General features: G+C 39.3%; 21 protein-coding genes, 1 long non-coding RNA gene and 1 pseudogene across 32 annotated transcripts; 5 read left to right on the top strand and 18 right to left on the bottom strand.

Annotated features, from left to right (window-relative positions):
* Positions 1-5,978: 5,978 nt before the first annotated feature.
* On the bottom strand, positions 5,979-12,898 carry cpdp (CPD photolyase). 2 transcript variants are annotated; one of them, XM_053329613.1, is made up of 10 exons: positions 12,772-12,898; positions 11,692-12,026; positions 11,436-11,584; positions 10,241-10,423; positions 9,850-10,008; positions 8,556-8,754; positions 7,264-7,416; positions 6,971-7,092; positions 6,660-6,819; positions 5,979-6,549 (listed from the first exon to the last, which is right to left on the bottom strand). In XM_053329613.1, exons 2-10 carry the CDS (start codon positions 11,948-11,950, stop codon positions 6,401-6,403), a joined length of 1,533 nt encoding a protein of 510 aa, XP_053185588.1. In that variant the 5' UTR covers positions 11,951-12,026; positions 12,772-12,898; the 3' UTR covers positions 5,979-6,400. The 2 variants fall into 2 exon arrangements, with proteins under 2 accessions (XP_053185588.1, XP_053185587.1); XM_053329612.1 differs by lacking the exon at positions 12,772-12,898 and adding an exon at positions 12,165-12,331.
* LOC128368778 (UAP56-interacting factor-like) lies at positions 12,464-17,226 on the top strand. 2 transcript variants are annotated; one of them, XM_053329659.1, is made up of 9 exons: positions 12,464-12,629; positions 12,775-12,915; positions 13,002-13,162; positions 15,255-15,403; positions 15,727-15,799; positions 15,920-15,975; positions 16,183-16,257; positions 16,371-16,497; positions 16,636-17,226. In XM_053329659.1, exons 1-9 carry the CDS (start codon positions 12,557-12,559, stop codon positions 16,735-16,737), a joined length of 957 nt encoding a protein of 318 aa, XP_053185634.1. In that variant the 5' UTR covers positions 12,464-12,556; the 3' UTR covers positions 16,738-17,226. The 2 variants fall into 2 exon arrangements, with proteins under 2 accessions (XP_053185634.1, XP_053185633.1); XM_053329658.1 differs by having other exon boundaries at positions 12,999-13,162.
* A 537-nt stretch (positions 17,227-17,763) lies between these two features.
* LOC128368737 (TSC22 domain family protein 2-like) lies at positions 17,764-38,628 on the bottom strand. The gene is made up of 3 exons (XM_053329601.1): positions 36,226-38,628; positions 20,001-20,052; positions 17,764-19,609 (listed from the first exon to the last, which is right to left on the bottom strand). Exons 1-3 carry the CDS (start codon positions 38,028-38,030, stop codon positions 19,244-19,246), a joined length of 2,223 nt encoding a protein of 740 aa, XP_053185576.1. The 5' UTR covers positions 38,031-38,628; the 3' UTR covers positions 17,764-19,243.
* A 5,770-nt stretch (positions 38,629-44,398) lies between these two features.
* On the top strand, positions 44,399-48,806 carry LOC128368804 (profilin-2-like). 2 transcript variants are annotated; one of them, XM_053329686.1, is made up of 3 exons: positions 44,399-44,680; positions 46,011-46,203; positions 48,101-48,806. In XM_053329686.1, exons 1-3 carry the CDS (start codon positions 44,552-44,554, stop codon positions 48,196-48,198), a joined length of 420 nt encoding a protein of 139 aa, XP_053185661.1. In that variant the 5' UTR covers positions 44,399-44,551; the 3' UTR covers positions 48,199-48,806. The 2 variants fall into 2 exon arrangements, with proteins under 2 accessions (XP_053185661.1, XP_053185662.1); XM_053329687.1 differs by lacking the exon at positions 48,101-48,806 and adding an exon at positions 47,780-48,073.
* An 8,484-nt stretch (positions 48,807-57,290) lies between these two features.
* On the bottom strand, positions 57,291-59,815 carry LOC128368772 (alpha-2-HS-glycoprotein-like). The gene is made up of 7 exons (XM_053329652.1): positions 59,561-59,815; positions 58,991-59,098; positions 58,753-58,834; positions 58,471-58,625; positions 58,280-58,375; positions 58,062-58,133; positions 57,291-57,962 (listed from the first exon to the last, which is right to left on the bottom strand). The coding sequence occupies exons 1-7, from the start codon at positions 59,756-59,758 to the stop codon at positions 57,549-57,551; spliced, it is 1,125 nt and encodes a 374-aa protein (XP_053185627.1). The 5' UTR covers positions 59,759-59,815; the 3' UTR covers positions 57,291-57,548.
* Positions 59,816-61,423: 1,608 nt separating this feature from the next.
* Positions 61,424-66,973, top strand: LOC128368755 (sentrin-specific protease 5-like). 2 transcript variants are annotated; one of them, XM_053329621.1, is made up of 10 exons: positions 61,424-61,577; positions 62,659-63,821; positions 63,909-64,014; positions 64,190-64,337; positions 64,452-64,499; positions 65,382-65,459; positions 65,631-65,768; positions 65,880-65,963; positions 66,101-66,151; positions 66,249-66,973. In XM_053329621.1, the coding sequence occupies exons 2-10, from the start codon at positions 63,029-63,031 to the stop codon at positions 66,354-66,356; spliced, it is 1,554 nt and encodes a 517-aa protein (XP_053185596.1). In that variant the 5' UTR covers positions 61,424-61,577; positions 62,659-63,028; the 3' UTR covers positions 66,357-66,973. The 2 variants fall into 2 exon arrangements, with proteins under 2 accessions (XP_053185596.1, XP_053185598.1); XM_053329623.1 differs by having other exon boundaries at positions 62,656-63,821.
* An 862-nt stretch (positions 66,974-67,835) lies between these two features.
* Positions 67,836-74,803, bottom strand: LOC128368728 (protein crumbs homolog 1-like). The gene is made up of 8 exons (XM_053329591.1): positions 74,755-74,803; positions 73,322-74,293; positions 71,977-72,527; positions 71,726-71,891; positions 69,453-70,356; positions 69,299-69,340; positions 69,064-69,183; positions 67,836-68,088 (listed from the first exon to the last, which is right to left on the bottom strand). Exons 1-8 carry the CDS (start codon positions 74,801-74,803, stop codon positions 67,836-67,838), a joined length of 3,057 nt encoding a protein of 1,018 aa, XP_053185566.1.
* Positions 74,804-76,489: 1,686 nt separating this feature from the next.
* zbtb41 (zinc finger and BTB domain containing 41) lies at positions 76,490-82,923 on the top strand. The gene is made up of 11 exons (XM_053329594.1): positions 76,490-76,604; positions 77,091-78,362; positions 79,300-79,507; positions 80,138-80,207; positions 80,352-80,499; positions 80,706-80,835; positions 80,961-81,056; positions 81,149-81,255; positions 81,440-81,545; positions 81,679-81,767; positions 81,918-82,923. The coding sequence occupies exons 2-11, from the start codon at positions 77,123-77,125 to the stop codon at positions 82,544-82,546; spliced, it is 2,823 nt and encodes a 940-aa protein (XP_053185569.1). The 5' UTR covers positions 76,490-76,604; positions 77,091-77,122; the 3' UTR covers positions 82,547-82,923.
* Positions 82,924-83,972: 1,049 nt separating this feature from the next.
* On the bottom strand, positions 83,973-88,345 carry LOC128368769 (complement factor H-like). 2 transcript variants are annotated; one of them, XM_053329647.1, is made up of 11 exons: positions 88,180-88,344; positions 87,893-88,084; positions 86,993-87,172; positions 86,663-86,854; positions 86,345-86,446; positions 86,189-86,236; positions 85,879-85,935; positions 85,620-85,781; positions 85,349-85,522; positions 84,495-84,523; positions 83,973-84,267 (listed from the first exon to the last, which is right to left on the bottom strand). In XM_053329647.1, exons 1-11 carry the CDS (start codon positions 88,235-88,237, stop codon positions 84,259-84,261), a joined length of 1,203 nt encoding a protein of 400 aa, XP_053185622.1. In that variant the 5' UTR covers positions 88,238-88,344; the 3' UTR covers positions 83,973-84,258. The 2 variants fall into 2 exon arrangements, with proteins under 2 accessions (XP_053185622.1, XP_053185624.1); XM_053329649.1 differs by lacking the exon at positions 86,189-86,236 and having other exon boundaries at positions 86,399-86,446; positions 88,180-88,345.
* A 5,118-nt stretch (positions 88,346-93,463) lies between these two features.
* Positions 93,464-100,440, bottom strand: LOC128368771 (complement factor H-like). The gene is made up of 10 exons (XM_053329651.1): positions 100,253-100,440; positions 99,973-100,164; positions 97,689-97,868; positions 97,362-97,553; positions 96,121-96,195; positions 95,630-95,686; positions 95,335-95,496; positions 95,064-95,237; positions 93,906-93,934; positions 93,464-93,712 (listed from the first exon to the last, which is right to left on the bottom strand). The coding sequence occupies exons 1-10, from the start codon at positions 100,308-100,310 to the stop codon at positions 93,704-93,706; spliced, it is 1,128 nt and encodes a 375-aa protein (XP_053185626.1). The 5' UTR covers positions 100,311-100,440; the 3' UTR covers positions 93,464-93,703.
* A 994-nt stretch (positions 100,441-101,434) lies between these two features.
* On the bottom strand, positions 101,435-103,949 carry LOC128368812 (uncharacterized). Its single transcript, XR_008321988.1, has 5 exons — positions 103,854-103,949; positions 103,423-103,584; positions 103,169-103,330; positions 101,870-101,895; positions 101,435-101,730 (listed from the first exon to the last, which is right to left on the bottom strand). It is a non-coding gene; the product is annotated as an uncharacterized LOC128368812 (long non-coding RNA).
* A 4,487-nt stretch (positions 103,950-108,436) lies between these two features.
* Positions 108,437-126,354, bottom strand: LOC128368721 (myosin heavy chain, skeletal muscle, adult-like). The gene is made up of 64 exons (XM_053329583.1): positions 126,336-126,354; positions 126,039-126,122; positions 125,852-125,914; positions 125,693-125,755; positions 125,534-125,602; positions 125,312-125,395; positions 125,017-125,103; positions 124,307-124,390; positions 124,130-124,198; positions 123,927-124,016; positions 123,708-123,797; positions 123,522-123,611; positions 123,372-123,434; positions 123,220-123,282; positions 122,391-122,459; positions 122,117-122,200; positions 121,889-121,975; positions 121,676-121,759; positions 121,481-121,549; positions 121,284-121,373; positions 121,105-121,194; positions 120,927-121,016; positions 120,721-120,810; positions 120,546-120,626; positions 120,368-120,430; positions 120,058-120,120; positions 119,534-119,602; positions 119,312-119,395; positions 119,017-119,103; positions 118,307-118,390; positions 118,130-118,198; positions 117,927-118,016; positions 117,708-117,797; positions 117,522-117,611; positions 116,377-116,439; positions 116,225-116,287; positions 115,408-115,476; positions 115,134-115,217; positions 114,903-114,989; positions 114,690-114,773; positions 114,495-114,563; positions 114,298-114,387; positions 114,119-114,208; positions 113,941-114,030; positions 113,735-113,824; positions 113,560-113,640; positions 113,382-113,444; positions 113,072-113,134; positions 112,549-112,617; positions 112,230-112,292; positions 112,078-112,140; positions 111,316-111,384; positions 111,042-111,125; positions 110,814-110,900; positions 110,601-110,684; positions 110,406-110,474; positions 110,209-110,298; positions 110,030-110,119; positions 109,852-109,941; positions 109,646-109,735; positions 109,471-109,551; positions 109,293-109,355; positions 108,983-109,045; positions 108,437-108,528 (listed from the first exon to the last, which is right to left on the bottom strand). Exons 1-64 carry the CDS (start codon positions 126,337-126,339, stop codon positions 108,452-108,454), a joined length of 4,944 nt encoding a protein of 1,647 aa, XP_053185558.1. The 5' UTR covers positions 126,340-126,354; the 3' UTR covers positions 108,437-108,451.
* Positions 126,355-126,674: 320 nt separating this feature from the next.
* Positions 126,675-129,324, bottom strand: LOC128369600 (centrosome-associated protein CEP250-like). The gene is made up of 12 exons (XM_053330676.1): positions 129,245-129,324; positions 129,050-129,114; positions 128,765-128,789; positions 128,419-128,478; positions 128,258-128,347; positions 128,087-128,155; positions 127,899-127,997; positions 127,644-127,730; positions 127,397-127,495; positions 126,931-126,996; positions 126,751-126,840; positions 126,675-126,688 (listed from the first exon to the last, which is right to left on the bottom strand). Exons 1-12 carry the CDS (start codon positions 129,315-129,317, stop codon positions 126,675-126,677), a joined length of 837 nt encoding a protein of 278 aa, XP_053186651.1. The 5' UTR covers positions 129,318-129,324.
* A 6,950-nt stretch (positions 129,325-136,274) lies between these two features.
* Positions 136,275-139,275, bottom strand: LOC128369599 (uncharacterized protein K02A2.6-like; annotated as a pseudogene).
* Positions 139,276-146,909: 7,634 nt separating this feature from the next.
* LOC128368758 (complement factor H-like) lies at positions 146,910-173,876 on the bottom strand. Of its 5 annotated transcripts, none has more exons than XM_053329630.1 (12): positions 173,718-173,876; positions 173,430-173,618; positions 172,586-172,762; positions 172,266-172,457; positions 171,894-171,968; positions 171,315-171,368; positions 171,106-171,180; positions 170,718-170,774; positions 170,287-170,448; positions 170,033-170,194; positions 150,999-151,024; positions 150,564-150,859 (listed from the first exon to the last, which is right to left on the bottom strand). In XM_053329630.1, the coding sequence occupies exons 1-12, from the start codon at positions 173,773-173,775 to the stop codon at positions 150,824-150,826; spliced, it is 1,263 nt and encodes a 420-aa protein (XP_053185605.1). In that variant the 5' UTR covers positions 173,776-173,876; the 3' UTR covers positions 150,564-150,823. The 5 variants fall into 5 exon arrangements, with proteins under 5 accessions (XP_053185609.1, XP_053185605.1, XP_053185607.1 ...); XM_053329631.1 differs by lacking the exons at positions 150,564-150,859; positions 150,999-151,024 and adding exons at positions 158,544-158,839; positions 158,979-159,004; XM_053329632.1 differs by lacking the exon at positions 171,315-171,368.
* On the bottom strand, positions 164,214-167,302 carry LOC128368797 (coagulation factor XIII B chain-like). 2 transcript variants are annotated; one of them, XM_053329679.1, is made up of 5 exons: positions 167,173-167,292; positions 166,893-167,084; positions 165,318-165,510; positions 164,969-165,043; positions 164,227-164,480 (listed from the first exon to the last, which is right to left on the bottom strand). In XM_053329679.1, the coding sequence occupies exons 1-5, from the start codon at positions 167,228-167,230 to the stop codon at positions 164,453-164,455; spliced, it is 546 nt and encodes a 181-aa protein (XP_053185654.1). In that variant the 5' UTR covers positions 167,231-167,292; the 3' UTR covers positions 164,227-164,452. The 2 variants fall into 2 exon arrangements, with proteins under 2 accessions (XP_053185655.1, XP_053185654.1); XM_053329680.1 differs by lacking the exon at positions 165,318-165,510 and having other exon boundaries at positions 164,214-164,480; positions 167,173-167,302.
* Positions 173,877-178,905: 5,029 nt separating the features above from the next.
* cdc73 (cell division cycle 73, Paf1/RNA polymerase II complex component, homolog (S. cerevisiae)) lies at positions 178,906-200,125 on the bottom strand. The gene is made up of 17 exons (XM_053329617.1): positions 199,995-200,125; positions 199,196-199,301; positions 198,934-199,003; positions 198,677-198,739; positions 198,413-198,465; positions 197,965-198,053; positions 197,541-197,754; positions 194,447-194,545; positions 193,308-193,386; positions 192,561-192,625; positions 184,645-184,702; positions 182,444-182,479; positions 182,235-182,322; positions 180,910-181,071; positions 180,308-180,408; positions 180,040-180,181; positions 178,906-179,906 (listed from the first exon to the last, which is right to left on the bottom strand). Exons 1-17 carry the CDS (start codon positions 200,123-200,125, stop codon positions 179,870-179,872), a joined length of 1,593 nt encoding a protein of 530 aa, XP_053185592.1. The 3' UTR covers positions 178,906-179,869.
* LOC128368570 (beta-1,3-galactosyltransferase 2) lies at positions 187,726-190,331 on the top strand. The gene is made up of 2 exons (XM_053329419.1): positions 187,726-188,188; positions 188,920-190,331. The coding sequence occupies exon 2, from the start codon at positions 189,057-189,059 to the stop codon at positions 190,329-190,331; it is 1,275 nt and encodes a 424-aa protein (XP_053185394.1). The 5' UTR covers positions 187,726-188,188; positions 188,920-189,056.
* Positions 200,126-201,789: 1,664 nt separating the features above from the next.
* On the bottom strand, positions 201,790-207,308 carry ro60 (Ro60, Y RNA binding protein). Its single transcript, XM_053330674.1, has 9 exons — positions 207,171-207,308; positions 205,657-206,257; positions 204,707-204,927; positions 204,363-204,509; positions 204,126-204,263; positions 203,901-204,017; positions 203,420-203,536; positions 203,094-203,240; positions 201,790-202,368 (listed from the first exon to the last, which is right to left on the bottom strand). Exons 1-9 carry the CDS (start codon positions 207,306-207,308, stop codon positions 202,216-202,218), a joined length of 1,779 nt encoding a protein of 592 aa, XP_053186649.1. The 3' UTR covers positions 201,790-202,215.
* Positions 207,309-208,714: 1,406 nt separating this feature from the next.
* On the bottom strand, positions 208,715-209,905 carry LOC128369597 (regulator of G-protein signaling 21-like). Its single transcript, XM_053330673.1, has 5 exons — positions 209,853-209,905; positions 209,686-209,754; positions 209,522-209,583; positions 209,263-209,429; positions 208,715-208,975 (listed from the first exon to the last, which is right to left on the bottom strand). Exons 1-5 carry the CDS (start codon positions 209,903-209,905, stop codon positions 208,715-208,717), a joined length of 612 nt encoding a protein of 203 aa, XP_053186648.1.
* Positions 209,906-215,184: 5,279 nt separating this feature from the next.
* Positions 215,185-217,003, bottom strand: LOC128368795 (regulator of G-protein signaling 13-like). Its single transcript, XM_053329676.1, has 5 exons — positions 216,847-217,003; positions 216,668-216,727; positions 216,494-216,555; positions 216,231-216,397; positions 215,185-216,115 (listed from the first exon to the last, which is right to left on the bottom strand). The coding sequence occupies exons 1-5, from the start codon at positions 216,924-216,926 to the stop codon at positions 215,930-215,932; spliced, it is 555 nt and encodes a 184-aa protein (XP_053185651.1). The 5' UTR covers positions 216,927-217,003; the 3' UTR covers positions 215,185-215,929.
* A 4,386-nt stretch (positions 217,004-221,389) lies between these two features.
* Positions 221,390-222,426, bottom strand: LOC128368805 (regulator of G-protein signaling 21-like). The gene is made up of 4 exons (XM_053329688.1): positions 222,394-222,426; positions 222,076-222,160; positions 221,790-221,956; positions 221,390-221,566 (listed from the first exon to the last, which is right to left on the bottom strand). Exons 1-4 carry the CDS (start codon positions 222,424-222,426, stop codon positions 221,390-221,392), a joined length of 462 nt encoding a protein of 153 aa, XP_053185663.1.
* A 4,135-nt stretch (positions 222,427-226,561) lies between these two features.
* On the bottom strand, positions 226,562-231,525 carry rgs18 (regulator of G protein signaling 18). Its single transcript, XM_053329671.1, has 5 exons — positions 231,343-231,525; positions 230,716-230,820; positions 230,458-230,519; positions 229,714-229,880; positions 226,562-228,271 (listed from the first exon to the last, which is right to left on the bottom strand). Exons 1-5 carry the CDS (start codon positions 231,462-231,464, stop codon positions 228,017-228,019), a joined length of 711 nt encoding a protein of 236 aa, XP_053185646.1. The 5' UTR covers positions 231,465-231,525; the 3' UTR covers positions 226,562-228,016.
* Between the last annotated feature and the right edge of the window lie 31,462 nt (positions 231,526-262,987).

The following is a 262,987-nucleotide window of genomic DNA, read 5'->3' as shown; positions in this document are numbered from 1 at the left end:
ACACTACAGAAATACACAGCAACAGCAATCTCTCTAAGCTTAATGTTCGGATGAAAAATCCAATTATCATACAAATGATACAGCCACATTTTGATGCACAGGAAATGTGACCCATCAACTGTCTCAAAAGTAAATCATTTCTGCTTGTGTATTAGGTGAATGATTTTATTGTATGTTGTATAATGTATGAGAGACACATTTCCAGCCTTTCCTACTTACTGCTGTACAGCTCCCAGTACCAACATTAATGTGCTTTCACAGCAAAGAATGAATGCGTCTTAGCTCTGGTGTAAAAGCAAAACTGTGGGGTTTTTTTGTCTGAACACTGGGAATGAATCTAAGATGAAAATGAAAGTCAATTAGGTGTAAGAGAGGAATAAACCTAGATGGCTTGTTTGTGGTATATAACCTATAGTATAGTGACAAAGCTGAACAGTCATGTGCCTTACAAGTATTCAAATTCTGCTTTGAAAATGGTTGAGGTAAAATGATTTTATAAGCCAACTGCCACGTACCATGGTATATCTGATGAATCTATCATGTAATTATTCATATAATGTACAAATATACAGTTTGAAACTTAATGATGAAAATATCCAAAGCTTTTAAGGGATCTTATTAATGTGTTGTTTTAATAGAACACTGGTTATGCTAATGTTATTCTTCTTTAATGTATTGAATTAATTGCTTTTTGGCTTGAAGGCAGTACCTGTATGTAGGACATGTGAATATTTATCAACCCTTGTATTAATGCACAGGATCTAAGACAGCACTTTTGACTATTTAATGAAAGCATGTATGTTTTTATCAATGTGTACCCTTGAAATATATATATATATGATTCCATGACCTGTTTTTGAACATCCATGCTGTTGGTAAGATATGCCAACAGAACTATTGTTCTTATTACTGGTTTAACTCTGACAGAAATGCTGTAAATAATCTTTTATAAATAAGTTTTTTTTCATGAGCAGAGTTGAACAGAGCAACCACCTCCAGGACAGAAACGTCTCCTGTGTAAACATCAAGTACTGCCCTGAACAATACGAGTAATTTAGGAATAACAAAATCTTTCCACAGGGCTATCTCATCTAAACTTTGGGTGACCCACAGTGCTGTAAAAAAACACTCATTTGTACAAATAGATATTATGATTATGAGAGGAGAGAAGAGAAGAGGAAAGCTGAAGTCACCGGGTCAATAATTTGGAAAGAAAAAATGTAATAATGAATGGGTAGATGAAACAGGAGGAAGACAGAAGTCAAAGATGAGCTAATTGATGGAAAGTGACAAATCAGTTTGTAATGATACAATGTTATCAGTGTGCCACACCAACACTAATGAACAGCACTCTGCCCACAACTTCCATCATCATAACAGAGTGCACTGTTTACCCACAGGCTCCACAAATAGATTCATTTAAAGGCTCCATCACAGTATCACTCGATAGCCTGGTTATTACTACCACCCATGGCACTGTGATATGAGGATATGAGGCAGACAGTATTATTTAACTTTAAGGAATTATGCGAGCAGAATGTGGTCACTGTGAAATGAAAGTACAAATCAAGACAAATGAGAAATATCATGTGTTTAATTTGACTTACACCCACAGAAATGAACAGAGATTTGGAAATGTCTACATGTGGAAAAACCATACAATCCCAGAATTGGAAACATTAAAAAGTCAATGTGATGCTCGGTAGGAGTTGTAGGAGGGATGAATCGCAAGGTTTTTGGCCTCATATCAGTGCTTTTGTTGTTCAAACCCAACTAGCATAGACATTTGTGTTAGTAATTTACATGCATCATCCCAACATGTTTTGACTCACAACATAATGACAAGTAGAGGGTTTAAATTTTTCATTTATAAACTAAATTGCCACAGTAAATGCAACAGAAAACCCATATGTAACCTCTATTAAAGCAGCGGAGGATAACAGGATGTTAACCTAAGAGCTATGGCACTCCTCCTTAGTCTTTTGACAGCAAGACAATGATTTGAGATGAAATGAGTGTTAGGAGAAGAAGAAATGTGGAAGGGACAAAGAAATATGGAGGAGTAGATATGACTCACTGCAGAGGATGATGTGAAGTATCCTCATGGCTTAAGAGCAGAGAAAAGACAGAGCCTGAGCTGTGACCTATAGCTGTACAGGCGTTGCTCAGCAGCTTTGTATGTCAACACCATGGTTTTTAATCCAGTACAAACAGCCTCAGGCATCACTGCATAAACTGAACTTAAAGTTGCACTAATCAATATTTGTATGTTAACAACAGATCAGTTGTTGTAATGTGTAAGGTGAAAGCTGTTGCTAGTATTAACGAACCCACTGATCATCCTTTACCTCACGGTTTTGGTTTCACAGCACACCAATTATCTGTCAACCACTTTCATCAACCTTTTTTTCATCAGTGTTCTACTATAAGTTACTGTACGTATTAGCTTTAATATACTCCCAACTGTCTTTACACTGCATAGTGTGTATATGATTTATAGGATTTGTCTACTGGCTACATAGCAGCAGTGCAACAGCAGAAGCGTCAGTCCAAAATCACTAAATCAACTTAACACAAACCTCTGTTTTAAATGGAGTAGTCCTAATTCCAGCATTTGTAAAACTATAATAAGAAAATAAAATCTATTTACAGTACTGTGCAATGGTTTTAGGCACTAAAAGTAAAACGAGGATGCTTTCAAAAATAATGAAATAATTTGTTTTTATTCATCAAATTAGTTCAAAGTTCAATAAACAGAACTTTGGAACAAGAATCTATATTTGACATGTGGATAAATATTACCCATTACAGGAGTGTTTTCTTCTTGTAAAGAGAAATAAAGTGACATTTTGTTATGACTCTGGCTGTATGTTTGGGGTTGTTGTCATGCTGCAGAAATATATTTTAGACTGGAGGCCCCCATGATAGTATTGCATGTTAGACAAGAATCTAAACATTTAAAATGTTTGCACAATACTGTATCATTTATCACACAATGCATCACTGTCAGCACTGCTGCCTCACTGAATATAAACCTAGTGACTTGGGTTATTTGAGGGTTTCCCGTCACAGTCCAAATACATACAGGTAAGATTGATTTAGAAAACTTTAACACAAGGTGTATCACTGGCCTCTCAGCTAGTGTCACTACCTCCTCCTCCACCTCCTCCTCCTCCTCCTCCTCTTCCTCTGGTGACTCTGAACACAGGAAACAAGTGTATAGAATGAATGACTAGAGAATAATTGCGGAAAAAAGCCAGAATACCAATATGTGGCCTCTGGTTTCAGAGCAAATGTAAAGCAATGAGGAATGAATTTCCCTTTAAAGAAACCTGGCCAGTGAATGATAATGTAAGAAATCCTATTTGAAGGAGGCTCCTTTCCCTCCCCTCCTGTAAATTGTTTGTACCGAGCAGTATTGGGGTGTCAAGGCTGTTCCACATCATTATTCAGCTAGCTAGGTAGATGGTGCAAATCTCACATAAACTTGCAGAAAAATGTACCCAACATAACAGCAAAGTGTGAGCAAAAAGTAATTGAGGAACTATAAATATTGGTTGATAAAATGGAAGAGGGATATCAACAGCAGATTGATTAAACTCTGGCACCGCTTCCCTGTTTTCATTTCATCCTTGTTACACTAGTCTTAGTGGGTGAGATTAGCTCTGCTCTCAATTTTACACATGCTATTTCACAAAAGACAAATAAATCCCAGGACTTAGGAGTTCTGCTATGATTGCATTTTACCTTCATCTATGATGCTCTTGTGCTGAGATGACTCATACACCTGCAAAGTCAAGTGGGACAAAGTCTCCAGGAGAGCAGGAGAAGTCATGATTCATGTACTTCATCTTCTTGTTATCAGCCACATTAGAAGCTCTAGGGCTGTTGGTCCACCACTTTAGCCCAGATGAAAATATCTCAACACCCTTATGATGAATTCCCATTAAATTTTGTACATATATTTATTAGACTCAGGTGCATCCTACTGATGTTGGTGACCCCCTGACTTTTTCTTTGGGGCCACTGGGTCGACAGCTTTGCTTTTTAGTGAAATGTCTGGATAACGATGAAATGGACTGCCATGAAATTACTACAGATATCCATGTCCCCCCTCAAGATAAATTAGAACTACTTTGGTGCAAAACTAATGATATTCCCCTCAGCTGTACTTAGTGTTTTGAGCTAATTACCTACTGGTGGCATGCAGACATGCTCTGTATAATTTGAAATATTTAAGAATAAGAGTTGATTGGAAATAAAACAAGGGCCTGGCAAAGAAAGTTTTATCAGGTAAACTTCACCATGTTAGCATTGCAATTGTGAGCATTTACCTTAAAATACTCTTGTGCCTAAGCGCAGACTCACAGGGCCACTAATATGACTCTTGACAGTCACCTAGCAACAAGACTACTGCGTAAATTTGAGCATTTAAAAAGTACAAAGAGAGAGTTTACAGTCAGATCATATAGGAGAAGCAGTTCCAGCACAAGAGACGTGATTGGAAGAATTACACAAACGGTCTCATTTCAGATGTGTAATCTTCATTAATCCTTAAACCTTTTGTGAAACCCGAAAAGACTTTGCCACATTTTTTTTTTTTTTTATCAGAAACCAAATATCAGCCACAATAATTATGCCAGCAGCTTCAAACCTCATTGTGGCTTGAAGCTGCTGGAATAATTATTATCTTGGCATATAATTAGTTGCCTCCTGTGTGCGACTGTTCTTCACACAGGAGGCGACTTCAAGTAGTTTGTCACTCGACCATGAACTTTTTAATAAAGCAGAAGAGGCAGTATATAGTCCACCCAACAAAAATAGCTTGAAGATTATTAGTGATATTATCCTTGTATCTATATTCATGAAATGTTCCACGTTCAAGTAAAATATGGATATTCCAGTGGGCCAATTGTTTCAGCACTAGATAAAGAATACAGTACATAAAACAAAGTACATCTGTTTACAGTTGTACTAGAGGAACGTCTATATATGGGAATCTCTGGCAGCTCATATATCCAGTCTGGACACTATTACAACAGTAAATCTATTGTTGGACTGGTTAGAGGAGCACATGGAATAACAAATATATACGCCAAAAGCACTGATAGCTTGTTTTTATTCTACATATTGCTTCATGAGTTTAAGCCACAAATATCTAATTTCCTCCAGGAAAGTACAGCAATATATATTTGAAAACCCAACCTTTAATATAACTCAGACTCCTGCTGCTTTTCCTATAGCTGTTGTATCATTTATGTAGTTCAGATTTAATTCTCATCTACAACAATATGTGAAGGTACATTGGCCATTATGAAACTCATAGCTAAGTCCTGAGGAGTTGAAAGCCATAAATTATAGTATATCACACTTTAATATTCTCATTCCCTATAACCATACCATGACTGGTTTCAGCTAATTAGCACAAAAAAGCACAATCTTGGGAGACATGGATCTCTTCCTCTGAAATGAGCTAACATTGCAAAAGGGCCCATAGCATTAAGAGGGCTTGATACTGCAAATTGCGAAATGGTGTTGAAGTGTGTCATTTCCTAAAGGAACTGTTTTCATCTACTTCTGAGGGTGTGGTTAATTGGGTTGGGTAAAGGTGGGTTTTTCTACACTTAATTACATTGGGAGACCACATTTGCACCGCTGATGCAACTCAGTAGAAATGTATGTTTATATTAGTAGTCTCTGTATATAATACTATACATATGTCATATTTTTGTTTGTTTGGATTAGAGAGTAAGTAGAAGATGCTGAAGTTGCTTTTATACAGATTATTTTTCTGTCATCTGTTCTTGACTAATTTACACGAAATAAATCTGTCACATCAGTGTGCCGATGCAATAATATTATAATAGACACTCATCTATCACAGTAGCTTGTAGTGTGAAAAGTGTGGCTATACTTAACTCTGAATTCAACATAAAAGAACACTCAAAACAAGTGTGTTAATGTAACATTCAATGTATTGCACATCTTACAAATGACTGCAAACGAATCAACTTATAACACAGTAAACAGAAAGGGTCAAATCTACAAAAGATAAGCATGTATTGTTGACTACTGTAACAACAAGCAAGGCATCATCTGTTGAAAGTAAAATATAAAAAATAAAAAGTAAAAAAGCAGTAATGTAAAAAGTAATATTCATCATCTAAATGACAGCTTACAGGCTTCATGGATAAATATGTCTTAATATTTAGTAAAAGTAACACCCCGTTAGTAAAATGTGTAAATATTACACTGAATGTTTTTGGACAGTAAAAACAAAAAGGAGAAAAAAAAGAACATTTACAGCTAAAGAGGTTGTAGAAATGCTCCCTGAGGTAAAAGGTGCAGGAGATGTAGGCTGTCGGGCATTTTTCTCTCATCCTCGAACACATTTCACGCTTTACAGTTTTTTGGGACAGTACTTTTTCTCAAACTGGGCTACGTTAAACTTCCTGAGGCAGCCTTGGTAGTTCATGTAGCGGATCTTTCCGAAAACTGGTCTCTCTTTCCATCCTTGGTCATGGATGCCACAAATAGACCACATACAACCTAAAAAAGGTAGGATGAACACAGTGAAAAGGGCACTGATTATTGACGACGAGGAATTAGTTTCGTAAACATGCGCTATCCTCATATGTGTGATGTCATCTGTGCCTTACCGACAAAACCATTGGGGTCCTGGCCATCCAGCTCATAGCGATCGTTGAGGTACAGGGCGATTGAGAGCGCCTCCTCTGGTGAAGAGGTCCACTCAAGAATCTTTTTGGCCCAGTACATCCTCAGGAAACCGTGCATCTTCCCCTCTGTGACCATCTGATACTAATGAAGTGATGCAATAAACAGCGGTAAGAAAAATAAAAAGCAGCATAGACTAGCAGGCATGTGTTTTAACCACAGAGACAATTGAAACGCTTTGGATAAAAAGAGCACTGTGACATCTGTTGGCTGTCTTTTATAGTAAATGTTGTACCTGAGCTCCGTTCCACAGCTTGTCATGCGTCTTTGCATTCTCCAGCTGTTCTCGTGTATAGAGATATGGCCTCTTGTCTTTGGCATGATCTTTCAAGGTCTTCTGTGCCCACTCATAAGCACCTAGATACAATACAACATAAAAAAAAAAGAAAAGAAGCTGAAACAGTCTGCAAGCCATTCATTTGGATAAAATTTAGTTTGTGAGCAGATGACTCATCTGAATAATGTCACAAAGGGGACACTCATCACAACGAAGCGAACCACATGCAATTTAATGAGATCTCAACTGACCCTCTATGCTGTCGTATTTCTTGTTGTAGAAGCAGAAGTTGTCTGTCAGCTCTCTGCGCACCACCAGCTCTTCGATGAAGGAAGCGACAGGCTGACCTGTGCTCTTCCCGCCTTGCTGAACTTGTAGTGTCACACGATGGGCTGACAGGTGTCCTGATGGGATGGAGAAGAGATGGTTGAAAAAGGATGAGAAAGGGAAGCAGGTGATGAAAGGATGAGAAACGATGACGACAGACAGAATAAGGAGACAAAGATAAACAGTCTAAAATGACAAAGACTAAAAAAGTTTGACCTAATCAGGAAGTCTCTTTAAAATCAAGATGTCTTTTTACAAGAGAGACCTCTAATTAAAATACATACAGTACCAGTCAAAAGATTGGACATAACTTATGAAAACAACATTAAATTCACCTTAAAAATATCAGCAAGTTAAAGTTTTAAGTCCCTCAGAGGAATGTGCATCTAAAGATGTTTAATATCTATGCAAGAAAGTAAGACCTTAAATGAAAAGTCATGTGGATGCCTTCAGGATGTCAGTCACGACTACCCACCTTTTTCATAAAACTACCAGTGGGAGAGTGATACATGTCTCGAGTAATTAAATGAATGGTACTGTTGTAAATGGCCATAGTGGTTTAAGGGTAGATTAGATATTAAATTAGATTATATTCAATTAAGATTATTATTATCCTAGAGGTACACTGGTTTGCCTTATGTGCATAAAAGGAAAACTGCCACTGACAACTGGTTCGTAATAATCAAAATTCTGCCAACGCACAGGCTTTCATTAGTGGCTCAATCACCATTGTGTTACCTTATTTGGTGACAGATGGTGATTTATGCATGTGAGAATCTTCAGTGATGTTCAAGATTGCTACTTAAAAAGGTCAATCTGTCATCCCACATATTGTAATGGAAATCTAATAGATACAAAGCAGCATCATGTCAGGTTAGGAGTAGGAACATCAAAACTATTGTGAAATGTGTACATAATGCCTTTTTTTCCAACAGTCTAAGGGTGTTAAATGTATAATACAAATGTCCTCAAAAGCAGACAGTAACCAGTAACCTGGTCTGGTTTCAGTAGACCTGATCGTATGTAAAACAGAATGATGAGTTGTAAAAAGAAAAAGAGTAAATACAAGGGGGCCTAATGTTGATCACTGAGGGACACCTATATCAACCCGTTTTTTAAACCAACAGGTAATAAAAGAATATGTTTCTAGGAGTTACTGCAGACATTTTTTCATCAATGATTTATGTAAAATTCTACTTTGTGTTGTACTACTGACCAAAGCGGATCCAGGGTGAGAGCTGGCTGAGGGCGGGAGCGTTTGGATCGTTGCGTTTGGTGTCGAACATTTTGAGCCGTACATCAATGAAGGACTCCAACATGGCCATCCCCGCCTTGGTTCCTGGCTTAGCCCACTCCGGCTCTCCTACTGTTCTATCAACCTGCAGGGAGGCCAGGGTTTCAGCCCAGTCTACTGGCTGTGAAGATGGGGAGGGAGAAGAGAAAACCTCAGCAGGGGTCACAACTCACAGTGATGATCTCAAATATACATTCTGGAGTTGAAGGAAGAAAGAAAAAGTTGTGAAGAGTCTTTCAACTAGCTCACATAATCTGGAGGCTAAAACCAGTGAATGGCAAATCAATCACACCTCTGCAATGAAAGCACACATCCTGCAGCTTTAATAACTGGAGCTGGGGTGATATTTAGACAGCCTACTGTTCATACTCACTTGTCAATAGATATGGTTATGACAAAATGTGAACATGTCATGTCATGATCATCCTGGTCAAAATAACTGATAAACAATATTATCCCGATAATCATCAAACTATCCTTAAAACTGAAAAAATGGCATTAAAACACTTTAGCTTAGAAACAAAAACAAATTACATCATAGGACACATATCTTTTTTTGGGTGAACATCCTTTTTAGTGAAAAACAAGGATAGATTCAGACTCTTGCCAATACCCAGGTAATAACAAAGAGAGAAAAAAAATCTATTAATAAAAATAATCTAGCTATCAACATGATAAGCAAGCATAAACATTGGAGCATTCAGCCATGGTGACGAATGACTGGAAAGATGCAGGCTCCCCCTTGTGGCAAATGGCAATTCAAAATTAATCAGGATATCACTTATGTTTATATAAATTAGAGAGCTAGACAGCTTTTTCAAAGCACTCGAGAGGATATTTATGATCATCCTGATAATGGGAAATTCACCATGATTAAAATATCTTGTGTTTTTGTCCCAAAATAAGATAAAAGCTTATATCCTCCCATCCCTAGGTGTCAATAAATTATTTGGGAAGAGAGGAGGTAGCTGACGGCTGAAATGAAGTGCTTTATTGCAGCAGTCTGACTTTCAAATCCTCCCCATCAATGATCCCACTGACAGCTCCCTTTTCTATGTATTGATCTTAGAAAACACCTATTTCACATGCTTTCCTGGACAAAAATATTAAGGAGACAAACCATTATTGTGTTGCCTTGGATGATTATTTGTCCTATAAAGCATATTTATAATCAAAGCAGTCTGAATATGACCATCACTGTTACTGCAGCACTTACTTTGGCTGTTCTTGTAGCTGTGTAGGGATGTTTCTCTACTGGGGGAAATTCAGTGAGGAACTCTGGCAAAAGTTTGGTAATTTTCCCCCTGATCGTTCTTGCAGAATACTCAAGTTTAGGAGATGCTACCCAGCAGGGAACAATATTGTGGGCATCAACCTATGAAAGAAAATGAGGTGTTAAAACTCATATGACAAATACCCAAAAGTGAGTGCACATCTGGACACACATAAAAGGCAACAGGCTTTAAATAAGAACTACCGGTACATCCTTTCTCATCTGGACACACATAAAAGGCTACAGGCTTTAAATAAGAACTACATAATTTTCATTGTGAAAATGATTAGGACAACAAATGACCAGGAAAAGACAGGAGGATCAGAGTTTTTACCTGTATGAGAGGGATGTCCTTTGGAAGCTTCTTTGTCAAGTCCTCCAACCACTGTAGTGGCTCTCTGAGAGGGGAGAAGTCTGTCACCACCGCCCCCAGGCTGTGGTCAGACACAAAGCCAGGCAGTACCTCCCCTGCCGAACCGTGCAGCAGATGGAACTGGATGTCTAAGCGTTTACATTTCTGTTTGGCAGGGGCAGAATGACAACGCTTAGTCTCAAAAACTTGACTATGGGTTCAACTGTATGCATCACAAACCCCTGAGGAAAGTGCTCAGGTTACTGGTTGTCATGTATGCAGTCAGTTTGAATGGTATTTGAATCCACATACATACATACATACATACATACATACATACACTTATGTAATGGTTTTCTTATTTTGACTATTCCAATGATTGATTTCTGTTATTTTACGACTTGTTCAACTAGAGCTGCAATTATTTTAATATCTGTTTTTAATTATTCAATTAATTATTTAGACTATAAAACTTTGAAACCCATGAAAAAGCTGACCCCAATTCTCCTGAGCCCAAGGCAGCATCTTCAGATTGCTTGGTTTGACTGACAATTAGTGTTCATCCTCACATTTGAGAGGCTGGAACTAGAGTTTTTAGCATTTTTGCTTAACAACAGACTTCAATGAATAGTAGACAGCACAAATCTTACCAGAGTAACATGACATTGATTACGTTTGGAATATTTTAATTTAATGATTGAAGTGTAGTGTTATTATTTGCTCGTTTTCTATAGTGCAATATTAGAGATGCACCATTCTGACTTTTTTAGTCCCAGCAGTCCTGATACTTTGGCCTTGGGTAACAGCTGATACCAACTACTGAACTGATACCAGTGTTTAATTAATTAGCTGTATGCCTCAGTGTATAGAAGAGATGGGATCTTTTTTTTTTCTTTTCTTTTTTTTACATGTAAAACAACATCAGACTTGACTGAAACATAGCTTTCCTAACTTTGTAAAACAAACTAACACATAGATATATATTTCACGAGTTATCATTAAATAAAATAATGATGTATAATATCGGTACATCTCCAGCTTATGTAATTGCACATATATTACAATAATAATCACAGCCTTTTCAGTGATGAAATGAACATGGACTAATTAATAAATCTTTTCTGCACTACTCGAATGTATGGCTGTAATCAGTGCATTCAAAAAGTCTGTAGCCTACCTTTGCAACTTCTTCCAGACCTTTCATCATGAAGCTGTAGTGCCTGAGGGTGGACACCTCTGACTCTGGAACAACCAGACAGACACAGACATGCAGAGGAAGGTTCTCCTTTATGGCAAGCCGCTGGGCATGGATCAATGCCCAATTATCTGTAACAGAGAGGTAAGACACACACACAAAGCATATTAAACATTGAGATCATGCAGGGTGAAGTGGCTTCTGTATGCCATGTTTACTGCTTGTTTTACGGGTTTACCTTGTACTCTGTGGTCTCTTAACATCCAGTACAAAACACCCTCTGAACCTTGTTTTATCTTCTGGGTGTCAGATAGAAAACGCAGGCGCTTTTTGTTTAATTTCATGTCCTTCTTCTCGCTCCTCTTCTGATTCAGAAGTTCCTCCAGCCAACCCGTAGCTCTCTGCTTTTTCTCCTCCTTCATGGAAACCAACTTCTGCTGCTTGGCACTGGGTCCAACAGCAGCAGCAGATGTTGCCTTGCGTTTTTTGTCAGACATGCTGGTTTCACTGGTGAATGAGTTGGTCAAGCAGGAGGAAACTGAGCCGGGTCTTTTTCTACTGTGGATAACGAGCCTTGGGGCAGATAAAAAAAAAGTGTGGAAATAAAAATGCATCAAAGAAACACAGTTTTCATGTTAAAAAACTGGCTAACAACAAGACGACGACGACGACAGAGAATCCCCTCATTCATACAAACGTCGAATCACTTACCTCTTACAAATGCAGAGCAGCATACACCGTGCAAACACTAAAGGTTAAGTTAAGTAAAGCTGTCGGAACTCGACTATCAACGTGAATTTGAAGCAAACTCAATTGAGAGAAACGGCAAACGACGCAAACACTGTCGTCTTCCCTCTTTACACAACCAGTTACATATGAGCACGCTGGTGAATGTTTTGTAACAGTTTTTTTCGGATTGAACTACATTTCCCACAATGCAATTTGTGACGTCCTCACAGGGCACGCACGGCGCAGTTTACGTTAGGGGGAGGTTTGCTCGCTCTGTTGTAGCTTCAGAGGAGACGAGGAGTTAGCAGGCTACCGACCACTGTTGTATTTCTTTTTTGCTCTCGGTGTTGCCTGTTGGGTTTTTTTTAAACATTATGAACACAAGTGAATTTACAGCAGGTCGGGGGAGAAAACCAGCGGCGCCCGACAAAGTGGACATGTCACTAGGTAAGGTTCTCGACATACACGTTTGAAATAGAGTAGCTATTAAGGTTAGCACTCGTAAATGCTGGGTAACTTATTCACCGTTACTCAGCTGGATCAGGGTTCAGGCGCCCTTGCTTGTAATTAATCGTGTGATAACTCTCACCAGATGACATCATTCGGTTGAACAAAAAAGAACAACAGTTAAAAAGAAAACAGGCCACCATGAATCGCCGACCTGTCAAGAAGAAAGGCCTGTTAACCCAGGGGAAGGGAGTCTCACCCAGGACCGGTGGACCTGTCCAAAGAGGTGTGCACCAACCCTTGTGTTGTTTTATTTTTTTCTGTCGACACAACTCTGCGTGTATGTAATGCTAATATTATCTTTAACAGGAGGTGGTGTGTCCCGAGGTGGACCCTCTAAATTAAGAAACAGAAGGGTCCCTCCTCTTCCGGGTCGACGGCGGGGTCAGGGGGTTATCACTGGGCTGGCAGCCAGGAGGCCAGCTGCCCTGCTCAAACGGGTCGGCTCACTCAACAGAGCAGCATTCAACCAGGTACTAGAGGACATACTGTAGTGCACAGCAAGCCAGGCTCTATATTATCCTCTGGCATTGGCTTAGCCTTAGACCACTAGCAGCACAGATATTAATTGCCCAGAATATAGGAGTCATGTCTGTATGCCCTTTGAAACATCAGACTGTGCCCTCTGCAAGATTTTAGATTGAGACACTTGTTTCCTAACGAAATGTTTATATTTTATAACTAGGTAGGCTAGCACAGGCTCATAAACACACAATTCACACTTACTCCACTGCCAAATATAATAAATAACACTATGGTAAATTTAGAAGTTGGTGATTATTTTGTTTTTACAGTTTAGTTACGTCCCTTAGTGAAAAAACAACAACACAGGAGAGGGGTTCTCCAGTTCATCGTCGTGTTGCGCCAACCAGTTTGTTCAAAACACATTGGTTACTATGCAGCTGTGATTTGGGGCTTTGCTGTAAACATGCCAGGCTTGAGCTTGAGTACCCCACCCCCGGTGCCACCTTATGTGGTTTAAAAAAAACAGTTTGGCACCCTAGGCAACCACCTATGTGGCCTGTGCTGCTGGCCACCCCTGACTGTGTGTCTGTGATGGTTTAAGATGTATGAACAAGCAAGTACAATATTGAAATCCAACAAGCAAAATATATTGAAATCCAACATGGAGTATACTTTAAATGGTTAGGGTATCTCTTATGTCCAGCTGACGAATGCAGACACTGATACAGCTTTATGTACATCTTTCTAAAGGAGCGTTGGAGTACTGTGCAGCCCTAACAATGTTCTGACTTCAGCAAGTAGAGTATGTCCTTTTCTCCACGTGAAATGAACAGTCAATCAATCAATCATTCTTTATTTATATTGTGCCAAATCACAACAAAAGTCATCTCAAGGCACTTAACACATAGAGTAGGTCTAGACCGTACTCTTTAATTTAATTTAAAGAGACCCAACATTCCCACATGAACACTTGGCGAAAGTGGCAAGAAAAAACTCCTTTTTAACGGGAACAAACCTCAGGCAGAACCAGGCTCAAAGTGGGTGGCCATCTGCCTTGGCCAGTTGGGGTAGAGAGTATAAAACAGTATACTCTTACATAGTATAAACTCACCAGTTTTAAAGAAACAAAGTGAATCTTTGCAGTACTGACATTGCATTGAAGCTTGATCCACTTCTGAAAGATCTTCTTTCTGAACTAGGTGACAAAGAAAGATTCAAAGAACCCACAGAGTTCAAATACTTCATCATACTGCATCATTATTTGTTACAAAAGCCAGTCTTGCTGGCTTTGTCTACAATCAAGCACACTGTTCTCCTCTTGCTTTGATGACCTGGTTCTGCCTGACCTTTATCACACTCGGAGGCAGAATTTTCTCCATATCTCGTTGCTTGGCAACAAACATCAGCAGCCATCTTCTGGTATACAGAAATGTGTTATCTGCTCCTCCTGATATCTTGTCCAAACTGCCCTTGAAAGTTTTCCATCGTGAACATGAAGTGATCATTGGCTGTTTTATCGACTAAATATGATGTTATGTCATTTAGTTTTATAGTTGTTATCAAAGTTATCTTTTAGATTTTTATTATTTCCCAAGTGGATACAAAAATTCCAGTTCAATCCCTCACATAATGTTGATTTGGTCAATCAGTCTGATTATACCATAGTAGGTTTGTATGTGTCTCTCAGTGAGTGAACCTGCCCTTTTTAGGAGTCCAAAGTTGATTACCTCAGTGAAGTTTTTTAGTTTCACTATATTCTCAGTTTTTCTTTCACAGGTGGATATTTGTTCATTCATAATAAACATTTTCAAACTTTCTAAAAGTGGAAAGGTTTTCTCAATACAAGTTTTAATACTGATCCTTCATGAAAAACCTAAACAAAACAAATACATCTAATTTAAGTTTAAACATTGAAGTTTTTAAAGAACGTGGATTTCTGTTTTTAACTGAACAACTGAACATTACCTCTTATCTAACTCGACAATGAACAACCAGTGACTCTTGCTGTGCATCAGTAGAAGCAGACAGGACGTAGTCACATTCAGTTTTTCCTTCGCCTGTATCCATATTAAAGATCGTCCACTGCACCTCCCTTTTCAGAAAACGAGACAGAAAACAATGCCGTTCATTCAGCGCACTGAGACCCAGTACAGAAAGCCAGAGGTCCAGAGGCGGCCGTACAGACAGCCCGACTTACAGAGAGCCCAGAATGCAACAGCGGTCAGGAGACCATTTCAGCTTCGGCGACGGTGAGAATACCTCAGAACAACTTTTGTATTGTCTCACAGTGCACCTGTGACAATGTGTTTTTCCTCTCTGAAAGAATGCAGAACAGTTGAAGTGGTGAAATAACCATTGTTGGAGTATGAAAAGTTATAGTTTGTGTTTAATTCTTGCAGCAATTCAATTATTCCTCTTGTTGTTGGATATTTCTTTACATTTAATTAAGACTTAATCAGTCAAAGCAATACCTTTTGTGTTCAATAAGCTATTACACGCAATGCTCTGTGATTTAGTTACATTGATTACACAACTGTTCTTCAATGGAGTTTTTTGTGTTGTGCTCATGCAGACCACTGCCGCCTGTCCAGCAGACTCAGAGGGAAGCGCGCCAGGCCACATTTCTTTTCCGCAGAGGACTCAAAGTACGAGATGTTCATACATTGACCTTGAAAGTCGATGCATGTTATCTACAGATTAAAATGGAAGGTGTTGAGGATTTCCTGCATTAATTCTCGTGTCTTGTCCTTGGCTCCACATTGCAGGTACAAGCCCAGGTGCAGAAACCAATTCCTCGTGCACCTCCCGTCAGGACTCGCCAGTGAGTTTTCGTTGATCTCACAGTCTGTATTGGATTTAGATGTTTAAACTGTTGGACTCCTTGTGTCACTCACCGCTATATGTGATAGAAGAGGAAACAGCACAGCAGATATGAATCATTTGGAGGGGCAAGAAGAGAATTGTTTTCCATTTTAGGGTATCTGTTGCGTTTGTGTGCTGTTTTAAACCTTTTCTGTTTATCCACTAGGTGGCGTACATCAACAACCAACAATGGTATCTTGACTGTTTCAATTGACAACCCCACAGCTAGGACCCAGCCTGAGTAAGTATAGCTTAGCACAAACCCTGCAGAATCCTTACATACCGGTTTAAGATATAACTTATTCATATTGATATTGATATAAAACTATGCCTGTTTCTGTGACTTCTCCATAGGCCTCCCACGGCTTGGACCCTGCATCCCCCTACTGCCAGCTCTGCTTCCGTCAAGGTGGACACTGTGGAGAAGAAGATACCAAAAGGGGTGTCCCTCCAATTTGACATCAACAGTGTTGGGAAACCGGTAAGAGCATGCCACGTAGATTTCTGTATGGCTTAATGCTCAACGATAAAAGGTCATTGTCATAAACAAGGTTCAGCAACAGTTTCAGAGCTCAAAATTTTGATCTTTGTGTTTTTGTTTTTTTCTCTCTCTCTACAGCAGACATCAATGACTTTGAATGAGCGATTCCGTATCCTAAAAGATCGGCGCACCGCCACAGCACAAACCAGCAAAGGCAGCCGATTCGTTACCGTGGGTTAGACGGCAAGAAAAAGAGTGACAAATAATAACTCTGATGCCCTTTTTTTGTCCTGCTCAGACCTGCACAGTGAACCCCACCTTTGTATGGATGGATGGTACGTGCTGACCCACTAATTGACTTTTCTAACGAGAGAGAGAGAGCAACAGTGGAAACAAACGAGTACAAAGTGCACAACTGCTCAACTGTGACAACTCAAGTGTGCAAGTGTCACCGGAAGAGTTTGTTTTACATCAGTTTTACTCACTGTTCATATCATTGTACTCAACTGTCTGTGTTGTGGAGGTCCAGCTCTGGGAAAGAGTCATTTTCTTCCCTTTGGACACAGAACTGTCAACACTATTCTGAAGACTGCTTGGAATTATTTCTTTTCAGAGAGGATTGCTATGTATTTGCTAGGGAGGCATGTATGTTCTCAGTACCTTTTTCTGACATTTTTGAGAATTGTTTTGTAATGTTTCTTCAAATAAATGAGTTACTCTTTTCAAAAATGCGTGTAGCTATTGCCATCTTCTCTTGTAATCAAACAGTGCCATCTAGCTGTGAGACATAGCCCAGACACCTCCATGTTAAACAGCAATCCAGTATCCAGAGTTAATTTACATTATCTGAATCTGCAAATTGTGTCCTGGTGTGGCTTTCGGCTTTATGAATGGGAACAGGAAATTATGCTTTATCAGGAGCACTTTGAACTTCCATAAGTTGGTTTCTTTTCCAGGTGGTCTCAGTTAAAGGTTTCAAACATGCTTTGAACTGTTACAACTTAAGTTCTGTGTTAATAAACCGGCTCCTGGCACTTTATCACAAAAGAAGCAGACACACTTTGGAATCTGAATATTGCTTTTATTTAAATACATTAAAATTTGCAATGTAACAAAACTATTGGCATATGAAATTCAAACACCATTTAAATGAACAAAACATGGCTCACTTCATTTTCTGTGACTAGTGTCAGTAACACTAGGTTATTTTTCTCTCTGCCGCCACCAACACTCTGCTCATCGCTGTCTTCCCCCCTCCCTCCCCACCCCCATTTACACTGTTCACAGACTATCTTACAATAAGAGTGCTGAATAAAAATGAGGTAAGAAAGTGGTTTGAAGATTACAGATCATGCAGAACATGCCAAACAGCAACAAAATATTTTGTGATGGAGGAAGTAACAAGAAAAAAAAACAAAAAAAAAAACATGAGTGTGCATTTAAAAGTAATCAATTTACACAGCTTTGCATCTTTGGTTACAAAGTAGGTTGAATGATTTCACAGCTTTACCCCCCTCCCTGGCCCCCTCAGGAAAAACATTGGAGAAAAAAAAATCATGAAGGAAGGGGGGTATGGCAATACTAAATTCGCTCTTAGATTAACTAGCAACAGACTTCAATCTTCATCAAACGCTTTCTGTTGACCCACGTTAAGATTTGATATCAACAGGTGAAGAGTCACCCATCAAGGCTCTTAATACTTTATACTATACAAAAAAATGTACATTCATATTGGATCTTGATTATGAATTGGCAACTGCAGCGTAAAATTTGAGTTAGTGTTAAACATTTGTCAGAATTTATTTTTGCCTACATTTTTTTTTTTTTTTTTTCACAATTTCATAGAAAGCATTGCCCCCCGGGAGGTGTGGCCTATCGTTTGAAACACTGTAAAAGAAAAGAGGAAACAAGTCAACGGGCTACTGTTAAGCAGGTTTCATGAAATTGTTCATTTATGAAAATAGCAGCCCCGTAATAAATAAAACACTTAACAGTAGAACTCAAAAGACTGATGCAAGGGTTGGACTTCATGTAAAAGTAACGGCAGCGGTGGCGCTCCGGAAAAAAAAACAAAAAAACAGACTCTCTCTCTCTCTCTTATTCTCCCACTTCTTACAACATGAAACAGCAAGGCTTAAAATGCCCCTTTACCCACTCAATTATCTCATTTAAAAAAATAATCGCTCTCTTTTGACAATCACTCCTGTTTGTCCCTTATGTGATGCGAACTCCTCCCTTTCCACACATGTGGTTGAGCAGGTTTCAGGTCAGGTCATTGGGTCAGTCTGGCTCAGGCCTTGTCCCGAGAAGAAGCATCCTGTCCAACAAGCTCGCACCCAGCAGTCAACCAATCCGGGGGAGCTGGCCAAGATCCAAAAAAACCCACCCAGACCTTCCCTGATACCGTCTCTACTCACACTGTCTCTCAGTCCAAGTCTCTCTGTCTGTCTCTCGATGATTGCATTAACACTGGAAAGGCCCACAGTACAGATGCATACACGCTTACATCCCAACACCAATTCACAGTCGCACCTGCTTGCGATCTCACCCTGACATGGACACACACGCTTGTGCACGCGCGCGCACACACACATACACACAAGCACTGTACTTTGTGGTCAAGCTGGTGGCTAAGAAGACAATGTTTTTTTTCTTCTTTTTAATTTCACATACACTATTTGTAATAAGTTGTAGAGAAGATGCTCTTCTTTTTTTTCTGCCCTAAGGGAAGCAGGGCAGATGCACTTCAAGCGGAGGTGACGTTGGGTTGCAGCTGTTGCCCAGGATCAAGTTGAGTCTGGAGCTGCTGGGGTTTGGGGTGGGGTTGGAGCTGGGGGTGCGACTGTGACTGTGGCTGAGCTTGAAGCGGCGGCTGGGCCTGTTGCTGGGACAGTGCCTGAGGCTGGCTGAGTCCTTGCAGGGGGGGCGTGGTGCCGGAGCTGGTGGCCGACTGGGCGGGCAGCTGAGACAGCTGCTCGCTGTTGGCCAGAGATTTCAACACAGCGTTCTCCCTCTCCAGCACAGAGTTCCTCTCAAACAGCTCCTTGATCTGCTCCTTTAAGACCTCCACCTCTTCACGCACCGCATACATCAGATGGCTTTTCACCAGGTCCTGGAGGAGAGGAGAGCATGACATAAAATGTGCCACTGTGTCAACAACATCTGACCGGAGGCAGAGCAGTTATATAATGTTATATAATGTTATAACATGCATCCGACAAGGACATCCGAGAGAAGCTCCAGGTTACAGTTCTTCATATATTCATTCTAGCTGTGTGTTCAGTGAGCAGTGTGTGTAGGCTTTAAGGCAAAGACAAACAGAATATAAAAAGCGTAAAGTTTCTGAACTACTTCCAAGAATATTAAGTAGAAAAAAGACTTGAATTCTGCAAAATGTGCCTGTCTTCCAATTTAACCCATAACCTTCCTTACACATTTTAAACTGAAATGCATGGGTTTTTTTACACTAAGCAGGTATGATCACTAATAAATGATATACTCACCATTGCCTGTTCAATTTTATTATCAATGGCAACAACATTGGTTCCAGAGGCACTGTAAAAAAAAAAAAGAAGAGACAATATAAGATTAGAATTAATCTCATACTGTCCGGGGTTTGTTTAGGGATACAAAACATCACTTCTCTGCTCTACACATATTTCTGCTTTCTTTCTTCTTTTACTTTAGATTTTTTTTTAAACTGGAAAAAAATTATGGTCAAGCCACCTGTCCTCAGCTCTGCCAGAATCTAGGACAGATCATATAAAATGACCCATCACCATGTACATCATCACTCTAATCTGGGTCAGGCCACCGAGTTTAAAAGGGAGAGAGGAGAGAAGCTCAGCTGTAGGCGACATGATGGATCCAAGTTAATGCAAATAAAGCAGCATTGTGGTATATTCAATATGTGGTGAAGTGTTAAATGGCAAAAAAAACAAAAAAAACGACTACAAAATCAACATACAAAGATTAACCGCATGACTTTTTTTGCAGACACAGCGCATGAGGAGCGGAGCGGAGCGGAGCGTCACCGGCAGCCTGCTTGTTACCTGCAGCGAGTCCGGTGTGGAAGCGGTGGGTCGCGGGTCGCTCGCCGGGTCGGGTCTTGGGAGCAGCACGGTTTATAAGAAAACGTACACGGCATGGTTTATCTGCGAGTAACGACTGTTTCATCAGCGGCGACGGCGGCGGAAAAAAAGGGCACGGTAAGGACGGGAGGCGGTTAAAGGGGTGACTGTGACCACATTTAGAAGAAAGAAACATGAACCGACGGCTGGAGAAGAGAGAGGAGCTGACAGGAGGAGTGCTGACATGTCTGAATTCATTTGTGGCTCCGCCCGCTTTATAGTGACAGTGCACTGAGTGTTACTGTGCCGCTCAATAACACACTCATCAACTCATTATCTGCTCAAATCACTGAAAAATCAATTAGTTGATGAATCCCTCCGGAAATGTAGCCTACATATAAATAGGTAATTGAGTGAAGTCAACCATTTTTTAATCCTATTACTAAATGTAGTTTAAAAAATGATTTGTAAAGTTCTGTTAAATCTTTATGTTTATTAATATTCATAATATCTTTACAAAGTGAATGATTTTACTATCTGTCAATCAACCAGTGCTTTTCAATTTTTCACTGTGGGGCCAAACTGTTTTCAGACAGCTGTCACAGAGGTTGTCTTGGCTACATAATTCATTATTGCAAGCAGTGATTGATGGAACTAGTTTGATATTAAAACTGGTATGCAGCCAGACTTCTTCCAAAAATGTATCTTAACCTGGAAAGCACCACTTACAAAATGAACATTACTCTACAGCCATGATAGAAATTCTGCAAGGCTAAGCACCTGTGTTCCTTATGTCAGCATGCTAATATGCTGATGATCAGCAGGTATGATGTTTACTATGCTCATCCCCTTTCGTTTAACGTGTATTATAATTGGCACTCAACACAATACACAGATGAGGTGGATGGGAAATTTCAGCTATTTGGTGGTAAACCAAGTATTGAACAAAACGATTTTGAACAAATGATGGAGGAAAAATCAGGGATCACCAAGGTTATTTCAATTCATTCTGAGGAGACTATGACCCATCCAATAAATGGATATGAAGATACTGCACTCACAACCAAAAAGTGTCTCCCTGATGGTGGTGCAAGAGAAAAGTCATCCTCTGGGGACCATGAATGACAATACATCCAATAATTGTTGAGATGAAAAACGATATAAATAAATCATAAATATATAACAAAAAATATTCATATCAGCACATCTGTGGTAGTTGATGAATAGAAATACCAGGTATTTTTGAAATGATCTAGTTATTACAAAGTTTGTCCACCAGAGAGTGTTTTTCAGCTATTAAATAACCACAAAGCACAAAACTCTTAAATAACATAAAAAAAAGAAACAATCAGCCTTCTGTATAACAATGATTTTTTTAACTATTGGTGTCAAAAACCCAGTATTGGTTGAACTTGGACTGGATCAGTTGGCTATATAGACCTGACGAACACCACCGTTTGGGAGAAAGACACAGGTTTGACTATGGACTCCCCTTCAGGACAAGATGTTCTGTTCCTCCATCCAATTTATGTGTGTGAGCCCAGCGGAAGCACTCAGTAGATTGTTATCAGCGGGCTGCACCGGGAGAAGGAATGTTCCCCATACCTCTGCTGCTACGCAACACTGTCACTCACATCCCTCATCTTATAGCACTGCCTTTGATCTGTGGCAGATATGACAGTGTCTTACATGAACTACATGCAAGTACATCGCACAATGAACAAAGCCGGCATCTGTTGAATATGGTACACACGCTGTCAATCATACACTGACACACACACATCGCCTCAAGAGATAAATTGCAAACGAGTGCATACTTAAGCAGCCACTACTCCCTCATTAATATCTCTTTCGCTCCCTTTAGACCACATTATATGACCCCCCACAAGTGGTTACATAACCAAATGTTGCATCAACCCCAGCTTCACCCCGATCCAAATGTGTGTTTAATTTAGATAGGCGTCTCACACACACACACACACACACACACACACACACAGGCCCTCGTATAGTTTTCCTCCCTAACAGGAGTTTTCAATAGGCGTGTGCCCAGAGGAATCTCTCACTCTATAAAATACAGATCCTGGATGGAGTCTCTGGGCTACACCCTTGTTGCTTCACCAGCGGTGTCAGACAGTACAGAGGACAAAAGCTTCCATCAACAAAAATCCAAACTAGAAGTAAAACATGTTGTGCAATACATGTCACACACATAGGGCCTGATTTACTAAGATCCCAAATAGTGGGTACTAAATTGCGTGCACGGTGCAATAGATTGGGCGTTTGGTTTGCGTGCGTTTTGCGGGTGATCTACTAAGAATAACTGCGTAAATGAAGACAGGTGCAGCAGGGTGGAGACAGCAGTACTTAAATGAGGGTTTTGTGTCTGAATGGAGAGTTTGGACGAGCTGAAGCTGCAAGCGCAAAATGAAATGTGATCAGGTTCTAGTGGAAGAGGTTAACTAATATATTGAATTATAACAACAACTAATATAACCAGAAAACCCACATATGGGAGAGTATTTGTGACAAGTCAGTGCTGGTTGAAACGCCCCATATTACATATTCATTATAGCAAACATGCTAAATGGACAGCATGTATTATCTTACACAGTTGAAAGACACAAACCTCAGTGCGCTGTGTTAGTAAATCAGTTTGCACATTTTTTGCTGGTGATGTCAAGTTTGCACACGTTTTTAGACACGCAGACCTTTAGTAAATCAGACCCATAGTGTAATGTGTAAAAATGGACACAATTCAACTTTTTCCTTTTTTCCCCAGGAACCTAAACTGCATCAACTAATTTTACAGCCAAACAAGCGCCAGAAATAAAAGCTACAAATTGCTGCGTCATTTACATACACATGTACATAGCTTACTTTTTTGGACTTTGGATGAAAAAGAAATTTGAAGAGAATGCACAATTATGGCTGATTATAAAGTAATATGAATTGCTGTCATGGTGTAAGAGGGCATAGTCGAGTACGTCAAGAAGTACACCGTCACATATTGTTATATGTCAACTTAATATTTGAATAAGTAGTTGATTGTCAACAGAGGACTGTCTTGCTCATGATCCACATTTAGATGTCAGGGGTTTACAGTGGTTCCATTTTTTCACTAAAGATAACTTAAAAAAAACCTTAACACATAAATATCATTCTCATTATGCTTTCTTGATTAGCTAATGAATTGTTTGGCCTGTATGATGTTGGAAAATAGTCATATATGCTCATTACAATTTCCCAAAACGCAATTTGCCTTATTCAGAACACAATGTTCAGTTTACTGTAATAGAAAATTAAGAAATAAAGCAAATATTCACATTTAAAAAGCTTGATCCAGGACATTTGTAGTCATTTTTACTTGAAAATCAACTATCAAAGTAGTTGGGGGTGTAACTGTTTCAGCTGTATTGTCGTCTAAGCTTGAAAGTGATACTCTGTCGTGGTTCCTTATGTCCAAATGACTGTAAATGTCATTAGTGCCATGAAATCAGAGAGTATGAAGCCGTTTCAGCCAGCTGGCTTCAGTGGAGATGAAGTGAGGCAACGGTGATCCAAACGGGGAATAACATGCATGCGGGTCGTCAGCTGGACATGTGACGAGCTAGTGATGCGTTTGTAACTATGGAGCTTGGAAAACATCAATATCAATAATACTTTTGGTGTCTTGAGATAGATTTTCACGGTGCTCTGAGCCAAGGCTTGGATCTTAAACTGTAATTGTGCTTCCTGGAGTCAAAGTGGGTAAGATGAGTAGAGGCTGATTTGGTCATGTCAAGTCATGATGGTTTGGACGGCTCCTCTTTACTTCACTTGCAAACGTACTGGTTACACCGAAGCCAGCAGGTATAACAATCAAGTCAAAACCATATTAGGACACCATCTGGGGCTCCAAGTTGAACTTCCAAGAACAACTGGCACGGGGGGGAAGAGTTTGGAGACCACAGCATGAGTGAGTAGGGTTTTAAGAGTCATGGTAATTTTGTCTTTTTTTTTTCTTTTTTTTTAAGTCTTATTCTTGTGTCAAATGTTAGCTTTTTTATTAAATTTAGTCAGCCTCATCCTGTTTTTGTAAGTCAAGTTTTGGTTGTCAAAGAGTCTGGCATTTTAGTCTTATCTCACTCAAAGAAAACAAACTAGTTTAGTTCAGTTTGAATCAATGAAGCTGTTGACATTTTAGTCGTTTTTAGCTATCAGATAATATTAAGCATTCAGTCATTCTAGTCGAGCCAAAACTGTTTATTTTTGTCATTTTAGTCAAACTTATTTCATGTAATATATTATCTGATCATTATCTGATGAAAATCCCAGTCTGAATGATTAAGTGTCTGGTCTCATGGTCTCAATTTAACACCAACACTTGGAAATGTTCTGATTTGCATATTTATTTTGAACCAACATGATTCAACAACTGGGGCGTACCACTGTCTTTAAACTATTATAAAATATAATAATGACAGCTGTGCACGCTTTGAAACTAATGTTTTTGGTTACTACAGTCCACACACCAACTGCAATCTGCTTGCATTAACAAAATAAAAATAGATCTGAGGTCATAATTTGCCCCGTTAAAACTTCCTGTTGGCATCATCGTGCATATAACTGACACCTGTGATACTGGTACTTGGATATTTGAATTATTATTTAGAAAAAAAATAAAGTCGATCATATTTTTTGATCAATTAAAATAAAAAGCTTTCTGTAAATGTTGTATTTTTTCATCCACAAAACAGTATGTTGATATAGTCACAGTTAGTCTTTAATGACGTCAGTATCGTCTTGTCGTGGTCATGGGGGGGGGGGGGGGGGATTGTTTACGAACATTGGTCATAGTTTCGTTAACAAATTTAACATTATCCTGTAGCTCAACAGAGCGGGTGTGCTCACTAGAACCTGACACATGATCTTGCTTAAGCCTCTAGAGCTCCTGTCAAAGCCAAGGACTTGTTTGAGCGCCTGACTTTAAAACAAAATATGTTGAATGCATCCTCTGTTTTAGCAGCTTCAAAAAGTAAACAGTCTATAACTACTGATGTAAGTAAGGTCAAAGCCCAGAGGCCTAAGGGTGGAGATAAAACAGAAGGCTAATGAGGTCCTGAACTTATCCTGTCACCCATTATGCAACCGACGTCTCTGTAAACGTCACCTTCTACATGAACAAGACTTCAGGTGGGGTTTGGTGCGACCCTGTACAGTGTTTGCTGTAAAATAGGAACGTCAATAAAAAAGTCCATTAGAGGCAGGGAAGTTTACACTCACAAGGACTGCGAGTAAGTGGGGCGGCGAGGGTGAATAACTCATCTGAACATCAAATAGTTTTCATTCCTTGCCTCTGGCAGAACTGCTGGCACATGTAAGAGCAATAGGTCTCCTTCAGCAACACAGAAAAAACAAAGCGACGTCTATTTAACTAAGCCTGAGACATGATAAAACAAGTTTAGAGCTTAGAAAGAGAGGTATGCCCAAGGACAACAGGTGCACATGTCAATCATTTTGAGTAAAGCATGAATATTTTTCCCACTCATATTAAATGTGAATATATTAACTATTATCATTTTACCACAATCCTGACAAGTTCCACGATGAATACTACATTACATTACATTAAGGCAAAGAAGAAATGAGGAAGTGCTAAATCAACAATCAAGAAAACATCAAAGTTGTCTGAAAATAGCATGATGACTCAAGTTTTAACTGTGGAGTGAGTGGTTAATATTTATTACCAATGAATTATGTGTTAATTGCAGTCACGCAAGCAAGACACGAGCTACAGTGAAGCAATTGATGAGAACCAAGTATGATAGAAAAACACAGTAATATAGGATCCAAAACAAAATTATAGCTGATATGTGCATCAGGTTTGGTAACATTTGTATATGTAATTGGAGCCGACTTAAAAAAAAACACAAAACAGCGGTGAACTTCTTTGAAACTGTCTGCAAAGATTGGTTGTGGCTGCTTGTTTGCTTGCACGGAGTAAGATGCATCAGAATAGTAATAGTGACAATTCAAGCAACTGCAATGAGGTTCTGTCCCTGCAGTATGCTGACCCCTATATATCAGCACCTAGAAGTTAAATATACTGTACTATTTCTTTTTGAGGTAAAAAAGCCATTTAATGCTAGGATTGATGAGGAGGGCAAAGAAAAAAAAGACGTGCTAAATGATCAACAAGGACACCCAAATGAGGAACTTTTTTTGACAGTGCAATACATCTATTTTAGTTCTACTGAGGGGCAGTTGGTTAGGTTTAAAGGTCCAGTGTGTAGGATTTAGTGGCATAAAGCGGTGAGGTTGCAGATTACAACCATCAGAACCCCCCCCCTCTATTTTCAACCATGCAGAGGTATTTACAGTGCCCACAAAACTCACAAAACCCCCCCACAAAAGTCCCTCTCTAGAGTCAGTGTTTGGTTTGTCCATTTTGGGCTACTGTAGAGACATGGTGGTGCAACATGGCGGCCTCTGTAGATATATATAAGTAGATCTAAAGGGCTCCTTCTAAGGTAATGAAAACACTGTGATTATTATTTTTAGGTGATTATACAATAATTAAAACATATTATGAATATTTTACTCCATTTCTGCCTAGTCTGTTCTGCTAGATGCAACTTAATTCTACACACTGCACCTTTAAAATATCAACTTCAATAGTGTTACAATCGAGTCAAATGACTCAGGAATGAGACAAAAGCATTCCTGTGTAAACAAACATACATTAGAACATTAAATGTATGTTTTCTATGTTACATATGTACATTTTATATACATTTCACCAGAGGTATCCAGTAGCTGACCATGAAGTCTGACTCTCATGGCATGAGATTTCCATAAAGGGATTTATAAAGAACCATATTATGGAAAAATGTAGAGGAGAAAAAGTTTGTTCCTCTGCCAAAATGTCAAATATTTTAGTGAATTTCACTTTCACAACCTCTTCTATGACTACATTTGGCTGTGGGACCTGAATAAAGGGGTCAACACCAAAGGCCATCGTCAAGATCTACCAAACACAGGCACTAAAAACAAAGCTCTGATTATCTTTGCTTCCATGGAAACAAAAGCAGCCCTAGTTGGCAGAACAGTGTATCCACAACAGCACTGCTGAAAAAAAAAAGAAAAAGAAAAAAGGAGTGAAGCACATGGCTCATAGCAGCACTATTTGTGTCATCGTATCATTTTCCTGCATTCTTTTGAGAATGAAAATCACATTAAAATGTGCAAATGAAGGCAGCGAAACATTCAGAATGAATAATAGTAAAAAGATAGAGGGACTTGAAGCAATAACACTACATCTCAGGAGAGATAATACCATCACAATGTTGATTTACCTGTTTGTATCTCTACACCAAGGCAGAAAATGGACTTAACATATTGTCTGTGTGTATGTGTGTGTGTGTGTGTGTGTGTGTGTGTGTGTGTGTGTGTGTGGCTGGTGATGGTGTGTCAGCTGTATATTTCTCTAAAAACAGTTTCATTTCCTGTCACTCAGATACGGTTTCACATGCTTCCCTTTTCATATTTGTAAAAAGGCACCATAAAAAAAAAAAGTTCAGCTCTTTTGAAGGTTGATAATGTGACAGGATTAACAGTTTGTGTGTCACTGGGTGTCTGCAGGTCCAAACGTTTAGTTATGCACTTATCAATGTAGGAATTCAATGACAGATTTAAAATGCAGCTGTGAATTAAAGTCATTTGACAGAAGCGGTGACTCAGTGGTGAGAGAGCGAGCGAGCGAGCGAGCACGAGAGAGAGAGAGCACGAGAGAGAGCGAGCACGAGCGAGAGAGAGAGAGAGAGAGAGAGAGAGCGCTTCAGGTTGTTATTTAAGACAACTTGTCGGCAAAGTTTTAGCCATTCATATAAACCATTGAAAACCTTTTTTTACTTTACACATAAACTGCTGAGATTTTGGAATCTAATACTGCACGCAACATGAGCTGTCAGATGATCCTGCAGGTCGTCACTTTTACCAGATTACTTACTGGGAAGTGAAAATAAACATGTCGGAAGTGAACTCTCCTACCAAGTGTCTGTTGTACATTATTAGACTGCAGAGTGACTTCCTGATTAAATTTGGATCATCTCTTCATTAAAATGCCAACTTATTACAAAATGTGGTCTGAGCACTCATGTTGCCCTATTTCACTTATTCTCTCTGTGTTACAAGATCCCAGAAACGGATGAGGTAAGTAATGGCAGGCGGCGGCCAAACCGATGAAAAATAACACCCAGGCAGTACGGCAGTTAACGCTAAACTGAATTTTTATGTGACACATACAGAGAGAGAACAGTGTCGAAGAAAGAGCCAGAGAAAGACGTTAAAAGAGAAAATTACAGAGAAAAGGCAGAGATGTTGTGGAGAAGTCCATTGGCCAATACTGTGCTTGCTGCCAGGCTCAGTTTTTCCCCAAAACTCAATCCATGCACGTGGAGGAAGCAAAGCTCACTACTACTGAACACTGCACACACACTGTTACACTCTTGCAGGCCTGTCCAGTCCAATCCAGTATAGTACTGTACCTATCACTGTGGGCCTTTGAGTCCCTTAATCTGCTGCCAGACTGGAAGGCCTGGTAGAAAGCCTTGGAGGGGTTCCTGCGTCAACCAGATTCGGGGAGGAGAGAGAGGAGAGAGACAGAAATATGAAGAGGTGAAACAGTGAAACCAGACCACAGTTTGCCATCTCAAATGTGATTCCTAGAAATGCTCCCTTACGCAACTTCACTGCCCCCCCCCTGAAAACTCCCCATTTGCTCGTAAAGTGAGGTTGACTTGGCTGGAGAAAAGGCTCTTTGCCTTTAATAAAACATATGTGACATTTGCGCAGTGAAAAGCAAAGGCGTGCGGGGGGTGGATTTGGGCGGGTGGGGTGGGGTGGGGTCTTGATCTAAACACAGGAATGTATGTTTAAAAAGGTGGAAACAGCTTCATTAAAGTGAAATGGCTGCTCACATACTGTATACTGGCTATCACTCACGCTTAGTTTGTTTTCCTCAAAAGCAAATACACCAAAAAAAAGAGAGAAAAACCTCTACTGTATGGAAATAAATTAGAATCCCTCTTATTGGTGTTAACAAATGAGCTTCATTCAACACAGCTGAAGTTAGTTCTTTTAAAAAAAAATTCAAAACACGAACCACGGATTAACATTGCCTCCTATATTCCTGGCGATTAGCTATAAGTACACTGTGTTCTACTCCAAGAGATGTATGTCGGGAAGGGGAAAGGAAATCCCCACTCTGACCCCTACATACATACACACACACACACTCATACACACACACACACACACACACATCTACTCCCAGCTTGTCCCTTTCAAAACTAACTGCTTCTCTCCTAACTTCACACAAATGTAAATGCACACTGACATAAGCATATGTGCACACGTACAGCAGCATGCCAACACACCCAGAGTTCCACACACACACACACACACACACACACACACACACACACACACACACACACACACACACACACACACACACACACACACACACACACACACACACACACACACACACACACACACACACACACACACACACACACACACACACACACGGCGCAGGGGAATAAGGAGTTGATTTACAGCATGTGTGTGAATATTATAGCGCAGCCAAGGCTCCTTTCCTAGAAATCTCTGGCACAAACTCCCTTTGTCACATTACCTCATGACTAAACACTCTCACAAACCTCCTCCTATGCCTCTGCTTAATTTTACTTTGCGGGCAACTGCGCAAAAAAACACTCTGAATACACGTGTGTGAGCACACACCTCCGCAGAAAACTTCTCTCTTTCAGGGTGAAAACTTGAGAGCTCTGTGCTGGCCGGCAGTCGGCTGAATCAGTCGCAGTCAGTAGATTTGGAGTCCGGCGGAAGAAGTAGAAGAGTCATCATTCCCTGTTTTTAAGTTTTTCCGCCTTTCAATGGTTCCCTTTGTCAATCTAAAATGTAACATGTCAATATCCATCTATGAAAGCCCCTCTTTGTAGAGTTCAGACTTGTCAATGTGCCGTCTCCCTCATAAACCCCCATTATGGAGCAGGAGGACAGGAGGAGGACAGAGAGACGAGGGAGTAATCTATCACACATATACGAGCTGCTAAAACCTAATTTTTCTTTCTAAACCTCTCTCTCTCTCTCTCTCTCTTTCTCTCTCTCTTTCTCTCTCTCTCAAAGCACATAAGCTGAACTGACACCAAAAACCCTGGTTTCTTAATGCTCAAGCTTTGCCCCGATACTGCCCCAAAGCAAACGTATGACCTGGCAGCAGACAAAAATAACCTTCTGGTGCATTCTTACTGGCTGATGTCATACATCTCTCTGGAGCATGACACATGGTTTTTCCTTCAGTGTGCCTTGTCCTGCGAGAAACCAGTGGTCGCCTTAAAAAGGTTCAGTTTCAGGGGTGTTGAACCTTTTTGTAACCCTGCTAACAACATGGAGCACGTGAAAACCTGCAGTAGCCTTAGCTGGGGAATGGTGTTGGTGGAGGAGGAGGAGGGGGGGGGGGGTTCTTCTGTGGAGGGAAGTGCAAGTAAAAGTGGAATAGAGAGAGCAAAGAGGAAAGTACAAAAGTACACAGAGAGAAAAAAGGTGTCAAGATTATAACTTCTGCGTTAGTGTGCTACAGAGGCGTCATGCATGGGCTCCACTAAAGCTGACATTCTGAAACTGATGGGTTGGGGCAGTGCAAGCTCCTGTGATTGGTCGACTTGTGCGGCTGTTTCCAGTTTCCAGAGGAGATTGTTGATATGAAGATTTTCCAACCCTCCTCTTCTACTCTAACAAAGCGAGCAACTCGGCAAGGCTTCAGCATGTTGGAGCACAGCGAGGGATAACTAACCAAGTGGGAGGGGCTGCAGATGGACAGGTAGAGTAATTGGGTGGCGGGGGGTGCAGGAGAAGGGGGAAGGGGAGGGGAGGTTAACATAGGCTGTTGAAAGCTCTGGCTGTTGGTATTCAAGGTTCTCAGTGCACAGCCACAGAGCAGAAGTAGGTCAAAACTATTTAGATTTCAGCTGCCCGGTGGGAGTTTCTTTCAACAGGTTTTGGGGTTGGAAATTAGGGGAGATGAAGTACAAGGAAGGACCTGGTACCGTTGTGTGCTTACAACATGACCACAGGAAGAGATTGGGAGCTCGAGGGCTTGCATCTCACTAATTAAACCAGTACGAAGGGAAACCTGGAAACCTTCTGAGGAAGTCAGGAACTGAAAACTGCAGAGACTCAGTTCAACTTTTTCATCTTGCTCTATAGTTCCCCCAAAAGTCCCTTCTTCTAAATGTACTTCCCAGAACTGGCGGGGCAGTGTTGAACTTCACTGATTGGTCAAACACAAGCTGAGCCCACTGACATGCGAAATAAAGTGTTAATGGGCAAACTTTTGTCATCTGTTATTGTAAATGACCTCATTCATCCAGGAGATAAAATGTGTTAAACAAGCTTCTAGTCTCTGTTTCATTCTGATATAAAACCATTGACCAAAAACATACAACTTTAATTAGATGACAGAATATTAAGACAACATTTTTGTTGAGATAATTCGTGATTGACGAGCAACTTCAAGTAGTGTACACAGAAACAGAGTTAGAGAAGATTATTTATGATAAATCCCCTTCATAAGGCGTTGTTGCTGAAATTGCTGTAGAGAGGTGCTTATTCAGCTTTGTAGAGGTTGTAGTTTCAGTATTGGAAACACCTTTCAGTACAATACAAAACTGAACGTTATAATCATGAAGATAGGATTTATAGCAGGGCTGCTGGGTCAGTTTCAGCTACCTACTTTTACAGGTCATTTTATTGCTCCCTCGCAGATCCAGTCATGGCGCTGTATCGCTCCAAAAATGTAAAAAGACATTAAAACATTATGCTGGCAGCTCGGTGGCTTTTTATTGTGTTACTGAGGCAACCGATGTGAGACAAAGAATGTGTACCTTCAGCTCTGTGAGGCTCTCTGGATAAAAATGTGCCCACCAAATGTCATACGATATGACCGGAGAGCCCCGGCGGCGGAAGCGGGGAGCAAGCTGAGGAATATGAAATGAATAGAAGGTGGAGAAGCGGTGTGAGGGACTCTTTGACTGAAAACAGGATACAGCAGTAAAAGCAAAGGTCGCAGCAGAGAGGGAAAGAGTCTCTCTCTCACACACACACACACTTCCACCACAACATTAAAGAAATAAGCTGTGAATGTCTATAGAGAAATTAATGCCACACCCCCCCCCCCCCCCCCACACACACACACACACACACACGGATACTTCTGCACTAGTGAGCCAACCCATCCCCTTCTGAAGACACACCCCTTTTCCACACACACACACACACACACACACAGAGTCTCTCAATTCACAGTGGCAACTGCTTCACTACACTGAAGACCTGCCTCCTCTCCTCTCCTCTCCTCTCCTCTCCTCTCCTCTCCTACCTCCTAAAGAGTCATTTTACATAATCTGCCATTATGCGAGGACAATAAAACAAACCTCCTCGACGTGAGCTCGATTACACGCGGGCTACAGATGCGATACATTTATGCAAATGATCCTGTGAAATAGAAGCAACTCTGCTGTGAGCACAACAAAGACATAATGACAATCCAACAATGTTATTTTTACGCCCCTCGGTCGTTGAAGCCATCTGGGAGACATTAAGCTTGAGCGAATCATATTCTAAGTGTGAGAACAACATCTTCAGTCTGTAGTCTGTATCTTCACTGTTCTGCTTTAATAACTTGCAGAGACGACTACGGGGTAGAGTAAGATAGGGACAAACAATCAGGCTCCACCAAATGGGCAAGATAATGGTTCCAGGTTGTGCTGTGTAAAGTTTAAATAACTCCCGTAAATGGGTGCATGTGCCCAGCTAAGGTAGTACAGATTATAGATATTAGCTACTAGTGTAGTCCATTAAATGGGAAGAGTGGCGGTCTCCAGAGGGAGATATTTTGTTGTTGTGTGGGGTTTGTTTTTTAATATATATATATATATATATATATATATATATATATATATATATATATATATATATATATATATATATATATATATATATATATACACATATATATGGCACAGACAGAATAAACAGTGAAGAGGAAATGTAGAAATTAAGCAAGAGACATGCAAAAAGAGGAGGTGGGGGAAGGGGGTGGGTATATCAAGCATACATAGCTGAGATGCCTGCTGAAGTGAGGCACGACAAGTTTCACTCTGCAGCTTCCTCCGCGTCTTTTGAGCATACCACAGATGCTGCTGCACAGGAATGTCATTCAGCACTTCAGTAGTAGGTACAAAGCACTGACCGCACTGATGCTACACCAGTGGCGAGGCAAACTACAACCAATTCCCCCCAGTTGGCTACGGCCCTTGATCATAATGATTATGTCTCTTACAGGGTGTGTGTGTGTGTGTGTGTGTTAAATGACTAGAAAAGGCCATACATGATGCAACAACGTGACAACGAGCACAGTTGGTTGACACACCCCGCTGACAGGGCTCTTATCGGCAGAATAGGGGCACAGTGGAAAGACTACTGCTCAATGTCTGATAGGGCTTTTCTGAGGTAAGAGACCCCTGCTCTTATCAGCCTGGGAGCTAGGTCTTCTCTCAAGCAATACATAGGTACTCCAAGAAAAAACAACAACAACACAGTCTTCAATCAGGAAATAAGAAGAATACATCATCTGAGCGGGGAGGTTGCAAACAAATGAAATAATAGCTCATCTGAGGAGCATGAGGCCTCAAAAAGTGTTTAAACTGCTTTCAAGAAGTACTTGAACAGCTAATCTTTGTAAACACTGCCTGAAGAACAACACTGGAAGCTTTTAGGAGATAAAAATGTGTGTCAGTGTCACCGCTGGACACCAAGTATGTGCGCATGTGTCACTTAGCAGTTGAAGTTGGGTAAGTCGGTGCTCCTAACTCGTATAAAAAGGAAAATGATGAGGTTGTGATCAGAGACCGATGAGTGTCAGCTTCCTTAAAAGTGCGCACGAGACACCGAAACCCTTCAAAAAAAAAAAAATCCTGTTTGAGACGTTGTCCACCCACACGTGAAGGAAAGCGGTGCCAGCGCTCTGCAGTCTGAATCCTCTGTCTGCTCTACATTCTACTCTATGTGTAAAGACTGTAAATGGAAACCGCACAGAGAGACTTCAGGCACTGTACCGTTTCCGCTCATGCCTGCTGCCATCTACTACAAGTGAAACAAAGTGCTAAAAAAACTCAGGAATTGAAAGAGCTTGCTTTTTGGAAAGGAAGCGAATGCTATGACACCTCAGTGCTCAAAGAAGAGTTACAACAGTATTTCTTAACAGTCACATGTGCACTTGGAGAGTCATATTTTGCTGCTTACAGACAAAATGACTAAGAGCAGGCCTCCCATTTTCATTCTTAAACATTAACTATCATGATGTCTGCTGAGCAATAATCATCATTAAGGCGACAATCTACAGTATGAAGCTAATCAACAGTTATTTCAAATCCTCTGTAAACATTTTATAGTGTGGAGCCTCAAGAATCTGAGAGTGGGAAACCGCTGCTATCATAAATGTGGCAACACAAAATCAAACATTCTTAACTCTGTTTGTATTAGAAAGTCTTTTCCGGGGCAGGAACTCACTTATTAAAAAAGGTCAGACATGCAGTATGTTTACCAAGTGGCCAGGATTAGCCTGAGACTAACAAAAAGCTGAGCTAGCTCTACACACAGTAGTAGCTAACAACACATCTTTGATGTCTGCACCCTGCCTGGTCCATCACCTCACACACTGTCCTGGCTCATGTTAGAGGGAAGAAACCTAAAACAAAAGCCAATCTGAAACAACGCAAACACACACACCTCTTTCCCACAAGCAATAGCAGTATTACAGGACTCATGTGTATGTTTAACAAGTTGTTGCCTGTGCGTTGTGGAAGCCATGGGTGTTTTCCTCAAGTGTGCTCCACTCCACTTACTTACAAAAAAACCAAAAAAAAAACTAATGAGAAACAACAACATTATATTTCCTTCCTGTGTGCCACTTCTCTCTTCCCTCTACACATTCCCCCTTCCACCATACCTCCCTGAAACTAAGGGGAAAACCCCAGTTCATCTGACAAACAGCATGACCCACACTAAAAACACAGACCATCTCCACTGCTGATAACTTACAGGGGTGGAGGAACAAAATGGACTAACAAACTAAACTTCCCAAAGTTGTTGTAGTCTGTGCAAGCTCTGTAAAGTAACTGTTTGCATGTGGCTGACTGGGTTATAGATATTAGCAAGTCCATTAAAAAGGGGGATGAGTGGTGCATCTCCAAAGAGAGATGTTTTGTGTGTTACATAGGGGCAGACAAAATAAACAGCGCAGAGGAAACATAGAAATTAAGTATGACACATATAAAAGTGTGGGTGAGTATCTAAAACACTTTGATACACCTTCTGATGACAATTAAGAGACACACAGACCTTCTATTTCAAGCTACGCCCCTGCTGCACACTAAAAACAGGCCCAGTTACACCTCACACTGCCTGTATGTGATGTGGACAGACATAGTGGTGATGATGCGGTAAAGCTCACCAGGGACTAGAATATCAAAATGATCTGTGAATACACATGTTCAGGGTTATGGTAACATTCATGCATGGAGGCTGTTACCTGTCCTCATCCCCGTCGACAGGTATGATTCCAAACAGGCTGTTGACATTCGGAGTGGCGAGCTGCAGGCCCTCGGGCATGAAGGGCTTCACCGCTTCCTTCCCAGGGACAACAGGAGAATGTGCATTGAAGAGACCCTCTGACTTCCTTCCGCTGCCGCCCTCCACCACTCCAAACCCAGTTGCTGGGAGGCCCTGTGCCCCTAAAGCCCCTGGGATCTTGCCGTGGAGTATATGAGCTGGCAAACTGGAAGTCGTCAAATTTGGCATTGCTGCACTGGAGGCACTGGGCATAGCAGCGGGCGCAGTGGTGGGCACATTGGAGCTCGCTGCAATGGCAGGCACATTTTGTACACCGGAGGATGCGGCGGGGTGGAGGCCATGCGGTTGAGGCTGTACAGCAGCGGCATACTGACCAACAGTCTGCTGTTGCAAAGCGGCTCCTCCAACCAGTATGGAGCCTAGAACGCCTCCCATTCCTCCAATCTGCTGCTGCAAGAGGCTTGCTGTATGTATGGAGCCTCCTCCTCCTCCAGCAACATCTCCCACCTGACTTGGCACTGAAGCCCCTACAGAGGCTGGAGGCATGACCGAAGAGGGTCCTTGTCCCACATTCTGTAGTCCTGCAGACAGACTAGATACTGAAAGTGACTGGCCAGTGGGAAGCCCTGGCTGCATGGAAGCTGGCTGCTGCTGCTGATAGTACTCCGTCTGGTTCTGTATCAATCCAGGTGTCTGGCTGGTCAGGTGGTGCCCCATGGGGAGCTGCTGTTGCTGCTGCTGCTGGGGAGGGTAAGCGCCAGGGTGGGCTGAAGGGGGCATGATGGGGGACTTCTGTAATTGGAGAGCAGACTGAGGCAGGCCATTTTGTCCAACAGGCAGCACACTCTGGGGCACAGAGGGCTGGAGATTTCCCACGTTTGGCTGAGCCTGCTGCTGTGGGACAGCTGACCCACTACCACCCTGCTGCCGGGTGATGTAGTTTTGCTGATGGATCTGTTGCTGCTGTGGTAGTGTCTCCACTGAATGCATGCGGGGTGAAGAGAGTGAAGCATCCGCCATGGAGCCCAAGCCCTGACCTGAGTGTGTTGCCAAGGCAACCACAGAGCCTCCTGTATGCCCGAGCCCACTGTCTCTGTCCACAGCAGCAGGGTCCAGTGTTGCACTGGCATGTCTAATGCTGTCTACAGTCCTACTAACTACAGAACTCTCAGAGTCTTTCTCATAAAACTCTGTGCACGTCCACCTGCCTCTCCGAAAGGGTTCTCCAGTACCATGATCGAGTTTAATGACCCTGAAGCGTGAAGTGCAGCTCACCGTGGAGGTGGCAGGGGGAGGAGGAGCTGAACTGGTCAGTGTGGCTGGTTGGGATGTGTTTACTGTCACACTAGCTGGTGGTGCAGGCTGTTGCTGCATTGCCCCAGGCTGAGTAACGCCAACACCCGGAGGCTGCTGCTGACCACCGTGAGTTGAGCCCAGCACTCCCACTTTCCTAAACTCCCCCACGGGGTTGCTTGAAAGCGCAGGTAACTGCCCGGCTTGAGGTATGTGTGATGGGGCCATAACGCCGGTGGCCTCAGACTCTCCAACATTATTTAGGGCTTCTTCAGATGAACTTCTGTCACAGACTGGCTCGTACTCAGCTCGTGACATGTCGTATATTTCCGAGGACACATCTTCAGTCCGTGACTCGTCTGGATCGTCCAGGCTCTCCGTGTCGTCGGCGGTACCTATAGCCGCCACCTGGGCCTGTGTCACACTGGTGATCTGAAAGCAGCTCTTCTTCTTGGCCGGCATTTTCGACATATTGGCAGCCTTGCTTCCAAGTCTCGTATGGCTATGTTTATCCTCCGTCAAAAAGGGGGGAAGAGCTGGCTGCAGCTTCCAAAACGTTAAATCATATCAAAACAGCACACTTGCATCTGTTTTACTTCGCCTGGCTAACTGTAGTCGAGATGAATCTGCGCCATCCCTCTTCTTCTGTCGGTCTCCTGTTGCGTTTCATGAGCTCATAACGTAACGACACGAAGCAATGCGGCTCCAGTCACTGACCCCAGCAGTCTGTACGGTGACTGACGCAGAGTTTTCCGTCAGTCCGGACCGGCCTGCTAGTCTCCCGGCTGTGCAGTTGTCAAACGGCCGCTGTCGCAGAGTGTATTGCCCAGCTGCAGCAGCTACTTTAGGCTGAGGAGGGCCCACAGCCCTCCACTCACCGAGCTAGCTGCACACTCCCCCTACGTCGGAACAAGTCTGTGAGACATCTTCTCCAAAGCAGTCCGTCGCAGCCGCTCACTTCACCAGCTTACAGTCATTCGGTGGCGACACTTACGTTCAAGCTGAGGCTGGCGGAGGGAAGAAAACGCTCATAAATTTCACTGTTTTAAAACGAGCGACAATCCCAACAGCGCCCACAGTTACCTCCCTCACTCAGACACTCTTGACAAGATGGCTATGTTGTATGCAACCGCGCTGCATCGTGGGTAGGTACAGTGCGCAAGGATGTTGACGTACGAGGCGTTCGAGAATGCCCCTTTCCCGGTGCCTTCAGGAATCGTCGGAAAAGTTAGAACCGCTGCAACCTTTGTAATGACAACCGTCTGGGGGGCGAGTGTTATATATAGTTTGAACGTAAGGATGTAAGCGTAGTGATTTATAGAGAAAGGTACATGCCAAAGTATCATTTAAACCGCGCATCTATGTTTGAATTTATTTTGTTATTACAATAAGATAAGTCAAAAGTTATTTTATAATTAGTTGTCTTTTTGAAAAATGTACTTCCATTGTTTAAAGATATCTTCCGGATTACTAAAATGAATATAAAATACTCTACTGTGAATACTGTGTCTGATATGGTTTACCACAAAAAACCCCCAACAAAAACAAACAAATAACAAAACTATTATCTTATTAAAATCCTATTATCTTATTAAAATCCTTAAAATTACATCTATTCATTCTCCCTTAATAAAAACTCCATAAATATGAATATGCAAATATATTTAATTCCAAAAGTTTAACTGCTGCAAACAATCTGTCTGAGCTTGTGACATCACAAATCATTTGGAAGCTAATCCTGGTCCAATATATAACATACACATGCCTCCAGTTCAAAAACATTGAAAACAGTAAAGTAAGAGACATCTGGTATGAAGTACTTAAACTGAAATAAGTGAAATTTTTAATGAAAGGGAAGGAATAGATGACATTTTAAGGATTTTAATATGGTATTTCTACTTCTTTGTGGGGAAAAAATAAGTAAGTATTTCTATTTGTCTTAACACATGTCTGGAGCAGATCAGGTACAAGTATTCATCATACAGGCGGATCTTGTCAATGTTTCATCATTATATATTATAATATAGGAAACAAACAGTGCTTAACTGCTGCCCACTTCAAGCTGGAACTGATTTTTAACCATTTAAAATTCTGTTGGGAAGTATAATCTATAACAATACTTCATATTTCATAAATTAATAATAGCATTTGACTGTAAAATACTAATCTGAAAAGTAATCTAAATGTAGTGGAGTAAAAAGTACAAGGAATCCCTCTGAAATAGCACTAAATGAAAATGCTCAAGTATGGTATAAGTGCTTCAGAATTGTGCAATACTTGTAGTAAATTACATCTATGCTTAAATTCTCATTTTTGGAGCACATTTATGGGCCTCTTGTTCATCCTAGGATGATTCACACATCTACAATTTTCATAACCACTGTGTTAACACCATCTGCAGAAGAAGATCATGAGATACAATCAAACGTTTCCACAACAGCAACTAAATTAACCCTGAGTGTCTGTTAACATTGTCCTCAATTTGTTATATTCTCAGACAAAATTAATAATTAATAATTCTATCAAACTAGCACAAACCAGGTAAGTCACAGTAAACTTAAGGTGTAATGGAAGAAAGTGTGGAGACAGTTATGGAATTTATTATTATTAAGTATGCAGCTTGTAAGAATAATTGGTATTGCTGAGAATTTCCCCTTTCAGTTTGATGTTAAGTTTACATGCATTTTAAACACCAGTGAAATGACTATTACAGTTCAAAAAAATCCTATGTTGTTTCAATTCTACAACACAGCAGCCACCAGAAACATGAATTTCACTTGAATCCTTACTTTTTAAAATCATAATTCCTATTAACCACAGTAGTCTGACTTTTTTAGAGGGCACTTGAAGGCATCCACACTTTCTCTGCCCCTCCCTCTATATGCTGCAGTGTTACCACTATGTGTTAGGTGTTATTATCAGAGTACATTTTACAGAGTTGTACAGTACCCTCATAAAATTATCACAAGATTGTATAGTTCTTGTTGTGTGAGGGTACTTTGTTAAAAAAAAAATCTTTGTGGGCATTCTTCCCCAGTACTTTTATAGACTCTTGCAACGGATCATGTAACTTCTGAAGGAGTAGCTCAGCAACAACCCCTTCACTCTTCTTCTACTTACAGGATTTTTGTGCCTGCAAATAATTATCTTTACTCTGAGGTACACATCTGAAGCCATGTGTTCAATATGCTTTATGTCTAAGAGTGTAAAGGAGGTTCAGTTATACGATACATGCACAATACTAATCATGGGAAGTTATTTGCAGGTAGTTACACATAACAGTGGTGTGTAGAATGGAATAAGGACTGGGATATATGACTCACAGATGCTGACTGATAAAACACCAAAATATATATCGTGCAAGCAAACTTTTAGACAAATTTAACTCTGTTGAAATATCCTGTGCTAATGTGGACCATGTGGGTGACAGCAGTCTATTTTGAGGCTCCGAACATGACAGGATATGCTGTTTTATCACGAGATAATAATAAAACAATCCTCCTTGATGTTTTCTGAGCCTTCATATCACCATCACTGAGTGTACCAGCACTGCAGTCCATCACCGCAGGTTGTCTCTGGGCTTCAATAGTTTCTGTTTTATTTGACAAAATCCAGATTGATGATACAAAGCTGTTTTTCTCAATACAGTTTATTCCTCAAACATAACAGGCTGACCTTCATCATAACCTTTTTTTCTATGATAAATGAATTTCAGGTGCACGGTTGCTCTTGTATGCTGGTCCTGACTTGGTTTTGGGGAATGATAACATCTAGCATATGAAAGACAACACAGCAACTCCTGTCACCACATGACTTTGTATTCTTTACCAATGGATCAGGCCAAATAAAAGCATTTTCAGCTATCATAGAAAGCAGCGTTATCTAAGGGAAATGACACGAGGCTGATTCATCGAGCTGTGGTTGAAAGAGTAGTATTTCATCATGCATGACTACAGTATAAGTCATAGCTCTGCATTACATCTGCAGCATTCGGTGAGGTGAAACGTGAGCACCACATGGGCTTTTTGTAACCTAATGAAAGTCAGAAGAAGAAAAAATACTTATAGGCCTTTATAATGTGACAAATGTAAGCAGGCATTCAAGGTTTGTCAAAGTCTGCACAGAAATGTTAAATATTGTAGACAAATTATATCATTTTAATTGCCCATTTTAATTTTGTATTTTAAATTTAAAGATGACCTTTGACAAATATCCTATGAATCATAACAGGAATAAACACATAAAACAGGTTTTAAGGCATGCTCAGCTCTGCACCAGAGAAAATGCTGTAGAGGAGTCATAAGTATTTACAAACCATAGGGAACACTGCCCCTGGTGGTTATGCAGGGTATCATGCTTCTTTTTTTTTTCCTTTTTTGGTTATATTGGATGACCCTTGAACTCTCCACCATCCACATTGGCTTATATCTCTGAATGTTCCAGTTCAATTCTTATTGACAGCATATCAATCTTAAATACAAAGATGTTGGCCCAATAGTGTATTATTTAAAAAGTCTATCATTGATTATCAGATAGATATGAACCCAACAACATGGTTCCATAATGTACTGTTGTAATGTTCTTTTTAGAAATAACATGTATCACCTCACATCATGTTATTCCATCACATACCACAAGCTAAATCTGACTGTTACTGTTATTATTTTATTATATATCTAGCTGCACAAATGTGCTATATGATAATAGTTTAAAATAAATCTTTGTAATATTGTGGGAAATGATTAAAGGTAAATAATGTTAACTTAAAGCAAATGAATGAACCAATTTCACTCATCAGCTCTACCAAAAATAATCTTGAGCCTGTATGTGGTTGGATGGTTGCATACTTTGATCTGCCTACAGGGGTCATAAATGAGCATGTAATGAATCTTATTATTTATTCAGTAGAGTCATAAATAGTCACTCATAATGAATAGAATAACAGTGTAACTCTGTGTTCATTCAGTCCAGTTTGTCAACTTCTTCACAGAGTCTAAGCACAATAACAGATTAACTCTAATGGTAAAATCTCAATCTCAATCTCTGCTCAGGGATTATAATAAAATGACCATTTGTTTTTATCACTAAATCTGACCAGAATAAAAGAGATGCAAATATGGCATTAAAGACACAGGGACTGGTCAGGGAGCCTGGTTTGATCCCTGGTTTTAATGAAGATGAAGAATTACTCTCGCAAAGGGAACTTTAAAGCAATTCTCCTCTCCATGTATGTTTAGGGGAATATGAAGAAAGACAGACTTTTTTGCTTTTGCCAAAGACCCCGATACTCTGTCTTGTAATAATCATTATTATTGCAAAATCAGCTATTTCTTTCAGATATTTTTTGCCTTCTGTCCATATTGATGTATAAAATGTTAAAGTGGTTACTTTTCCTTTTGCTACAAACTAGATTTGCATGTTATATGAAGGTGATAAAATACAGCACTTTTAATAAACCATTAAGTAATAATTATTTTCATGTTGTATATGTATATGAATATAACATTTGTATGTACATGCCTTTGATTGCCAAACAGTGACGTTACTTGATATGAAAAGAGCCCAAAAGAGCCAATTAATAATTTTCTACAGCAGACTTGTAAAACATGGCATCTGTTCAAATCATGTTTATAAGCATTTATCATAAAATATGGTTAAATTACAGAGTATTCATTTGACAAATTATGTTATGATGATAATGGTGATAACCTCCATGCATGCTTTATTCTACTATGAATAATATATTGTTTCTACTACGGTTTTTCCATAAAAAGGTCTTGTTAAAAACTCAAAAAACTTGTGTTAAGATTACACCTCTGTCCGTCCACCACATTGAAAATGAAAACAAAAATCTATGAATATGCAAATATATTTCCTCTGAAACTACTGGAGACATGATGTTTCCTACTTCACTGAAAAGTCCTCTCTCAGTGTATGAGCACTGGAGCTTTGAAATTGTGCACGATGTGGTGTAATATGATGCATACTGGTGATGATGCATGCTTGAAAGTGCATATCTTAAACTCAGATTTTGTGAGAAATGAGCATAGAGAAACCAAGACTCTGCACCTATATCATTCTGCATACAGGTTTGACCTCTTACACACACACACACACACACACACACACACTCATTTTGATCGTAAAATTTAAAAATGTACCTTTTAAATGAGACTGTAGGTTACTCAAAAGGGTTGAAGAACAGTAACCTTATTTTGGGTGCATCATTTTCATGGCATTTACATAAAAATGGGGTGCCTGGTAATGAGTAAACAAACCAGACCGTAAATAGGCCTATGTTGAGCTGGACTCTCCAAGGCCCCCAAAAAGAACATTAGGGTTACTGCCGACACAATGTTGGGGGACATTTTAGTGTAGGCCTATCTCAAATTCTATTCAGTCATTTTTAGTGGAAGAAATTGGCCAACTGGCAGCCATCCATGATCAACTTTGAACCAGGCTCTTGCCATTTCAAAGGTGGATTCATTTTGGAATCCATCAGCCACATGGGCCACAGACCTTGTCCCTGTGAAGCCTTGATGGCTACACAAACTGAACCCTCTGGTGTGACTATCTGTCATGTTATTCCTGCAGCATGAAAACACGTCCAATGAATGAAAGACTGATAGGCTAAATGGTTCAATCAGTAAATCCCCATTAGCCTTCATGTGTACCCCGGCCTTCCCTCAGACAGTTGACTCTTGGCTGAGCTGATAAGTCCCTCTTTATTCCGCCGCCTGCTGCCATAAAAGCGCCGGGAGCTCATTGTGCGGAGGGATCTGATACGGACTACACCCAGCCGCTGCCTCACTGCCCTGGCTTTCTTTGCTGCCCCTGCCTTGACGTTGCACAACGTCGAAGTGTGGGTTAGATTGGAGACTCTAAATTCGTCTGTAGGGCTCCCCCCTCCCCACTAGTTTGGCTGCCTCTCGTTTGGTTAACATTGCTTCCAAAGCGGTAGGGCTTTTTTATACAGCATCAATTTTTTGAACATGTCTTGGCAAAGCTACGTGGAAAACCTGATGGCCGATGGCAGCTGTCAGGATAGCGCCATTGTTGGGTATACGGACGCCAAATATGTTTGGGCAGCACATGCCGGTGGTACTTTCAACAATATCACGGTAAGAAGGCAAAAAAGAGGAAGTAATTCCTGTGAAGGGGTATGGTTCTGTTTGACAGTGTTGTTATGAATCACCCACGCAGACCCTCGCCAGACTGAATAGCGCTAAAACCGTTACCTCGCAGGATCTACATGATGAGCGAGCTAACGGTGCCGTGTTAGCGGAGGGGGCTCCAGCTAGCTTATCGGTGGCCTGCCGCGGCTATTTCCTGCTAAGGAAACATTGCAGGATTAGACCTCGTGTGGATCAGATAAGACCTCCCATTGTGGCTTGCATGTACACAAGGCCATACGGCATTTAGTTACCCTTTCTAATAAACGCTACTCAAATAATAGATTGATAAATGAACCTAATGCTAATTTAAAACCCAGAGAGTAGACGGTGTCTGACTTGAAGGAAGCGTGCATGCTTTTGTGTGCACGGCCGCTTTGATTAGCTAACGTTAAGCCGCTGCTTTACCGGCTACCTGTGGTTAAAACGGCTAACTGCCTGGCGTTTGGTGAGCCTGCCATAGACACTCCCTATTGTTAAAGCTGGGGGTGTAGCAGTACATTCACACATGAATATTTTGAGTGAGGATGTCATTATGTAGTTTTTTTTTTTTTTAATTCATTGATACGGACGGCATGAGTGCTAGCCCGGTGCACAGACACACACGTCATATCACTTCCGTTACTCACTGCGGGCAGAGGTTGCAAGCTAATATTACTGCTCGTCTTGTGTAAAGTTGCACATAATTATGGTACTAGTATCGATAGAGGTGCACGTTTACAAGCCCTGTTTACAACCCTCACTTTTTTCCGTATAAGGCATGAATAATCCCAGTTTTGCCAACAAAGGCTGCAACCTGCAATTAATTTCATAACAATTACTCTGCAGAAAATGGTGAAATATGTCCACTGATTTCTTGCACCCCAAAGTTGCATATTAAAATTGCTTGTTTTTTAGCTGACAGAGAGTCCAAAACCCACACATAGTCAGTTTAGTGTTTTTTTTTATATATATATGTATGACAAAGGAAATCAGCATTTCATCACTCTTGAGAAGCTGGAATCAGCAATTAGTTTACATGGTTGTTCATTAAATGACTGAAATTGTAAATTACTATGAAAATAGTCAGAGTAATTTCCTGTCAATCAATTAAACGTCTAATCATTTCAGATGTGTCGGGATGTTTGACACAAGTGTTTGTTCATACACTTTTTTGAATATTGTAGCATTTTATATCATGAATCTTATTGGTCATCTAACTGGCAGCATATTTGTTGCATCTAGTGGAGGATCTGCCTGCAACAGTTTTCAATTCTGTGGCTTTGTGTATGTGTTTCAGTCTCAAGAAATTGATATCCTTATCGGAAAGGACAGGGAGACTTTTTACACCAGCGGTCTCACTCTGGGCTCAAAGAAGTGTTCAGTCCTCAGAGACAGCCTCCATGATGACGGAGACTGGACAATGGACATCAGGACAAAGAGCCAAGGAGGAGAGCCAACATACAATATCTCTGTGGGGAGAGCTGGAAAAGGTAAAAGTCTAGTTTCAAAACAGTTGATTTATGGCAGTTATTAAACGCTGCTTTCATGGGTGAGGACACCATATTGTTTTTTTTTACTGTCATGAAAACATCACATGGTATGAGAGCTACAGTACCAGTCAAAGGTTTGGACACACTTTTTCATTCAAATGAATGAGAAGGTATATCTAAACTTTTGACTGGTACTGTGCTTTACATCTTTGATGTAAGAAAGTGAAACCAAATCTGCAACAGGAGATAATTTTCGCTTGTTTTTTTGACACACTGTAATCAAAACCAATAACATACATATGAATCATCTCATCATGAAGTCTCATCACAGTTCCCTAGAGGCCAGGTTGACATTTTCAAGTCCAATCAATAGTCCAAAGATATTCAGTTGAATTTAATGTAAGACTGGGAAAAGCAGCAAGTTCTCACAACTGAGAAGCTGGAATATTTATGGATTTTCTGTTTGACTAATTGTTTCACTTCTAATGGCAAAATTTCCCAATCTGCATGTAGCAGGGCTCAAAACAGGCCCCAGAATCAACATCATCCTATGATGCTCTTAGGCAAAGAAATAGACATAGAGCAGACTTGTCAAGTTGAAATATTCTACACATAGTTGCATTATTTGCATCATAAATCTCCTGAAAGCCAAGGTTTGCCTGCTCCATCTGTTTGCCCTTGTGGTCCTCAGCCTCTGATATGCTTCAGTGTTTCTCACAATTTGAGAATTTGCAAGTCTGACATCTACAACTCGGACAATTGGCTACAAAAATGGCATTTCTATTTTATGTAATTGTCCTTAATCAACAAATCTCAGGCATACTTGTGAGAAATGCTGATTGCAATCAAAAGCAAACTGTTTTCTTTTCATTTTCCAGAACAGCTCTCCCTTTTTTCTATTCAGCGATTTCCACCTATCACACTCCTGCTCTGCATGCTGAAGGGTTTTCACAAGAGCACAAATGAAGCATTGCATTTGCCTAAAGCATACCAACATGTGCATTGATACCCTTTAGTCTTAACACATAACTGTATAGGGTGCTCCTCATTTATTAGCCACTGGCATGTATCTTTTTATAGTCGTTCAACAGAATGATCCAGCCCTGGCTTGAGTGCTGTACCCACTGACAATAAATGTTTTCTTGGCAATATTCATTGACTCATTAGTGTTAAGTTTCATCTGGTTTGCTGTTAAAAGCAAGAGGTCAGCAGAAGCTGTCTCAACCGGTCAGGTGTGCTTCTCTTTTCTGCAGCTTATAATTGCTACATTACAGGTGATATTCAACTATGTGCTATGCAGGACCAGGGCTGTATGGGAAATTGCTCACTATTGAATATTTAAGAACACTAGAGGGTAATAAAATGCAGTTAATGAAACTATATTGTGTCGATTGGTAACATTTATCTAGTATTGTTACAAAGAAAACCTATAGACAGTAGCCCTGCATATAGCACACAGTTAAATCCCCCTGCACTGCACACTTATGGTGAACATACTTTGCTTGGAATGCCTTTCCTTTTTTACCTTTTCACCTTTTTCTTAACTGTCCCTTTTTTTCTATCTCTTCTCTTTCAGTTTTGGTTCTTGTAATGGGCAAAGAAGGGGTCCATGGAGGCGGATTGAATAAGAAGGCTTACTCAATGGCAAAATACTTGAGGGATTCAGGGTTTTAATGTTTTCAAGCTCACTTAGATAAAAATTGAGGGACAAAAAGAAGAGAAAAGAAATATTGCTGTTAAGATTTCTCCTGCAAGCAGTCAAAATGTCTCGGAAACGTTTTAATAGCAATGAAGAGTGGTAAGATACTGTGTCACCTTTGTCCCTCCCCCTTCATCATGTGGAGGGGGGAGACTCTTCAATTTTGTTCATTTCTCTTTTTTTCCTTGTATGCTCCAGTATTGGTTGTAGTCATGGGAAAGGAGGCGATCCATGGTGGAACTCTTAACAAGAAAGCACATGCAATGGCTGAGTACCTGAGGAAGTCTGGATATTAAGCAACCTCTCCACTCCACCCATCCATCAACTTAGCAGCTCACTCCCACTCACCGCATTGTGTTGACACTACTTCCAGGATTAGACGACAAACAATGTTACTTCCTCCCCAGTGTACTTTTTATACACAACCTTTTGTTTGTTCCCTCATCCTCCTTTTGTTCCCCACTTTAACATTGTACTTCTCATGTTTTTTTGGCACTACAGTAATGGCATGTTCATTTGAAATGGTTTAAATGTTTATTAACCAAAGGAATGTGCAAAAAAATGATAGCAAAGTGTAATAAAAGTGTACAACAAATTTGGACTCGCCTTGTATAACATTCACTTAGCAAGTGGCTAATATTCCAAGGGGAAGTACAAATGTAATGGTGGTGGCAGTTTGCATAGTTTTGCTTTTTGAGCATTACTCAGAGATGCAGGGTTCTTTTTTTTTCTCTCTCTCTCTCTCATCAGCATGTCTGCATTTAAAAGTTGCATGCATACTCTTCAGTATACAGATCCCAGTTGTATCTCCTCTCTGTTGAAGCGTTATATTCCAGCCAAAGCCATCTTCTCATCTGCCTCCATCTTCAATTTTTCAAGCCTCCATTAAAGAAATGACAAACTTCCTCTTACAAAGTCCTGGATGTATGTACCAATTTGTCACCCTTCACAAACAACTTGTTTTTACCCTCCATCACATGCTTTTGCTGTTGTACCTGAATGTGGTCTTAAAAGTTAATGATGTGGTGTTGGGCTGTTGTTTGAGTGTAGTGTAAGGTCAGCATTGCTGAAGTCTCAAGATATGATACTTCACCACATCCTGGAGTCTCAGTGGACATTCCGCCTCTGTGACAGCTCAGACATTTGTCAGTCAGCTCCTGCTATTTGTAAATTCTTGCTGTAAATCACCACACTAATGTTATGTAAAGGGTTTTTTCCCCTTCCCCTTCGGACCAATTGTCATAAAAGGATTATCAGAATGAGCTGAAGCAATTCTGATAGTTGATTGTTGGCATCACCTGTTGACTGTAAATCATTAAGACAACTTCAGATAAACATTTAACTGCTTCTTTAGACTTAAACACTACTTAAACTTTTCATCACTAATTGATTTGTTGCTAACTTCATGTTCATTAACTAATGAAACAGCAATGTCATTTTACTACAGTATGAATGCATTTTGACTGTAAACCCAGGCTGTTGGTCTCCAACACCTTGGAATTATTTGCCTTGTGCTTTAGTCATCAAAGGTGTATTCACAAATTGTCATAGTACGGTACTTAGAAGTATATTTAAAAGAAAAAATGATGCTGTGTACACTAAACATATTGAAAATGGTGTTGGTTGGAATAAGAACATTTGTAAGTTGTCTTGTGAAAATTTTCTGAGAATAACTGTATTCTGTGCCATAAAATCGATCTGATCTGTTGCTACTACGAGTTGGATTTTTAACTGCTGCCCCAGCAAGAAGTAACTTTTAATGGCACTTTCCTAAGGGATATTTTGGCATCAGTAAACTCCAGACTTTGTGGAATATGTACAGAATTAAACTACAGAAAAAAAACACGTTTGCAATATTTTGTCTTTTTTTTTTCTTTTTTTCTTTTTTTTTTTTGAGTTGGAAATTCCTTCTGCTACAAAATCTGCTATTTCAAATGCCATAAATTGATGAGACATCTTGTTTACAGACAGATCAAATAAAAGTTATTCCAACCAGAGGAAAATCCAGTATGTCCCGTCTGTTGCTGTCAGTACAATCTTGTATGCAGACTGATTCAGTCTATAGTTTAACTCAAGTATTAATTTTATAATTGTTTTATTATGACACACTACATGAAATTGTTAAATCTCTTGTGCTTATGAGTGTGACTAAGTAGAGATACGTAGCCCAAATTGTGATGAAGGTTTTCATGGGTGATGGGTTGTCATTTATGGGGAAATGAATTGCTTAAAAGGGATTGCACTTACTCCAGTTGTGTTAGACGATTTAAGAATTTGCTGGGAGCATCAGCATTTTTCCAAAGTCTGAAAGCAGAAAAAAAAGAACAATCTCTTGAAGGAGTGAGAAGAAACAAACCTTTTACTATCTAAATTAAAGTAAAATGTAGATACTAACTTCACTTGTGGCTTTAAATTGAATTTTTGGTCAGACCAAAGGTAAGGGGGATGTGTGTTGTACATTACTCTATAGTAATTAACTGCCTTCACGAACAGTGTTTACTCAATTAAACCCTGAAGAAAGTGAAACCCGTACATGATACAAAGATCCCCACAGTATGGCACCAGGACCAAATTCAGCAATGAAGAAATACACCAAAAATAAAGACAAATTGCTTTGTGTATGTATTCAGTTAAATGTGCATATGTTTCAAAGGCTTCTCCACTCTGCCAAAAATACCATTCTGCTAGAAATGATGTAACTTTAATAAACATGTTGTTCAGCTAAACATAGTTAAATATAAATAGCCTATTCCGAAAAAGCTGTAAGGCAATATTTTAATGTTACCTGGTGTTACCTTTCCTAAAAATTGTAACTCCCCCAGGTTGCTGAAACAAAACCTACAAGCCATGACCTTAAAGTTAGCTACATCCCTGCATAGCACAGGTGTATCGGCAGCCATAAGCACCATTAATATAATCAGTGTTTAAATGGTTTGACAAGTAATTGCTAGGGGAAAACCAATGAATGAAAAACTGGGCAGATCAGGTACATGAGCCTAAGCAAAGTCAAATAATTAAAGGCGTGGAAATGAACCAGACTGTAAAATACTACTTGAGTGTCCTTTTTAACAGTTCTGGTATAAAACATCTATACTTTTGTCACATTTCCCCAACGTTATTTGAGTGTCAGTAAGCTACATTTTAGCTAGTAATTGACGACCCGTCCTTAATTGCACGATAGGCAACACCTGTTATGGTCAGGAAGTTTGATTTGTGACTAATTAGGACTCGAGCTCAGCCTTTAGAAACCAGCTGCGGACAGCGCAGTTCAGCGTTTGCGGCTCACTGCTGAGGCGATCTGTCTGTGTGAAGTGTATCTTCTTTGTTCCAATGGCGTGTACAGAGAGTGGGGGCTCTAAGGTTTTAATATGTTTTGGACTTCTTTTGGTTGCTAGTTCATTTAGCCATTGCTCAAAACTCACAAGGCTTAAGACATCAATTAAATGGAAGGGAAACTCGACACTGAGTGAAAGTCAAGGCAGTGAATTGCGGTATGGAAGACTCTTAATTGGGCAAGATCCTCTGCGAAATGCCAAACTTAAAGGGACCAAAGCCTTGACGAACAACATGGATGTTGATTCAGGTTACCAAGCAGACGTGGGTATGTATTATTTATAAACTTGACCACAGTGCGGTTGATATGTTAAGCCCCATGCATACTGTGCATATGTTAGACTTTACACACCTTAATCTGTGCATTACTTAAAATGGGGTTCTCTGAATTTATATTATGTCAACTCTGCTTATAAAAGCATGGAAGGTGTCCAGGCAATCTCAAGGATATGGTGATAGCTTCTCTAAGGTGGATAACACTGCAGTGGAACACCTCCTGAAGATGGAACCAAAGGTTGAATGTACAGGAGACTCCATGAAACTTCAAGTCCAAGAAGCTGTTTCCACTCCTGGATCTCTGTTTTTTGTTGACAGGGGTATGTTTTTCATTATATGGAGTCATGCCTCACAACTCCACTATACATACTACTTGAAATATGCACAGATTACTTTAATGTTAATTCTCAACTATGTTCTGTTTTTTTTAACCTCTCAGGAAGTCACCTGTCTCCCTTGCCTCTGTCCAAGTTGCCATCGAGCTGTGGTTACACTATCAGATCAACACGGCGAGATTTGGTCTTAGTCGCACCCTATGATGGTTGCTTTGTCACACTTGAGGTATGATACTCTGTTCTGATGTTGCTCACATGTATCATGATGATGATGATTTTTATTTTTAATTATTGCTGATTTCAGGAGGACAGTTATGTACTCCCATTGCGTTGGAGCGGGTTACCAGTGAGGATGTCATGCCCTTTGATGAGACAGTCTTTGCCTAACCCTCCAATGGTTACCTGCCATGCAGAGGGCATGGTTGTGAAAACGGAATGGTCCATGTCTGTAGATCAGATTAAAGTAAACTGTAAGTTTTCTATTCTCAATATTCCAGTTTTCTGTTCAGATAAACCACACTTAATAAAAGCATAACATGTCATTTGTACTGCCTTATAGACCTTTCTCACATTGTGATTGTCAAACGCTGGTGTAGCTAAGCACAAATAATGGCCACATCCATTTGGGTGCGTTTGGACCCTAGTCTATGCTGGTACACCAAAGTGAAAATGATTAGTTATTAGTGACTGCTTTTCTTGCTATGTCTGCAATAAGTGGACTCTTTGAAAACACGGTGCACAGCAAAGTATATTGATGACAGTAGGCAGTCCTGGAAAAAGTGTTTTGCTGAGGAACAACTATTGGATTGCATTAGCAAATATTGTACTGTAGCTGTCACAACTCCAACATATATGGCAATGACAACTGTATTTACACCTATTTTTCAGTCTTATTGTTAAACTTTTTTACTTCTGAATCACGATGCCTGTTAAAGCACAGATCTGATTTAGAATTTCTCAATTAAGTTTAAATGTAGTAATTTTCTCAGCCAAAAGGTGTCACTGAATTTTTAGGTGTTTTTTTTTAAACCTACTGTTAAGCTGTTTTTCATATAACAATAGTCATAAGGAGGGTGTCTATTGCGCAAGATGTCAAATGAAGCCTATTGAAATTATACAATGCACCTTTTTTTGGCGTGTGCTTGACGGTAATGTTTTGTCATAGTGAACAGTGGCTGGCAGCCTCTAATGAAGGAATCATCCAGATGTGGCTTCAGTGTAGTTGTCCATCCTGAAGGTGTGGTCATCTCAGTTCGCTTTGCACCCTGTGTGGAGAAAAAGGTAAAGGCACACATTTCTTCATTTCTTTTGTAAATGTTAGTTAATCATTAACATTTTATGACCTAGGATGGAATGTATACCATTGAACTGGCTGGCGATGGAGAAACCAAGATTTCCTGTCCATCACTGTCATCAGCTCAACGTGAACCAACAAAGGATCCCAAACAGCAAGAGAAAAATGAAGGACTGCAATCCCAACAAACCGTCCCTCCTGTACCTCTACCATTTTGGACCCCCCAACCTGATCATGTTAAAAATGAACCTCCTGTGCTGCCTCCAGCCACCCAACTACCTAATAGCCAAGTGAAACAAACTTTTTTCCCTTATCCATTCTATGTTAGGCCAGACTCCGATGGTGCTATGACACACAGGCATGAACTGAAACCTACAACTACTAAATCTCCAGTTACCAGAACTACTCAAGGACAAAGAAGGCAACCTTTTTACAGTTATCCTTATTTTAAACCCATTAATACTGGTACTACCCCTACACAGCCACCAGTGACTAAACATCTCCCAAATCCATCCAATCCTCCATCTGTACCACCAGTTTCCAAGGCACCTCAAGGCCAAATATACAATCCAATGCATTCATGGTTGCCTTACCAGACACCTGTGCCACCCACAGAGCAAACCCTTACACCAGCTCCATTGCCACCTGATACACCTAGCAGACTTCCAAGTCAAGAGAGCAAAGAGCCTGTCTACCCATTCCCATACTACATACTACCTGAAGCCCCTCCTGGACAAGTGTACCCGCCATTCTACCACAATCCAACATTCACCCTACCACAACCTGAAGATAAACCAGCTCCAGAGCCCACAAAACCACCAACGCCTGAAGCCCCTCAAGGTCAAATGTACCATCTATTCTACCCCCAACCAAAACCTGAAGATAAACCAGCTCCAGAGCCCACTAAACCACCAACGCCTGAAGCCCCTCAAGGTCAAATGTACCATCTATTCTACCCCCAACCAAAACCTGAAGATAAACCAGCTCTGGAGCCCACAAAACTACCAACGCCTGAAGCCCCTCAAGGTCAAATGTACCATCTATTCTACCCCCAACCAAAACCTGAAGATAAACCAGCTCTGGAGCCCACAAAACTACCAACGCCTGAAGCCCCTCAAGGTCAAATGTACCATCTATTCTACCCCCAACCAAAACCTGAAGATAAACCAGCTCCGGAGCCCACTAGACCACCAACGCCTGAAGCCCCTCAAGGTCAAATGTACCATCTATTCTACCCCCAACCAAAACCTGAAGATAAACCAGCTCTGGAGCCCACAAAACTACCAACGCCTGAAGCCCCTCAAGGTCAAATGTACCATCTATTCTACCCCCAACCAAAACCTGAAGATAAACCAGCTCTGGAGCCCACAAAACTACCAACGCCTGAAGCCCCTCAAGGTCAAATGTACCATCTATTCTACCCCCAACCAAAACCTGAAGATAAACCAGCTCCAGAGCCCACTAAACCACCAACGCCTGAAGCCCCTCAAGGTCAAATGTACCATCTATTCTACCCCCAACCAAAACCTGAAGATAAACCAGCTCCGGAGCCCACTAGACCACCAACGCCTGAAGCCCCTCAAGGTCAAATGTACCATCTATTCTACCCCCAACCAAAACCTGAAGATAAACCAGCTCTGGAGCCCACAAAACTACCAACGCCTGAAGCCCCTCAAGGTCAAATGTACCATCTATTCTACCCCCAACCAAAACCTGAAGATAAACCAGCTCCAGAGCCCACTAAACCACCAACGCCTGAAGCCCCTCAAGGTCAAATGTACCATCTATTCTACCCCCAACCAAAACCTGAAGATAAACCAGCTCCAGAGCCCATTGCTGCTCTGGAGCCCACAAAACTACCAACGCCTGAAGCCCCTCAAGGTCAAATGTACCATCTATTCTACCCCCAACCAAAACCTGAAGATAAACCAGCTCCAGAGCCCATTGCTGCTCTGGAGCCCACAAAACTACCAACGCCTGGAGCCCCTCAAGGTCAAATGTACCATCTATTCTACCCCCAACCAAAACCTGAAGATAAACCAGCTCCAGAGCCCATTGCTGCTCTGGAGCCCACAAAACTACCAACGCCTGGAGCCCCTCAAGGTCAAATGTACCATCTATTCTACCCCCAACCAAAACCTGAAGATAAACCAGCTCCAGAGCCCACTAGACCGCCAACGCCTGAAGCCCCTCAACTGCACATACCATTCCACCTCCATCCTTTCTATGGTATGTCAGGGCCTCAATATCAACTGACCACAAAGCCTACCCCTGTAACGAAGTCCTCAGCAACTGAAATTCCTAAGGGACAAGAGAATCTGCTGATAACATTACCCCCTACTTATTACAACCAGCAACAACTAATCCAACAGTCTACTGTTCAACAACCAAGTAATGTTGGTACAGTCCCACAACTTCCTCAACAGGGCTCTCCAAGTATGCCACCTGTTTATTGCCCCCAGTTTTGCCCACCTGGATTATTTAATTGTTGTCCACAAATTGCTTTTCATCAACATCTCCATCATATTGTCCCTGCTGGACTTGGCAGTAATGATAAACCTCAAATATATCCAGGACTCCCAATCCTCCCTTCAATGGCATATTCTTTGTTTGGTAATGGCTTAATGGCTGTTCCTCCTACTCAACAACCAAATGGAGAAACGCCAACTTCATCTCAGTCCCCTCCATTTGAAGATGGTAAGCAGCCACCAGATGGCAACCCTACTGCTTTACCTGTGAATAATCCTACCAGGCCACCACACCTTAAGCTACCAATTTCCCGTTTTGAACAGCCTCTTGAATGGACCTTTCCACGACTGCCTGAGTGGCAGCCATCTAACAGAAAAGTCAGTGAATCTAAATGGCCGGCGCATCCTAAGGGCCAAAGTGAACTTGATCCTCAACATCAAGATTTCACCCTCCTGCAAGGGAAACTCCAACACCCTAAATGGTTGGACAAAGGAATGACCAATCCTTTACATGGTATGGGCAACTACATGCCAAGGCCTGGTGATGGATCAAGCTTACCGTTTTTCACAGATTCAGATGGAGATCATTTGGTGCCTTTGCCTCTGGACCCCTCTTTCAGTGTGGGACAAAACCAGCCTAAATTCCTTGAGTCTTTGAAAGACTCCTGGAAGCTAATCACACCTGTAGGCTCCAGCCACACAACTTCACCACATGGAAAAACACTTCAACAATGAAGCTCTGCAGCTGACCACCATGCAATTGGAAGGTTTGTATTTTTTTTTTAAAATCCCCACCTATTAAATGTGTTAACCCAATCATTTATACTAATGCTTGTTTCTTACAGGACTTAACCAGCCCATTCAGAGATGTAAATTAAGAAGCAGAATAAAAAGTTGAAACAAACCTGAGCTTATCCTCTTTTTTTTTTTTTTTTCCTTTTTTTAAAAAAAAATGACCGTAGGAGTCAGTGTTTCATAAGTCATGTCTTGTGGCATGGGCAGTCAAGCACATTTTCCCCTGTAACTGGTTTCAATGTTTTTTTTCTCAGTATCTTGTCAGTACTTGATTGCATTATATCTTTGTTTTTAAATCAAAAGCTACATGCCCTTGTTGAACTGTCTTGCTTATTTTGCCTCACCATGAACTAGTGTTTCCTGAACATTGACCCATTCATGGAAATACGCCTACTAGAATTTAAACTTCATCAACTGTGGCATTTAGTGAGTGCTACCCTAATTTCTTAATGAAACATGACATTTCAATAAACTGTTTGGTACAGTTTGTATTGGTACAGAGCTATTAATATATTGAAAGAGTTTTCCTCATTTGAACATATCCTGATGATGGCTTCAGTTTTGTTAATGTAACTTTGAACCTGTGAACTGCCCAAACGGCTAAGAATCTGTAAACATTTAAAGTAATTAAAATAGTGTCTTAAATGTGGATTCATTGAGGTTTGATTGACATGATTTTGGATTTTTTTTTTTTGTTAGTGGGAATGCCAATGGGTTCACAGGAGTGTCATTGGCATGAGTCAATACAATCAGCAAATAGTTTTGCAATCATTCCTAAAGATGTGAATGATTAAATGCATTTTAGTACCAGTGTTTTCATTAAGTGTTAAGAGTATTAGTATCACACATTTAAAAAAAATCCATGGCACTATAAAAGAAACACAAACTTTTAAATGAGATTAAGTAGCATTAAATGCAAACCTTTATTCACTTTAGAGGTTTCAACAGTTGTGTTCTGTAATATATAATCTATGACTTGGCAATTTCAGTTGACAGACTATTCCTAAGCAGGCAGCTATATTGGTGTTATGTCTACCTACCACAAGACCATTCTTTTATGAAATACAGTTACTAGTTACACTAGCGCCAATGTTTCTGAAAGAGGTCAGGATAGTGTCTGTGTGCCGTAGGAAGGACCTGAACTCTTAGAAGTGTCTGATCCTTCCTGGGCACATTTTCACAATACCATTGGAGTCTGTTTGAATGGTGCCAAGTGCAACCACAGGGGAGGGTGTTATAGGTACATCTCTCTTCACCACAACAATGGGGACCTCTGCACTGGTTGAACCATCTGAGGCACTGTCAGAACCTGCAGCAGGGTCTGCACTTGCAGCTGTAGCAGGTACCGCTGTAGCTGCACCAACCACTGCAGGGGCCACAGGTACCACTTCAGCTGACTCTGCTGACTCTGCAGACAGAAGGCCGACCAGTTGAGGGTCATGGAGGGCAGTCAGTTTGTGGTGCTTCAGGCCATGAATGCGAGACAGGCTGCCTTCATGTACGTGGACTGTTGGTGGCAAGGCAGGACCTGCAGTACTGTTGGCATCTATAACAGGCATCTAAAAATGAATGCATCAACAAAGGCTTACAAAAAATCTATACAAATATAGTATAGTAAATCATTGCTGGTCATCAGAAAATAAGTGTTTATATTATACCAGAGTGGAAAACATCTTGCAGTCAACATCATGAGCAGCGCTCAGGCCTCTAGCAATGCAAATACCACGTACCTAGTAGAGAAAATAAAAATGTAAGCTTGCAAGCAAGGTTATAATGTATATAATTAATTATTCAAACAACTACTTTTTCAAAAACTCTTTCAAAAAAGCATTCTTTTAAAAATGTGTTTTTCTTGTGGAAAACTTGGTGTACTTACAGCCATGGTATCATTCAGGGGAACACAGACATCATCAGTGCAATTAGCCTCAATGACAACATATTCTGCCAGATAGATTGGCCCACCAGACACAATCTGAAACAGGGTATTGAGAACAATAATGTACTGACAGGCACAGAAAAAAGTGTGGGTGCATTTATGTTTTTTGAACAGATTATGCTTAAGCCCACCTGTGTTGACATCCGTCCAACCTCAAGAAGAGTGTATGTTTCATTAGCTGTTATGTTGTTGAAGGTTGCCAGAGAGGCTTGGACAAAGTCCAGTGCAGTGGTGTCATTAAGGGGAAGGAGGGCAGCACAGCCAAGGCACAGGTCCTCTGTTGATTCTATATGTCATCGAAGAGGGAAAAAAGTGTAGGTTTTTGAGTGGAGGATTACATTTGTGGGGCATATTCTAGTGTGTGTTTGTGTGCCTGTGTTCACATAGTTAAGAGAATGATCTTTATGTTTTACCCTCTGTTTTGCACTTGAATGCTGTGACAGTCAGAATTCCTCCAACCTTCTTCAGCACCACATCACATTCTCCTTCCACAGCCTGATTTGAGACAAGGAATCAGCCCAAATTGCATAAAAGTACTTTGTAGTATTTTTCAGTCATTTTATTTCATATCCTAATCTTGTTATGATTTTTACATTCGCTTGAATTCTTGTAGTATAAGAGCTTCTGTGCACTAGTGGCATGCAGTCTCACCGTCAATACTTTGGGCCTGACTGAGCAGTTGGCAACAGGTGTGGGGTCCAACACATAACAGTCTGTCTCCAGCAGGTCGATGTCCATGACATATGTGTCTCCATCAGGCTAAGAAGTGAGACAAAACATTATTATCATTAAAAAAAAGAAATTAGACATATATTTGGCAGAAATCCGATGTACACTGCATATACCTATATTATATGACTGGTTTCATATTTGCCTGACTGAACATGCATACTTAGTTTCTAATGACACTGGAAAATAGAGTGTAGTTGAAATGTTAGATGGACTATGTCTTAATTGTTTATATTAATTGACTGCTGCAGTATTTTACTACATTTATTCATACCTTTTTATTCAGTTTTGTGTCTGCATCATCGTAATACACAGTCATACATTCACATCACATTTCTTCTGTCAAATTATGTGACCCTATTATCCAGTGGTAAACACATTTGATACACTACTTTTGCTATATTCCGCGTCTTATGTTCCTACCTCAAAGTTGAAAAACAATAATAAGTGTTTTTGCCTGTCACTACACAATCTCTACACTTGCTGACTTACATTAGGGTAGATCTTGATGTCCTCGATCCGGTTCAATGCATACTTGTAGCCATGAGTGTGCTGAGCATTGAGGTAATCCTGAGCCACCAGAGCAGCCTCCTCTACTTCAGGGGAGTCACAGTGAGGCTGTGGCACACTGAGCTGAGCCAATGCCCCCACTACTAGTCCCAGAACCACAGTGATTCCCAGGGGTTTCATTCTGTAAGAGATATACACACAAGAGGAATAAGAGTAGTAGAGTAGTAGTAGTAGAGTAGCAGATATGGCTAAGATGGAGCAGTAGAACACATGTAGCCCTGTGGGGTATATATCTTGTACTTTAAACAGGAAAACAGCCAAGTTAAACACTGTGATCATCCCTCGTGACTCCTGCGTCACATGTGAGTCGTACCCTGTTTTAGGATTTCTGCCAAAACAAATGAAAGCTGACAAAGTCTGGCATGGGATGAATGGTCCCCAGTTTAAAACAGCAGGGGTTCACTGTGAGATGTAGCAAGACCAATGAAACTAGAAACATCACCTCTACCTGTGATTTGCATTTGATAGCTGTGCCCATGTCTGACATGAATGTTTTTTTGAATTTAGGTATCATACAAAATATGTAAAGAGCTCCATGTTCAAACATTGGGTAACTAGCTATCTTTCCAACAGAGGTCAGACTGGAAGGTCAGCACAGAGCAGGGCACCACTGTCAACAGGAAATCAGTTATTTTCTTAATGACACTTAAGCAAAAAGGATGTTTGCCAACTCTGGAGGATAGTTAAGGACAGAGTGATTCATTGAACCTCCCCCTGTATTTGCTCTGCAGTGGATCTGCAAAATACATTGGTGTCGCTTCAGGTCAGGGCAGAGCACAAAGAGAGATAGTATTGAAAGAATGACATAGAAAAGTCCAGTTGCACCTCCAATTCAGCACCAACCTGATTTCAGCAAAAGAACAGATAAAATACATTTATAGTTTTATTTATTTCCACAGCTATTTGAGCTCACATTTGTTGCCAGTCAGTGTTACATGTGCTGGTGAAGTGTTGTGTAGTTTGGTAACACTTAAATGTGGATGGCCATATGAGACAATGTTAACAAAAAGAAACAAGCGAGAATTTAGAAGAGGGATATGGAAAGGAACACATTTGATACATCTGAAAGTAAGAAATAGAATTTAATAATTTGGTTATATTTGTGTTGGTCTTTGGATTAAATGTATGTAGATGCTGTCCATAATGGCAGTGAAAATATGATTTTTGAGACAGCACCACAATTAACGATATTGTTTAATTCTCAGTTACAGGGTGTCAACAGCTGCTTCATTAGTACACCTGTGCAACCTAATGCAATCCAATATAACAGCTCTTTGATTTATTAGGTGTTAAAAAAAGAAAAGGAAGAAAACATTCATTTTGTCCATTTTATTTTATTTATTTATTTTCTCAACTTCCTTGACAACTGTCAAAGTCAAAGAACAGAAACATTTAAACAAGTTTAAGGTAAAAAAAAAAAAAGGGAAACAAAGTGCAGGATGTTCAGTTACGACATAAAAAAAATCAGTAAAGAGAATGTGTTTTATGTTTAAAGTAGTAGGAATGAATGAATGAATAAATAAATAAATAAAGGGGCACAGATTAATAATTAAGTAACTAACTAACATTTTCCCAATTTTCTATCTATTTTATTTCATATATATGGAATTGGCCAAAAATGATAAAAGTTGGATTAAAAAGCCAACATTTCTCTCCATTGAGAATTAAAATATCCATAATAAAAAATGACCATTGGACCTTTTTTGTGTCCTTTTTGGGACTATAGTGTAATTGGTCGACGAGCGAGTGACGCCATCCACACGCGACTCCCAACGTGCATGTTTGGCTTGTATACATGATGCTAGACGCGCTGCAGGTATAGAGGGTCACACAGCTGAACACACCTAGAAAAAAAGCTGTATTGGTTCATTATCTGACCATTATCAAATAAGAGCTCGTACCGTGCCGAGGTTTCAGTGAGTCAGTCGAGGCAGTCACGGTAAGACAAAGTGGTTAACCTTTTGGCTAGCAGCTCACCATTTGTTACCCACAGTTGTTTAGCAGCCTCGCTAGCTGCTTTAGCAAGGCTCTCTGCTTGGAAACACGTGTCGAGAAGAACACAACTGAACAAGACTGTTACCCATCAGTGGTCTTACAGCATGGAGGGAATAAAATATTTTAATTATATCTCCCTTTTAGTCCAGTAGCTTGTTAACATAACCTTCTTTGACATGTGTGGAAGCCCAGACTCAACTGCTCTGCAAACCCTTGGCAGCTTTAGAAAATTCTTATCTGTTTAATTTTACTAAAGCATTACTTATACATCTGTGTCACACAGTTTTGTATGTAGCTACAGCTGTACACCCAAGTTGCTGTGATGTAACTCAGTGGAAGAAGTATTTGGACCATCAAAAGCAACAATTAAACATTGCTAAAGTAAAGCATTCAAATCCTCTGCAAAATATACTTGAACTATCAAAAGCTATTATGCAGCAGAATTCCCCTTGTCAATGTTATGTAATTGTACATCATATTATATCATCATTACTGATGTGTTAGCATGTTTTCATCCTTTCCACATTAAGTGGAGAAGAAGAGGCAATGTGAATACTACAAAGAGATTTTGTATCAATTTTCTTAATGTTACTTCTTTAACGTGATGTTGAATCTGATGTAATGTTTTTTTGAGTTTTATGATATGTTTATAGTATTGTTTTTTGAGGTATGGTGTTAGTATTCCTGCTCTTTTTTAATGCACTCTATTGAATTGTTAATTGCTTTGAGATGTTAATCATCCTGGGCGGGTTGAATGGTTAACCACACCTGTCATCAAAGAGCTTGTCAGCCTGTTGGTGTGAAGGGATGTATAGATAGTGTGTTTTTCGGTTTTTATAATGGGTGATCCGAGTAGAATAGAAGCGTTTTCCTGATTTAAAATTTGAGCGCTTGGAGTAACCATGCAAGTGTTACTTTGTTCATTGATGTTGCTTTCTAATAGCCTTGCACCTACGTGATGTGAGTATAATTACTCTCCTTCAGCCTTATGTATGATGTTGCATTTGTTCTTTTTTTTGCAGCAGATGTTCAGACGGTGCATGACTCTGTCAGGACAAACATCAGTAGCAGAAAAACACACAAACACAACTAGTTGGGGTATGAAAATCCAACACTAGTATTCACCTTTTCCACTCAAGGTCTGCACTGGAGCAGTGTGTAGCTGCGGACCGGTCAACAGAAAGTTCAACTGTGGACTGTGGACCATGGCCTTGAAATTGAGAGTCCCTCTTTTACAAAGGAGACACAAACAACTCCAGATTCAGTACAGTAATATGCAAGCTGTCTGACTCAGACTTGCTGTTCCAGCAGCTGAAAGGATACTCAAAAAGAATACTCATGCTCTCATGTGATCCTCCATCGTTCACTCAAATCAATGGTTAATTTTCTCCAAAAATGCACCGAACACAGAGCCACCGGAGCAAAGAAAAATGCCTAAAAAGAAGGAAGGCATTCAAGTCTTCAGTTAAGGGAGTTTCTCACCTCTCCAGGCGAGCTAAGAGACGCTTGTATTGCAAATTACAACTTTGGATGTGGAGAAAGTGGAGGGAGAAATGCAGATTTAGGATAGTAAGAGGAAAAAAACAAGCGAGCGGCATGAGCTCCAAGTCCTGCCTCAATATAAAGACACAATCACGGAAAAGTAAAAGGAAACTTCCAACGTACCATACACCAAACCTACAACATTCACAAGTCAGAACATCTGCTCTTGTATCACCTCTGGGATGCGATACTGAAGATTCAGCGCTTAAAAGACAGAATTGCTCCCCTAAACCATGTGAATCTGTCTCTCTCTCAGAATCGTGTATCGCCACCAACCCGCTGCAGAACCCCGTTACAGACACAGATGTTGCAGCAGGTGGCATCAGTCAAACCACGCTAACAGCAGTGGTGCCGTCACAAAGAACAGAAACCTGTGTACAGTTTAGTGACACAGCAGAGCTTTCTAACACTGTCCAACCCCTGCTGTGCACAGACAGTAATGCACGCAGGGTAATTACTCATTTTAAGAAGCCGATGACAGTGATAGCAGCCGAAAGGCTTGAGGTTAATGGCCCAGCAGGACAACACTCTGCCATGTCTCAGGACCAGGCTACAAACAGAGATCCTGATGAGAAAATCACCAGCAAAAAGACAGTGTCCCCTCTGACTGATGCCAGCCTTAAAGCACTGACAAAGGATATCCATGGTATGTCTTTTTTCCCTCTGATCTCTTGGTTTACATTTCAGTTTTTTTTACAATTATTTGAGAATACAGTGTTTTCAATCCCTCTAGAATTTCTCGATGACTTCTACAGAATATATGGAAGTTTCATCCCTCTCCAGCAGAGTGACGTGTTGACACACCTGAAGAGGAAGTTTAACACTGATTTCAATGACAGGTAAATGTTTAGCCCTCATGTCCAAGTTAAAGCATCAGTAACAGGTCAAAAATCTTAAACCCTCTTTAATGAATATATAATTGCATGATAGAAGTTTTGTGTTTATGGTTGGCAGAGTGTCGTCTGTTATGATTTTATTCTTGGACCGATCATCTTATATTCTCCACCCGTGCAGGAAAAATCTCGCCCTGTCCGAGGTGACTAAATACCAAACTGCCATGGTTCAGAAACCTATCCCCTCCTTCCAAGTGGTCTACAACAAACACACTCTGACACTGGACGATTTGTCGACACTGGCGGATCAGAACTGGCTCAACGACCAGGTAACCATCTAACAGTCTAATAGTTTGTCATGCAGATTTATGACTGGAAAGATGATTGTGATGAATGTTTATGCACAGTATAATTAGTATGTACATTTCTTGTTTCTATTGAAGGTCATCAACATGTATGGAGAATTGATTATGCAATCTGCCCATCATAAGGTAATCTCAAATGCTATGTCAGTGACAAACTGCTGCACTATAGTTGCACTTTAGGGTCCTTTTTTTTTTTTTTTAGTTTTTTTAAATATATATTTTTTTTATACATAGTGTGTGTGTTGTAATTGCATTTTAGGGTTGTTTTATTTAGTTTTCAATTTTATTGTTGTATACATTCAGGGTTTTTTTTTTTTTTTTTTTTCTATCACTATTTTTTGAGCTGCTGTAGCAATGAATTTTCCCCACTGTGGGATCAATAAATTTATCTTTATCTTTATGTTTATCTTTATACCTGGAACACCAGATGGGTTGAGTTTATACTACCAGGGTTTTTTAAATATTGGCACTAATAAAAGCAAAGTTTGACAGATTTTCACTGTATTGTTTAGTTGAGAAGATTGATACCACTCTTATGCCTATATGGTAAATATGAAGCTACCAGAAATTAATAATTAGCTTAGCAAGACTGAAAATAGGGGGAAAACAGCTACCAGCACAAAGCTCACTAATAAACAGATTATTAAGTGTAAACGTGAGAGGTTGTGGTTTGATGCAGGTTTATGTGTGGGATTATTTCTCTTTTGGGTGCAGGAACCTCCAGAAGACTTGTCATCATGCACATGACAAGCAGTTTCCCCATAAAATATTGAACTATTACTTGTCTTCCTTTTCTGTGATCTAAATTGTCTCACAATCAAAGCATGATCCTGTTAGCTCAATTATCTCCCCTTGAGTTTTTTTTCTAGACAGTACTAAGATAGTGCTGTCCCTGGTCTACGTGTTTCAAAACTCACCTAACATGTTTGACTTTCATAATGACGACGGCCTGTTGTTTCATAATTGGAGTTTGATTTTTTTATCCCCCTTTTTTTTTATCACTTCCAGGTCCATTTTCTCAACAGTTTCTTCCACCGGCAGCTCATGACCAAAGGATACGATGGCGTTAAGAGATGGACAAAGCAGGTTAGGTCCAAGATGGTTTGCAACATGTGTAGCAGTGGAAGAAAAGAGAAAGAAAAGATAACTTTAACATTCCACATGACCAGTTTTCTCAAAGATGAGATTGATTTTAGAAGTTGAAAGAGAATTCTTTGAGTCTAAGTGGATTTAACTCGATCTCTTCTTCTTCTGCAGATTGATTTGTTTTCTAAGAGTCTGCTTTTAGTGCCCATCCACCTGGAGGTCCACTGGTGTCTGGTGACTGCTGACATGGTCAAAAAGAAGATCTGCCTGTACGACTCTCAAGGGGTTTCACTCCAGAAAGTTGCAAGGGTAATAAAGAAATTCAGTGTATTTTCAGTCACTCAACCAATATCCACGATAAGCATTGAATCAGCTTCTCCTGAAGTGGTTTTAAATGGCGTTATGGTTTTCTCACAATAGAACATCTTGAAATACTTGATGACAGAAGCAAAAGAGAAGCGGCAAACAGCATTTGAAAATGGTTGGGCGGTGTCGTTCGATGAGGTATGTTTCATGGATGTTATAGCAAAAGAGAGGACATATCAGAGGACATATCAGGGCTAAAAGCGTCACCTGCTGCTCAGTTTCACCAGACAAACTCACTGATATGATCCCTTGTCTCCCCCTGTTGTTCTTTGCAGAAAATCCCACTACAGACTAATGAAAATGACTGTGGAGTTTTTGTCTTAGAGGTACCGGAATAATTTTTCCATCTCCCAATTGTTACTGTGTCTGATTTGTTTCATCCCTTCAGATATTACATCATCTCTCTGTTCTGCTCTCTCTCAGTATTCCAGATGTCTTGCCCTGGCACAGCCTCTCCAGTTCTCACAGAAAGACATACCAAAGATTCGTAAAAGGATCTACAAAGAGCTCTGTGATTGTAAGCTCCACTAGCAGGGTTGAACAGGGTTGCAGTTACATGTACAGTATTGCTGATAATATGTGCTGCTGCTGATTAGGGTGTGAAATCATCCTTCTCCACTTGTCTGTTTAAGGCTCTATTACTGTTCTGTAGCAGTCGTTCAGCACTGAGTGCATATGGACGGTCCCAGTCAGTGTTTTAGCAGGTGCACTATTCATGCTAAATCCTAATATTTATAGGATCACTGTATTTATATTATCTGTGCTTAAACAGGCATGTTACTCAAGAGAAAAATCTTACAGTTCATGTTACAGTGTAAACCTCTCCTGAAGGAAACGGTGCACCAACAGAGCCTTATTGAATGGACTGCTCTTTTAGATAATAACCCTGCCTGATGAAATTGAGCTAATCTTTCGTGATTTATTTTTGTGTTAAGGTGTAACTTATTTTCTGTAACGATATTTGTACACCCTATTTGCACATTTTTAAAGTCTGAAGTGCATTGTCGCCCTGTGTTCTCGTTTTAGTTTTAGCACCAGATGAAATAAGAGAAGCTGTCTGTATTTTGTTTGTGAAGTAAGTTAAGTTATTGAACTGGAATCAGAGCTTCATAGAAGTATGTATAAAAAGGTTTAAATAAAAGCAGACAGTTTGCAACAACTTTTATTACATGTTTTCATCTTACAAGTCATGTATGCACTGCATCCAGAACTGCCATCATCAAGTTATCATTGGGTACATAAATGATTTTCTAGCTATCAATGGGTATTTTTATTAATCTCCAGTAGATTATAACTGTACATGAATGTGTCTCTGAACAGTTATAGACATGCACTGATTAGAAAGCAGTGCCCCAAATAAAGCTAGAGATTTAAGGCACAAGAGGAACTCTCTAACGTGTGGTTTTCAGTATGAGAACCAGATGAGTGTTATACTGACCGAAATATGGTGCAATATGTAATATTCATTAGCATAAATCTGTTCACAACAGACACATTTCTACTGACCCTGTCAGTACACTAGTTATTATGAGATACAGTTTCACAAATAACTTACATTTATTACACAAAATGCTCCTTTTTCCTGTCGTCTTCTCTTTTCTTATAATGCAAAAGAATTATTAAACAATTTAAATGATTATTGTTAACTGTTCTTTATAGAGCTGAGAGTAGAACCACTTGCTGCTCAGTGTAAGACTATCAAGAAAATAGTAATGTGGTCAGAACAATCTGACTCATAATAGTGTGCTACTGGATGTGTACACATTTGGAACTAGTTGTACATAAATGATAACCTGTACAGCAGTAAATAAGTGATCGGGCCCTAAAGATCTGGATTCACCAGCAGTTGTTCTTGTCCTTTTTGGTATTTCTTGGTATAACAGGCCCACTGATGTTCTGTGTACAATTTACAACAAATAATTTCTGTGTATTGACAGTCACATTTTTAAAAATGTAATCCAGTGTAACACTTTTATCCAGGTACGTAGTAATAGTATCCAAACAGGGGTCCTAATCATTGATGTATAATCCCCACTCAACTTCTGGCTCATCATCGAGGCGTATAATAAGGTAGGACATCAGCTGGAACAGGTTCTGCCACAGGCCCAAAAACATGTACAAGTAGAAGTCACTGACATCAATTTGGCAGTGTATCCCTGAGTAGTTCATATCACACACACACTCAAAACTGTTTACATAGTTGATACAGAAGCCTCCATTCATACATGGGTCCGAAGCACATTCATCAACATCCTTCTCACACCTGGAAGGAAGAGTAAGAAAAAAAGAAGAGTTAAGAACATAAAACACCATGTAAAACATCTGTAGAAAATCAGAACTTGCCAGTGTACATGTAGGACTTTGAAGTTGAATCTGCAGGTGTGCTATGGTTAAGCTACAGTGTTGGGCGAACCATTCAAACAGCTGTGAATATCATGCGTGCTGTCATGGTGCTGTATCATGCGTATATTAAGAGAAGTTAATAGTTCTTGTTATACATCCATCTGCTAAGAATGTGTTGAAATTGCACAAAAAACTGGAAATTTAAACCTGCAGTAATTCATTTTTTGGCCACTTGGGAGCAGTGGAAACAAGCTGTAAGCGCAACACTGACCTTATCACCTTTTAAGTAGATGTATAGAAAATATGTCAGAATTGCGTTTTTACACATCGAACAGATACAAAGCAACATTAGCATTTATTTGAGGGTTATGTTTCTGACCACCAGATGATTGTCTGTCTAATATTTACTCTGTTTCACTCTGACTACAATATTCAGCAAGTCACTAACTTTGACTGTATGCCACTGCAGTTCTGCCTTTCTTTTAAAAAACAGGTTTTTTGTGCTTTTTTGCTGAAAAACTGCCACAACACTCAGAGTGGTGAGAATTGCTGGCTAGAACTGCAGATAATTTTCTTTGGGTTCTTCAACAACCACCTTTAAAATATCAGCTAGTCAACAGAGCCATTGTTAATATGGATGTATTGAATATAACAACTTTAAACACAGGCTTTAGTGCAGAGTTTTCTCTGGATTGTTTAAATTTAAATTCAATTTAATCTTTTAAAGTTCATCACAGACATCAATGTACCAGTGGTAAATCTAAACTGAGTATCCCTGTTTACATGTTTAGCAACCTGTTGGGGTTTTATTTGGTCCTGATGTAGAGTTTGAGGAACCTTGGGGTCAGGACCTTCGGGCAGTTAAGAGGATTAAGAAATATTATGCAGGATTTACCACTGTCCCGTGAAACCAGGCAGGCAGTAGCAGGTGTCTGCCTCGGAGCAGTTCCCTCCATTAAAGCAGCTGTAGTTCCACCTGGTGCCCATGCAGGTAGATACAGGCAACCGAGGAAGTCTTTATATCAACAAACACAAATAATGTCAATGCCATCGTCTACGATTTAGTAGTACATTGGTAAAGTGAAACAATGGAAATGGAAAATTTTTATATTTAATGTAGAAGCACTTACGGGTTTGTCTCAATGTACCACGGGATCTCAGGAATCTTCTCACTGTTAGAGACAAGTTAGTGCCGTATATAAGTACAAGTAAAACTCCAGTTTTAGGTTGTGTTACTGTAACTATACTTAGGTTGTGATACTGACAAACTGTGGAAGAACTCACTTGCAGTACTGGCCTGTCAGATTCTGGGGGCAGAGGCATGAGTAGCTCTGGAAGCTTTTGAGGCACGTGGCACCACTGCTGCAATTGCTATTTTCACACAAATCAACTTCTTTCTCACACTGTTCACCAGTGTACCCCTGCTCACATACACACATGTAGCCCTCAGACAGGTTGACACAGCCGCCATAGATGCAGGGGCTGGAGACGCAGCTGTCTGACGGGTCTTGGCACAGCGGCCCTGTCCACTCGGAGGGACACATGCAATGATAGAGGTCGAACAGGTCGTCACATGAACCCTCATTCTGGCAGGGGTTGGGTTCACACACACTGGCTCCCCAGCAGCCGTATCGCAGGGCAGCGTTGATGTTTATTCTTGCAAACTGCTCCTCCTGAGGTCTGGGGAGGTTCAGCTCTGTGTCCAAGTGGAAAGGAAGAAGAAGGCCTCCAATCTCTACTGGGCCCAAACATCCGGACAGGCTCACTCCAGCATCCAGACTCATCCCCCCAAGGAAGATGTCTACTCCATCCCTAAGAAAATCCAGGTCTCCAGCAGTTATTTTGGACAGCTCCTCTTTACTTTCATCTACAGCCATGATCCACCTGGAGGTCTGGTTGTCCATGCTGAGCTCCACAGTGTGCCACTCACCATCGCTGACTGAATCCTGGCTTTGTACAGTCAACTTGAGGGGATCCTTGTCAACACTAGCCTGAAGCTCCAGGATCAAATGAGAGTCCTGGAGGGAGATGGTGAGGTAGGCTGAGCCCTCTTGTGCATGCAGTATAGTGGCAGCAAACTGTCTCGTGCGGAAGCTGAGGGAGACACTGGTCAGGTTACGCTTAATCTTCCCTTTGCTCTGATAGAGCAAAATGTCACTTTCAGCCCGAAATGTCACATTAGACAAACCTGTCGGAGAGAAAAGGAAGAAACTTAATGAAACTGAAATTACATGTGATGTCATGGTGTCTTGGAGTACACTTGTGCATCACCGCAGGAAGGCGAAACATAAACCAGCAAAGCCATTATTTTCATGAGGTGATACTCTTATAGTATTTCTTAATTATTAAATAGAAAATCAGATTGATCAGATTTGATTGACAGTTGAGCTGTATAATTAGTCATTAAAAAAATCTGGTTCTCAAATGTGAATATTTCTCTATGACAGTAAACTGAATATCTTTGGGTTGTGGACTGTTGGTCATGATAAAAGAAATTACATTACATGTGGGGTTTGGGAAATGGTCATTATAATTTTTCACTATTTTCTAGTGTTTTATGGAGCAAGAACCAATCGATTAATAGATAACGTTAGCTGCATTCCTAATTGACAGTTGGTGACATAAGCCGACAACCCAACAACTGTCCTCACATTTTGATTCAAACATTGCTCAGTCCTCATTGTGCATGGAAGTGTGTCATGTTTCTAAAACAGAGCCCTGCTCACTTTAAACCAGTGAAAAATACAGAAATCTGTAATGTAATAAACAAATAAATAAATAGTGTGTTCATGCTGATCAGGACCACTCATTGTACAAAGCGAAATAAGAAAAAAAAACATTTTAAACAGTTAATATTTGTTTTGTGTGGATTTTACGGACCTATATACAATGTGGGTACTTGGTGGTGAAACATGTCACATGCACACACATGCAGGAATCCACAACCTATGGAAAAATGCTTGCCAAATAAATTCAGCAGTAACACTATTTTTGTTGTGCACAGATTTAAGTATACAGAAAAAAGGCTTAGATTGGAAGCTCCACTGGATCAACAGCTCCACTGCTTTCCTCTGGTTGAACATGTGACATTTCCAGGAAGAGTATCATCACAAACTTCCACAGGCATGTGGCAGCAGACTTAATCTGCCAAGGGATTACCACGTCTTAAAGGAATCCTGCGTAGGATCCCTGCCTCACCTCTGTTCCCTACTGTAATCAGCCACACTGTAATTAATCAGTGCCTGCACCAGTGTGTGGTCTGAAGGGACGGCACACTGCAGGCAGTCCCCTCAGTGGATACAACCCAAGATCAAATATGGGCTGGTATAATAATAGGCATACACATTTATTAAAGATCCTGTCCCTGAATGATGTTTTTACATGTCATATGTAGGAATAGTGACAGTGCCTGCACAGATTCTGGTATTCATAGCATGGATCCCATTCCCCGACCATTCTTAGACAGTCTCCAGACTTTTTTTATCCTATGGTAGTGTATTTTTAAGGCTGTGAGACAGGAATAGTCCAACAACATGTCCTTATCTCAGCACACTCACATTCAAAGCCCTGTGGGCTGTGCTGGCAAACAGCAGTGGCAGGGCAGGGAGACAGCTCACACCATTTCACCTCCTCACAACGCTGGCCTGCAGTGTTGGGGGGGCAGTTACAGATGAAGTCATCCCACATGGAGTAACATACTCCAGCGTTGAGACAGGGGTTGACCTAAGGGAGAGAAACAAGCCCAAAATCAAAGATAACCCAATAAACATGACTGCATTGCTATATGAATGCTTAATCAGCTACTCACAGCACAGGCATTGTCACTGCTGCAGCCTTCTGCAACGTTGATGAGTTTCTCCAGGTTGTAAGATTCCACTGAAGTTGTTATGGGATAAAACTGCAGTCGTTTGCTGTTAATTCTCAGATCCTGGATGCAACCTTTAAAGTAGCCACCAAATGAAGCAGAGGCCCTTAGGTCTGGTAGCCCTCCAACAAAGACAAAATCACCAGAATGGGCTTGGATCTGCCTAATGGACATAGAGCCCTGGCTCTGGGCTGACTGGAACAACATAGCTGATATGCCTTCCAGCTTCACAGTCACCAGGTGGAAATGGCCATCAGTGACCACACCTTGGCCAATCAGGGTCTCAAAGTTGTTGACCTGAACTTTGACCCTGCCCTTCTCGAGCCAGAGGCGGAGGTACTGGCTTGTGCTGTTGGCCAAGATGAGGAGCAGGCCACTGGACTGTCTGGTACGAATGAACATGGATATAGTCACAGTATCACCTAGGTCATCGTCTAATGAGAAGACAGCATAACTCTCCAAGTCTTTGCTTCCAAACCTTGCAGTGATATACTCTGTGTGGGTGAAGAGAGAGAAAACAAGTTTCTTCTAGATGAGTACATCAGCAATGAAATAATAAAACATTATCTTTGGTCCAACTAACTAATGGATAGAATACAACCAGCCAAAAGCTTGTAATGAAAGAGATTAGGGATTGTTTTCAGCCTTGTTTTGACAAGGACAAGTGTTCCTCTTATGTCCTCTTATTCCGTTCATTGAAAATTAGAGTACAAGCTGCTCTAGATGCCAACCAACCATAATGCCCCTGCGTGGTGTGAGACCATAAGACTCCCTGATTTGCCAAAGTGAAGGTGTTCCAGAGTAGCTTCTAAAACCCACGTTTTTTAAATCCTTGGCTCAGGTGTTGCTGAATGCCTTCTAATTGCATGACTGTGTGGCTGAACTCTGTGGCTATTTCTATTGGCTGTTTAAGCTCCTTTAAAGTCTACTAACTAAATTTATCATCCTGTAGGGTGGATTTCCTTATAGCTACCCATTGACACTTCTGCAGTGACGCTACTGAGGTTGAACTTGACTCAACCTATACTTGTTTTTACAGCATAGGTCTTACAATAATTCTGTCTAAAGAAATTTCCTTTCTCAAGATAATATATACTAATATTACATCACTGAAACCTGAATTCATGATATGCAAGTCCAAATCATCATAAATCAGTGTCTTTAAGGAAATAAGGCAAAAGAGAAGAAATGGTGCTGAGAACTGAATTGCCGAGTTGGTTGGATTGATTTAGTGACACTGAAATTGCATATAGTGGTGTTAGTGTAGATGTTTGTGTCCATGTCTTACCTTCTCCACAGTTAGTGCCCTCATATGGTCTGAGGCACTCACACATGTAGCTCCTCCAGCCTTGGTTCACACAGCGTCCTCGGTTCTGACACGGGCTGTCATCGCACTTGTCTTTGTCACTGCATCCCATTGTGATGTTTGCTTGGGTATCTGAATCTTTTGGCTCTATAACAGGCACCACCAGATGTGAGTGCACAAACACATCTCTAAAGCAGCCCAAAAAAGCAGGTGGAACTGCTTCATCCACTGCTCCACCAAAACCCCAGTTAACCCCAACTGTTCCTATGAAGAGACTTTGGCGAAGTGTTTCTGGCTGGGGGAGAGCAACAGAGGCTTGCTCCAGCAGATGGACATCAGTGTCTGTGTCCCTGGTGCAGCTTTCTTCAGTACAGAGTAGCCTGATTAGGCTGACCACCCCACCCAGAGACGCTTCCACCGTGTGCCATTTGTTGTTAGACATGTACTCTGGGAGCTCCTGAACCAGTGTACTGGACCCATGGCCTCTCAAGCTGCGGAGGCAGAGTTGTCCATCCATCAGCTCAATGCTGAGGAGCAGATCATCCACTCTGCGGTGCAGGAGGGTGCCAACAGGTCTTTCTGTCCTGAAACTGAATGTCACATTAAGTGGGGCCTCTGGGTCTAAAAGCTCAGTCTCTATGTACATGTAGCCTCTCGACTCAAATGAAAAAACAGTGGTGGTCTCACATTTAGGGCCTGTAAAGCCAGCAAGGCAGACGCATGTATAAGTGTGTTCATCATTTACAAGTAAGGGGGAGCATATTCCTCCATTCTCACATTGGATGTCATCACAGCCAGAAAGTGCAATAGTGCAGGTCTCCCCTCCATATAGGCGCCCGTTTTGGCTCTGCTGGGAGCAAAGGCATCTGAAACCTCCATTGTGACTCTCACAGATGCCACTGTTTTGGCATGGCTGCTGCTCACATCCATTGATATCCTCATCAGAGAAAGCGCCTGGAGAGACAATTACAGTATGCTACATGATTTAAAACAATAAAAAATTAAACTGCATTCAGCTTTGAAACTCATGTATCAGTAAGTGTCAACAGACAGTTGCAAACGTTTGTGGAGCAGTAAATATTAAACCACAGAATTAACATGAAAAACTAAAAGAGAAAGAAAACTAGGTCTCTAACTTTAAATTTGTAGAAATTCAAAAAATGTAATTTTGTTTAGACATACAAAATAAACCTAGAACAGAAAGTAGTGGTTGTTCATTAATATCATATACTGATTGAACACAGCCAAACAGAATGACAATAAAAGAAACATATAACCATTATTGTTCTGCATATATACCAGTTATTACCCTATTAATACAACACATCTAGCAGTTACATTGGCAGAAGACATGAAAATACTTGCAAATAATATTCATCTCTTATTACTACCTATAGTCTGTATCTAAAGATTACCTGCACAAAGAAACCATAACACCCAAACATGTACGCTGAATCTCAACATTGTCCTCAACAAATCCTCCACATTAAAAGATGTTTAGTAATATCTTCATTTTAGGTTAAAGACAGGCGGAGAATACTCATGTGTGCAGCTCCATCTTCAGCTCGAGTCCTCCATGCCTGTGTGTGTTCACTGTCAGACAGAAGGGATTAGACTAATGCACTTACAATGTCTTACACATTAAATGAGTTGGCAAAGGGAGGGGTTCAGCCTGGATGCTAATTAGAGAAACTCCAAACATCTTTCCTAGATAGAATTCTGATCTATACTTATGTAAGTGACAGCCAAACTATATTTGACTAAAACTATGGGATAGGCACTGGTCAAGTGCATTCATAAAGAGCAGATTGCCATAATCCAATAAAGGCAGAAAGTTGCCAAAATCAAGTGTTTCTTTACCTAACAAATAAACTTCATTTAAGATTTAGCTTGGAAACAGATAAGCTGGTATTGTGGAGTCTATCTGCTAAGGCGGAATGGTCGTCTGCGTCCAAAGCCTTGGTCAAATAATATTTTTTGCAGTCCAGTGCATAAATAATGTCATTCACCACTTTAATAGCAGTAATTAGTGTGCTTGGTTATTTTTCTAAAGCCTTCTGATACTGACACAGAATAGCATTTATGTCTAAAAATTCTCAAAAATAAAAAGTCTTATTGTTGGAAAGGGTAAAATTAAAAATATGAATCAGAGGTTCTTCTGTATAGCCTTACTGCTGCTTGAGAAAGTAAAGATCTACATTTGCCAAGACTTGCGGATTTGTTAGGATCCAGTTGTTTTAAAGCTCTATGGACTTCTATTATATCAAAAGTAAAATTGTATTTTTGAACCAAAGAAATAATTGGGGGTGAGAATTTTGGTGCATATATTGCATTTTAACACTAATTTTGTCTTTATAACTTTCATCTTCTGTATTTAACTCCACATTCATGAAAAATACATAGGCCTATACAAATTCACGTGTGCACATACATGCCTACATGCACAAATAGTGCCCTCAGTTAAGTACTATTTGGCCACAGCAGTTAGCTGGACCGAGGCCCAGTCTCTGACAAAAGGCAACTGAAGCCAGTGGTTCTAATCTGGGTAGCATCTTTGTCATTGAAACGGCACTGATGTCATCACGTCATTTCTCTGAACAGCCCTAAGAGCATTTAATTGGTGTATGATTAATACTAATGGTCTTACTGCTGTTTTTGGTGTTAATTAATTTACAGTTGTTCTTGGTCATACAGTCATATATTAAATAGGACGTCCTCCGACTGGTTCTCATGGTGAAAAATCAATGTCAAACAAACAGTATAGAATAACACTAATAACACTAACAATAATTTGGTAGTGTGACTCATTTTACTTGTTGTATCATTACTTACATTACATCAGACTACATTACCCAAGATGCCCTTGTGTCATGAACGTTCTGCGCGACGACAGGACGTTCTCCTCTTCGTGCAATAAAGCGAAAAAAAGGAAAAACGTCCGCCTCCCTTTTAGTGTTAATTCGTGTTTAATTTATTATGCGTTACATATAAAATGAGGTAGATAAAGTGGTGTCAATACTTGTATTTCTGTCGCTGTTTGTTACATTTTTCACTTCTGTTTACGCCTCTAAAAAAGAGCTTTCGAGGACAAAAGCTGAAGCAGCCAATGGGCGAGTTGTTTGTTACGATGTTCAACATTTCTGGTAGGATGGGGAGGTGTGGCGTTACAGATATTCAGGAAATTATTATTCCGCCGTTTATTCTCAGCATAACTGACGTCAACCGGGGCGTACCATGCTTTATAAAGGCAGCTTGCATCTTTAAGGTAAGACTTTGTTAAAAACATCCCGATATTAGCGTTCATTTCCAGGGTAGCAGTGAGGGTCGTTTGTCGACACTCTCCTCGGAGGGGGCCCGCCCGTCAGGCAGATGACATATGTTAGGGGTCCTTGAGGTGGGGAGCGAAGGTGCAAATGCAACTGACTTGTTTAAGGATTCAGGATAGCAACATGGTTATAAACTTTCACATTTAATGTACGTCTCTATTGCCTGACGACTGCAGCATTGTAATTTTAAATTGGAGAAATATCCCTCGAACGTTAGCAATGAATCGATATTGTTCATTTGTTCGTGCACAGCTATGAACTTTCCACCACAGTGTCCTCTTCATGTCAGTCATGCTGTTAATATACCATTGTTGTATCCATTTAGTTACATGTTAGCCATTTTGTCTAGCAATTTGTCCAATCACAGCTGAATCAAAGCCTAGTTCTTCATGTTCACACTCTGTTTCTCCTCCTCTGATTTTTAGGATTCATTCATGGTAGCCCATCAGACACAGCAATGAAGAAGAAGTCTTGTAATCCTCTGCGTCCCAAACGCAGCAGGCAGGGCAGCGCCAGTAATGAACGGGCAACAGAGATGATGGGCACTGTGCTGGGCTTCATTGCCCCACCAAACTCTGAAAGTGTCCCAGAATCAGCCTCGCAAAACAGACACCTGACGATGTTGCAGCACAGTCACAACCTCCTTAAGTTCTTGAATGAGGACCGGACACGCCAGAGGTTCTGCGATGTATCTGTGTCGGTAGGTGGGAAGATCTACAGTGCCCACAAGGTAGTGTTGGCCCACGGGAGCAGCTACTTTCATGCTGAGCTGTCCAAGAACCCTACCACCACACATGTGACTCTGGACCATGTGGAGGACTCTGTTTTCCAGCACCTGCTTGGCTTTTTGTACACCTCTGAGTGCCTCGTCACAGAAATGGACCTCCCGGCTCTGACCGAAGCGGCCCGATTCCTGGACATGATGGATATACTAAAGCTTCTGTGTGAAGAAGGGGACAACAACCCAGTAAGTGTGATCCAAGCCCAGGCAGAGTCAAGAGAGTCTCCTGAGGTGGAGATGACATCTGGTCACTCACCAGCAGGTGACACGGACAGCCTAAGCCCACCTGATATTCAGTGCTCCCTGTGCAGTCACCAGTTTAGCACTGAAAACTCTCTGCAGAACCACTTGGCTGAGCATCACACTGATGTACAGCAGCAAACCCTGACTGAGACTGAGAAGACTACGATGCGGAGATCAGCTCGTAGGAGGAGAACACCCACTAAGTATAAGAAAGACGATGTGGAATACGTTATCAACACTCTGGAGGAAACTCAAAGGACTGTGTCACCAAGAGAGCAGCGTGAAGAAAGAGAGGAAGAAACAGGACACATGGTTGTAAAAAAACAAACACCCAAACATTTGGATGTGAATGAGACATCTAAACCAGTTCTGGTGGAAGACGTAGTAGAGGAGGAACAGGAAGACGAAGAAGAGGGAGACATGAATGAGGACTCGGCTGCCCAGAAGAAAGTTTCTGAGGTTTGTGCAGCAGACAGGCGGGCAGATCAGCAGTGTTCAGATGTAGCAAGGACAGAGCAGCAGGCTGTTGGAGAGGTGGAAGTGCAAGTGCCAGCAGCGGGAACCTCGAACCAGAGTCCAGTGTACCCTGAGGGTCTGGCTCCAGTTATCATCCAAACCGCCAGCAAGAAAACTCTCAAGTGTCCCAAATGTGACAAGACCTTTGACCGCGCAGGTGGGAACTATGGAGTGGAGCACAGATTAACATTATGTCTTGCAGTAGCAGTATCAGTAGTGGTTGTTATTGGAGCTGAGTAGTCTTGGTCCCATTAGTATGATCTGGTTGGGGCTAGGGTTGTAACTAACAACTATTTTCATTATTAATTTAAGATGTGTCAGTAAATTGTCTGAAAATAGTGAGAAATGTCCATCACACTAAACAACAGCCAAGTTAACTGAGAATCAACAATGCAAAGTTATTCAATTTACATTTATTTAACATTTGATGAGCCAGAATGAGCAAATGTTTGACTTTTTTACTTGATAAAACACTTGAGACTTGACATTATCAAATTATGTTTGCATTACTAATCAACTAATCGTGTTAATGTTGACCACCAGTCGTCAACAAAGTCTACACTTTACACAATAAATGATATCATGGTAAAGGCAGTTTGTCATAGAGCTACAAAAATGAGTGAATTACTTGATTAGATCAGCAGAAAATGAATCAGCAGCTATCTACATATCATTGTTTTAGTCATTTTTCAAGGAGAAATACTCAACATTTTCTGGTGGCAGCTTCTCAAAATGTGGGTTTTAAGTTCTTTGTGTGTCATACATGGTAGTAAACTGAATATCTTTTGATTTTGGATTGTTGATTAGACTAAAGAAGACATTTGTAGATGTCTCCTTCTCCTCTAAGAAAGTTATAATTATTTCCTGTTATTTTCTATAAAAAAAAAAGATTAAACTATTTTTTAAAGAAAATAATTGTTAGATTAATTGATAAATGAACGTAATTGTTATTTTCGGTCCTAGTTTCTCACATGCCAAAGTTCCCTTGCTTCCTGTCTTTAATATGACATGTTCCAATTCCCCCTGTTAAAAGGGTAAGAGAGTCTCTCCACCTATATTATTATTTATAAACAAGTCTTTCCTGCATTTTTTAGGGAAGTATGAGAGTCACACCAGAGTGCACACAGGAGAGAAACCCTTCCAGTGTGACATCTGTCTTCAGCGCTACTCCACCAAGTCTAACCTGACCGTACACAAGAAGAAACACGCCAGTGATGCTCCCTTCCAGAAGAAAGAGCACAAGTGCCCATTCTGTAACAAACTGCATGCTAGCAAGAAAACCCTTGCTAAGCACGTCAGGAGGTGAGGACACGGCTTCTGCTGCATGCTGACATTATACCAGACAGCCATACTGATCCTCTGAAGCAACAGGAGCTATTTTACCTGTAATCGTAATCCCGTGTGTAAAAAATACGCAGTTTAGTTGAGTTCATAAAGTGGCTTTTTTTTTTTCTTTTTGAGAACAAGCATCTTTTTTAAAATTGTTCTCAATTAGGAGAGAGTGTATGCAGCTGCCTAGTGAAAAGATGATATGCGTGGTGTCTTTTTTCCGTGCCCTCAGCCTTTTTTGTGCTGTTGTGTGTTTCCAGTTGAAAATCTTTTAACTTTTCAGAAAGGTGCTGGTCATACAGTCATATATTAAATAGGACGTCCTCCGACTGGTTCTCATGGTGAAAAAACAACGTCAAACAAACAGTATAGAATAACACTAATACCACGGTTAATGATAATCACAAGGTTAATGATCCACACGTAACATTATAAAAAGAAGACATGACGTGCAAATAAGCGATAGAAAACCGCAAGACAAAATTCACTTTGTTTTCGTCACACCCCTAGTACAAAGCTAATCCTCCACTGGATCATGATGGCATTAGCTGAGCTGCTGTCACAGTCATGTTGTATGATCATGTGTCTTCACTCTCCTGCCAGATTTCATCCAGACCACATCCAAGAGTTCCTCACCAAGAGGAAGAGGAAAAGTGAAGGCTGGAAATGTGCTGTAAGGACAAAGTTTGATCACTTGAATATATTTGGAATATGTGTTCATGAATAGGTATGATGAATAAATGAATATCAAGTGTTTGCTCTGATTTTAACAGTTCGTAACCTCACTCCATCCTTCTGCTTCTTATTTCCAAACCAGATTTGTCTGAAGAGCTTCACCCGTAGGCCTCATCTGCAGGAGCACATGATCCTGCACACCCAGGACCGACCCTTCAAATGCTCCTTCTGTGATGAACACTTCAAGTCCAGGTTTGCCCGGCTGAAGCACCAGGAAAAGTACCATTTAGGTGAGGTGATAAAAAAATTCTAATCTTTACTTTGGCCAATGGAAAAGCTTTTTTTTTAAATTATTAAATAATGCAACAGAAAAATCAGGAGATAAAATGTGTGACCTTTTTGCTTTGTTTTTTTCTATCTTTCTGAAGCTGTAGTCGAAAACCATGCTGTTGCAAACTATGCAAAAGAAATGTGTATAACAGTGTCTCACTTTCAGGTCCTTTTCCCTGTGAGATTTGTGGCCGACAGTTTAATGACACAGGCAACAGGAAGAGGCACATTGAATGTACACATGGAGGCAAAAGAAAGTGGACCTGCTTTATTTGTGGGAAATCAGTAAGAGAAAGGTGCGTCTCTGTCCCGATACTTTCTTCACGTTTTCCCTCAAGACCATCATGCTTAGCTGCAGAAACGTTGAATTCTCTGCATCTCTATTTGCAAATTCTCAGCTGATGTGTTTTTCTCTTGGCAGGACAACTTTGAGGGAGCACTTGCGGATCCACAGTGGGGAGAAACCTCACCTGTGTAGCATCTGTGGGCAGAGTTTTCGTCACGGCAGCTCCTATAGGTGGGTCCAGAAAGCTTTGAAGACGCTTGTCAGTTTTACTAACTGTGTCATTATTAGAGTCCCCTAAAATGAGCAATCTGTTTCGGGGACAGGCTTCACCTGAGAGTCCACCATGATGACAAACGCTATGAGTGTGGCGAATGTGGGAAAACCTTCATACGCCATGATCACCTCACCAAACATCAGAAAATACACTCTGGTAAAGTATAAGACCTACAGCACTGTTTAATTTTGTTTATTGTTACAATACAAAATTTCAGGAGAGCTATTATTAATAGTACCTTTTAAAACTAGAGTACTAAAATGTATACTGTTTATATCATATTTACTTGGATGAATTATCATTTTACAGTCTAGTTGATATCTTTTTATGTTTTTTCCAGGTGAGAAAGCGCATCAGTGTGAAGAATGTGGGAAGTGTTTTAGGCGCCATGATCATCTAACAGTCCACTACAAAAGCGTTCATTTGGGAGAGAAAGTTTGGCAGAAGTATGTAATCACACAAATAGCTTAGCTTCGGTAATGTAAGAGCTGTAGTTTTTTCCTTTGGCTGCTACATTGAAAGATTAAACTGGAAGGTTTTCTGTCACAGTTAATTAATTTCTTTCTTTTTTTCCCCAAGGTATAAAACTGCTGTGCATCAGTGTGAGGTTTGCAAGAAAGAATTTAAAGGAAAGTCCAGTCTAGAAATGCACTTCAGGACCCACTCTGGTAAGGAAACAAAGAATAAAAACTTGATGATGCAAGCCATTGTTTTTTGGATTATTAGTCTTGAAAACAGAGTTTTCAACGGATAAGGTAATCTAAATGATACTTTTTAAATATTTCCACACTGATGTTTATTTGTGTGTTCATGTACAGGTGAGAAACCGCACAGATGTCCTGAGTGCCACCAGACATTTCGCATTAAGAAGACTTTGACAAAGCACATGGTGATTCATTCAGACGCTCGTCCTTTTAACTGCCCCCACTGCAGCGCCACCTTTAAAAGAAAAGACAAGCTCAAGTACCATGTGGACCATGTGCACAGCACCCGCTTCACTGAGCAGCCCCTCACAACGCTCAGCGAGGACAAAATAGTCTCTATTCCTTTTGAGGAAACCTCAAAGGTATATCGTGCTGAGCCTAAGTCGACCCTCCAGAGCAGCCCCCCTCCTACGAATGTCTGCGTGCCTGTCACTTTAGTTCCTGTCCAGATGGCAGGAGGGGCGCAGGGCAATTTGAACACACACGGGGCAACGTCTCTCTCCTCCCAAACTCACACTGTTGTGGGCATGCAGGCTCAAGGGCAGCAGCAGAACTACCAGGCCGCTACAGACCTGGCCTTCTTAGAGAAGTACACCCTCACCCCACAGCCCACCAACATTGTCCACCCTGTGAGACCTGATCAGATGCTGGACCCCCGAGAGCAGTCTTATCTGGGCACTCTGCTTGGACTGGATTCAGCTTCCTCTGTGCAGAACATCTCCAACTCTGACCACACCCACTAATGCTCTATAAGCAAACCCTGGACCAGTCCAACAACTTAAACAATGATTTAGTGAGAGGAACAGAAGCTACATTATGCAACCACTAAAAATATCTACATTTCGAATACCCAATTCTTGACCTCTATGTTAAATGATTACATTAAACCGCACCACTGCACTTGATTCATTTTGGTTCTGCTGCAACATGGGATGATAACTTGCATTGTAGTCAGCCTGATCTCAGACAATTCACCTTATTGTTGAAAAAATAAACGTCATGACATGTTTGAAAGCAGGATGCAAACAGCTCATTTTAGCAGAACTCAAGCAAAAACATGGCTGTCATCACACAGGTGTTGAGTTTTCACTTTTTGTTGCTTTATCTTTCTATTTTCTTCTCATTCTCACTGATTGTTATGTTTTTGTTACCACAGAATAACTTGTATGTAAGTGTTTGCTTTGGTTTTTTCTGTTTGAGCTGGAACAATGAACTTTTTAATGGTTTCAGTGATTGACAGAAAATGAATTGAAGACATTTTTGAGAAATGTAAGTCATTTATCTGGTAAAAAATGATTTGCTGGTTCTAGTTGATCAATTTAGCCTTCAATGGCTTATGACCAACATTTACTGTTTTAATATTTTATTTATAATTAATTGAACTGCCAAATTAATAAATATCCATTGTAAGGGGGGCAGCAACAACTTGTGGACACAAAACTCATATTGTCACCTTTCACATTGATTATCGTAAACTTGTTAGCAAATGTGCTAATTGAAACATCCAGCAGATATGAAGCAAAGTTAGCATTCATTTGTTTTTTTATCTTTCCATCTGGTGTCACTCTCTTTTAGCTTTGTTTTCAGTCTCTATGAACTCCTAAAGAAATATCTTACTCTTTAGCTGCTAAATGCTCCACTATGTTCACCAGCTTGTCCCTAACTGTATCTGTTTGCTGTTGCTGAGACAGGTAGTGTACAGTGGGTCTTAAGAGCTTGTTTTGCTAATACAGCTGCCTGATTCTGCCAAAAATGTTGCTATGGGAGCAGAGGGAGTGAACCAAAAAAGTTCTGTTATGGACTGGACAGTTAAACAATGAGCTAAATCTCACTAAAAGGCTTTAAGAAGCATAAGAACCAACAAAACAGTGGAGTGGAATCACTACTGCACATGGTGTGGTTATAGTTATAGTCGTTTTACAGATGCAATTTTGTGGCAGTTAAAAAAAAAGATCAGAATTCATTGTCGGGGAGTTCCTGTAAAGTTGAAACAGTTGGTATGGTATTTTCAAACTTTGTGTCATGATCAATAAAATCAGATTTGAAAACCTAGATGACTGTGTGTGTAAATGCTGTGACCTAAGAGCCTCCAGCCACTCATAACTATGAACAGGATCGGTGGGTGTGGAAAACTCTGCAGATGCAGTTGTAGAAACATGATTGTAGACATTCCAGTTGAAGGTTTTATTCAGGACAGTCCATCAAATATGCAATATATTTATCTGTCAAGTTATTTTCACAGCTTTGAGCATACAGATAAAACATTTGCTCCTAAATGATCTATGTAGACATTCATACTTGGAAAAAAAGTGAATGATTTGTTGTTTGAAAAGCCCAGCACAGTGCGTCACAGCATGAGCATAATGTAAGTGTCTGTCAAAAGTTTCCAGGCTGGTCTTCAGTCAGTTGTGGACAAATCCAAAGGCAGCAGTGTCTTTCTCTTGGTGGTACAGCCTTAGCAACCCTTAGACAGAGAATTTACAAACAATAAACAACAACAAACAAATATAATAAACACACACACACACACACACACACACACACACACACACACACACACACACACACACACACAAAGAAATATATAAGGAAAGTTAAAGAAGTAGTGATTCATATTAGACACTTCAAAATAGAAGACAACATTAGTGTAAGTACAGTGTTTTTTAAAGTAGACTCAGGAGTAATACTCACCTGCCGTAGACCATCAAGCCAGCTACAACCTGAAAACAATCATATAGCAACACAGCAGTGAATATGTGAAACAGCTTATTTGTTTTTAATTGGAAAAGTTCTTTGGTTCTGCTTCATCGATTCAGATGATCAGTCCACTTCAAGTCAGACAGTTTTATAGGAGTGCAATGCTTTAATTAGTGGAGTAAAAAAAAAAGTTCAACATATTGAGAAATGTGTTTTACCTATCAATGCCCTCATCAATAAGAATACTTTCTTAAATGTCAGACTTCCTTTAAAGGGGCCATATTATTGTTTTTTGATTTTCTCTTGTTTATATACTGTTATATCTATGCTTAACATGGCCAACGTGCCAAAACATATGTAGAAATTCTCCCTGCAAGTCAAAAGTCAGGTGTCAACCAATCTGATATATTTTTGATACTGCCACTACAGTGGGCTGTGGTTGTTAGGGCTTAATGGGACACTACCCAACTTTTATCGGAATGAACTGGACACCATTTTTGAACATGGTATCCAGTTTACTGTAATACATCTACGGCTTCAACCTGTCCTGAACACCTTTATTTAAGCTCAGTGTATTTGAGTCGACATTTTGGGTAAAGAATTAGAAAAACTAGTGATATCCTACAACTACAGTTGCCTCATAGTTTGTTGTCACAGACTCCTAAACATCTAACTGAAGACTGATAATCAGATACTATGTGCAGAACTGATAATTAGCACACACAGACACCATGTATTTTAGCCAGCAATGACTGGGGGAAAAATATTGAAAAATCTGTTATCCTCCTGTATTTGTGTAAATGGAATATAAATATATTAAAATATCAACAGCTTAAAGTGATACTTACATTTACCAAGCCTTATTCTTCCATCAGTGCACTGGACCTCAGAATAATGATCATGAATCCAGTACCATTCTAGTTTATCACACTTCAATATCCCTTTTTGACCATCTCCTATAAATTTAATTCCAGCATTTTCCAACTGACGATAATCAGCAGTATCCACTTCACAGAAGGCGGCTGCACAAAAGAAACAAAAGCAAGTTTAGTAAGGTTGTTCCTCAGTGTCAGCCTTTTACAATTTTACAACCTCTTTACAATTGAAACTTGTCCATACCTTTGCAGGTTGGTACTGGTGACCATGTGCCATCACTGTAGCACATCACTTTTTGTGGACCCACTCTTTTGTAAAAAGAACTGCATTGGTATTTCAGAAACATTGGTCCACGTTCCACAACATCTCCATTAGAAACTCTGGGGTACCTTCCACAATTGTTGACTGAAATAGAAAAAATCAACTCAATCTATCCTCAAATAAGCTTTGTAACTAACTGGCCAGCAACTGAAGAAAAAGACAAATGTAGTTTCTGATTTACTTGTTGTGATTTGATGTCCTCCCTCTCTGTCATTCCCTCCGGAGCTGGAGGATGATCCTGTCACATACATTAGACACACCAGTTAGTATCACACCAAGAGATGATACTGTCCTGCAATTCTTCCAGAATCAGAGTAATGTCTTAACATTTTCCAATTGTGTCCTCTAAAATTTAAATAATAAAATGAATATTCTAAAATATAAACTTCAAACAGTGACATGGAGATCAAAAATATTATATTCTTCATTCATATTTGATACAGGCCGTGTCCCAAATCCAGCAAATGTACTGTGTCTTCCACAAATGCTACCTCCTCCCCCCGCTGCAGATCCACCCCTTCCAGCATCTGGTTTGCTATCTAGGTGGAAATAAAAAATACATTTTATATATAAACATGTTTTATAGAGGGATTAGATAAAAGGATATACTCATTTATATTTAATACAGATCAATATACTGCTTCAACCTGCAGGCCGTGTCCCACAGCCAGCAGATGTACTGTGTCCTCCACAAGTGCTACCTCCTCCCCCCGCTGCAGATCCACCCCTTCCAGCATCTGGTCTGCTGTCTAGGTGGAAAATAAAATACATTGTACAGTACAATGTAAATATTTTTATAAAGGGATTAGATAAAAAGGTATGCTAATTTATATTTGATACTGATCAATAAGCTCCTTCCATCTTCAAGCTTTGTCCTACAGCTAGGTGATGTGGTCACCTACTCAACACTATACACTAAATTTAATATTTTCATTGCTGCACATCTAACAACATTGTCCACTTACGGCACGGTGAGGCTGTACTCCACTTTCCACTGATGCAAATGATGGTTTTGTTGGTGTTTACTCCTTCTACAGTAAATCCTTCTTCACATTCATACTGTAGAACTGAATCAGCAGCAAACACATCCTGGTATCCCTCATGAATGATTACTGCATGAGGGATTTCAGGAGGCTCACCACATGCTAGGAATTGTTCTGTAAAAATAAATAAACAGGAGAAGGAAAAGGTGTCCAGATGTATGTTATGAGTTTCAGACTTGGATAGAGATATTATTCTGGTTACTGTAAATATGTTTTCACAAATAACTTGAGAAACACATCTCACAGACTTACTCTCACAGACCGGCAAAGAGGACCATGTTCCATTCGTACATTCAGCCGTGGCGCTAAAGTTTTTGTGTTCATAACCAATGGCACATATTATTCTTATTTTGTGTCCATTCTCATACCAACCATTTGAGTTTTCAGTGTATTTTGCATTGAGGATAGTTGGTGGAATGCAAGCGTTTTCATCTGTTATAAAAAACAACAAAACAAAAAACATTTTCAGACTCAGATGAATTCATGGTACTTATTATATTGTCATTACTAACACTACCATTATGAATTTAACTTTAATGTCATATTAATCATAATAGATATAATGCAATCATATTATAAGGTCCTGAATTAGAGAGCATTAGAAAAGATGTTTGATGAGTAGTTTCACTGGTGTAAAGAAATGAAACTATATAGCTTGACAAAAAACCCCAAACAAATCTGTGTAACTAGTGACACCTTAGATTCATCTCGTGATTCCTCGTGGGGTTTGGAACCCTAGTTCAAAACTAGTGTAGTAATAATAAATGTCATTAGGATTACAGCCATAAATGACTTGCTTTTTGAAGGTTATGAAGCATTGGTTGGAAGGTATTATATATTTTAACATGAGAGTATTTATTTGTGTGTTTAATTTGCATTTTTCTCAGAATTTAGAGAGAATACACACAGTATATCAGAAAGACATGATTTAGAAAAAAAACATTTGGACGCTGGCCTCTTGTGTGTCATCCAGAAATGCCATTTAATCCTATACATATTGATTTAATTTCTGAAATGATCTGAAATGATTTCTTTGAATCTCCTGACCTGTTTTCACTTCATTTTGTGTATGATGATAATGAATGGCATTCCGTAGCAGCCTAATGATTTTCAAAATTTCATGTGAAGAGAAACAGAATAGTAAACACTTACCTATACATTGTGGTTCATGAGACCATTTCCCATCTTGACATGTACTTCTTGCCCACCAACCCTCCACTACTGGCTTATGCCCCTTATCACAGGCATAAGTGAGATTGGTTTCATGTGTATAAGACTCTTCATCAGGGACAAGGTAACCATGATCCAGTTTGGGAGCACGACAATTTTGTTGCCCACTTAGTGCTGAAATAAAATGATAAACAATTGTACGTGCTAGACACATATACAGGTTATTTTGAATTAAAATGTTTCTAATTGACAGAATTTAATGTTCTCACCATGTAATGCTCCAGGAAACCAAATGAGAAGAAGAAATCCAAGATATCTCACACACATTTTGCCAAGTATTAAACCACCACCACAAAGCAGACAAACCAAAGCAGCCTAGTTGAGATGAGGGCCAGTTAATAATTGCTGGGTTCATAGTTATCAAGTTAAGAAATAGTAAACATTACGCTGAGTAAATGCCATCACACTGTTGCTCAGAAGTGAACACACAAATGTCCACAGAGGTTACATGTTCACTGATCAGATCAGTGTCTTGTTGACATGAGGTTCCTTACAAATGATAACATGCTCCTAAAGTACACAGACCTGTTTGTCCCACTTTGATACAGTCTGAACTACACCATGAACATATCTAAGAGGAGGATTAATCATTTTCTAGAAAACACTGTTCATATTATTGGATATTTAATTTGTTTGGGAAATTCCACTGCGATTTATTTGTCCCTGGAAAAAAATCTATGAGACTGTTCACAGTCCAGATTTCAAAATGACTTTCCGGGAGTACTGTGACCAGAGGTCAGCATTAAGAAATACCAAAACAACAGTAATATCAGAGGGCAGACTCTACAAACAGAGGTGTCATTTTATAAAGATACATTCAATTTTAAAACACAAGTAGAAAGAGAATCATATTTACCTTGAGGTCACATGGTCAATCATGCAGCAAATTTCCATCTTAGACCTTGACTGCCATCTGCTGGATCCTCATGTGCCCTGCATTGTGTCATGTAGCAATGCAGTGTCACATCAAAATGTATCATAGCTATGTTGGTCCACAGTGTAAAACGGGGTAAGAAAGGAAGATGAAAGACATTTTGAAGTGGGGCCAGATGAGCATCATGCATGCATCAAAAGCAAAAGTCTCACAACTTAGAAAAACAGAAATGAATGTAGCAAAAGCTGAGCTAAACCTGAGTTGCACCAACACTCTCATTGCACTGAGGCTTGCACTGAACCCAACTAAAATTCGAGCACTAATAATACAGAGGGATTAAAGTTTAATCAACTTTTAAACTAAGAATTAAAGATCACAACAGAGCCATATTTCTTGCTGGCAGCTAAAAGCGTATTCCACAGCATGACAGTGCAATAGGGAAAGAGGACCACAGACCTTAACAGTGGTTAATAGGCCTACCAGACTAAGAGGACATTTTGACATATCACAGTAGGAAAATGACAGGCGTGAATAAAAAGATTAATAAAGGCTGAAATCAGTTTAGAAGCATCAGAGCCGTTGTTTTATATTATGAGTACAACTCGCCTGATTTTTTACTTTGGAGCCACCATGAGGTTTGAATTTGGGGTTTTTAAGAGAAATGTTTCTATAACTATTAGATGGATTGCTATGGACTCTACAGGAAAGGACAGAGCAGGCTGTTCTTTCTGAGGAGGCTCAGGCCCTTTAATATGTGCACCAGGCTGCTATGTATATTCTACCATCTTCTTGGCCGCAGTGTGCTGGGGAGATGACATCAGGAGCTGTGGTGCAAATAAACTGAATAAGCCAGCTCTGTAGTGGGGATAGAACTGGACAGTGTGGAGGCAGTGACAGAGAGGAAGATGAAAGGAAAGCTGGAAGCTATCATGGACAATCCCTCTCATCCTCTCTATGCCAAACTGAGGCAGAGAGAGTTGAGATCAGGAGTACTTTCAGCCACAGACTCAAAGCCTCAAAGCGATTGGGGGGCTCTTTCATACCATCAGCCATCAGACTGAAAAACACCACAGCTTCCAGTACCTCCTACTCCCACTAATGTTTTGTGTATTTATTGTTTATTGTGTATAATATTTGATATTGTTCTATTATTGTTATTATTATTATTATTAATAATATTTATTTTTTATATCATTATTATTATTATTATTTTAAAATTATTTGTATTATTGTTTTTTATGTTTTATGTTTTATTATTTATATAAAAAAAATATTAACCCTAACCCTAGCCCCCTCACAGTGAATTTTAATAACTTTGGTGCTTCCTTTACTTTTCATCTAGTGTCATGGCCAGGTTAAAAATGACCAGTTTAATTAATGACCAGCTGCAAAACGAACAATCCTCCCATCAACATGTACTTTGTGTTTCTCGCTAAATAGGCAATGTTAATGGTTGCCATAGTAACTGTTAGGCTATACCTGCCTAAACCAGCACATTACCATTGTCACTGTGAGCATGCAAAGAAAATAACAAATAATCTCTGGAAGATGACGAAGATGCGAGTTGTGCATGTTTAATGAATGAACAATAGCTCATCAAAAGTTCAACATATTAATCACTGGTCACTGTACAACAAAATAATATCAAAAGAAAAGGAAGATAATTCAACAATAGTAGTTTCTGAAAATAGGAAGACACCAAGGCAATCATCTTGGAAAAAATATAAAATAGCTTTATTTTAAGGGCAGGACATGCTAAAAACTGTACTCCTACGTGTTCCTACTAAGGAGCCTTCATCAGGAAGTGAGATGAGTTTCTCTTTGGTATATGAACAGAAGAAGAATATCAGTCTGCTGTTTTTGTATAATTGCAGCTAAAAGTATGTGCATAATGATCAAAATGAAATTAAATATTAATTGAAGTCAGTATTAAATTCTAATGTGAGTTTATATAAAATATTTCTATTTAGACTTCTACTTTCAGTGAGGCAAAGGCTGTTGAATGATGGGCACACAGCTTGAATTATATTTACAAAGTAGCATTGTGGTAGTCAAAAAAGAAAGCATCATCACCTGTTGCTAAAATAATAAGAATTTGAGCCAGCTCTGAGATGACAAAATCACAAAACAAGACAAATAAATAAAAAATAAATAAATAAAATAAATAAATACAAAAATATATATATATATATAAAATTTATTAGGTACTTATTTATCTTTTATCTTGATAATAAGGGCTACAGCAGCCAAAAAGGCTACGTATGCCAGACTTACAATGGTGTTGCAGTCTATTCAGCTGAACGTATGTATTTCACTTGCACACATCATCACAGAAACTAAAGCAAGAGTACTAAAATGTTTATATGGTATACACTCAGATACTAATCCAGACAGATTATTTTAAATGTATAGCCCATGTTTATTTTTATTTATTTTATTTAGCCTTTATTTAACCAGGTTAGTCCCACTGACATCAAGTATCTCTTTTACAAGGGAGACCTGGCCAAGCAGCAACACACTTACAGTAAAAGAATCAGACAACACATAAATTAGTTACATTACAACTCATATTAAACACTTTCACTTGTGCTTTAAATTTGGACAAGGGTACGAAGTTTTGAAGTTGTAGTTCAGACTGTAAAAACTTAAAATTTAATACAGATGAGAAAACACATCAATGTTAATAATGCTGGAAGTGCTTGACGTGCCATGATCATCTAACGGTCTGTTATATGGCTGCTACCTCAGCTTTTAAGGTATAAAACAAAATCATCCTTCTTCATATTCTACATATATATTATAAATCCATTATAATTTATTTTATCCTAGTCCATGCTGCTGTATTTCTGTAAATACACATCTGTTACATGTCTGTCTGTCCATGGAGAGGGATCCCTTCTCTGTTCTTCTATGGATGTTGTATTGCTGTACAGACTGGAAAGCGTCCGAAGACAAATATGTGATTTCTGGCTACAAAAAAAAAATCTGTTTGAGGTTTTCAACAAAGAATTTAAAGGAAATAAATGCACTTCAGGAGGAAACAAAGATGTCATTGGTTCAATTTCAAGCACTTGCTCTATATCTTATTCTAGGGGGATGTTGGATCTTTATAAATCAAAGTTAAGAGTATAGTCTAGACTTGCTCTATGTGAAAAGTTCTTTGAGATACTTTTGTTGCAATTAAATGCTTTTTGACAAATGTCCACAAGGGGGCACATCTTTAGAGACTAGCACTTAGATGGAGAGTGAGTATCTGAGGAATGGTGCTTTCAAAGCCAGACCATATCATTCAGTTACCACTTTGTGGATCATTTGGAAAAAGTGAGGGCATTTTCTACCATGAATGTTTATTTGGCAGCTATTTTAGCCTGTCACACCTGATTAAGCAAACTCATGGGCCAACACCCACCAGTCTGTCGTTTTTATTAAAGGTGCTTGGTGGCTGTGGCTAGTGTCTAAACAGATTTCTCCATCATGGGATCTGCCAGCTGTTTTAGACACACTGGAGCTAATAGCTTTCCAGGGGGCTTGTTGTGTCCACTGCCATGCACCTCTACATGGAAAGGACTAAGGATTTAGGAAAGGAGATCTGTTCCTAATATTTTTTTCAACCCCAACATGAGGGACGTAAAATTTTGGCACTTCAACATGATGTACTCCAGTATATCATAACCACCCATGACAACCTCAGTAATACAATTTAAGTAGAATTATTACCTCTCTGGCAATATTAGCAAAAACTGAAAATGATTACGTTTTGTAAAAGTAGAATTTATGGCAGAGCTGTTGTAACAGATTGCATTTGATTGCACAGATGTTTCTAACAAAGCTTGGTGAGTGTATATTGTAATTTGTGTACTGCCTGTACAAACTGTCTCACAAAAGCTTTAGATTTGTAATGGAAGGAATTTATTACTTGAACAATGTATATATGAGCACAATGATTACATGACTACAGGTGGGTGTATTACTCATGTGTGCCTTATCTTAAACAGACGTGTTAAATGTGATTAAAGAAATTAAATAACATTTTTTTAGTTTTTAAGTATTTAAGTGGTGGAAAGGCAGACAAAAACAGTAAATTAGTTTCCTGGGGTGGTTTTGCTAGTGGATCATGATTCTGTGTCAGTTACAGGAATATGTTCAGAATTGACTGTCCGACAGCTACAGTCATGTTGTGTCATGATCACTAAAATCCACAGAAAGGTCTAAATTAATATATTTTTCAATGAGACATTGTGGTCTCAATCATTAACTTCCTCCCACCCTCTCATCCTGGCTCTAAAGTTTGCTGTGTGGGTGTTGTTTCATAGTTCACTCACATTTTGCCCTGTTAGCACAATGTAACTTAAGTAGTTTATTTTTATCAAAGTCTACACAGCATGGTGTTCTCAGTAAGTTAGAGTATCTCTATGTATTTCCACAGAATGAAAAGGCGACATCATGCACTCTTTATTTGAAAGACCCTTGCTCCAGATGAAAAGATGGTGCCGACCATAAGCAGCAACTCTGGGCTTCAAACCGGCACCAGTGGGTGATGTCATACCTCGTTAAGTTCCTCTTTATATATAGTCTATGATTTAGACATGAAAATAGTTGTAGAAAGATCATTATGAAAATTCCAGTCAAAGGTTTTATTCAGGACAGTTCATCCAATATGCAATATATTTATCTGTCAAGTTATTTTCACAGCTTTGAGCATAAAGATAAAACATTTGCTTCTAAATGATCTATGTAGACATTCATACTTGGAAAAAAAAGTGAATGATTTGTTGTTTGAAAAGCCCAGCACAGGCTGGTCTTCAGTCAGTTGTGGACAAATCCAAAGGCAGCAGTGTCTTTCTCTTGGTGGTACAGCCTTAGCAATCCTTAGACAGAGAATTTACAAACAATAAACAACAACAAACAAATATAATAAACACACACACACACACACACACACACACACACACACACACAAAGAAATATATAGGGAAAGTTAAAGAAGTACTGATTCATATTAGACACTTCAAAATAAAAGACAGCATTGTTTTTTAAAGTAGACTCAGGAGTAACACTCACCGGCCGAAAACCATCAACCCAGCTACAACCTGAAAACAATCATATAGAAACACAGCAGTGAATATGTGAAACAGCTTATTTGTTTTTAATTGGAAAAGTTCTTTGGTTCTGCTTCATCGATTCAGATGATCAATCCATTTCAAGTTAGACAGTTTTATAGGAGTGCAATGCTTTAATTAGTGGAGTAAAAAAATATTTTTGAAATGTGTTTATTCATTTTCTTGATGAGTGTCAGATGAGAAGATCGATACTTGAGTAGTATCAATCTTCTCATCAAACTCTCAGCAAGGGGCCATATTATTGTTTTTTGATTTTCTCTTGTTTATATACTGTTATATCTATGCTAAACATGGCCAACTTGCCAAAACATGTCAAAGTCAAAAGCCAGGTGTCAACCAAGCCCCCAAGAACTGCATTGGGCTGTGAAGCCATGGCTGTATAAAGAGAATCTGGTATATTTTTGATACTGCCACTACAGTGGGGTGTGGTTGTTAGGGCTTAATGGGACACTACGCAACTTTTATCAGAATGAACTGGACACCATTTTTGAACATGGTATCCAGTTCACTGTAATACATCTACGGCTTCAACCTGTCCTGAACACCTTTATTGTGATGTCTTTTGCCAACGAGCCGAGGTTGGCTTGTCATGCATGCTCATAAACAGCTGTCTGTTCCATAGCCTTGGTTGCTAACGTTGTTGCTAAGGTTTTTCCAAGCGTTGTTTGAATTGTCCACTGTAATATTTCAGATCTGATTTAAGCTCAATGTATTTGAGTCGACATTTTGAGTAAATTATATAGTAGAATAAATCTTTATTGTCATTGCATGTATACAATGAAACTCTGTTTGAGCAGTCCAATTGCAGCATAAAAATATAACATATAAAATATATACACATATGATGCAGCTGCTGGAAACATCAGAACACAGGGCACATCGGGAGGGCAGCCTTGAACATATTGGAGCTAAAACGGCTTGATTCAAACACAGGCTGAACTGACGGGCTTTAAAAAGGGTCAGTGGTCTTATGTGATAAATATAAAGGGTCCTTTAACTGTAAATCATGCAAAGATATTGAAAAATCTGTGATCCTCCTGTATTTGTGTAAATGGAATATTAATATATTAAAATGTCAACAGCTTAAAGTGATACTTACATTTGCCAAGCCTTATTCTTCCATCAGTGCACTGGACCTCAGAATAATAATCATTAATCCAGTACCATTCTAGTTTCTCACACTTCAGTTTCACTTTTTGACCATCTCCTATAAATTTAACTCCAGCATTTTCCAACTGATCATAATCAGCAGTGTCCACTTCACAGAAGGCGGCTGCACAAAGGAAACAAAAACAAGTTTAGTAACGTTGTTCCTCAGTGTCAGCCTTTTACAATTTTACAACCTCTTTACAATTGAAACTTGTTCATACCTTTGCAAGTTGGTACTGGTGACCATGTGCCATCACTGTAGCACACCACTTTCTGTGGACCCACTCTTTTGTAAAAAGAACTGCATTGGTATTTCAGAAACAGTGGTCCACGTTCCACAACATCTCCATTAGAAACTCTGGGGTACCTTCCACAATTGTCGACTGAAATAGAAAAAAAAAGGCTTCTGGAAACAACACTTTATTTCTAAAATGTCCTCATCCTTTTACCTCAAATAAGCTTTGTAACTAACTGGCCAGCAACTGAAGTAAAATACAAATGTAGTTTCTGATTTACTTGTTGTGATTTGAAGTCCTCCCTCTCTGTCATTCCCTCCGGAGCTGGAGGATGATCCTGTAACATACATTAGACACACCAGTTAGGATCACACCGAGAGATGATATTGTCCTGCAATTCTTCCAGAATCAGAGTAATGTCTTAACATTTTCCCATTGTGTCCTCTAAAATTTAAATAATAAAATGAATATTATGAAATATAAAATTGAATTAAATATTTTTAAATGATATTCTTTTTTCATCACACACACATCTAACAACATTATTCACGGCAATGGTCCACAGCATACCCGCCGGCCAATCAGATAATCAGATGGTGCTTAGATCCTTAGATTCCTTTTAGGCAAACCAAGGCATGGATAGAAATGAACACTCAGATTTTCTAATTGTCTTTGCACAACCGTCTACAGATAGAACTTCATCCTTCAACCACCGACCTTGAAATCCATTGTAAATGTCTTTGCACAATGTTATAAATGTTGATAACCTACCTCGACCTGTAGGTTGTGTAGATGTAGTGTGTCCACCATTTGTTACCCCCACTGTGGATCCACTTCCTGTACTGCCTAGATGAGGGCGGAGAGGGGGGGGGGGCTAGATAATTTGGCCAATGCTAGTTTGTAGTTGCTGTAATGTGATCTTCCCCAAACTAAATAATCACCTATACCAAACCAACATAATCCCAACATCATTCTGCAGCTACAGCCTGATATTACACTCGTTTGGAAAAAGACGCCCTCTGCAGGTACAGATAGAGGTAAGATCTTCAGCCCGAGTCCGAGCCCGACCCGGCCCGACTTTCGGGCCGGGTCGGGCCCAAAATATCAATGATTACGTTCGGGTCGGGTCGGGTCGGGCTTCTCTCTCGCCAACTTTTTTTTAAAATAAATATATATTTATGTATTATGTATATTAAAACGATGTATGGATATTAAACTAAGGAATACTTATAAAATATAATAAAATAAATAATTTGGATAAAACAGAGAAGGCGCTGTATGGTAATTGCCAGATGTTCAAGAGGACAAGACCCGAGACTGAACTCCCGGTCTCCCGCACAATACGCACTTTACACCGAGATGACCGCCCTGGACCACCTACCTCAGCAGGTCTGACTTCTCAAACAGCAGCTGGTCCAGAAACATGTATGAATGGATTCATCCGTGCGCGCAGTCTCCAGCGGAAACTTTAAAGTCTGTTTGTTTCCACCTTTAGTAACGAAGACTATAGTGAACCTGCTGCGCTCTGGAGGCTTTACCCCAGAGACCTGCTGCTGCTGCTGCTGTTCCTCTCCTTGTCAGAGAATATGCATCTTACAGTCTTGTTAAACTGGGAGAATTCGTTACAAGACTTTAAAGGCTTTAATTTGTTATCATTATGCACAGGCATCGTCACAAATGGGATCACACAAATCAACCAGTCCCTTTTCCCGGAGCAGTGCTCTGTCCGGCTCTGACTGACGCAAAATATAACATTTCGGGTTTTTTCGGGCTCGGGCCTGCAAATCAAGTTAATTGATCGGGCTCGGGCCGGGTCGGGCTTTAATACCCTCGGGCCTGGGTCGGGTCGGGCTGGATTTTTTAGGCCCGATCTTACCTCTAGGTACAGAGTATTACTCTACTCATGATAATGGTTTAAAAGCTATAATCAGACAATCTCTGTTCAAGGGCTGGATTAAGCTAGCTCTGTGTATATTTTCATTGCTGCATATCTAACAACATTATTCACTTACGGCACGGTGGGGCTGGAGTCCAGTTTCCACTGATGCAAATGATGGTTTTCTTCGTGTCTACTCCTTCTACAGTAAATCCTTCTTCACATTCATAGTGTAGTACTGAATCAGCAGCAAACAAATCCTGGTATTCCTGATTAATGATCACTGCATGGGGGATTTTAGGAGGCTCACCACATGCTGAGGAACTTCCTGTAAATAAACACATCAGTCATGAATAAGAAAAGGTGCTTTTGATTAGCAGCTGCTTCATTGGGATATTTGGTGAGACTTTTTTTTAGTTTTTCAAACCTAAGAATTAAAGTCTCCGATGTTATGTAGACTTACTCTCACAGACCAGCTGAATGGTCCATGCTCCATTTGAACATGTAGTTGTTGCAATCCTGTCTTTATGCTCATATCCCTTTTGACATGATACCCTAAATACGTATCCCTCCTCATACCAATGCTCTTGATCCTGATTGTGTTCTGCATGGGGTATGTCTGGTGGAAAGCAGGCTTTTTCGTCTGAGGGAAAAAAACATAAATAGGCAGTGTGACAACATTTTTACCATTGCAACTGTCTTTAACCTTCTTTTTTGTTTAGTTAATAACTAATATCTTAAAAAGAATTGCTGTTAAAGGGAATACTTTGCTGCCTTAATTGTGCTTGTAGGATGAAACGAATTGTAACACTCAAAAAACGGGGTTAGGTTTGGGCTGTTTATGTGAACATGACATTTTGACTGTATTTCATAAAGCATGTTAAGCAAAGGGGAGGTGTGTAAATTCAATGCAATAAAATTCACATTTCATGTCCCTTTGTTTTAAAATAGGGTTCAACATTTAAAGAAAGTTCCTTATTTTCCTTCTTTATGAGATATGATAACCCTAACCCTGACCCTGTTTCTCTATATTTCCAGTCTTTAGGCTACACAAGGCTAACCACCTCCTAACTCCAGGTTCACAGTAGCCTAAACAGAAATGAAATGTTATTGATCTCCTCTTTTAACTCTTGGAAAGACAGTTGCTTTAGACTTGCAGTTTCTAAAGTCCGTACCACAACACACCGTGCTGACAGTGCAACAATGGACTCAAAATTGAACAGTGTCACTCAGAGATATACAAACATTTAAATGTATTTTATTATTCTACATATTATTCTATCATTCTACAGTAAATCCTTCTTCACATTCATACTGTAGTACTGAATCAACAGCAAACACATCCTGGTATTCCTGATCAATGATTACTGCATGGGGGATTTTAGGGGGCACACTGCATGCATGGAGACTTTCTGTAAACAAACAAATACATAAATAGTTGAAGCCTATTCTCATCAGGAAACTTGGGGCCAAATCCACAAAGAATGGTTTATGCCTGTTTAATTTGTCCTATTTTAAGGTCTGCATCACAAAATGATTTTTTTTGCACAAATAACATTACAGTGCAAACACGCTCATAACAATTTGAAGCTTTACCCTTGTTTTACATCTGTATTGGACCATGAAAATTGCAGAGAGCACAGGTGCACACACACAAAGCTCCACGGTTCATAATGTGATCAGATCATTTAGTACAAACATATCCAAATTTTATACGTTGGAGTTGTTTGTAATAAAGTAACGTGTAGAAATTAATTTTACTACATTTTATGAATACTACAAACATTAGTAGCAGTGATTTAGTTTGGTCCTTATCAGCAAATTTCCAAAAACACAACATAAATAAATAACAATAAGGAATTAGACCAAAAACAACGTTTTACATTTATATTATATTCAATATTAATTATTACATTTTTAATTGCATTTCACTCTGTAACACTGCCTCAACTGGAATGTCTTCACTCTTAATCACAATTCTATTAAACTCAGTAAGATTTGTCAGCAGCTAGTTGAAGTCACTGTTCAGAAAAAGTGACTTTAACCAGATTAATAAAACAGATTCATGGTTTTTGAGAAAACATTCAGGGATGAAGCCTCAAAAGCCCCCCCTCCCCCTCGATCTGCCCCTGCCCTGAAGATTTCAGATTTGACATCATTTGATATCAATTCAGCATCATTCAAGCTTCACACACTTGAAGATTTAAAGAGAGAGGGAGAGAGAGAGAGAGAGAGAGAGAGAGAGAGAGAGAGAGAGAGAGAGAGACAGAGAGAGAGAGAGAGAGAGAGAGAGAGAGATAGTGAGAGAGAGAGAGAGAGAGAGAGAGAGAGAGAGAGAGAGAGAGAGAGAGAGAGAGAGAGAGAGAGAGAGAGAGAGAGAGAGAGAGAGTAACACCAACTCTCAGATGCTGATAGTTATGATAATGAGAATTATACTGTTTTTGCAAGGAGGCATATTTGCATAGAAAGAGGCAAATTTGGCGCCAAATGTATTAATATTACCTCATTTACATACATGCAAATGACACAGATCCACCAAGACATTATTTGCTTGGCAGCACAGTTTGCAGTGCATTGTTAATTACATATGCACTTTTTGTTTCATTTGCATCAGTTTAGCGGCTGAAATAGACTCTCAATGATTTGAAGCTTAGAGATGACACTAGTGTCCAAGTCTGTTGATATTTTTTTCATTTTTACTTTTTATGAGATATGACTCATGTCACAGCAATGCATCCAATACTTACCTATACATTGTGGTTCATGAGACCATTTGCCATTTTGACATGAGCTTGTTACCCACCACCCCCTCACTACTGGTACACGTCCACTGTTACAGGTGTAGGTCAGCTGTGCTCCATGAAGATAAGTCTCCAACTTTGGAGCAAAGAAACCACCATCCAGGTTGGGAGCAGTACAGGACTGTGGTGCACTTTGTCCTAAAATGAAATAGTGAGCATGATTTTTCTACAGAAACGTTGTTTTCAAACAAACATGGTTGCATGTGAACATATTCAATATCCTCACCGTGTAGTATTCCAGGAAGACAAATCAGAAGAAGAAATCCAAGATATCTGATGCACATTTTGACAGGAGTGAAATCATCCAACAGCAAAGTGGAGCTAAGAGTCTATTTAAATTCAAAATCAGTTAATGATTGCTGTGGACCCTCTCCCCAAAATGTTTGTGGAGTAAACACTCAGACATCATGCTGCTGTGCTGGAGCCAAAACAAAGCAGGGAAAATAGGCTAGTTACGTGTTATATATTATTGGTTTATTAAATGAGTCACATTATACACACATTGAATGTTTTTTCTCCTGAAGCATACAGAAAGGTTTAGTTTAAACCAGCATTTTTGTAAAAATACGAGAAAAAAACAGTACAGCTAAAACACTGGCATACAAATCAGATCATCTGCCAGAAAGCTCTTTACAAAAATCAACATGAGTCCAAATTTCAAAAGGATTTACTGGATGGGTGTGATCAGAGGTCAGTCCTGTTCCTGCCCTGATCAAAACATTTATCCAGCTGGTCCTCACCACCTCCTGGATTAACACAATATCTAAAAACATATTTTTAGGCCATCACCTGAGAACTGGTTAACCTCAAAAGAGGATCCTAATTGACTTGACCTTGGTATTGTTTCCTTCAGACACCTTCAATAATCATCTGAGGAGATTGATGCTCAGATCCTCATGTATAATCTACACAGTTATGTTAGAATGAGACTCAGTTGCAGAACATTAATAATAATAATTCAAGATTTATGGAATTTGATTTCTCCCCAAAACCTTTAAATGTTTACAGTCATGGACCCCAGGAAGAGTAGCTGTTGCCTGGGTAACAGCTAATGGGGATCCAAATAAACTAAACTAAACTAAACTAAACTAAACTAAACTAAACAGTCATCATCTCATGTACAGCATGAGTGAGTTACCTCCATCTGGTCCCAGTGTATAAGACTAAACTATGTGATTCAGTGACAGGTTCCCCTCTTGTGGATAAAAAGAATGAAAATACAAACATTATTTTGAGAGAAGGAGATGATTTTTATCACATTATTCAAATCAATAGTCTAGATAGAAAAGATGCCATTTCATAGAAGAATGTGTTTATAAGCAATCAGATATGAATATACTGCCAAGAAGAGATTATGTCCTATTTCAGTTGTATTAACATCACTTTTAATTCAAAGTACTGCAGGCCATTCACACTTTATTGATTTGTTTATTGATCATGATATTAGTGCATTACAGTTCCTGTCATAAGATTGTGCTGATAGTCACAGAATAATCTGCCATCTAAACAGTGTGTGTATGTACTACAAACAACAACAACAGACAAAACAATTGCATCTTTGAATCAATCAAATCAAATTAAATCAAAACATTTTTTGAGTGTAGTTGTTTTCTGGTGGAAGTTGTTCAATAGTTTCCAACTTGACTTTTGTTTTCACTCAATGGAGAGTTAACCAGAGCGCAGTGATATTTTTGGGCACGCTCCCTGGTTAGAACACAGACAATAAGCAATAATGTTAAAAGTTGAATTAAAATAAAGTGTTATCTAGTACTAAATATACAAAACACTTCATAAACAATGATAAAATAATTCTTTGAAAAGTAGATAAAATAATAACACTTACTCGATCGTGGTCATTACGCCAACAACCTAAAAATAATCAAATAACAGTAAACCAGTTAATATTTCAGTGGGCAGTTTAATTCACAAACTTTTCTTTTTGAGGTCTGATTCACTAAATATCTGCATGACTGCACCTACAGAGGAAAACCAGTTTGTTCTTAAAGGACAAGACTGTTGTTCATCTATATTTTTCCTTAGTGTCAATACATTTCCATGAAAAGTTTTTTTGAGGTATTGAGTGAGTCATAAATCATGCTTGGTGGTCTTATAGGGACAAGCATGGGGACTGTCACAGGAGGGGCAAGTGTGGAAAAATCTTGAGATGTTACAACCAAAAGAATTATTATTACTACAAAATATGCAGCTGGTATATGCTGGTAAAGTATGAGGCTTCTATCTGTGGTTGATGCTCTGTGGAGTTGAACTGTAGGCAAAAGAAACCATGTGCACCACAAGCCAGAGAGGAACCAGCTTCAAACTGGAGAATGTCCTGAGGTTTGGGAGGGGGGTAGGGTATAGATTGGGGAGGGAGGGAATGAAGGATAAATCAGTAGAAAATGGATGGAGTGAGAAGAGGCTGAAAAAGCCAGGGGAAGATGGAAGAAGTTAGGGAAATAGAAAGCATGTTGGAATGAAGGGTCGAAAATAAAGAAGAGAAATGAGACAGATTAGACACAAAGGGAGAAGATACGAGTGAAGGCTGAAGAGGTTCACTTGGTGTCATAACGCCAAGTGTGTTCTGTGTGGAAGCGATGTGATGAACCTGGAAGTGGGGTCTAGCTACGATGTGATTTTATGAAGGTCAGAAGAGGGAAGAGACCTCTACCACACCTCTAGGTGGGCACAGGGAACTATCGGAGTGGTGTATTATCTGTTGTTGAATCTTTATTATAATATTTTCATTGGGTGCAATATGCTTTGGTTTGTAATAGTTTATGACCAAATGGGGAGCTGTGTGGCACAGAGCAATGAGACATATCAGGCGTTGGTGGCAAAGGCAAATACAAGTTATAGAAGCATCAATAAATTGTTGGTTTTCTTTTCTTTTAAGGGGATTACTTGACAATAAGAAAACATAAAGCATTGCTCAGCTTAAATAACCAGTTCTCTCTTGGTGTCCTCTTTGAGTTTTTTCCCCTTTAGTATTGTTGTTGAAAGATCATCATGATATAACATATTTATAGTGAATCAGATCCTGGAGAGTTAATATACTGTACATGTATGATAGCTGACAATTAATAGGCTGAAACTAAAAGCACTGATGTAAATTAAAATGTAAAGATTCAATTTATATACTTACACCGAGTAAAACTAAGTTGTTGATTAGTGCACTCAATGAAGCTGATGAAATCGCGCCAAATACAGCGATACTGCTTCTTCTCTCCTTCCTCCATATATTCAATTCCAGAAAATTCAATATATGATCCAGCAAATTCAGCAGGATTGATGACACAGAATGATCCTGCACAAAATGAACAGAAAATAACTCATAGATAATAGTTTAGGTACCATCTTTGATAGACTTTTTGAAATGAAGAGTAGTCGTGTTCATACCTTTGCAGACAGGTGTTTGTGACCAAGTGCCATCACTGTAACACACCACTGTGTCTGGTCCTACTAATTTGTGATAAGCCGCACATTTGTATTTCAAATACTTGTCAGCTGTTTGCACAACATCACCGTTTGGAATGACTGGATGTGCTCCACAGTTCTCAACTGAAATACAAAAAACAGATTATTTAAGACTGTCAGTATGTTGTGTGTTGTTTAGGTCAGGGGTTTAAAAAAATCTACCTAATCCCTGTTTGTGTACATTTGTATTTCCTGCTTCCCCTGCGTAGTGATACCCACAGGAAATACACTGTATCACTTGGTCAGAAATTGAAGATGCATGTTGTGGATGTATGAATAGTTATACTAAGCAAATATACAAACCAAGTCTGATACATGTGATGTAAAAGGAGCAAAGAATATAAATGATTTACTTGATATGAATGAAGGTTGACTGTTTCTGTCATTCGAGCCAGAAGTGGTAGAAGATCCTGAAAGATACAGAGAGATATACACTTATACAGAAGACAGCATTGCTGTTGGTCTGTCGCAGCTGTCTCTGTAAATCTGTTTAATAAAATATATTGCTCAAAAACTACATTAAATGACAGACTGAATGGACTTGCTGCTTTAAGCTATTAACTTTTCTTCTATTACATACTTAGTGTATGAGCAGAGAGGGGAACTTACCACTATTTTCCTGCTCCAGTTTGTTCTTCTCTCTCGCCTGTTTTTCTAACTTCTTCTGCAGCTGTGCGAGCTCTGCATCCTTCTCTTGCCCCAGCTGTGCGAGCTCTGCATCCTTCTCTTGCCCCAGCTGTGCGAGCTCTGCATCCTTCTCTTGCTGCAGCTTTGCGAGCTCTGCATCCTTCTCTTGCTGCAGCTTTGCGAGCTCTGCATCCTTCTCTTGCTGCAGCTTTGCGAGCTCTACATCCTTCTCTTGCCGCAGCTGTGCGAGCTCTGCATCCTTCTCTTGCTTCTGCTGTGCGAGCTCTGCATCCTTCTCTTGCCCCAGCTGTGCGAGCTCTGCATCCTTCTCTTGCCCCAGCTGTGCGAGCTCTGCATCCTTCTCTTGCCGCAGCTTTGCGAGCTCTGCATCCTTCTCTTGCTGCAGCTTTGCGAGCTCTGCATCCTTCTCTTGCTTCTGCTGTGCGAGCTCTGCATCCTTCTCTTGCTGCAGCTTTGCAAGCTCTACATCCTTCTCTTGCTTCTGCTGTACGAGCTCTGCATCCTTCTCTTGCCGCAGCTTTGCGAGCTCTGCATCCTTCTCTTGCTTCTGCTGTGCGAGCTCTGCATCCTTCTCTTGCTTCTGCTGTGCGAGCTCTGCATCCTTCTCTTGCTTCTGCTGTACGAGCTCTGCATCCTTCTCTTGCCGCAGCTTTGCGAGCTCTGCATCCTTCTGCTGTGCGAGCTCTGCATCCTTCTCTTCCCGAAGCTGTGCGAGCTCGGCATCCTTGTCTTTCAAACGCTGCTGCAGGCGATCCGTATCCTCCTGGCTCTGTTGCAGCTGTTTCTGTAAATCTGTTAGATGAAAAATTCGGTTCAAAAGCCACTTCAAATGATCCACCGAATGTCAAGGAGAGTTCTACTTCATTTGTCGATGCTTTAAAAGGGTCATTTTCAGTATCTTACCTTCACACTGGGTGTTGACATCACTGCAGCACGTTTTTAGTTCTTTGACATCTTCCTTTAACTCTGACAGAGGGAGGAGGTTGAAACAGTGATAGTATCAAACATAAGCCAACATAATAATGAAACATTTAGTAGGATGTGCTTTACACACCATTATTTGTGCTTTCCAGTATCTTCTTCTCTCTTTGTTGTGTTTGTAGTTGTTGCTCCAGTTCTGGGAGAGAAAGCATCACATTCTCACAACTCTCAAAACCTAGATTTCCTTCACCTTAGACTGATTGTGCTGAATGACAGCAGAGACATAATAGGAAAGTAACAGACTGACAAACCTTTGATTTTGTTCCCATCCACTTTTGGTGGCTTTTTCTCAGCCTTTTTCAGTTGTGCTCTCAATTCTGCAATCTCCATCACTAGCAGACACACAAACACAGCTGTTGTTATTTTGACCTTAAAAGAAACCAACAAAATGACACGAAAACATGATCAAATAAGACATTTTCATACACAAGTTATAATTCTTCGCGTCTGCATCATTGAGCTGACGCTCACTGTCTTGCAGTTGCCTCTTTGTCAACTCCAGTCTCTTCTGAATCTCTGTAAGCAAATTAGAGATCAACAAAATACATCATCAGAGACATAAAACTCTTTGTATATATAATGTTTTTTTTTTCTGGCATATAACAATAAAAATGTCCCATTTTGTTCTCTACCTGCAAGCTTCTCTGTGTTTGTGTTTTTTACGTCTGATATTTGGTCTTCCAGTGGTTTGAGTTTCTTGTGGAGTTCCGTAATCTGAGTCGCTAAATGATAATAAGACACAGCAAGATACTTTTAATATCCAGAAGCAAATGAATAATTCAGTTTTTTCCAACTAAACAAAATACCTACACAGATTAGTAACCCTCAAATCACTTGATTCCAGCAGCGCTGTCTTTTCTTTTATCTGATTCCTGACGTCGTCCAGCTCGTTCTCCAGCTCTTCAAGAAAGACAGAATTGTGCTTTATTTCCTCAAAATGCATGAAAAAGCATATAGAATACATTTAAGGAATATATACTGCTCCCCACCTTTAATTTTCTCCAAGTCTGCTTCTATCTGCTTCTTTTCTTGCTTCTTCAGTCTTGCTATTTCATCTTGCTGAGCCAAGATCTGAAATGCTAACAGAAGAAAGACCGGATTACATTCTGGAAATTCACTGGATACAAGACCAACACACACAATGACACAACCTTTTCATTTTACTGTAATTGTGATGATGACTCACTCAGTTTAGTATTCTCGTTGTTTTCATCTTGAATTCCGTTAATCAAATGATTCAGATGATCTTGGAGTGCTGTATACAAGCGACAACATCAAAACATAATTTCATAAAAGCACATGTACTTTTTTGTAATAGAAGAGTGTTTCTGGTCCTGAGTCCTTAGTCTATACAGTCAAGATATATATTTCTGTCACTCACCTTGAATCTTAAAGTAATCGGACTCATTTGCTGCAACATTTGACAGTTTCTCAATCTGTATTTGTAACTCAATAATCTGTAGAACTGAAAGGAGAGTTAACATTAATAATCATAGTCTTGCATGTATCATCTGCCACCTTAATTATACACATCATTCAGTGATTTTGATTGTGTCAGCAGGTTGTCAATCAATGCTAACACAATGCAACTCACGTCTACGTGGTTGAGCACTTGTTGTCCTCAGCTCCTCTTTCTTTTTTTCCAGCTCCTTATTCTTCTCCTCTATAATTGCTTCAAGCTCTGCAGAACACAGACAAAGGCAATTTTTTAACTCTGTTGATATTCTTTGCTCTTCATACCTCATATCACTGTTATGAAGTTTAAGCTGCAAAGTAGGTATTTTACATCTAAATATAAAATGACAACGAAACACACACTTACCTCTTATCTTGCTTTTGGATTCAGTGTTTTCTAGTTGGTTCTTTAGCTCCTCAATTTGCAGGGATAATGTGGAAATTTGAATAGCTGAAACAACAATTGTACTGTTTATGTCAATGTTAGTTAACAGAGAGCAAATCCTTCAGGCTGCACATGAGTAAAACAAAATATAAGCTAGACTTCCACTCTCACGTGGGTGGACAGAGAACAGGTCATAAATTACATTTTATCAGTACTAACACTTTGAGCAAAACGGTAATGCAGGCTCCACTCACCAAGTGAAGTAACACTGTTAGATTTGGACTCCAGCTCCTTCATTTTGTCATCCAGGTCATTCTGCAAATCTGCATATACACATACACATCAGCTGTATACCCCACATACAGAGGAAAATATTAGGACCCATATTTGTGGCTTTGACAGGCAATATGTGCTCAGCAAGGTTTACTGCCCCTGAATGAACTGAATGATCATATATCTATTGATATGTCACTGTTTCAATTCCCAGGGGGGGGGGGGGGGGTTAAAAATGTCCACAATATGAATGAAATAACACTACAACACTACAACTACAAAATACCACAAAGGACTTGAAACAATTCTTAACTCATTCCTTATGAGTTGGCTGTTCAACTTTTATGAGACAGTAAAAAAAAACAAAAAACTATAATGCCTCAGCTTTTCAAACAAATCAATCGTCTGGTGGGGTTGATTCATAAAATGTTGAGCAGTTGAAGCTGGCGCTAGATGTAGGCCCTAAAGCTGGAATCATTTTAAAGAAACCTCGGTACACCACCACTGTCTAGAAGACTTCATGTATTCACAAAGACCATTATATATATACGGCTAAAAGGAAATGTGTTTTATACATCATGTCATCTCTCTGGTGAAAAACACAATCATTTGTTAACTGACAAAGATGTGGAGACTTTTATTTCTCCTTCAAAGTAGACAATAAATCCATTCATTACCCACAACAGAGCTAAAAGAGTGTTCACATTTTAAAGTGAAAAGTAAAAATCTGCAGAGACAACACTCACCTCGTAGTTTCTGCTCATAATTTGAACATTGAGCCTCTGTCTGGTTCAGTTTATTCTGCAGAGCTAGTAGAAAACACAGGTTTATAAAGTAAGGCAATGTTCTGCTTTCATTTCTTGTTGCAGCAACATCAACATGCACAAACTTAACTTACCTTCAATCTCAGCCTGATCACGAGAGTGTTCCTCCTCTTTATCCTTCAGCTGTTCCTTCAGCTCTGGAAAGGTCATTTATACTTCAGTTTAAGAAGTGTGTACAGCTAATACATGAATTCAGTGCTGCCATGATAGAAAAACACACTCACTAGCAATTCTAGAAGAAGTTGTTTGTGCCTCATCAACCTTTACTTTTTCTAGGTTTCTGAGTTTGTTCTGCAGATCAGTGATTGTCAGAACTGACAAACACAGAGCTGCTCTCTACTAAATATGAATATTGTGCTGAAGCCTTAATGACAATATTGTAACTTCACTCACTCAATGCCTCTTTAGAGTCTCCAGCTTTGTTCAGTTCTGCAATCTTCTTGTCAAGTTCAGTCTTTGCCTCTGATAGAAACAGAAACATAATCCAAATCACAACTGAAACTGGAGGGTGAATCATCAGACTGTTTAACTGCAGTCATGTTAACAACATATGCTGATATCTTTCTTCAAGTCCAGAGCATTTTTCAGTCTTTAATCGCAGTGTCTTCTGCAGCTCTGTTGTTGGAGATTCATTCTCACTTGTAATTGTGCCTTTCGTTTATATTGTTTTCTTATGAGGACAAAAACTGTTAAAAAAGGAATCTGGTTCATATATCATGTCATCTCTTTGTATAGTGAAAAATCCAATCATTTGCTAAAACTGACAGACAAAGATGTAGAGACTACAGTTATTTGATTTAAAATAGACAATAAATCCAATAATTTCACACAATAGAGTCAATAGAGTGCTCACAGTTTGTTGGACATTGTTGGCCAGCAGGGACAGTAAGTAAAAATCTGCAGAGACTACACTCACCTTGTAGTTCCTGCTCATAACTTGAACATTGTGCATCCGTCTGGTTCAGTTTATTCTGCAGAGCTAGTAAAAAAACTCAGTTTATAAAGTAAGAGCATTTCTCTGCTTTCATTTCTTGTTGCAGCAACATCAACATGCACAAACTTAACTTAGTTGTTTCTTCAGCTCTGGAAAGGTCATTTATACTTCTTGAACATTGCGCCTCCTTCTGGCTCAATTTATTCTGAGGTTTATAAAGTAAGGCAATGTTCTGCTTTCAAACATAAGCCAACATAATAATAAAACATTTAGTAGGATGTGCAGTACACACCATTATTTGTGCGTTCCAGTATCTTCTTCTCTCTTTGTTGTGTTTGTAGTTGTTGCTCCAGTTCTGGGAGAGAAAGCATCACATTCTCACAACTCTCAAAACCTAGATTTCCTTCACCTTAGACTGATTGTGCTGAATGACAGCAGAGACATAATAGGAAAGTAACAGACTGACAAACCTTTGATTTTGTTCCCATCCACTTTTGGTGGCTTTTTCTCAGCCTTTTTCAGTTGTGCTCTCAATTCTGCAATCTCCATCACTAGCAGACACACAAACACAGCTGTTGTTATTTTGACCTTAAAAGAAACCAACAAAATGACACGAAAACATGATCAAATAAGACATTTTCATACACAAGTTATAATTCTTCGCGTCTGCATCATTGAGCTGACGCTCACTGTCTTGCAGTTGCCTCTTTGTCAACTCCAGTCTCTTCTGAATCTCTGTAAGCAAATTAGAGATCAACAAAATACATCATCAGAGACATAAAACTCTTTGTATATATAATGTTTTTTTTTTCTGGCATATAACAATAAAAATGTCCCATTTTGTTCTCTACCTGCAAGCTTCTCTGTGTTTGTGTTTTTTACGTCTGATATTTGGTCTTCCAGTGGTTTGAGTTTCTTGTGGAGTTCCGTAATCTGAGTCGCTAAATGATAATAAGACACAGCAAGATACTTTTAATATCCAGAAGCAAATGAATAATTCAGTTTTTTCCAACTAAACAAAATACCTACACAGATTAGTAACCCTCAAATCACTTGATTCCAGCAGCGCTGTCTTTTCTTTTATCTGATTCCTGACGTCGTCCAGCTCGTTCTCCAGCTCTTCAAGAAAGACAGAATTGTGCTTTATTTCCTCAAAATGCATGAAAAAGCATATAGAATACATTTAAGGAATATATACTGCTCCCCACCTTTAATTTTCTCCAAGTCTGCTTCTATCTGCTTCTTTTCTTGCTTCTTCAGTCTTGCTATTTCATCTTGCTGAGCCAAGATCTGAAATGCTAACAGAAGAAAGACCGGATTACATTCTGGAAATTCACTGGATACAAGACCAACACACACAATGACACAACTTTTTCATTTTACTGTAATTGTGATGATGACTCACTCAGTTTAGTATTCTCGTTGTTTTCATCTTGAATTCCGTTAATCAAATGATTCAGATGATCTTGGAGTGCTGTATACAAGCGACAACATCAAAACATAATTTCATAAAAGCACATGTACTTTTTTGTAATAGAAGAGTGTTTCTGGTCCTGAGTCCTTAGTCTATACAGTCAAGATATATATTTCTGTCACTCACCTTGAATCTTAAAGTAATCGGACTCATTTGCTGCAACATTTGACAGTTTCTCAATCTGTATTTGTAACTCAATAATCTGTAGAACTGAAAGGAGAGTTAACATTAATAATCATAGTCTTGCATGTATCATCTGCCACCTTAATTATACACATCATTCAGTGATTTTGATTGTGTCAGCAGGTTGTCAATCAATGCTAACACAATGCAACTCACGTCTACGTGGTTGAGCACTTGTTGTCCTCAGCTCCTCTTTCTTTTTTTCCAGCTCCTTATTCTTCTCCTCTATAATTGCTTCAAGCTCTGCAGAACACAGACAAAGGCAATTTTTTAACTCTGTTGATATTCTTTGCTCTTCATACCTCATATCACTGTTATGAAGTTTAAGCTGCAAAGTAGGTATTTTACATCTAAATATAAAATGACAACGAAACACACACTTACCTCTTATCTTGCTTTTGGATTCAGTGTTTTCTAGTTGGTCCTTTAGCTCCTCAATTTGCAGGGATAATGTGGAAATTTGAATAGCTGAAACAACAATTGTACTGTTTATGTCAATGTTAGTTAACAGAGAGCAAATCCTTCAGGCTGCACATGAGTAAAACAAAATATAAGCTAGACTTCCACTCTCACGTGGGTGGACAGAGAACAGGTCATAAATTACATTTTATCAGTACTAACACTTTGAGCAAAACGGTAATGCAGGCCGTCCACTCACCAAGTGAAGTAACACTGTTAGATTTGGACTCCAGCTCCTTCATTTTGTCATCCAGGTCATTCTGCAAATCTGCATATACACATACACATCAGCTGTATACCCCACATACAGAGGAAAATATTAGGACCCATATTTGTGGCTTTGACAGGCAATATGTGCTCAGCAAGGTTTACTGCCCCTGAATGAACTGAATGATCATATATCTATTGATATGTCACTGTTTCAATTCCCAGGGGGGGGGGGGGTTAAAAATGTCCACAATATGAATGAAATAACACTACAACACTACAACTACAAAATACCACAAAGGACTTGAAACAATTCTTAACTCATTCCTTATGAGTTGGCTGTTCAACTTTTATGAGACAGTAAAAAAAAACAAAAAACTATAATGCCTCAGCTTTTCAAACAAATCAATCGTCTGGTGGGGTTGATTCATAAAATGTTGAGCAGTTGAAGCTGGCGCTAGATGTAGGCCCTAAAGCTGGAATCATTTTAAAGAAACCTCGGTACACCACCACTGTCTAGAAGACTTCATGTATTCACAAAGACCATTATATATATACGGCTAAAAGGAAATGTGTTTTATACATCATGTCATCTCTCTGGTGAAAAACACAATCATTTGTTAACTGACAAAGATGTGGAGACTTTTATTTCTCCTTCAAAGTAGACAATAAATCCATTCATTACCCACAACAGAGCTAAAAGAGTGTTCACATTTTAAAGTGAAAAGTAAAAATCTGCAGAGACAACACTCACCTCGTAGTTTCTGCTCATAATTTGAACATTGAGCCTCTGTCTGGTTCAGTTTATTCTGCAGAGCTAGTAGAAAACACAGGTTTATAAAGTAAGGCAATGTTCTGCTTTCATTTCTTGTTGCAGCAACATCAACATGCACAAACTTAACTTACCTTCAATCTCAGCCTGATCACGAGAGTGTTCCTCCTCTTTATCCTTCAGTTGTTCCTTCAGCTCTGGAAAGGTCATTTATACTTCAGTTTAAGAAGTGTGTACAGCTAATACATGAATTCAGTGCTGCCATGATAGAAAAACACACTCACTAGCAATTCTAGAAGAAGTTGTTTGTGCCTCATCAACCTTTACTTTTTCTAGGTTTCTGAGTTTGTTCTGCAGATCAGTGATTGTCAGAACTGACAAACACAGAGCTGCTCTCTACTAAATATGAATATTGTGCTGAAGCCTTAATGACAATATTGTAACTTCACTCACTCAATGCCTCTTTAGAGTCTCCAGCTTTGTTCAGTTCTGCAATCTTCTTGTCAAGTTCAGTCTTTGCCTCTGATAGAAACAGAAACATAATCCAAATCACAACTGAAACTGGAGGGTGAATCATCAGACTGTTTAACTGCAGTCATGTTAACAACATATGCTGATATCTTTCTTCAAGTCCAGAGCATTTTTCAGTCTTTAATCGCAGTGTCTTCTGCAGCTCTGTTGTTGGAGATTCATTCTCACTTGTAATTGTGCCTTTCGTTTATATTGTTTTCTTATGAGGACAAAAACTGTTAAAAAAGGAATCTGGTTCATATATCATGTCATCTCTTTGTATAGTGAAAAATCCAATCATTTGCTAAAACTGACAGACAAAGATGTAGAGACTACAGTTATTTGATTTAAAATAGACAATAAATCCAATAATTTCACACAATAGAGTCAATAGAGTGCTCACAGTTTGTTGGACATTGTTGGCCAGCAGGGACAGTAAGTAAAAATCTGCAGAGACTACACTCACCTTGTAGTTCCTGCTCATAACTTGAACATTGTGCATCCGTCTGGTTCAGTTTATTCTGCAGAGCTAGTAAAAAAACACAGTTTATAAAGTAAGAGCATTTCTCTGCTTTCATTTCTTGTTGCAGCAACATCAACATGCACAAACTTAACTTAGTTGTTTCTTCAGCTCTGGAAAGGTCATTTATACTTCTTGAACATTGCGCCTCCTTCTGGCTCAATTTATTCTGAGGTTTATAAAGTAAGGCAATGTTCTGCTTTCAAACATAAGCCAACATAATAATAAAACATTTAGTAGGATGTGCAGTACACACCATTATTTGTGCGTTCCAGTATCTTCTTCTCTCTTTGTTGTGTTTGTAGTTGTTGCTCCAGTTCTGGGAGAGAAAGCATCACATTCTCACAACTCTCAAAACCTAGATTTCCTTCACCTTAGACTGATTGTGCTGAATGACAGCAGAGACATAATAGGAAAGTAACAGACTGACAAACCTTTGATTTTGTTCCCATCCACTTTTGGTGGCTTTTTCTCAGCCTTTTTCAGTTGTGCTCTCAATTCTGCAATCTCCATCACTAGCAGACACACAAACACAGCTGTTGTTATTTTGACCTTAAAAGAAACCAACAAAATGACACGAAAACATGATCAAATAAGACATTTTCATACACAAGTTATAATTCTTCGCGTCTGCATCATTGAGCTGACGCTCACTGTCTTGCAGTTGCCTCTTTGTCAACTCCAGTCTCTTCTGAATCTCTGTAAGCAAATTAGAGATCAACAAAATACATCATCAGAGACATAAAACTCTTTGTATATATAATGTTTTTTTTTTCTGGCATATAACAATAAAAATGTCCCATTTTGTTCTCTACCTGCAAGCTTCTCTGTGTTTGTGTTTTTTACGTCTGATATTTGGTCTTCCAGTGGTTTGAGTTTCTTGTGGAGTTCCGTAATCTGAGTCGCTAAATGATAATAAGACACAGCAAGATACTTTTAATATCCAGAAGCAAATGAATAATTCAGTTTTTTCCAACTAAACAAAATACCTACACAGATTAGTAACCCTCAAATCACTTGATTCCAGCAGCGCTGTCTTTTCTTTTATCTGATTCCTGACGTCGTCCAGCTCGTTCTCCAGCTCTTCAAGAAAGACAGAATTGTGCTTTATTTCCTCAAAATGCATGAAAAAGCATATAGAATACATTTAAGGAATATATACTGCTCCCCACCTTTAATTTTCTCCAAGTCTGCTTCTATCTGCTTCTTTTCTTGCTTCTTCAGTCTTGCTATTTCATCTTGCTGAGCCAAGATCTGAAATGCTAACAGAAGAAAGACCGGATTACATTCTGGAAATTCACTGGATACAAGACCAACACACACAATGACACAACCTTTTCATTTTACTGTAATTGTGATGATGACTCACTCAGTTTAGTATTCTCGTTGTTTTCATCTTGAATTCCGTTAATCAAATGATTCAGATGATCTTGGAGTGCTGTATACAAGCGGCAACATCAAAACATAATTTCATAAAAGCACATGTACTTTTTTGTAATAGAACAGTGTTTCTGGTCCTGAGTCCTTAGTCTATACAGTCAAGATATATATTTCTGTCACTCACCTTGAATCTTAAAGTAATCGGACTCATTTGCTGCGACATTTGACAGTTTTTCAATCTGCATTTGTAACTCAATAATCTGTAGAACTGAAAGGAGAGTTAACATTAATAATCATAGTCTTGCATGTATCATCTGCCACCTTAATTATACATATCATTCAGTGATTTTGATTGTGTCAGCAGGTTGTCAATCAATGCTAACACAATGCAACTCACGTCTACGTGGTTGAGCACTTGTTGTCCTCAGCTCCTCTTTCTTTTTTTCCAGCTCCTTATTCTTCTCCTCTATAATTGCTTCAAGCTCTGCAGAACACAGACAAAGGCAATTTTTTTTTAACTCTGTTGATATTCTTTGCTCTTCATACCTCATATCACTGTTATGAAGTTTAAGCTGCAAAGTAGGTATTTTACATCTAAATATAAAATGACAACGAAACACACACTTACCTCTTATCTTGCTTTTGGATTCAGTGTTTTCTAGTTGGTTCTTTAGCTCCTCAATTTGCAGGGATAATGTGGAAATTTGAAGAGCTGAAACAACACTTGTACTGTTTATGTCAATGTTAGTTAACAGAGAGCAAATCCTTCAGGCTGCACATGAGTAAAACAAAATATAAGCTAGACTTCCACTCTCACGTGGGTGGACAGAGAACAGGTCATAAATTACATTTTATCAGTACTAACACTTTGAGCAAAACGGTAATGCAGGCCGTCCACTCACCAAGTGAAGTAACACTGTTAGATTTGGACTCCAGCTCCTTCATTTTGTCATCCAGGTCATTCTGCAAATCTGCATATACACATACACATCAGCTGTATACCCCACATACAGAGGAAAATATTAGGACCCATATTTGTGGCTTTGACAGGCAATATGTGCTCAGCAAGGTTTACTGCCCCTGAATGAACTGAATGATCATATATCTATTGATATGTCACTGTTTCAATTCCCAGGGGGGGGGGGGGTTAAAAATGTCCACAATATGAATGAAATAACACTACAACACTACAACTACAAAATACCACAAAGGACTTGAAACAATTCTTAACTCATTCCTTACCAATCTATTTAAGTTAAGCAATTCCTCTAGCTCCCCCTGTTGGCTTGTGGGAAAAACAATCTGTGGCTGTTCAATTTTTATGAGACAGTAAAAAAAAAACAAAACTATAATGCCACAGCTTTTCAAACAAATCAATCGTCTGGTGGGGTTGATTCATAAAATGTTGAGCAGTTGAAGCTGGCGCTAGATGTAGGCCCTAAAGCTGGAATCATTTAAAAAAAAACCTCGGTACACCACCACTGTCTAGAAGACTTCATGTATTCACAAAGACCATTATATACGGCTAAAAGGAAATGTGTTTTATACATCATGTCATCTCTCTGGTGAAAAACACAATCATTTGTTAACTGACAAAGATGTGGAGACTTTTATTTCTCCTTCAAAGTAGACAATAAATCCATTCATTACCCACAACAGAGCTAAAAGAGTGTTCACATTTTAAAGTGAAAAGTAAAAATCTGCAGAGACAACACTCACCTCGTAGTTTCTGCTCATAATTTGAACATTGAGCCTCTGTCTGGTTCAGTTTATTCTGCAGAGCTAGTAGAAAACACAGGTTTATAAAGTAAGGCAATGTTCTGCTTTCATTTCTTGTTGCAGCAACATCAACATGCACAAACTTAACTTACCTTCAATCTCAGCCTGATCACGAGAGTGTTCCTCCTCTTTATCCTTCAGTTGTTCCTTCAGCTCTGGAAAGGTCATTTATACTTCAGTTTAAGAAGTGTGTACAGCTAATACATGAATTCAGTGCTGCCATGATAGAAAAACACACTCACTAGCAATTCTAGAAGAAGTTGTTTGTGCCTCATCAACCTTTACTTTTTCTAGGTTTCTGAGTTTGTTCTGCAGATCAGTGATTGTCAGAACTGACAAACACAGAGCTGCTCTCTACTAAATATGAATATTGTGCTGAAGCCTTAATGACAATATTGTAACTTCACTCACTCAATGCCTCTTTAGAGTCTCCAGCTTTGTTCAGTTCTGCAATCTTCTTGTCAAGTTCAGTCTTTGCCTCTGATAGAAACAGAAACATAATCCAAATCACAACTGAAACTGGAGGGTGAATCATCAGACTGTTTAACTGCAGTCATGTTAACAACATATGCTGATATCTTTCTTCAAGTCCAGAGCATTTTTCAGTCTTTAATTGCAGTGTCTTCTGCAGCTCTGTTGTTGGACATTAATTCTCACTTGTAATTGTGCCTTTCGTTTATATTGTTTTCTTATGAGGACAAAAACTGTTAAAAAAGGAATCTGGTTCATATATCATGTCATCTCTTTGTATAGTGAAAAATCCAATCATTTGCTAAAACTGACAGACAAAGATGTAGAGACTACAGTTATTTGATTTAAAATAGACAATAAATCCAATAATTTCACACAATAGAGTCAATAGAGTGCTCACAGTTTGTTGGACATTGTTGGCCAGCAGGGACAGTAAGTAAAAATCTGCAGAGACTACACTCACCTTGTAGTTCCTGCTCATAACTTGAACATTGTGCATCCGTCTGGTTCAGTTTATTCTGCAGAGCTAGTAAAAAAACACAGTTTATAAAGTAAGAGCATTTCTCTGCTTTCATTTCTTGTACCAGCAACATCAACATGCACAAACTTAACTTACCTTCGATCTCAGCCTGATCACGATCACGTTCCTCCTCTTTATCCTTCAGTTGTTCCTTCAGCTCTGGAAAGGTCATTTATACTTCAGTTTAAGAAGTGTGTACAGCTAATACATGAATTCAGTGCTGCCATGATAGAAAAACACACTCACTAGCAATTCTAGAAGAAGTTGTTTGGGCCTCATCAACCTTTTCTTTTTCTAGGTTTCTGAGTTTGTTCTGCAGATCAGTGATTGTCAGAACTGACAAACACAGAAATTACATGTTAATCATAGAAGAAAAAGACTTCATGTTATTTTTAATGATGCATGTAACTACTGTGTTCACTTTCTACTTACTTAATTCAGCATTTGTCTGATTCTTCTCAGTCAGCTCACTGACATATTTCTGCAGTTCTTTCCTCTTGTCTGTGAGCTCGGTTGTGAGCTCTGAGACAAATTGAAAACACATTTATTAGTTATATGCAACAAATCAGGATGCAAAAACTACATGTTGTATGTTAGTTGTATGGATTGGGATGAATATGGGAATTGTAAAGGATGGATGGAGATACTTACCGGTTACCTGAGCTGCTTGTAACGTATGGCGTTCTGACAGCTGTTTCTGCAAATATTCCACTTGAATCTGCAGCGCCATGATTGTCAGCACTGAAGCACACAACGAGATGTCCAAATATAGTTTATACTGTAATGAGTAATCTTGTATAAGCAGGACAGTGTGTCTGTGAACCTTTATTTGCTCTAATTTATTTGCTACTCACTCAGTTTTGTGTCTTCGTTATCTTTGTCATCAATCTGACTGAGAAGATCATCCAATCTGTTTTGCAACCCTACAAAAAAATGTAGTCCTTGATGAGGATTATATTTTGTCTTTTGTGATTTGATTTGTCAATAATGTCACTCTGAATTTGGTGCATTAGCATTCAAAACAGACTTACCTTTCATATCAGCATCATTGGTCTCATTAGCAGCCTTTTTCTGAAGGTCCCTTATATCATCCTGCAGCTCAATGATTGTTAAAACTGAAACAAACACACATGCAGTGAGTCTGACTGGATTTATTGCTTCAGAAATCTGTTTTAGCAGCCCTCAATATTACAGGCACAATGTGTATTTACTCCTTTTATGACTCCATATTTCCATAATCTACACTAACTGGTGTAAAGTTAACAAGTACTTATGGTGCGTGAAACAGGACTGTTTGCTCAACAACAGCCTGATATTTAATACCCAAAACATCAGTGGATTAAAGAAAGGAGGACAGGGCAACACACTGAAGTGCATTAATACTCAATGCTAACAGCAATGTTAAGTTGAGTTTATACATTTTGGGTAAAAATGGTCATTTTTTGACTTCAGTTTCTGTGATTTAATTCAAATATTTGATGAGATTGTGTTATTTCAGAGATTCTCGTGCACCTTAATGATACCTGCAGTTAAACCTCCTCTATTCCCTGTATACAGCCATGATGTGTGTCAAACTCAGTAAAACAAACAGGAAATTACATTTGAGGATGATAAGGTGTCAACAGAGTTGATATTTGAAGTGCTGACAAATCAGACACCAAGTATTAATTTATATCTTTAACAATGATTTGGACTTAAACAGTGACCACATGATCACAGCGTATCAAATCAATGTGCTTACTTATTCTGGGGTTGGCAAACACTTTCTCTATTTCTGCAGTCTTAAAAATCACTTTGTCTTGCTTCTGCTCCAGTTGCCTCTTCAGCTCTGTGGAGAGACAAAGACAAACAGTGCTAAGAGGGAGAGGCAGAAAAACATCAGTCATTCAGTCTCCTACAGACACTATAAAGTCTAATCTTGGTTAAAATGAGTGAAAACTCTGATAATGTGACACAACTTTCTCAATGCAAAATAAACAGTTAACACAGATACATATGTGCAGAGTCAAAGATGGACTGTTAACACTGTTACTCACCTGTGATACTGTCTAGGTCATCTGTGTTGGAGATCAGAGCCTCTATAGCCTTCAGATCATTCTTCAGGTTTATCAGGTCCAGGACTGACACAGAAGAACAGAGCAAACATCACTACTCAGCTTATAATTCTCAACAGAATTATCAGCTGAAAATAGGAAAGATCTCTACTGAATATAAATATTGTGCTGAAGCCTTAATGACAATATTGTAACTTCACTCACTCAATGCCTCTTTAGAGTCTCCAACTTTGTTCAGTTCTGCAATCTTCTTGTCAAGTTCAGTCTTTGCCTCTGATAGAAACAGAAACATAATCCAAATCACAACTGAAACTGGAGGGTGAATCATCAGACTGTTTAACTGCAGTCATGTTAACAACATATGCTGATATCTTTCTTCAAGTCCAGAGCATTTTTCAGTCTTTAATCTGCAGTGCCTTCTGCAGCTCTGTTGTTGGACATTAATTCTCACTTGTAATTGTGCCTTTCGTTTATATTGTTTTCTTATGAGGACAAAAACAGTTAAAAAAGGAATCTGGTTCATATATCATGTCATCACTTTGTATAGTGAAAAATCCAATCATTTGCTAAAACTGACAGACAAATATGTAGAGACTACAGTTATTTGATTTAAAATAGACAATAAATCCAATAATTTCACACAATAGAGTCAATAGAGTGCTCACAGTTTGTTGGACATTGTTGGCCAGCAGGGACAGTAAGTAAAAATCTGCAGAGACTACACTCACCTTGTAGTTCCTGCTCATAACTTGAACATTGTGCATCCGTCTGGTTCAGTTTATTCTGCAGAGCTAGTAAAAAAACACAGTTTATAAAGTAAGAGCATTTCTCTGCTTTCATTTCTTGTTGCAGCAACATCAACATGCACAAACTTAACTTAGTTGTTTGTTCAGCTCTGGAAATGTCATTTATACTTCTTGAACATTGCGCCTCCTTCTGGCTCAATTTATTCTGAGGTTTATAAAGTAAGGCAATGTTCTGCTTTCAAACATAAGCCAACATAATAATAAAACATTTAGTAGGATGTGCAGTACACACCATTATTTGTGCTTTCCAGTATCTTCTTCTCTCTTTGTTGTGTTTGTAGTTGTTGCTCCAGTTCTGGGAGAGAAAGCATCAAATTCTCACAACTCTCAAAACCTAGATTTCCTTCACCTTAGACTGATTGTGCTGAATGACAGCAGAGACATAATAGGAAAGTAACAGACTGACAAACCTTTGATTTTGTTCCCATCCACTTTTGGTGGCTTTTTCTCAGCCTTTTTCAGTTGTGCTCTCAATTCTGCAATCTCCATCACTAGCAGACACACAAACACAGCTGTTGTTATTTTGACCTTAAAAGAAACCAACAAAATGACACGAAAACATGATCAAATAAGACATTTTCATACACAAGTTATAATTCTTCGTGTCTGCATCATTGAGCTGACGCTCACTGTCTTGCAGTTGCCTCTTTGTCAACTCCAGTCTCTTCTGAATCTCTGTAAGCAAATTAGAGATCAACAAAATACATCATCAGAGACATAAAACTCTTTGTATATGTAATGGGGTTTTTTTCTGGCATATAACAATAAAAATGTCCCATTTTGTTCTCTACCTGCAAGCTTCTCTGTGTTTGTGTTTTTTACGTCTGATATTTGGTCTTCCAGTGGTTTGAGTTTCTTGTGGAGTTCCGTAATCTGAGTCGCTAAATGATAATAAGACACAGCAAGATACTTTTAATATCCAGAAGCAAATGAGTAATTCAGTTTTTTCCAACTAAACAAAATACCTACACAGATTAGTAACCCTCAAATCACTTGATTCCAGCAGCGCTGTCTTTTCTTTTATCTGATTCCTGACGTCGTCCAGCTCGTTCTCCAGCTCTTCAAGAAAGACAGAATTGTGCTTTATTTCCTCAAAATGCATGAAAAAGCATATAGAATACATTTAAGGAATATATACTGCTCCCCACCTTTAATTTTCTCCAAGTCTGCTTCTATCTGCTTCTTTTCTTGCTTCTTCAGTCTTGCTATTTCATCTTGCTGAGCCAAGATCTGAAATGCTAACAGAAGAAAGACCGGATTACATTCTGGAAATTCACTGGTTACAAGACCAACACACACAATGACACAACCTTTTCATTTTATTGTAATTGTGATGATGACTCACTCAGTTTAGTATTCTCGTTGTTTTCATCTTGAATTCCGTTAATCAAATGATTCAGATGATCTTGGAGTGCTGTATACAAGCGGCAACATCAAAACATAATTTCATAAAAGCACATGTACTTTTTTGTAATAGAAGAGTGTTTCTGGTCCTGAGTCCTTAGTCTATACAGTCAAGATATATATTTCTGTCACTCACCTTGAATCTTAAAGTAATCGGACTCATTTGCTGCAACATTTGACAGTTTCTCAATCTGTATTTGTAACTCAATAATCTGTAGAACTGAAAGGAGAGTTAACATTAATAATCATAGTCTTGCATGTATCATCTGCCACCTTAATTATACATATCATTCAGTGATTTTGATTGTGTCAGCAGGTTGTCAATCAATGCTAACACAATGCAACTCACGTCTACGTGGTTGAGCACTTGTTGTCCTCAGCTCCTCTTTCTTTTTTTCCAGCTCCTTATTCTTCTCCTCTATAATTGCTTCAAGCTCTGCAGAACACAGACAAAGGCAATTTTTTAACTCTGTTGATATTCTTTGCTCTTCATACCTCATATCACTGTTATGAAGTTTAAGCTGCAAAGTAGGTATTTTACATCTAAATATAAAATGACAACGAAACACACACTTACCTCTTATCTTGCTTTTGGATTCAGTGTTTTCTAGTTGGTTCTTTAGCTCCTCAATTTGCAGGGATAATGTGGAAATTTGAAGAGCTGAAACAACAATTGTACTGTTTATGTCAATGTTAGTTAACAGAGAGCAAATCCTTCAGGCTGCACATGAGTAAAACAAAATATAAGCTAGACTTCCACTCTCACGTGGGTGGACAGAGAACAGGTCATAAATTACATTTTATCAGTACTAACACTTTGAGCAAAACAGTAATGCAGGCCGTCCACTCACCAAGTGAAGTAACACTGTTAGATTTGGACTCCAGCTCCTTCATTTTTTCATCCAGGTCATTCTGCAAATCTGCATATACACATACACATCAGCTGTATACCCCACATACAGAGGAAAATATTAGGACCCATATTTGTGGCTTTGACAGGCAATATGTGCTCAGCAAGGTTTACTGCCCCTGAATGAACTGAATGATCATATATCTATTGATATGTCACTGTTTCAATTCCCAGGGGGGGGGGGGGGGGGGGGGTTAAAAATGTCCACAATATGAATGAAATAACACTACAACACTACAACTACAAAATACCACAAAGGACTTGAAACAATTCTTAACTCATTCCTTACCAATCTATTTAAGTTAAGCAATTCCTCTAGCTCCCCCTGTTGGCTTGTGGGAAAAACAATCTGTGGCTGTTCAATTTTTATGAGACAGTAAAAAAAAACAAAAAACTATAATGCCTCAGCTTTTCAAACAAATCAATCGTCTGGTGGGGTTGATTCATAAAATGTTGAGCAGTTGAAGCTGGCGCTAGATGTAGGGCCTAAAGCTGGAATCATTTTAAAGAAACCTCGGTACACCACCACTGTCTAGAAGATTTCATGTATTCACAAAGACCATTATATATATACGGCTAAAAGGAAATGTGTTTTATACATCATGTCATCTCTCTGGTGAAAAACACAATCATTTGTTAACTGACAAAGATGTGGAGACTTTTATTTCTCCTTCAAAGTAGACAATAAATCCATTCATTACCCACAACAGAGCTAAAAGAGTGTTCACATTTTAAAGTGAAAAGTAAAAATCTGCAGAGACAACACTCACCTCGTAGTTTCTGCTCATAATTTGAACATTGAGCCTCTGTCTGGTTCAGTTTATTCTGCAGAGCTAGTAGAAAACACAGGTTTATAAAGTAAGGCAATGTTCTGCTTTCATTTCTTGTTGCAGCAACATCAACATGCACAAACTTAACTTACCTTCGATCTCAGCCTGATCACGATCACGTTCCTCCTCTTTATCCTTCAGTTGTTCCTTCAGCTCTGGAAAGGTCATTTATACTTCAGTTTAAGAAGTGTGTACAGCTAATACATGAATTCAGTGCTGCCATGATAGAAAAACACACTCACTAGCAATTCTAGAAGAAGTTGTTTGGGCCTCATCAACCTTTACTTTTTCTAGGTTTCTGAGTTTGTTCTGCAGATCAGTGATTTTCAGAACTGACAAACACAGAAATTACATGTTAATCATAGAAGAAAAAGACTTCATGTTATTTTTAATGATGCATGTAACTACTGTGTTCACTTTCTACTTACTTAATTCAGCATTTGTCTGATTCTTCTCAGTCAGCTCACTGACATATTTCTGCAGTTCTTTCCTCTTGTCTGTGAGCTCGGTTGTGAGCTCTGAGACAAATTGAAAACACATTTATTAGTTATATGCAACAAATCAGGATGCAAAAACTACATGTTGTATGTTAGTTGTATGGATTGGGATGAATATGGGAATTGTAAAGGATGGATGGAGATACTTACCGGTTACCTGAGCTGCTTGTAACCTATGGCGTTCTGACAGCTGTTTCTGCAAATATTCCACTTGAATCTGCAGCGCCATGATTGTCAGCACTGAAGCACACAACGAGATGTCCAAATATAGTTTATACTGTAATGAGTAATCTTGTATAAGCAGGACAGTGTGTCTGTGAACCTTTATTTGCTCTAATTTATTTGCTACTCACTCAGTTTTGTGTTTTCGTTATCTTTGTCATCAATCTGACTGAGAAGATCATCCAATCTGTTTTGCAACCCTACAAAAAAATGTAGTCCTTGATGAGGATTATATTTTGTCTTTTGTGATTTGATTTGTCAATAATGTCACTCTGAATTTGGTGCATTAGCATTCAAAACAGACTTACCTTTCATATCAGCATCATTGGTCTCATTAGCAGCCTTTTTCTGAAGGTCCCTTATATCATCCTGCAGCTCAATGATTGTTAAAACTGAAACAAACACACATGCAGTGAGTCTGACTGGATTTATTGCTTCAGAAATCTGTTTTAGCAGCCCTCAATATTACAGGCACAATGTGTATTTACTCCTTTTATGACTCCATATTTCCATAATCTACACTAACTGGTGTAAAGTTAACAAGTACTTATGGTGCGTGAAACAGGACTGTTTGCTCAACAACAGCCTGATATTTAATACCCAAAACATCAGTGGATTAAAGAAAGGAGGACAGGGCAACACACTGAAGTGCATTAATACTCAATGCTAACAGCAATGTTAAGTTGAGTTTATACATTTTGGGTAAAAATGGTCATTTTTTGACTTCAGTTTCTGTGATTTAATTCAAATATTTGATGAGATTGTGTTATTTCAGAGATTCTCGTGCACCTTAATGATACCTGCAGTTAAACCTCCTCTATTCCCTGTATACAGCCATGATGTGTGTCAAACTCAGTAAAACAAACAGGAAATTACATTTGAGGATGATAAGGTGTCAACAGAGTTGATATTTGAAGTGCTGACAAATCAGACACCAAGTATTAATTTATATCTTTAACAATGATTTGGACTTAAACAGTGACCACATGATCACAGCGTATCAAATCAATGTGCTTACTTATTCTGGGGTTGGCAAACACTTTCTCTATTTCTGCAGTCTTAAAAATCACTTTGTCTTGCTTCTGCTCCAGTTGCCTCTTCAGCTCTGTGGAGAGACAAAGACAAACAGTGCTAAGAGGGAGAGGCAGAAAAACATCAGTCATTCAGTCTCCTACAGACACTATAAAGTCTAATCTTGGTTAAAATGAGTGAAAACTCTGATAATGTGACACAACTTTCTCAATGCAAAATAAACAGTTAACACAGATACATATGTGCAGAGTCAAAGATGGACTGTTAACACTGTTACTCACCTGTGATACTGTCTAGGTCATCTGTGTTGGAGATCAGAGCCTCTATAGCCTTCAGATCATTCTTCAGGTTTATCAGGTCCAGGACTGACACAGAAGAACAGAGCAAACATCACTACTCAGCTTATAATTCTCAACAGAATTATCAGCTGAAAATAGGAGAGATCTCTACTGAATATAAATATTGTGCTGAAGCCTTAATGACAATATTGTAACTTCACTCACTCAATGCCTCTTTAGAGTCGCCAGCTTTGTTCAGTTCTGCAATCTTCTTGTCAAGTTCAGTCTTTGCCTCTGATAGAAACAGAAACATAATCCAAATCACAACTGAAACTGGAGGGTGAATCATCAGACTGTTTAACTGCAGTCATGTTAACAACATACGCTGATATCTTTCTTCAAGTCCAGAGCATTTTTCAGTCTTTAATCGCAGTGTCTTCTGCAGCTCTGTTGTTTGGAAAGAGAAAGACTGGACATTCATTCTCACTTGTAATTGTGCCTTTTGTTACATATTGTTTTCTTATGAGGACAAAACCCACTCACCGTCTATTTCAGCCAGAGCATTGGAGTATTCCCTTTCTTTTGCTTGAAGCAAAGTCTCCAGGGCTGATTTATAACAGTGAAATATTCAAAAATGTAATCTTTCCAAATAATTATGGCAGCTATTTTTGGCAATTATCATATGCTTTTGGCAGGACTGTAATAATGGTAGCAATAAAGGGTGACTCACTGGTTTCTTGACCTGTTGATGTTGTCTGCTGCTCAGGATCACGTAGCTCTCTCACCTCTTTCATTAAGATGATAATCTTCATGACTGCTCCAAGTAAGAAAAAAAAGAAGCCCAAATTAATTTTTAGAGGTTAGAAATTTAAACCGTATACATGTATTTTCATTTTGCTTTTGGTAGTTTTGGTGTCACATTTGGTGATTTCAGAATTATCAGTAAGTGCAGATTTCTTTTCCAAAGTGAAAATATAACAATATCACATTATATTTGTTGTAATGTATAACTGCTGTTCATACTCACTCATTTGTGCCTGGGCAAAGTCTGTCTCCTCCAGCTGTACCTGTAGGTTTCTCAGCCGTTTATTCTTCTCATCCAAAAAAATTCTTAATTCTAGGATGAAAAAACATACATTTTTGCCTTTTTGATTTTGCTGTATTAGTAACTGAAACATTTCAAGAAATATTTGTAGAAGTACACCTTGTAATCCCAGTGTCCTAGAGTGGTCTACTATAATGTATAATAATAATGGTTCAGAATAAACAATGACAGATTTTTACGGAGAAGACTCTAATGAACCCTGAGGAAAAGATTATATATTAATGACAGAACTATCCAAAGTTAAACCTGTCTCTAAAATCTCTAACAGATCACCACTGATAACAAGACAAGGTCTACAACACTATGAGATCTCAAGAAGTACAGAATAATTACTTACCAGCAGCATTCGTTCTGGATTTCTCAATGTGGAGAGTGAGGATCCTCTGAGTCACTGTAATCGTACTGTGCACAGAAATCAGCTCTAGCACTGGAGGACCAACAGAGAATATGTCAGGAAATGTTTGATACAGAAACTTTGACATTGCAAATTATAAATGGTGTGGAGAGATGTACTGACAAGCTGAATTGGGGTCTCCTTTTTCCCTCAGCTCACTGATGAGCCGGTCCAGTTGTCCTTGTAGAGCTGATGGAAATGAGCAGAAAGTGAATCATTACTATAAAAAACAGATGGATTCCTGCAGAATGACATTTATAAATATCAAGGTGGTATAAAGTGATAGGATGTTAAAGCAACACTGTAACTCTTTTTGAGCATCAGCCAATGCAGAAATAAGTGGCCAGAATGAAATAATGATAAATGCTTAGGTATAATATAAATGATTAAGAAAGAAAATGATGTTCATTATAAAGTAATATTTACCATACTGGACAAAGTCAGACTGTAGCAGAAAAAAACCTTGAGTGAACTGAACTGAGCAAAAGTGTGTTTTGTTATGAATTCAATGTTTTATTAGTGAGTTATGTCTCGTCTTAAGGGTTACATAGTCTTACAACTAAACATGCAGGTAGTTACAACAATTTACCCTGCATCCTCTGGTTGGGCTGAAGACTGATTTCTCCTCTTCTTGACTCTTCCTGCTCTAAATCCCAGATCTGATTTTGCAGTGAGACGATCTGAAAAACTGAACATGCACATAAAAACAAATCAACCATTTGTGAATAGCTAATGAGTTGGCAAAAATCATAATAAGATCTGCCCTTGAGATTTGTTGCTGTTTACGGCTGTTATACAAATGTCTAATGAAGGCTTGTTTTTTTAAGTGCACTTACTGAGTGCTGCGTTTGAGAGGGTTTCCTCAATCTGCTCCTTCTTATGCTGGAGTTCATCGATCTTCTCTTGCAGCTGTCTCTGCAGCACTGGAGGCACAAGTTTAGATATGAAACAAAGCTAACAGAATCTACGGGATTAGCATTATAGAATATCAAACAGCTGGGTCAAAGTTCAAATATTTATAGGTAAAAATAATATTGAGGCTGCAAAATTTCGCCAGCAGATATAGAACAAAATAGTGGAACAGCACTCACCTGTAGTGTCAATAGCACTTTGAGTAGAATTAGAAGCAGCCGTTTCAATCTTCCTCCTTAATGCATTCACCTCCCTGGTGAGTGTGATGAAGTTCAGAACTAGAAAGAAGTTTGGCATTATTAGGCGATGAAAAAAATTGGAAGAAATGGCGGTGTGTGACATGTGCTACAAAACACAGAAGACTTACTCTGAAATGTCTCACTATCATATGTCTGCAGCTGCCTTTTCATTTTATTGTACAGCTGGTCTTGATAAGCTGTCAAGGAATTAAACATACATTTTAATGTGTATTTATGTTGTGTGTATCACTTCCGCATGTGGCAGATATGTAGAGAAGGATTGACAATAAAATGCTTACAGTTAGTAATAGCTGAGGCTGTCGCACTGCATGTTGCAAGCTTCAGATTGAGCAGTCTGACCATGCTCCTCAGCTCAAATGCTTCCCCATCTGTTTGAAAGATCAGGGGTTAAATCAGAGATACAAGCTAGCCAACAACTCCTAAAAGGATGTATACTAACCTAGTTGGTTGTAGCGGCGTGTTGCCTGACTGTTAAGGGACGTAAGCTGTTCCTTCACACCTGACAAAGACAAGGCATGAGAGCAATGTAAAATGTCAAGTCTGCATTATAATGTGTTTCCACAGTTGGCTGTTGAAGTTAGTACTCTATGTCAGCCTTGACTTATGGTGCACAACTGCAATGAAAATAGTTACTTTTATCTCATTCAACAGTGTTAACTAACTACTATCAACATACAAAAGCTGCCTCCTCAGTACCGCAACCCTGTCACTGTAACTGGTAAGTACACACATACAATCACACAATATGTATGTATTGTTAGTTATAAGTACAATGAAACACTCACCAGGGCATGTTTCGTCAATATCTGACTGTAAGAGAACAAAACATTAAGAATTAATTAAAATAAATTTAAAAAGTCAACTTTAAAAATCATTTTAATTGATATATTGATATTGAATCACTTGAGAGATGTATAAGCCTGAACAGTATTTGTGACATATCGTTACATTTATACCGCTGTGATCAATGCTGTTTAGTCAACAGGAGAGGACACAGTTATCAAACTGTATCAAATTGTTTATATGAATATGTTTATCTCATCTGACAAGTGACAGTCTGGGGAACTCACTGGGATCTGAAAAATGATATGGTCCAGCTGTGGATTTCTTGTGTGATTGTCTGCAGTTTTCACATCTAGAAGGACAGATGTTTGACAAAAAACAAGAAAAAATCAGCTAGGAATTGAATTGAATGTAGCTGTGAGAATTTAAAACATGTATATCAATTGGGTGCTCACTAATGTGGATGGGTTATTGTTGCTTACCATGCCTGCTGCCAGATGTTTGGAAGCCACAGGAGAGGAGGGCAACCCAAATAAAGACAGAACCGCCAGCCATTGCACCTCTTACTGGAAACTGTCTTCTTCTATCAGTTACTGTAATGCTTTTATAAACAGCTGATTGATCAATGTGTGGGGGCAGGGGCTTGGCTGTTGGATTTGGATTATGATGCCCTTTTCTAAGAGTAAGCTGAATAATCAATATTTTGAAGCAATTTCGTAGAATGAGGAAGCATGTCCAAATTTTTGCTTGCATGGGCCAAATGCAGCAATCTTAACACAGAGTATGGTGAAAGTGCATTTAAGGTATGTCCAAATTCACTTCCTAATTTGCTGATGCTGGCTTTCAGCAGATATTATTTTCATCACATTTATTTCCCCATATGTTGCAATATTCAGCAAATACTGTGATGACCTTGATTATAAGATCAACAAATCATCTATCTATCTATCTATCTATCTATCTATCTATCTATCTATCTATCTATCTATCTATCTATCTATCTATCTATCTATCTATCATCTATCTATCTATCTATCTATCCATCTATCTATCTATCTAATAAGGTAAAATATCTTTTGACAAATTAATATAAAATGTGTGGTGGTGTTAAGCTCAGTCCTCGCTGCAGGCGACCCCAGTTCGAATCCCGCACCGAGCGGTCCTATCCTGCATGTCATTCCCCTCTCTCTGCCTCCAGTTTCCTGTCTCTCTCCACTTGTCTGTCCATTGAAGGCAAAAAAATATACTTAAAAAAAATAAAATAAATTTCAGTTTTTTCCATTGGTTTGGCTCATTTCTTGAAACAGAAATTACATTCTCAAAACTCTAAGATCATTTGGCAGAACAGTCTTACAGTTCAGCACAACAACATAGTTCACTTGCAAAAGCTCATATCTCTCCCAAAACTGTTCACTCATGCTTCAATACTAAATTCCTTTCCCATATAAATAGTCAGTGCCACCAAAAGGCAAAAGATCCTTCTCAATTGCTTTGGTTCATTTCTCGAAACAGACTGGACGTTCTCAACACTCTTGGTGCTTGGTGCCAAAATAACCTGGATGGTTCAGCACAAAACCATGGTTCACCTCCAAAAGCTCATATTGTAGAAGCAAATCCTACATTTGTGTGTATCAGAAAGGAGAACGAGGAAAACACCAGTAGAGGCGAAAGGTTAGTAGATTGCTCAGGCCTTACTCCATCAACTCCTTGTAAGGAGTTGTTTTTCACCATATCTAGTATTCCAGGAAAATCTGGCCACCACCATTTAAGAATAGAATTCCGGGGTTGAACATAGCTCAGCGGGTAGAGCACCCGCCCCATGTGTTGAGGCTATAGTCCTCGTTGCAGGCTACCCCGGTTTGAATCCTGAGGCGAGTGGTCTTATCCTGTGTGTCATTCCCCCTCTCTCTGCCTCCTGTTTCCTCTCTATCTCCACTGTCCTGTACATTAAAGGCGAAAAAGCCCAAAAATATACTTAAAAAAAAAAGAATAGAATTCCAGGAACTGAATATTAGCCTGAACATGCCAGGTCAACTTGACCTGGTGCACAAACACAATGACGCACGACACCATACGCAATCAATGGTATAAAGGGTCTGTAAGGGCGTGCCTCGGGGCTGTTTTGCTGTTTTGCCGTTCGTTGATGTTTGTATCTGTTGCTGAATAAAGATCCCAGTTGGTTGTTCGACGACTTCTGTTCTCCGTCTCGTATTTTAAGATTACTGAGTTTAGGTAATCAATCAAATTGACTATAATATCTCTCCCAAAACAGTTCACTCATGTGTCAAAACTAAATTTCTTTCTCATATAAATAATCAGTGCCCCCAAAATGCATTGTCCCTTTGGCATTGTGTGAGCACTGCAAGTCAAAATGGTTATATGTTTTGTCACTATGGCAGAGGACCATTGAAATATCACTTATGTCCACCTCTCAGTCTTAGCCCAGTCCTTCATTCACAATGGTTACTGTACTAGTTTTTTGTCTAGCCAACAGAATACAATTGTGTATAAAACTGAAAAAAGAAGAAAAAAATAGGACTTTACGGTAAGAGTACCCTCCAAGGTTTGACTTCACACATTGCACTCATACTGCCAAGGAAATTGTAACCATTTTTATTCACACACATGAAGTAACTTCCATACATCAGAGTTAAAAGAAAATGTATACTGCACAATATACTGTAATATAAACACATACACGCAAAAAACAAGGAAAATTATATGTGGCCTACAGTGCTGTAAATAAAGCTGGAGATTCAAAACTAACATTTCTTCACTGGTCGCTGTCCTCACCCTCCCTCTCCTGGCCATCATCCTCACCCTCCTGGCCATCCACATGCTGCTGTCTGTCTGGCCACAGATTCTCGTCCACATCACAGCGTATATTCTCCCTTGCGATGCAATGAGGGAAGAAACGGCGTGCATGTCGCAACCATCCCCTGCACTGTTCTCCTGTAATATCATCACAAGCAGCGTCCATTGCATGGAGCAAGGACCTCTGATTTTGAGTCTGATGCTCATACACTCTCCACCTCCAAGCGGAGAAAAACTCCTCAATAGGATTGAGGAAAGGAGAGTAAGGTGGTAGGAACACCATGACCATCCTTGGATGAGTAGTGAACCAGGCTCTGATGAGCGGGCCACGGTGGAAATTCACATTGTCCCATACAATTACATACTTTGGTAGGTGAGGCCCTACGAAACCTCTCTCATTTTCAGGGATCAAATCAGAGCCACTGGTTGATAATATGGTCTATAAGTGTGGCCTGAATTTCATCTGGAACAGCATGGTGTCTTCTTGCTCCTCGACCTGTTCCCCCTATTCTACCACCACGCACCCTTACTCCTCCTCCTCTTCTTCTTCCTCTTCCTCGAGCAGGCAGTTGCCCTTGTTCATTTACTTGGCCAGGTGCCTCCATGTTCACAAATTGTACTAGTCCTGGTCAAGCTCTATATATACATGTTTGGCAGCATTCACTATCATGGACAGCATCTGTCAGGTAACTAAACATATTCTTTGATTGGTCATCTGAGATGTGTGAAACTCCTCCTTCCTTAGTCAAGTTCTATTTTCACCTGACTGTCAATTACTCTAATCAATTTATCAAATGTTCCAAGAGATTCATATATGATATTCATGGTATTAGGTTCTTGACTTATTTTGACAATTGAACAGACTATTTTGCATGTGATGACTTATAGAATGAAATGATGCTGACATGTTTTGGAGAGAACAACCATTAGACTGAGAATCAATCAATCAGTTTAGATCAACAGGATCTATTCACTTGGAAATTGTGCTAAATGTAGGCTAACTGTGCTAACTGTAGGCTACCTGTACTTTGCAAAGATGTACAAAGACATTTGCAAAGTGATTAAATCAATGAGAAATACAATTCTGTTGTGAACAATTGCCAAGTGGTTTGGAGGTTTGTCCATGTTGTTTTGAGAATGTAATTTCTGTTTCAAGAAATGAGCCAAACCAATGGGAAAAAACTGTAATATAAAATGTGTGGTGGTGTTTTCCTCACTGCAGGTCACCCCAGTTCGAATCCCGCACCGAGCGGTCCTATCCTGCATGTCATTCCCCTCTCTCTGCCTCCAGTTTCCTGTCTCTCTCCACTTGTCTGTCCATTGAAGGCAAAAAAATATACTTAAAAAAAATGTAATTCATTAATATAACATGTAAAGTAAGCTTGCCGTTGATTGAAACAGTCCTAAATAGTCATGAAGATCACAACAATTACCCAACTTGTGACTTGATTCATATTACAAGAGGAATAGAATATCCTTCCGTACTATAACTTATGTAAATGTCAACTTTAACTTTTATTCCACACTGGAATCATGGGGTAACCAGAGTCAATTTTTAAATAAAGAAGACAAAGGTGTATTTTGTCTGGCCCTAACAGAGGGCATGGGGGGTCAGGCAGGTGTTTTTAAAATCTTGAACTAACAAACATTGTTACCCATGACTCATACAATATGTGGTATTTGTTTAGTTTTTCTTGAATTAAGGCTTGAGCTTTTTTCCATCTGTGTGGGCAGATTCCTGTAAAGTACATGTGTTTATAATGATTAATTTAATCTTCATTTTTTATCCAGGTCATGTTTTGTAATTTGTATTATTTGTTTTACATTGCCAGACATAAAACATCTCTTTTGCTAAAGACACTCACTCTAATGTGATGCCAGTTACCCAAGAATAAATACTGCGAATTGGGAATGCTGAGCAAGTATTTATTAGTGTGGAATCATCAGAATATAAAAATGGCATGCATGCTTGCGCAACAATTGCTTGATCTCTCATGGCATGGCTTTAGACGCACATTTACACAAGAACTCCAAGCCACCCACTGCTTGGATTTTGATGTGCTACAGGTGCTTGGAGCAGGGAAAAAGTTTACTTCTAATACTATTATTAATTATTCTAGAAATGATTAGTAATTCATAAAGTTCCACAATAGGTCCAGCAGTAGCCTACTGACTCCAAAAATGGATTTATGGAAGAAATGTTTTTAATCCTACATCAAAATTAGATGAAAAGGCCTTCTGATGTCTGGAATGGACTTTGACACTTAACTACTCAAAAAGTACAGTTGAAAGTATTTGAGCAGTAGGGTTGTAGTCTGAGAAGTAGAGCCCAACAGTAAAAGTTCCCTTCCCCGGAGTTGTCTGTGCTTTCTCGTCTCACAGGTAATCTGGGCCTGTAGACGTCCGGATGACGGATTCCAATCCCGGACCTTCTAGCATCATTGTTGATTTTCATTGTGCTTCTCTCCTCTATCCTTCCTTTCTCTCCTCTCAACCCCAACCGGTCGAGGCAGATGTCCGCCCACTTCTGAGTCCGGTTCTGCCTGAGGTTTCTTCCTGTTAAAAGGGAGTTTTTTCTCGCCACTGTTGCTCATGTGGGAATGTTGGGTCTCTTTAAAGTTAAAACCTGAAGAGGTTTAGAACCTGCTCTATGTGTAAAGTGCCTTGAGATAACTTTGTTGTGATTTAGTGCTATATAAATAAAGATTGATTGATTGATTGATTGATAAAAGTTCTGTTACTGGTCTACAAATCACTGAATGGTTTAGGTCCAGAATACATGAATGACATGTTAGTAGAATATAAACTCTGACTGTGACTCTATCTGACTCAGGTCAGATAGTTGAGCCCAGAGTTCAAACTAAACATGGTGAAGCAGCTTTTACACAACTGGAACAAACTACCAGCAGAACTGAAATCAGCCCCAACTGTGAACATTTTTAAATCCAGGTTAAAAACACTTCTCTTCTCCTGTGCTTATGATTGAGCTCTTTTAAAGCACTTTACATTTTAATCTTTCATTTGTACTCATTTGTCCTTTTAATGATTTTAAAGCTAATTAGATTAGATTAGATTATTTTTATTTCGAATGTGTGATAGAAGAAAAAAAACAACTAAAAAACTAAACAAAAACAACACAAAAAAAAGAAAGCACAATGTTCTCACTGAAAACAGTGAACTTACACCTGACAGAAAATATGATGCAATGCACTGTCAACCACATTCGAAAGGGAGTGGGAAGAAGTCAACACTTATTGAATTCCACCCCTACTTCTTAAATCAGTGCTTGCTAGCTCCTAATTTAATTATTAATTCATAGCATCCTATAATTCTTACTAATATTATATGTAATGTCAATATTTACATCTATATTTACTGTTATCAATATTATAAATCATTGCTACATTTTTCCATTTTTTCCATCAAAAATACATACACATATGTACATACATACATACATACGTACATACACATATACATACATACATACACACATACACATATATACATACATACATACATACGTACATACACATATACATACATACATACACACATATACATACATACATACATACGTACATACATACATACACACATACACATATATACATACATACATGCACATAAACATACACATCCACACATGTACACATTCATGCATAGATAGATATACTTACGTACGTACAACATACAAACAACGTGCACCTGAGTCACTTAAACACCTCCATCCCTGTACCTCATAAAAATAATTTCTTTATACCTCTTTTTAAACTGTATTATATTTGGAAATAATAATAATAATAATAATAAATAATGTTCCATAATCTCACCCCACAGACAGAAATACAAAAACTTCTCCTCGTCGTACGCATCCTAACACAGTTACATTTAAACAATCCCCTGAAGTTATAGCAACCCTCTCTTTCAGTGAACAATCTTTGAATATTTCCTGGTAGTTGATTATTCTTTGCCTGAAACATAATTTGTGCAGTTTGTAATTCTACCTGCTCTGCAAGTTTTAGTATTTTTGACTGTAAGAACAGTGTGTTTGTATGATCCTGAAAACCAGCGTTGTGAATTATTCTAATTGCTCTCTTCTGTAAAATAAATAATGGATGTAATGTACTTATTACCAGTGATATCACTGATATCATGCTTATGACAGCATGGATAATAATAAATAATAATAATGCATTTTATTTAAAGGCGCCTTTCAAAGCACTCAAGGTCACCTTACAAGGCACATATAACAACAGTACATCAAACTATATAAATCAGGTGACATTTAGTGCAATGTTGCATCTTCACAAAAAGAATCAAATGTCCACTCCTTAGACATACGTTCATTTCCTTTAATGAACCCCGTGCAGCGTACAATAATGAACTCCGTAATTGCTACATGACTCCTGCATGTCTTCTTCTACCTAATTAACATAGACCTTGACCTCTATATTAGACTCAACACGCCCTCTGCTGGACTCTCAGGTACTACAGCACAAGATACGTAATATATCAACCAGTCTATTCTTAAGATAACAACTCCTCCTTGTCTGAAAAGGTAAATGCTTACTCTGAATAAGGCATAACAATCATCAACATATGACAATAGAACAATTTTTTTTCTCTAACTAGGAAGGTATGTCCTTCCTGTGAGATCAGAGCATATTGTTGCTCTATTCCTGGAAAGATCTCACTCTATCTAACAAAGTCTTTGAGACCCTCAGGTGAACGTCTCTCTCTTTGGGACTGTCGCAACACTGGTGCAACTGAGGAGTCTGTTTGAGCCTGAGTCTCTGGAGCAGGTTGAAGCTCCTGTGGCTCAGATGATGGAGATTGTGGTGTTGTGTCCATCACTGAAGGCAAGCAGCCCTCGGAGCCTGCTTCTGTTTCCGGCAGTGGCTCCCGCTCGCTGTCCGGTTCGCTGGGAACAGTGTCTGCCAATCTTGCTCTCACCTGATCCACGTGTCGCTTCAGAGTTTGACCATTTCCGATGGTAACGATGTATGACACTGGACCTGATGAGCTTGTGATGACTGCTGGGATCCACTTTGGGCCATAGGGGTAATTCCTGATGAACACATTGTCCCCTGGTGCAAAACTTCTCAGTCTTTTCTTGGTGTCATGATTCTCTTACTGTTTCAGTTGTTTTTGCTGCACTTTTGTTTTCACATCAGGCATGAGCAAGTCTAAAGCTGATCTGAGTCTCTGCGACATCATCAACTCTGCAGGTGACAAGCCTGTTGTTGCATGTGGCGTGATGCGATAACTGAACAGAAATCTTGACAGTCTGGTTTGCAGTGTGTCACCTTTTACTTTCTTCATCCCCTCCTTGAAGGTCTGGACTGCCCTCTCTGCCAGACCATTGGAAGACGGGTGGAAAGGTCCTGACCTCACATGATCAATGCCATTTTGCTTCATGAATGACTCAAAGTCAGCACTTGTGAAACATGTTCCATTGTCTGATACCAACATTTTAGGTAAGCCAAACACACTGAAACTCTATCGCAGTTTCTCAATGGTAGCCTGTGATGTAGGTGATTTCACAGGGTAAATGTCCATCCACTTGGAATGAGCATCCACAATGATCAGAAACATCTCACCAAGGAAAGGCCCCGCGTAGTCCACATGAATCCTGGACCACGGTGACTCTGGCCATTCCCACGGGTGTAATGGTGCAGTAGGTGGTGACTTGTGGTGTTTCTGACACTCCTCACATGACTGCACTTCTCTTTCAATGTTCTCATCCATACCTGGCCACCATACATATGACCTTGCCAAGCCTTTCATCTTTGACATGCCTGTATGGGTCTGGTGCAGGAGTTTCAGTATTATGTCTCTGCCTTTGGTGGGGATAATTACTCTGGCGCCCCAGAGCACACAACCATCCCTCACACTTAATTCCATTTTCCTCTGTTGATATGGCTTAAAGCAAGCCTCTGTCTGAGCAGGCCAGCCTTTCAAGGTGTACTCATGGACTTGGGACAAGATGACATCTTTAGCTGTCCAGCGTTTGATTTGTGTGGTGTCAACTAGTGTGTCATCCAGTACATCCATCATCAAAACTTGCTCAGTCATCTCTTTTTCGGGCGCTGTGTCAGGCACAGGCAACCTGCTGAGTGCATCCCATTTGCATGGTGTTTGCCTGGCTTGTACATGATGTTGTACCCATAAGCGCTCAATGTCACAGCCCATCTTTGCACTCTCGGTGAGCCCATCTGAGGTATAGGCTTTTTGTTATTGAAGAGTGAAATCAGCGGTTTGTGATCTGTGTAAATAGTGAAAACTCGGCCATACAAGTATTTGTGGAATTTCTTGATTCCGAATATGACTATATATGAATATGTGCTAAGCCTTCCTTGTCAAGCTGAGAATACCTCTTCTCAGCAGGGGAGAGTGTGTGTGACATAAACCCGAGGGGTCTTTCGCTGCCATCACCCATCTTGTGTGACAACACGGCGCCCACGCCGTATGGTGATGCATCACATGAGAGAACTAACTCTCGGTCAGCAGAGTAATGGACTAACACATCTGCTGAGTTCAACAGGTCCTTTGATTTTTTGAAAGCTTCCTCTTGTTTCTTTTGCCATGTCCAGCGCACTTCATGTCTCAAAAGTTCATGCAGGGGTGCTAACAGGGTCGACAGGTTGGGAAGGAATTTATTGTAGTAATTTAGCAACCCCAAGTATGCTTTCAGTTCGGTCACATTTGTGGGAGTAGGGGCATCTCTGATCGCTTTGACTTTTTTTTCCACTGGGTGGAGCCCCTGTGCATCCACAATGTGCCCCAAGTACTCCACCTCTTCTTGCATGAAGGCGCACTTGCTTCTTTTGAGCCGCAACCCAGCCTCCTCCAACATGATCAACACTTCCTCCAGGTTCTGTAGCTGGTCTGCCTCATCCACCCCGCTCACCAAGATGTCGTCCAAATAAACCACTACATGAGGTATCCCCTTCAAGAGGCCTTCCATGGTCCTCTGGAAGATGGCTGGTGCAGATGCCACTCCAAAAGGCAGTCTGTTGTATGTGAACAGCCCTCGTGGCGTGTTCACTGTCACATACTTTTTTGATTCATCATCAAGGAGAATTTGCTGGTAAGCGTGGCTCATATCCAGTTTGGAGAATTGCTTCCCTCCTGAAAGCTCTGCAAACAGGTCCTCCATTTTGGGTATTGGATACTGTTCCAGAGAAGCCACTGTATTCACTGTAAGCTTGTAATCTCCACATAGCCTTATAGTCCCTGTCGGCTTCAGGAGTGGCACAACTGGTGCTGCCCATTCAGCGTATTTCACGGGCGAGATGATGCCCTCTTGCAACAGTATGTCTATTTCCTCTTCGACTTTGGCTCGCATGGCAAAGGGAACAGACCGTGGATGGAAGAAGCGTGGGGTGGCATCACCTTCCACATGGATCGCTGCTTTCATGCCTTTCAGGGTGCCCAACTCCTCTTTGAAAACATTCTCCCATTTGCTGTAGTGTTTTTTTCGTTGTCTTTACGACTGTTTTTTTATTTCTCTCCAGTCCAGGTTTATCTCCTCTAGCCAGCCTCGTCCTAGCAAGCTGGGGCCGTCTCCTTCGACCACCACAAGGGGCAGATTTCTTTTCTGCTGCTTGTATCTGACGCTGACAAGCGTTGCTCCAATCACCTTAACATGATCTCCTGTATAAGTTTCCAGCTTGATTTTGATGGGCCGCAGACTAGGGAGTTTGGTGTGTCTCCATGTTGCTTTGAATGTCTCTTCATTCATGACTGTTAGGCAACACCCCATGTCTATTTTGAAGTTTACATTTTTTTCATCAAGTTGCATATCCACAGTGTAGGGGTCTACTTTTCTCAGATGCACCACACTCCGACGCCCCAACCTGTACAGTTTGTTCTTGTGCTCTTTTCTGCACTTAACACAGTTCAATGTGAAAGAGTCCTCTTCAGAGCTATCACTTTTACTTTTATCCTCTTTGTGAGAATGGTAGTGTGAACTCTGTTTTTTGTCATTCTTTGCACTTGCAGATCCATACTTTTTCTGGTTAAGTTTAGCTTTGCTTCTACAAGCTCTTGCAAGATGTCCCACTTTACCGCAAGCATGACATTTTTCTTTTTTTGTTTGTACTTACAGTCTGCTGCTGTGTGCTTGGTCCCTTTGCATCGGTAACACTCTCTGCCTTCTCCTTTAAAAGTGCGAACCTCCTGGGATTTTTTCTTTCACTGGGATTTGGACCGAAGTGATTTTTCATTAGGAGTACCAGCTCTTGGAAGGTTTTGTCTTTGGGCTTAGCCGGGCTTAGAAGGTTTCGCATCAGGCTGTAGGTCGCTGCTCCGACGACACTTATCAGTATAGCTCCTTGTTTTTCTGCCTCGTCGATCCCATTAGCCGCGAAAAACTGCTGGAGTATTTCAGTATACTCATCCCACGTCTGATTCTTTGGGTCAAACGCAGTTAGCGTGCCTATTGTAGCCATTTTTCCACTTCTTAGCCAGATGCTAACTGCATACACTGAAGGCTAGCCAAACCTTTAGCCAGCTCCCGTCACGTTCTTTCTTTCAAAGTCCGTTCGACGTCCTCCTTCCCCCTTAATAATCCTCGTCGCCAAAAAGATGTTGCATCTTCAAAAAAAGAATCAAATGTCCACTCCTTAGACATTCATTTCCTTTAATGAACCCCGTGCAGCGTACAATAATGAACTCGGTAATTTCTACATGACTCCTGCATGTCTTCTTCTACCTAATTAACATAGACCTTGAGCTCTAATATTAGACTCAACACGCCCTCTGCTGGACTCTCAGGTACTACAGCACAAGATACGTAATATATCAACCAGTCTATTCTGTATACAGTTAAAATGAGCCAGGGTCATTAACCAACATGCATATAGCCTGCAAATAAGGAGTGCAAATATATAAACAATGATAAGCTGCGATACCACATGCAAAGATAAAGCATAAATATGAATGTGACTACAAAGTGCATTAGTACAATAAATAAACAAGAATAAGATTGCAGAGTCAGTGGGAGACAGAGTAGGCCACTCTGAATAGATGTGTTTTCAGGCGGGATTTAAAGGTGGAGACAGTCAGAAGTGCGAATGTCAGGTGGGAGAGAGTTCCATAGGCGGGGGGCAGATCGGCTGAAAGCTCTTGACCCCATGGTGGTTAAATTGGCAGATGGGGTGAAGAGCTGGTTGGCAGAGGAGGATCAGAGAGTTCGAGAAGGTGTGTGTAGTATCGGCACGCAAATAACAAGGCCAGAGTGTAGAATACAATACTGTTTACTTAACAGCTTAGTTGGCAGTACAACACAACATCGTGTTCAGAAGTCGCCATCTTGAATCTCTTCTTCTACGCTCTTGCAACGTTACAACCGTAACTACTTTACGACACTGCCACCTAGTGTTATAAAGTAGCATTGATATAATCAGGGAACACAACATCTCGTCTCTCTGTAAAAGAATACATTCTCAATATAAAGTGAATGCTAGTAGGAAAACAAAACGTAATAAGTAAATCCTTCTGCAATATGGCTGTAGCTCTGCCATGAACTAAACACAAATAATCAAATACTGTTGTGTACCATTAGCATGAGTATCATGAATAAGGTAGCTTTAGTGCACATCATTGTCAATAAAAGAATTACTCTTAACTTAACCTTCACTAATGTTTAGTCATAGTCCTTATGCCACTTGGGCTTGTGTTTGACACATGGCTGTTTGTGAGAGGGGGAATGACTAACACCTGTGTAGCAGTCCAGATGTGTCACAGTCTTGTCCAACGAACGGAGGAGTGTGGGCAAGATGTGCAGCATTCCAAGTCTTTCCATCACTCAGTAAGAAGGAGTTTGGACCTATTCTCTTCCTCACAGTTGCAGGGGAAGTGAATCTGGGATGAGCTTTAGGGACATGATGAGGCTTCCTTATCCTCACTCTGTCTACTTCTCGGAAAGAAGGCATGCGTGTGCCACGTTTAGCATCAGTGTAATGCTGCATCTTTTCCTGATGTCTCTGAACTGCATGACGAGCAGAAACATCCAGCGGAGACATGGCAGACGGCAGGGGAAAAACATCCAGTTTGGTGTGCATCTTCCTACTACCATAGAGGAGTTCATATGGTGACGTTGAAGTTGCAGCATGTGGCGTTGCACGATACACCTGGAGCCAGTTCATAACAGTCTCTTTCCATGGTTGTGACTGTTGAATGGCGGTTTGAATGCAGCTTCTCAGAGCACGATGGAATCTCTCAACAGCTCCGTTAGCAGCAGGATAGTAGACTGATGTTCTACTGTGGGAGATACCTTGGGTGTGCAGGAATGAGGCAAAAGCTGCAGAAGTGAACTGTGGCCCATTATCTGTGACTACGCTCTCTGGGTTACCATGACGGCAGAATACAGATGTCAGGAAGTGAAGAACATCTGCAGTAGTGGCAGTACGTGAAAAGGCCAGCTCAGGCCACTTAGAGTAATAGTCTGTCAGTGTGATGGCATACCTGCAAGCAGGAACTGCTGTATCAAAGGGTCCAACAATGTCAATGCCAAGTTTCTTCCATGGCCCATCAGGCAGTGGAACTGGTTGCAAAGGAACAGAGCGAGTAGAGGCTGTTTTGTCATTAGCCTGGCAGAGTATACAGGAAGCGATGCAAGACTGTACTTGTGTGAGTCCATTCTTGGCCACCAGTAGAGGTTGCGCAGGCGTTGTTTTGTGCGGACGATCCCTTGATGACTCTCATGTGCAAGCGTGATCAGTGTGTGTCGTAAGGAGAGTGGTGCAATGAGTCTTGAGCCTCTGATGATGTAGTTATCCTTGACTGAGAGCTCATCTCTGATTGTGTAGTATGGGGCCAGTAGACCACTTACTGATTTAGCGGAGGGAGGCCAACCACTCTCAATTTGTGAGCGCAGGGCGGGCAGTTCAGGACAAGCAGAGCAAGCAGAGACAAAGTCGGCCACTGGAAGGGAGCTCAGGGTAGCAGAAATCTGTGCCACCATCTCGGGTTCTGCATCTGGAATAGAGTCAGAAGGCACAGGCAAGGGAAGACGTGACAGGCAATCAGCCGTGTAGTTCTGGGAGCCTGGTCGATAGACAATATCATAGTCAAAACAGAGCAGTCGTGCAGACCAGCGGGCAACCCGCATTCCAGCTCGACCGATTCCTTTTGTGCTGAGCAGTGTTGTCAATGCCTGGTGGTCTGTGCGGAGAGTAAAACGGCGTCCCCGGCTTCCGGTTATGGCGGCGAGGTAGACGGACGTGCTCTACAAGTCTCTTGACTAATTGACCAACATACACCCTTTTAAAGTCCTTATTAGCCACCAAATCGAGGCACGCAATCCAAAACTGCACCAGGAATGACAAAAAACAAAAATACGCCTAGGCCAAACACTAGCTAAACTACCACCAACTGGATCCTCACCGACTAGCATCGCTGTTCAAACTAGCATGAGTCTTGCTAACAAAAGCGGTGAGATGGAAGCGGCGGCAGCCTCCTATGAAACCACCCAGCAAAGCACACATACCCAAAATCAAGATGCTGTGCTGGTGTCCATCGAATCTCTCAAAGCAGAAAATTCTAAGCGACACCAAGAAGTCATGGATGGTATTGAACTTATCAAGACGGATTTAGTTGATATCAAGGGGCGACTTATCGCAGCTGAAAGCCGAATCAGTGACACTGAGGATACAACAGTGCAGCTCAAGTCCAGGGTCACGGTGCTGGAGACAAAAGTGAGATCGCTCACTGAGAAAAATGAGGATCTTGAGAATCGCTCACGTCGCTCTAACCTTCGTCTCATCGGCCTGCCAGAAAACACGGAGGGGAAGGATACCGAAGCTTTCTTGGAGAGGTGGCTCCCGGACGTCCTCGGAGCAGAGATCTTCCCTTCACCGGTGAGGATCGAGAGGGCTCACCGCATCCCGTCTGGTCCTCTAAAGTCTTCAAATCCAGATGCACTCCCCAGACCTCTGATAATGAAGTTTTTAAACTTCAAACACAAAGTCCGCGTGATGAAAGCCGTGCAGGAAAAGGGCAAGATTTTGCATGGAAACAAGCAAGTGAGGTTTTTTTCTGACTTTTCCGCTGAAGTGCAACGCCAGAGAAAGGCTTATGACGCGGTGAAGCAACAGCTCTGGGAAGAGGGGATCCGGTACGACCTGCAGTTCCCTGCTAAGCTCCGGATCACGCACGGTGGAAAAAACAAAAACATGACTTTTGACACCCCGCAGGATGTGGACACGTTCCTCCGGAATAAAAACAAAGAGGGAAGCCCTGAGTAATATCTTCTAAAGGTGTAAGCAGCCCGGGAATTTGCAGACATGATTGATCCAGGTGTGTTTCTCAGCAAGAGCTGCGCGTGATGTGTTCAAGGTCCCTGGTAAATCTGATTTCAGATTTTTATTTTGGTTGTTTATTTGGTGGATTATTCCCGAAAATTTGAGAGTATAGCCATCTGATGAGAATGGATTTTAGCAAAGAGGTGGACAGTGAAAAGCTGAAAGTCGTTGTCACTGCTGATTGGATAATACTCAAGGCGGGAAGTGACGTCAATAGAAATCTCCAAAATAGCCGGCATTTTTAAAAACCTAAATAGCCGGCTTTTTAAAACAAACAAACTCTAAACCCCTTTAAAAATGGGTTAGGATTAGGGTTAGGCTGGCCTTTTATGGCAACGAAGAGGTACAGCGGGGGTTTGAGTCCTCTTGGAGGAATGAGAACATTTATTTAGCGATATCGGAACATTTAGATTTATTGGGCATCCACCACACAGCCAAACAGTGTTGAGAAAAATTTAAAAAATTAAAACAAGATTATAAGAAACTTAAGGACCACAATAACAGAAGCGGTGCCAACAGAAAGGTCAACAAATGGTACACGCAGCTGGATAATATTCATGATCATCGGCCAGCTTATAGTTGTAACCCGGGGACGAAAGACTCTGCTCCACCGCCGCAGCCGTCGACGTCGAGCCAGTACCAGACCCTAGCTCTGGAGGACATCACGGCTTGTCCCGACGAGCTTTTTTCTTCAGGTAATAATTTCATAACTACACTTACTTTAACAGTTTGGATAACGCAACAAGCTAGTCTGGAGATGAGTAACTTTGTTAGTTAAATGGCATAGAGCTTTTGGGGGTGAACATTTATGATTGAATGATAAATGTTGCTGTAATGTATCTGATCAAAATATTGGCGTTATAGGCTGGTTTTCCTCACCCCGCGTGTTAGTGTTGGTCGTGTTGCTTATGAAGGTAGATTTGTGTCTTTATTATTCAAATAAAAAAAAAAAGTTAATTTTGGGGATTGAATAATAAAGACACAAATGTCCAACCCATAATAAGGCCCAAATGCAAAAAAAGGTTAATTCAATCAAAGAACATATTTTCAATTTTTTTTTAAAATCACTTCAATCGAAAAAAACATTTTCAATCAAAGAAAAAGTGTTCAAATGCAATTTTTTGGGTCTCAAATATTTTTTTGCATTCAAACACTTTTTTTCTTTGATTGAAAATGTTTTTTTCGATTGAAGTGATTTTAAAATTTTAATTGAATAATAAAGACACAAATCTACCTTCATAGTTGCTAGGGACGCTAACTTTAGCAATCAATAGTCTGGCTAGCACTTAGCCTGGTACTTAATTTGTGGGTGCAATACAATACGCCTGTCGCATGTTATGCTGCGTTCGATTGCACTCGGAACTCGGAAAGATCCGGGTTGGAAATTCCGACTTCCGAGGTAAATGCGTTTCATTGCACAACCTCGGAAAACATGGCCGGCCACAGCAAGCTGATGTTTGTTTGGATGTCTTTTGAGTATTTAAAAATCATTCAGGGGAAGTACATCAGCTGCTTAAGGGAGAGAGAGAGAAAGAGAAACGTCGGATGCTGTACGTATGCAAGCCGCGCAGCTGTCATTTCCCCCTTGTGTGTGCGTGCATGCGCGTGTGTGTGTATTCACACACACACATTAGTAATGCAATGCAAGTTTCTTATGTATGCAGTACAGTGCAGTGAGTAAAGTCATTTAAACCTAACGTAATACTGACTTCAGAGTGGACATGCTCAGTTAAGCTTAAATACAAAGTGATGTGTTTTGATGAAGGTGGCACCTGTCTGCATGTCAAGGTAGCTTTATTTACACACGTTATAATCAATATTTCAGAATAATTCTAACTCAGATATCCCACCAAATATCCCAGAATGTTGGGATATCTGAGTTTGAATGATTCTGATCTCTCAGTGATTATTTCCCAGATAAAAATGAGTTACCCCCAGGCTGGCTTCTTAAGAATAAATAAATAAATTTCTTTCTTTGAAAGAAATGGATCCCCAAGATCTGGCTCCCTTCAAAGACCCATAAATCCCATCTATAATTTTATCTATTCGATTTCTCTACAGAAAAGAGGAAGAGGGAGATTGATTTCGATGCATTGAGGGAGCTGGAAGAGGAAAGCAGGAGGGAGGCCAGGGAAGAGCGAGAGCTGCTTTTCAAGAGGCTGAAGGAACATGAAGAACGGGCGGTTGCTGCACGAGAGAGGGAGCAGATGCTGAGAAGACTGGAGGCAGACGAGTCTAGGCAGCAAATGCTTAGATTCCAGTGTGGGCTCTTGGCTTGGGATGCTCCTTAAGCCCCAGTCCCAGTCCCAGCCTGAATTTTTAAGAATTTTTTTTTTTTTAATTTTTAAAGTTTTTGTATATAGTTATTTACATTAAGAGTTTTTGTATATAGTTATTTATATTTTTGCACTGTTATTTATACTATTTAGTATTGAAAATAGGGTAACACTTTACTTGAAGGTATCATCATACTTACGTATAATCGAACTTACATTCAAATTATTCAGCACTTTATATTGTTATTTATATTGGTTTGCACTGTATATAGTTAATGTTTTATTGCACTTTTCGATGTGGTTCTATTTGTAAATAAACCTTTGCACACCAACAGTTGTTATTCAAGTGTTTAATATTCCAACAACAACAAACAAAATCAGTAGAACGTGAACATAACAAAAGGCAAACAAATGAACAGTGAAGTTATGGAATGATTGTGACATTTAATGGAAAGACAGTAAAATATGATTTCATTCAAGAAATTATTTTAAACCAAAACTTTAGAAAGAAAAATAAGCTCAGGCTTCAGTCTACAAAAATAGAGAACAATAAAAGAGATTAATTAATTTGTAAGAGAAACATATAGGGATGAGGAAAGATTTAAATTAATTATTAATTGTTTTGTTTATGTATCTTATCATTTTTTCTCATCTTTGTCATTGTCTATTTTGTTTTGTTTCCATGAAATTATTTATGGAATTTATTGTTAATTTATTTTGTAAATGATCGAAAGAAAAAAACCAAAAACAAACCTTTAACATCAAATATTATTGAGGTGATGCATTAGAGCAGCACGTGCTGCAACACCTGCATCTGCTCCGTCTAGCGGCGGTGCATCAGGCTGGTTGAGGTGAATATAGTCAGCCCATTCCTCTCTAAAGTCCTCCCCATGGCTCTCGCACAGACCTTGACCTTGAAATCCATTGTAAATGTCTTTGTACAATGTTATAAATGTTGATAATCTACCTCGACCTGTAGGTTGTGTAGATGTAGTGTGTCCACCATTTGTTACCCCCACTGTGGATCCACTTCCTGTACTGCCTACATGAGGGTGGAGAGGGGGGGGGGGCTAGATAATTTGGCCAATGCTAGTTTGTAGTTGCTGTAATGTGATCTTCCCCAAACTAAATAATCACCTATACCAAACCAACATCATCCCAACACCATTCTGCAGCTACAGCCTGATATTACACTCGTTTGGAAAAAGACGCCCTCTGCAGGTACAGAGTATTACTCTACTCATGATAATGGTTTAAAAGCTATAATCAGACAATCTCTGTTCAAGGGCTGGATTAAGCTAGCTCTGTGTCTATTTTCATTGCTGCATATCTAACAACATTATTCACTTACGGCACAGTGAGGCTGTAGTCCAGTTTCCACTGATGCAAAAAATGGTTTTCTTGATGTCTACTCCTTCTACAGTAAATCCTTCTTCATATTCATACTGTAGAACTGAATCAGCAGCAAACACATCCTGGTATTCCTGATTAATGATTATTGCATGGGGGATTTTAGGGGGCACACTGCATGCATGGAGACTTTCTGTAAACAAACAAATACATAAACAGTTGAAGCCTATTCTCATCAGGAAACTTGGGGCCAAATCCACAAAGAATAGTTCATGCCTGTTTAATTTGTCCTATTTTAAGGTCCGCATCACAAAATGATTTTGCACAAATGACATTACAGTGCAAACACGGCCATAACAATTTAAAGCTTTACCCTTGTTTTACATCTTTATTGGACCATGAACATTGCAGAGAGCAGAACAGCATCATATTGCTTGTCTTTAATTCGCACAGGTGCACACACACAAAGCTCCACGGTTAATAATGTGACTCATGCAGGTCTGAAACATGTTAGATTAATGTCTGAATTTTACAATTGTTGAGTGATTACAGAATGATTTCTCAGAAACATCAGCTGGCTGGCTGTTGCAGCTGGGAGCAGCATGACACAGCAGCTGACATGACAAGTGCATCTCCAAATTGTGGAAGAGGCTGTGTATATTTACGCACACGGTACAGCAGCTATAACTTCATTAACACCAGATCAGTCAGGATCTGACAGTAACTAATGTTGTCTTCTGCTCCACATCTACACAGATCATTTAGTACAAACATACCACTTTTATACGTTGGAGTTGTTTGTAATAAAGTCACGTGTGTAGAAATGAATTTTACTGCATTGTATGAATACTGCAAACATTAGTAGCAGTGATTTAGTTTGGTCCTTATCAGCAAATTTCCAAAAATACAACATAAATAAATAACAATAAGGAATTACACCAAAAGGAAAACACAACGTTTTACATTTATATTATATTCAATATTAATTATTACATTTTTAATTGCATTTCACTCTGTAACACTGCCTCAACTGAAATGTCTTCACTCTTAATCACAATTATATTAAACTCAGTAAGATTTGTCAGCAGCTAGTTGAAGTCACTGTTCAGAAAAAGTGACTTTAACCAGATTAATAAAACAGATTCATGGTTTTTGAGAAAACATTCAGGGATGAAGCCTCAAAAGCTCCCCCCCCCCCGATCTGCCCCTGCCCTGAAGATTTCAGATTTGACATCATTTGATATCAATTCAGCATCATTCAAGCCTCACACACTTGAAGATTTAGGAGGTTAAGATTAAGGAGGCATATTTGCATAGAAAGAGGCAAATTTGGCGCCAAATGTATTAATATTACCTCATTTACATACATGCAAATGACACAAATGCACCAAGACATTATTTGCTTGGCAGCACAGTTTGCAGTGCATTGTTAATTACATATGCACTTTTTGTTTCATTTGCATCAGTTTAGCGGCTGAAAAAGACTCTCAATGATTTGAGGCTTAGAGGTGACACTAGTGTCCAAGTCTGTTGATATTTTTTTCATTTTTACTTTTTATGAGATATGACTAATGTCACAGCAATGCATCCAATACTTACCTATACATTGTGGTTCATGAGACCATTTGCCATTTTGACATGAGCTTGTTACCCACCACCCCCTCACTACTGGTACACGTCCACTGTTACAGGTGTAGGTCAGCTGTGCTCCATGAAGATAAGTCTCCAACTTTGGAGCAAAGAAACCACCATCCAGGTTGGGAGCAGTACAGGACTGTGGTGCACTTTGTCCTAAAATGAAATAGTCAGCATGATTTTTCTACAGAAACGTCGTTTTCAAACAAACATGGTTGCATGTGAACATATTCAATATTCTCACCGTGTAGTATTCCAGGAAGACAAATCAGAAGAAGAAATCCAAGATATCTGATGCACATTTTGACAGGAGTGAAATCATCCAACAGCAAAGTGCACCGAGCTAAGAGTCTATTTAAATTCAAAATCAGTTAATGATTGCTGTGGACCCTCTCCCCAAAATGTTTGTGGAGTAAACACTCAGACATCATACTGCTGTGCTGGAGCCAAAACAAAGCAGGGAAATAGGCTAGTTACGTGTTATATATTATTGGTTTATTAAATGAGTCACATTATACACACATTGAATGTTTTTTCTCCTGAAGCATACAGAAAGGTTTAGTTTAAACCAGCATTTTTGTAAAAATACGAGAAAAAAAAAAGTACAGCTAAAACACTGGCATACAAATCAGATCATCTGCCAGAAAGCTCTTTACAAAAATCAACAGGAGTCCAAATTTCAAAAGGATTTACTGGATGGGTGTGATCAGAGGTCAGTCCTGTTCCTGCCCTGATCAAAACATTTATCCAGCTGGTCCTCACCACCTCCTGGATTAATACAATATCTAAAAACATATTTTTAGGCCATCACCTGAGAACTGGTTAACCTCAAAAGAGGATCCTAATTGACTTGACGTTGGTATTGTTTCCTTCAGACACCTTCAATAATCATCTGAGGAGATTGATGCTCAGATCCTCATGTATAATCTACACAGTTATGTTAGAATGACACTCAGTTGCAGAACATTAATAATAATAATTCAAGATTTATGGAATTTGATTTCTCCCCAAAACCTTTAAATGTTTACAGTCATGGACCCCAGGAAGAGTAGCTGTTGCCTGGGTAACAGCTAATGGGGATCCAAATAAACTAAACTAAACTAAACTAAACAGTCATCATCTCATGTACAGCATGAGTGAGTTACCTCCATCTGGTCCCAGTGTATAAGACTAAACTATGTGATTCAGTGACAGGTTCCCCTCTTGTGGATAAAAAGAATGAAAATACAAACATTATTTTGAGAGAAGGAGATGATTTTTATCACATCATTCAAATCAATAGTCTAGATAGAAAAGATGCCATTTCATAGAAGAATGTGTTTATAAGCAATCAGATATGAATATACTGCCAAGAAGAGATTATGTCCTATTTCAGTTGTATTAACATCATTTTTAATTCAAAGTACTGCAGGCCATTCACACTTTATTGATTTGTTTATTGATCATGATATTAGTGCATTACAGTTCCTGTCATAAGATTGTGCTGATAGTCACAGAATAATCTGCTATCTAAACAGTGTGTGTATGTACTACAAACAACAACAACAGACAAAACAATTGCATCTTTGAATCAATCAAATCAAATTAAATCAAAACATTTTTTGAGTGTAGTTGTTTTCTGGTGGAAGTTGTTCAATAGTTTCCAACTTGACTTTTGTTTTCACTTGATGGAGAGTTAACCAGAGGCCAGTGGTAATGTTTTGCACTGTCCCTGGTTAGAACACAGACAATAAGCAATAATGTTAAAAGTTGAATTAAAATAAAGTGTTATCTAGTACTAAATATACAAAACACTTCATAAACAATAATAAAGTAATTCTTTGAGAAGTAGATAAAAGAATAACACTTACTCGACGGTGGTCACTATAATGACAACCTAAAAATAATCAAATAACAGTTAATCAGTTAATATTTCAGTGGGCAGTTTAATTCACAAACTTTTCTCTTTGAGGTCTGATTCACTAAATATCTGCATGACTGCACCTACAGAGGAAAACCAGTTTGTTCTTAAAGGACAAGACTGTTGTTCATCTATTTTTTTCCTTAGTGTCAATACATTTCCATGAAAAGTTTTTTTGAGGTATTGAGTGAGTCATAAATCATGCTTGGTGGTCTTATAGGGACAAGCATGGGGACTGTCACAGGAGGGGCAAGTGTGGAAAAAACTTGAGATGTTGCAACCAAAAGAATTACTATGACTTGAAAATATGCAGCTGGTATATGCTGGTAAAGTATGGGTCTTCCATCTGTGGTTGATGCTCTGTGGAGTTGAACTGTAATAATAATAATAATAATGCATTTTATTTAAAGGCGCCTTTCAAAGCACTCAAGGTCACCTTACAAGGCACACATAACACAAAAACAGTACATCAAACAATATAAATCAGGTGACATTTAGTGCAGAGATAAAGAATAAAGAAAGAAAATAAATAAAATAGATAAATAAAAATAAAAATAAATATGAACGTGACTTCAAAGTGCATTAATATAATAATAAACAAGAATGAAGATTGCATAGTTAAAGGGAGATAGAGTAGGCCACTCTGAATAGGTGTGTTTTCAGGCGGGATTTAAAGGTAGAGACAGAGTCTGAAGTGCGAATGTCAGGCGGGAGAGAGTTCCATAGGCGGGGGGCTGATCGGCTGAAAGCTCTTGACCCCATGGTGGTTAAGTTGGCAGATGGAGCGAAGAGCTGGTTAGCAGAGGAGGATCGGAGAGTTCGAGAAGGTGTGTAGATGTGGATAAGTTCAGAGAGATATGATGGTGCCAGGTTGTGAAGGATCTTGAATGTGAGGAGTAGAATCTTAAAGTCAATGCGGGATTTGATAGGGAGCCAGTGAAGTTGCTGCAGAGCAGGAGTGATGTGTTCAATAAAGGGAGTTCTAGTTATGATACGAGCGGCTGCGTTCTGTACAAGTTGGAGTTTGTGGAGAGATTTCCGCGGAAGACCAAAGAGGAGAGAGTTACAGTAGTCCAGACGAGATGTGATCAGGGTGTTTACCAGGATAGCGGTGCAGGTTGGTGAAAGTGAGGGACGGAGACGGTTGATGTTACGTAGATGGAAGTATGCAGACCGAGTAACGCTATTGATGTGGGCTTCAAACGATAGTGTGCTGTCCAGGATGACACCCAGGCTCTTTACTTGAGGGGATGGAGGAACAGTGGTATTGTCGATGGACATGGAGAAAGTGTTGAGTGTTGCTAGGGTTGATCTGGTACCAATGAGGAGGACCTCAGTTTTTTCGCCGTTAAGTTTAAGAAAATTTAGTGAGAGCCATGATTTAATTTCCAGTAAGCAGTCGGATAGAGCTGTGGGTGGCAGAGTGGAAGTAGGCTTAGTGGAAAGATAGAGTTGGGTATCATCAGCGTAACAGTGGAATTGTATGTCAAATTTCCTGAGAATGTGACCAAGAGGCAGAAGATAAATAATGAACAGGAGGGGGCCAAGGACAGAGCCCTGGGGAACACCACTAGAGACTGGAGAGGAGCCAGATCTCAGGTTTTTGATTTGAACAAACTGAGTGCGGTCAGAGAGATATGATGTGAACCAAGCCAGTGGGATGTCAGTGATTCCAATGGAGGCTAATCTGTCCAGGAGGATTTCATGAGAAACGGTGTCAAAGGCTGCACTCAGGTCGAGGAGAACCAGAATGGAGAGAAGTCCAGAGTCAGATGTCATCAGGAGGTCGTTGGTGATTTTCACTAGGGCTGTCTCGGTGCTGTGGAGGGGACGGAAGCCTGACTGAAATTGTTCATAAAGGTTGTTGTCAGACAGATGGGTGTGGATCTGAGCTGCAACCGTTCTTTCAAGTATTTTGGAGAGAAATGGCAAGTTAGAGATGGGACGGAAGTTGTTCAAGTCATTTGGATCGGCGCCAGGTTTCTTTAGTGTAGGAGTTATTGCAGCAGTCTTTAGTGATGATGGAACAACACCAGAAGTCAGTGAGGAATGAATGATGTCAGTTATTAACGCAGACAGGGCAGGTAGGCAGCTTTTGACCAGGTGGGTAGGTAGTGGGTCTAACTGGCAGGTAGATGACTTGGCTTTATGAATGAGACCACTTATTTCAGAGACAGTTGGCAGTATGAAGCTGGTGAGCGGAGAGCTGAAGGAAGATGTAGACCAAGAGTGCAGAGAGGATGCAGAGTTTTTAGTAGCAGTCAGTGTCCGGTGGATATTTTCAATTTTGGCATTGAAGAAGGTCATGAAGGTATCACACTGTGTAACTGTGAGTAGAGGCAAAAGAAACAATGTGCACCACAATCCAGAGAGGCTTCAAACTGGAAAATGTCCTGAGGTTTGGGAGGAGGGTAGGGTATAGATTGAGGAGGGAGGGAATGAAGGATAAATCAGTAGAAAATGGATGGAGTGAGAAGAGGCTGAAAGAGCCAAGAGGAAGATGTTAGTATTTGCTGAAGTTAGGGAAATAGAAAGCATGTTGGAATGAAGGGTCGAAAATAAAGAAGAGAAATGAGACAGATTAGACACAAAGGGAGAAGATACGAGTGAAGGCTGAAGAGGTTCACTTGGTGTCATAACGCCAAGTGTGTTCTGTGTGGAAGCGATGTGATGAACCTGGAAGTGGGGTCTAGCTACGATGTGATTTTATGAAGGTCAGAAGAGGGAAGAGACCTCTACCACACCTATAGGTGGGCACAGGAAACTATCGGAGTGGTGTATTATCTGTTGTTGAATCTTTATTATAATATTTTCATTGGGTGCAATATGCTTTGGTTTGTAATAGTTTATGACCAAATAGGGAGCTGTGTGGCACAGAGTAATAAGACATATCAGGCGTTGGTGGCAAAGGCAAATACAAGTTATAGAAGCATCAATAAATTGTTGGTTTTCTTTTCTTTTAAGGGGATTTCTTGACAATAAGAAAATATAAAGCAATGCTCAGCTTAAATAACCAGTTCTCTCTTGGTGTCCTCTTTGAGTTTTTTCCCCTTTAGTATTGTTGTTGAAAGATCATCATGATATAACATATTTATAGTGAATCAGATCCTGGAGAGTTAATATACTGTACATGTATGATAGCTGACAATTAATAGGCTGAAACTAAAAGCACTGATGTAAATTAAAATGTAAAGATTCAATTTATATACTTACACTTAGTAACACTAAGTTGTTGATTAGTGCACTCAAACAAGCTGCTGTGATCGCGCCAATTACAGTTATAGTACTTCTTCTCTCCTTCCTCCATATATTCACTTCCATAAAATTGAATATTTGATCCAGCAAATTGAGCAGGATTGATGACACAGAATGATTCTGCACAAAATGAACAGAAAATAACTCATAGATAATAGTTTAGGTACCATCTTTGATAGACTTTTTGAAATGAAGAGTAGTCGTGTTCATACCTTTGCAGACGGGTGTTTGTGACCAAGTGCCACCACTGTAACACCGCACTGTGTCTGACCCAACCAGTTTGTGATAAGCCACACATTTGTATTTCAAATACTTGTCACCTGTTTGCACAACATCACCGTTTGGAATGACTGGATGATCTCCACAGTTCTCAACTGAAATACAAAAAACAGATTATTTAAGATTGTCAGTATGTTGTGTGTTGCTTAGGTCAGGGGTTTAAAAAAGATCTACCTAATCCCTGTTTGTGTACATTTGTATTTCCTGCTTCCCCTGCGTAGTGATACCCACAGGAAATACACTCTATCACTTGGTCAAAAAGAAGAATATAAATGATTTACTTGATATGAATGAAGGTTGACTGTTTCTGTCATTTGAGCCAGAAGTGGTAGAAGATCCTGAAAGATACAGAGAGATATACACTTATACAGAAGACACAGCAGTAAGTATGACTGGGATGTTATTTGACATCTATTTTTATACACAGTGATGTCTAAATCATTTTCTCAAAAGGCTTTTTTAAAATTGAAAGATTGTAGATCCATATGACATTCCTCAGTTCAGTAGTTCACTGAAAAAACCCAACAACACATAATTGGAAAATTGAATTCAATATTTTTAAATGATATTCTTTTTTCATCAAATCAATGAGAGCAAGCACGGCAATGGTCCACAGCATACCCCCCGGCCAATCAGATGGTAGTTGAGTCTGGTGCTTAGATCCTTAGATTCCTTTTAGGCAAACCAAGGCATGGATAGAAATGAACACTCAGATTTTCTAATCGTCTTTGCACAACCGTCTACAGATAGAACTTCATCCTTCAACCACTGATCTTGAAATCCATTGTAAATGTCTTTGCACAATGTTATAAATGTTGATAACCTACCTCGACCTGTAGGTTGTGTAGATGTAGTGTGTCCACCATTTGTTACCCCCACTGTGGATGCACTTCCTGTACTGCCTAGATGGGAGGGGGGGGGGCTAGACAATTTGGCCAATGCTAGTTTGTAGTTGCTGTAATGTGATCTTCCCCAAACTAAATAATCACCTATACCAAACCAACATCATCCCAACATCATTCTGCAGCTACAGCCTGATATTACACTCGTTTGGAAAAAGACGCCCTCTGCAGGTACAGAGTATTACTCTACTCATGATAATGGTTTAAAAGCTATAATCAGACAATCTCTGTTCAAGGGCTGGATTAAGCTAGCTCTGTGTCTATTTTCATTGCTGCATATCTAACAACATTATTCACTTACGGCACAGTGAGGCTTTAGTCCAGTTTCCACTGATGCAAATGATGGTTTTCTTGGTGTCTACTCCTTCTACAGTAAATCCTTCTTCACATTCATACTGTAGTTGTGAATCAGCAGCAAACACATCCTGGTATTCCTGATTAATGATTATTGCATGGGGGATTTTAGGGGGCGCACTGCATGCATGGAGTCTTTCTGTAAACAAACAAATACATAAACAGTTGAAGCCTATTCTCATCAGGAAACTTGGGGCTAAATCCACAAAGAATGGTTCATGCCTGTTTAATTTGTCCTATTTTAAGGTCCTCATCACAAAATGATTTTGCACAAATAACATTACAGTGCAAACACGGCCATAACAATTTGAAGCTTTACCCTTGTTTTACATCTGTATTGGACCATGAAAATTGCAGAGAGCAGAACAGCATCATATTGCTTGTCTTTAATTCACACAGGTGCACACACACAAAGCTCCACGGTTCATAATGTGACTCATGCAGGTCTGAAACATGTTAGATTAATGTCTGAATTTTACAATTGTTGAGGGATCACAGAATGATTTCTCAGAAACATCAGCTGGCTGGCTGTTGCAGCTGGGAGCAGCATGACACAGCAGCTGACATGACAAGTGCATCTCCAAATTGTGGAAGAGGCTGTGTATATTTACGCACACGGTACAGTAGCTATAACTTCATTAACACCAGATCAGTCAGGATCTGACAGTAACTAATGTTGTCTTCTGCTCCACATCTACACAGATCATTTAGTACAAACATATCACTTTTATACGTTGGAGTTGTTTGTAATAAAGTCACGTGTGTAGAAATGAATTTTACTGCATTGTATGAATACTACAAACATTAGTAGCAGTGATTTATTTTGGTCCTTATCAGCAAATTTCCAAAAACACAACATAAATAAATAACAATAAGGAATTACACCAAAAACAACGTTTTACATTTATATTATATTCAATATTAATTATTACATTTTTAATTAAATTTTGTAACACTGCCTCAACTGAAATGTCTTCAGGAGTTTCACTCTCAATCACAATTATATTAAACTCAGTAAAATGTAGTCAGCAGCTAGAAAAAATGACTTTAACCAGATTGATAAAAAAGATTCATGGTTTTTGAGAAAACATTCAGGGATGTAGCCCCAAAATGGCTTGTTTCATTTGCATCAGTTTAGCAGCTGAAAAAGACTCTCAATGATTTGAGGCTTAGAGGTGACACTAGTGTCCAAGTGTTGATATTTTTTTCATTTTTACTTTTTATGAGATATGACTAATGTCACAGCAATGCATCCAATACTTACCTATACATTGTGGTTCATGAGACCATTTGCCATTTTGACATGAGCTTGTTACCCACCACCCCCTCACTACTGGTACACGTCCACTGTTACAGGTGTAGGTCAGCTGTGCTCCATGAGGATAAGTCTCCAACTTTGGAGCAAAGAAACCACCATCCAGGTTGGGAGCAGTACAGGACTGTGGTGCACTTTGTCCTAAAATGAAATAGTGAGCATGATTTTTCTACAGAAACGTTGTTTTCAAACAAACATGGTTGCATGTGAACATATTCAATATTCTCACCGTGTAGTATTCCAGGAAGACAAATCAGAAGAAGAAATCCAAGATATCTGATGCACATTTTGACAGGAGTGAAATCATCCAACAGCAAAGTGGAGCTAAGAGTCTATTTAAATTCAAAATCAGTTAATGATTGCTGTGGACCCTCTCCCCAAAATGTTTGTGGAGTAAACACTCAGACATCATGCTGCTGTGCTGGAGCCAAAACAAAGCAGGGAAAATAGGCGAGTTACGTGTTATATATTATTGGTTTATTAAATGAGTCACATTATACACACATTGAATGTTTTTTTTCCTGAAGCATATAGAAAGGTTTAGTTTAAACCAGCATTTTTGTAAAAATACGAGAAAAAAAAGTACAGCTAAAACACTGGCATACAAATCAGATCATCTGCCAGAAAGCTCTTTACAAAAATCAACAGGAGTCCAAATTTCAAAAGGATTTACTGGATGGGTGTGATCAGAGGTCAGTCCTGTTCCTGCCCTGATCAAAACATTTATCCAGCTGGTCCTCACCACCTCCTGGATTAACACAATATCTAAAAACATATTTTTAGGCCATCACCTGAGAACTGGTTAACCTCAAAAGAGGATCCTAATTGACTTGACCTTGGTATTGTTTCCTTCAGACACCTTCAATAATCATCTGAGGAGATTGATGCTCAGATCCTCATGTATAATCTACACAGTTATGTTAGAATGAGACTCAGTTGCAGAACATTAATAATAATAATTCAAGATTTATGGAATTTGATTTCTCCCTAAAACCTTTAAATGTTTACAGTCATGGACCCCAGGAAGATTAGCTGTTGCCTGGGTAACAGCTAATGGGGATCCAAATAAACTAAACTAAACTAATCAGTCATCATCTCATGTACAGCATGAGTGAGTTACCTCCATCTGGTCCCAGTGTATAAGACTAAACTATGTGATTCAGTGACAGGTTCCCCTCTTGTGGATAAAAAGAATGAAAATACAAACATTATTTTGAGAGAAGGAGATGATTTTTATCACATCATTCAAATCAATAGTCTAGATAGAAAAGATGCCATTTCATAGAAGAATGTGTTTATAAGCAATCAGATATGAATATACTACCAAGAAGAGATTATGTCCTATTTCAGTTGTATTAACATCACTTTTAATTCAAAGTACTGCAGGCCATTCACACTTTATTGATTTGTTTATTGATCATGATATTAGTGCATTACAGTTCCTGTCATAAGATTGTGCTGATAGTCACAGAATAATCTGCTATCTAAACAGTGTGTATATGTACTACAAACAACAACAACAGACAAAACAATTGCATCTTTCAATCAATCAAATCAAATTAAATCAAAACATTTTTTGAGTGTAGTTGTTTTCTGGTGGAAGTTGTTCAATAGTTTCCAACTTGACTTTTGTTTTCACTTGATGGAGAGTTAACCAGAGGGCAGTGGTGATTTTTTGCACTGTCCCTGGTTAGAACACAGACAATAAGCACTAATGTTAAAAGTTGAATTAAAATAAAGTGTTATCTAGTACTAAATATACAAAACACTTCATAAACAATAATAAAGTAATTCTTTGAAAAGTAGATAAAATAATAACACTTACTCGATTGTGGTCATAACGCTGACAACCTAAAATAATAATAATCAATAATTAATAATAATAATAATTAATAATCAGTAAATCAATAATTTCAGTGGGCAGTTTAATTCACAAACTTTTCTTTTTGAGGTCTGATCCACTAAATATCTGCATGACTGCACCCACAGAGGAAAACCAGTTTGTTCTTAAAGGACTAGACTGTTGTTCATCTATATTTTTCCTTAGTGTCAATACATTTCCATGAAAAGTTTTTTTGAGGTATTGAGTGAGTCATAAACCATGCTTGGTGGTCTTATAGGGACAAGCATGGGGACTGTCACAGGAGGGGCAAGTGTGGAAAAAACTTGAGATGTTGCAAACAAAAGAATTATTATTACTAGAAAATATGCAGCTGGTATATGCTGGTAAAGTATAGGTCTTCTGTGGTTGATGCTCTGTGGAGTTGAACTGTAGGCAAAAGAAACCATGTGCACCACAAGCCAGAGAGGAACCAGCTTCAAACTAACAGCAGTATAGTTCAGAATTGTGACAAATGGGGCAAACAAGGTGGAGGTTAAAAGTAAAAAGCTGTTGGCCAAAAGTTTTGCAATGGGAAAGGCAGGAAAGCTGGTGGGAGGTGCAGCAAGGATGGAAAATATCCTGAGATTTGGGAGGGGGGTAGGGTATAGATTGGGGAGGGAGGGAATGAAGGATAAATCAGTAGAAAATGGATGGAGTGAGAAGAGGCTGAAAAAGCCAAGAGGAAGATGTTAGTATTTGCTGAAGTTAGGGAAATAGAAAGCATGTTGGAATGAAGGGTTGAAAATAAAGAAGAGAAATGAGACAGATTAGACACAAAGGGAGAAGATACGAGTGAAGGCTGAAGAGGTTCAATTGGTGTCATAACACCAAGTGTGTTCTGTGTGGAAGCGATGTGATAAACCTGGAAGTGGGGTCTATCTACGATGTGATTTTATGAAGGTCAGAAGAGGGAAGAGACCTCTACCACACCTCTAGGTGGGCACAGGAAACTATCGGAGTGGTGTATTATCTGTTGTTGAATCTTTATTATAATATTTTCATTGGGTGCAATATGCTTTGGTTTGTAATAGTTTATGACCAAATAGGGAGCTGTGTGGCACAGAGTAATGAGACATATCAGGCGTTGGTGGCACAGGCAAATACAAGTTATAGAAGTATCAATAAATTGTTGGTTTTCTTTTCTTTTAAGGAGTTGCCGTCTTGACAATAAGAAAACATAAAGCAATGCTCAGCTTAAATAACCAGTCTCTCTCTCTCTTGGTGTCCTCTTTGATTTTTTTCCCCTTTAGTATTGTTGTTGAAAGATCATCATGATATAACATATTTATAGTGAATCAGATCCTGGAGAGTTAATATACTGTACATGTATGATAGCTGACAATTAATAGGCTGAAACTAAAAGCACTGATCCCCTCCCTGAGCTACTACCTTACTGTGGTGGAGGGGTTTGCGTGTCCCAATGACCCCAGGAGCTCAGTTGTCGGGGGCTTTATGCCCCTGGTAGGGTCTCCCATGGCAAACAGGTCCGGGGGGAGGGGCCAGACAAAAGGTAGCTCAGAAGACCCCAATGACGAGCAACATAGTTGGTTTTTCGTGTCCCTTGCCCGGACGCGGGTCACCTGGTCACTTGAGCCAGGCCTGGGGGTGGGGCTCGGAGGCGAGTGCTTGGTGGCCGGGCCTTCCCCCATGGGGCCCGGCCGGGCATAGCCCGAAGAAGGGACATGGGACCCCTCTCCCACAGACCCACCACCAGTGAGAGGGGCCAAAGGGGTCGGGTGCGCTGTGAGCTGGGCAGCGGCCGAAGGCGGGGACCTTGGCGGTCCGATCCTCGGCTGCAGAAGCTAGCTCTAGGGACGTGGAACGTCACCTCTCTGGTAGGGAAGGAGCCTGAGCTGGTGCGTGAGGTTGAGAAGTTCCGGCTAGATATAGTCGGCCTCACCTCGACGCACAGCAAGGGCTCTGGAACCAGTCTCCTCGAGAGGGGTTGGACTCTCGTCCACTCTGGAGTTGCCACTGGTGACAGGCGCCGGGCAGGGGTGGCAATACTTATTGCCCCCCGGCTTGGTGCCTGTATGTTGGAGTTTACCCCGGTAGACGAGAGGGTGGCCTCCCTCCGCCTTCGGGTGGGGGGACGGATCCTGACTGTTGTTTGTGCCTATGGTCCAAACAGCAGCTCAGAGTATCCAGCCTTTTTGGACTCCTTGGAGGGGTGCTGGAAAACACCCCCCCTGGGGATTCCCTCGTTCTGCTGGGGGACTTCAACGCCCATGTTGGTAGCGACAGTGAGACCTGGAAGGGTGTGATTGGGAGGAACGGCCCCCCCGATCTGAACCCGAGCGGTGTTCTGTTATTGGACTTCTGTGCTCGTTACGGATTGTCCATAACGAACACCATGTTCAAACATAAGGGTGTCCATATGTGCGCTTGGCACCAGGACACCCTAGGCCGCAGTTCGATGATTGACTTTGTAGCCGTGTCGTCGGACTTGCGGCCACATGTCTTGGACACTCGGGTGAAGAGAGGGGCGGAGCTGTCAACTGATCACCACCTGGTGGTGAGTTGGCTCCGATGGTGGGGGAGGATGCCAGTCAGACCTGGCAGACCCAAACGCATTGTGAGGGTCTGCAGAGTCTCCTGTCAGAGAGAGTTTCAACTCCCACCTCCGGGAGAGCTTCAACCATGTACCGGGGGAGGCGAGGGACATTGAGTCCGAGTGGGCCATGTTCCGTGCCTCCATTGTTAAGGCGGCTGACCGGAGCTGTGGCCGCAAGGTGGTCGGTGCCTGTCGGGGCGGCAATCCTCGAACCCGCTGGTGAACACCGGCGGTGAGGCCGTCAAGCTGAAGAAGGAGTCCTATAGGGCCTTTTTGGCCTGTAGGACTCCGGAAGCAGCAGACAGGTACCGGCAAGTTCGGTGAGGCCATGGAAAAAGACTTCCGGACGGCTTCGAAGAGATTCTGGACCACCATCCGGCATCTCAGGAGGGGGAAGCAGTGCGCTGTAAACACTGTGTACGGTGGGGACGGTGCGCTGCTGACCTCGACTCTGGACGTTGTGGATCAGTGGAAGGAATACTTCGAAGACCTCCTCAATCCCACCAACACGCCTTCCGGTAAGGAAGCAGGACCGGGGGACTCGGGTGTGGGCTCTCCTATCTCTGGGGCTGAGGTTGCCGAGGTGGTTAAAAAGCTCCTCAGTGGCACGGCCCCGGGGGTGGATGAGATCCGCCCCGAGTTCCTCAAGGCCCTAGATGTTGTGGGGCTGTCATGGTTGACACGACTCTGCAGCATCGCGTGGACATCGGGGGCAGTGCCTCTGGATTGGCAGACTGGGGTGGTGGTCCCCCTTTTTAAGAAGGGGGACCGGAGGGTGTGTTCCAATTACAGGGGAATCACACTCCTCAGCCTCCCTGGTAAGGTCTATTCGGGGGTGCTGGAGAGGAGGGTCTGTTGGGTAGTCGAACCTCGGATTCAGGAGGAGCAGTGTGGTTTTCGTCTGGGCCGTGGAACAGTGGATCAACTCTACACCCTCTGCAGGATCTTTGAGGGTGCATGGGAGTTTGCCCAACCAGTCCACATGTGTTTTGTGGACTTGGAGAAGGCATTCGACCGTGTCCCTCGGGGGATCCTGTGGGGGGTTCTCCGGGAGTATGGGGTATCGGACCCCCTGATAAGGGCTGTCCGTTCCCTGTACGACCGGTGTCAGAGCTTGGTCCGCATTGCCGGCAATAAGTCGGACTTGTTTCCAGTGAGGGTTGGACTCCGCCAGGGCTGCCCTTTGTCACCGATCCTGTTCATAATTTTTATGGACAAGATTTCTAGGCACAGCCAGGGTGTGGAGGGGGTCCGGTTTGGTGACCTCAGGATTGGGTCACTGCTTTTTGCAGATGATGTGGTCCTGTTGGCTTCATCAGACCGTGACCTCCAACTCTCACTGGATCGGTTCGCAGCCGAGTGTGAAGCGGCCGGGATGAGAATCAGCACCTCCAAATCCGAGGCCATGGTCCTCAACCGGAAAAGGGTGGAGTGCACTCTTCGGGTCGGGGATGAGATTCTGCCTCAAGTGGAGGAGTTCAAGTACCTCGGGGTCTTGTTCACGAGTGAGGGAAGGATGGAGCGTGAGATCGACAGGCGGATCGGTGCGGTGTCTGCAGTAATGCGGACTCTGCACAGATCCGTCATGGTGAAGAGGGAGCTGAGCCGAAAGGTGAAGCTCTCGATTTACCAGTCAATCTTCGTTCCTACCCTCACCTATGGTCATGAGCTTTGGGTAGTGACCGAAAGAACAAGATCGCGGGTACAAGCGGCCGAAATGAGCTTCCTCCGCAGGGTGGCTGGGCTCTCCCTTAGAGATAGGGTGAGAAGCTCAGTCATCCGGAGGGAGCTCGGAGTAGACCTGCTGCTCCTCCGCGTCGAGAGGAGCCAGATGAGGTGGTTCAGGCATCTAATTAGGATGCCTCCCGGACGCCTCCCTGGTGAGGTGTTCAGGGCACGTCCCACCGGTAGGAGACCCCGGGGAAGACCCAGGACACGCTAGAGAGACTATGTCTCTCGGCTGGCCTGGGAATGCCTCGGGGTCCCCCGGGAAGAGCTGGACGAAGTGGCTGGGGAGAGGGAAGTCTGGGCTTCCCTGCTTAGGCTGCTGCCCCCGCAACCCGACCCCGGATAAGCGGAAGAAGATGGATGGATGGATGGATAACAGCACTGATGTAAATTAAAATGTAAAGATTCAATTCATATACTTACACTGAGTAACACTAAGTTGTTGATTAGTGCACTCAAACAAGCTGATGTAATCGCGCCAAATACAGGGAAAGTGCTTCTTCTCTCCTTCCTCCATATATTCACTTCCAGAAAATTGAATATGTGATCCAGCAAATTGAACAGGATTGATGACACAGAATGATTCTGCACAAAATCAACAGAAAATAACTCATAGATAATAGTTTAGGTACCATCTTTGATAGACTATTTGAAATGAAGAGTAGTTGTGTTCATACCTTTGCAGACGGGTGTTTGTGACCAAGTGCCATCACTGTAACACCGCACTGTGTCTGATCCGACTAGTTTATGATAAGCCACACATTTGTATTTCAAATACTTGTCAGCTGTTTGAAAAACAACACTGTTTGGAATGACTGGACGATCTCCACAGTTCCCAACTGAAATACAAAAAACAGATTATTTAAGATTGTCAATATGTTGTGTTGCTTAGGTCAGGGGTTTAAAAAAATCTACCTAATCCCTGTTTGTGTACATTTGTATTTCCTGCTTCCCCTGTGTAGTGATACCCACAGGAAATACACTCTATCACTTGGTCAGAAATTGAAGATGTATGTTGTGGATGTATGAATAGTTATACTAAGCAAATATACAAACCAAGTCTGATACATGTGATGTAAAAGGAGCAAAGAATATAAATGATTTACTTGATATGAATGAAGGTTGACTGTTTCTGTCATTTGAGCCAGAAGTGGTAGAAGATACTGAAAGATACAGACAGATATACACTTATACCGAAGACACAGCAGTAAGTATGACTGGGATGTTATTTGACATCTATTTTTATACACAGTGATGTCTAAATCATTTTCTAAAAAGGCTTTTTAAAATTGAAAGATTGTAGATCCATATGACATTCCTCAGTTCAGTATTTCACTGAACAAACCCAACAACACATAATTGGAAAATTGAATTAAATATTTTTAAATGATATTCTTTTTTCATCAAATCAATGAGAGCAAGCATGGCAATGGTCCACAGCATACCCGCCGGCCAATCAGATGCTAGTTGAGTCGGGTGCTTAGATCCTTAGATTCCTTTTAGGCAAACCAAGGCATGGATAGAAATGAACACTCAGATTTTCTAATTGTCTTTGCACAACCGTCTACAGATAGAACTTCATCCTTCAACCACTGACCTTGAAATCCATTGTAAATGTCTTTGCACAATGTTATAAATGTTGACAACCTACCTCGACCTGTAGGTTGTGTAGATGTAGTGTGTCCACCATTTGTTACCCCCACTGTGGATCCACTTCCTGTACTGCCTAGATGAGGGCGGGGAGAGGGGGAGCTAGATAATTTGGCCAATGCTAGTTTGTAGTTGCTGTAATGTGATCTTCCCCAAACTAAATAATCAATATCTGTGTAATCTGATATTACACTCGTTTGGAAAAAGACGCCCTCTGCAGGTACAGAGTATTACTCTACTCATGATAATGGTTTAAAAGCTATAATTGGACAATCTCTGTTCAAGGGCTGGATTAAGCTAGCTCTGTGTCTATTTTCATTGCTGCACATCTAACAACGTTATTCACTTACGGCACGGTGAGGCTGTAGTCCAGTTTCCACTGATACAAATGATGGTTTTTTTTGGTGTCTACTCCTTCTACAGTAAATCCTTCTTCACATTCATACTGTAGTACTGAATCAGCAGCAAACAAATCCTGGTATTCCTGATTAATGATTATTGCATGGGGGATTTTAGGGGGCACACTGCATGCATGGAGACTTTCTGTAAACAAACAAATACATAAACAGTTGAACAGACTTTCTGTAAACAAACAAATACATAAACAGTTGAAGCCTATTCTCGTCAGGAAACTTGGGGCTAAATCCACAAAGAATAGTTCATGCCTGTTTAATTTGTCCTATTTTAAGGTCCGCATCACAAAATGATTTTGCACAAATAACATTACAGTGCAAACATAGCCATAACAATTTGAAGCTTTACCCTTGTTTTACATCTGTATTGGACCATGGAAATTGCAGAGAGCAGAACAGCATCATATTGCTTGTCTTTAATTCGCACAGGTGCACACACACAAAGCTCCACGGTTAATAATGTGACTGATGCAGGTCTGAAACATGTTAGATTAATGTCTGAATTTTACAATTGTTGAGGGATCACAGAATGATTTCTCAGAAACATCAGCTGGCTGGCTGTTGCAGCTGGGAGCAGCATGACACAGCAGCTGACATGACAAGTGCATCTCCAAATTGTGGAAGAGGCTGTGTATATTTACGCACACGGTACAGTAACTAATGTTGTCTTCTGCTCCACATCTACACATATCATTTAGTACAAACATATCCAAATTTTATACGTTGGAGTTGTTTGTCATGAAGTCACGTGTGTAGAAAGTAATTTTACTGCATTGTATGAATACTGCAAACATTAGTAGCAGTGATTTATTTTGGTCCTTATCAGCAAATTTCCAAAAACACAACATAAATAAATAACAATAAGGAATTACACCAAAAACAAAACACAACGTTTTACATTTATATTATATTCAATATGAATTATTACATTTTTAATTGCATTTTGTAACACTGCCTCAACTGAAATGTCTTCAGGAGTTTCACTCTTAATCACAATTATATTAAACTCAGTAAGATTTAGTCAGCAGCTAGTTGAAGTCACTGTTCAGAGAGAGAGAGCGAGAGAGAGAGAGAGAGAGAGAGAGAGAGATAGTGAGAGATAGTGAGAGAGAGAGAGAGAGAGAGAGAGAGAGAGAGAGAGAGAGAGAGAGAGAGAGAGAGAGAGAGAGAGAAACACCAACTCTCAGATGCTGATAATTATGATAATGAGAATTATACTGTTTTTGCAAGGAGGCATATTTGCATAGAAAGAGGCAAATTTGGCGCCAAATGTATTAATATTAGCTCATTTACATACATGCAAATGACACACATGCACCAAGACATTATTTGCTTGGCATTGTTAATTACATATGCACTTTTTGTTTCATTTGCATCTGTTTAGCAGCTGAAAAAGACTCTCAATGATTTGAGGCTTAGAGGTGACACTAGTGTCCAAGTCTGTTGATATTTTTTTCATTTTTACTTTTTATGAGATATGACTAATGTCACAGCAATGCATCCAATACTTACCTATACATTGTGGTTCATGAGACCATTTGCCATTTTGACATGAGCTTGTTACCCACCACCCCCTCACTACTGGTACACGTCCACTGTTACAGGTGTAGGTCAGCTGTGCTCCATGAGGATAAGTCTCCAACTTTGGAGCAAAGAAACCACCATCCAGGTTGGGAGCAGTACAGGACTGTTGTGCACTTTGTCCTAAAATGAAATAGTGAGCATGATTTTTCTACAGAAACGTCGTTTTCAAACAAACATGGTTGCATGTGAACATATTCAATATTCTCACCGTGTAGTATTCCAGGAAGACAAATCAGAAGAAGAAATCCAAGATATCTGATGCACATTTTGACAGGAGTGAAATCATCCAACAGCAAAGTGGAGCTAAGAGTCTATTTAAATTCAAAATCAGTTAATGATTGCTGTGGACCCTCTCCCCAAAATGTTTGTGGAGTAAACACTCAGACATCATGCTGCTGTGCTGGAGCCAAAACAAAGCAGGGAAAATAGGCTAGTTACGTGTTATATATTATTGGATTATTAAATGAGTCACATTATACACACATTGAATGTTTTTTCTCCTGAAGCATACAGAAAGGTTTAGTTTAAACCAGCATTTTTGTAAAAATACGAGAAAAAAAAAGTACAGCTAAAACACTGGCATACAAATCAGATCATCTGCCAGACAGCTCTTTACAAAAATCAACAGGAGTCCAAATTTCAAAAGGATTTACTGGATGGGTGTGATCAGAGGTCAGTCCTGTTCCTGCCCTGATCAAACCATTTATCCAGCTGGTCCTCACCACCTCCTGGATTAATACAATATCTAAAAACATATTTTTAGGCCATCACCTGAGAACTGGTTAACCTCAAAAGAGGATCCTAATTGACTTGACGTTGGTATTGTTTCCTTCAGACACCTTCAATAATCATCTGAGGAGATTGATGCTCAGATCCTCATGTATAATCTACACAGTTATGTTACAATGAGACTCAGTTGCAGAACATTAATAATAATAATTCAAGATTTATGGAATTTGATTTCTCCCTAAACCTTTAAATGTTTACAGTCATGGACCCCAGGAAGAGTAGCTGTTGCCTGGGTAACAGCTAATGGGGATCCAAATAAACTAAACTAAACTAAACAGTCATCAACTCATGTACAGCATGAGTGAGTTACCTCCATCTGGTCCCAGTGTATAAGACTAAACTATGTGATTCAGTGACAGGTTCCCCTCTTGTGGATAAAAAGAATGAAAATACAAACATTATTTTGAGAGAAGGAGATGATTTTTATCACATCATTCAAATCAATAGTCTAGATAGAAAAGATGCCATTTCATAGAAGAATGTGTTTATAAGCAATCAGATATGAATATACTACCAAGAAGAGATTATGTCCTATTTCAGTTGTATTAACATCACTTTTAATTCAAAGTACTGCAGGCCATTCACACTTTATTGATTTGTTTATTGATCATGATATTAGTGCATTATAGTTCCTGTCATAAGATTGTGCTGATAGTCACAGAATAATCTGCTATCTAAACAGTGTGTATATGTACTACAAACAACAACAACAGACAAAACAATTGCATCTTTCAATCAATCAAATCAAATTAAATCAAAACATTTTTTGAGTGTAGTTGTTTTCTGGTGGAAGTTGTTCAATAGTTTCCAACTTGACTTTTGTTTTCACTTGATGGAGAGTTAACCAGAGCGCAGTGATATTTTTGGGCACCGTCCCTGGTTAGAACACAGACCATAACAATAATGTTAAAAGTTGAATTAAAATAAAGTGTTATCTAGTACTAAATATACAAAACACTTCATAAACAATAATACAATAATTCTTTGAAAAGTAGATAAAAGAATAACACTTACGTCATCGTGTTCATAACGCCGACAACCTAAAAATAATCAAATAACAGTAAATTCGTTAATATTTCAGTGGGCAGTTTAATTCAAAAACTTTTCTTTTTGAGGTCTGATTCACTAAATATCTGCATGACTGCACCTACAGAGGAAAACCAGTTTGTTCTTAAAGGACAAGACTGTTGTTCATCTATATTTTTCCTTAGTGTCAATACATTTCCATGAAAAGTTTTTTTGAGGTATCGAGTGAGTCATAAACCATGTTTGGTGGTCTTAAATACTTGAGATGTTGCAACCAAAAGAATTACTATTACTAGAAAATATGCAGCTGGTATATGCTGGTAAAGTATGGGTCTTCTATCTGTAGTTGATGCTCTGTGGAGTTGAACTGTAGGCAAAAGAAACCATGTGCACCACAAGCCAGAGAGGAACCAGCTTCAAACTGGAGAATGTCCTAAGGTTTGGGAGGAGGGTAGGGTATAGATTGGGGAGGGAGGGAATGAAGGATAAACCAGTAGAAAATGGATGGAGTGAGAAGAGGCTGAAAGAGCCAAGAGGAAGATGTTAGTATTTGCTGAAGTTAGGGAAATAGAAAGCATGTTGGAATGAAGGGTTGAAAATAAAGAAGAGAAATGAGACAGATTAGACACAAAGGGAGAAGATACGAGTGAAGGCTGAAGAGTTTCACTTGGTGTCATAACACCAAGTGTGTTCTGTGTGGAAGCGATGTGATGAACCTGGAAGTGGGGTCTATCTACGATGTGATTTTATGAAGGTCAGAAGAGGGAAGAGACCTCTACCACACCTCTAGGTGGGCACAGGAAACTATCGGAGTGGTGTATTATCTGTTGTTGAATCTTTATTATAATATTTTCATTGGGTGCAATATGCTTTGGTTTGTAATAGTTTATGACCAAATAGGGAGCTGTGTGGCACAGAGTAATAAGACATATCAGGTGTTGGTGGCAAAGACAAATACAAGTTATAGAAGCATCAATAAATTGTTGGTTTTCTTTTCTTTTAAGGGGATTACTTGACAATAAGAAAACATAAAGCAATGCTCAGCTTAAATAACTTGTTCTCTCTTGGTGTCCTCTTTGAGTTTTTTCCCCTTTAGTATTGTTGTTGAAAGATCATCATGATATAACATATTTATAGTGAATCAGATCCTGGAGAGTTAATATACTGTACATGTATGATAGCTGACAATTAATAGGCTGAAACTAAAAGCACTGATGTAAATTAAAATGTAAAGATTCAATTTATATACTTACACCGAGTAACACTAAGTCGTTGATTAGTGCACTCAAACAAGCTGCTGAAATATTGCCAACCACAGTTATAGTACTTCCTCTCTCCTTCCTCCATATATTCACTTCCATAAAATTGAATATTATATCCAGCAAATTGAGCAGGATTGATGACACAGAATGATTCTGCACAAAATGAACAGAAAATAACTCATAGATAATAGTTTAGGTACCATCTTTGATAGACTATTTGAAATGAAGAGTAGTCGTGTTCATACCTTTGCAGACGGGTGTTTGTGACCAAGTGCCATCACTGTAACACACCACTGTTTCTGATCCAACTAGTTCGTGATAAGCCACACATTTGTATTTCAAATACTTGTCACCTGTTTCCACAACATCACCGTTTGGAATGACTGGACGATCTCCACAGTTCCCAACTGAAATACAAAAAACAGATTATTTAAGATTGTCAGTATGTTGTGTGTTGCTTAGGTCAGGGGTTTAAAAAGATCTACCTAATCCCTGTTTGTGTACATTTGTATTTCCTGCTTCCCCTGCGTAGTGATACCCACAGGAAATACACTCTATCACTTGGTCACAAATTGAAGATGTATGTTGTGGATGTATGAATAATTATACTAAGCAAATATACAAACCAAGTCTGATACATGTGATGTAAAAGGAGCAAAGAATATAAATGATTTACTTGATATTAATAAAGGTTGACTGTTTCTGTCATTTGAGCCAGAAGTGGTAGAAGATCCTGAAAGATACAGAGAGATATACACTTATACAGAAGACACAGCAGTAAGTATGACTGGGATGTTATTTGACATCTATTTTTATACACAGTGATGTCTAAATCATTTTCTCAAAAGGCTTTTTAAAATTGAAAGATTGTAGATCCATATGACATTCCTCAGTTCAGTAGTTCACTGAAAAAAGATTAGATATACAGTTTAGAAATATTCTACACAGAGATGGTCTAAATATACTAAATTGTATTTAATGCAGATGTATAATCTCCATGTGCATGTTGTGCCCCCCTCCCAGCAGACGAAGTGTGCACAATGTTATAAATGTTGATAACCTACCTCGACCTGTAGGTTGTGTAGATGTAGTGTGTCCACCATTTGTTACCCCCACTGTGGATCCACTTCCTGTACTGCCTAGATGGGGTGGGGGTGGGGGTTATATATACAGTTTAGAAATATTCTACACAGAGATGGTCTAAATATACTAAATTGTATAATCTCCATGTGCATGTTGTGCCCCCCTCCCAGCAGACGAAGTGTTCCCCCACCTCTTCCCCCCACTGTGGATTCATCAGGTCCAGTACTTGGTCTGGTTTCCTTGCCTATGTGGAAAAACATTAGATTAACAAACAGATGCAGAGAGAACCAAATCTTCTTTTGAAATGGAGCCCCAGATGGTCTGAAAGCTAATTATGTAACTAGTGACATCATTTGTAAAATTTAATGTGCTATGTTTAATGTAAACCTAGCACATTTTTTACAAGAGAAAAAGATTTCATGATGAATTTTCCCATTGTGTCCTCTAAAATTTAAATAATAAAATGAATATTATGAAATATAAAATTGAATTAAATATTTTTAAATGATATTCTTTTTTCATCAAATCAATGAGAGCAAGCATGGCAATGGTCCACAGCATACCCGCCGGCCAATCAGATGCTAGTTGAGTCTGGTGCTTAGATCCTTAGATTCCTTTTAGGCAAACCAAGGCATGGATAGAAATGAACACTCAGATTTTCTAATTGTCTTTGCACAACCGTCTACAGATAGAACTTCATCCTTCAACCACTGACCTTGAAATCCATTGTAAATGTCTTTGTACAATGTTATAAATGTTGATAACCTACCTCGACCTGTAGGTTTTGTAGATGTAGTGTGTCCACCATTTGTTACCCCCACTGTGGATCCACTTCCTGTACTGCCTAGATGAGGGGGGAGCTAGATAATTTGGCCAATGCCAGTTTGTAGTTGCTGTAATGTGATCTTCCCCAAACTAAATAATCACCTTTACCAAACCAACATCATCCCAACATCATTCTGCAGCTACAGCCTGATATTACACTCGTTTGGAAAAAGACGCCCTCTGCAGGTACAGAGTATTACTCTACTCATGATAACGGTTTAAAAGCTATAATCAGACAATCTCTGTTCAAGGGCTGGATTAAGCTAGCTCTGTGTCTATTTTCATTGCTGCACATCTAACAACATTATTCACTTACGGCACGGTGAGACTGTACTCCAGTTTCCACTGATGCAAATGATGGTTTTCTTGGTGTCTACTCCTTCTACAGTAAATCCTTCTTCACATTCATACTGTAGTACTGAATCAGCAGCAAACAAATCCTGGTATTCCTGATTAATGATCACTGCATGGGGGATTTTAGGAGGCTCACCACATGCTGAGGAAGTTTCTGTAAATAAACACATCAGTCATGAATAAGAAAAGGTGCTTTTGATTAGTAGCTACTTCATTGGGATATTTGGTGATACTAGTTTTTCGAACCTAAGAATTAAAGTCTCCGATGTTATGTAGACTTACTCTCACAGACCAGCTGAAGGGTCCATGCTCCATTTGAACATGTAGTTGTTGCATTCCTGTCTTTATGCTCATATCCCTTTTGACATGATACTCTAAATACGTGTCCCTCCTTATACCAATCTTGTTCCTGATTGTGTTCTGCATGGGGTATGTTTGGTGGAATGCAGGCTTTTTCGTCTGAGGGGGAAAAAAAACATTAACAGGCAGTGTGACAACATTTTTACCATTGCAACTGTCTTTAACCTTTTTTGTTTAGTTAATAACTAATATCTTAAAAGAATTGCTGTTAAAGGGAATACTTTGCTGCCTTAATTGTGCTTGTAGGATGAAACGAATTGTAACACTCAAAAAACGGGGTTAGGTTTGGGCTGTTTATGTGAACATGACATTTTGACTGTATTTCATAAAGCATGTTAAGCAAAGGGAGGTGTGTAAATTCAATATAATAAAATTCACATTTCATGTCCCTTTGTTTTAAAATAGGGTTCAACATTTAAAGAAAGTTCCTTATTTTCCTTCTCTCCGAGATATGATAACCTTAACCCTGACCATGTTTCTCTATATTTCCAGTCTTTAGGCTACACAAGGCTAACCACCTCCTAACTCCAGGTTCACAGTAGCCTAAACAGAAATGAAATGTTATTGATCTCCTCTTTTAACTCTTGGAAAGACAGTTGCTTTAGACTTGCAGTTTATAAAGTCTGTGGCACATTTTACAGCATAAATGGCTACATCGAACAACCCTACAAAACAACATGAAACGTGACATTACCTTGAAAAACATGCTTCAGGCTTTCAGCTTTTCATTCAAAGCAACCAGTGGAGATATTTATTGGACACTTACCTATACATTGTGGTGTATGAGACCAGTTGCCATTTTCACATATGCTTGTTGCCCACCAACCTTCCACGGCTGGCTTATGTCCTTTATCGCAGGCATAAATGAGGCTCTGTCCATCCGGATAAATCTCTACAGTCTCAAAATAACCATTATCCAGTCGGGGAGTACGACAAGACTGTTTTGCACTTTGTGCTGTAACAGAGATAAGCAAGAGAGCACTACAGTGAAATGAGTTAAAAATAAAATGATAAAATCAAATCACTTCTAGGTAATTGAATTGAATATTCTTACCATGTAGCAAGTCAGGAAACCAAATTAGAAGAAGAAATCCAAGATATCTGATGTACATTTTGCTGAGTGAAATATTCCACCATAAAGCAGAATGAAGAGCCTTGTTCAGCTCACCACCAATTAATGATTGTTGAAAGCCTCTCCCCCCAAAAATGAAGACATTTGGAGTAAACACTCTCTGAAACTGTGACATTGACGTCACAGGCCAGAAGTCAATATGTTGATGAAATGCAGCAAGCACATGAAGCACAGTACAAACACACTTTCACAAGTTTCTTCAGTGTTTTTGATGCTTTATATGACATGAGATTAACAATATGGAAGAACAGTTAGTCTCATAATATGACTTACATCAAAATTACAAGATTATTTTTCAATAGTAATTATGACATATTAAGTGATATTCATGAGATAGTGCCTGAATTATTCATTTCTCTTAGTAATTACGAGTAAAGTAGTAATTATGTAGTAATAATGATTGAGTATTTCACAATTACATGATCTATATATTATAATTACATTGTGTTATTTTACTAAACAAATCATAAAAACTAGGTTAGTAAGCACACCAATGATATGTACATTTAGTGTGTTAAGGCTTCAGTCATAACTTGGATTTGGTATGTTTTAATGTTTGTCCACATTATGATTCACTGAAACCTAAACTTTGAAAGAAAGATGGCAGGGAATAAAGGTCTAGCAAACTTTGGCTTGTTTGTTAAACCCACAACAATGACTCATTTGTTTAGATTTCAAAATGATTTCCCGGACTGTTGTGATCAGAGGTCAGTCTTTTGAAATACCAAATATAGCTTTTGCCAAAGGTCAGCCTGTAGAGACAGGAATAATCTATTTGATTGTATAAATAAAAAAACAACCCCAAAACAAATATGAACCATCCCACATACTGGTATTGACAAACATCTTCTGGTTTTACAGTTGAGTTGTTGGTCTGTGATTGCCATCTGTTGGATCCTCATTTCAGAGCAGTGAGTGTGACAACCCTTACTCCTGTCTTACTGTACACCAGTACAGATGGAGACATGGATGTTCACTGAAGATCTTTCCTGTGATTTTATTCACGGATAAGTAACCAGTAAAAGCAGATTCATCATGAGAGAACAGTAACTAGTGTATTCTACTAGTGTAGTCATGTATCATGACTAAGGCTTTTGTTAGGTTATAAGAGCCCCATCATGCTTTAGCTGTATTACTGCCTCTCTCTTCTTTATTGTTCAACAGGCTAATAATCTTATATTCTGTGCTCAAACTGAACTGTTTTGACTACTGCAACATATGACTTGAAGGTTACATTGTTTTATTATAATTAAAGTGCTTTTGCAATACCTTTAAAAAGCAGAGTATGTATATGATGATGATGTACATGATATTTTACAATTTAATAATAAACTTGATTATATAAAATTAAATCAGTGGACTGATGTCATTTTACACAACAGTAAACCTCACTAGAAATGTAATAATGACTTCGGCTCCAGTATTTAGTATATAGTTTGTTTCATTTTTTGCATAATCAACCTGAAAAAACAGACAAACATCTAAATTAGTGGTGTACTTCAACTTTAACTTCAACTTTAAATCTATTTATGTCACCAAGGGGGCCAATTTGTTTTGCAGCAGAACAGAAATAGACACATAAAAACAACACACACCCGAGTAACAGAACAATACATAACAATAAATACAATAAATATATGAAGTGCTCAGAAGAACACCACATGCTTAATAAGTAAGTTAAAAAACCTGAGGTCATAGTAAAAACTATAAAACTCTGCCAGGTCAGGGCTTGTTAACTCCTCCCCTGGCCTGAATTTAAAATAGAGATGGCCGTAGGGATAAAAGAATGTCTATACCTGTTGATTTTAACAGGGGGGAACCTCAACCTGGAGCTAGGGGGCAAAGTATGTCAGGATGCTCTTATCCTTCCTCCCCACCTGTCTGCTGAACAGATCAGAGAGCGTGCTCTGCTGTACACCCAGGATTTTGCTGCTCATCTTCATCATTTTAGTATGGTGTATGATGTAAAACGGCATTTCAATTAAGTAATATATGATTAAATGTTATTTGGTAAATTGCTATAGATTTATTTTTGTACTGAACAATGTTACAATCTCACGAGAACAAGACAGATCTTTCGTAATCTGTGAAGTGATCGGCTGTTTCAAAGTGCACTAATAATAAAGTAAACGTGTTAGTTCATGCAGGATATGGAAGTCATACGCCCCAGCTGTAGTCAGCTGACAGCCACTGATTGAGTCAGTACACCTTATCAGTCACACACCAATAACAGTCATTCTCACCACAAGACGGTCCATTTAAACCAGTTTATTGTCATGATTATTATCATAGTTGATTTTCTGCAAAAGTGTGCATTTACATGTAATACTATACAAATTTAGCTAAAAAAACTGCTGTATATGTTATTTCTCTGACTTTTGATTATAAAAATGCAAAACTGAAATTGTCTGTGGATTGAAACGTTACAAAAATAGCATTACCAAATCAGAAAACGTTGCAAAAAACATTTTGATGATGTGTTTTCAGTCTAGTAGGTGTTATTTTTTATGTTTTTGTGTTTCGCACCTCAGGACCACCATGACCACCATGACCACCACACACACACACACACACACACACACCCCACCACCACCACCACCACCACCGGATATACAGCACTGATACTCGCATAGGCAGCCTGAGCATGCATCTTCTTTTACTGAGTTGCATGTGGTATTGTGCATTCACTTACTGTTTAATACTAAGTCCTGACAGTTCGTTTGGCTCTGCCAGAATTGTGGAACCCACAACAAAGACTGTATCACAGCCAAGTTGAGTGTAGAAAGTGATGTGTGGTAGAAAGCTATGGATGTTGTGATAGAAAGAGGAAATCTGGATGTGTATTGTCCTCCTCTCTGTGCCAAGCCCTCCAAAAGTCTGTATTGATTTCACCTTCTACTGTCTGCTTAACTAATCACATCCTGCCCGTGCTGATTGATGAGGATGCTCACTTGCTAGTTTTCTCCTGGTGTTTTCCCCCCATTTATCCTCTCTTGTTACACTACATCTTCATTCATCCAAGATTTTCTTCTCACAATTTTTTCGATGCATCCATTCCCACTCGGTGAATTGAAAATGAAACGCTGAGTTGTGCCAGTGTGGCAGATAAAGGCCGGCCTTGCTGGCATAATGAAATTCATCATTGTCTGGTCCAGCTGGAGAAAGCGTACTACAATCACAACCTCTTAGGTTGCATCTTTAGCTTTTTTTCACAGCTGGAAATAACTGAGGTATCAGTGGTTTCATGAGTGTTGCAACCTACATTGTCAGTTGTCATAGTCTGTGGAAGGAAAGCATGATACTGAGCATCCATTGCAGCAAAAGTTCACCCTGACCTCACAGGAGAAAGCTCTCAGCCGAAGTTAAATGATAAATCCAGGATTTTTCCTCCACTAATCTCTGAGCAGCAGAATGAGGAAATCTGTGAGCTCTGACTGTGGGGCCTCGAGATGTGAGGTTCATGAGAGGAATATTTATTCCTATAAATGCACATTACGCTCTCTTTTCCCTCCCATCTCCCTCTCTTAAGACACACACACAGGCAAACGGATGCAAAGAGGCGCTTCTTTCAGAAGTGCTATGACGCTTCTGGCCATGTGATGTGTAACACTGTTGCAACTCGGGTTGCAAACACATTGACAACCCAGAACACCCTAGGGTGGTTTCCCACAGAACAGGAGGCAGAAAACAGCAAAAGTATTATTCTGTAACATTTTTAACATTGCTTTTACTTGCTGTCAATTTTACATATGAAGAGTGCTATAAGCATGGAGGACACATCAGAGGAGCAATACAAACACCTCAAAGTCTGAAAATAAACTGATGTATATGTGTTGGGCACATTCAGTCTTAGGAAATGATGTGGTCAAAAATGTAATGATCAAGTTCCTGCTTCACTGTAGATGAGAAATAGATCAGCTGTTAAATACTTTTAAAATGCTGGTTATGGTCTTTGAATAATAAGTATTAGTTCATGTCTAGGTTTTGTTTTTTAACTGACCATCATTTTAACATGCTCTATTTTCCATCATTGTTCCTTGTCTGTTTTTGTTCTATAATTTCTAACCTTGTAATGATATACTATCATGGCCAAGTCTTCCTCGAAAAAGAGATTCTGAACTCAAGGAACTTCCTAGTTAAATGAAAAAATAAAATATATGCGTCGATGTTAACGCACTGATGTTTAATAGTTACATTCTTAGCCCCCTCCCCCCTCCCCAGCATGTAAGAGAACCTATGGTGGATGTGAAACTGTCTAGGAGTCAGTATTTAGGCTAACGTAATAACATGCCAGTGCAACATGGCGAGCTCTGTGGAAGGAGACCTGCTCATTATGCAAAGGGCTCATTCTAAAGTAACACATTTTCATGTTCTATCACATTTTATGAACCTGACCCGTGTTTTGCATGTAAAAAGGTTAGTCTGTAAAGTCATTCGTGGTTATGGCTACTAAACGCACATACTGAAGTGGAGCACAGTCTATGTACTGCACACATTTACACTCCCTTCTTGCCAAAAGTGACATCACTGCTTTCTTTAATGCTTAAAAGTATGAAAACATGTATTGTACATATAAACTTTGTAAAAACAAACAAACAAAAAAAACCCTACAGTATGTCATGAAATTTGTACAGCAGGTACGAACCTCTCGTCACTGTTTAAACTCAGCAAGGATGCACTGCACAGGGCTGAGGCCTACTTTGGGGGGGATCTTTTTTTTTTTTTTTTTTTTAAAGATTTTGTTGGCATAGACACCTTTTATTAATCAGTAGATTGACAGGAAACATGGGAGAGAGAGGGGGGTGACATGCAGCAAAGGACCTCCGATCGGGATTCGAACCGGGGTCGGCTGCGTATATGGCATGCGCTCTAACCACTCGACCACCTGCACGCCAGGATCTTTTTTTTAAAAGCAGCCAAGCAGCAGTGGTTGACTCGCAGCAGGATGTCATGACACTAAATTACCACCATGCAGTAAACAGGATGTTAAGCTGGGTATGAGGTACTGTATTCTCCCTTCATGTAAATCAACTGTTATACACAGATGGTGACAAATAAAGGGAAACCATTTACTATTACACCTTAATCATCATCTTACACATCAAACCACTCAATTATCTCTCTTTATTACAGTTTTTCCTCTCAATCCTCCTCCTGCTGCTGTCAACATGAAATGAAACAAAAAATAGTAATAAAGTGAAGATTAGCATCTACAATAGACAGCACACAGACATTTGTTTCTCTGAGGCTTTATTGTCTATTTTCATGTAATGAATTAAAGCAATAGTTTCTTTCGTTTCTCTCTCTCTACCACAACACCAACAAAGAAGAAAACAAAGTCATTGCATGACCGAGAGATGTGCTTAACAAAAAAACTGAACTAGGAACTGACTGCTTGACTGAGCACTTTATTGAGTCAGAGCAGTCGTTTTTGTCTAAAGTATTAACAAATCACTTACCTGTGTCACAGGTAGCTGTGTGACAGTTTTTTTTAATCATATATGTACATTAAGACCACAAACACCCGAAATAAAAAACAAAAAAAGTGATGAGAATGTCTTTCCCTCAAACTCGGTGGCCATTTTGTTTGTACCGAGAGTTGGTTTCATGTTTCTCTCAATCTTAACAGTTCGAGCTGAATTCACAATATCGCTCTTTGCCAAGGACAAAAATGCAAACCTCTTCTTCCTCCGTTGCGTTAATATTTCATTGAAGTTGTTTCCATGGTATGTTGCCTTTTAATATAAAACATATTTTGGTATTTTAATTTTGACTACATGAAAACATTAGAAAACAATAACAAAAACACAAAAATCACCTAAATCTCCTCTCCAGTGTCCAGAGCAACATATCCAGCGTATTGCATTAGGAGTCCTCGAAGAGGTGTTGCAGGGAGGAGTCCACTGGATACTTCGCCCTTCTTCTCCTCCCGTTACCGGGGGTGGGGGGATGTCATGGTAGGAAGATGGGATGGCAAGGAGGGGTTACCTCTGCACGAGGCGGACCGTTGAGAGATGGAAGGTCAAAGAATTCATCTGTGGGATTTTATCTGAGGTGGACGCTGTTATCTGGGCTCAAAACCTGAGGTGAGATTTGTGTTTCACCATGTATCTGATGAACAAGAAAGAAAGGAAGGAAGAAAGGTGAGGTTGTGTCAAAACGTCTTCAGGAATTATATCATTTAAAAAACAACAACAACAACAACAACAACAACAACAACTGCAAACTAATAAAGACTAAGTACCTGTCGAGGGTTTCCCAGAAGCGCAGGAAGACGGGCCGGTCCAGATGGCGCCTGTGGCGACTCAGCTCCAGGACGGTCACATCCCACTTCTGCACGTTGGGGTCTATCTTTGCCTCATCGTACTTCAAATGAAAGGCTCGAACTGAAAGGAGGGGACACACGTGAAAAATTCAAATTCAGCCAAATTATAAATAACATAACATATCCCAGCCACAAAGCTCATGACTGCTGATATTTTTAAAAATGCTTAACATTCTGTATCGCTTACTTTTGGCGAAAATGTCGACAGGGGATCCATCAGGCAGCAGCCACGGCCAGCCCTTGAACTGCCAGGCAGGACCCTGCACGAACACGGCCACCACCCGATCCCTGCAAGACACATCCGCAAGATGTTGTCAAAAAAATGCTGCTTAATATAACGCTGTGGTTTCACTGTTCAATGTGCCAACGTGTTTCTCTTTGAATGTAAAATGAAACATTATATATTAAACAACATCCTAAATTCTAACATGAGGAGGCCAGATTGATGCGACGGCATCCCTGGTACGACACCAAGCTGACAGGATGTAACATATAGCGCGTGTAACGGTTGCATGGACATTAAATATATGAGTAGAAACCACAGCACCCTCCTTTCCTGGAATAACTGTAAGTAGAAATATTTGTCAAAAACAAATGACTCAATCTGAGAGCCCCTCCTCAGATGGGTGTGTGACCTGAGGAGTGCCCACTCTTTGCTTTGACTGAGGCAAACTAAAATTCACTTTAAACGGTGGTTTCACTTTTTTTCTACCTTAAAACAATGCTTGCGTGCACACATGAAATATATGATTTTATTATTTTAAAAAATTGACCAGAAAAACTGCTTACCAGTCCTGTGGAGCCAGTTTGAGCGGCTGATCGATGATACGGTACGGTACGGTGACCGTGAGCGACGCGCCGCCGGGTTGGATCTGATCTTTGCGCCTCTGGAGCAGAACCTCATTGTCGCGCTGGAGGCCCAGCTTCTTCTTCTCTTCTGATGTGAGAAACCTAGTATGGAACAAAGTTTCTACTTTATAGGATTTCATTTTTCCATCGTTACATGTCTGTCCAATTAGAGCTTAGCTAATGTAACATGCATGTTGAGGCACTGTGTGTGGGACCGTAGTTTGGATTTGGAGTTTAAAAGGTTTTATCTTTATAAAATTGCCTTTCCACAACTAAAACTACACAAGCAAAGTGTTAGGAATGGATTCAGTCATGTGTCCAAACCAATTGATGCCTGATGGAGTGCAGGAATTCTGTCTCCTGGCCAACACAGGAATGACACTTAAAAACTGTATACTGGAAACCCTTTTCTCTCCATCAGCTTCTCATCATGAGCGATGGAGCTCCTACTTCAGTTAACATTGGAAGAGAATTGTTTGGTCTTTGATCTTCTCACTGGTTTGATGGTGAGGTCAAGCTCTTTAATGCCTTATGATGTTTTTTTAACTTCAACATCTGAAACCAGGACTTGTGTAATTTAATGTTGCAGGCTTCAGTATCTCGCAATCAGTTAGAATGAGGGGAGACATTGGCAGAATGTTAATTCTAAAACTACATCAATCCTCTAAAATGCTGATGTCGTACAAAAACAACATGCATCCACAACAGCAACATAACAGTGAAATCTTAAATAAAATATAGATTCTTAACTATCGTTCTCCTGTCAGTCTAACAGGAGTTTCCTTATTAGCCTTAAGCTGCCTTTACACATTATCAACCAATCCCCCAAACTGTGTGTTTAACCACCACAAGAGGTCTTTCAAACATAACTCCAAATCATTACAGAACATTTCTTGAATCTCATTATCTGCTATAGTTATGGGTTATAGTTCATTCTAAGCACAGATAATGTATTTTACTGCCAGTCAGTTGAATTATTGCAAAGGAAAACAACTGGCTTATACTTGCATACTGGGACACCTCCATTGTCATTGTATGATAACATTTAAAAAATCTTCAGTCTTACCAAACTAAGTTGTGATTACATGAGTGTTGTGTTATAAATGAACATTTTCAAAATGTTTAACTTCTGCCTCAGTATTAATGGTTTTGACATGACATTCTGAAGAGCAAAATGTTACATATTAATATTATTTCATTATGAAAACAGAACATAGATCAAAAGGGAAAAAAATTCTAAAAGTGTAATAGGAATATAAACCTACTTTAGATCCTGCAGGAGATCCTTAGCATTGAGCATTGTGATGAGTGAGGTGGTGGCAGCTGGGATGATGACGATGGGTGTCCGAGACCCTTTTGAGAGATTTATTATTAAAGTCTGGTTAATTGGTTTATAATGCGAAACATGTATTGTACAGTTGACAGAATTTTTAATCAATCCTAAAAACACAGTAACTGAATGAAAGTGATTTACCTTTCTTCTGATTTGGTGGAGGTCTGGCTTGTGAAACTAAAAGAGAAAAAACAAGAAAAGTGCCTTTATGTGTAAATACAAACGTGTAGATATCACCACCCGCAACCCAGAAATAGAGACAGCTTAGCTGCAGTGCAAATGTGTGAGCGTGATGTTATCAGCTTAGCAATTTCCACACATACACACACTGATGCTGCTTTGTTATACTCTTGATTCTTAAAAACAGGAAAAGGCTGCGGAGGATCAGTCTTCTCTGAGGAATTAAACAGACAGGGGATTCTACTCCAAACAAAAGTCCCTTTCACAGAGGCAGTTTGATCCAGAAATCATGTGCATATTTTCGACAGTATGGTCATGTGTAAATATGTCACGCATGGCAAAAGTTGCCATTACAGAAACTGTGACAGTTTAAACAGTTTTCTGCTTAAAACTGGCTCAAGAGCCTTGTGATTTTTCTTCTGCAAAAACAGAGAATAATTCATGAAAAAGTTCCCACTTATAAATTGTATCATTAATGTAAGTCACTCCATTTGCTTTTAGGCAGTTCAATAATCAGATTTCAGGTCCATTTAAAACACAAAACTGTTCAAAGGTAGATTTTTACTTTTCTGCATACTAGGGGTGTGAGGAGATTAAAAACGTGACGATATTTCTCATCGAAGTGAATATTGTCTCTTGAAGCTATAATTAAGGGGCGCACCAAAAAAAAAAGAAAAAGAAGATGATTGGTTTTCTATCGCTCATTCACTCGTTATGTCTTCTTTTTATAATGTCACATGTGGATCATTAACCTTGTTGAAGCTTGCTGAAGACCTCAGGTTTCTACACTGAGAGCCTGAAGTAGGAGGAGCAGATAATCTAGCGCAGCTGTGGAAGCCTAATAATGGCAAATTATAACACTATTTATAATTTGTTCTACTTGTGTATTTATGTGATACAGGATTTGTGCAATTTACTTTTATTTCTGTTTTTTTATTAGCAATATGATATAATTTGTGATCACTGGATTCTTTATTTAATTTATATTCATATATTCTACTCTTTGAAGTTTATGAATTTACTTTTTAATATTTGTGATTGTATCTAACTTTTGTATTTATGATTGTTATTAGAGATGTATCGGCCGATACCGAGTACCGACACCGATACCAGTGTGTTAAAAAAATCGATAAATAAATACATAAAATAAAATCATACTACGCCTGCATGACTGTGATATGATTATCATTGTGGTAAAGCCTGGCTCAGGTTAAACCCTTTGTAAAACATGAATGAATACAGCCAATGGAAGCCCATTTATTTTTAAATAGAACAGTATGAAACAGTAGTGCAACAGCAACTTAACTAAATCCACTGTGAAGTACTGCCAAACCGCCGACATGATGCGCTAACGTTAGCTCCTTGTTACAGGCGTCAGGTGATCAGTTCTTCTTCACCCCTCTAAAAAAGCAGCTGTCGATGGCAGCACAGCGCAACTGTTTTAAGAGCAGCGAAGAAGAAGTGTGTCAGAGCTAACGGAGCTAACCAGTAAATAGATTCCTATTTCTGCCTGGACTCCAGTACTCGCCGATACCGATGCCAGCATTTTCGGCAGTATCAGAGGCATTTCCAATACTGGTATCGGAATCGGAACAACTCTAATTGTTATTTCCGTTAATACCAAAATTATCCATCTATAAAATATCTATATGGGGAAACCTTTCACAGTGCTGCATACTGCATATGATAATTATATATTTAGAAAGTAGAACTAAAGTGATTCATTACAACATAATTAGTTAAAACATTTCAAAATGCATCTGCATTATTTCCATTTTGTGAATTTCAAATAAAAGAACAGTCATGTATTTCCTTATTGAACTTTTCTTAAAAATAGTTAAAATCTCGTTGAACCCAATACCGTGTCTCGTCTCGTGAGCTGAGTGTATCGTCACACCCCTAATGCGTACACATTTTGTTAAATTTACCTAGGAGACATAAAAGCGCTCACTAAGCACTTTTCTTTTTGGTTTACGTCAAACTAACAAATCATCAAGGGTTTGTGGTATTATGCTCAATTCCTCCTCCTGCCACAGAGATAACATGTACACTCCAAGATGTGCAGAGTCATTAAACAACTGCAGCAACCTGCAACCTTTACAAAAACACTAAGCAGACATTATGCATGGATTGTACGTAAATACCTTGAAATGAACACTAACCTGGACGTGGGACAGGCTGCAGTGCTGGGGTCTGGGCCTTGCGAGCAGATGCCCCTTCCTGGAAAACACACCAAAGGTCATATTCAAAAACCAAACTAAATGTCTTTTAGGCGAAGCAATTTCTGCCATTTTTGATGGTGTACATATGAATCCAAACCCGCAACAGTTGAATGCTGATAAATGGTTCTGAAGAAGATTTTTGAGACTAAAACATTAGTGGAGTACAAGGAGAAAAAGAGGATTAAGAATAAAGTTGAGTAATGGGAAAATGTGAAAGTTCCATTTAAAGGCTGTGACCCTTTTTCTATGGAGATTTCTCCTCAGAAAATGAGATTCTTTACTGCTCATCCTCCACTCACCCGCAGGTCACTATTGATCCCTTGTGGAGAAGTGAATGTGTGTGTGTGTGTGTGGTGAAAAAGAAGGAGGGGGGCTGTAAGAGGGAGGGAGGGAGCGGGTGGGGTACTGTAAAAGTCCCATTCTAGCAACAATCCAGTGAATCATGCTGTGACATTCCCGCAGGCTGGACCTGGCTGACTGTGCTGACGATGACGTTTGTCGAGTGCCAATTCTGTCAGACGCTGCTGTGCTTGATGGCCAGTCATTATTCCAAAATTCAGATGGTTATATCATAAATGAATCAGAGTTGAACAGAAATGTCCACGTAATACACTTTTGATGCTAATTAAACACAATTTACGATCTAGAAGGCAGAAGGATCCAAGCACATAAATCAGAGCTGCTGCACAATGTGGGAAAGAACAACAACATCTTACATTTTTGCTGACAGAACTGACAGAGCTGTTAGATTATGGTCACATTTGATTTTATTTATTCACGTTACATAATGGGGGGGCTTTCACATTTATCAACCTGTCCCTAAATGTTAAACGTAATGTTTAAAAATCTAAAAAGAGTTAAAAAGCTTGGGAGTGTGTGTGTAGTTTTCGTTATCATGCCTCTAAAATAAAGGATTCAAGCCACGGTTCCTTTGTAAAAAATAATGAGTGTGTGTGAATTTTTCATAGGATTCATTTACACTGTCCTCCAGCATCAGCAATAAGAACTGTTCTGAAGGAGCCCGAAAGCCTCGTTGTCCCGGTGCTGTCCGCTGATGGCAGAAAACTTCAACCCCTGCCAATGCAAGCAGCTGTGAGCACAAAAGCTCTCAGCTGAGGTCATCAACACAATGTCAGCACTTTTACAAGAATATCAATTAAAAAAAAAAAAAACAGCCAAACCTCAAATATTAGCAGGCTCCAAGGTCTTTTGATGGGCACCAAATTCATTTCCTACCCCCCTCCCTTCCCTCCATCCCACTAGCTGCGGGGCAGAGTCTATCAGCAGCACTGCAGGATCACTGTCAATTACAGAAAAACTGCTTGTCTGCAGCTCAGCAGTAGCAGCAGCAGCAGCTCTGGTGCTTGTGATTCCTCTCCAGTCATATTACGCTTTGCACCAAGAGATGATCCACATTACAGCTTTACAATACGGTATTTAAAGGATTACAGGGTGTGAGCAAACATCCATCAAGGTCTTTCCAGGTAGATGGAAGATATTAAATTGATGCAATCTTGTAAATCCAAGAAATCAGTTTACTGGGTGGCTATGTTTAGCATCAGGAAGAAAAGGCTGAAGGGGAGTTTAATAGTTCCTGTGACTCGTTCAAAAGTTGAAATGACATATGTAGCTGAAAGTGAGCAGAAGTAATACAACTTTAAAGTAGAAGAGGTGTGAAGAGGATTGAAAGATTTCTCTCATTCGCTTCCATATTACAAAATTATGGGGGGAAAAAAACCTTCAAAAAGTAGAAAGTGTAAAAATCATTGTATTAAATGTATTCAATCGCTGACAACATCTGAATGTCAGGTAACCTGCATGTGAGGGGTAAAAGAAGTTAGCGCTGGCGGACAGCACTGAGGTGAAACCAGCTAATAAAACTGAGTGTTTGTTTTTACTATGCAAAGTAGTTAGAAGGAATACCAATAAAAACATACAGGAGAGGAAGAAGTTGAAATAATAAGAAGGTTAAAGAACAACCGTGTGGATGAACAGATAAACATCTGACATGACTAAAATGTGTGTCACGTTCAGTTCCTGATAATTAGTATTTTTAGATATTGTGTAAGTGTTGCCTAATCAGCCTGACCAGTTAGACTCCATTGAATCTCACACTGTGTCCATTTAGTGACCCTTAAAAAACATTGTAGCTTGTGAACACCAGTAAGTCTGTTCAAACAGCTGCTTTTAAAAATGCTCTTTAATAAGAAGACAGAACACATATTTCCGTTAGTCTAACTTGTGCTATTATGAAGAACACTGCACTCCAGCATACATGCCGCTATTGTCAGAGCGTTTAATTATTCCCTTTGGCACACACGCAGCAGAAAAACACAAGCACCCCTCTTCTGTCACCCTTCTCCCAGTCCTGCTGTGGTAGAATCAAATTACAAGGCCTGAATATGAAAATTCGGGGGTGCAGACTACCACGGCTGAACGAGCACAGCAGAATTGTTTTTAATTATGTGTTTTCTACTCAGCATAAGCACAGGAGACTGGCGCGTTTACTGCGAAGAAATGACCTGCGCTGTCCATCAATTGCGCGGGTAAAAATCAGATTAGGCAATCAGCAGCCCTTAAGAATGTGTGGAGGCAGCGACATGAAGGCTTCTTCCCTTCTCCTCTTGATTCACAGCACGTCAAATTGAGATAATGCTTTATTCCTCTTTCTGGAGAGTGGGCGTGAATACAAATAGGTCAGGAACCCAATCCCCCTCCCCTCCTCTTTTAAACAGAGCAGGCAGCAACAGCAGCAGAGACGGTGTGACGTGGTGGGAGAATGTGCTGCCACCAAGCCTGGAGCTGCCTTTCAGAACAAGCATGTAACTCATAGCGCTCCCTCTTGTTCATCTCCCTCCTCCCCCGCAGCTTTCACTCCTCTAAGCCTTCACACAGGCGACGGAACGACAGCGCAGAGCAGAGCGTGAGGGGCTGCTGAATGAGGAGGTTGAGGGGAGGGGAAATGTAAAGGGAAAAAAGAATAAAAAGGACAGGGACGCACACGGACAGGAGGCAAGTTAACGTGAGGGCATGTGAATTGAAGAGGAAGTGGAAACAAGGACGAGCGTAAAGGCTGAACCAGCAGAGAAAAACGTGAGGCACCATCCATCTATTTGCTGCTGCTGCTTCGATATGCAGAAAGAGAGGGGGGACACTGAATAGCTGCAGCTAACTGTCAACTGTCAAGCGGCGGCAGCAGCAGCAGCAGCAGCAGCATCGAATCCTCTGGGGACAATGCGCCAAGGCAGATGGAGAGACTGCAACACTGGAGCTCCGACACATGTCCTGCCCATGCAACGCACACACAGACACATTTTGCTCGCGTGTGGCAGCTAACTACTCGTGCCTGAAGAGGACTAGATATCCAATGTATCAACTGACAGAAAAAGAGCATGATGCGTTAGCCGTTTTAGTGGGAGTGGATGAGCACTACCTCCGGGAACGATGGATGCCAGCAAGAGAAGAGGACATAGATTAAAAACAGGTGAGCTTATGCTATGAAATGCAAACACACGACACTATGCTCAAGACAAGAAGAAAGCTTTAAAATGCAGGTGATGTGTACTATACAGGATGTGATAGGTGTGCCTTTTCAAAAAGGAAACAGTCCTTACTATTTCTGTTGTAGCATGTGAAACAAAAAGACAGCTGACTAGTCTTTTCTGTGCTTCTGTGAGTGCCCACGGACCGCTCTTTGTCTTTTGGTGTTCATTAACATGGTAGTGTGTAGCTCAGTGCAACATAAAAAAAAAAACTGACACCACACTCCACACTTTAGGGTGCTATCAGTATGTAAAACACACAAGCTGTAATTTTAAGAGCCATTCGTAATCTGGAGCCAAAAAGGAACAGACTTTGCAAATATGCAAAACTGAAATGAAAATGTTATGTTTTTTGCAACATGACACTAATACAAAAAAGTCATGACTTGAGCATTATGCTATCAATCAACTGCATGCATGAGTCGTAGCAAGGAGGAAAATATTCATTCTTAATTTACCGTTTTTGATTTTGCACTCATGAATATGTTAATATTCATACACTAAAAGTAATATGGGAAGGGCAAAGCTCTTTTATAGGTCAAAATGAGAGCGTCAAGAACACGATCATATTGATTGATTGACGATTGGTAATTTAGATCTTAATGTACGTTGTACCATAATGAGTGGTGTCTATCTTAACGCTTGAATATATCCTTTTCTCTCCCATCTCCAGGCAATAACTTGGCGTGCAATATTAGAGCAAACTCGCACCTTACAGCCCCTTAGGTGACCCATAACATACTCGTAATCGTCCAGGGATCAAGACCTGGTCAGAAGCTGTGGACGATCTGCCTCAGTGCTGCCAGAAGCATGCAGTGGAGACGACGCCACTGCTGTACGCATACAGCTAAACTTCTCTATCTTCTCTCACTGCTGGGTGTGCTGATCTTTCTGGTTCATCAGGTGTGGCTGCCTAAGCTCAATGGCATGCCGTGGTGGAGAGGCCATCCCGTGGTGTACGGAGGTGGAGCGCTTGACACCATCAAAGCCAGATGGAACGTGAGCTCCCAACATTCAATGTGGAGGTTTGTGATTGTTCCTCAGCCCACTTTCAAAGCTGAAGTGAACATCAGCTTGCACAGGATGGAGGTTGTCTCCCCAGCTCAGGGAGACCCAAGTTTTGAGAACTCTCTGGTGGCCAACACTAACCAAAGTGAAGAGGGAGACCTCGGTGGCACAATAACTCAAGGGCCATTCCCTTACATCATCAACGAGCCAGACAAATGCATGGAAGGCAGACCTACTCCATTTCTGGTGCTGCTGATAGCCACCGAGGCTCGGCAGGTGGAGGCGAGGAATGTCATACGACAGACGTGGGGGAATGAGAGTGCGGCTCCGGCTTCGGGGTTCATCCGCCTCTTTCTGCTTGGGAAAACAGAAGGAGAGCTGGGACTTTTACAGCAAAGGATGCTCGAAGCAGAAAGACGGAGGTATCATGACATCATTCAGCAGGACTTTCTGGATTCCTACAAAAACTTGACCATAAAAACGTTGATGGGAATGAACTGGGTGGCGCTGCACTGCCCACAGGCCAGCTATGTCATGAAGACAGACAGCGACATGTTTGTCAACACGGAGTACCTCATCCACAAGCTGCTCAGGCCAGAACTGAAGCCCAGGAGGAACTACTTCACAGGCAACAACATGAGAGGTTATGCCCCCAACCGAAATAAAAACAGCAAGTGGTACATGCCCCCCGAGCTGTATCCCAGTGACAAGTATCCCACCTTCTGCTCCGGGACTGGTTACGTTTTCTCCGGAGACTTGGCGAGGAAAATTTACAGGGCGTCTCTGACTATCCGACACCTGCATCTGGAGGATGTGTATGTGGGCATATGCCTGGCCAAGCTCCAGATTGAGCCCACGCCACCGCCAAATGAGTTCCTATTCAACCACTGGCGGGTGTCTTACTCCAGTTGCAAGTACAGTCACCTCATAACATCACACGGGTTTCATCCCAACGAACTACTTAAATACTGGCATCACCTGCAGAGCAACAAACACAATGCCTGCATCAACACATTAAAGGAAAGAGCAGGAAGGACACACAATAGCAGGGTGAATGGAGAGAAAGCAGCTCAGTGACTGAAAGAGTTTACAATTACACTCAAAATCAAATGATTTATATATGAGCACATCCCCCTCTTTCTTAACTTCATATCAAGGGACTGGTTCACATCTGTACAGGAACTTATACAAATGTGACTTCTGCAAAAACGTGCTGAACGGATGCTTATTTTGTAAAACAGATAAAAAGCGTTAATATGTCTTGTCTTATAACGTTTCTGTACACAGTTCTATTTTACAAAAGAAAAAGTGAGTGTTTTACTTTTTCTACTACTGCTTTCTTCTACTACTACTACCACCATCTACTGTGTGTCTTTTATATATTTATAAAGACACATGCTCAAAATAGAGTGAACAGGGTAAAATGCAAATAAACACTTCAAAGTGTATCAAATAGTCAGTGAAGTCAATTTGAACATGACATCAGCTACTAGAGATGGTTGCAGACAAGCTAGCTTCTCCTAAATGTACTTTAAATGGTCCTAATATGAAATAATATATTTTTTCGATATTACATTTAAAAAAGTAAAGTTGTCTCACATTTGAGGACTTTACATATGACAAGAAGTCAGAAAGAAGAGCAGGCTACTTGTGTACAGGCGAACATACTGCCTTGAAAATATGACTTTAACATCATAGTGATAAAGAAACTGGTAAGCATATAAGTAACATGTGTTATCATAAAAATGATAAGAGGGTCAGGATTTGATATTAAGGCTCGTCCGCTTGTCCAGGACAAGTGGATTTTTTTTGTAGGGCAAGTTCAAAGTCAATTAAAAAGAAAAAAAAAGTGCATCTTCATATTATGTGCAGTATTTTTGCCCTATCATCGCCTGTTGACCCACCTCAAACAAATATATACAAATGTTAGTTCAGAGGCTCACACATCAACATTGTTTAGTCGCCTCTGAAATTTACATATAGTGTGCTTTAGTACTGTTTTATATTGCATTGCAACGCTTTGGCTTTGTATGAGGAACAGAGACAGCTGTTACTATTAACATGGACCAACAAACCACAAGCAGTTATTGTTACGCCAGTCTTAAAAAAGAAACACACATCACATTAACTGATGGGCAGCATTAATATTAATATCAGACAAAAAACAACTGAGTAACTAACCCTAACCCTAGCTGGAAAAGTCCTTCAGTGAAGCTAATGTTTTTTTTAATTGACAGTGTAACCATCCAGTTAATCAAACATAATAAGTGCTGCTATTTTACATTACAGTAATGTTAATGTAGCTGGACTGCTGATGCACTATATGTTTGTCCACAATTACTATGATTAACATAAGCTAAAGTTCTGCTTCACGCTCTGTCAAACTTTTGAGTTTCACAGAATGTGCAAACCAATTCAAACTTGAAGCAGCCGAGGCATCAGACTGTGGACAGACATTAACAAATTTAACACAGGAAGTAGAACAAACCTGCGTGACTTACAGCTGCATCTAGATTAATTACTGTTCTGGTAAATATTTTTAAAGGCACAATCTGTTATTCAAATGTAAACTAAAGGACATCCTAACAAACAAAACACAAGCACAAGATTATAACCTGCTCTAAAAAGGACTTATAGACTTAGTACAGGCATTTACACTACATAACTCTATTAGCACGTTTTCTTAAGCTGTTAAAAGGTTGAGTTCAATGTCTGCTATAAACACAAAACCAAAATTGACAGTGTCAGTTAAAAAGGAAGCACAAAATGCTGACGCATCATTCATCTGGCTGATTCATGTATAGGCCAAAGTGTTGTCTTGATCTGGCTTTAAATCTGAGAAAATGTATTTCCCATGAGTCAGTTAAGGTATTTTGTTATATTACAAACACTCTCTATATTAATGATCATATAGCTGGTGTTAGAATTGAGACGTATTGGTTCATCTATCTGTCCATGAAGCCTATGTTTATAGTGTGTTTTGTAAATAAATATTTTTTATATTTATTTACCTGTTTTATGTGTACTTGTGTCATTTCTGCTCAGTGTGGAATATACATAGACACAGACAACTGCCTTACTGAGCACATCTATGATGACACTGTAGCCACCATGACACATCTTCCCCCCGTGACTAAACTAGTGGTTTGATAATCAGGGTCGCCTTGTAAAACGGAAAACCGTTTTAGTGATACCAGCAACTTTGTTTTTCAATAGACTGTCTTTCCGGATGTGTGTTGTGTGCTGTGTGGTCTCCTTTGTGGTCTCCTTATGACACTGTGAGCAAAACAGTACAATCTCTCTTACCGTCACTGACTTCAGAGTCATGCCGTGATAGGTTCCCATGGTGTCGATCTTGAAACCCTCCGTTTCTAAGAAAACACAGAGCGAGTTGCAGATTACTGGCAGAACAGAATTGGTCCTTTCCAAAAGAAAGTAAGCCTGACTACATTTAATGCCCAAATATTGTTCGACAAGTTTGGACCTTTCAATTCTCTGTGTCCCTACTTAAATCAACTTATCTTAATGGTTGAATTTATCTATTAAATTCAACCATATCTCTATTGTTTTGTCAAAATATGGCATCTTCGCTGTATTGATTGGTTGGTTATTGTAATGTTTTGGCGAGGCGATGTACTCTGCATACATTTATATCCTCCATTAACATGTGATTCTCCTTGTCCAAGTATGATATCCAGACACAGATCACATGTTCATACCAGTCGTAAATGTGAAACACATGTCTGGTGATGGGCTCTGTAAATAGCAATTACTGGATGCTCGCCATCAATTATTCCTAAAATAAATCCTGCTATTTCATCCGTAGGTCACTGAGACTTCACCTCCACATTTAGAAATACAATACAACAACTAGTCAACAACAACTCTAGCCTCTAAGGTCTTCATTGAATAGAAGATATTACAAGTTGAGGAATGACTGACTGATGACTGGTCCAGCATCTTGGTATTATTGGTATGCATTTACAGTCACAGGCAAACTCCATTATGACAGTTTAAGACTAAAATCAGCCACCAAAGCACAAAGAAACTCACCCTCTTTTCCTTTGAATCGCTCCTGATCGTATCTGTTGTAGGCAGCGGGGACAGGCTGCTTGTTCCTTAGGGACGGGTCCTGGAGATGATATGGAATAACACAACTAATTACATGTGTTACACGTGTCTAAACACTCTCTCACACACACAGTCAAAACCTTAGAAGCCATTTATAGACTCTCCTCTGTAGTGAGGTGTTAAACAGCTACTGGGCTTTTTCACACAACCCTAAACTTTATGTCAAGCTTTTTTGTATTTTTTTTTTTTTTTAAGAAATGTGTCCAAGTCATGTCCTTAAATTGACAACATTTCCTGTCAGTGACTTCAATAGCTTATAATGTAAAAATACATCAACAAAAAAAACAAAAAAATAAGTGCTGAAGAGCTCATCTGTTGTTGGTATACACTGGAGGTCGACCGCTGGTGGATTTTTAAAAGCTGTGGAAACTATTTTTATTCTCTGAGCAATGTTTTCCCCTCTAAAGTCAGCCAAAGGAGATTGACACTAAAATGGAGGAAACAGGACATGTCTACAATCTTTCCAGGAAAAGCGTGCCCTCCGCTTGAATTTCAATGCTTGTGGATGCGTTTTATGACTTCCGCCACCCCATAGGATGTCTGAGTCAGCTGAGAGAAGTTTTGAAATAGAAGAAGTGGAAAAATAATAAATTCCTCTGTTGTTGTTGTACATTGCAGTAATTGTTGAGGTTGCACAAAACTAGTGGGTTTTAGCAGCAGAAAAAATATGCTTACAGACTGTAAGCAACAAATACTGCTGTGTTGTGTCTGTAAAGTGAGCAAATATAGAAACTGCTGGTTATTCTGGCTGAAACATATTTTGGGTCAAATTTAGCCAAATTCTAATGACCATATTTGTTGACAAACCAGAGACAGCATGCTTTCAGTACAGCAGCAGTAGATATAAGGCTAAACAGCTATCATCCACTATCTGAGCCAAGTTCTGCCAATACTAATAGTTAGTAAAACATCATATTGGCACTGATTAGTCAACCTTTAATATACACAACCCATAAATCATATGTTTTGATTGATGCCTGATGCATTTTAAACAACCTTGAAAATGTGAAGGAGCTGGAATTTATCGTGTATATAATGTAGACAGAAGAAGACATTTTCACCACTTGAGTAGTGTTCTGTGCTGGTCTTTGCTCTGGTGCTCGTCCCTCTTCTCTGGCTTTCACTGACTGGAGAATGGCAAAGATGTTCTTGGAGAAGTTCTGCAGAGAAGTGATACAGATACAGATTTGATGAGTTGCACAAAAAAGTAACTAGAAAAAGTAGGGGTTAACACCACATAAAACTTTTTTGAATTTCAGTTCTGCTCATCAGTTCCTACGTTACAATACCTGCCAGGATGTGTTGTAGGTGACTACGTCATAAAGCAACATGCAACAGCCATTAAGCCCAAATTAGGGTTTTAAAAAAGGTATTTCATACACATTTATTTCACATGGTGTTACTCTCTTTACTTCAGTCTAATTTCTAACAGTCAGCTATTTTTGATTTGGTTTGGTCACAGGCAGGTGTTGTACATTGCACTGAATGCACTTCACATTTTGCTTCCATTGTTGTTTGGGCATTCTGAATGTAGAATAAAGATATTTTTTGTTACCTAAACATTGGTTCCTCCTTTCTTCATCTTTAAGAAATCAAAATGAGGAATTGATAAGCAGAACCGGAATCGAAATCTATAAACTTCAAAGGATACCCAACACTAACAAGAAGCAAAACAACATCAGTGTTTCAGGAAATCTAAAGATGGAGGCAGTAACATAACCTGGTCTCTACACTACGAGCCTCACACCCGTCTGCTTTTATTGGCTGGGGGGCTACAAAAACACTGCTTAAAAGTTCATGCCCAAAGTGTGCTGAACACAGCAAAAATAATGAGGAAATACAGGTAGAGTCTCTGCAGATACATACATCACCACATATTTCTAGTGGTTCAAGAGTAAAGATTGAGAGGGATTACTTCTGTATGAATCTATACACTGGTTTTAAGGAATATGCTGCATAGTAGGCTATAACTTTCAAGTTGGCTATTCAATATTCTATAGAAAAACAGTGTGAGTACTGCCATCTACAGGCACATCAGAGCTTTAGTATAGTTTTATGAGGCAAGCCGTTTTATGTAATACTATTCTTTACCAAAAAGCACATGCAGAAACACATCAATCATTGTAATTGAACTGCATATAACTGGATATAGCGTCTTCCAAAAACTCACTCAGACTTAAGGTAGCGTGATATCAGCTCAGTGTGAGAAGCCCTTCCATTCAATTAAATGCCTTTATGCAGCAGGAGTGTCATCGCATAGGGCGTAATAAAAACAAACCAAAACATAACAAAAAAACTGTGGTTCTCCGACAAAAAATTTAACGAGATTCAACTTTTCCCAGAACACAACCCTACTTCATCTGACAGATGACTGCGTTGGCCAATCACATATATGCAAGTACACATTCCTGGTGGATTACGTGAACCCTGTATTCAACTGTTTATCACAGATCATGATGAAAGATAAAAACAGTTGCCTCAGTGATTTCTAGAGTTGTAAAATCCTGTCTGGGTTTTACAAACTGCTGTGCAGCATTTTGGCTTCTGAGAAGCCTTTAAATGCATGAATCTGTAACTCCAACATGATTTCCTTGATAATATTTCATTGTCTCACCAGTACCTCAAACAACACGCCCCACCACTGCAGCTCTTTGTACTGTTTTATCGCAAGGCTGTTTCAATCTAAATACATGGAATATACACATTTCAGATTAAACTGTCTATGTATACATTGAATGATTTATATCCCAACAGAATAATCTCTCCAAAAACATATTGTTCTGTCCTCACTCAGTGTTGTCCCCACGAACGTATACTCAGCTATACAGACAGCTAAACACTCTCTTAACCAAACTCCAAGGAACAGGCCGATGTGTTGATTTTGGCAGTTTAATCAGGATAAAGTGTGAAACTGTAGACAAAACAGATATACACAAATGAAAATGTTGCATCAATATACAATATAAGAAAGCCAAATATTCACTAAAACAACATAATATCTCCGTAGGCAATGATTCTGCAAATAAATGTCTGATGAAAAACACACTGATTGAGATACATACAGAAATTAAGCAGGAGTGTGTTCTCAGAACCAAATATATCATAAAAAATATGTGGTTAATAAATAAAGTCTATCATTGTTACTTTTTCAAACTAATAATGATGCACACATGTTACTTTATATGAACAAACAGTGTAATTTACAGATGATGCCATGTATAAACTATTAAGGCGAGGATGGCAACAGATGAGCGCAGGTGGCTCCCCCTGGCAATATCTTGAGAGAAAGTGAGCTCTAAAGGAATTGACTTCAGAGGAAGTGACTCAATTTCCTGTTTCTAGGGCTAACACAATAAAATACACAAAACAACCACTAGGGCGTGATAACTGCAATACAGAGCAGATCTGGTTCCATCACACATATAAAGACGAACATACAGGCTTCCCACTGTTTTCGTCAAATAATTTTCCAGGACGTTTCCAAGACATTTTCAACTGCTACATTACGACAGACAACTGATCACAGCATACATTAATCTGTGTTTCCCACAGACGGTGTGATCACTGTCTGACTCTGTAGGGGGATCTGGGGGCGTGCACCCTTGGAAGAAACTTTTGTACATCTTTAAGTCGAATGCATCATTCTGGTGCAATCTGAGAGCAAAATTAAGAGGTTGTGTATACACATATATAAATAAAAGCAGAGAAGAGCTGTACCTTAATGTTTTCCAGGACATGTGGGAACCATGACATACCAGAGTCCTTGAATGGCCCAGCAAAAACCCAGATGTCACTGGATTATCTTGTGATACATACAGATTGAAAATTGTGCTTTTGCTGCCATCTAATGGTAACATTTTTCACCTTGCTACACATAAGATATTTTTATATCCTAGTTTGTTATGTTTAGTAAAATGTGAAAGTTGGTATGAAACTTAAGTGCGGTTGAGAGAAATCTTGGGTACTTGAGCATGAAGGAACCTCAAGGACCCAAGAATTGAAATGTGATAGTTGAAACTTTCAATCTACAGAGGTTTTTGCAACAATGCTTTCCTGGAAACTGTTAAAATAATGTTGTAATCCAGAGAGAAAGAACAGTGCTTGCAAAGAAGAACCACTGTGATTGAATATCATTAGCTATAAGTGGACTCTGACCTTCCCAGTGCTCTGGAGAATGGTTGTCCTGGTCCTCCAGACCCTCTCTCTGCTGACGATGTCTCTGGTGACATCTACTTCAGCGTCCACAAAGCTTCTCTGCTTCAGGGTGATGTCATCATCCAGATCTGTTTTGATGGTGGAACGTTTCTTGGCCATAATCTTGGCTTTGATGGCTGCAATTTTCTCCACTGACATGGCCTCAGACAGGGATCTGGAGGAGGAAGAAAAAGGTTCTTATTATAAATACACTAAGGAACCACAGGTATTATTATACAGAAAAAAGATGATACTGAAATTGCATTAACGTTGATCAATCTTTACTTATGATACAATATGCTGAAAGAAATTATAACTAAATAATTAAGTATGGAGAGGTTTTTACTTCACTCAAACAGCATATTATAAATAAATGAAGTTATACCTGATCTGGTCAGTCTGCACAATGCCCTCTTTGTGGCCCTCCAGACGGGCAAGCAGACGCTCCTTGTCAAGACGCACTCGTTCCTCATCCTTAGGGGGCAAACAGAGTGCACACTATTAGCAAACTAAAAATTAAACATGTGACGTTTGTTTGTCACTTACAGTCAATACATTATTTTGAATATGAAGTGATGTAAGTAATGACTGTAAGATTCATTAGTCTTCCTGTGGTATAATTAGCACTTATAATAATTTATTACAGATTATTCTCTATTCACATTCATACATTTCAAATGTAATGAAATCTGTTGATTTACACTGTCCACTACATGGAAGCACATGGTTATCCATTCAACCACTGTTCCTTTTACCTTGTATGTAGGTGATATAAGGTCACAAGTGTTGTTAATTAACCAACTTTTAGCAGAGAGTATTTCATGTCAGTTTACCTCAATCCTTGGTTTTTTGGCTTCAGAGGATACCTCATCGGCTGCTCTTTTGACTAAAACAACAAAACAATGCTATTATCAAAGTGTGAAAAGCTCATTTGCATCATGTACAAACATTCTTGCCTGAAATGCCATTTATTTAATTTTTAAAAATATGTGAAAACATGTCAGAGAGGAGCCCTTACAAGAGACACAATATAAGTATTTTGTTGTCATCTCAGTTTTCAATAACAGCAGCTCATCATAAAAAGGAGGTGAACTAACCTTGCGTTGGCCTTTGCAAACCTATTTCTATAGGCGCACTTCTGTCAATACTGGTCGACGTAGCTGCGAAGAAAAAAATGTGAAACTTCATTAACATTCTTACTTGTAGGGCTTTATCAATTAATGTGATCATGATTATGTTGAAGAGAATCAAAATCTACAAATCAACACAACAATGTACACATGCGGAAACAAACTGTACACTGCCTAAAGGTGACAGTAGTATAATGTACATTCACAATACAAGCAATACTTACAACTCTCGCCATTGAGATATGACAGCAAGCCCTTTCGATCAGGTCGTCTGACAACAGGGATGTTCTCTGTCTATAAACAACACACAACTTTGTCACCCAAAATACCTTCAGGGCAAATTGTGAAGAAATTTAAAAGATGTTATACAAAACCAAAGAAAAAGAGAAAGAAATAAAAAAAAAAGGCTGAAATAACACATCACAATAAGTAATGTGCTGACACTGACAGAATATGGCATAATGATCATTATTCCACAGGACTTACTGCAGCTCTTCGGACATAGGACGGATGCGGGAGATGCACATTGTTGAGCAAAAACAAGATAGAGTCCAAAGTATAGTACTCTTTGGGCTGGCCCTCTTTGCCAGTTCTGAAGGTAGAAACACAAGCAAAGAACACCATAAATAGCAACCAAGTTTGTTACACCAGCTTAGCAAATGATTAACATGTACATAGACGGCTTCAGGTGGCACGTTAAAGCTCGTCTAAATTAAATAGAATAAGTCTGGATTATGAAGTAAATACAGTTCATTACCTAATCAAAGTTACCAAACTCTGGTCACATAAACACGGAACAATCAACAGTTATTCGGCTAGCTAATAAACTAATGCTTGTACAACGCCATTACCTGCATATCGTTATCTAAGTGTGCGTTTTCACACTGTAAACAAAGCTTTTTATAGTCATGACTGTAATTTACTGAGTCTGTGGGAACCCAACTCATCGCTAGGCTTGACGTTACGTCGCTAACAAGTTAGCATCACATCTCTATAATAAGTTTAGCTGTGCGTCTCTCGTAAATACGTTGCAACTTTAAAAAAAAGCACACATTGACATGTATTAAATGTGGCACAAGAAGTCACTGGTCTACAGCACACCACTGAAGTACAACGCCAAAGTGACCAAAGAGTGTTTGTATTTTGAAGTACAACATCGAGGAGTTAGGTTAGCATCTTAGCATCTGGTTGCTAGCGAGCTTTCCGCCGTTAGCAGCACAAGGCACAGATTAGCTTCAACTGCAGGCCTACAAACAGGATTTATAGATGTTTGGCGCTGACATACCCCCAGATTATGTAGTTGGTCTTCACATTTTTCGGCCAGGAGAACTCCCCAAATATAACTTCATCTCCTTTAGCGACGATTTCTTTTTTCTGGATGTTATACTGACGAAGAACACTCAACACATCCGCCATCTTCACTTGTCTAGATGTAGAAGTGTGTTTGCGAGGCCCCCAGTTATCAACATCATGTGGCCTCGCCGGATGCCTGATGTGAGTGAAACTGCCTTTTTAAAAAAAAAAAAAAATTACAGACCAATTCCTCCTTGCTCACAGGACTATCTAAACTAGTTGTAGATGCTTTTTTTTTAAATGCAGGATTGTCAGGTATATTTCGACATTGATAAACGTAATTATGAATTAAGAGAAATCCTGGCTCAGCTCCAAAGACTTGTTAAAACACTTCCACCAGTTAGTGATGTGCACAAAAAGGAATTACAAAGTCATAGAAAGTCAAGATGTTCATTTGAAATCACATGAAAAACACAGCAATATTTGAGAGCAGCAAAGTGTTTATTAGGGTCTACATTGCCACTACAATCAATTACTTAGATGTTAAGCAATATGGATACAACAAACATAATGGGAAAAGAGTTAACCATAGTGATGAAACACTTGTGAACTATCAAACCTCATAATTACTATCTCTCGTGTCAGACTTTCAACTGCAAATGCTGTATCAACAATCATATATATATATTTTAGCTTTATAGTATTTTGACCTTTGGTCAAAAAGACAGCAGATATTGTCTTAACATTGAAAATGACAGTATCAGCATTGTGTGGAGAAAAACCCTTCACAGTAACATGGTCAGTTTATTTTTCTTCATTATGAATTACACAAGAATGAAGGATAAGTGACATGTCGAATATTACTGCTGTCTGTAATTACAGCAAATAGTGTTCACTAAAACAAGAAGCACCACTGTATTCATTTGATTCCATTTCCCAAAAATGAAGTGGCCCCTAACACTAACACACCCCAAGCTTTGTGTTTTTTCTGTGTCTGAAGAAATATAAAGCACTGTGCTTTATATCTCTTCTGTGTCATGTTTACAAAAGTATTGGTACATTCAATTAATTTTATTCTGCTAAGGTAGCAATTATCTGTTAGTTTTTGCATAACGGACATTCTTACATCAAGAATACTGAACCATTATTGTCCTAGCAGATTCAGTCTAGGTAAATTGTTATTAAATAACTATGATCTGTCCTTTTGGACACAATAGTACAGTAAAATCCAAAATGCAATGCATAGAATTCAGACTAAAATATGAGAACAAGTGATTTACTGCCCCAGACATTGGCATTATTGTTACATGAAGAAAAACAAATAATCCCCCAATAATGTCTCATCACATTTAAGAGCACCAAGGGTATTTTTTAAATACATTTGAAAAGAGCAGAACAGACAACTCAGTTTTAATTTAAATTGGCTTAGGGGAAAACAAATGTTAATATTACTAAAATTGTAGCTAATCTATAGGCAGAGTTATGTAAAAATAATTATAGACATTACCATTACTATAAAAACCTTTTCTGACCAAATCATTCAAAGAATTTAACAGAATAGCCTGATATACAATCTAATGTATTCTGTTGACTTTTGGTGCTTTTCCTCTCTTATACAGTATATGTTAATAATTTATAATAATGCTACATAAAACAGAAGGACAAACTTTCAAATTTAAAATGCTTCTACAATCACATCAAACTTGCTAAATCATACCATAGATACATGCTAGAAACAGTAAATCCCCTTCTAATAAACCTACAGTTGCTCTCTAAGTCTCTAACGTTCTGACTCTTCTTCTGTTCCTCTTATTTCATCTGCAAACATCTTGCTATAAATGTGGAATTTCTTCAAATGATTCATGTCTCACCAAAAACCATGAAAGCACTTAACAACAGAGTGCTGTTTGCACTAAAACTCTTGACAGCATGATATGCAATGACATATCATGTCTAATCACTTCCTTTTTTAAATTTCAGAAAAAAAAATATACGCACACATTTCCAGAGTGTTGTCCAGCCCGCTGGACACTTTGTCAATTTGTAAGCGACATAATACAAAAAGAGAAATTGGAATTGTAAATGTCAACATCTTTTGGATTAGTGCTGTTTTAGGGCACTCTACATGCTAAGTGAGCCACATTGGTCCACTTTGTGCCTTCTTGTTGGACTCTAATGACATGATTCAGAGATGGTCCCCAATACTAAAACTATCAGATCAGATCCTGTGCTAGGTTACGAATGACGCACAGAGCTCCAAGGTCAAAGCCACAGATGCTCAGTACGCCCTTATCTTCTGTGTCTGCGATGGCGTGTCCAATGGATGTCAGCCCACACATCACCAGTTTGGAATTGACTCCTGATATCTGTTGAGAATATGCACATAAAAAACATTTTATTTTGAAATCTCTTTTGCAACAAGCGTGCTTAAAATTACTTGAAAACTGGCCCTTTGTCAGAGACAGAGGAGACGATCCTCTGAATTATAACTGACAAAACACTAATGTGGAATAAACATTTTGTTTCCTTAATATCTTGAAGAGGACATTTCAAACAGAGCAGATGACAATGTTTGAAGTTTTTCAGGTTACAGAAATCCCAATTATAAGATTCAGTCATATTATGACATTAGTTGTGTCTAATGATACGCAGATATATACACATGTAGTAATAACATGAAAATGTGTATTGGTCAATCTGGAAACTGAGAGTCCAGATATTTCATATTTATCTATTATCTTTGCAAAATTTGCACTTTCATCATCAACTTTCATCAATGTTACCTGATTTATATTGTTTGATGTACTGTTGTTGTGTTATGTGTGTAAGGTGGCCTGAGTGCTTTGAAAGGCGCCTTTAAATAAAATTGATTATTATTATTATTATTACTATTATTATTATTAACAATTATCAATGTAAATCTGAAAAAGGAACTTCATCCCATTTGTCCAAGTCTGTGTCCATCAAACTGCAAATTAATTTTACCTGATGTGTGCGTAATCCTGTTTTTAAAAACCAATCGTTATCTGAAAGGATTTTATTCAATTAAATCTCCCTTCCTTAGCACACATAAATGAAAAATTGAATATACCTGTCTGTGCTTCTTTAGAGACTCCACCGGGCTGGCAGTGAACGTCCACAGCGGGTTGTTGGTTAGAATGATAAACACATCTACAGCTTTCCCGTTCTCTGTGGCCCATGTGATGGGAAGAGTGCAGTCTGTGCTCCCACTCGGGATCTGGAACATACAGTATGGTGGAAAGGTAAGCACTCAAGATCAAGATGTGTCCAGTGTCAATGGTTAATTAAGCCAATTTTGACAATTTTGACTTATATTGTGTAGTTTCAAATGGTTATAAAACATCTGTGAGTAACTGTAATTCATTTCTTACTGTTTGATGCTGTTAAACATCTTACCTTCACAAGCTCCACTGTTGCTTGTGCAAGAGTCATGTCAGCAGAAACAGAGCATGGAACCGCAAACCCTTCGGAGTAGGCTAGCACATGTGTGTCTGCCTCTGTCCTCGCAAAAATCTGTAGCAGTCACACAAAAGAAAAACATGACATCATAGGGAAAGAATACCTCTCACATACAAACACACACGTGCTGCAGAAGGACTACACATGATTTAAATATTCTACCTCATTACATTTTTCTTGCCAAAAGGAGAGAATAATCATTTGGTGTCTCTTAGCTAATCACTCCCGAAGGGCCTGTGGACTACCAACATCACACTGTGGAAGGAATTTTGCAGGAATCCGGTATGTGTCAACAGACCAATTCCTTGACCGAAGCTTCCTCCAAAGATGGGGCGGCCTGAGCCCTGCTTACATACGCAGCTGTTCCAACTGAAACAACAATTAACCAGACAGTCGGCTCGCTCCAGTATTGTCTTACCATGGTGATTGCTGCGGCGGCGACGGCGGTGCTGATCGATGTTCCTGGGACAATGCTGCTCAGCGATGTGCTCACGTCCACCGCCACCACAAAACGTTTACCGACGGGATCCACATTCTGGGTGACAAAACAGCAACAGAACAAGAGTTTATTTGTGTTAGCTGATGCTATTAGCTGCTGTCTTCTGATGATCTGCCAGAGGTTATGAAAATAAATAGAACTTACCATAAAACTCTTGTAAAAAGCAGAGTCCATGGCTTTGATGATGCTGCTGTCTGGTTCCCATTTTGTTTTACCCTGATAGCCTTGGCCTCTTTTGTAGTTTTCAGAAGATAAGAGTATGTGGAATGGGTGGAGCTTTGCCTGGTGATTTATAGACAGAAATTAAATACTTGAATAGCAACTGACTGATAAAAAACTAAAAACAACTGTGAATTAATAAGGAAAAACTATGGATCATACCTTCTTTAGTGCCGACTCACTCTGGATTCTGTCGCATACAGTTTGCGTTTCTGAAGTCCCTGGTTCAAGAACTTTATTTGCCGTCATCTTACCTAAGATCTTTAGCACTGACTGGAGAGGCATTTCCTTCAGCAACGCTCTCCATACCTCAAAACATAAACACACATCCCCTCATCAGACTTGTGGAAAGCTGGACATGCAGTTACATACAATCCAGTGTAATTTTAAGATGAATTTATCATCAGTTTGAATACAAAGAAATTCTCCAGTAACTGTATGTAGGTAGAATCCATCAAATCCCAACACTGAACGATGATTTTATAAAACAACACACAAACACTCACCAGTTTGGACTTCAGGTGGTCGGTCAGTAGCTGCTCCCTCTCCAGTTTGTGTTCCTCTATTAAATTGATGACCTCCGTTTCATCACAACTGTGCTTGACCTTCTCCACCACTTCAAGATATGAAAGCACTTTGGCGACCTCCTCTGAGTTCTCTTTGTCTGCGTAACAAACCTGGACCTCTTTCCATCCTTTAGTTACATATTTGCTGATCAAGGCAATTGCTGAAAACAAAAAAAAAAAGGTCCAGCAGTGTTTTACTTCAATTATCTTTTTTTCAGCCACCCAAAAAAGTAAAAGAACCCCCCCCCCCCCCCCGGAAAAAAAAACAAAAACAAATCATGATGAACCATGTTAAAATTTGAATTTTAGGCACGCAGGTGGTCGAGTGGTTAGAGAGCATGCCATATACGCAGCCGACCCCGGTTTTCGAATCACGGCTGGAGGTCCTTTGCTGCATGTCACACCCCCTCTCTATCCCATGTTTCCTGTCTGTCTACTGCTGAATAAAGGTGTCTATGCAGGACATTTTTTTTTGCATTTTACAGATTATATTTCAGCAATTAATTTTATGCCCAGTTGTTGATGTTAAGGTCTGTAGTGTTGCTGTTGTGTTGTCAGTGTTTGTGATTGTTTCCTTCAGAGGTCTTTCTAATTTATAGATATAACTACCTGTGTTGTTGATGCAGTAGTAACAAATACTGCACAACTATGTAATATGGCATGGGAAAAAAGCTCTAAAAATATGAGGACAAATAAGTAGTCATAGCCATTTATAATGCATCTCCTCCAGTGGCTCAAGATATTTAAAAGCACCAGTTACAAACTCCACATGCAGTGACCTAAAAACACACTGCATTGAAAACAATTACAATGGCGCTCCAGATGCTTATTAATGTGAAGTGGATGATATTTTGCCTTCATGTGTATAAAGTGGGTTTGTGTAAACTCACCTTCGCGAGCTGGTTTGGTGTGGGAGAGCCTGAGTAGATCTTGGTGTGACCACCCCTCTCTCTGTTTACATTTGGTCACGGCTGCGGCCAGACTCATGGCATCTTGCTCATTGTACCAGTCAGACACTGCTTTTCTCAGGGCGCGTCCCCAAATCCCACACTTCATGCCCTCCTTCAGCTCCTTCTTGTACTGGATGAAAGAAAAGAGATGGGCGGGGTCTCGACAAACTTCCTTCAGGGCTTTGAACGCCGCCTGTCTGGTCTTCAGCTCAGAGTGCTGGGAGCACAGAGCCAGGGCAAAAAAGGAGGGGCCGAGTCTGACAGCTCGCTCATCTTTAGCGAATCGTTTTATCTCTTCCACCACCTCGACACCTTGGCCCTCCTGAAGCAGGGAGAGCAGGGTTTCAGCGTTGTCCATGCTGACACGACCCTCCTCTCTCGCAGTGTACATGTCTCCCTCCAAGCCATAGCAGAGGAAGCGGCACAGTCTTGACCTGTCACTGATCTCCCATTGACAACCAACACCTGTTGAGTTTAGAGTGTGGTTGCTCGAAGATGTTTGAGTACTTCCCGATGGCTCCATTGTCACACTGAAGAAGGCCTGAAACAGTGAATTGTTGTTGTTTTTTTTTTTAAATCACTGACTTGAGTGCCTTAAAGATGCTCAAATAAAGAGCCCTTTTAACTTTGTAACACATGAGATGAATCTGGCACTAATCACAGTAAGCAGTGAACTAGTTTAAAGTACAGACCTCAGATTTAACAGTGCCAGAGTTAATTTCACATTCCTGATGGGGGGTGTGGGATTGGTTTAAGCAGCACTGAAACTGCAGACCATGCAACTTTGCAAAGCCCCAACATTACCAAAACCCAGTGAACAGACTGAGCCCGAGTAAACTGCTACTTAGATCAATGGCCAACTAGAAAGCTTCTATGAACACAAGATAAAGCTGATTTAACTTAGCTGGCAATATTAAACACTCATTGCCTCAGTGCACTGACAGAAATAGCTTAAAGCCGATTAAAGGACATGATGATACACACAAGACAGATACAAACCATACCGCTGTTAATAGAGGGTGGTGTCAAACTTTAGCAAACGTAATGTTAACCTTAATTGACAATGTTACCGGTTGTCAGTCTGGACAACGCTAAGTTAGTTGACATTAACTGGCCTTGTCAACATTGTTAAATATATATCTAGTTAGTTATTTAGAAAATATAATAATAATAACATACACTTCTACCAGTTCTCAGCTAAATGGTAATGTTGGCCACCGGGTCCTCTCTGACCACAAATTACAGCCCAACATCGGAGATTTTTCCAGCCGGACGCCGGACAGCTAAGCTAGGAGGCTTAATGGAGCTCGCCTGGGCTGGGCAGCTGGCGACGTAGCTACGCCAACTCTAACTTAATGGCGTTAGTTTGGCTACAAACATGTATGGATGTGTGATGTATGCTGACAAAAACATTTCACTCAACAATTACATGACATATATTGACACAAACTTACCACAGTATGTATGTGCAAAGGTCTCAAGTTTTTGATGTAGCCAGACGCGAAAAGGCCTCGCCTCTGACCATCACTGACGTAACCAGGGGCGGGGCCGCGATGGATGCTGGGATAGAGAGTACCATCCATACATCCCATCATAACCTCTCTCTCTCTCTCTCTCTCTCTCTCCCTCTCTCTCTCTCTCTCTCTCTCTCTCTCCCTCTCTCTCTCTCTCTCTTTCTCTCCCCCCCCCCCTCTCTCTCTGGTGGTAGTAATTGTGCAGTGTATTCACCCAGCAAGATAATTTAGTTTCCAAGTGAATTGTCACTTTCTCTGCTTGACATCCAAATTATCTGGTGGTCACAGGCAGTTAAGGTTAGCCTATAGTCTACATTTGGTATATTTTGGCCCATATATATCCCCTCTACCCTCTCTCATCTGCTACATACCCATTCTGTACCCACAATGTGTTTGTTTCTCCCTCCATGCCTTCCTACATTTTTATTTTATCCCTACTTCCCTATTAATGCAATCATTTTTTTTGTTTAACCCACTAGGCCACAGAATATGGAGAGAAGCATAAATGAGAAGAAGTTAATAGTGATATTAACTATTTACTCAGTGCTGTTGTTGAAGTCTGAATACTGGATATGGCCCACTGACATAGCCCTCCTGTAGATGTAATTTCAATTTTCACAGAATACATTTTGACATGGAAATAATTCATTAATGCATAATGCACTAATAGAGGCTGAATTCCTATAGCTGCTTTGATTTCATGCGCATCTTTATGCACTCTCACACTCTCAGGACACTTGAATAAAGCAGAGTCATCATTAATTTGCTTTTAATACGCAGGTCAAAATGTCTACTGTAAACAAGGCATATGGTACTAAAATGAATTACTTTGGTCATGAGCTGAAATTGTTGTCCACACTGGCCTACTGAATACTTTAAAACACATTTTCATAATGTTTCTTTTTTTCTTTAAATGCCTTACCCTCTCTGCCAGTTAATCAAAATGAGCACTAGGTGGCAGTAGAAGACAAACTGTAGGAACATGAGATTCATTTTATTACATGCATGCAAGACTGAATAGTGGTTTTGTTCAGTTTTTGCAATAATTTAACCATTAGACTTTAACATAAAATAAGGATCATATTACAGCAAGGCTTCATGAGGCATACATATATGACTAGACCTTTAAAAGTGCAAATTCATAACATATATAACAGTCCTGCAGTCGTACATTTAACTTGTGTAGAATCATATATATTAAAATTTACATTCCAGACTTTGGCTGTGTCAGCCAGCAGCGTCATAGTTTTACTTTTGTCAATGTCCAGTATTCACCATGCACCAGATGGCACCGCCCGCAGTATGTTATGTCCGTTGCACTGGCCCAGTTTCTAGTTTTTAAACATCATGTGGATAAGGTGACATTTTGAGGTAAGGGAAAGAGCCTGCACAGTGTCTGTCAACAGCTACTCTTGAGCCTTTGGCAACACTTCCCACCATCAACATGCACAGTGTCAGTTCTTGTGCAAGAGATACGGTTCACTCTACAGGCTGATTGGTTTAGAATCATGCTGTATTCGATCTCCAGTGTTCCTTATCTTCAAGGCCTTTCGGTGCTTCCTAAGGCCTCTCTGCTTAGGAGCTGCATCAAATAGGACCTTGTATTGTTCAGATTGAATGAAGCGTGAGAATGAGCCATTCTCCATTAGACTGTAGATTTTCTTTTGTGCCGCAACAAAACACAATGAACTTGGGTGTTGGAGATTCTGGCTGATATTATCTCTTGTGTGGAAATCTAAGTTTACCTGCAAAGATATGTAAAGCAATGCACAGTTAAATTAAATGAACATGGTGATTCAGTTCACACTCTTAATGTGCAGAACACACTGTACTGTATGTGCACCTGCACCTTTACCGCAGGTGGAAAATAACTATTTAAAACTCTGGTTGCTGTGGTTGATATATAGTAAATAATGTAGGTTGTGTGTTTTTGGTCTTAAATAAGGCTACTTGAACATTTTTCTAGAATATTTTACTTGTTCTCATGCTTGCAAAAAACATATGGAAAATTTATGTGCAAACAGTGTTGTACCTGTGTAGGGGATTCTGCCCTGATGAACTCCTCATAAATATGTGCTGCTCTCTTTGTCAGCTCCTGTGGACTGTCAAGGGTTTTGAATTCTTGACAGGCAAGCCAAAAGTCCAGGTTCTCCTCACAGAACTCTGACTTCAGAAAGTCCCGAAATGCTGTTCGTCCACCTTTTACACAGGAGAATACAACTTTATTATAATGAAAACCGTCAACAACCACAATATTAGGTTTGTGTTGCTTTAAAGCAGGTGAAAATTACATTTCTGGGAAAGGACCGTCTCAAGAGATTCTCCAAGCAGGCTTGTTTCATTTGTTGACTGTCTGCAGAGAGGAAAAACAAGGAGGGTTTTTGGTTGTGTTCACATATGAAAGAAGAATAGTTGGCACAACATTAACATACAGTATGATTAAAAAGAAGCACACCTGTTGAGTTTCCTCCACACCAATGGACTGTGAATTAAGTTATGTATTTTGGATTTCCATGCATTATGTCTACAAGAGAGGACAACAAAAGGAATATTAAAACAATATCTTTCCCAGATGCATAAAACATAAAGATGTCACCACATTACAAATGATACTGTACTTACATTCTGTTTGTGTCTTCAAGGTCCACAGGTGTTGTTTTACAGAACCCATTCATTGTTAAATTTGAATTACACTACCTCTTCTGTGATTGATTATATCTTGATATTTATCATTATGCAAGCTCCTGCTAAGTCTGCAGAAGAATCCTTTTAAGAGTTCCCATACATTTTCAACCTCACAGCTTCAGCACTGGAGACTGACTGACTCCTCTCACTGCTGAGGGTCAAAACCATGTGTGGAATCCGACTGTGATGCCAAGACACCATTCTTATCCTTTGCCCGAGGTATCTGCACTTTTTTTCCCCTTGTGTCTTGCTATTTTTAACCTCTGTTGGCCTGATTGTTACATAATTAGAAGGAGCCACACAAATTCTGAGTGCGTCAAACCTTGTGCTCTTCCTCTTCTTTAATTATAGAACAAAACTTTGCTGTGTATCTCAACCCCCATCACATTCTCCACAGTAAAATGCATTACAAGGCCTGCTGAAAGTCATCCAGTCTCTACGTCATTAAACTCACTATTCAAGTCTGAGCCATTCTTAGTCACAGGTCAGGTAGTCACAAGTTCTCTCCTCTTTTTTTATTCTGTTCCCCCTAAGTGACCTTCAAAGACTCTCAATTACCTAATCTCATGTTTTGGCTTTTTATTTATTTTTGGGGGAATCAGTTTCTCTAAGTTAACAGCATTTTATACACTTTCTTTAATTATTCTTAATTAGCCTTTGTATGCAAGCGATATTCATTTATTAAGATTATTGAGACTAGTGTTTTCATGTCAATTTCCTGGCAGAAGGAAGTGAAATGATTGCGTGTGAAACTTCATATACAGTAAAAGATGTTTTCTTTATAGTTTTCTGGAACTAGTCAGTATCAGCAGTAAACTGGGTGAATTCACATTGCTTGTCACACTCTATGAGTTTAAAGGCCCCAAATGTGATTAAATCATATAAATAGCAGGTACAATAAATATATAATTTGAATTTTAATGTTTGAATGTTTGTTCAATTATATATTTGAAATGATATACTGTAATAACATGCTTACAAACATTACAGTTAGGTTGATGGAGTGAATACTTTGAGTCATAGCAGGTTATAAGATGTCTTGAATTTGGTAGTAAAGTGACAGTTATGTTTACATATTGTACCTTAAACATGAAAAGTTGAAAGAAAAAGAAAAAAACATCTATAAAATGTAAAGGATTAATAAAGTATCTATCTATCTATTGAACAGACATAAGCACAATTACAGGAAATATATTTTCTTGTTGACCAGGGAAAGTACTCCTGGGTAAATCACAAATCTAAAGTACCCCTTTTCAAGTTAGAGCAGCAGCTCTTAAGCAGATTACCAAAAAATTGGCTGAAATTTAAGAGCAGCCATAACAAGACTTAGAGTCTGCAGCCATGTCAACAGCTGTGTGAAGCTGTACTTATTAATCACAGTGATGCTTTGAGTTGAATGCTAACATCAATGTTCTATCATGCTCACAGCAACAATTTTTCGTAATTGACAAATGATAATCTTTATCCTCTGGATGATCAAGTCTGACCTCACCTCTCGCTTCCCTTGTGCGTAAGGCTTCCTTGTCTCTCTTCCCCCTGTGTGTGTGAATGGTGTGACGTACACTTTGCCCCGTGTGCTGTACAGATTGTAAAGGCCCTTTAGGCAAATGTGTGATTTGTGATATCGGGTGATATACATAAAATGGACTTGACTTGAATGATAATGTTAATTAGCACTAAACACAAAGTGCAATTGAGGCTGATGGTAAGTAGTTGCGCAGGTATTTGGTCATTAAAAGTTTGACCTGTTGATGGTGTTGCAGGAAAAGTAAGAGGATCACCAAAGTTATTAGGGTTCATCATCTGGGGAACATGGCATCCAATTATAAGTGAATATCTTGTAAGTTTTAGTTAATGATTGTTACAGCTCTGTGTAAGAGACTGACGATGACTTGTAATTTTCTGGCCCAAAAAGATATTCAAGCTCATCTGTCACTTTGTTATGACATGTTTAACCATTCAGTAGTGTGACAAAAATGTACAGGGCTGTTCTTTTAATAGACTCTCACAGTTAAGTATAAAACACAATTGAAGGAATGTGTGCCCTGAAGCATATGGAATGTGAAAATGAACAAGTCTGCATTACAAACATCGCATACACCAAAACAAAAACCAGTACAGACAAGATCTGACTTGCCAATGAAATAAGGATGCAATGATACGTGTGACTTAGCATGTGGTTTGCAGGACTGGGATGGGCTGTGTTCAACAGGAAGTAGCTGTGATAGAGTAACCTCCACCTTCAAAGACATCCAAAGTGCACAGTAATGTTCTCATAAACTGAACCTTTTACAGGAAGACAAAGTTATGAAATGAAAGAAGTGAGAGCACCATGGACACTCTGGGCTTAAATCATATACCTACTTAGACATTATTAATGAATTAGCCATGCACACATTAGAGCCTCATTTACTTCTAATCTCGGTCCTCAAAAGTGTGATCTGGTAGAATAACAAAGAGTTAGTTAAGCACTGACATTAGTGGTTAGGCTTATGTTGTAATATGTACAGACAGTATATACGTAAGGAGTGTATGAAATGTTGCTTTTTAAGATACCACAACAGATTGAGCCAAAATATAAATCATGATTTCAGGATGCCGTGCTTACATCAATAAATATATACATCCTAAGATGCATTTGAATATGAAAATACATTATTTGAAAAAAAATGAAGCTGATACCATAGTTTCACCTGATTATCTAAAGACTATAAGCCTTTTTTACAATAAGTTACCTGAGAAAAGTAGGACAGCATCGTAAAACCTCTCAAATCATAATAGCCACTTTTATTAAAAAACATGATATAAAAACTAAGAATGGAACCACATGACTTAATATGGATGTTTGTTTTGTAGCGCACATTATAAGGTCATTGTGAGGAAGTAGAGCACAAAAACTAGGTTACATTACCTTTACCATTACCTACATAAAACCAATGTAATCACACCTATTTAGGTCACTCGTAACCAGAATATACAAACAGCCTACTCCTAATTAAGACATAATGGTAAAAATAAGAGTGAGACAGCATCATTTTGGTTCATCACCATCATCACTGTAAGCATTTGCATTGGATGATACAAACAAACAACTCAGTAAAATTTTATAACAAATAAATGTGTAAAATAAGAAATTATATAACCCCTATATACAGTACCAGTCAAAAGTTTGGACACACTTTCCCATTCACATCAATGAGAAAGTGTGTTCAAACTTTTGACTGGAACTGTTTACTGCAGATATAAATGTAGAGCCTTGCATGACTGGCCTTAAACTTTGCGGCCATTGAGGTATACCTTTGATCACACATTGGTTTTACATAAAGCAGCTCTCACAGCTGAAAGCAAGAGTGAAAAAAGTTTTGTAACTTTCATCTACAACTCACATTGCGGTGGTTAACACATGGATTTCTTATTGGGCTTAAAGTGTTAACAACCTTAACAAACAAGAACTACATGTTGGGTTGGCTGGAGACTTCTTGAGTGTCTAGGCTGTTTTCCTGTCTTTCTACTGATGCACACTGGGATATATTTGATACATTAGAGAGATAATCATAACCTTGATAACCATTTTCATATCTGATATATAAAATGCTGATTTTCACACAGCATTTAATATATATGGTATGAACATGGGACAAGATTAACCAACCTTATTCTGCTTATTAGGCTGTAAAGGTTCCATGTAGTCTGCCCTACTTTAACTGAAAATGAAAATATGAAAAATGTACTTCTGTTTTTTTTATCTGTATGTGGGGCTTTGTGAACTCAGTTGTCCTTCCTCTTGCTTCTGTAAAAAAACCCCAACCCTCTGATTGTCATTAAGCACTTAATGTCCTCAAAGACAAGAAATTGTTCTAACAGATTTCATTTTATTTGATCTAACTGGTCATGCCATAGATATAAATGTTTTTATCGTAATGTTTGACTGAAAAAGATTTTTATCTGATGAAAAATTTCCACCTTGGAACATTTTTCACCTGCCTCTGAAATAGATCTGAAACAAAGCGTCCTTTGTTGAACTGGTTGAGCAACATCACACAGTAATCCAGTGACCTCCTGTATACAGCTCATGTGGTTTGAAAGGGGTGACTTCTGTCTCATGACACATGTGGTAACACAACCTATGGGTTTAAAAATGTCTTACTCTACATGACTGAGGTGTATATCTAGTAGAGTGGATATCCCCAAAATGTGATACATTGTGTGACATCATGAATATCCTGCTTCTTAGATGTGGTCACAACATTAATAATGAATAATCTAACTACTAATAAACAGAGCAGTACAAATAAGGACACAATGACTACTCAGGCAGTGATCTATCTACTTTAGTTTAACCCTCAGCTGCAACTCTGTGAAAACATTTAACCTGTGTGAAAAATAAAAATGATCCTCTCATCCTGCTGAAAACTTTTTTGGCATAAATAATGTGGTGCCTTTATACTGACAGTTTGTAGTGTAAATGTCCTCATGCAGACACGATGTAAAAGTGAGATTAAAAGAGGATGTGGTGGAGCAGTTAGGTCTTAATACTTCCTACAAAATGATTGTAACCTTTACCAAAGTGATACCTGTTGAATTCCCACAGGGAGGCTTCCTTTTTGGTGCTTCTTTGTGATATACTACGAATACAGTTTCAGTTGTAAACCTTTCCGCAGCATTAAACATTTCTGAAGAACTTGTCAGACTGCTACAGTGATAAATGGAAGACTGAATGGTAAAGCAAGGGCTGAATGAATCAGAGAATGGTTGAAACACATTTGAAGGCATAAGAGGCCAATGACACATGGCTGATGTGAGAGAAGATGCTGTGTAGGTGGGAACATCCTGTCTTATTGATGTAGTCCATTCTGAAGTATTACAAAGACTTTCTATAGAATGCACAAAAATCCCCACAAATCCAATGTTTTGGATTTATAAACATAAGATGGACACATGGTTTCATACATGTGAAGCATATATATTATATTGTAGAGTGAATGACTGTGGTACACCATGCTGCTGTTAGATGTTTCTACACTCACCAAACCCATGTGGTAAATGCTCAAACTGTGAGTAAGTATCTGAATGAGCCAAAAAATGAATGCATGAATGGATTTGTGACTAACTCGCTTCCTGTGCATTCTTAAAGTGATATATATCTAATGATGCATATGAACCTGACCTCATATGTGCCTGTCTGGCTGGCAATAACAGATTTTAGTCATTATGTGACTCAACATAGCTCACCCAGATTTTCAGAAAATTCAATATTCTTTATTATATATGTACAAATCCATTTAATATTCACATTCACAATTCACAACCTGTTGAATACAACACTTAGCTTATAAAAGATAATTATAGTTATAACATATAGATATTTCAGTGTGCACTGATGTCATAACACATAGCACTGATGTCTGAACGTAAAAGAAGTTTAATGCACAAGACTGTGCATTAAAAAAAATCACATCTAGATGACATCTATTGCTTCAATGAGATAACATTAACTCAAAATGAAGTGCAAATGCAGGTACCAGCTCATGCACTTGCATCTTGGGCAGAGGGTGTTGTTGCACTACATACACTTCCTGGCGTCTCTAACAGAAAGTCCCCAGCATTTTCACTACATTAACTGTTGCATGTCTAGGAAGCTTTTTGCTTAACAAGTGCTTCACAGCAGCTTCTGTTGATTAATGCACAACTGCAGCCATTTTTCACCTGGAACCATCATTTTCCGTGACACAATTAGTTCTGAATAAACTCTCTTCAACAGCTTCTCCACAGAGCCAGCTACTTCTCTTAAATACAATCACACGAGCCATGACCTCTCCAGCTTAGAAGGATGGTCGAAATGTGTTGAAAATAACAGGTTTTGGTTGCTTTTGGTGTTGAAGAATCACCACCGGTGGTCCCAAGACAAACAAACACAAAGATGCTGTCAGACAGCTTCTCTCAGATAACACAGCCTTGGGCTCAGTTTCACAGATCAGTCTCTACAGAAGCAATGTCACTGTTCTCTGCTTTCTTTAAATCTTCCCTGATTCCGATATAGAGTCCAGTAAGGCCCTGTAGATGTCAGACCTGAGGAAACGGGGGTAGGAGTCCCTCTCCATTAGTCCGTAGACGATCCTCTGGGCATCGTCAAAGCAAACTGTGCTGGGCTCCTTAATGTTCCGCCTGATCACGTCCCTGGTCTTGTGATCAATGTTGATCTGAAAGTAGAGGAAACATAATGTAACTGTAAATACTTCAACAGTACCACGGATATGAATTTGCAACCTTTTCAACAGTTCACTATGAACCTGTCATGATAACCTCTCTGCATACCTCTCTTGGAGCCTCAGCTTGAATGTAGAGTTTGAAGATCTTTTTGGCCCTGGCGGTCAACCTGAAGGAAGTCTTGATTTTCTTATAGTCTTCACATACCATCCAAAACTCAATGTTTTCATCACTGAACTCTGACTTCAGGAAGGCCTGGAATATCTTCATTCCATCTAAGCAGGTTGGTAAAAACAGTAGCAGTTAGCCAGTGTTGAGAAAGAGTATCAACTATTGGTACATCTTCACATTGGGACTTGTAATCAACTTACATTTCGATGATAAAAGTCTCTCGAGTGATTGTGACCACTGGGACATCTCTTCGAAACAAAGCCTGTTAAAAAAGGGATCCAACGTCACTAATGAATAAAATATGCCTAAAATATGTTCAGATGTTTTTTTCCATGGAACACTGTCAAACAACAGAGAGAGTTTTCTTTACTTACTCTTCAGTATTAGTAGCTTGAGACAATCTGCACTGCAACCGAGACTTCAGGTTTCCTCCCCTGGTTAACCAAACACACACAAACGAACAAGGATTACTTCACTTATCTTATACTAAAAAGTTGATCAGCAATAGCAGAAAATTGTAGGCGCTGTGCATTGGTTAAAATAAAATATTTACCTGTCTTTTCCCCTTTTCTTTTTGTCAGCATCCATGTTTAAATGCTGCTCCCTTGGTCGTGATGTGGCTAGACTTGGCATGGCAGTGATACAGAAATATGGGTCTGAATGTATATATAGGATTGTATGTTGGGCTGCTCTTAGAGAATGGTGAGATCTTCGGCTTCCAGTGTCTGTTTGATAAGCCCGCTCAGTCTTATATACAGCAGACGTTAGTGTATAGCGTCACTGCATCATGCTGAACTAACCACAGAAAAAGAGGAAGTTGGGGGATGACGCAAACTTGTGTCGACTACAGCTACAGTTGCCTGTCTGTACTGTACTCTAACTTGCATGATTATTGTTTGGTGTGCAGTCTGAAGATGCAAATGGGCCAGTGGAAAGTTCAACACCAGATAGGCAAATGCTGAGCTTTAGTCTCTGTCCTATTTATCTACATTCAGTTTTTGGAAAGGTTTTATGATAGATGCTGAGGCTATTTTAGCACTCCCACCACCAAATGGAAGTAAAAAAAAAAGACTTTTCAAAAATCCTCTCAAGTTGCGGACACAGCTTATAATGCAGTGAAAACATTTTCACGTGGCTATCATGGGTCAGATAACCCAAAGTACAGATGACTGATTACATATTTGCAGAAGCAATAGCTTACCAATAGCAGATGTCATCATCTCTCATGTCATCATGACATATGTCTTACTTTTCAAAGAAGTCTTACATTTCAAAGAAGAAACAACACAAACACTTCTATTAACAAAGGAAACATTTAATTTATTAGCAATAAAATACAACCTCGCTTAGTTCAGTGCACTCAGGGGTTTGCTACAGCTTTACTTTGTCAATTGTTTATTAATTACAAAATGTTAGCTATGTTAGCTAGTTAATTGACTTGAAGCACTAGATTGTAATTTTAGGACACTTATTTGCTTTTACATGCAGTCACAAATTATACGATTGATATCACTTTTAGGTTTGTACAGTACCAGTCAAAAGTTTGGACACACTTTCCCGGAACTTTTGACTGTATATTAAACATAAGGCTATAGGCAGCAGCCAGTTGGGTTAGCTTAGCATAAAGATAACTGGTGTAGAGGTGTATAGGTAGCCTACTAATAGTTTGATTTTGTTATCTCTGGACAGAAGCTAGCTATTTTTCTTGTTTTTATATTAAGTTTTATTTTATGTTTTATGTTCCAGTTTTTATGTTAAGCTAATTAACGAACTCTTGATATGACAGTGAAAACAGCGTATTTCTCAAACTGAAGTATTCCCCTTAAGTAATTAACTTACATATCTTTATCTGGATATTGCTCTATAATTGACACTACTGAACCATTTCACTGACCTATAACTCTCACCATATCACTCTCTCTACTGTTACATTGGTTTAGCTTTTGTCAAGTCATTGTCACTTGTGGCCACAGTGGCAGTTGTTGAGCAAGAATTACATAGTCTCACTTTTAAGTTTATATGATGGCCCTCAAACGTCAAAACTGTCGTCACCGATTTTGTCTGACACTGGGTGTTCTTAATGTTTTTCTTTGTTGTTCCAGCAACACCAATCACAAATGTTTCCATAAACTTCATCTGTACTCTCACTCTGAGACACACTCTTTTGAATTGTGGTTGTCATATATAGACACTATATAATGTGCAATGGCTGAAAGCTTGACAGTATTTCTTACTCTTCTTCTTACTTTTAACTTCTTTTACATTTTACAGAAACAAAGTCTCAACCAATTAACATCACATCACATCATAGGAAATATGGTGAGTCATAAGACAGGGGGATTACATGTAACAAAGGTCGCCCACTGAAACCAAACAAGGGACAATGTGGTTAAGTAATATGTGTCTTGGACCACTAAGCCGTCCCAGTGTTTCCATCTTAGACATGATTGAAGTATATAAGGTAGAAAGCAATCTCTGTGTCGTATAAGAAAAATAATACAGCATATTTGTTACTTTTACTGCAGAGGTCTTAAAACACCTTAAATTCTCCTTCAGTGTGGTGAGCTGTTTCACTGTTTCTCACCCTGGTCTTGCAGTAAACATTTCCCCTCAGAGAGGTAATGCAGTTTAATTGTATCCAATTTCTGCTCCAAAGTGGACAGAAACTTCCAACAAAGGAAAGGTTATACTGGCTTCCTGGAAATCCCTCTTAAAAGGCCCAGAGGAACATGATTAGTTCTTTGTTTTGGTATGTTATAAATGGTTGAGGTGTGGTTCCTCTGTTTTATTTTAGTGTCTGTAAGGAATATGACATTAATCAGTACTCTCCAAGTATTTTTGGAGGAAATTCTTCCAGATCAGCTTCAGTTTTTTATAGTTGATAACTTTGTTTAAACAGTCAGTCAGGTGTCTGCTTTTCTTATTACTTTTGACCCTTAATCTGCTGTTGTTTTGTACTACTTTGTTGTCATTTCTCAATCTGCATTTACAACTGCAAAGTAATGTAACCGTGTCAAGTTATAATAGCATAATATTCACAGTGATGATTACATTTCAACTCAGCTTCTGACATCTGATTTAAATACTAAATAACCGAAAGCCAATAGCAAAAAACACATTTCAATACTAACTTTGCAGCAAATGCATGTGCTGAAACAAGTAAAGAAAGAAACTGTTCTGTGGTTTGCTTGGTTAATAAGCTGCAATCTTGATAAATAAAGTGACAAATATGCAAAGTCTGACCATTAAAAAAACATAACCTCAAAACATATTCAAAAAGATTATAATGAGCAACTCCTGGACTTGACGTGAGTACTGTTGTCACATTGTGTTTGTGTGCTTGACGGGAAATGTTTTGTGTTAGAACGCAGCTGTTGATAGCTTGCTGTGGTGAGATAAACCATTATCGTAGACATTTTCTTTATCGGGTGCAACACCCATATGTGAATTTCCTCTGTCAACTGTCAACACTCTGAGAACCATAACTTTGCTCACTTTCTGTCATTTCTGCATCTTATTCACTTCCTGCAAGCAATATCCTGCAGTTTTACTGTTACACATTACTATGCTCCATACACACAAATGCACATTGAACATGTGGTTTTTTTTCTCTCTTTTTTTTAGGGTACCCAACAAACCTAACTCTTCTCCCTTAAAGAGATGAATGCAGCCAGGGTTGTCTCAACTAGAGGAAGTTGCGGTGAGCTGTCTGCAAAACAGCTTCTGCCAACACCTCTTAAAATAAATCCCCTGTACATTCAGCAGTACCAACACAAACAGAACAAAATGTTTGTCTCACACTTACCTAGTAGTCACATGAAGAAACCACGCTGTGCCTACTTCCACTTTCCAAACTCAAAAAACACATCAAACACAGAGAGAACATACTGCAAAAGAGAACAATGCTAATGTTGTAATTTATGCTTCATGCCCTTAAGTCTTGAAGCCCCATCAATATTTTCCTTGTGAGTTTACACTGTGTACTGGGGATCTATAATATGATATCTAAAAGTTAGCAGCTTGGGAACCCTGCTTTACTGTACTATGTGTACTTATTTCATCTAAGCTTTGAAACCTTGCACCACACAACCGATAAAAACTTTCCTAGGATGGGAGATTTACATAAAGGACAATGAGCTCATTTAGGATTTTTCCATCATATCAGATTAAAAGTTGTGATTTGAATCCCCTCAGATACTTTTTCATGATGAATGAACTCATCTGACAACCTGAAACCAATTGAGCTGCCACTGAGAGTGCACCCCGCCTCCTCCCTCCCTCCTGTGTCTGGAATTTCAAGCAAGGTTAACTCCAGGCAGCATTGATTCATAAAGTTCCTATTGACCTTATGGTACATGCACAACAAACTTGCTCAAACTGCAGTTGAGATGTTGCAAAAATACACAACATGAAGCTAAAGGAAGTTGCTTCAGGAGTTACTGCAAAGTGTGGCCATTGTTCCCTTTTCTCCTTGGTTACTTGAGTCTCTTTGTGTAGAGAGTGATGTTGCTTGAAGGACTCTGTTGCCATCTGGTGTTTGTTTGACTAATGACTGTATTTACAGACTTCCAGATTATGCCAGAGAGGATTTGAATGATATTCAAAAGGGCCACACCCAAATGTCATTCAACTGAATGTATTTAGTTTCTGTTTTGATGATACATAAAATCAAGAAGATCAAACTTTAACATTTCACACAACACAAAAAGAGACAGATGTTTAACAATACACTCACATATTTATTTCCATGTGAAAGTTGAATTTGGTCGAGCATATTAGAATTTATATTTGCATTATCAATTAGTTAAAGTGTTGATAATACTTTGCAATGTGGAATTCTTTTTATTTTTAACATCATGGAGCGGGGCAGAGAAAAAAACATAATTATAGAATAAGTATGTGCACAATCTCTTAAAAGACAAAATTAATGAAATGAAGTATAATACAAGCTACACAATCTCTTGAACTGCAACTGTCTACTGAATCACACAGGTTGAATAAAGCTATTTCTGATACACTTAGGTCATGGATTGTATCGCAGAGTCGGAGAGAAGACTTTTGCGAGCCTGTCTGGAAGGCTGTCAGTTTGAAAACAGTCACCTTGAATCGTTTCTCCTCAGGAGTCCCTGATAGATGTCAGATTTTAGGAACCGCGGGTAGCAATCCCTGGCCATCAGACTGTAGATGAGCTTCTGTGCTGTATCAAACGAAGTCAGGGTCGGCTGGGAGATGTTCTTTGTTATGTTTTCTCTGGTACTGCAATCTATGTTGATCTGAAATCAAATGTCACCCAGGGGTGTTTTACAGCAACTAAAGTAACACTAAAGTAACATTTTATACTTTTACTACCATAAGAGGCACAAACAAACAGCTTAACAGCAGCCACTATAGTTTTACGAAATCAGATAAAAATCAGTGACCCTCTTGAATGAATGTTATATTTACAGATGTTGTTATTCGAATCCCTAAAAAAACTTTTTTACAGCTCACAATTACCTGTCTCGGTGCTTCAGTTTGGACAAACTCTGAGTAGATCCTGTTGGCAGAGGAGATCATCTCTGGGACCGTCTTGATTTTTTTGTACTCCTCACAGGCGAGCCAAAACAGTATGTTCTCCTCACTATACTCAGACTTCAGGAACTCCCGGAAAGCTATCTGTCCACCTAGAAGTCCCAGAAAGTAAGCAAGCAATAAGTGTATATACAACCTGAAAGAAAGAGGCAGTAGTTGAATTAAATACCAACTGTTACCCTGATTCCTTGCAATAAAAAGAGGCTCTCACCTTTGCAACTGAGGACTTTGTCCACGGACTCACTCCAAGTCTCAACATCATCCAGTGGATCCTTGGGAAAGCAACACAATCTACCCTTGAAAAGAGCATCAAGATCTATCACTAGCCCAGTTATCTGTGAACTCCACATCACATACACACTGAAAAACACACTGTGAGGTTGGATCATTAATCATTTACAGTATGCAAGGTGTTATGCTTGAAGATACCCTGTAAACATTCAGTTTAATACAATCAGCACCTTAGAGCAACCTCTCATCAGTACAAGCACCTTGCACAAATAAATCCACGATGCAAAGTGAGACTTACAGTGAGTGAAAACCTCCTTGGTATTTTCCACATGGCTGCTGTAACCTGTTGCCTGCTGAAAATGGTAAAGGCCCAAGAATCAAATATGCAGTAACTCACTTTATCGCCATCTCCTCGTCCTCTACAAAGGGAGACAGAGATAAGATCCTGCCAGACTGAAGATGGGATTGTGATTGTTTGGAAATGAGGGAGTCAAGTGACTGAACAAATCAAAATGAGTTCGCCCCCTCCATCCCAACATGAATGGAATATATGGAAATCTGTATGCAAAGTGTTGTTGTTGGGAGAGACAGGGCATCCTTCCATATCTGTCGCACCTTAAGATGGGAGCGCTTGGCTGTGATTTAAATGGGCCTCACCACTAAAATAGTGTTTATCATCAACTTGGATGTGACAATATGAAGGTAGCAGGTGGTTTGTGTCAGAGTACATGAAGGGAATTTAAACATGATGATTATAACTATTTTATTAGTTATGCTCAAACATTTCACTATATACGAGTTATAATCCTGTTTTTTTATGGGTTTAATTAGGAATACAGTGGGGAAAAAATGGCCTGCTGTGGCAGAGCATTATGTGGCAAATTCAGAATAATATTTAACTAAAGCAATGAACAATGGTCAGGAAGCTCCAGCAAAGATCCTGACCATAAACAAATAACCAACTGCCTGATATTCAAAAAAACAAATGCACTATTAAGGAAAAGTCATCATCCTAACATTTGCATGTGTGTTTTAGTTGTCAAGGTGATAAAAGCATAAACAAGCACAGATTTATTTATAAGCCTCATACAACACCTTCAACTGATGCAGGTGATTGCTGATTCTTGAAATTGAGCAGTTGTGATTTTAAGGGATTATGTTTATCATGTTCACCATCAGTTTTGTATTTAAGTGTGCCAATTACCACTAAATACAAAGTACCAGTGAGACTGATGAGAGTGTCATTAGTTCTGCAAGGGGTCATAAAACAAAGTACTGGGCAAATTCTATTTGGGGGATTACCTGAGTTATTACAGTTCAGCCATCTAGCCAAGAGTGGTGGAGACATTTCACTCACAACCATGGTGGGATTCTGTGAAAGGCCCATGGAATCACCAACGCCTTTAGGCTACAGCATCAAGGATCTGCAAATGTAGTAGAAGCTGATGGCTATTGTTTCACGTGGAAAAATACACTGCTGATGGCATGGGAAGAAAAAGTCAGGGGATCACCAAAGTCAGTTGGACTCCTCCTCTGGTAACCATGGATGTTACAACAAAATATGATATGTAACTAAAAAACTAAATGTCAACCAGCTTATGCATAATGCAAAAGTCAGAGGGCCACCATGTCAGTAGGATTCATCCCATGAGGACTGTAAATGTTGTAGAAATATTACAGTCAGGACCATGGCCATGGACCAACAACCAGGAAATTGCACCACCAGCATGGCAAAAAACATAAATAAATAAATAATAACATAAAGAATTAATCTTACACCCAACACAATGTTTTGAAGCTGAGTCAGAGGCAGTATTCAGCTTAAGTTTATTATATACTGTCCTATTCAACTTCCATAAATGTGTGTGTTTGAATTAAAGGATTTAGTCTTTACTTACAGTGGATACTGTTTAAAGTAGAACATGTGGCACACTTTATTTTTCCATGGTGCATTTTACCTAATGTTTATTAGAAAATTCACATACTATCTGATTAAAAATTCAGTCACATGATTATGAGCTACATGTGGAGAATGATCCTGCATTCCTTTGGGCCTGTTAGTGGTATTCAGGTTATCAGTATACCATAATAGATAATATAGATCACCATAAGTATATCTGGTATATTTTAACCTGCCCTGACCTTTCTGACCACTGGTGAAGATGTGATGGGTCCAAACAAACCAAGAATGTAAATCATGACAGGTGATGAAAAACACCCAGGCTGCCCCTATTTGCATGTGTGTTGACTCTAGGTCGAGGAATTTGTTTTTCAAAAACGGCACAGCCAGGAAAGCTATAATGACTATACCGAGGAGTGTTGTTTACATGCAGAGCATCCACGCAGTTTTCTCCTGATGTAATTTAGCCTTCATGCATATCAAAAGGTATTCATTCACACCTGCATGGTCAGTGTTAATAGCATCCAAGGGCAAAGGGACTCTATACAACCATGAAATGGTTCATTTTGTAAAAGAGCTTTGACTTCTTTTCACACCCACATCTACAATGAGACTGCATATGGGTGGTGATACAGCAGTGCACATTTGCAATATTTTCACCATACACAGGATGGCACTCTAGTCCTCTCTAGGTCCCTTCTCTATTTTATAATTCCCTCATGTGTCCACCTTTTCACTGTAATTGGTGACAGCAGTAAATGTGTGTCTTTCTTGGTACCATTGGCCCCGTTTTATTCATTTGAACATAAATGAGGTTTTGACCCTGCAACTGAGGCTACAGGGTAGAATGGCGTAGGGTGAGGATGTTACCAAAAAGGCTATTTGAATTAAATTTCTCACCCCTTAAAGTAATGAAGTAAGCAAGAGACTTGTGACCTGAATAAGGAAGCAGCAGGGATCCTGAAATTACCCTTCTTTCTTCTGTGCCTACCAAACAAACAACGATAGAGGAACTCTAGGACAAGCACCTACACAACCTTGGTGAAGAACACAGCATGAGTTCCAGAAATCTGCAGCGCCTTATATAATCTCAAACTTTTTTTTAGCATCTTTCTACAGGTCTGATATAACAGACAGAGCCTTCCTCACAGAATTAATTTAAATTCTATTTAGCCCTCATTTTGCAAAGATTGTTAGTAGAGTTATTTACTCATTCTGAGTTGTGGTCACTCAGAGTTGAGGGAAGCTGTTTATTAGACAGGACCCACTCAATTATATCAATTGTTTCACTAAAATATGCTCATCTTTAACACGTTGATTGAAGTACAGTGTTCAGGATGGAAGGTACAAACTCTCGCCTTTCAGACTTTCAAATTGAACTCAGCCTTCTGTTTGCAGCTGTACTGAAATGTATTTAGGTCTGTCAATATTGTTACAGGCCAACAGCAGCATCAAGTGCATATGGATTTGTAAGGAGGAAATTTCACAACTCAATATCTGAGCCTCAGAGTCAGCAAATCTTTTACTAAATTTGGCTCACGTAGAGCCAGATAAAAGAGCTTATGGGGTGGAGAACCCTCTAAAAAACTGGTTCTAAAAATGGGAACATGTGGCATAAAAGTTTGGAAACTGGAGTTAAAAAGAAATAAATTTAATTGAGAATCTGTGTAAAAATCCACTATTAAAGACAATCAATTATTTTGTTTTAAACTCCTCATAGATGAGTATCCATGTCATATAACAAGCCTCCTGTCTTCAGACAAACTGCTTTCTTACTGTTTTGTCTCCCCTCAGAGGTTCTACAATATACCTTTAACTTGAAGATGATTTCAGAGGCTTTTAGCGCAGACTGAGTCACAAATTTAAATACCAATGGAAAGAAACAAGAAATCTGCCAGCAAATTCTTAGCGGGCAACTAATCTTAAGCTGTGATGAATTTGGCAGGCCAGCTGAGCTCCTTTAGCTTTGTTAACACATCATTACGTTCCCCCCGTTCTATGACTATTCGAGTAAGAAGACAGCAGGAATTGCAGTGTACGCATGTTGGTGTCGCCTAGATTGATGCATAATTAATGTGAACTGTGTGGCACTCCACTTAGATTTTTGTGAAATGACAGTATCTTGAATTGAGATGGACTTCATCCCTCTGAAATCTACTAGAAACTGTGACATCTGTGTTAATGAGCCATACCAGCTCATGATTGCATATACTGCTGTATTCATGTGCACATGTGTGTTATATATATTCTCTGCTATACATATTCAAGAGTTTGGGGGCAAACTCAGCGGGATCACTGACAGTTTTGAATTAATACGTATTTGTCTCTGTAAGAAGTATAGCTTGTGCATTCATACAGTAACATGAATAATTCTGTGCTAGAGTGGTGAGACTTGATAAGGTCTATTAATTTTTCAGTGATTTGGAATAGGGAGCTACACAATTTTCCCCACTAGTGTAATATGCACACATTATGGCTCCATTTGTCTCATTTAGATGTGGTCATTCAAAATAATTAATAACACTAAAAAGCCTCATTAAAACTGCATTCATAAGAAAGTGTTTATTTGAATTATTCCACAATTTTAAAATATGTACATTTTACAACAGCAAGGCAAAAATATGATCATAATAAGACATAAATTATATGATGTGGTAGCGAACTGAAACAGCAATCATAATTAATGGAATGTATGTTAGTATTCAAAGAAGATATATGCATTTTCTGTGTCTGAAAATGGGATACATTTCAACTGATACCAAAAATAAGGGATCTATATCCCTCATTAAAAAGTTTCAGTGCTTTGCAGTCACCATGGCTGCAGGCTTTCACTGCAAGTTAGTCTGGAGGGGATTGGACAGTGTGATGGATAAAATCATGACTCCATTTTAATGAGATATGGTCAAATAAGCTTGTAAGCCGTAACAACTGTATTAATGTTGTATAAGGTGCTATTGCTAGATTGGACGACAAAGCAACGGAAATATAACATGTCTGAAGTCACTCCAGAGTGGTTGGTTGTTCAGCTGGCTGGATATTGTCAGTAGCGTGTAGGCACTTCAGCTGAGATACTGTCTCCAACCATCCCATTGTCATTCAAGTCTTTAAAAAATTTAAGAACAAAATCATCAATAAAGGGTGAATCCACAAGCTCAGAGAAAGAGGAAAGATATCATTCCAACTGCTGCAGAATAGTCTGGTTTAATCATGGGTTTAATGGCCACAGAGAGTACTCATTTCTGATTGGCCACAGGGTTACCATTATTTTTCAATAGCCACATGGCTCTGATGTAGTGGCCTGATAACCTTTGTAAATTTTGTACTTGTATCTGAAAGGTGAATAGTTTCAGAAGTTTTCCAGCTGTGTAGTATGATAATTGAAAGAAAGGTTTGACGTTTTTGCTTTTTTGCTTTCTTGTTCATAATTAGATGAGAAGATTGATGTTAAATAAATGTAAATATAAAGGTACTACCAACAGCCAGTTAGCTGAGCTTAGCATAAAGACTGGCACATATAACATGTTATATCTGGTCTGATCTGTGCAAAAAACGGAAGTGGAAAAGCAGCAAGTTGTGTTTTTACGAGGGGTTAGGTGCTTGACTATTTCTTCTTCTATTTCTTCTGAGCCAGGCTAACTGTTTCCCCTGTTTCCAGTCTTTATGCTAAGCTAAGCTAACAAGATGCTGCCTGTAGCTTCATATTGAGGGTAGGCTATAGATGCAGGAGAGGCATCAATCTTTTCCTCTAGGCAAGTAATCCCAAAATAAAAAGATTTAAAAAAAAACTTTTAAATTTTGATCTCTGGCAGGTTGCCATGTACAATATAATCAGGGTCATCCACTCTGAACCCTGTGGTTATAAAAAAATAACTAATTCTGCAGAAGAAAACCTTTAGATAATTAGCCTCTGCAGCACATTACTTTTTAACAACTGTGCTGCTCACCATGAACTATCTACTACATAATAATCCTGTCATTCTATATAATGACTGAGCTACATCTGAAATGCTACTACTGTTTTCTACCAGGCTGAAGGTTCAGTTGTGGGCTCGCCTCTCTCGTTGAATACACAGGAGCGTGACCTTCTGCGAAACATGGTGGCTCCTGGGCCTTTCCTCCTGGTGAGGCGCAGATAAATGTCAGAATGCAGGAACCTGGGGTAGGAGTCCTTTTTCATCAGGCTGTAGACTTTCATCTGGGCTGCTTCAAAACAGCTCTTTGTAGGCTGCGCCATGTTCTTTTGGATGGCCGTCTTGGTGTTATAGTCAATGTTGACCTGATTGAGAGGTAAGAGCAGGGAAAGAAAATAAGGACAATCATGATAAGCAAGCTGATGGCAATTACATATCGGTTAAATATGTGAAATTCACACCATGACACAGTCCTGCACACAATTATCTGGATTTGAATACATCAGTTATGGATTTTGTGTCCTCCATGGTGGAATTGGATGAGGCCGAAAACAACTCAACAATAGACCTTGTTCTGCAGTTTCCCTTTGGAATTAATAATGGACTCTATCTGTCAGAAAATAAGACAGATAAAGATCCTAGAAGACTTTTTGCCAAGAAGAAAGGGGAAACCCCATGATCTGCACTGACAACAGTGTGAGGCAGATTCTTTTAAAACAGCAGAGAAAAATCAACATCTGCAAGTTTTACAAAAGACAACATGCATTACATCAATCAAGTCAATTTCAGACTGTAAAGATGCTTTTCTGAGCTTGTTCTCTTAATTAATTAGCTCTCCCCCTACCACGTAGAAGGCACAAGCATCAACTTGGCATTCTTTGGATTTGATTCGTGACCTTTTCTGACCTTTTTTGTAATGGATGAGAACTCAGGGCAATTAATAGTTTGAGTTTAAAGCTAAAATAAACAATCATTGTCATACATCAGACTCTAAAATATATTCTGATTATCATGATAGATAAGAGAGTTCATTTTCTGGCTCCTAGTTTTGTTAGTGAGTTGTTTGTTTAAAAATTCTCATTAAGACCATCATAATTATCAGAGTTATAGACTGTGAATTATCTCTAAAGAGATTTGAGAGACTTATATGCCACAACAAAAGCCATCACCAGTAACATAGCTCTCAATATATTCTTGTTTATGAAATCATGCTATCTCCCACTATCAATAGTGAAGGTCACATTCATTTACATTTGGATCACCCTGCAAATCACTTGAGCTTGTGTATGCTCGAATGTTGCTGCAGCATGCATCAAAAAACTATCTGTTATATTTATATACATTCATCATAGACTGAAAGTGAGTGGGTGACGCTCTCTTCATTTCTGCAGAGGAATGTCACAACCTCAAACCAGACAGCAGCTCTCAACGGTCAGATCTGCTGCAGGCCCTGTAAGCATATCGGATGGTGGTCGTATCGAGCTTGCAAAGTGAATAGAAACCTTTGAAGCCGCAACTGTCTCTCACAGAAATAACCCTATCTGCTTTGCAGCCTTGCATGCACATGCATGACCTCAGAAACATGCTGCTACTAACAACTGTTCACAAAGGTCAATCTGCTGCAGGCTTATGACTATGCAGTGCTTCAGAATTCACCCACTGTTACTTTTATTACAGTGACATAAATATTTAGGCCTCCAACAGCTCTTAGTAACAAATAAGTCAAAGAAAATGCAGAACTGCAGGGGCTGTTTGAGCTTTTTCAGCTCCATTGCATTTTATGATAAATAAACACACCATGCCATACCTCTTTAGGGGCATCCGATTCAATAAAAACTGTATAAATATATTTGGCTTTGGACAGCAGCTTCGTCTCAGAATCAATGGCCTTGTATTCTTCACAGGCCAACCAGAACTCGATGTTTTCCTCGCTGAACTCTGTCCTGAGGAACTGAGAGAAGGTTTCCACCCCATCTGATGTAGAAACACAGTCAGACACACGCAATTACTCACTAGAGTGAGGATGAAAAAAACTAAACAGCTGTTAAAAGCAAAATCTGTAGTTTTCAGTGTATGGTGCATAATAGGCTCATGTTGGACTGTAAAAGAATGCACAAATGCACAAAGTCTATTCCCCAATAGACTTTCCATAACTTCCTCATCCAAAAGCCACCAAAATGTGGTAACTGTGTACCCAAGTCGGTTATCTAGAAACATTATACTTCTTCAGTATACTGAAACATTTATATTAGCTTCATTATATAGCATGCACTTAACTACACCCAAATGAGCACACTCACTGGTTTACAGCGTTTCAGTGTTTTAAACTTGTGATGAGGAAGTTGCACAGTTTCTGTATTACCATCTGTGCTAACACACATTAAAAGATGTAGTGAAACTCTTACTGCTCTCTTCATTAACTATTTATAGCCTCTAGCACTCTATAACAGTTTAATACTTAAATGGAGCATATTGTTTGACAGTGGAAGAAACTGTTTTGGAAAGCTTTTCAAACACAAGGTTTTTGAGAAATTTTGGGCATTAAATTGACCTGAGTTCTTTAGCAGTTCTTCAAAGGAGTCGCTCCACTGCAAAGCTGCCTCTGGTGAGATGCTGAAAAAATCAGAGATGTGGTCAGCTCTTGCCTTAAAGTGCAGCACAAATGTTTTTCTCATTTCATTAGACACCAAGGTGCCATGTTTCTGTAAGTGTGCAGTAGTCATGGTTAGTACTTGAAACTGAGGTTCAAAATGAATAATATTTGTCAAAACAACATTGTTGTACATGAAATTAATGGATTTTGCCTCACTTGCTGGATGTCGTATCTGTCTTTTTATGGGAACTGACGTTTTCATGAGAGCCAGACTTGGTGAGAAAAAGGCTTAGTCGGCTCTTCCTCTCCTTGTCTTTCTGTCTGCAAACACAGGAGAAAATACATCAAGTTCCACAAACTGTCTGTACATGCAACTATGACAGTATTTATCAAATCAGCAACTTATCAGAGAATTACTCCTCAAAAAATGTTTTTTAAGTGGTTTATGTGACACTTTGTAAATTACACAACCATCTTTGTGGTATAATACAAATCACAAGACAAGTCACATATGCACGTTTCAAAAAGGAAGCAGACACTCATCATGGACGACAGCAGCTTTTAAAAATCAACCTTACATAGTGTGAGTGGCTTTCAATCACACTCACTCTAGGTACTTCATAGAGATATCACATATCTTTTAGGAAGGTGTTATGCTGCACTTCAGAAAAATAAGACTTCTATATACGGAAAGAAACTATTGCTTAACCTGATTTCTTGTGTTAAAGTTGCACCACTCAGATTCCTTACATGAGCTTCAACGGCTATTTAAACCAAACCGTTATATTACCCATTTCAAAATCAAGTAAACGTTCAAAAAACAACTGAAGTTCACACACCAACCTGCTACTATCGTTCTTCATCTTTGGTGCCTGCAAGTCTTCTGGACCAAGCATTTTGAAATATGCTTCCTCCTTTGGGGCCATGTAGTTGAATTGAGGAAATAGAAAAAGAAGCGTTTCCATGCTGTTCTGTCTCTATCTGTCGTGTGAAGCGGCAGGCCACAAATAGCTCTCTGAAAAATGTTTAACCCATCATGCGATGAACCAACTCGTCATTTATACACCCTGTTCACATTTCATTTCCCATACTTTTGCTTTACTTCCTGTAATGACATTGTACCACTTACTGCTAACGGTTCAATCAGTGATATAGAAAACCCCCTGGATTCAATATCCTGTTAACACTTTGCTTTCTTTTTGAGAAAAAAAAAACACCTGCCGACATCTCATTCATAGGTTTTTTTTGGTTTGTTTATCTTTGCTTGAGGTAATATATTGTTGTGATATTCAGGACACACTTTAATATATTCAATCACATCATACTTTTGACCAAATAAGCCAGGTAACAGTTTTTGTCTGAGTTTCTGAAGTATTTGAACAACCTTGGTGTTTATACACTCATTGATGCATTATTGGCATGTGGTTGATATTGTATTAATAACAAGCCTGTTAATAAATGTGTAGGATCCTGAGCGTTATATGAGAGATCAGACCTATTCTTGCACCACCAGCAAGACCAGACACTGCAGAGATAGAAAGAATAAAATGTAATGAATAATAAAATGTGTCTCTGAGAGTCTGGGCTTAGCTCTTTCCAGAACATCAGAGCCTTAATGGCGAAAGACAAACTCACTGTGACATGATGGAAAACAACAGGGAATAGGTGCATTTTAGGGCAGATGGAGACAAATGTGATGTCTCTGTTAGAGTGAGAGTGACCCTCTTTAAAGGTATCAAGTAGGAGACAATGTTCCTCTAGTTTTGACAACAACAAATGGGCAAAATTAATAAAACCCTTGAAGAACAACCAGCATGTTTACTATAATCAACAGGTCATATGGTAGTTTAACTCAATTCAAAGATATGTTCCTGAAAGTCCCATTCTTTCTAAAATGTATTTTGTCCATTGTTGCTTCATTTGGACGTTCACTGCACAGAATGATGCATACTGTAGGCAGATGCCTGCTTTTACATTCATCTGCTGTAGAGGAAAGGTATTTCTGTTCTTACATTAAATCACAGTTTTAGACATGTTCCAATTTATTTGAAAGTTTATAGTGATCTAGTATTCAGCTTAAATGTGATGTGGAAACTTGAAGCCTCCAGTGCACATACTGATAATGAAATTTTCGGTAAAGTAGGAGGCATCTTGTGTCGAGCAGTTAAAACTGAATTATTAATTCACAACAATGTTACAGCAACAATGATAAACAGCATACAATATTAACTTCTTAAAGTTGGGAGCTATTGGCATGATGCAAGGCAAGTTCAGTTGAGGAGGCAACGATACAATACCAGCATTGGGTAGGATATCTGTCACATGCTGTGCTCACATACATGCAGTATCAAGGTTGACTATGTAGTTTGTGCAGAGTCTACACCCAGCACCATTTTCATCAAGATAAATCATCACTTTAGGTTTCAGTGTAATTAATATATTAAAGCTGAATATGGGCTAAATGAGGAACGAGCTAGTAAAAACCATATCAGACAGGACAGACATAGCAGAAATAACAAATTAGAACCCAAAAACCATCTGGAGAGGTCGGATGTTTGGTGGGTTGTGGTCATAATATAAAACTGGCACAATACACACACACACACCTAATACTATTTCATGGCAACATTACACTAGGCTCATAATTCTGTTGTACAGGAAGGCAGAGGAGGTTAGTAGGTAGTGTTAGTGGTTTGCTGGTGTTTTAACACGAATGATAATTAATCATTATAATAATAATAATGACCAAAGCAAAAATAGATTTCAACTCCAAACTGCCAAACAGCAGAGAAGATGAGTAATAACCTAACACCTAAACTCCAAACACATAAAGAACCAACAAGTTTAGTTTGCTTATTTTAGCAGTGACAGCAGAAGAAAGAAAGAGAGACAATAAAAGAAGCTCTTGCTTAGTAAAGTTTACAGTAACTCATGACCATAACCATCTCATACACAGTCCTGCTAAAGAATACACAAGAGAAGTTGTGTGTATTTGTTGGGGTGTGAGCTGAGGTGAAAACACGCGCACAAGAACTGAAAATCTTGCATTAACTCAGTAAAAGAGCACTCTGTACACATGGTTGTTACTTAGCAGGAGCCAAGTTATGCTAGAAAAGGGTTAGGGTTAGCTGTTCCAAATGGCTGATCTCGAAGGAGAAGCCTACAGTCAAAGAGAATTTACAATTTTACATTTGATTAAATATGGAGATAATGGCACATCATTTCTCTCCTGGAAGGCATTCATAGTGTTTCATTCTATTGCTCACATGAAAAGTGACAGAAATACTTGTCTACATAATGAAAACAGAGAGCTTGAGAAAGGAGGTTCAAACCCTGCTCTACACCTGGCGATATGTTGCATGAAGTGGGTGTAAATGTCAGATTTCCCTCCCACCATAACATCTGTTAAACTGTCATATAACACGCTGTTTTTAAGAAAACACAAACTGGACAAACGGTCCAGCAAATACTGTGATGTGAAATTGATCTTTACATGTTATACACCCAAGTAACTTCAGGCTTTAAAAAAAAGTGTTTCTCAAACTCACATAAAACACAACACCCATTGATCACAAGAGAGTATTTCTGTGTTACAAACGTATGCAGCTCCAGCCCAATGGTCCAATAAACTGAAGCTGCAGTATCCTTTACCTTCAGGTAAACAGTAGACTGCTGAATCACTGAAACCAAATTAAATAGTAGTCATTTAGCTCTGCTGTATGTATTTGCCTCTTGTCAACATACCAGATGAGTGAACCAACAAAATCAATACACCCACAGATCCAAGGAGGTGCTCATACCAGCTGGGCACAAAAGATTATGATAGCTTTATTTGATCTGTTTGAAATAATATTCTCATTTACACTTTTAATCATGTTCACTAGTGTCAGGCCTTGTGCTTAGTTGTCCATTATACAATGTTTGCAAAGACTGAAGCAAAAACAGAGAGAAAGAAGACAAAAAGACAAAAAGACTGTTCTTGTGCATCCATTGCTGATGTATAAAAGTGGTTTGTCTAAAAGCAATTTAATTCAGAGTTAACTAGTTTGCCTGAGGTGTCACTGAGGAAAGCTATTATTATTGTCAGCAGAGCAGTTTCACTGAAACCACGTGATGTCTCATTGATAGGAAATAGTTAATTTCATAGAACAGCGTGTATTTCCTCCTTTAGTTCCTGTATATTGGCACCAGTATAACAACACTGCACGTCTGTGGATAGTGATAACGTAAATAGATCTTTATGATTGTGACATGGATGTTGCTTGGCAAAAAGGGAAGTTACGGAGTTGAAATTACAAAGTGCTGACCCTGTCATCGTCCTATCTCAGTCCTGTTTGGTCTCATTGTGTTTTCTGGGTTTCTATTGGCTGTTTGCTCTGTGTGTATTTCCCTCCTGTGTTCCCCTACTCCTCCCCAGCCTACTTTTCCCTCCACACCTGCCCTGCACTAGCGTCATCAACCCTGCCCTTTACCATTTTTTCTCTCAGCCAATCCCTGACCAATGCCTTTCCTCCTGCCTAGTTCTCTATTCCCTAATCGCTCATTAGTTCAGTCCAGTTTTTAGTTTAGTTTTTGTCAAATCATCTGTTCATGTTGCCTGTTCCTGAGCTGCAGTTTTTGTTGGTTACAATAAATGGCTGTGCTTTAGAACTTGTCTGCCTGTCATCTCTAGTGCTTGGGTCCACCTGCCTGCACTCCACCATAACAGACGTGGGTGAAGGGGAAGGAGGGGTTTTGTGACTTCCTGTCTGAAAACATCTGTTCACATAAGTCTAGTCTGGTTTGTACTGTTTGTCATTGGGTGAAAACACCATGAAGTCAAACAGAAAAAAAAAGAAGAAAACATTTCAGGGCGTCATCAACTCTGTGGAACCACCGAGACACCATACAGACATTGTCACAGAAAACCACAAATAAACTTACAGCTAACACAGGAAAGGCTCAAAACTTCTTGAAAGTGTACATCATTTGAATATTCCCTTTGTGTTCCTGCATTCAAATGCCAAATGAACAATATATCACACTGGGATTGCTTTCATCTAAAAATGGGACACCGCAAGTGTGATGAAGAGGAAGACATTTGGGTGTTCATTGGAGAGGCTGGGCACTGATAAGGCCTTGATCTTCCCCGAGAGATTACACAATTTCGAACCAGGACAGACGACTGAATGAAGAACTATTTCTTTTCATCATCTGCCATATTAGACAGTCTATTTACTCATATAGTTTTACTTATTATTATTATTTTACTACGTTTTATCCAATAAAATGTGCTGTACGATTGCAGTGATAGGACCAAACAGAATGATGGGTATAAGGGTAAAAATTGTATAGTTTTGCTGCGAGGGATTGCAAGTCAGTATCCTTGAAATGTTGTCCATATCAGATGATTCTGCAACTCACGATGCACCTTGAGTGCAAACAATCAATACCAATGTAGAAAATACTGTATCTGTTATGGTGGATGGAGTATGTCTGACTTTAAGGCAAGAGACTGGGGTTTGTGTTACAAACCTGTAATTAATGTCTGCTTTTTATTTACTGTTAACAACAATTTACAACAATCTTCCTCTAACTTACTTACCCAAGCCTAATCATACTACAGTTTCCTTAGCATAATCACAGCTCTTCCCTAATATAAACTATACTGTGGTTGACATTTGCAGATATTTAAGAAAGCTAGATTTTTAAGACGTTGCCATTGAATAACGTTTTTTGCAGGATTGTCCACTACTAAGGCTTTTGCTTAATGGAGAGCTATGATGCTGCTATTCATATAGCAAATCAAAAACCCTATCTCCACTGCAGCATCAACCTGTAGGACCGGAGTCTACATAAGGGTCTATATGATGTCACTTCCCACTCCCTGCTGTGCTGAGCTTGGTGTATCCTTGTAAGAATTGATTAAGTCAGAGCCTAGATGCCAAATATCAACGCTGTGCATCTACATTCACTGAAAAATCCATACCACATGACTTGGCTGATTGAACATAGATGAGATCCAGGATGAAATGAACAGTACATCTTGTCGGAGGATATCTGTATATTGACTCTGTATATGTCCCAAAGTGTTCCTGCCCATGTGGGTCACTAATGAAGCAAGTGGATTTCTTATGGCAATAGCTAACGCAAAGAGTGATTCTTCTTGTTTACTGGGGGTTTTAAACATGAGTTGGCGTACAAAGAGAGGGAATCTAAATCATAAATCAGCCTTTATTTACAATTCTCTACCCCTCCCACGCAAGACAACTTTTAATATGAATTGCTTGCACAAGCAAACCTCTCAGCTAACATTCACTAGTTGGTGAATTATAGTTTGTGTGGTATTAGAGGAACAACCATGCCACCACTTCAGCAAACCAGGTTCAATAACCAGTTGAAGTGCTTTTCAGCTTTGGGACTTGCAGTTGTGCAGATGGTGTTGGTGCACTAATGACTCCTTCTGGGCAGCTTGAGGGCCTGTATAGTGAATGTCAAACAAAAAGAAAACTGTATACTATAGATAACCTGGTGGGCAAAACTGGGCCCATCTTGGTTGAAACATGAGCCCAATTAAATGGACACAAAAGCAGCCCATATGACGCCTGGGGTTTATTCACATGAGCCCCACTTGAAACGCTCCATTAGCAACCCACGTATGCCGACTATCGTGGAGCTACTGTATTATTTAGTCAGTGGACAACTGGGACCGATCACATAGACACATTGTCTTGGTATTGTAACATGGATTACATGAGAGAATAGCCACTTATGTAGGGGTCATGACAGAATAGTTTACTTTCCCATGTACAGGTATTGTAAATGTCATCTACTGTATGTGGGAGAAATTCCTGCTAAAGCACAAAAATGGCTGAGAAGAAGTGTGACGCCGAGCAGAGCACATCCAGAGCGAAAGGAGAAGATACACAAATGACAAGGGGCTACATTAAAATAACGTGTTACATAACTTGTGATAAAAACTATTTTGCATAATAGTGTTTTTCCATAATCCAGAATCTTATATGCGTCCCCAAACTCATAAAAGCTTTTACTTTCACAGTGGTAGGCCTGAAAAATAAGACCTGACAAAGAGGAAATTAGTACGATCTGGAAATAAATATATCATTTGTGCTCGTGTTATGTGATAGTGTTAGCTGATGTCTTATCTGTTCAGTGTATGATGAATAACCAGTATGCTGGTTTGAAGGATGAAATCAGTTCAAAAACACTGTAAGTTTGAAATGCTTCTCACAAGTATTGCTGGTTCACAGCTCTGCCATCAGGCACGGGATCTCCCTCATTAAACTTTACAAGAAGATTGAGAGCTTCCAGGAAATGAGCTTCTCTTTTAGCTGATGTGTCTGAGAAGTACACAGAGGAGACTGTATACACAGCAACATGGCTGCAAACCGGAGACATCATTTCCCTTAGAGTGAGTCACACAGGTGCTCCCTCGGAAGATGAAAGCCGTGCTTCTGTTCACTGCAAATCATGTCACAGGTCACAGCAGTGAGCGCTGTGGTGCGAATAGGGAATGTACAGAAAAGCAAAAAATGTTTGCTCTGGTTTAATGTGAAGTGCCCCTGATGTCGGAAATGACTCATCAACACTTAAACAGAATTTGTTGATACCCTTGTACCACCCAACAACATCAGTTCTGGGAAACTTACAGTGTAGCATGTCTGTTAAATAGCAATCAATCAGACTTTATTTGTATAGCGTAGTAATGTAACATGAAGGGCTTTACATACAAAAAAAACAAAACAAAAGGGTTAGAAGAATATGATTTCAAATCGTCTTTCACATTGGTTGAACCTCTTGAAGGGGCTTCACAGCTTCAGGTGATTCCAGGACAGTGTCAGATAAGCTAGTCACATACTTTAAATGATAGTTTATATTATTTGGATTTCTGCAGTCCATAAGTGGCAGTCTAGTTCTCACAGACCATGCTGAAGACTTCCCAACACAGGCCAGCACCCACTTTGTTTACATAAGCCTTGCATAAGATGCTTTGACAGGCAAATGCTAAAACAGACTCAATGCCGCCACCCAATGTCATGTTGGGGAATCATACCACAACCAAAAGTGAGACATAATAAAGACATATGGGGAAACCAAGTTGGACGTTCTTATGAGTAGGAAAAGCTACTTTGGGACATGGGAGATGTTTTCCTCAGTTGGAAGAAAAGACTGAAAACAGGATGATTAATTTCTTTGTCTGCTAACAGTCACATATAATACAAGATGTACTGTCTATACTTGCTGCGTGAGCCAGGAGTTTAGTCAGCTTGAGCTTTTCTGCTTGCAGTTGCAAAATTCTAACTGTTTCCTGATTACCATACCCGCTGCTGCAAAGACCGTTTTTCACATTTTATTTTCGTCTTTTGCCAGTATGGTGTTTCAAATCAAAATGGACCACCCCACCTACTCTCGTGAACAAATTGGCTCTGCTGCTGAATCTAATTTCAAGTGAGAATCAAATGCAAGTCAGATTCCACCTCTCTGCCTCCACATGAATATTACATCTGTTTTTGCTTACACAGTTTCACACTTACAGAGACATTTATGTTTTAATGTGTTTTAAATTTAGGTTCTCAACCAATTCAAGTTTCTTTTTTCTTTCTTAAAATACCCTGTGGCATTATTTTCTGGAGAGTTTAAATGTCTTCCTGTGTCTCTGCTGGGATGGAGCCTGGTTAAGGCGATTGTGCCAAGAGGAGGGCTGCAACGTGAGATTTTTTTTCCTTCTTTTTTGCAATGCACTGTTCCTTTGTGTGGACACCCTGAGTGATGTGGTTGTAAAGAGGCCTGGACAGAGTTCTTTATCATAGGTCTATGAGACTTTCAGAGTCTCTCCAGTAATCAGGTCCACATGCCAATAGTGATGGATTCTACTCTGCAGCCACCCTGCACCAGACAACACACACATACAAATCAGAATTTACATGCCCGAGTCTTTCTTGATCAATAAACATTTACTCCCGAGGAGAGACTGCATCTGCAAGCCTGTCTTTGTAATCAGATCAAACTTTTCTGTTGATATATGAGAAAACGCATAAATGAGATGACCTCTCAGTAAGTTGGCTTTTGTCATGTGTTTTCTGTCAATGCACCTAACCAAAACTCTGTTCACTAATATCAACAAGTCTCTTTTTTAATTTAAGTCAAAACTCTTAGGAATAGTCTCATAATATAATAAGACACAGAGCAAAGGCAGGGAGATGCACATCCTGCAGCTGCCAAAATCATAGGGGTGCTAATGCCATTGCTGTCAAATACAGACATCATTTTAATCAGCTAGCTCAAAGCATTTGTGTCTCTGATTAAGCCAGAGAGGGAAGCAACAAATGGCTGTGTTCCTCAGGTTGGATGAGGAAGTCTATTTTCTCTATGACAGATGTTGAAGCATGCCTGAAAGCCTGCTAGACTGCTGAAACTTTGAAGACTGTTGCTATTTCACATTCGACCCCAGTTTGGCTCAATAGCAAGAAATGTAATACGCGTTTGAACAGACTCAAGCTGTGACGCAGATTGGCTCCAATGTGAAGAGCTTTTCTGCCACACCAACATGTTGTGCCATCCTTTCTGTCCTACTTCATATCAGTATTACATCTGTTTTTTTAAATGTAACATTTGCATATTCATCCTTAGTCTCTCATCCAAGAATAATAATTTTAATACTAAGGTGAAGAGATTAGAGCCTGAATGGACTTCATGATTATTTTTCTGTATTTTCCTATCATAATTATTTTAAGTATGAATACCAATGTATGTCAGTTTTGCCTGAATAGAAAATCTTTTTTAAAAATAAATACTAATTCCTCACATACTCACATAATTTTTGCATAACTATGATTGAGTGCTCCTGTTCCTTGCCTCACTGTTTGACCAGTGCTGCTATCTCACCCATGCAGCCAGGGGGAAAAGTAGATAGTGTATCATGCCTGAAAGCAGGGAGATTTTTTGATTCACTTAACTCAACTGTGCAGGGAGGTCAGAGGTCAGAGTCGGTTATAGGCCGGAAGTCCTGGAGCTGGGAATCAGTGTCAACTCAAGGATGTTTCATTAAGAAGGTTTCTTGCAGAGTTGTCTGGTATTAAAGTTAGTAACCCCACTTGCTATGCCACCCGTCTGCCCAAAGTCACCTCTGGAAGATTTTTGCTACAAATACAGCAATGAATTAAAAATCCAAGCAACATTTTGCATTAATTATTGATCATTTATTTTGAGAAAAGAGTTTGCAGACCTAAATGCTGATAGCTCTACTGGATGCCCATGTAGTAATCTAAACAAAATAAAAAGATCATGTTCTGCACATTCCCAGAGCAGTAATGTGTCCGTCATAGATCAATATGTGTCCCACTTGAACAATATTGCTGTGCAGAGAGCTCTCCGCTGACTCCTGATCTCACTTTCACCATGAGAGAAAGTGAATCACATTCATTCAACTGCATGCTGTTGTACCTCTAATTGCAGAGTACATCCTCATATTTTAGTTTAGACCACTGGTATTTATGGTGAATCATGAAATGCTGCCATAGTGGCACCTGCTTTCTTGCTTTCCCCTCTGCCTCTCACTCTCTCTCTAAATTATTGTGAGGGTTTGAATGCTTCATGAGTCATCACTGAGGTTTCCATCAACCCCCCCCCCCACCTCCTCCTCTCTGTCTCTCATTCCCTCTTCAATAGCCAACAATCTCTGAAAGTTCAGTTCTCCTGCTCGCCATTTGTATGAGGCAAGTCTAATTAGAGTGAATTATTTGGCTGATGGTCTGTGAAACACATTGCGCCAATTATCAGTGTACTATAAACAGACTGTTATCTGTGAAATCCCTCTGCCTGCGAGCATACGAGGATGGAAGCGTGATTAATATGCAAAGAAACCAGGTCACAGATAAAACTATCCATCGGTCAAACTCTAGACTCCAACAGGGGGATGACTGTGGTCTCTGCTTTTTCTTTTTGATTGGGTGTTTTGTCCTAACATGAGGAAATGTCACAGATGGAGGCGAAGCACACACTCCCCTTGTTTAACATTCATTTGACATTATTCTGTCACTCTTTGAAATCAGTTGTGTACAGAAACTGAGAGTGAAAGGAGTTTATTAAATCATAAATTCTTCTACTTACTAATTACTTACACACATGGCCATAATTAGGTTTTGAGGACTAAACAATTCGTACAGAAGCTCTATACAATACAATAAGCTGTAGAGAGAAGAGTTTGTTCATTTTTAGTTAAAGAATGTGTTACATATAATCTTTTTAATGTAGCCTACTATAATTGATTCAGTAATATAATCAAGATCATGTCTGTTTTAGTAATGCTGAACATCAACAACCATATTAATAATCTGTAATTTGTTGAATGATGAAATCTGTCTGAAAAAAGCATTTGACGACCAATAGCCCCTTTGACAATCATTAAAAAAGATGTTAGATTGTAATTACACAGACTTGGATTGGTGATGTGCCCAGGTTGGTCCACTATTAATAGTGACTACTGTGAAACAGAAAATGCCCCAGTATCCCAGTACAATCACCATTGGATCTATCTCAGTAGGAGTTGTTCAATTGAATGTTTATTAAATTCACATTTTTTAACATTTGTTAACAAAGATCACAAGCTCAAAAGTGTAAGGAATGGTTCAAATGGTGTTTATCTGATATCTGTAAGCTGCAATAGTTAGTCTGACTAATGGTTACATGAAACAGCCCTGTTCATGATTAGAACATCCACTATGCAGAGGCTGGTGGATCCTGTGAGTCTAGGGTAGTCAAATGTTAGCTCTACTCTTGTTTTTATTGAGTATGACAAAGTTTACACTCCAGCTACTCCAGTTAACTTTACCAAAGCCAAACACATTGGCCAAGCAGGGTTATGTTAGAACAAGATAACCGTGTCCTTGCTTGAAAATGTGATTGATAATTGACAAAGTAAACCTAATAAAGATACCTTACCTTACCTAACAATAAACATTAAGTGTGTATTAAGTGATCATCTTTCCTGCTTTAAAGAGACAGAAACTTTGATATTGGAGTGGACTTTCACATTGATAAAGGTTAAATAGATGTGAACACTAGAGCTCTTTGAGGCTGTAGACTTTGATGTCCACACTATGGAGAGACCTTATACAGTATTGTACCAGGGACATCAGTTCTCTTACAGCAGTTAATAACAGCTTACTGTACCTCATTTGTTTACACTGCCGTTTTCAGCATCATCAGCCCCACTATACAGTACTAAATCTTATGAGCTATTCTATAAAGCTTGTGCTCTAGTTAACACAATTCATTGGAGTCTCATTAAAGTGTTTTTAATGAATAAAGCACCAACATAATGTGCTCCAGAGGTGACCTCTGATGGTTTTGAACATCATTAGGATAACCAGCCATCAAAGTGTGGGCTGATCTTGGCTGATTACCATGAATGTGGACAAAGCAGTTTTGAACATCAAACTAAATGTGACTTGTTTATAGTGTGCTTCTTATCTTAATTATATTACACATAAAGTAAATACCTACAGTACACATAGTGTGTTAGTCTTTTAACTGTAATCAAACATAGTTAAGTAAAAGAAAGAGGAGACTGTGGAGATAGAGCCACATTTATGGTTTCCACTCCGCAGCATATCATAATGATGAAACCTTTGAACGTGTGTGTGTGTGTGTGTGTGTGTGTGTGTGTGTGTGTGTGTGTGTGTGTGTGTGTGTGTGTGTGTGTGTGTGTGTGTGTGTGTGTGTGTGTGTGTGTGTGTTCAGTATTACTTGTGTTGAAATATGGGGAAATGTATCTGTTTAAATACTGTGGGGACTATCCTCCGTTTTAGCAGAAATAACCAGACCAAATACAGTAAATCATTAAAGTTAAGGTGAAGATTTGGTTTAAGGTTAAGGTCAGGGATCAGTGTAATGTCCTCTGAAGTGATGGAAACAAACTCTCTCTGTGTGTGTGTGTGTGTGTGTGTGTGTGTGTGTGTGTGTGTGTGGTAGTAGAAAAATCTAATTACTCTTCATGACTTGTGATATCTCAATGCAATAACTGGTAAATTGCCATGCCTACTGTGTGTATATGTCGGCAGCTTTGTGAAATATTAATATATTATATACCCAGTTTGCATTATGGGAATTAAATGGTCACTGACCTGACAATAATACAGTTTATTATAATAACATTTAATCTATTCAAATTAGCAATTTTCAGAAAAATGACAAGACAGAGAATATGCAACCCTGTCATTTACTGGAAGCCGTTGTAAATATAGAAAATATGCAGTTTTGGTGGCTATGCAAATAGCTTCTCTGAAAACAATCTGAAACATCTATTAATGTAAGTGCTGACTGTCAAATGAAAGAAAGGTTAACACAGTTCATCAGATAATGATGTGAGTATATTTGTCTCATGACATGAAAAGCAGGGCAAGACAAGTTTATTTATATAGAACATTTCAGCAACAAGGTAACTCAAGTTGCTTTACATAAAAGCATAAAACACTGAGATAAAGAGCAAAAGAAACACACCATAATTGACATTTAAATACAATCAAAAACAGTCATTAAAGAATTAACAGAATAGAAAACAAGCTAAAATAAAATAAGACAGTTACAAAAGAAGAATAAAAGTTACAGTGCAGTATAAGAAAGGAAAGTATTATTTGATTACATAAAAGGGAGAGGCAAACAGAAAAGTCTTCAGCCTTGATTAAAAACAACTGGGAGTTTCAGACGTGTTTTGTTTAGTTTGTTCCAGATATGTAGTGCAGAAAAACTTTATGTTTGACTGGGAACAGAAAGCAGACCTGTCCAAGACAAGCTGAGATGTCTGGGTGGTTCATTAAGTAGGAGCAGCTCAGAAATGTATTTTGGCCCTAAACCATTCGGCGCTTTATAAACCAACAGTAGTACTATAAAATCAATTATTTGACACACAGGAGGGAAGTATTAAGATCTGAGAATTGGAGTGAAATTATCCACTCTTTTGGTTGTAGTGAGGATTCGAGCAGCAGTGTTCTGAATCAGCTGCACCTGTCTGATCGACTTTTTAGGATAGCTCTAAAGACAACATTACAGTAGTCGATAGTGGGTAATAGTAGACTGACTTTGTAATTATCTTAATGTGGCTGTTGAAATTCAGATCTGAGTCCATGACTACAACAGGATTTCAGGCTTGGTTTGTAGTTTTTAACACTATTGATTGAAGCTGAACACAGACTTGTAATCCTTCTTCCTTGGCTCCAAAAACAAGTAATTTAGCTTTGTTTATGTTTATAAGAAAATTCTGAGACATCCAATTGCTGAATTGTTCAATGCACTTCCTCAGCACTTATATAGGATTATAGTCCTCTGGTGATATGGTTATGTAAACTTGTGTCATCTGCATAATATGATCACATATTATATTGTTTTCCATAATCTGAGCAATTGGGAACACGTAGGCCCCCCGAATGGAGCCACAGGGATCATTTTTGTCAGCTCAGAGTAGTCCTTGTCCTTCAAGTAGGATTCAAAGCAGTTCAGTTATATGCCAGAAAGTCCTACCCAGTTTTCCAATGGTCTAGTATTATGTTGAGGTCAACCATGACAAATGCAGCACTGTGATCCAGCAATATTAAGACTGAAATTCTGCCGCTATCTGATAATTTAATTAGAAATGAGACACGTTTGATATGGGCCTGTAAATGTTTACTAGTGATGTGTTTATATTGTTCTTTTTCAGGAGTGGCTTAATAGCTTATGTGTAATATCCACCATTTGCACTATTCAGAGAACTTACATTTTGTATAGTTTTATAAATGCGACCTGGGTGTATAGTGTGATAATGCACATTTGATACTTTTAAAACACATTTCAATGTGTATGGGACTGTTAACAGCTGCAGTAGCCTTCAGGTTAGAGATTGAAGCTGAGACTTGTTTATGGGATGGTGATATATTGGCCCAATCCAAAATGCTTGTCACCTCCACAAAGCATAGATGACTAATGAGAGAGCCAAAAAGAGAGTGCCTAAAACTTTGTTTAAAGGCACCGTAACATGGTCCTCAGCAGATGGCGCACAACCTACGCACTTGCACGGAGGCATTTATGCTCAGTATGTTGTTCGTTGCATTTTCTCCGAAATGCCAGAGTCATTTCACTGTCCCTTTAGTCTCTTAAGAGTTGTTTGTACAGGCGGACTTACTTGGCCAGTCTACCCTCAAAGGTGTCCATTTTGAAATGCGAAGAGCAGCACACACCAAGTTACACAAATTCAGTAGTGTGCAACCAAGCATTGTGACAACTGGTGGAGCCTTCATGTTCAACATAAAAAACATGATGACATAATTTTGGGGGCGCAAACCCTTGCACCGGGGATACTGCATCGAGCATAAACCAGCCTTTAGAAGACCTCACACTAGGCTCACACAACCTCCATTGAGAGACAGAACTAACAGCTACCTGACTCCCTGTCTCTCTAAAGAGAACACACAGTATGTAGATGATATTCTGCCTCATGTTCTTCTCAGCCACTGATGCACGACACATTCATTTACACTCATCCCTCTGAAATGGGTACTCGAACATTCCAGGACTGCTCAGCCTCCTCTTCACACTACCACAAGAGTGATGATAGTTGTCAAGTAGTGCAAGTAAGGATCTGAAGTCTATTGTAAAAAAAAGAGTAGGTAAAATAATAAACACAAAATTCAAATTGAATAGCACTTAAACTTGATATTTCTCTTCCTGATCCATATACAACTTAAACATGTTATACAACGGTATCCAGTTTTTTTAGCCATGCTATCTGGGTGACTATGAGGATAGCAAACTCTGTTGGTCAGTCAGTCCATCACTTGATCCAAATTAAAACATCTCATTAACTATTAGATGGATTAGCACGAAATGTTAAACAGACATTCATGGTTCCCAGAGTACAGTTACTGGATAGATCACCACTATTGTACTTTGTGTTAAGTGCTAGTTAGCAGATATTACTAACAAGCTAAATTACTGAATATGGAAAACATTGTCGGCTAAACATCAAGTTAGCATGTAAACATTTAGCTCAAAACATCGTGCAGCCACTGAGCCCAATATTGCAAAGTATGCCTCAAAGGGCTGTACATATAATAAAACAGTAAATGAGCAACATTAGCAAAATATATAAAACATATACAAATGAGATAAAATACAAAACATTATAAACAGAATATTTTAAATCGGTTAAAAAAACAAGTCCACTAAGTTGAAGCGGTTATGTTGAGTGAAATTCTGCATTCAGGTCTTCAGTCTTTGCGTCCACCCAAGCACAAGTCATACCTGTCTGTGAAAGGTGTTTTTCACTAAACCACTGTTGATTCCTCCACTTCTATTTATCAGATTATACTTCAAACTTGAAAAGGATCTATGTAAATCATGCTCATAACCATGCATCTCAGATCATGCCCTTGTTGAAATGTATCAACACAACATCTTCCCTGTGGTGGAAGGAGTGGTGGTGTGCCCTAATTAACCCACTTAGATTGTATCCGAAGCGAGAGATTAAACGATACCTTTCATTCTATGCCAGCAGTCAGCCTCATTTGTCTTCAGGACACAATCTTCTGTTTTAAGTCAAGGGTAAAAGAACAACACACTGGGTGGTTTAGCAATTGCAACTCAGAATCTGTGCTCAAGTCTGGGCCAACTGAGCCAATACAGGGCAGACGTACATCAGAGCTCACTTATGAATTGATGACTTGTGCATCATCAGCCAGCTTCTGTCTTTTCTTTTTGTTTCTTTGTCTGTGTGTGTGGAGAAAAGGGAGGGGGGACTCGCCATATGATTTACTTTCAATGGAGGAAACCACTATCGCAAAAAACAGGAAATTAGATAGGTGAGGCATTCTTCTCCACTTCAGAAAAGTCCATATTTGGTATTCATGTGAACCCATGAGGGGCCTGTCGAGGTACCTCCCTCCTAATATTCAGAGGGATTAACTCTGGGTGTGATAGAGGACACACTTCTTTCCCACATTCATGTTATAAGAACTAATTAACAGGCTGGAAAAACACATTTTTTTCATTCAGCCTCGAATATTCATTCTATTCAATTCAAAAGACTTACAGAGACCGCTCATCCTGAAAATGTTGGTTTGGGTCCAATAGATTTTTTTGGCAAAGTGAATTAGTCAGTATTTCAAACTGTGTGTTTCAGTCAAGCACTTGAGTAATGAATAAGTAATTCAGGTGTTTGCTATCTAAAGGAGGAACAGATCAATTGCAGAGATTTCAAAATGCAGCCATACTGACAGAAGAAGGGAGCGCAATCGATAGTTCTGCTCTGAAACTGAATCAGAACCTAATGTCTTCTTTTTTCAAGTCAGACTTTCTGACAACTGATAAACAAGACACAGTTTGCATGCAGTCAATAACATTTGCTGGGCCATTTGACTCAGTCAGACTGATTTAACAAAGAACTTTTCACTGCAGACTGAAGGCTATACTAAAAAGTTGTCAGGTTTTGACCACACACTTATACAGGATAAAGCAGTATAGAGATGTAGTTAAGCTTTCAACAACACAGTTACAAGTCCAACACATCCTCAACGACCACATAGATCGACTGTACCGTGCACTCCATGGTGACCAATGACCCGTAGCTACTTCTTTAAAGTTAGGCAATCCCCATTAAGGAAGTTTTTCACACTGTATTGACGTCATGAATTACATCACTTCTCCGGGTCATCCTTACCATGGCTAGTAGAGGGCATCTGTCACTGAAATGTAACAACTATTTCAAATCAACAGTAGGTACAGTAGGTTTATGCTACTGTACCTTTAAAGTAAGTCTTACTCAGGTGAAAACTGTATGATGGTTCATAGAAAGACAGAACAAAAGAACTGTACTATACAGTCGAGAAACAGAATGTAAGGGTTCTGTAGATTTACAGTATGTGTAATATAATAAATGCAACCTAAAAATAATTAGTACCAAGTACAAGAACATTGTTCTATAAAATACATAAATGAAGTTAACATTATTGTCTTTTTTCATGCCGTTGTCAATCAGGAATTAAACAAGTTTGACCAAAATTCTTCATATCCATAAATAATAGAAATACACATTTCTTTCACATTTTTGTTTTGAGTTTTTGAGTTCCTTGAAGGTGAATGTGTAGCTGCAGCTGCAGAAGATATTGGGCCAAAGATATTTTCAGGAAATTAATAATTGAGTTTTTGTGACTTAAGGCCTGTCATTGTATGACAAGGTGAATTTATGATGTGTAGTACAATGGCTGAAATTAGTTTAATGAATTACAGCATGGTGCTATTAAACTGCATGCAATTGGAGTTGCCACAAAACAGACAAAAGAATATCTTGAATTTCAATTAATTTAATTTATCAAATGCAATCTACTCAATGGTATTAGTCCCACAAAGTGCTCAAATTAAGTTTAAATTGTATCAGGGGTGAAGGTAGAAACTTTTCTGTACAAACTTCACTGTCCTTGAACACAAACCAACAAAACAGCTTCTTGAATGATTTGATTTTTGTCACTGTAGGAGAAGCACAGATGTAGATGATAAAATTAATGGTGGCTTTATTGCATTTAGTTGCTTCAGTTCAGGGTCCTGATATTGTGCATACTGTCACACTGTGATGACTTACTGGGACTCCTGAATAGAACCGGATTGTCTGCTGTGAAAAAGAACTATTTATTTGTATTAATTGAATTTTAGTCACTTCAAATACAACATTTTCATCTTACAAAGTTGATATGGTGAACATACTGTATAGGATACAGCTCCAAAATTTACACCCACAATCTCTTTAGCTACTAAATACTTGACTGTGCCCCTTTTTGCTGAAGGCAATACCTGTGTGAGCAATGCGAGTGAACCAGATCAGTAAAGACAGGGGCTGTAAAATCCAAATAATGAACTGAAAGACACCAAAACACTCTGAGCTGAGGGGAACTGAAGTGTCAATAATTAAAAAGTAACCGTGTATAATCTGTTAACCTTTCTGTCCCATCTAGTCTCCCGTGAATCAGAATATGTTGTTATGAAAGGCTTTTTAAAGATTAAAGTAAAAAAAAATGTCCAGGGTTTTGTCAGAAGTATTGTCATCCTTCATTTGAAGGTTAGAGACACATTATTATGTTTTTAATAAGAATAAAACTGCACAGAAATTGAGTGAAAGAAGTTATAATGACTAATATAAAAATTATAGCCATACAAAGCATATTTCCTCTGTCAAAACATTTTGAAGGACTAAATTTGGAATTATGCCCCGTTAGTTTTTCGTCCTTTGTTCATGATGATGAGACGTTGGAATAAAAGGTTTTTCTGTGCTTGCTGTAGGGCCAAATAGTTGCTGTAGTCTTTTTGATCTAGGAAGCAATATGCATCCTAGAAAGGATCTCCACTGGGAGCATCTTGAATGCTTCATGCTGGATTGCGATACCATGAATAGAAAACACGCTGCAGATGACTGACGGCCGCCTAAAGGTGAGAGAGGCTGCACTGAGACTCAAAGGTTGCCTGTTCAAACCCTCCAACTGGATGGGAAAATTTGGGCAGGGTAAATGACAGAGTTAGGCTCTCTCCACCCTCCAATCGTAGCATTGAACATCAAGAAAACATCCCATCAATTAAAAAAAAAAAGAAAATCCTTTATTACAGCCTTGTGTCACTGCTGTACTCTACGGCACTGTCTTCTTGCCAGTCAAGTGATGAAGCCTTTGAGCTGTTTTGAAGAAGCTAAGTGATGCAACTTTGTATCTCATATGCTGAAATGTGGCAAGTCATGTAGATGAAGTACACATATTCTCTCAGATGTTCAGGCGGGAGGACGATGAGCTCTGCTGACATTATTGTTTCAACAACACAGGATAAAAGGCAGTGAATGTGTCTTAAATATTCACTGAGTTTCACTGACCGGCATCTGCACTGGCAGTCCTCATTCCAGTCTGATGTGCTCTAGACGGATGAGAGAGGGAAACATTTGCACATCTATCGCTCTTTCAGTCATAAAGAGGGTGAACTTTATGTTGCACACCAAAGGAGGGCACAGCATCCCGAAAGCTCTGAAAATAAGTTTATGTGAAAAAGCTGGAGATGTCTGAGATTCAGGACAAAAAATGTGTGCAAGACAAAAAATGTGTGTGCGTGACTGGAAGAAGTGTACAAGTGAAAAGAGTAACGCACATGCACACAGAAACGTGTGTGATATAGCAAGACACAGTACATGCAACAAACCTTGGTGGGTGACAGCAAGTAGCATGTTTGGATGTCTGAAATGTGGAGGAGTTTTGATCAAGCTCCCTTTCAGACTGCAGATAAATAAAACAATACAATGTTACAAACAGCAAGAAGTTGCAACAAAAATGAATATGCCACATCTGCAGTTGTTTTTGCCCCCAGCCTCACTGAACAACTAAACATGAAAATGAAATGATCAAAGCATAAAGCTAGGAATTTAATCAAAAATAATCATATGCTCATGCTCATCACGTCGCTCTCCATTAGTAAAGGGGTGTGTCTGTTCAAGCTAGATATCCGTGTGACGACCATTCAAGTCCCAGACTTTTACTCAAATCATAAATCTATCAGGCTTTTAATGGGAAATTTTTTGTCAAGTGAGTGATTTCAATGATGTATGAAAAACATATTTCCCCCTAATTTTACATATTTGTTAAGTGGTCTCCCTGTCATTCCCTTCAAATGAATTATTATACCCCCACCAAAAACCTAAATAACAGAGTTCAGTGGAATTGGTAGAATGTTAGGGCTCCAGTCATACAAGTATTAATTACAGTGACATTTTGGATGGAAATCAATTCATTTAAATGTGTTCATCAAACTGCAGGGAACTTTAAGGAACTTTGACAAGTACATTTTTGCCATTGATTACTCACACATGAAGGTACAGAAATACAGTATAACCTGCTATGCTAAAGAAATGCAGCACAATTTGTTGTCATTCATGAAACTGGAGTGGATGAGTTTCCCTGAAATAATTATTAACTTGACATGTTATATTTATTAACCTATTTAATTTTTAAAATGTTTAATTGCATTCAAATTTCTCTGTCAAGCATTGTTGTGATCATTTGTTGTTTTTAACTGTGCTCGATAAATACATGTCTAATGTCTAATATATTAAGAGAGAGTGTTCCAGCTGTTTTATGAAACTGAATGAATAAATATTGATGTGCCGGTTTCTGGTCTGACAAGACACTCTGGCCAAAGAAATGCTGCTTATTTTTTGGTGGACATAGTGCCACAATGTGATAAATCATTCTACTTTTCACACAAATCTGAGCTGTGAGATAAAGAGCTAAGATTTCTGGGTCACATACATGACAATCCACAACCATGACAGTCTTTTGCTTTTGAATTGAGCTCTTCTGCAATTACAACATGAAATAAGTTGTTCAGATCAGACAAACCAATGTTATTGTCAATCAAATGTCACCAGATGGTCACAAAAGGCTGCTCTTTTTTTGCCCTGTGCTTTCTCCACTCCAAAAAAATATAATTTTAAAGGACCAGTGTGTAGGATTTAGTGGCATCCAAAGGTGAGGATGCATGTTGTAAGCCATCTGGATACTCCTCCCTTCACCCTCCTTTTCCAAGCGTGGTTTGTCCATGGGTCTGGGCTACTGGAGAAACATGGTGGTGCAACATTGCAGACTCTAGGGAAGAGGACCAACTCCCTATGCAGATATAAAGGACTCTTTCTAAGATAACGGAAACACAACTCTTCTTATTTTCATGGGATTATACACTAATTAAAACACTCTTATGAATATCATCCGTTCCACTAGGTGCTACTAAATTCTGCACACTGCATCTTTAAGAAAGCCCAGAATACAACCTTATTTCTGAATACACAAACTCCCTTTATCCTACTCTGCTTGCAACAAATTTGGACTTACAAGTTTATTGAATTAAAATGTTCACCTTGCTGGAAGGACCAATTACATGACTGTGTTGTCCAGATATGAATCACTGACCTCAAAAACCTGAACAATAATGACCCTCTGTCCTTAAAGTGGTAAGTATTGAGTAGCCTGGAGAGTCATTGGCCTCTAATGCCCTGACTGAGAGGGCGAAGAGGAGAGAGAGAGAAAGCTCTTTGGGTTGCAGCTGCCATCCCAGCACCTCTCATGGAATAAAAATGCACCTCTTATCTCTGATTCTGTGGCCTCGACTCGATCCACACTGATCTAAAATGACTTTGTAGTTCCAGAACATTATCCTGCCTCTCTACAGCCATCAGTGGCATCGGCCAACACACAAGCATTAATTATAAATCCATTAAAAGGGCTAGTTCGTCAGCAATGCAGCCATTATCAGATGACATGTCATTATTTTCCCTCCTCACTACAGCAGGGAGCGGTGGCGGCTCCTGGTGGGTTCACAGGAACATACTTCTAATCTGTTTAAAGGGGCTAGTTTGGGAACAAATAATGCATGGTGTGTGGGTGAAGGGTAATGTGGCATGTGCAGGCTGACAGAACAATGATAGTGGGCATGATATTAATTAATACATTTATTTGTCAGCTCTAAAATATGGTGTACAAAGGCCAAAAGTTCTCATCTCACAGCAATTTGAGAAAGCACAAACACAAGCAAAACATCCTCATCACATATTTCACATCGTCACATTGACATTCACGGTACAGATCATAAGAAAAATAGTAAAGTTAGCATAAAGACAATGCCATAATCGTATGGCAGTGGCTTCTTGATGTCAACATTTAGTTTGTAGTCTCTCAAACATGGAGATATAACATGTTAATTGGTGAGCTTTAAATATGCTAGCAGGCAAATTTTGTTGCCTTTGGGCAGAGCCAGACTAGCTGTTTCCCTGCTTAGTTAAACTCTCCAACTGCTGGTTGTGGCTTCATATTTACAATATAGATATGAGCGTATTTGCCCACATGTCAAACTTTTCCTTTAACAATTGTTCGACTTTGGGGAAAACACACTTCACAGCTGTTTTAGTGTCCCACCCAAAACAAAGCAATCCCAATTATGATTTTCTTTTAGTTTTTTACTGGAGGTTTCAACCATATGTCATAGTCGTTACGGGATGGAGCTCTGTTGTCATGGAGATGGATCTGTTGATAGGTGAGCTCATTACTTGTTATCAATCATAAAAAAAGCCAAAGCCAAGAATAAACTACTTATGACTTATGAGCTAACATAGTTGAGAAATATTGAAAGTGCTTTGGCTATTTTGACAGCTTGTGAGTTTGCAAGTCAACAGATCTATCTCCATGACAACAAGCAAAACCACCAGCTGATGAACACAATATCATACGACTGAAAGCTGCGAATAAAACTTTTTAGTGGAACTTGAGTTGGAAGTGTTTCGTCAAGCTATGAACTTTCAGAATTAGCTATTTTATTTTATATTTTTGCTAATTTTTTTCTGTTTTGTGTGCAAATTTGCATTGTTTCTGTATTGCAGTGTTTTTCTATGTCAAATAAGTAAATGTGATTTTTACTTGTGTTTTATTTATTTGCTGCTATTTCATAAAATCAACTGAATGTATTGTCGGTGTAGTGAACATGTCTTAATTTGCTTGATTTTGTCCGTTTCCATTTATTTTCTAAAGTTGCATTGTGTGGAACTCAGACTTTGTTTATGATGCCATAGGAAGTACATCTTAATAAGAAACCCTGACACACACATTCTATGAGGCAAAATGAGCTCAAGGTTTTTAATTTTTTTTCTACTTGAAGAGAAAAGACATCAGATCATAGATTAAATTGTTCTTCAAAGAAGTTTCCTGCGGTTTGAGGTGCTCAAGTACAAGGGCTCAGATGTTCCCTCAATCAACTGGGAAGGGGATCATATGTCTTTGCCAAATCATGCTGTAGTTTGTTTGTGTAGCAGGTGGACTGTGTGCAAACAATAAAACCCAACCCAATCCAATTTGATTTTCTCTATGTTGTGCAGGATAGATAAGCTATAATCAAATGGCATGGTGACAAGGAAATCATGCCTTGGGAAATCACGTACAGGAGGCTTTTCTACTGATAGACATTGTTTTTTACCTCTGCAGGGTAAACAACTTTCTAATGTTTATACTCGAAGGACCTAAACAACATATTCACAAGCATTAAAATGCATTAAAAAGAATCATTTTGACCCAAAATGACTCAATTGGTGTCTTCCTTCAACAAGAGAATATGAAAAGACTAATTATCTCTGTGCAGATGGCCACCTTAAATTAAGTCCCGCCTGATAATAAAAATGAACAACTATTGAGAGGAATTCAAATCCCTCTATCTTCAGCACACAATTTCTCCCATTCTATAAAAATCACAGTATAAAACCACAATGAAACAGGAAAATCTGCATGTACAAAATTAGCCCCAGGCTTATCATAATTTGCCCAGATTCAGACTCAAACATATGAGCCTCTGGGCTGAATTCAGGTCTGAAGGCACAGAGAGAGAAAGAGACTGAGCTGAGTGCACCTGAACCTTAACCTGTCTCTATTAATAGACTTTTGTTCAGCCAATAATTCTCAGGGGCACAGATGAGTAGATGCCACTCACTATTTCGTATTGTATGTTTTCATATTCCTGGTGGAACTAATGATACTTTGTGAGTTTCCACTCAGTTATCCACATTCCTTCTATATGAGACATCCTCATTATCGCCAACTGGCTTTCATAGGCAGAACACCTGAGCTCTAATTCTTATCCTTGTTAACGTCTGCACACTGGAGCTGGTCTTCATTATGTGTTGATCATGTTTTCTTCAGCGGTATGCTGATCTGAAATGACGCTAACACAGCTGGAATCATATGATGCCGACAATCTGCTTTAGACGTTATTTGTGTCTTTCTGTATCAAATCAGGGAGACTGTAAACATCCATTTCTTCCCTTTCATTACTACGGCTGGTTAGTCAAACGTCTGGCACATCACATATTGAATATATTCTACAACATCAGGGCTGCAACAGGATACTCAGACAAAAAATAAACACATATTTCAAAATACTCACACCTATGCTAAATATCCTTACCTAGACAAATAAGTACAAGGGAAGAAAACAAGATTTTAAGTGATAAGTAGGCAAGAATTTTGTGTTTAAGGGACATAGAACTACAAGGTAGGTATTTTGTCCCACTTTAATAATTGCAGGGCGCTATTGTATTGTAACAAGACACCAAAATGGAGAAAACATTGAACAAAGGTTTTCTTTGGGAAATTACATTGTTAAATGTTTTTAAATGTGTATAAATATATATATGTATGTTTTAAATATGGAGTATGTTTTATTAGTGTACATTATTATTGTGGCTGGGGAACAAATGTATAAGGTTGATCCCAGGAGGAAGGTTTTTTCCTTCATCAGAATCAGCTTTATTGGTCAAGTATGTTTGAGCACACTGGTTTCCATCGGGTCTCAACGTACTCATACAATGTACCAAAAGATACACATACAACAGACATCCAACAACAACAGCAGGCTAACAGAGATAAGCAGACATAAACATATAGCTAGTTATGTAGAAGCAAGTAGGAGGAAAAACAAAAAAATCTATATTAATAAATATATAATAATAAGTATACTCACACAAACAACAATGCATCATAAGAGAGGCAGCTGTGGCTCAGAGGAGGAGCGGGTCGCACACTAATCTGAAGGTTGGTGGTTCAATACTCCCCTCCTCCACGTCGAAGTGTCCTTGGTTAACATACTGAACCCCAAATTGCTCCTGAAGGCTGTATGTGTGTGTGTGTGTGTGTGAGTGAGAGAGAGAGAGAGAGAGAGAGAGAGAGAGAGAGAGTGAATGAGTATTAGATTAGATATCTCCTGGTGAGCAGGTTGGCACCTTGTATGGCAGCCTCCACCATCCATGTGTCTGAATGCAACACTTTGAGTGGTCGGAACACCAGAAATGCAGTCCATTTACATACAAGGCCTATACAGTATAGTTCAAATTGTAAATGATATATAAAGTAATAGGTTACTTTATCTACATGGAATACCTTTCATAGAATAAATAATAATAAAATCATAATTATAACATCATTTATATAATTAATTCATTATTATGAATACATTTTATAGGTTAAAAAATAAAGCTATGTTATGTATATATTTTTAAATGATGATGTACAGCATATAGTGTAAAGAAAAGTGTAGGAAGCTATTCAACAAATTACATATAATTGTTTTTTGTCATGTCATTTAAGTGTGATATTTTTTTAAGCATACATGAGTGATTCCAGCTGAGGTAATGGCTGATACTTGTGGGCTACCATTGAAACAAAGCACTGAAAATGTTGATTGTAACCACCTCATTATATTTTATATGGTCTATGGGCACCTGGCTGTAAAATATAGCATTCCCAAACATATCTGAGTATCTGCTTCTTGCTTCTGCACTTTATATCAACACAAAAAGTGCATTTACTTTCTTCTGTGCCTAGGTTGTATTTTTCTTTCACATTTGATAATTACACCACTCACTGGTGACTTCTGTGGGTAAGTGATGATTAGTTGTGCCTCGTGTCGGTGCGCTTTGGTGTTGAAGTTGAAAAGCTAATGCGGCACATAGGATATTTATATGTAATGGAACATTTATTTAAATGTGTTATTTTATATGTATGCACTTTATCTTGCATGTTGACAGAAACCCTCTATTCAATTTCAAACATTTCTATTTCAAGTATAAAACGTATGAATTCATCCGCAGGTATATAAGCTGTGGGTTTGCGCTGCATTGTTCAGCTGGCAGGAAAGACCAGCCAATTTACTATTGTTTTTACAATTTATTTTTTCAGGTGGGTAAATGTCACATAAGTATCTATCAGTTTGTCAGTAAGTTATGCTTTCTATTATTGCATTGTAGCATGAAGTTTGTTGGTGGTATTTGTGCTAACTTGGTATCTAAAACTAGCATGAGTTGGTACTAGCGTGCTATTTGCAATGAGTGGTTGCTGTCAAATTACACCTGTCAAAACATGTCAAAGGGAGTCAGATGTAATGTTTGTCTGACTCCACTGGTACATGTATATGTGTAGGTTTTAATGTTAGAGTGCTTTGTAGTTTATATTTTCTAGTGCTTGAAGTGGAAAAAAAGTGCCCATACTCCCCTTATTCACATGATGGTGTGAATATCAGATGGTATCAGCAAATCCTCTTAGTACATTGATACAAGGAGATGTTGCTGAAGTTCACAACAGAAATTTCTTTAATCAAGGGGACAATCATTTCAGTTATTAGAATAAAAAATAATTAACTATCTATGTAGGCTTCCGCTTGTGTTTCAATGAAGTCACCACGCCAGGATGCTGTTAGTTCTTTGCATTCCTGGTGTAATCCCTGGATACTTTCTCTTCTCTCTACTTTTACCACTTCACACAAATGAAGCACTTCTGCATCACGGTGCTCAACATCCACTTGTCCCTCAGGCTATCTACACTGGCTCTGGTATGTGGTGCAATGAAGTCATCAGGCCTGCAATGGAGAACTCCGCTGGGGGGCGATGAAAACAAGGTGACTCCACATCTATCAGAGGAAGCATGTGGTACTAGTATCTAGTTGGCACTCCATGTTCCCTATGGACACACGCAATAGAGACAAACACGGATAGAAGAGGGAATTAGACAGAAAGAAAATTAGAGAGTAGTTAGCTATGCAGGTGGCAATTAATACAGTCAAGAGATATACTGCTGCATTGGATTAACCTAATTGGCTATCCTAAAGAAACAACAAACAATTAGATTATATTATCTGATTGAATATTTGATGACAGGATAAATTCAGCAAGCACTAGACATTTTTTATTTTCATTTTCAGGGGGGGGCGGGGGCAAGGTCGAAAGTCACATGACAATTTTCAGAGCCCATGCAAGTCTGCATAAGCAGTTAGGAATAATACTTAGGAATACCACTAAAATACTGTATGTCATCCCTTGAGTCATGCTTGCACACTATAGGTATAATACTAACACCTGCAAAAACAAGACAATTCAACAAACTGAAGGCCAACTGCATGTTCTACGTACTCTGAGCTTGTTCTGCCATATTTTTTACTCTGGGCTGACAGCATGGCAGGAAAGGTGAAAGCGTTGAGCTCATGGAGATTGTGCGACTGCCAGATTGGGTTAAGGTTGTTCCTCTACATGAACTCTGAACATCCGGACGGACATCAGGGCCAACCCACGCGGTACGATAAAAAAAAAAAAATTAAATATGGCTGTTTGGCCGCAGATGTAACTCTCATCACTGACGTCAGCCTGTATTTGACAGTGTCTCCAGATGGCAGCAGACAAGGGGACACGGCCACATGACCGCATCTTTCTCAGCAGTCCCCGCTGCGAGGGAGATGGCAGTACGGTCGCTGTCTGCAGTGACAGATTGCCAGAAAAGAAGCCTGTCTAAATAAAGTATAAATATCTGTAATGAGCCCTATCTTGTGTTTGGGATACAGAGAATGTTGTGCTTCTATTCTACATGTGAAATGAAATGTTATAAATTTCCTGATCGGTGCAGTGAATGGGAATGTATCAGAAAGATGCTTCTAGATGCTTGAGGGACATTTTACTTCATATATGGTAAACAATCATTGCACATTAAGGAGGCATCCAGTTCTGTGTAAATTACGCTACGATGAAATTGTATCTCCAGATATATAATTCCACATTTTTTTGAAAATGTGAAAATCAATATCTTAAGCGTTTCCCCACCGCTGTCATTATGAGTGAACTTCAAGGAGCCACATGACTCTACAGGGAAAAAAAGATTTTTGCTTAAATTATAGGGTAGAATTTGTGTTTACTCTGCCAAGCAAGTGCCTGTTTTAAAGGACAGTCTCTACACCTTCAGGAAGCATGTCACAGAGGGCCTCAGTGCTCCTCTGGCAGAGAAAATATTTCTCTTGTTCGATAAGATTTTTTTTTTTCACTTTGCAAGAAAATTACGAGTTTTTTTGTGTTTGGAAATAACTGCTCTGAGTAGTAATAGAGCACTAAAATGTTTTATTTTGACAACATATATACCTGAAAGTTGGAGCATGTACAACAACATAAAAGCTTAAAACTCTTCTACATCTAATCCATGTGATTACAATAGACAGAAAAGGCTTGGAAACAGTGATGAGAGGGCCCCTGTTATAATGGAGAGGGAGCCATCTGGTGAAACACTGTCTGGAAAGAGCACAAGCAATCAAGACCTTGTTCTCAGCTGCTTTGGCAGACTGGACGCCATGAGTTTACATGGCCGCTGATCAGTCCACCAGCCTGAAGGTGAGCATTACACAAGACATGGAGTGACAAGACAGAAGCTGACACAGAAAACAGATGCCGACACACACGCCAAGACACGCAGCAGGAGAAGATCAATTGTGTCTCCTTGGCTTTCATCAAAGTTTGTCAGAAGAGAAAATGTGTCTGTGCTTTCTCACAGCCCCCAGAGATTTATGTGTAAATGTCACACTTGTCAAATCGTCAGCAACTGTGTCTCCCGTGGATGCTTCATTTTCCCTTGAACAGAAAAATAAACCAGCAGATGCAAATTACAAAATAACCTGCTGATATTTATTTTATTTTATTTTCAGGTTGATTTTTTGGTCAGCTGTAGGCAAAAAAAAAACAACATAAAATTGTAATCTCCTGTGCAGTTTTCGTTGTAAAATATGATTTCGACCCTCCACTGTGCAGAGACACATAATTTACGCACATGCACGCACAGATGTACACAGATGTTACAAGGTCCTATATGTTACACATCGGCAGACAGACAGTATTCAGTTACTTCTCAACCATGTCTTGGTTTGTCTCTCATTAAAAATGTTTGCCTGGATGACACCGTTCTGTCTTTAACCAACTGTGACCATATCAGCTGTCCCACAAATCTGGGGTAATAAAATCTGTGTTATTCAGTTGTTTTCTCTTGTTCTAGTCGTATTGTAGATATCAAGTAAAAATATTCTCAAATTATGTACCAGAATACATAAAAAAAAACAAAAAAAAAATCTGAAAATCAGCCTGTTTATTCAACCAAAATGACAAATTTAAGCTTCTGTTTCTCATTCACGATCACCCTCCATTTCTATTTACCTTCCTGTAATCATGTTTGTATCAAAGTGACAAATGGAAGCATGAGACATGAAACATTTTATTATATTTTATGGTACCATAGCGCAATCAGGCCTATCCAATGTCCAGATTAGAGACCACTGTACTCTTGTTGCATGTTTTAATTCTATTATATTTGGCAAATACAGTAAGAGTTTTTAGCACTAAGACACAATAGTAATTTTAGGTGGAGATGCACAAGGTAGATTCCAGAGAAAGGAAAATAAAAATAATTCTTGTGAACATACCAGACCTTGAAGCGACAGCATTATATACAGTATACGATTACAGAAATAAAGTTGACCTGTATTAACTTGTGCATTTCAGTTAAAACTACAACTCCCTGACTGTCTGGAGCAGTATTCTTTGGATCAGATCATATCTTTGGTGCTAAGTGTGAACAAAGTTGATGCGCAGCAGGGAGACAGACATCCTGACTGATTCATCGTGCAAAGGTGTTGACATCTCATCTTCATCCCTTCTTTTTACAGACAACACTTTTAACAGGCCCATAATTTGCCTGCACTTGAACAACTGTGCATATATTTGTTCATATATCAATCATTATGGCTGTGACACAACTGTTTTTAACCAAGTGGCAGCCTCCGCTAATAAGGAAGTTCCAAAGTCTGCAGTTCCTTGAATGGCCACTTAAGGCTGGCTCCAAAAGCAGGGCAATCCCTATAGACCCCTAGTCTGGGTATACCCTTGCTTTCATTCCAGCGAGATACTACTTCGCTCAGAAAGTTAGCATGGCCACCAAGTCAAAATTTTCACCTGAGATAGGGAACCAATCACAGAACGGGGAGGCGGGTTCAAGGCGATGACGACCGTAGAGCGACTCAGTTTACATCCAGCATGGCGGCCACGGAGGTGCAGCAACAGTTTGAAGCAGCAGTAGATTATGTGCTAAATAAATTGGAAGGCAAGTTCACTTTGAAAATAGAACAAAAACTTGCGCTACATGATTTTTCCTGTGTGTTCGCGCTGCTCCCTACATGCTCTGAATACGTCATTGTGTATTGTTAATATGATTGGCTTTAAGTTTGTCCAGTAGCTTCCATGGACTATAGCTGCAAACCCTGTGCTGCCCTGGTCCTGCTTGATGTCCACACCTGCTATTATCATCAGTCTTATTTCTATTACTATTATTTGTTATTGTTCTTTCCCCTCACCCCCACTCTCTTTCTCTGTCAACCCAACCAGTCAAAGCAGATGGCCGCCCACCTAGAACCCATTTCTGATTGAGGTTTCTTACCATGAAAGGGGAGTTTTTCTTTGCCGCTGTCGCCAAGTGCTTGCTCATGGGAGAATGTTGGGTACCTGTAAAATAAAGACTACGGTGTAGACCTGCACTATGTGAAAAATGCCTTGAGAGAACTTCTGTTGTGATTTGGTGCTATATAAATAAAATTGACTTGACTTGACATAATTATTTTATAATTTGTTTTAATCAGAGCAGTTACCCTTAGGAGCTTTCTATTGAAATGTGCAAACTAGGTGAGCTACTGTATGTTTTACTGATCCTGAAACATTTACTTTTGTCCCACTTAATCTTGTTTTATTAACTGAAACTAATTAAAATGTAACAATATACTACACGTAACAGATTTCACTGCATGAGCAACTGATGGATATCAGTGTCAAACAGTTGAATGAACACAATGAGTAATGCCAGTTTTGGCCTTCAACTTCCTAGTATCATTTGTCATTTACGAGCAGCTTTACCTGCCACCATGTCAACACGACTGCATGCTGTAAGGCTTTGGAGTGTCATTGAGAATACATGGCATGAGACCTTGTTTTTTTGTTTGTTGTTTTCATCCACATTCATCCATCACACCTCCTTCAGCATCAGATCTGTACCTCCTAAGGTGTGCAAAAAGCCACTGACCTTCACCTTTCTTGACCCTGACCGCCAACAAGTGACAAATTGTAAAAAGAAAAATCCTAACGCACACAAGTTTTCATGTCAGGTGGATTTCAGTTTCCAGTCCGTGTTCAGCATAAAATGGCACCACGAGGCAATTGATGAAAGAAGGGCTTATGTGGGCAGTGGCCTACTTGAATGTTAGTTTGTGACTGATAGCTGCATCCATCACTTCAGTGTCATTATTCAAAAGGCATCAAGTAACTATTGGGAAAAGTGGGTCAAAAGAAGGAGAACTTGGTGAGTGGCACTGGACCCATTTGATATTTGAGAGGGTTGTATCAGAGCATTTGAAGTTTAGTTTTGGCTCTCCACCGTGTGACAAATCACAGCAGCTCTGGAGTTAATGTTCATGGTAAAGTCAGCACAGTAACTAAATTAACATTATATGGGCGAACCCACGAGCAGAGACGGCAAAGGTAGAATTTACCTCAGGGTCCAAAAAGTTAACACATAATCTTGCATTGCAGGAATACGTGATGAGGAAATGTTTATATGTA

This window comes from Scomber japonicus, chromosome 12, assembly GCF_027409825.1.
Source record: "Scomber japonicus isolate fScoJap1 chromosome 12, fScoJap1.pri, whole genome shotgun sequence".
NCBI classification, from domain to species: Eukaryota; Metazoa; Chordata; class Actinopteri; order Scombriformes; family Scombridae; genus Scomber; species Scomber japonicus.
The sequence above is the reverse complement of the archived record's forward strand: the minus strand, read 5'-3'. Positions and strand labels throughout refer to the sequence as shown.

Coding starts and splice junctions, on each gene's coding strand:
- cpdp (XM_053329612.1), bottom strand. CDS start 12,187: ATGCTGCTCTGCATTTGTAAGAG. Junction 10,009..10,240: donor AGGACATCCCTCTCATACAG/GTAAAAACTCTG, acceptor TTTCTTTCATAG/GTTGATGCCCACAATATTGT. Junction 7,093..7,263: donor GAAATACGACAGCATAGAGG/GTCAGTTGAGAT, acceptor TATTGTATCTAG/GTGCTTATGAGTGGGCACAG.
- LOC128368778 (XM_053329658.1), top strand. CDS start 12,557: ATGAACACAAGTGAATTTACAGCAGGTCGGGGGAGAAAACCAGCGGCG. Junction 15,404..15,726: donor CCATTTCAGCTTCGGCGACG/GTGAGAATACCT, acceptor GTGCTCATGCAG/ACCACTGCCGCCTGTCCAGC. Junction 16,258..16,370: donor ACAGCTAGGACCCAGCCTGA/GTAAGTATAGCT, acceptor ACTTCTCCATAG/GCCTCCCACGGCTTGGACCC.
- LOC128368737 (XM_053329601.1), bottom strand. CDS start 38,030: ATGTCGAAAATGCCGGCCAAGAAGAAGAGCTGCTTTCAGATCACCAGT. Junction 20,053..36,225: donor GTCGACGGGGATGAGGACAG/GTAACAGCCTCC, acceptor TTTTTTTTACAG/TGCCTCTGGAACCAATGTTG. Junction 19,610..20,000: donor ATAAAATTGAACAGGCAATG/GTGAGTATATCA, acceptor CCTCTCCTCCAG/GACCTGGTGAAAAGCCATCT.
- LOC128368804 (XM_053329686.1), top strand. CDS start 44,552: ATGTCTTGGCAAAGCTACGTGGAAAACCTGATGGCCGATGGCAGCTGT. Junction 44,681..46,010: donor GTACTTTCAACAATATCACG/GTAAGAAGGCAA, acceptor TATGTGTTTCAG/TCTCAAGAAATTGATATCCT. Junction 46,204..48,100: donor TGTGGGGAGAGCTGGAAAAG/GTAAAAGTCTAG, acceptor TGTATGCTCCAG/TATTGGTTGTAGTCATGGGA.
- LOC128368772 (XM_053329652.1), bottom strand. CDS start 59,758: ATGAAACCCCTGGGAATCACTGTGGTTCTGGGACTAGTAGTGGGGGCA. Junction 58,835..58,990: donor TCAGGCCCAAAGTATTGACG/GTGAGACTGCAT, acceptor GTCTCAAATCAG/GCTGTGGAAGGAGAATGTGA. Junction 58,134..58,279: donor CCCTGAATGATACCATGGCT/GTAAGTACACCA, acceptor TTTCTCTACTAG/GTACGTGGTATTTGCATTGC.
- LOC128368755 (XM_053329621.1), top strand. CDS start 63,029: ATGCACCGAACACAGAGCCACCGGAGCAAAGAAAAATGCCTAAAAAGA. Junction 64,015..64,189: donor AACACTGATTTCAATGACAG/GTAAATGTTTAG, acceptor CCACCCGTGCAG/GAAAAATCTCGCCCTGTCCG. Junction 65,460..65,630: donor TTAAGAGATGGACAAAGCAG/GTTAGGTCCAAG, acceptor CTTCTTCTGCAG/ATTGATTTGTTTTCTAAGAG.
- LOC128368728 (XM_053329591.1), bottom strand. CDS start 74,803: ATGTTGAGATTCAGCGTACATGTTTGGGTGTTATGGTTTCTTTGTGCA. Junction 74,294..74,754: donor GTTATGGTTTCTTTGTGCAG/GTAATCTTTAGA, acceptor TTGTCTCTCCAG/GCGCTTTCTCTGATGAGGAT. Junction 71,892..71,976: donor GCAGTGACAATGCCTGTGCT/GTGAGTAGCTGA, acceptor TCTCTCCCTTAG/GTCAACCCCTGTCTCAACGC.
- zbtb41 (XM_053329594.1), top strand. CDS start 77,123: ATGAAGAAGAAGTCTTGTAATCCTCTGCGTCCCAAACGCAGCAGGCAG. Junction 80,836..80,960: donor GGGAAATCAGTAAGAGAAAG/GTGCGTCTCTGT, acceptor TTCTCTTGGCAG/GACAACTTTGAGGGAGCACT. Junction 81,768..81,917: donor GCACTTCAGGACCCACTCTG/GTAAGGAAACAA, acceptor GTTCATGTACAG/GTGAGAAACCGCACAGATGT.
- LOC128368769 (XM_053329647.1), bottom strand. CDS start 88,237: ATGTGTGTGAGATATCTTGGATTTCTTCTTCTCATTTGGTTTCCTGGA. Junction 88,085..88,179: donor GTTTCCTGGAGCATTACATG/GTGAGAACATTA, acceptor ATTTTATTTCAG/CACTAAGTGGGCAACAAAAT. Junction 85,936..86,188: donor ATCTGCAGCGGGGGGAGGAG/GTAGCATTTGTG, acceptor TGTATGTGACAG/GATCATCCTCCAGCTCCGGA.
- LOC128368771 (XM_053329651.1), bottom strand. CDS start 100,310: ATGTGCATCAGATATCTTGGATTTCTTCTTCTGATTTGTCTTCCTGGA. Junction 96,196..97,361: donor GACTCCAGCCCCACCGTGCC/GTAAGTGAATAA, acceptor GCCCTCATCTAG/GCAGTACAGGAAGTGGATCC. Junction 93,935..95,063: donor AAGAATAAGGCTTGGCAAAT/GTAAGTATCACT, acceptor GATTGTTTTCAG/GTTGTAGCTGGGTTGATGGT.
- LOC128368721 (XM_053329583.1), bottom strand. Junction 114,564..114,689: donor CGATTACTTTAAGATTCAAG/GTGAGTGACAGA, acceptor GCTTGTATACAG/CACTCCAAGATCATCTGAAT. Junction 109,356..109,470: donor GGATGGGAACAAAATCAAAG/GTTTGTCAGTCT, acceptor TTTCTCTCCCAG/AACTGGAGCAACAACTACAA.
- LOC128369600 (XM_053330676.1), bottom strand. CDS start 129,317: ATGGCTGGCGGTTCTGTCTTTATTTGGGTTGCCCTCCTCTCCTGTGGC. Junction 128,348..128,418: donor ACGCCGCTACAACCAACTAG/GTTAGTATACAT, acceptor TCTTTCAAACAG/ATGGGGAAGCATTTGAGCTG. Junction 127,496..127,643: donor CCTCTCAAACGCAGCACTCA/GTAAGTGCACTT, acceptor GTGCATGTTCAG/TTTTTCAGATCGTCTCACTG.
- LOC128368797 (XM_053329679.1), bottom strand. CDS start 167,230: ATGTGCATCAGATATCTTGGATTTCTTCTTCTGATTTGTCTTCCTGGA. Junction 167,085..167,172: donor TCTTCCTGGAATACTACACG/GTGAGAATATTG, acceptor ATTTCATTTTAG/GACAAAGTGCACAACAGTCC. Junction 164,481..164,968: donor TACACAACCTACAGGTCGAG/GTAGGTTGTCAA, acceptor TGTATCTTTCAG/TATCTTCTACCACTTCTGGC.
- LOC128368758 (XM_053329630.1), bottom strand. CDS start 173,775: ATGTACATCAGATATCTTGGATTTCTTCTTCTAATTTGGTTTCCTGAC. Junction 171,369..171,893: donor TACAAAACCTACAGGTCGAG/GTAGGTTATCAA, acceptor TTTTCCACATAG/GCAAGGAAACCAGACCAAGT. Junction 170,775..171,105: donor TACACAACCTACAGGTCGAG/GTAGGTTATCAA, acceptor TGTATCTTTCAG/GATCTTCTACCACTTCTGGC.
- LOC128368570 (XM_053329419.1), top strand. CDS start 189,057: ATGCAGTGGAGACGACGCCACTGCTGTACGCATACAGCTAAACTTCTC.
- cdc73 (XM_053329617.1), bottom strand. CDS start 200,125: ATGGCGGATGTGTTGAGTGTTCTTCGTCAGTATAACATCCAGAAAAAA. Junction 198,740..198,933: donor ATATCTCAATGGCGAGAGTT/GTAAGTATTGCT, acceptor TTTTCTTCGCAG/CTACGTCGACCAGTATTGAC. Junction 197,755..197,964: donor GTGCAGACTGACCAGATCAG/GTATAACTTCAT, acceptor TTCCTCCTCCAG/ATCCCTGTCTGAGGCCATGT.
- ro60 (XM_053330674.1), bottom strand. CDS start 207,308: ATGGGATGTATGGATGGTACTCTCTATCCCAGCATCCATCGCGGCCCC. Junction 204,264..204,362: donor GTGAGTCGGCACTAAAGAAG/GTATGATCCATA, acceptor ATAAATCACCAG/GCAAAGCTCCACCCATTCCA. Junction 204,018..204,125: donor CTTTTTACAAGAGTTTTATG/GTAAGTTCTATT, acceptor TTTGTCACCCAG/AATGTGGATCCCGTCGGTAA.
- LOC128369597 (XM_053330673.1), bottom strand. CDS start 209,905: ATGAATGGGTTCTGTAAAACAACACCTGTGGACCTTGAAGACACAAAC. Junction 209,584..209,685: donor GTGTGGAGGAAACTCAACAG/GTGTGCTTCTTT, acceptor TCCTCTCTGCAG/ACAGTCAACAAATGAAACAA. Junction 208,976..209,262: donor GGGCAGAATCCCCTACACAG/GTACAACACTGT, acceptor ATATCTTTGCAG/GTAAACTTAGATTTCCACAC.
- LOC128368795 (XM_053329676.1), bottom strand. CDS start 216,926: ATGCCAAGTCTAGCCACATCACGACCAAGGGAGCAGCATTTAAACATG. Junction 216,728..216,846: donor AAGAAAAGGGGAAAAGACAG/GTAAATATTTTA, acceptor TTGGTTAACCAG/GGGAGGAAACCTGAAGTCTC. Junction 216,398..216,493: donor GAGACTTTTATCATCGAAAT/GTAAGTTGATTA, acceptor CAACCTGCTTAG/ATGGAATGAAGATATTCCAG.
- LOC128368805 (XM_053329688.1), bottom strand. CDS start 222,426: ATGTGGAAAATACCAAGGAGGTTTTCACTCACT. Junction 222,161..222,393: donor CAAGGAGGTTTTCACTCACT/GTAAGTCTCACT, acceptor GCTCTTTTCAAG/GGTAGATTGTGTTGCTTTCC. Junction 221,567..221,789: donor AAACTGAAGCACCGAGACAG/GTAATTGTGAGC, acceptor ATTTGATTTCAG/ATCAACATAGATTGCAGTAC.
- rgs18 (XM_053329671.1), bottom strand. CDS start 231,464: ATGGAAACGCTTCTTTTTCTATTTCCTCAATTCAACTACATGGCCCCA. Junction 230,520..230,715: donor ACAGATACGACATCCAGCAA/GTGAGGCAAAAT, acceptor TGATTTTTTCAG/CATCTCACCAGAGGCAGCTT. Junction 228,272..229,713: donor AATCGGATGCCCCTAAAGAG/GTATGGCATGGT, acceptor CCTCTCAATCAG/GTCAACATTGACTATAACAC.